The sequence below is a fragment of the Arvicola amphibius genome, chromosome 7, assembly GCF_903992535.2.
Source record: "Arvicola amphibius chromosome 7, mArvAmp1.2, whole genome shotgun sequence".
In the NCBI taxonomy this organism is placed as follows: domain Eukaryota; kingdom Metazoa; phylum Chordata; class Mammalia; order Rodentia; family Cricetidae; genus Arvicola; species Arvicola amphibius.
Window position 1 is genome coordinate 42,936,473 of NC_052053.1, and position 254,776 is coordinate 43,191,248.

Below are 254,776 nucleotides of genomic sequence, written 5' to 3' on the forward strand. Positions count from 1 at the left end.
TTGGTGAGCACAGCCGCCCTGGCTGTGGCAGCCATCTGCTGGTGTAGGTGAGCCGCTGACTCCAGCCGGTGGGTGGGGTCTGACCTTCAGCTCCCTAACAACCCCTCTCAACCCCACACTCCTTCAGGCTACAGAGAGAGATCCACCTGACTCAGAAGGCCGACTATGCCGCCACAACCAAGGCGCCCGCTTCACCTGCGACACCTCGAATCTCGGTGCGTGGCTCCTCCCCAACCAGGCGCGCTCTTATCCGGTGCGCCCCAGTGTTTGTTTAACATTTCCGCCCCCTTCCACAGCCTGGGGATCAGCGGCTGGCTCACAGCGCTGAGATGTATCACTATCAGCACCAGAGACAGCAGATGCTGTGTCTGGAGCGGTGAGCGTCCCTGGCCTGAAGTGGCAGCCACCTTTTCCCTGTGCTTCCGCCCCATCCCCACCTCGCCTGGTCGCCCTTCCCCACCTGCACGCAACTTCTTACTTCCTGGCTCACCCCCCCCCCCACCGCCGCAACCCCTTACCCTAGCCCAGAGCCCCCACCCAGGGAAACAGTACATTGAGCACCCACCTCTGGGCTCCTGTACCCTGGAAAGTGCGCAGGGGACCCAGCTATCTCGCCCCCACCAGGCATAAGGAACCTCCAAAGGAACTGGAGTCAGCCTCCTCTGATGAGGAGAACGAAGATGGTGACTTCACGGTGTATGAGTGCCCAGGCCTGGCACCAGTGAGTGCCCTAGGAGTGTGGAGGGGTTATCTGTGAGAACTTCTCATCTTGCTGTTCCAGGCCTTACTTCCAGGCGCTTAACCCAGTGTCTTCCCAGACAGGGGAGATGGAGGTGCGCAACCCACTGTTTGACCATTCCTCGCTGTCGGCACCTGTGCCCGGTCCCCATTCCTCACCTCCGCTGCAGTGACTCCTAGGCCAATGCCCACTTGCCTGCAGCCCACAGCCCACTGATGGGAAAAGCAAGTCCTGATGTTCCCTGTGGAAAAGAACAGCATTGTGACCTTCTGCATGCATTTCGCAGGAGGGAGGCACCAGCCCCTGGGCTCCCTTGCTAGGGAGATACTCTACCTTATGTGGGAGACCTAGCATCTGCTTGCACATTCTCTCTCTGGTCTGAACCCTCAAACTCGAGGGACTAGTCCAGGAGCCCTAGAGCCCAGGCATGAATAGAAAGTTCTGGAGATAAAAGCCAATTAAAGTCTTTTTCAAACCTGTGAGTGGCTTCTGGCTTCACTGACGGTGTGATTGCTCCACAGTCGCTACCTCCCTGGGGGCCTTGGTGGGTGGACATTGGGTGAGGGCCTGGGACCTTCTCTTGCACCTCCAGAGAGAGGTGGGGCCTCTATAAGGGACTTGGACTGGAGGAGAATCAAACACAGGACAAAACCTCACCCTCCACAGTGGGGACTTACCTCTACTGCCCCCTCTTCTGCCCCAGACTTAAGGAATAGCAAGGGCTAGAGGGGCCCAAAGGTGGCCAGATTCTGAAGACCCGTTCTGTAGGATTAAAAAGGGTTGGGAGAGGGAACAGTTTGCATATGCCTGGTTGTGGGTATCCAATGCCTCCATTTCTGCTTGCTATCTACTTAGGACAGAAAACCAAGAGAATAGCATATAGGCTGGTGGGATTTTTTTTTTCTCAATAGTTTACCCTAGGATTTTTTTTTTTTCTTCCCCGACACAGGGTTTCTCTGTGGCTTTGGAGCCTGTTCTGGAACTTGCTCTGTAGACCAGGCTAGCCTTGAACTCCAGAGATCCGCCTGCCTCTGACTCCCGAGTGCTGGGATTAAAGGTGCTTGTCACCACCGCCCCAGTCCAGCCTGTGGGATTCTTACAGGGGACAGGTTCCTGGACTCCTATAATGTATTGGTGGGGGAGGGAGACAGGCCAGGCAGACAGACCCGAGGAATGCAGTGTACTTACAGCCAGACACATGAGGCAGGGATTTAGGTAAGGGGAGTTATGTTGCTTAGAGCCTTACCTGCCCAGACTGGGGACAGCAGCCATACTTTTAGTTCTGAATGAGTGAATGTGTGTGTGTTTTGTGTAACTTGTTTGCTTTTGGTTGTTTGAGACAGGGTTTCTCTGTGTAACAGCCCTGGTTGTCCTAGAACTCACTTTGTACACTAGGCTGGCCTCGAACTTACAGAGGTCTCCCTACCTGTGCCTCCTTAGTACTGGGATTAATGGCATGCCCAGCTAAGTGAATGCATCCTGACTCCTTTAGTTTTTTTCTCTACTAGTTGTGCCATCCCAAGGGATGGGTCAGGATCCTGCTGACCACATGATGTCCTTTGGAAGCATAGGGAACATGTCCCTGTCCACTGACTTTCCTTCCCATAGGATGAGCACCGGCTACAGTCTAATCTCTGGAGACTCTATGGCCTCTCTGATCAAGAAGATGGATGAGCTGGGCATGGTGGCCATGCACTTGGGATGCAGAGGCAGGAAGATCTCTTGAGTTTGAGGTCAGCCTGATCGCAGTAGCAAGCTCCAGGCCAGTCAAGGCTACATAGTGAGACTCTGTCTCAAAAAAAAAGAGAGAAAGAAAGAAAACCTATTAGAAGGGTCCCAATGCTCCCTGGTGCTTAGTTAGGTTTCTATTGCTGTGAAGAGACACCGTGACCATGGCAAATCTTATAAAGAAAAACATTTAATTGGGGTAGCTTACAGTTCAGAGGTTCAGTCTGTTCTCATCATGGCAGGAAGCAAGGCAGCGTGCAGGCAGAGAGGTGCTGGAAAAGAAGCTGAGAGTCCTTAGGTCTTAACCCACAGGCAACAGGAAGTACTCTGTCTTACTGGGTGTGGCTTGAGCACATATGAGACCTCAAAGCCCGCCTCCACAGTGACACACTTCCTCCAACAAGTCCATACCTCTTAATAGGAGTGTCACTCCCTTTGGTCTTAGTGGGGGCCAATTCCATTCAAACCCCCACACCTGGGTCCTAGCTAACCGGGAGGGTGTGGGCCAAAATATTTTTGCTTATTCTCATTGGCATAAACCTGCACATCATAGAGAACACCCCAAAAGACTGCTTTACCAGCTTTGTAATTTATTTTATTTTATTTTGCTTTTTTGAGACGGAGTTTCTCTGTGTAGCCCCGCCTGTACTGGAACTCTCTCTGTGGACCAAGCTGGCCTGGAACTCAGAGATCGCCTTCCTCTGTCTTTTGGGATTAAAGGTGCGCGCCATCACCACACCCACGTTTTTTCTTTTAGCATTATAATTTTAAGTTCTGTGTCACATTTAGATAAATCTTAGAAAATAAAAAAATTTTAAGTAAGTCTAACCAGGCTGGCCTTAGACTCACAGAGATTCATCAAGGCGGGATTTTTAAAAAAATTATTCTTGATTGATTAGCATACAAACAACAGATTTTTGTTTCGTTTGTTTTGTTTTTGCAAAGCCGTACATAGTTTTCTTTATCTCATGAGAAGTAAGTTGAAGTCTTTTTAATTTTGTAGGATAATTTCTGCAAGGGACTCTAACTGTTGTTTTAATACCTCTAGGTCCTGATCAGCCTGTCTACTTAGTCTGGAAAGCATCAGAAGAGGCATGTTTGATCAAATGAGTCAGAGACCAAGAGCTCTCAGGGGCTCAATAATATTGCTGTTATCCGTATGAAGTAATCCGCATGAAGTAATCCGTACTTCAGAATAAGGGGACGTGCCTAGTTTAGAGGATATCAGACAAGCCAGTCCCATAAGTCCTCTAGCATCAATTTGGGCTGCCCCAAGTCACAGTGAGTTTTTTACGTCCTGCCCTATGTATTACGGGGGCTGGGTATCTAAGCATAACCAGCAATCCTGGCTGAGTCTTTGCTAGGATTCCTTAACTCTATCCCCAGGGTCCCTTTCTGTGGCATAGAGTTTGATTCCCCACATTTTTCCCATTTTTTATTTTTTATTTATTTAATTTATTTTTTGGTTTTTCGAGACAGGGTTTCTCTGTGGCTTTGGAGCCTGTCCTGGAACTAGCTCTTGTAGACCAGGCTGGTCTCGAACTCACAGAGATCCGCCTGCCTCTGCCTCCCGAGTGCTGGGATTAAAGGCATGCACCTCCACCGCCCGGCTTTTCCCATTTTTTAAAGGCCAGAATCTTTTTTTAAAATTTCCAGGAAAACTTAGTTTTATAACCCCAATTTTTGCAATGGAAAATCCCTTGTTTCTGGCAACCAGGGGCCCAGCCACAGGGCAAACATAGAGCTCTCTAAACTCCCATGTCTTTCCCTTCCTCGATACACTCAGATATTTAAAGTCGCATCAGCAAGCAAAGGTCAAAGTAAATATAGATTGCTAGTCTGTAGTCATACTAGCTAATACCTTCCTGGTATCTGTTTCTCTTAGTCCCCAGGTGCAGGCCTGAGGGCAGTAAGGGCTGGACCATAACCCTGTCTTCATATCAAACATATTTCTCAGGACAGGGTAAAGGGGCAGGGAGTGGAAGGAGCCTCAGGGAAACCTTAATTTCAGTGAGTACATAGTCAGGAGACAGTCCATTGGCAGCATCCATGCCCGCCTTCCTGCCTTCCTGCCTTCCTTCCTTCCTTCCTTCCTTCCTTCCTTCCTTCCTTCCTTCCTTCCTTCCTTCCTTTCTTGACTTGTGTGTGGTGGATCCATGGTGCAATGCCAGCTACCTTTTTAGCCATAGAAACAGAGAGAATCACCATGCAGAGTCCTTTTCAGTTGGTTTCAGTGCCCATTTGGCTACCCAGACAATGTCACCAGACTGGAACAAGGGGAGGCTGGTGGCCACTGAGTCACTGGGCTGAGAGGTGGACAGGGTCTCTAGAACAGTCCAGTGAACAGCCTATATGGACGACTGGGGTCTTGTAGTGACTTGAGAAAGGAATGGTTAGAATTCTGCCAGCTGCTGTCTCTGAGCCTGAGGGGCAGTGGGGGAGACCCTCCAAACACAGTCTCATGGGGGAAATCCCTCCCTATATTGGGTGCAGTGGATCAAAACAAAGAGAGGAGGCTTACCTCTCCTTTCCTGGACTCTGAGAGTTTGGTTAGAGTTTGTTTGTTTGTTTGTTTAATGTTCTGCTTATTCTTTTTTACCTGGTCAGAACTATGAGGTCTATTTGTACAATGAAGTCTTAGATGTCTGTCCAAAGCTTTAGCTATTCACCGAGATATTTTGACTATGAAAGTCGGGCTATTATTAGACCCCATTGCTAGGGGGAGGCCAAATTAGGGAACCAGTTCCCTGGAGGAGCTTTTTAAGCAGTTTTATCAGGGTGGGGAACACTTTTACCCACTCTGCAAAGGTATCTATAAAGACTAGCAAGCACTTTTATCCTCCTTCAGCCAGATCTTGGTGGAGTTGGTCCCTCAGTTGGACTTCTTCCTGGCCAAGGCTCTCCATTTTGGATTCACTTGAGCACAAACCTGGCATCTGGCTGAGACATCCCGAGTTAGACTGTCTAGTTTAGGTTTAAGATACCTTGGTCTGGCCGGGCGGTGGTGGCACACGCCTTTAATCCCAGCACTCCGGAGGAAGAGGCAGGAGGATCTTTGTGAGTTTGAGGCCAGCCTGGTCTACAAGAGCTAGTTCCAGGACAGGCTCTAGAAACTACAGGGAAACACTGTCTAGAAAAACCAAAAAAAAAAAAAAAAAAAGGATACCTTGGTCTGACTGGCTCAAACCTTTAATCCTAGCACTTAGGAGGCAGAGGCAGGCAATTCTCTGAGTTTGAGACCAGCCCAGTCTATAGAATGACTTCCAGGACAGCCAGGGCTACACAAAGAAACCCTGTCTCGAAAAACCAACCAGCCAAACAAACAAACAAACAAACAATACCTGGGTCTAGAGAGATGGCTCAGCAATTAAGAGCATTGGCTACTCTTCTAGAGGTCCTGGGTTCCATTCCCAGCAACCACATGGTGGCTCACAACCATCTATAGTGGGATCTGATGCCCTCTTCTGGCCTAAAATCATTAGAGCACTCATATATAAAATAAACAAATCTTTAAAAAAAAGCCATACCTTGATCTGAGCAACTCAGAAAGTTTTGTGAACTCCAAATAATAGCATGGTGAAGACCAGAGTCTCGCCAGCTGTGTCTTCCACCAACCTGTGGGTTTGAGTTGTCTGTTTCTTTTTTACCATGGAGTCTCAGACAGCATTGGATCATGCTAAGTCATCAGAATATCAATAGTTCCCACTAGTCTTAGGGCTGTTTTTCTAGAGGCCATATTAGCAGCCCAATAGTGGAGGGCAGCAATTTAGAGGGGTAGCCAAATAGCCTCTCTTAGAACCAAGAGATTTTTTTTCATTTTTTTTTTCTTTTTTCTTTTTTTGGTTTTTCGAGACAGGGTTTCTCTGCAGCTTTTTTAGAGCCTGTCATGGAACTAGCTCTTGTAGACCAGGCTGGCCTCGAACTCACAGAGATCCGCCTGCCTCTGCCTCCCGAGTGCTGGGATTAAAGGCGTGCGCCACCACCGCCCAGCTCAAATTTTTTTTTTTTTTGGTTTTTTCGAGACAGGGTTTCTCTGTAGCTTTGGAGCCTGTCCTGGAACTAGCTCTTGTAGACCAGTTCTCTGTGCATCTCTGGCTGTCCTGGCACTCCCTTTGTAGACCAGGCTGGCCTCAAACTCACAGACATCTGCCTGCCTCTGTGTGAAATAATCACACAGAAACTATACTAATTACAACACTGCTTGGCCAATTAGCTCATGCTTATTTCTAGCTAACTCTTATATCTTGAATTAACCCATTTCTATTAATCTATGTATCACCACGAATACATAGTTTCTGTGTGACTATTTTGGGTCTGGGCAGCCAGGAAATGAACGAGCAGCCACTGCCTACAAAATGGTGCCCACTTCAGGTCTGGGTGCTTGTGTGCCCACTTGGGGTTGGGAGGAAAGTAGGTGAGACCATGCCCGCAGCTCAGCACTGCTCCCCCCCCAACCTGGGTAGGCAGCAGAATCAGGTCTGCTAGGAGTGCACAGGCCGCAGAGCATGGTGGATTCCCACGGCTATACACAGAGATATTTCCAGGCCTTGCAGTGCACTGCATGGCAGATTTAGCTTTTACTCATGTGAAAAGGGTTTATGTGCACACACTCCTTCCCAGACTTAAAGTGGTGAGCTGGGGAGCTGGTGGTAAGGTTACCTCTGCCATATTAAAAGGCTGAGAAAAGCAGAACCAGCATCTAGGGCTGCCACAACCAAGCTGCTCACCATTTTAAAAGTGCTCCTGGTCAAAAATGATTATGGATTCAGACAGAAAAAGATTTCTAAATGTGTCACAGTGTTGAATAAATATACATAGGCTTGGGAGAAAAAAATATAGACAGTTATAAGAAAAGTTAATGTTTTTTAAAAAATAAAATAAAATAAAATAAAAATAAAAGCCAGGCAGTGGTAGCGCATGCTTTAATCCCAGCACCTGGGAGGCAGAGGCAGGTGGATCTCTGTGAGTTCGAGGTCAGCCTGGTCTACAAGAGCTAGTGCCAGGACAGGCTCAAAGCTACAGCGAAAACCTTGTCTCGAAAATCTGAAAACAAAAAACAAAGTCTTCAAAGAGACAGAGTACAAACAGTCATAGATTAAAGGAGAAAAAAAATATACCACATAAAGATAAAATATACACAGAGAGTTTACTGATAAGGTTCTCTGGCGTCTGTCTCCTTGGGCAGCTACACGCCATCTCCCTCAGCAGCTACATCGTGTCTCCCTGACTCGGCCTTCTATCTGCTTGGAAACCCTGTCTTATTCTATTCTGCCCTGTCGTAGGCCAAAGCAGCTTTATTCATTAACCAATAAAAACAATACATATACAGAAGGACTTCCTACACTACCTCTGCCTCCCTGAGTGCTAGGATTAAAGACGTGTGTCACCACCACCTGGGAGAACCAAGATTTTTTTTTTTTTTTTTTTGGTTTTTCGAGACAGGGTTTCCCTGTAGTTTCTAGAGCCTGTCCTGGAACTAGCTCTTGTAGACCAGGCTGGCCTCGAACTCAGAGATCCGCCTGCCTCTGCCTCCCGAGTGCTGGGATTAAAGGCGTGCGCCACCACCGCCCGGCGAGAACCAAGATTTTTTAAATGCTTTTTTTCCCCGGAGGTAAGAAGCCCCCTTTCTCTATAGATAATACTAGGGACATGCCCTGTAGTAAAAGCATACTGACTGACTGTCCAGGTATATGGTGGTAGACTTTCCTTTTTCTCATCAGAGAGCTTATGTCAGATCAATCAGTTGTGCTATCTGGGCTAAGGACCTGACTTGGGCCCAAATTGGTTTGTTAAAGTAACTATTACAGCTCCTATGTACCTGGTTTCATCTTTCATCTCGTGTCAGTTATGGATGGGCACCTGAGTCATCAGGAAAGAGGGCAGCCAAACTGATGGCAGTGGCTGCTGGTGGCATTTGGGCATCTGTACTGGCCTGACCTTGGAGTACATGTTCTCAGCTGTGGTCACTAAGAGCACCTCCTGTGTGCGTTCACTATGGTCCCTTTTATAAGGAACCTGCCCACCTCCCATCTCTCTCTATCTCCATCATTCTGTCTGTCTGTCTCTTTCTCTTCTCTCTTCTCTTCTGCCACTTCTGTCCCCCAGAGGCCAGTCTCCCCCCTCCCCTCTCCCTCTTTCATTCACTTTCCCCTAATAAAAAGCTCTCCACCTGGGCTGGAGAGATGGCTTAGTGGTTAAGAGCATTGCCTGCTCTTCCAAATGGTCCTGAGTTCAAATCCCAACAACCACATGGTGGCTCACAACCATCTGTAATAAGGTCTGGTGCCCTCTTCTGGCTTGCAGGCATACATGTAGACACAATGTTGTATACATAATTAAATATTTTTAAGAAGCTCTCTACTTGAGCTCTGTCGCATGGCATCTTTCTCTTTCTTTCCACTTTTTCTAAATTACAGCAGGTGCTCCTCAGAGGAGGGCCTCGCCCGCATTGTGGGTGCTGTGAGTATAAGATCTTGACCCAGAGTTAACTTTTCTTTCCTCAAACTTGCAGTATTGGCAGGGCAGTGGTGGTTCGCACCTTTAATCCCAGCACTTGGGAGGCACAGGCAGGTAGAGCTCTGAGTTCGAGGCCAGCCTGGTCTACAAAGCAAGTTCCAGGATAGCCTGGGCTGTTACATAGAGAAACCTTGTCTTGAAAAAAACCAAAAACCATCCAGGCGCTGGTGGTGCACGTCTTTAATCCCAGCACTCGAGAGACAGAGGCAGGTGAATCTCTGAGTTCAAGGCCAACCTGGTCTACAGAGTGAATTCCAGGACAGGCTCCAAAGCTACAAAGAAAACCTGTCTCGAAAAAAACACAAAAAAAAGAAAGAAAAAAAGAAAAGAAAAGAAAAGAAAAGAAAAGAAGAACCAAAAACCAACCAACCAAAATCTAGCAGCATTAGTCACAGCTCTTAGACCAGTGAGCCATCCTGTGACCACAGGGTTCGGTCACTGGGACAGGTATATCACAGGGCATTTCTGTGGCACCAAAGTTTGGGTTAAAATGCTTTTTGTCTTTTGTTTCATGAACAAACAGATGAAAAGGTTTTGAGACATCTAGATGTTCTAGGACGGAAGTCAGAGCTGTTTTAAAGCCTCAAATCTCTTATTTAGTCTCAGTTCAGATTAGGGACTTAGTACCCCACTTTGTGCTAGTGTCTGGATACCTGGATACAAACTGTGGTATCCTAGCTGACCTGGAACTAGCTCTTGTAGACCAGGCTGGCCTCGAACTCACAGGGATTCACCTGCCTCTGCCTCCCGAGTGCCGGGATTACAGGCGTGAGCCACCAAGGCCAGGCATGTCTCTAGGAATTCTTGAACCTGCCTCTCAGTCTTTGGAACTGGGATCTGAAGGAATTACGTTTATCCTTAATTTTGTAAACATTTATAACTTTTTTTCCCTAAAATCTGTGACCAACTGGGTGTCAAAGGAAATCTTTTTAGCAGCTGTCTTTCATCTTTCTAAGAGGTGCCTGGTGAAAATTGTTTGGAATCTCCTTGCTCACTGTTGCTTTGCTTGGCAGCGATTTCTCCGCCCAGCCGATGGCAATATTGTTGCTTTATAATTTTTTTTCGAGAATGGTGAGCTTTGAATTTTCCAATTACATGGATCATTGGTTTAAAAAGTGACATAAATCACAAAAGAGAAAGGAGTGACATTCTCTATTTTCCTTCAGGCTCAGCCCAGGGGAATTGTTCCCTTCCCGAGGGCTGCTTAGATCAGGCAAGATGCAGAGGGATTGCTCACATGGGGAACTATGTCCCCTCCCTGTGTGCATTCCTCTTTGATGACAAAGAAAAGCAAGCAAGTGCTTCTGCTCCCGGACTGGGACAGGCTGAAGGCTTTAGGTTGATTGGTTGGTTGGTTGGTTGGTTGGTTGGTTGATTTGTTTGTTTTCATTTTGTTTTTGTTTCTCTGGGCAACTTGGCAAAGCCAAAAGGATCCAGGTTCCCAACAGGAGTGGGGACAGGTCTTATCCAGGTGAGGGGAGGGTCTCACACCAGAGAAAGTCATTGGTCAATACAGGGAAACAAAACTGACAGAACCACCTAACTATGGACTTTGATGGATTATGTCATGTCTTAGTTTTAGCAGGTGGTTCTGTCTACATGTAGAGTTTTCCTGCCTGAATAGTACTTTAGGGAATGAGTTGTGCTAAGGTCTGGGGACCTACTAAGGTCTTGAGCTTTCTTTGTAAGCAAAGAAAGGCAGGGAGAGAGAAGATACAGAGAACTCTATCTGCTTTCACCCTGTGGCTGCAGTTTTAGGCATGGGTGACTGCTAGTCCTTTGGTTCTAGCAAGTTTGGGCTGAGCACTGGAGCATCAGCGTCTTTAACCCTTTCGTCACCAGTCCCTTTGCACTTTCTAGAGAAGTCACTTCTTAAAAACAGAAATGGCATCCTGCTGACTATCCTAATTATGTTCTTTACAATCGGGATAATGATCTATCATAACCATACTTTAAGATTTGAATGGGTGAGTATTAAATATACAACAAAGGCAAAATAAAAGAATGAATGGCAAGTATCAGGGAGATAGATTACAAAACGTCATCAATTGAGTGCTCAAAACATTCAGTACATGTCTAACCAGGTGGTGGTGGCTTTAATCTCAGCACTCAGGAGGCAGAGGCAGGTAGATCTCTAAGTTCGAGGCCAGCCTAGTCTACAGAGTGAGTTCCAGGACAGCCAGGGCGACACAGAGAAACCCTGTCTCAGAAAACAGAACAAATCAAACCATCCAGAGCAGATTTCATGGGGAAGCCCTGTTAAGGCCCTGGGTTGGAGTCTGACAAAGTTCTGAGCTGAGCAGAATGAGTCCAAATAGAAGAACAAATCGCAGCAGAAAGACAACCTCACATCTCTGCTTGCAAACATCCAGCAGAAACCAACTGGGGAAGTTGTGGCCGTCAGCTGGAGTTCCCAGCTAAGCTTTCTCTCCATGACTGAGCTTCTCATGGCCAAACCTCCAGCTCCTTCCTTCTGTAGGCAATTTATATCACAGGATAAACCACAGTGCCTCTGTTGAAAATGCTTGGCTTTCTAGCTGTTCTCAAGAATACATTATTATTATTATTATTATTATTATTATTATTATTATTATTATTGGTTTTTCGAGACAGGGTTTCTCTGTGTTGCTTTGGAGCCTGTCCTGGAACTAGCTCTTGTAGACCAGGCTGGCCTCAAACTCACAGAGACCCACCTGCCTCTACCTCCCGAGTGCTGGGATTAAAGGTGTTCGCCACCACCGCCTGGCTAGAATACAATATTTTTACTTCTTTTTTTTTCTGTTCTCTTCTCTTCCTGTCACAGAGTTGGGGAGAGCGAGGGAGAGCATCCTGAGACAAGTGGTCTCAAAGGATGCTTTGAGACGAATATGCCCGGGTCTGAAATGTGGGGATGACAACCTCCACTTCCAGAGCCAGCTTCTCAGGGGAACTCAAACAACACATGGCAGTTTGCCAATACATTACACATTTGGAGTAAAGCGTGTGTGTGTGTGTGTGTGTGTGTGTGTGTGTGTGTGTGTGTGTGATACTGTGGTCAGAGGTGCTGAAATCAGGCCATCAGTAGATCGGCCTGAAAAACAAGGTTAGTTAGTCAAACAGGGAGGGGGGCAAAGGTTGTATTCAAACCCTGGAGTATTTGTTGGGGTGGAGAGGGTGCAGGCTCTGGACAACCCTGCATTAGGGAAGACAAAGCTGTTTAGGCACCAGGAGGTCCCTAAAGAGTGGTGGGGAAGACTAGTTAGAAATTGGGGTCAACACTGCTTGAAGGTATTGGTTTATCCAAAGCAGTATATTTTGGGAGCCAGAGTCTCCCACAGAAGAAACCCCTCTGTCCCTCACTGTGACCCTGGGCTGGCCTTTACTGTTAGCCTGTTTCCTTCTGGGCTATGGTGTGGGAGTAGATGATGAGAAAGCTGAGCAGGATAGTTCGTGGATGCTCACTGTCTTATCGGCCTTCAGGCAGACCACAGAGGACTGCGAGGTAGAGAGATGAAGCCTCATCTAGTGCAAAGGAGAACCTGATGCTTAGCACATCTGTCTCAGTGGTGGGGCTGTAGCTGAGCTGGGGGCTTCCCAGAGTTCCAGGCTCAGTCTGAGGGTGGGGGGAGGGTCCACGATTGTTCCCAATGCTGTCCCTGCTGGTCGGTTCTAGAGGTCCACCTTCATGACATTTTAGACATTCTCAGTGTGTTCCTAGGGTCTTTGCTCCTACTCTGCAGTGTATGAGGAAGGTTCTGGGGTCTATATGGACTTTGTGATTCAGTTCTTAGACAAGGAGCATAGCTGGGCCTTTCCCAGAGCATGTTACCCTATTCCCTGTGCTGGTGGTGTGGCCGTCTCTTCTCTGCCCCAGGGCTCCTGCTGAAGGGTACTTTGTTTAGCTCCAACAGGAAGTCAGTCTCACTGCAGCAGCGGCTCAGACTTGCCGGAGGCCTGTGTCTACCTGAGCCTTCTGCAGGCCTGGCCCCTAGGATCCCAGCCCCTCTACCTGCTTCCTGTGAGAGGAAGCTGCTTTGTCTTAGCAAAACCTCCAGATGCCACTCAGCACAGATGCCGAAAGGTGACAATCTCTACCCCAGCACAAACCTGGGGACACTCATCCACTTGGATGGCGTTCCCTAACCAGTAAGACTCTGGGGGAAGACCATGCATGGGACAGAAGCATAGTCAGTGATCCTAGGAAACAGGGTCTTCTAGCTTCAGGGCCTGGAGAGACGGCTTGTTTTGTAGCGCGTTTGCCGTGCACGCATGAGGACCTGGGACTCACAGCATCCACACGAGCGTTCGGCAAGATGACTGAAGTGGATAAAGGCCCTGCTGCCAAGCCTGATGATTTGAGTTTGACACCCACGTGATCGAAGGAAAGAGCAGATTCCCACAGCTGTCACCTGGCCTCCATACGTGCGCACCCACACCCACATCTACGCATGAACACAAATAAGTCATACATCAGGCCAGGCGGTGGTGGCGCACGCCTTTAATCCCAGCACTCAGGAGGCAGAGGCAGGTGGATCTCTGTGAGTTCGAGACCAGCCTGGTCTACAAAAGCTAGTTCCAGGACAGGCTCCAAAGCTACAGAGAAACCCTGTCTCGAAAAACCAAAAAAAAAAAAAAAAAAAAAAAAAGTCATACATCATTTAAAAGATTTTGGCTGACGAGAAAGGTCAGCAGGTGAATGTGCTTACTACCAAGACTGATGAACTGAATTAGTTCCCAGACCCCACATGATGGAAGGGAGAGAACTGACCCCGGCAAGCTGTCATCTGACCTCCACCAGTGCTCCGTGGCACAGATGTGTGTGCGTACATACACACCCCCTACATAAATAAATGCCATTTTAAACGACTTTTACTTTTAATTAAATGTATGTATGTGCGTCTCTGTGCAGATATGTGTGTGTGGGTGTGCGCAGGGGTGAGAAGAGGGGGTCAGATCCCCTGGAGCTGGAGTTGCAGGCAGTTGTAAGCCACCCCAAAATAGATGCTAGAAACTGAACTCAGGTCCTCTGCAAGAGCAGTATGTGCTCTTAACCTCTGAGCCATCGTTCCATGCCCAACTGTCATTAATTTAAAATTTTTTGTGTTTATGGGTGTTTTCCATGTGTACCGTGCCCTTGGGGGTTAGAAGAATGTGTGGATCCTCCTGGGACTGTGTTACAGCTGGTGGAGGGCTACCATGTGCCTGCTGAAAGTCAAGCCTGTGCTCTCTGGAAGAGCTGCTGGTGGTTTTTTGTTTCTTTGTTTTGTTTTGTTGTTTTTCGAGACAGTTTCTCTGCATAACCCTGGCTGTTCTGAAGCTTACTCTGTGGATTAGGCTGGCCTTGAACTCACAAAAATCTGCCTACCTCTGCCTCCCAAGTGCTGGGTGCAGCTGGTGTTCTTAACCATTGAGCCATCTCTCTAACCTCCACCAATGTAATTTTTACAAAAAGCGTAATAGGTATGTTGGCATGTGTCTGTAGCCCCAAAGACCAGGGAACCCAGGGTCTTGCTGGCTAGGCATCTAGTCAATTGGTGAGTTTCATGTTCAGTGAAACACCCTGTCTCAAAAAAAATAAGGTGATACATATCTTCTACACACACATGCACATACACACACAGGCATACACACACATAGGAAACACATGGGCACACACACACAGACACACCCAGGCACACACCCAGGCACACACAAATAGACACACACAGGCACACATACACACAGGCACACACACAGACACACACACACAAGCACACACAGGCACACACACATAGGCACACACACACACAGACAGGCACACATACACACAGGCACACACACACAGACACACAGGCGCACACACACACAGGTACACACACAGGCACACACACACATAGGCACACACACACAGGCACACACACACACATAGGCACACACACACAGGCACACACACACACATAGGCACACACACACACAAGTCCTCCCAGCTTCACCCCCTAGGAGGTGTGTCCTTCAGTTCCTGCCAGTGTGAGGGGGCCCAGGGAGTGGCCCCTGTTTCTGGGTACCCTAACTTCAGCCTCCCAACAGCTGTGCAGCCCAGAGGGGTGTGTCCTGGTGTGAAACAGAAAAAGATACGCAAAACTTGGGGTGCAGTACATGGGTTCCTAGAGAACCAGCTCTCGGCGGATCTGTAGTTCATCTGGACAAGTACAGGGACACGCTCCTTCCCCACAGGCATAATGAGAAAGAAGGGGAGAGGAGGGGCTGGAGTGTGAGAGACCATGCCTCTCCGACGTCCTTTAGGGCTGTCTGCCTGCTGCCCAGCCCAGCTGGCTCCTGATTACCACCTTCGTGTTACCCTCAGCAGCATGCCCCATTCACCTACGTGTCCCCTTTACTGCCTTCCCCTACAAGGTCCCATCTCTATGCTTCCCCAATGGCAAGCTCTGCACCCCAGTCCCAAGAACCGTTAAGGAGGTCAGCGCCCTCCTCAGCGAGATCAGGTGACTTCAGAGAATGGCCACCAGGGGGCCCTCTAGGCACACATCTGACCAGACTTGGAGGTTGGGTGAGGATCAGGCAGGCAGGCAAGCAGGCAAGAAAGAGGTAGCTGTTTCTCACCTGCCTGCTGCTCCAAGTCTCTGTGTGCCCTGTTGCAGTGGTCTATAAGGCTGTGCCCTACCCTAGCTGGAGGAGGGGGCACAGGGTCTCCTAGGCTGGGTAGAGTGTGTGATCTTGATTCTGCTCCCTCCAAGCTGCAGAGCTGGGGTTGGGTGCCCCTGTTTCCCAGACAGCCCCATGAGTTGGGGAGGCCTGATAGGGTAAAGTGGTATGTCGAGGCCCCAGGCTTTCCCTTTGACTCATGTTCTCTCAACCCTCCCCCCTTTTCCTTTTTCATTCTGACCCATTTCTGGGTAAAACTTCTGAATCTATTCCCCAGTTAGTATGTTCCCATGATCAGGGGCCCCAACAGCTGCCAACCTGGGCTGGATGGGAGGGTGAGACAGTAATAAGACAGATGTGGGGGAGGTTCCTTCAAATCCACCCAGGAAGGGAACAGACTGTGGGTGTGGGTGAGGCTGGGGCAAGAGCCCCAGCCAGCCTGGTGGCACAAACAGGAAGGACAGCAGGTTCTGGCAGCCAGAAGCCTGTGGCCCCAAGCTGGCAGGATGGCCCCCTTCCTGCAGGTCCCACACTGCCTTCTGAGTTCCTACCACAAGGAGAAGAGGTGGGGTGGGGGTGAAGTGAAAGTCTGAAGCCAGGGTGTGGCTCTCCTGGGGTCACCCTACTTGAGGAGAGATGGAGAGAAGATGCCAGGGGCAGGGCTGAGAGGGCGATTATCACTATGGTCATCTCACTGAGCACCGAATGATTAGAAGGGCAAGGGCACAGCTGCCCACTCCATGGGTACTTTCGGTTGTATCTCCAGCCAGTTAAATGGCTTCTGGAGGCACCCACACCCTCTCTTCCCCTTTGGGCATTGCGCAAACTCCCCACCACAGTTTGGAGGTTATACCCTGCACGGGGGGATGGGGCACCACCGAGGTGCCAAACAGCCACCTTCTCCCGCACTCGCCTCTGCTGCCACCACGGGTCTGCTGTCAGTTACTTGGTTCCTGTCTCAGCAGCAGCGCAGCGCAGCGTGTCATGTGAGACTATGGCTGGGGGAGGCCAGGAGTCCTGGAAGCCCAGCGGTGAATCAGGGCAGGGTAGGGCCGAGTGTAGGAGGCAGTCCCTAAAAAGGACGCTGGGGCAGCAGATCTCGCAGTGTCTTTCCCTTTAGGAGTCCTGTTCTGGAGTCTGGGACGTGGACCAGACAAGCTTGCTGTTCCCTGTATGAGACCCCCCCCCCAGTGTCCTGGGCAGTAGAGTGGGAGATCTCATGGGGGTAAAGAAAGGGAAGCACATTGGCTAGAAGATTTGCATAAGCTGAAGCAGCTCTGGGTGACCATGCCAGGCCACCCCGCCCTGCACTGGGCCATTGCAGCTCCAGATTCGGGGCCTGGATGAGAGGGAAAGGAGGGTTAGCCCACCAGGGTCAGCTGGAGGGAAGCCAAACGAGCCTGGACCTGAGGCTGGGACCAGCCTTCCTGCTTCTAGAGTGGATGCCAACCCCCTGCCCACCAGTCTGCCTGTTCACGTCAGGGACATGCAGACTCCTTCCTTTCCAGACTGGAAAGCCCCCTCCTGGGATAGCAGGAAGAAAGGAAGTGACCTGCAGCTCTTCCTAGTCCATCCAAGACCTTGGGCTGAGCCTACAGCTCGAGCTCTGTGTACCCACAGGTCTGGAGGGAGAGATGTGCATCCCAGCCCTCCCCGGCGTCCAAGGCAGCTGAGTCTGCCCTAGAGGGGATGTGCTAAGGTCCCACCAGACTGTGATGGGGCCCTTTTCTAAGGACTATAATTCTGTGAACGAGGCGGTTCCTAGAGGTGGCAGAGGTGGGGTGGGGTGGCCTCTGAGAGCAGTAATTTGTGGTGCCCGGAGTTCTGTAAGAACAGGGTCAGCTCAGTGGGGGGCTGGGGGAAGTGGGTGTCACTACAGGGAGGGGCCTCTGTGGCCTCCTGGGGACGTGCAGTTGCTCTCTTCGGGTGCTCTGGGGTTGGGTGGTGGACTATGGATGGGGGTGCTCCTCTGGTCTGGAGAGGAGGGCCACTTCTGCTCAGTATACTCACAAAGGGGATTTCCTTTTCCTGAGAGTAAGCAGGCGTCCAGCTCCTCCTCCATATGCCTAGCTGGTCATCTCTAGGGACTAGCAGGGTTGGGCTGGGGGCCCTGGCTTGGCCTTCTTCCTGTCTCAATTCCCTCTTCCAGCAGAGGATGGGGTGAGTGGGGTGGGGTGGGGTGGAGTGGGATGGTGGCTGATGCCAAAACCCAAAGGGGTAGGGTGGGGCAGAAGTGGGAAGGCCCCTGGCTTCCCTCACCTTGGGTAGATGAAAGGAAGACACCAGGGGCTGAGTTGAGGTGCAGCTGTGATTTTAGGGTGCCTCTATTGGGGAGGCTGCTGTGATTTGAAAGTCTCGTTTCTTTGGGTGGCCAGTTCCGGAAGGCTGTGGATGACTTGCGCTGGTGAGTGCCTGGCCCTTGAGACACCCCGGGTGGGGGATGGTGGGGATTTATGGGCATCCCTGGGCCCAGGGTGACAGGACCTCTCCTTTTTAATCCTGCTTCAGGGTGCAACCCCACCTGGAGGCTGCGAGCCTGGGGGGCTCTGGCTGGAGGTGCAGCACTCATGGCCCTCTGGCTCCTCCGGCTGCTGGAATCAGGTCCTGGGAGCGCCCCAGCGCCTCAGCCCACCGTCACCATCCTTATCTGGCACTGGCCTTTCACCAACCAGCCCCCAGAGCTGCCTGGTGACACCTGCACTCACTATGGCATGGCTAGCTGCCGCCTGAGTTCTAACCGGAGCCTGCTAGCCAGTGCAGATGCTGTGGTTTTCCATCACCGGGAGCTGCAGACCCTGCAGTCTCGCTTGCCCTTGGACCAGAGGCCGCACGGACAGCCTTGGGTCTGGGCCTCCTTGGAATCGCCCAGCAATAGCCGTGGTCTCCGTCATTTCCGAGGCATCTTCAACTGGGTGCTGAGCTATCGGCGTGATTCAGATATCTTTGTACCTTATGGTCGATTGGAGCCCTACTCTGGGCCTACACCTCCACTACCAGCCAAAAGCAAGATGGCTGCCTGGGTGGTCAGCAATTTCCAGGAACGGCAGCAGCGTGCAAGGCTGTACCGGCAGCTGGCCCCTCACCTGCAGGTGGATGTGTTTGGTCGTGCCAGCGGACGGCCCCTGTGCGCTAACTGCCTGCTGCCCACTGTGGCCCGGTACCGCTTCTACCTGTCCTTCGAGAATTCACAGCATCGGGACTACATCACTGAGAAGTTTTGGCGCAATGCGCTGGCAGCTGGTGCTGTGCCTGTGGTGCTGGGACCTCCGCGGGCCACCTACGAGGCTTTTGTGCCTCCAGATGCCTTTGTGCACGTGGATGACTTCAGCTCAGCCCGCGAGCTGGCTGTCTTCCTTGTCAGCATGAATGAGAGCCGCTACCAGCGCTTCTTCGCTTGGAGAGACCGGCTCCGTGTGCGGCTCCTGGGTGACTGGAGGGAACGTTTCTGCACCATCTGTGCCCGCTACCCTTACTTGCCCCGCGGCCAGGTCTATGAAGACCTCGAAAGCTGGTTCCGGGCTTGAACTGCGGCTGGGAGAGGCTGTGTGGGTGGAAGACACCGAAGCACTAGGCGTTCAGCCTCTTGGGTCACTTTGGGACTAACCTGAGGCTCCGGTGGATGGACAGGAAGCCAGGCTATGAGTAGAGCAGAGTGGGCAGGATAAGCCATCTGGATGAGGAAGCTGATGGACCTTAGGGATCCCGGGAAAAAGGCAACAGATTGGAGGGAATTACATAGCACATCGTCCAAGCTAATCAAACAGGAAAGGTGGCTGAAGGTCCCTGACTTATCTTGAACACGCCCATGGCTCAGATGAAGCAGGGAAGCCGTGTTTCTAGAGCTGGACACAAAACCTTAGGCCCCTGAACCTCCACAACCAAGGTGCAGGAGCATATCCTGGGATTCTAAGTGCAGACCACATGCTGGGTCCAGGGGTGTGTGAAGGACAGACAGACAGTGTGGCTGATTCTGGGCTTCTGACCCCACAGTTCTCTCGGAGAAAGAGATGCCACTAATAAAGACACTAACACAAATCTCCCGGGTCATGTGTGAGGTTGTGAGGCCAGCACCGTTCAGTCCCCCTCGGTCCCCCATCTGTCCGTCTGTGTCCGTGTGACCCCCCCCCCCGCCCCCACTTGCTCATTCCCCTCAATCAGCCACTGGGTTTCTGCCTTGCTTAAGTGACACCTTACCCGGAACTCTTAACACCCTACCCCACACCCCTGGTCTCCACAGCCCATGGCAGGTACAGATTGGGGAATTGAAGTCAAACTAAGCTGGGGCTGGAGGTGTCACATGTCATAGGTCTCAGGTTGAAGGGGTGTCTTGTATGACAGGGCCTGATTTACGATGGCTGGTAAGGGTATCCGTGAGGGGATTTAGTGAAGACCCCACTGCAGAAGGAGCCCCTTGTGTTGGGCTGGGAGTGAGGGGAGGAGATATGGGGTGAACCTATGAATATGTGACAGGTTGAGCCCCTGGGATAGGTCTGGACTTGGGTTTGTCCGTGCCTTGGGGGTGGGGTGGCAGTGCCGGCAGGAAGCCCCCCTCCCCCCATGGCTTGTGAGAAAGGCCTGCCCATGGCTTCCTGCCCTGACCCAGCCCCCTGGGCTAACTGGGGAGAAGGAAGTGTCCTGGGGCTGGGGGCTGGGCCTGGGTGGAGCTTTGGGTCCTTTCCCATCAGCCCTGGGGGGCCTCTCCTCAACCAAGGCGCTGAGGAGTGGTGGGAAGCTTTAGCTCTCAAAGGTTTTCATCCATTTTAAGAGCAACCTGAGTGTCCCACAATCTCCGCTGTCCCATTCACAGGTGGGAAACCCAAGCTGGTAAACAGCCGTCACATGTCACCCTCAGGACCGTCGCCTGATTGCTGGCGCTGGTGGCTCTCTGCTGCCCCCTGCTGTCCACACGAAGAAATCAGTCCTGCAACACTCAATAGGCCGAAGCTCAAACACCACTTCCCCAGGCTCCGTGAGCTGGAAGAAGCCAGGGTTACGTGGATGTGGGGGAGTGGGTAGGAAGTAAACCATATATAGAAGGGACAGCCTGTCTTCCCAATCACCCCTGCCAGCAAGGAGTAGTTCTTAAGGTCCTTTTGGGTCTCCTCACTGTGAAGATCAGCAGTCTGGGAAAGGCGGTAAGGCCTGAGCTGGCAGCCACAATGCATGACTGTAGTAAATTCTTCACAATTAAGCCATCTCAGCACCAGTGTGACTAGAAACCTACCTTTCTCGGGCCAGAATTAGGGTGCTCTCACCCTCAGCAGTTTCCGGCCCTTCACATGGGGCATCAATTTGTGCCTGGTAAGCACTCCTGCGCGGGCATCTCTCCCGTGTGGAAAGCACAGAGAGGCTGCCATGACCATCCCTCAGAGCCCACACAACCTCAGCTTGCTTTCTCAATGCAACTGAACGTCTGTGAGGAATCTGTTTGGATGACACCCTGGGACCCCCAAAAGCTGGGTTCATAGCTCTCCCCTCCCATGCTGTGTGTATGTGGGTATGTCACTCGCAGGCTCTGTAAAGCAAAATGCAGTCTTCGCTTTCATCGTTTGTCTTACCTAACCACTGAAGGTGCCCAACCTTTCAGTTTGTCTATCGCAGCCCAGGCTGGCCCTGAATTCACTATATCACCCAAAATGACCTTGAATTCCTGATCCTCCTGCCTCTGCCTTTTGTGTTACAGGGATTACATGTGTGTTGCTCTCTAGTTATTTATTTTATGGAGACAAAGTCTCTCTATGTAGCTCTGGATGGCCTGGAACTTGCTCTGTAGGCCAGGCTGGCCTCAGACTCACAGAGTTCCTCCTGCCTCTGCTTCCCGAGTGTTGGTATTAAAGGCCTGAGCCAGCACTAGGCTGCTCTTTAAAATATCTAAGCCAAGGCCAGGCGGTGGTGGACATGCCTTTAATCCCAGCACTCGGGAGGCAGAGGCAGGCGGATCTCAGTGAGTTCGAGGCCAGCCTAGTCTAAAAGAGCTAGTTCCAGGACAGGCTCCAAAGTCACAGAGAAACCCTGTCTCGAAAAACAAACAAACAACAACAAAAAAACCCAAAAAACTAACAAACAAACAAAATCTAAGTCAAGTTGTCAGGCTGCATCTTGGAGCCTTGAGGTCATTGCCCACCCTACACAGATGGGATTCTGCTAATGTATCAGTGCCTCTCCTCTAAATGAGTAACTGACCCTGCTTCCCATCTCTACATGGGAGGAGGACCAATCTAGTGGTGACCTGATGGGGACCAAGCCTCCTTCAGTGTTCCAGGAAGAACAGTGGAACACCCTGGGGACTCCTGCGCAAATCTATCAATTGGGGGGCACATATCTGGAGTCCCTTGGGAGAAGTATAGGGTGCCCAAGTTCTCTCCAGGCCTCGGAAACGTGTGAACCTAGATCTTGGTTCAGACGCGGGCTGTGACGGACCTGGGAACACCGCTTTACGGGGTGAGCAGAGGCCTAGTGCTATGCGCAGGTGCAGCGGGGCCCAGGCTCGTCGGGCTTGGGCGCCCCCTGGTGGCACCCGAGCGCCGAGTCGCCTTTCAGCGGGGGCGGCTGGCGCGGGCGCGAGCGCGAGCAGCGAGTCTCGGGAGCTGCGGCCGCCGGGGCGGAGCCTGCGACGAGCAGGTCCCGGACTCTCGAGCGCCCCGCCCCCGCGCGGGCGATGCCGAGCGGCGCGGCGGGCAGCGGGGCCCGGCGGGGCGTGCAGAGGAGCGGGCCGCGGCGCTGAGGCGGCGGAGCGCGGCCCGGCCATGGGCTTCCTGCACCAGCTGCAGCTGCTGCTCTGGAAGAACGTGACGCTGAAGCGCCGGAGCCCGGTGAGCGACCCGCACCCCATCCTCTGGGGCCCGCAGGCCGCGCGCCCGATTTGCCGGTGCGCTCCCAGCGTGCACGTGCAGTGCCCGGGCGCGCGCAGACCCTGGGAGGCCGCCACCGGGGACCCTGTCACGGGCCCGCTGCTTCCGCGGGCTTCCCGGCCCCGGGCAGCGGCTTCGGCTGTGCCCTCGTCCGCTGACACTCGCAACGCTCGCTCGCTCGCTCGCTCGCTCGGCTGAGTCACGGGCCGGTGCCCTTCGGTGCTCTCTCTGGCAGGCTGGGGTGGGGGCGGGTGGTCCCTGGACTTCTGGCGAGGCCCAGGTTCCTGGGACAGAGTGCTGGCTGGGGCGCACCATTCAGCGTAGGGGCTCCAAGCCCTGGGCCCACCGCCTCTGGAGCCCCCATAGAGACCAGTCTCTTCATTCCCTTTACCGCTTCTCTGCCCTTGGGCAAGCACCTTAGGCTGAAGATGGTACCAAGTAGCCCTGCCGCCGCCCTCTTCCTCCTCCTCCTCCGCCACCGTCTCCTCCTCCCCCTCCTCCCCCTTCTCCTCCCTTCTTCATCTTCTTCTCCTCCCCTTTCCTTTCCTAGCCCATCCTGGCATGTCCACAGCCCTCACTCCTGCTTTCTCATCCCTGGGAATGCCCTTGTTGTGCCAGCTCAAGCCGTCAAACCCCAGCACCCGTTTGTCCTTTAGGGCCAGTTTTCCCCGAGGCAGCTCTTCTGATTTCTCCTGCCTCTGGCCTCTCTGGGGGCTGGGGCCTGCTGGGCAGAGCTCAACACCAGGCTTCTCAGTACCTGTCTAGGGCAGCCAGGACAGAAGAGTAATTGGATGAGGAGCAGGTTGGGGGGCATGGATGGCATGGGCCTTGTTGGTTTTTATTCCAGTCCCTGGAAGAGCAAGGGCACCCAGAGAGTCCAAGGCCAGCAAGAGGGCTTTTGCACGGTGGAGACTAGAGAGGATGGGAGCCTAAAGAAGGGATCAGCCCATTTCCAGGGACTCCTTGGGTAGCCACACTCCTGTGTTCCACTTTGGGTATTCAGGTGCATAGTAAGAAACTCTGGGCTATAGGCAGGGTGGGTAGCAGTCATCACCATGGCCTGGCAGGATTCCTGTGGGCACCTGGCCCTGACTGAAGCAAGGACTGGGTACTGTCCCCTGTCCTGGTTGTCTGGGGCCGCCTGGTGTGGGGTCTGAAGGAGCGGGCTTGTTACTCTAGTTTTTTAAGTCCCCAGGGGGAAGACGTGGAGAGAGGATGTAGGCCTGCCTCAGTGCTAGCCCCAAGTTGTTTGACAGGAAGGCCCCTTCAGGGCTCAGGAGCAGAGACTAAAACAGTTCCTGTATCTGATGGGAGCATCACACCAGGCTTGAAGAAGAGTCCAGTGATTTGACAGAAGACTGGAGGTGCTCATAGCCTTTTCCTAGGACTGACCCCCACCCTGCCCGCTAGGCTGGGTTGATCTGTGGACCTTCCCAGGTTCCCATTCTACCAGTTAGACCACAGTGGAGGATCCTTAGCCTATGGCTACAATCAGGTACCAGCAGTGGCTGTCTTCCTCCAGGAAGAGTCTTTGCTGGGGCCAGGGACACACCCGTGCAAAGCTAATGATCTGGAAGGGACTCCAGGACCTCTGCCCTTCCTGCTTCCTTCTCCCAAGTACTGTGCCTCAATTGCCCTGTTGTAAGCTGGTTGCGCATGGGACACAGGTCTACCCGGGTGTGCGTAGGAGGCACACCAGTATTGAGTAGTTGTGGTGGCAGGCCCCAGCATCACAATTGGGTGTCCCCTGCTCTCTCCACCTCCCCACCACAGCAAGCACTAGGCTTCAGGGAGGGCAGCTCAGACCCAGGATTGGCATGGAGACACTGGGGCAGTGTGGAAGGACTGGGCTTATCTTGAGGGACAGGGTCCCTAGGTCACTTGCTATCACCCAGGTAGAACACCTAGGTATTGCTGAACCTGTGCTGCCTTCCTGTAACCAGATTCCCCTGTGGTGCCCGCCACCTGCCAGCTAGGACTCTTCCTCCTAGCAGCTCATGCGCAGCCGTTGCTATAGTGATGGGGAGACGGCCTGGCCTGTGCTACAGTTACTCTGAGGTGCCCAGGGCAGGGCGGAGGTGCCCAGGGTAGGGCCTGGTATAGGTAGGGCTGTCTCTTGAACTGTGGCACCTGTCACTAGCCACTCTGTATGTGTGAAACATATTTGTCCTGCGGCCCTGGGTGCACACATCACCTCCTCAGCTGGCCCTGGGGAGAGGAGGTGGAGGCTGGCACTGGCTGAGGCGGGTGTGGGGTGTGGACACACAGCAGGGTGTTCTGGATCACAGAGAGCTATTGTCAGAGCACAGTAGGCACAGCCAGGGACAGGCTGGGCATGGCCCCACACCGCTCCTGGGCGGGGGTGGGGCAGGGTGGCGCTCCAAAGTCCGCCGCAGATGGTGATGAGGGTGAAGGAGAGCTCCCATATTGCAGAACCCTGGAGAAGGATGACCTCTGGTGGTGGTGGGTGGGCCTCTCTTTCGTGTGGTCTCAGAGGCAGGAGCTTCCTGATATATATCCCCTGGCCTTCATCTCTGAGCTGAGGTGGGGGCAGGAATTGAGGAAGCTCTTTGTTTACCGAGAGACACTGGGAGGTGAGAGTCTGAGCCCCAAGGTTTTGGCATTTCTGGCCTACCTTGCAGCCTGGCCCCTAGAGGTTAGGCCAGGAAAAGAAGCTTTTGCCTCAGGGACTGTGTTTGCTAGAAGCTCAGTTCCCTGGTCACAGTCTGGGCCTTAGTCACACGAGGCCTCATCTCTCTGAGTCCAACACAAAGTTATATGGGTGCTGCAGGAGAGGAGAGGGGAGGTGCATGTCGCTCAAGTCAGAGACCACACTTGGCCCAGATGCCCTTCAGGATCCCACCCAGGGGGCTCAGCAGGTTGGCAGGGAGAAGAGGAGCTGGGTAAATGATTGGGTCAGAGATGACCACCAAACTGGCTAAGTTGTCCCTGTTGGCCTCGGGCCTCTTCAAAGGGTGGGTGGTCCTTGGTTTGTCAGGCACAATGCAGGCTGCAGGACAAGAGACTCAGTTTGGTGGCACCACACCACACAGCGTTCAACATCATGGTATACTGGGAGAGACTAGAACCCTGGCTGGACCTGAGAAACCTGTGTTGACCTTCGTGGCCACTGGGTACACATGGCTGGGCTGGTCCTTCAAGGAGGTCCATCATGTCTAGCCCTGGGCAGGCAGTGGGCAAGACTGCGTATGGCTTCATGTGGCTCACCCTTTCCAGTGGGTCCTGGCTTTTGAGATCTTCATCCCGCTCGTCCTCTTCTTTATCCTGTTGGGGTTGCGGCAGAAGAAGCCCACCATCTCCGTGAAGGAAGGTGAGGCGCAGGCATAGCCCGGGCACGTGGGTGGGCAGGGAGGGTCGAGAGTCCTGTGTGCACGTGTCAGCCCGAGTGTGGCCCCATTCCCAAGACTCCCTGCTCCCCGTGTGGTCCTGGCCACGTGTCTTGGCTAGGCTGTGGCGGTCAGGGCTGGCCGTTGTGGCCACAAGTGACGACGGTGCCTGTTTCTGGAGGGTTCCGGCATTCACTAGTCTCCTCTGTTCTGTTTTGACCTGCCCCCCCACCCTGCATGGTCTCTTGTCCTCCTCGGCCCGGCCTGCATGCAGTCTGTAAGTGAGCAGCCATTCCTTCTTGCTGGCTCAGGTGGCAGCCATGGTTGTCCTGGCAGGTCCTCCTGGTGCGGCTTAAGCACCCCTTCTGCTTGCATTAACAGCCTCCTAGCAGCTGGGTCCTGTAGAAGCCCCTGCCTGTGATCAGGAAAGGCTGGCTTATCAGTCAGGGTGGTGGGCTGTGATGTGGGGGGTGGGGGGTAGTGAAGGGCCAGGCCACCCGGGCCATAACTGGTAGCCTGGTCAAGCCATAGGAGTATCTTGTTGGCAGGGTGTCTGTGAGTCCGCCTGGCAGTGCTTTCTAAGGGCAGGGTTCCTGGGTTGAGCCTGGGCTAGCCTGAGATGAGGCTGGGGTGGCCTGCAGCTCTCCCTTCAAACTCCTTTGGGCTGTTGCGCTCACTCTGCTAACCAGTTGGCCTGAGAGGTCAGAGGTCACTGCCAAGGGGTGCCTCATGTGTTACCCTGGTGTCTATGGGAAAGGGGATTGTTGGGGGCATGTGGGCAATGCCAGGCTAAGGTGCAATATGCTGGGAGTTACAGGGGAAGGGATGGCAGGTGGCCCTCTGACCTCTGACCTACAGAGTCATTTGCCTTAGCACAGCTGGGGGTCAGGTGCTCTGTGCCCCAATCCTAGTCTGCCTGAAGCTGCTTCTCCTTCCCGACTGTCTTCAAATATCTCTCTTGGCCTCCGTCTCCCCCATTCTTGATCCCACCAGCTTTCTACACCGCAGCACCCCTGACATCTGCCGGCATCCTGCCCGTCATGCAGTCGCTTTGCCCGGATGGCCAGCGTGATGAGTTTGGCTTCCTGCAATATGCCAACTCCACGTAAGTGCCCCCGCCCCGTGGCTTGGAAGCCGGCTACTCACCATACCCCGACACCATAGCAAATGGCTGATGTCTTATGGTGTTGCAGGGTCACCCAGCTTCTGGAACGCCTCAACCGTGTCGTGGAAGAGGGCAACTTGTTTGACCCAGTGCGACCCAGCCTAGGCTCCGAGCTTGAGGCCCTGCGCCAACATCTGGAGGCCCTCAGCTCAGGCCCTAGCACCTGGGAGAGCCACTCGGCCAGTCCTGCAGGTGTGCCCTGTGTGGGGATGGCTTGGGGGCTTGGGGAAGGGCCTGAGCTCTGCTGTCACTGGGAGCCTGCCTGCCTCTGGCCCTAGGTCCCTGGGTCTGCACCCCATTGTCCCTGACCTGTGTGCTTGAAGCAGACCCGGTGCAGTGCTGGTAGCTCTGCTCAGCGCCTATCTGGGACTCCGTAGCCCCAGCTAGAGCCGGCCCCTCAGTCCCCTCCTCCTGCCTGTCCAGTTTCGTCCTTCCCTCTGGACTCGGTGGCCAGGGACCAGAGGGAGCTTTGGCGTTTCCTGATGCAGAACCTGTCACTGCCCAACAGCACGGCCCAGGCCCTCCTGGCTGCCCGTGTGGATCCTTCTGAGGTGAGATGGGGCATATATCCATGATGGTCATGTCCCTCTACTCTCCCCACTGCCTCTGGTTACCTCAGCGAGGGAGGGGGAGGGGCTGCAAGTGTATCTTAGCTCCTCTCAGTGCTCTGGAGCCCCTACTGAGCCAGACCCCTCACAATGCAGGTCTATCACTTGCTTTTTGGTCCTTTGCCTGCCCTGGATGGGAAGTTGGGTTTCCTCAGGAAGCAGGAGCCGTGGAGCCGCCTGGGTAGCAATCCTCTGTTCCAAATGGAGGTGAGGGGCCTGTCCCCGGGAGAGGGGTGGAAGAAGAGGTTCTCCCTTAGTTATGCGTAACTTCTGGGGATCTGTGGTGTTCATGGGGAAGTGGAGGCAGGATGGTAACTTGAGAGCTCCCACAGCACTGTGGAACCCTGTCACAGAGTCAACACAGTGGACGGGCAGGGCAAAATTTTGTGCTACCTTCAGTAGGCCTTTGATCGTGTCTCGGCTGGAGTGCAGGCATTACCAGTCCTCTCTGCCTTGTCACCAGGAACTGCTGCTGGCTCCCACCCTCCTGGAGCAGCTCACATGTGCACCAGGCTCTGGGGAGCTGGGTCGGATTCTTACCATGCCTGAGGGTCATCAGGTAGACCTGCAGGCCTACCGGGATGCCGTCTGCAGTGGGCCGGCTACGGCTCGTGCCCAGCGCTTCAGTGATCTGGCCACTGAGCTCCGGAACCAGCTGGACATGGCCAAGATTGCCCAGCAGGTGAGATCCTGCCTGCCAGCTGGCCAGCAGACCTGCTGACTGGCCTGGAGGAGTTCTGGGGCTACTTGGAGCCTGAGGGCGGGGGGCTCCTGCTCCCAGGCCATGGTATGGGTTGTAATTGAACATTCAATATCCTCTACTTAATTTCAGACCTCAGTTCCTTCCCGTCTCTCACCCCAAACTATAGTTCTAGCCCTGGCCAGGACTTCCTAAGCCGTAAACCCTCCCTCATCTTCCCCAAGCACTGTCCCCGGTTGATAGCCTTCCTCTTCCATCCTGAACTTAGTCACCCCCCTGAGTCAGCTCCAACTGAATTTACCCTGTCTCCTAGCCTGCGTTTTCCCCCTGGTCTCCCCCCTCAGCTGGGCTTGGATGTCCCCAACGGCTCAGACCCCCAGCAGCAGGCACCATCCCCACGGAGCCTGCAGGCACTTTTAGGGGACCTGCTGGATGCCCAGAAAGTTCTTCAGGATGTGGATGTCCTGTCAGCCCTTGCCCTGCTGCTGCCCCAGGGTGCCTGTGCTGGTCGGGCCCCTGCACCCCAAGCTAGCAGCCTGACCGGAGTGGCCAACAGCACTGTGACGGGGGCAAGCACAGGTCCCAACAGCACCACTGAGGAGGGCACCCAGTCACCTGTAACCCCAGCCTCCCCCGACACTCTGCAAGGCCAGTGCTCAGCCTTTGTGCAGCTCTGGGCTGGCTTGCAGCCCATCTTGTGTGGTAACAACCGGTAGGTCAGCAACAAAGGGATGGAGGGACGGGGAGAGTCGTGGGGTGGTGGGGAGTTGACCCATTGCCTGGTCCTTGGGCGTGGACTCCATTCTGGAAGTCGCGTTTTCTGTGTGCTCATATGTTTAAGCCCACCCCATGCCTAACCTGACATCCCACCTTAGCCTGAAGTTCTGTTCCTAAGCCCTGTCCCTTGGCTTTTGTTGAGCCACCCCAAGTGCCCCGTCCCATCGGTCCTGACATCTCTACCCTGTTCCTGCTGCTTTGTCTCTGCCAGTACCATTGAGCCTGAAGCACTTCGGAGGGGCAACATGAGCTCCTTGGGGTTCACAAGCAAAGAGCAGCGGAACCTGGGTCTTCTTGTGCACCTCATGACCAGCAACCCCAAAATCCTGTATGCACCAGCGGGCTCTGAAGCTGACCGTGTTATCCTCAAGGTGTGTGGGTCTGGCACAATTGGGTCATGAGTTGTGCCCGTCTCTTCGGCAGGAGCATGAGCCCAGCAAGAGCCTGAGTGAGGGCTCTGTAGTCCCAGGACTCTATGTAGGACTGATGAGAGCTAGGGTTGACGTCATGAAACCTGGGTTGTGGTGTGCCTAGCATGGCCAGTTTCGGAGCTGGAGGGGCAGTGGCACTTGGCAGCCTCTGTGTTGAGAACTCCCCAGAGTTCCTGTAGATAAGATGCACTGGAAAGGCTGGCTGCTCTGGCTAGAGTGTCCCCGACCCCTCCCCATGCTGACTGGGCCAGGGTGGTATGTTCAGAGATGCCTGCACACACTCACACACCAGTAGCATCAAATGAGCAGGTGCAAGGACATTGAAGCCTGGGAAGAGAGTTTGTTGGAACAGTGTAAGCCAGGAGTGGAAGTGGGAGTGGCAAGAACTTGACCTTGGAGGAGTTTTTTTGGGGGTGGGGTGGGGGAGAAATGAGGGTCAGACTTAAGCGCTCAAGGGGCAATTGGAAGGAAGGAAGGAGCGAGAAAAGCATGCATGGATGCTGAGGCGGAATTCAGGGAAGCCACGTGGCTACGGTAGGAAGGTGAGGTAGAAGTACTAGCTAGGCCAGTCCCTTGAACGTGTGAGAGAACAGAGGCCTGGTTGGGTTCCTCGGGAGCCCCATGCCTCAAGCTTCCGTTCTCTGCAGGCCAATGAGACCTTTGCCTTTGTGGGCAATGTGACACACTACGCCCAGGTCTGGCTTAATATCTCCGCGGAAATCCGAAGCTTCCTGGAGCAAGGCAGGCTGCAGCAGCATCTACATTGGCTGCAGCAGGTGCTGAGGGTACAAGGTGGGTGGGCACCTGCGGTGGGCTCTTCTGCCCAGAGAGGAAGGGTACGAGCCGCACCCTGAACTCAACTCTCTACCTCAGTATGTGGCCGATCTGCGCCTGCACCCTGAAGCGATGAACCTGTCCCTGGAGGAGCTGCCGCCTGCCCTGCGCCAGGACAGCTTCTCACTGCCCAATGGCTCGGCTCTCCTGCAGCAGCTAGACACAATTGACAACGCAGCCTGTGGCTGGATCCAGTTCATGTCCAAGGTGCGGTGGGTGAGCACTGTGACCGCCCCTTCCCCTGTGCATTTTCAGGGCTAGCTCCAACGATGGCCTCTTTGCAGGTGAGTGTGGACATCTTCAAGGGTTTTCCTGATGAGGAGAGCATTGTCAATTACACGCTCAACCAGGCCTACCAGGATAACGTCACAGTGTTTGCCAGTGAGTTCCTCCCCTTCCCACAAAGGTCCCGTGTCTCCTACAGACCTACTTCCTCACCCAGCTCGGTTCCACCCTATCCCTGCCATGCTCCCTGTTGCCTTCCTGCTCTCTGGCCCAGACCCTCTTCACCACCTCCATGCCCTCCCACATCTCTCCCTTTCTCCCTAGCCTGGCTCACTTGGGTCCCACACTCGGCATGCTGGCTCTGCCTCATCCCCCTATTCCTCTTCAACCCTGCTCCCCGTCTTTCTGAGACACCTCGTCTGTCCCATTATCTCTCCTGGAGCACTTACTTCGCAGTCTGTCCCATCCCTTCCATGCCCTCTGGCCACACACTCCTCCAGCCTCCTGTTCCCAGGCGTGATCTTCCAGACCCGGAAGGATGGCTCCCTCCCTCCGCACGTACATTACAAGATTCGCCAGAACTCAAGCTTCACTGAGAAAACAAATGAGATCCGACGTGCTTATTGGCGCCCGGGGCCCAACACTGGTGGCCGCTTCTACTTCCTCTATGGCTTCGTCTGGATCCAGGGTGAGGGACAGAGCCCAGGTGGGATGTGACTTGTGGTGGGGGGGATCCTGGCCTTGCCCTGATACAACTTCTATCCACAGACATGATGGAGCGTGCCATCATCAACACATTTGTGGGGCACGACGTGGTGGAGCCTGGCAACTATGTACAGATGTTCCCGTACCCCTGCTACACGCGTGATGAGTGAGTGCCAGCCTACAGAGGTTTGGGGGTGGGGGTTTCTCAGGCCCAAGTGCTCCCTAACCCCTGTTTCCCCTCAGCTTCCTGTTTGTTATCGAGCACATGATGCCACTCTGCATGGTGATCTCTTGGGTCTACTCCGTGGCCATGACCATCCAGCATATCGTGGCAGAGAAAGAGCATCGGCTCAAGGAGGTGGGTCTAGGTGGCTGTAGGGACTCCCTTCCAACAGGCTGTGTGTGTGCGGCGTGTGGGGGGTAGTGGGAGGCAGTGCCGTCCTTTCTCCTCCGCCCCTGTCCCAAGGGCCCTCCTCTGCTGCCCACCACAGGTGATGAAGACGATGGGCCTGAACAACGCCGTGCACTGGGTGGCCTGGTTCATCACAGGCTTTGTGCAGCTGTCCATCTCCGTGACAGCTTTGACGGCCATCCTCAAGTATGGCCAGGTGCTCATGCACAGCCACGTGCTCATCATCTGGCTCTTCCTCGCTGTCTATGCTGTGGCCACCATCATGTTCTGGTGAGTGCTGCGGGGAGCCGAGACACCCCCAAGGGTAGGCAGACTTCTCTTGGGGTTTCTCTGGACCCCATAGGGTCAGCCCAGGGGGAGCTGCAGGCCCGGAGCCAGCCATCTCGGGACTGACAGCCATGTGGGCTCCCACTCCAGCTTCCTGGTGTCTGTGCTGTACTCCAAGGCTAAGTTGGCGTCAGCCTGCGGCGGCATCATCTACTTCCTGAGCTATGTTCCCTACATGTATGTAGCAATCCGTGAGGAAGTGGCCCATGATAAAATCACGGCCTTCGAGAAGTGCATTGCGGTGAGGATTGTGGCCAGGCAGGGCCAGGGTGGGGTGTCCATCCCCTGCCCGGCTACTGACACCCCTCTTCCTTCAGTCCCTGATGTCCACAACAGCCTTTGGCCTGGGCTCCAAGTACTTTGCGCTGTATGAGGTGGCAGGCGTGGGTATCCAGTGGCATACGTTCAGCCAGTCCCCAGTGGAAGGGGACGACTTCAACCTGCTCCTTGCTGTCACCATGCTTATGGTGGACACAGTGGTCTACGGCGTCCTCACTTGGTACATTGAGGCTGTGCACCCAGGTACACGCCCATCAGTGGACGGACCAGGGGGTGGGAGAAGGTCACTGGGCTTCTGCCTGCCTCTTGGTGGCATTTGGCCTTTGCAGTAGATAGTCACCTCCAGGCCCTCAGTCAGCCTCTCCCATCCTGGACCCCCAGGCATGTATGGGCTGCCCCGGCCCTGGTACTTCCCACTGCAGAAGTCCTATTGGCTGGGCAGTGGGCGGACAGAGGCCTGGGAGTGGAACTGGCCGTGGGCGCACACACCACGCCTCAGCGTTATGGAGGAAGACCAAGCCTGTGCCATGGAGAGCCGCCACTTTGGTGAGGCCAGGGTCAGAATGTTGAATGGGGTGGGCGCTGGGTTTGGGGGCCTGGGGTGGCTTTAGTGCCGCCCCCCCGTCCTGCTGACCTAGCCCTGGTACAGAGGAGACGCGCGGTATGGAGGAGGAGCCCACCCACCTGCCCTTGGTCGTCTGTGTGGATAAGCTCACCAAGGTCTACAAGAACGACAAGAAGCTGGCCTTAAACAAACTGAGCCTCAATCTCTATGAGAACCAGGTGGTCTCTTTCCTAGGCCATAACGGGGCTGGCAAGACCACTACCATGTGAGTATCTAGGGACAGGAAGGCTTAGCTCACAGGAGGATATGGTCCCCTCAGGGTATGGTGGGTTGTGACTCCGCTTGCCCCTGCTCCAGGTCTATCCTGACTGGACTGTTCCCACCCACGTCGGGCTCAGCCACTATCTATGGGCATGACATCCGCACAGAGATGGATGAGATCCGCAAGAACCTGGGCATGTGCCCGCAGCACAATGTGCTCTTTGACCGACTCACTGTGGAGGAACACCTCTGGTTCTACTCACGCCTCAAGAGCATGGCGCAAGAGGAGATCCGCAAAGAGATGGACAAGTGGGTGCAGCGTGCTGGGGTGGGGACAGACAGGGCACAGTGTGATGGGATGTGGGATGTGAGCAGAGACAGGAGCTGTGGACACTCGGGTGTGGAAGTCAGGGGGAGGGGTGGGGATGAGGTGAGATGGGGGCTTTTCACATTCCTGTCTACAGCCTGTTGATATCACACTTCCACCACTGCCCTCCTCTCTGCTGGTCATCCTGCTCGTGTGCCTCGTTCTTCTGTCCACCCCCCCATAAATACATCAACCCCGCCCATCACCCTCCTGCCCACCTGTCACCCTCCCATCTGTCCATCGCCCTTCTGTTGGACCCACAGGATGATTGAGGACTTGGAGCTCTCCAATAAACGGCACTCCCTGGTGCAGACACTGTCTGGAGGCATGAAGCGCAAGCTCTCCGTGGCCATTGCCTTTGTGGGTGGCTCCAGGGCCATTATCTTGGATGAGCCTACCGCCGGCGTGGACCCCTATGCTCGCCGTGCCATCTGGGACCTCATCCTGAAGTACAAGCCAGGTGAGCAGGACGCCAGGCTTGCCGTCGCCTGTGTGGGTGTCTTTACCTGTCCTCGTATGCTCCCCTTACCTTGTGTCTGGCTACCCCAGGCCGTACCATCCTCCTGTCCACCCACCACATGGATGAGGCCGACCTTCTGGGGGACCGAATTGCCATCATCTCCCACGGCAAGCTCAAGTGCTGCGGCTCTCCCCTCTTTCTCAAGGGTGCCTACGGTGATGGGTACCGCCTCACGTTGGTCAAGCGGCCTGCAGAGCCTGGCACCTCCCAAGGTCTGTACCGAGACGACTTGAGCTAGCCTGTGGTCCTCCCTGCCCCACGACTCCCAGCCTAGGAGAGGTGCCTCCTAACCCTCCCTCCATCAGGACCTAGTGGACTTGAATACCTCTAAGCCCCATCTTGGCTTTCCTGCTAGGTTCCCACTGAAGTTCCTCCTCCCTCAGCCATGCCCCCAGTGAATCCTCTTCTACTCCTCCTCCTTTCCCAGAGCCAGGGCTGGTCTCCAGCCCCCCAGGTCGTGCTCAGCTGAGCAGCTGCTCGGAGCCCCAGGTGTCCCAGTTCATCCGCAAGCATGTGGCCTCTTCCTTGCTGGTCTCAGACACGAGCACAGAACTCTCCTACATCCTACCCAGTGAGGCCGTCAAGAAGGGGGCCTTCGAGCGCCTCTTCCAGGTGAGAGGGCTAAACATGGTTGTGGGGACAAGGTGTTCCCATGGAAAAGATGAGCACACCCCTGCCTGCATTCTAGGGCTAAGCATGGTGATTGGGGACAGGAAGTGCCCATAGAAAAGATGAGCACACCCCTGCCTGCATTCCATGGCGCCAGCCTCACCCAGCTTCTTTACAGCAATTGGAGCACAGCCTGGATGCATTGCATCTGAGCAGTTTTGGGCTGATGGATACAACCCTGGAGGAGGTGTTCCTCAAGGTGTCTGAGGAGGACCAGTCCCTGGAGAACAGTGAGGCTGGTAAGAACGCTCAAGGCTAATGGTTGGCCTGATCAACCCACAGAGGGCCCCTGGAGACAGTCTCTGGAAGTGGGATTCCCCAGAATCAATATAGGCCCATGGTGGATGTGGTAGTCACATGTCTGGAATAGCTATATTAACTGGAAGCTGGGATCAAGTTGAGGCCTGGGGTCCTGTGTGGGCACTAGGGACTGAGATACTGAGTTGTCCTGGAGTACCGTGGTTCCAAGTGCTCCCTCCCTGCCTCTGTTCTTTGCAGATGTGAAGGAGTCCCGAAAGGATGTGCTGCCTGGGGCAGAGGGCCTGACAACTGTGGAGGGTCAAGCTGGCAACCTGGCTCGGTGCTCAGAGCTAGCTCAGTCACAGGCATCGCTGCTGTCCGCATCCTCTGTGGGCTCTACCCGTGGCGATGAGGGCACTGGCTACGCCGATGTCTACGGTGACTACCGTCCCCTCTTTGACAACTTGCAGGACCCAGACAATGTCAGCTTACAAGGTGGAAGCTGCTGGGGAGATTGGGGAGGGTCCAGAAGGGAGGCATGGTACTGGCTGCTCACCCCCGCCTCTCTGCACAGAGGCCGAAATGGAGGCCCTGGCTCGGGTAGGCCAGGGCAGCCGCAAGCTGGAGGGCTGGTGGCTGAAGATGCGGCAGTTCCACGGGCTCCTGGTGAAACGCTTCCACTGTGCTCGCCGAAACTCGAAAGCTCTCTGCTCTCAGATTCTGCTTCCTGCCTTCTTTGTCTGTGTGGCCATGACCGTAGCGTTGTCTGTCCCTGAGATCGGTATGGCTGCCTGACCTCGTGGTGTGGGGCAAGGCTACCATCTGGCCCTTGGGTTCTTGGCTTTATTTTCTTCCCAGCCTCCTAGAGAACCCTTCTCCATCCCTCTCCCCATACTCAACCTTATTCAGGGACTCATGGGAGGGTTCTGCCTCCAGGGGGGGGTCATACCCGCGAAACTTGGCCCTCTCTGTGTTGGGAAGGGGGAAGGGAGATCTGGGGGCTCCATCAGGTAGTCAGAGCCCGCTCAGGTCTCATGTTCACCCATCAGGCGACCTGCCTCCACTGGTCCTGTCACCTTCTCAGTACCACAACTACACCCAGCCCCGCGGCAACTTCATCCCCTATGCTAATGAGGAACGCAGGGAGTACCGGTGAGGCCATGGATTGGGGCAATAGCACAGGGGAGAACAAGAGTTGAGACACAGAGCCTCTAACACACCGCTGTGCCCTTAGATTACGGCTGTCACCTGATGCCAGCCCCCAGCAGTTGGTGAGCACGTTCCGGCTACCCTCTGGTGTGGGTGCCACTTGTGTGCTCAAGTCTCCTGCCAATGGCTCCCTGGGGCCCATGCTGAACCTTAGCAGTGGAGAGTCCCGCCTGCTGGCCGCACGGTTCTTCGACAGCATGTGCCTGGAGTCCTTCACACAAGGACTGCCGCTCTCCAACTTCGTGCCACCCCCACCCTCACCCGCCCCTTCCGACTCACCTGTGTCCCCGGATGAGGACTCACTCCAGGCCTGGAACACCTCCCTGCCGCCTACTAGTGGACCAGGTAGTATCTCGTGGAAGGCTGCTGGGGTCATGGCCATGAGGAACTCATCTCACTGTGTGTTGCTGCGCTGTGCCCACAGAGACGTGGACGTCGGCCCCTTCTCTGCCTCACCTAGTGCGTGAGCCCGTCCGCTGTACCTGCTCCACGCAGGGCACAGGCTTCTCTTGCCCCAGCAGTGTGGGTGGGCATCCGCCCCAGATGAGAGTAGTCACAGGCGACATCCTGACCGACATCACCGGCCACAATGTCTCTGAGTACCTGCTCTTCACATCTGACCGGTTCCGGCTACACCGGTGAGTTGGCCTGGAGTATCTATGAACGAGGGAGTGGCTGGCTGATGGCTGCCTAGTCTCATTGTCCCTCCGTCTTGTCTTGTGCAGATATGGAGCCATTACCTTTGGCAATGTCCAGAAGTCCATCCCAGCCTCCTTTGGTGCCCGGGCCCCCCCTATGGTGCGGAAGATAGCAGTGCGAAGGGTGGCCCAGGTAAATTGCTGCCCTGGGTTCCGTGGCACCTGGCCCTATGCACAGGGACTCTCAGTCTTGTGAGCCTCTCTGAGTCCCTTGCCATTCTCAGGTGCTCTACAATAACAAGGGCTACCACAGCATGCCCACCTACCTCAACAGCCTCAACAATGCCATCCTGCGTGCAAACTTGCCCAAGAACAAGGGTAACCCAGCAGCCTATGGTGAGTAGAGTCAGGGTTGAAGGGATGGGGAGGGGGTGCAGCTGAGCCAGAACGGTGCATGGGCTAATGCTGCCCTCCCTTCCTGTGTGCAGGCATCACCGTCACCAATCACCCCATGAACAAGACCAGTGCTAGCCTCTCCCTGGATTACCTGTAAGCGAGGCAGAGGAGCTGGGGAAGGGGCACGGCCCACTGAGGTCCTGACCACCCCCTAGAATTGCCGTCCTCTTCTAGGCTGCAGGGCACAGACGTGGTCATCGCCATCTTTATCATCGTGGCCATGTCCTTCGTGCCAGCCAGTTTCGTGGTCTTCCTGGTGGCGGAGAAATCCACTAAGGCCAAGCACCTGCAGTTCGTCAGCGGGTGCAACCCTGTCATCTACTGGCTAGCCAACTACGTGTGGGACATGGTGTGCCCCCGCATGGTCCCTTCCCGCCCCTGTCTCCTGTCCCCATACCCAGGTCTCACCATCTGCCTTTGCCTTTGCAGCTCAATTATCTGGTCCCAGCCACCTGCTGTGTTATCATCCTCTTTGTGTTTGACCTCCCGGCCTACACGTCGCCCACCAACTTCCCAGCGGTGCTCTCCCTGTTCCTGCTCTATGGGTAAACTGGGGAAGGGTGTGGAGCAGGCATGGGTGTGGCTGGGGGTACCCTGTGACTACTGCTGTTTGCCCACAGGTGGTCCATCACACCCATCATGTACCCAGCCTCCTTCTGGTTTGAGGTCCCCAGCTCAGCCTACGTGTTCCTCATCGTCATCAACCTTTTCATCGGCATCACAGCCACCGTGGCCACCTTCCTTCTGCAGCTCTTTGAGCATGACAAGGTAAATGTGGGGTGGCTGAGCCACAGGGCGTGGCCTGGGGCGGCCATACTGAGCTGTGTCTGGCCCCCAGGATCTGAAGGTTGTCAACAGCTACCTGAAAAGTTGCTTCCTCATCTTCCCCAACTACAACCTGGGCCACGGACTCATGGAGATGGCCTACAACGAGTACATCAACGAATACTATGCCAAGATCGGTGAGTCTGGCACTGGGAACAGTGGAGGCCTTCGGGGGCCTCAGGGTGACATGCGTAGTCCTAGACCTGGCAATTTCCAAGGCTGGGGTGACTGGGCTCTTCCTGAGGCTCTCAGGCCCTGAACCAGGTATTCCATAGGCCAGTTTGACAAGATGAAGTCCCCGTTTGAGTGGGACATTGTCACACGTGGACTGGTGGCCATGACAGTTGAGGGCTTCGTGGGATTCTTCCTCACGATCATGTGCCAGTACAACTTTCTGCGGCAGCCACAGTGAGTGGGGAGCGTTGGGCGATGGCGGGACCCTCGGTAGGGGTGGGCGGGTTGGCCAGGCCCTGCCCACTGTGCTGCCCTAGACGCCTGCCTGTGTCTACTAAACCTGTGGAGGATGACGTGGATGTGGCCAGTGAGCGGCAGAGAGTGCTCCGTGGGGATGCTGACAATGACATGGTCAAGATTGAGAACCTGACCAAGGTAGGCTCCTGGCTGTGGGAAAGTAGATGGGGAATGGGGCGGGGCCGGGCCAGGCCGGAGCCCCGTCCTTTGCTGAGGGGTGAAGCTCTTTGGGCAGGTGTACAAGTCTCGGAAGATTGGCCGTATCCTGGCAGTGGACCGTCTGTGCCTGGGTGTGCGCCCCGGAGAGTGCTTTGGGCTCCTCGGGGTCAATGGCGCAGGGAAGACCAGCACCTTCAAGATGCTGACTGGTGATGAGAGCACGACAGGGGGCGAGGCCTTTGTCAATGGACACAGGTGGGTCGCTGTGCCCCTCGGACGCTGCAGGGAGGCGTGGGTGTGTGCGAGTGTGTGGATGGAGGAGGGGGATGACCGTGTCTCTAGGGTATAGGAGGGCAGGTGTGGGATGAATATGCCCTTCCTGGGTATTGATCACCCTCTGTCCCCAGTGTGCTCAAGGACCTGCTTCAGGTGCAGCAGAGCCTCGGCTACTGCCCGCAGTTCGATGCCCTGTTTGACGAGCTCACAGCTCGGGAACACCTACAGCTGTACACACGGCTGCGTGGCATCCCCTGGAAGGATGAAGCAAAGGTAGGATGGAAGGAAAGTCGCTGGTGGGTGCAGTGGTGGGCCTGTGCTGGTGGGTACAGTGGCGTGTCCGTGTGGGTGTGTGTAACTGGTGGGTGCAGTGGCGTGTCCGAAGTGGGTATGTGTGGGTAGCGGGTGCAGTGGTGTGTCCGTGGTGGGTATGTGTCACTGGTGGGTGCAGTGGCGTGTCCGTGGTGGGTGTGTGTCGCTGGTGGGTGCAGTGACATGTCCGTGGTGGGTGTGTGTAGCTGGTGGGTGCAGTGACGTTTCCATGGTGGGTGTGTGTAGCTGGTGGGTGCAGTGACGTTGGTGGGTGTGTGTAGCTGGTGGGTGCAGTGGCGTGTCCATGGTGGGTGTGTGTAGCTGGTGGGTGCAGTGGTGCGTCCATGGTGGGTGGGTGTCACTGGTGGGTGCAGTCGTGTGTCCGTGTGGGTGTGTGTCTCTGGTGGGTGCAGTGGCGTGTCTGTGTGGGTGTGTGTCGCTGGTGGGTGCAGTGGCGTGTCCGTGTGGGTGTGTGTCGCTGGTGGGTGCAGTGCGTGTCCGTGGTGGGTATGTGTAGCTGGTGGGTGCAGTGACGTGTCCGTGGTGGGTGTGTGTAGCTGGTGGGTGCAGTGGCATGTCCGTAGTGAGTATGTGTCACTGGTGGGTGCAATGGCGTGTCCGTGGTGGGCCTGTGCTGGTGGGTGCAGTGGCGTGTCCATGGTGGGTGTGTGTAGCTGGTGGGTAAGGTGAAACCCATATCTCATATTGGCCCCACTAGGTGGTGAAGTGGGCCCTGGAAAAGCTGGAACTGACAAAGTATGCAGACAAGCCAGCTGGCACCTACAGTGGTGGCAATAAGCGGAAGCTATCCACAGCCATTGCACTCATTGGGTACCCTGCGTTCATCTTCCTGGTAAGTCTCGGGGGTTTGGGAGACAGCTCCCCTATTTGGTCTTTCCGTGAGTTTGAGGGGAAGGTGCCCCACCTTCCTCTGCTTCCTGGTGAGCCAGGCAGAGACGGGTAGAACCAGTCTGGGTGGGCTGCATCTCTGGATGAACTGACCCCTGCCCTAGGATGAGCCCACTACTGGCATGGACCCTAAGGCCAGGCGCTTCCTGTGGAACCTCATTCTGGACCTCATCAAGACAGGACGCTCAGTGGTGCTGACGTCACACAGGTGTGCCTCTCCCCGACCCCTCCGCGGTCCTCTGGCAGTCCCTCTGGTGCCAGCCTGTGCTGTCTGCCCACAGCATGGAGGAGTGTGAGGCTCTGTGCACGCGGCTGGCCATCATGGTGAACGGACGACTGCGCTGCCTGGGCAGCATCCAGCACCTCAAGAACAGGTGAGTCAGCCACGGCTGCAGGAGACAGGGTACACTCTGCAGGGCACACAGGGTTCCTAGCCACCCCTGTGTCCCACCAGGTTTGGGGATGGCTACATGATCACTGTGAGGACCAAAAGCAGCCAGAATGTGAAGGACGTGGTGCGGTTCTTCAACCGGAACTTTCCAGAGGCCATGCTCAAGGTGGACGTGGTCAGGTGAGGGGAGAGGGAGGCGTGCCCGCTCCGGCAGCCGCTGACCTACGAGGTCGTCCCCCCCCCCCATCTCCCAGGAACGGCATCACACGAAGGTGCAGTACCAGCTCAAGTCAGAGCACATCTCCCTGGCTCAGGTGTTCAGCAAGATGGAGCAGGTAGTGGGTGTGCTGGGCATTGAGGACTACTCCGTCAGCCAGACCACCCTGGACAACGTGAGTGTGTGCGTGGGGTGGGGTGTGTCTTCCTGGATGCGCCTGTACCACGTAGCCCACCGCCACCTGTCCACAGGTGTTTGTGAACTTTGCCAAGAAGCAGAGTGACAACGTGGAGCAGCAGGAGGCTGAACCCTCGACCTTGCCGTCCCCTCTTGGACTCCTCAGCCTGCTGAGGCCCCGCTCTACACCCACGGAGCTCCGGGCACTGGTGGCTGATGAGCCTGAGGACCTGGACACAGAGGATGAGGGCCTCATCAGCTTTGAGGAAGAGCGGGTGAGTGGTCAGCATCCTCCCAGCCGCACGCCTGCTCACACTGCCCAGAGACTGAGGCTGAAGGACCTAAGCGAGGGCTCTGGCTGCAGCTTAGAGTCAGAACAGACAGGGACTCGTGTATGCCAAGGGCTTGAGTGGACACAGGGAAACCAGGGTGGGCAGAACCCAGAACACACTGGCAGCTTTGAAGACCCCAGACCAGAGGTGGGGATTAAAGAAACTGGAGACTAGGGAGTGATCTAGACTGTGGCCATCACACTGGGCAAGAGGGCCAGACGCTGAAGCGTGCTTAGTGGGGAGAGAGTTCTCGGGAGCGCCGATACCAGCCAGTGGTAAGGTCCAGAGTGAACATCCTCAGCCCCCACTGTCTTCTTCACCAGGCCCAGCTCTCCTTCAACACGGACACGCTCTGCTGACCATCAAGAACCAAGTCAGGGATGCACCTGTGGGGGGCAGAAGTCAGGCGGTGGCTGTCGTCACACATGCCAGGCCCTGGAAAGGCAGGTTCAGGACCAAAGGGCTCCCGCCCTCCTCCCAGCTACCACCATCCTTGCCTCGTCCTGCGGTCACTCTGGCCGCCCTCCCCGAATTGTGCCAAAGGCTGGCCTGGCCCTGGGCTGCACATACCCTCACCCTGCTTTGCCTTAAAGCCTTGGGTCTTGGCCCAGCCCCTTACCCTACCCGGCACCATCCACCTTCCCCGGGGTGACATGGGCTGCCCCAGGCATCCTGTGACCTTTCTCTGCAGCGGCCCCGAGTCTACCCAGGCCAGCATCTTGCACAGATAGATGTCTTTTCGTGGACATCCCTGACTGCAGGGTGGGCTGGGCAGCTTGCCTACTTACTTTGCTTTAAGAGCCCTCCCTCGCTCTGCTGTTGTGAAGAAGGTAGGCCACCCACGGGAAGCCATGCGTGTGGTTGTCTCAGGCCTGGTGGAAGAGCAGGAATGGAGAAGCTGGGCTTGCTGGCCAGGCGAGGGACCACTGCTCCCTCCCTGTCCCCTCAAGCTGCCTTTGCTCTCTCATCCAGCTTGGCCCTTCCCGCCACCCACCTGGGATTGGGACCTTGTATATAGCGCACAGATGTTTGTTTTCAATAAATAAGCAAAAAAAGCCTGTGGCCGCCTGTGCATGTGGGAGTTGGGGGGAAGACAGACCCATGGAGCCAGGGTATAGCCACCTAGTCTGACTGTACTAGGTGTGAAGGGAGGGGCTGCTACAAACAGGGAGATCCATCTTTATTCCCCAGCTCTCCACACAGCCTAGCCGCCTGCTGGGTGGGTGGGTCCTCAGTGGGCTTGTGGAAGGCAGGGCTGTTCACCCAGCACTGGTGCTGTCCCATACCGTCTTAGCTTTCCCCACAAGGCCTAGTGCCCACAGTGAGCCTGTTTGTTCTGGGCTAGCTCCACTTCTGAAAAGTGGAGGGGGTTTCCAGGAGATCTCCAGGAGTCTGGGTGCATAAGAAGAATTTCCAAAAGGTGGTGTGGGCCTGTGCTAGTGGGTGTCTGGTAAGGTGGTCCATACCTCACATTGGCCCTGTCACGTGGTGAAGTCGGTCAGTATACAGAAAGGCCCTAGGACACAGAGCTTAGGAAAACAAGATCTGGGGGAACAGAACCCAGGAGAAACGGGGCCCGGGAACTCTGAGGGTAACTGGTGACGAGGCTCTGTGTATGCCAGGCGGGAGTCGGCACCAGGGTGAAGCATTCTCAGACTCACGCTTCTGACTTGTTCAGGGTCCCACCTCAGACTCTTCAAGTGCCCATGGATTAAGGATAGAGGGCTGACTGGCACTGTGAGGGGGTGGAAAGGAGGAAGGGTAGGAGTGGCCAGGGGGCCAAGGTGCTATGTCCCATGGGCTACAAAAACTGCAGGCCCACTGCAGTCCCCAGAGACTGGGCCCAGACCTGGTACCTAGTGGGTGGAGGTTTCCCTGGCCTGAGAGGCCAGGCAGGAGAGGGAGGGTAAGCATGTTAAGGGCCAGAAGTGAGGCTCTGGGTAAGAGCGAGCACTTGATAGTTTTATGGGGAAGCAGAATTCAGTTTCCAGCACCCATGTGGGTTGTTCATAACCATCTGTCATTACAGTTCCAGGGATCTGACACCTTCTTCTGACTTCCAGATACCCACACACATGTGGTATGTACACACAGACATATGTACATATACATAAATAAAAATTGATTCCAGGATTTTGGAGAGATGACTCAGCGGTTAGCACTTCCTGATCTTCCTTCCAGAAGACCCGAGTTCAGTTTCCATCCCTCATGTTAGGTGGGCCACAGCCACCTATAGCTCCAGCTCTAGAGGATCCTGTGTTCTCTTCTGGCCTCCTCAGGCACGCGTACATATCACACACACACCCACACACACACACACACACACAATTAAAAATGAATTTTAGGCTGGAGAGTGGTGGCACATGCCGTTGATTCCAGCACTGAGGAGCCAGAGGCAGGCAGATCTCTTGAGTCTTAGGCCAGCCTGGTCTACAGAGTGAGTTCCAGGACAGCCATACACAAAGAAACCCTGCCGTGAAAAACCAGATAGATAGATAAATAGATAGATGATAGATAGATAGATGATAGATAGATAGATAGATAGATAGATAGATAGATAGATAGATAGATAGATAGATAGAGATAGAATAAAATTTTAAGAAGCAAACCTAAAATCCTGGGCTTTTGGCATAGGTCTGTAATCCCAGCTCGGGGTGCTGAAGCAGAATTGGAAGTTCTGGTCTACACAATGAGTCAAGGCTATCCTAGACATCTTACAAAGACCCTGCTTCACAAAGCAAACTGGGCATGGTGGCGCATACATTTAATTCCAGCACTCAGGAGTCAGAGGCAGGGAGATCTATATGAGTTTGAGGCCAGCCTGGTTTACATAACGGGTTCAGGCCAGCCAGAGCTACGTTGTGAGACCCTATCTCAAAATAACAAGGAAAAGGGGGGTTGGGGACATGGTTCAGTGATCGAGCACCTGCCTAGGATGCTTGAGGTTCTGGGTTCAATCTGCAGTACCGTCAACACAACAGGAAGTGTGGCGGGACCTGAGAATGACTATACACACACAAACAGAGATCCTGAGGGTCAATCTGTAATACCGTCAACACAACAGGAAGTGTGGCAGGCACCTGAGGATGACTACACACACACACACACACACACACACACACACACACACACAGATCCTGAATTCCAAAAGAGAATCCAGAGCCTCGTCCCCAGGAGTCAGTGAAGTCCACTAATTCCTGTCCTGAAGACAGGGCATGAATTTGGATGAACTGCTTTAAGCTTCTGAATTTGTGACAACCCTAAGGTGTACCCTACTATCTTTGAAGCTTCCAGAACAGTTGCTAGAAAAGAACAGTGTGCACCCTGGGCCCTCTGCACAAGCTCATGATTTGGAACACTCTTTTTCTTGTTGTCTTTTCAAGACAGGGTTTCTCTGTGGAGCTTGGCTTTCCTGGGACTTGATCTGTAGGCCTGGCTGGCCTCGAACTCACAGAGATCCACCCGCCTGCCTCTGCCTCCTGCGTGCTGGGATTAAAGGCGTGCGTGCACCACCATGCCTAACCTATGGTTGTTGGCACAATCTGTAAGCACCGTTCTTGTGCTAACCCATCAGAAAGTAAGTAGCAGCCCAGAAACTCGCAGCTGCCCCTCTCCCCCGAGTGCAAGGACGTCTCTCTGGGGACAAGGACACAGTGCTGACACCCCAGTCTGAGGCATTTCCTATGTTAGCTATTAAACGCTCCAGGACACAGGAGCTGTGAAGCTACCACCTTCCCCACCTCAAGCCCAGTAGACTGAGGAGCTGAGCAGGCCTAGAAGGAACAGAAGTGTCTGGGTGGCCAGTGATCAGGAGCTTCTTCTGTAAGAGCAGCTGCAGGCCGCAGGCTGGGAGGCCAGTCAGGGCAGCCATGTGTGCAGCCTGCAGGGCTACAGGGCATTCACTATTGCCCTGACCCTTACTTTGTCCCAAATCACCCATCAACCAGCCGAACAGTGACCCAGCGCCCGCCAACTCCATGGTCACTGGAGGTAGCCTGGCCTGCAGTCAGGATACTGAGGGACTATCTTTCTGCCATTTTCAATCTGGTATTAGCGAAATACCATGGTGAAGAAATGAGCTTCGTAGGATGCAGTGTCAAACAGGAAAGAGCAGCAAGGTGGCCCAGTTTGCTTCCTGCGGCTGTCTGTGGTAAGCACCACGACCAAAAAGAACTTGGGGGTGAAAAGGTTTATTTCATCTGTTTGTCATTTTGGGAAGCCAAGGCAGAAACCTGCAGGCAGGAACTGAAGCAGAGGCCATCGAGGGACAAGCTTCCTGGCTTGCTTTCCGTGGTTTGCTCAGCCTGCTTTTTTTTAAAAAAAAATATTTTTTATGGTTTATTTAACTTTATTTTATGTGCATTGGTGTGAAGGTGTCAGATCCCCTGCCATGTGGGTGCTGGGAATTGAACCCAGGTCCTCTGGAAGAGCAGTCAGTGCTCTTAACCACTCAGCCATCTCTCCAGCCCCAGCCTGCTTTTTTATATGATCTAGGACCACCTGCCCGGGGATAGCATCACCACAGTGGGCTGGGCACCCTCTCTTATATCAACCAGGAATCAAGAAAATGTCCCACAAATTTGCCTACAGGCCAGTCTAATGGAGGTGTTTTCTGAATTGAGTGTCCTCTTCCTAGATGACCCTGGCTTTTGTCACTAACCAGCACATTAGGTTCGGTGGTAATACCTGTAGCCCCAGCACTCAGAGGAGGATGGGGGTTCAAGGAGGCTGTGGGCTGCAGAAGACTCTGTCTAAAATCAAAAACAGGAAAGAAAAAAAGAAAATCTCCTGCCTCTAGGACCAGTTAAGAGTTGTCTTTTCTTTCCTTTTCCTTTTTCTTGGTTTTCCTTGGTTTTCGAGACAGGGTTTCTCTGTAGCTTTGGAGCCTGTCCTGGAGCTTGCTCTGTAGACCAGGCTGGTCTTGAACTCACAAAGATTCTCCTGGGAGCCGGGTGGTGGTGGCGCACGCCTTTAATCCCAGCACTCGGGAGGCAGAGGCAGGCGGATCTCTGTGAGTTCAAGGCCAGCCTGGTCTACAAGAGCTAGTTCCAGGACAGGCTCTAAAAAAGCTGCAGAGAAACCCTGTCTCGAAAAAAAAAAAAAAAAAGGATTCTCCTGGGATTAAAGGTGCACCACCACCGCTCAGCTAGAGCTGTAGTTTCTTATACTACAGGCATGTCTGACAGTCTCTCACCTTTTTCTTCCTGCCCCTCAGCCAGGACAGGTTTGGTCAGTGCTGAGATCTGGGTGGATCTGATTATTTCCTGGGTCAGCGGCAGCTGGACGTCTTTGGGAGGAATAGTGTGGGCTGTGACACGCCCACAGCCAGGAGTCCTGATCATGGTGGCAGATGACAGCCTATTCTGAAGCATAGTTCCAGCTTCCCACTGGGGGATTCTCTCTCTCTCTCTCTCTCTCTCTCTCTCTCTCTCTCTCTCTCTCACACACACACACACACACACACACACCCCATCCCCCTCCCTCCCTCCCTCCCTCCCTCCCTCCCTCCCTCCCTCCCTCCCTCCCTGTTTTACTTTTTATTTTCATGTGTATAAGTGTTTTGCCATGGGTATTGGGTCCCCTGTAACTGTAATTATAGACAGTTGTGAGCTGCCATGTGGGTTCTGAGAATTGAACCCAGGTCCTCCAGAAGAGTAGTCAGTGCTCTTAACCATTGAGCCATCTCTCCAGCCCCAAAAGTTCTATCATTTTTTTTTCCGAGACAGGGTGTCTCTGTATAGCCCCTCCTGTCCTGGAACTCTTTTTGTAGACCAGGCTGGCCTCGAACTCACAGAAATACGCCTGCCTCTGCCTCCCAAGTGCTGGGATTAAAGATGTACACCACCGCTTGGCCAATGTCTCACCTCTAGCAGTGAGACAATGAGGTAATAGCCTATTGCCCAGGGCTGGTGACCATTTCATTTTCTACGTGTTAGTTGACATTCTCAGAGTCCCCTCTGCTTTAAAAATTGTGGGCCTATGCACTTATAATTTTTCCTTATTATTTGTGTGTGTGTGTGTGAGAGAGAGAGAGACAGAGACTGAGACAGAGAGAGAAGAGAGAATATGAATGTGTGTGTCTAGAAGAGAGAGAGAGAGAGAGAGAGAGAGAGAGAGAGAAGAAGAAAATATGTGTGTGTGTTTAGGCCTGTATGTGCCATGATTTCAGAGTTGAGAGAGAGGAAGAATATAAGTGTGTGTGTGTGTGTGTGTGTGTGTGTGTGTGTGTGTGTCTGGGCCTACACATGCCATGATTTCGGAGTTGGTTCTCCTTCAACCATGGGCTCCAGGGGTCAAAGGAGGGTTGTTAGAGTTGTGTTTGAATGCAATTTCTTTTGACCACTCATTCATCTCTTGGTGGCCATTACTTTTTGTTGTTGCTTGTTTTTGAGACAGGATCTTTGTGGGTAGCCCAGGCTGCCTGTTTCCTAAATTCTGGGGTTATAGGCAGACACCACCATGCCTGGCTTGGCCTGGCCTGTGTCCCTTTGTTCTGCTCTGAGCTGCCTCTGCTTTCTGGACCATATACATACGACAGCTCTTCCTCTCTTCCCCTCTGGGCTTCTCTAGCAGCTCAGAGGGCTGGGGGCCCATGAACAATACATGAATTCTTCATAGTTCTGGAGACTAGGAGTCTAAGACCAGAATTCTCTATGTGGGATCCTGGCAGGTCTCCTTGGTTAGATTACAGATCCTACTCATGAAGGCTTACACTCAAATTGGCTCTGATAAGCCCCACCTCCTAACCCTTTACCATGGCTATGAGGGTTTCAACACATGAATTCTGGGGAGACATGACATGGTAGAGCCCTTTGGGGAGATCAAGGATCCTGGAATCACACCTAGGTATTTTCTACAGGCAGAACTCAAAAGTATCTGAGCACATCCCTACTGATACTCAAATGTGCCCTAGCCCCTGCACCCTAATCCCTAGCAAGTTTGTGTCTCCTTCAAAACAGAGCTGTTGGGGGCCAGGTATGGTGACACCTATAATCTCAGCACTTGAAAAGTGAAGGGAGGAGGATCAGGAGTTCAAGGCCAGCCTGGGTTACATGAGACCATATCTTTAAAAAAAAAGAAAAGGTTGAAACTTTGTACAGCAACAAGATTTGTATAAGAGACAATCTTGATTGTATCAGGGAGTCTGGTACAGCAGGGAGACATGAGCCAGTCTTGGGTCTAGCAGCACCTAGAAGGTATTCTGTATGTAGTAGAGATTTCTGGACAAGGTCCTATGGTCTGGTTAAGTCATGGGGTCAGTTAAGGTGGGTGGCATTACATCTTTTGGAAAGTGGGGTACTGGTGGAGTTGGGATTGAAGGGCCCCACACGTTGAGGAATTGCTCTACCTCTGAGCTGGCTGTATCCAATCCTTTTACTGTGTTTCTCTGTTTGAGGCAAAGCCTCACACAGCCCTCTGGCAGGATTTATCATCCTCCTGCCTTAGCCATCACCAGGCCTGGCTGCTTTTCTCATTCCTTTAAAATGTTTACAACTATTGGGCACAATGGCTCATGCCTTTATTCCCATCACTCAGGAGGCAGAGGCAGGTGGATTGGATCTACCTGGGTTTGAGACCAGCCTGGTCTACAAAGAGAGTTCCAGGACAGCCAGAGGTACACAGAGAAACCCTATCTCAAAAAACCAAATAAACAGATATCTTTTTAAAAAATATTTATTTATTTACTATGCATACAATATTCTTTCTGCATGTGTGCCTGAAGGCCAGAAGAGGGCACCAGACCCCATTACAGATGGTTGTGAGCCACCATGTGGTTGGTGGGAATTGAACTCAGGACCTTTGGAAGAGCAGGCAATGCTCTTAACCACTGAGCCATCTCTCCAGCCCCATAAACAGATATCTTAAAACAAAATAAATCAATAAACTATTTACAAGCTACACAAGTGCACATGGTGTCTGAACAGAGCAAAAGTTGGCGTGTACCTGTCGGAAGTTGCCGACAGGTGTCTCCAGCTCAGCATGGGCCCACAGCAGCTCATAAACTCGCGTGCTAATGATGCTCTTTGTCAGTTCTCTGTGTTTTCCTGTTGGTTTGCTGTGGTTGCCATACAATGAGAAGAGAGACTGGGGTTAGGGCAGGCTGGCTCCACTAAAAGCCTGAGGAAAGATGTGTTTCACGCCTTCCATGGCTCCTGGACTTTGCTGGGCAGTCTTCCATCATCCTCGGAGCATAGGTGTGTCATCCTGCCCTCCTCTGCCATCATGTTCACAGGATGTTCTGTGAGCCTGTCTCTGTGTTCAAATCTTCCCTGCCCCCTTTACGATGCTGAAAAATCAAACCCCAGGCAGGCTCTCTACCACTAGAAAATACCTGAGCTACAACATTTCTCCTTTTGAAAGGACATAGTCACATTGAATTAGAGCCTACTGAATGGTCTCATTTTCAATTTGATTGTCTCATTAAGGACATTATAGGTCCTGAGGATTAAGATTCCAATACATGAAGCTTTGGGGGAAACACAACAACCCTGTAACACCAGACTTTGTGGGCATGCACATGTGGGCCATCTTCTATCCTATTCCCTGTGAGGGGCACAGTTCAGTGATGTAGCAACAATCCCCGTGTCTGTGAGCATGAGAGCAGAACCCTAATGACTCCTCCCACCCATGGCTGATGCAGGACATGTCCACAGCTCTGCTCGTCGCAGTAGAGCCTGCATCACTCTACTCTGCCTTGTTTCTTGAGATGTGTTTGCTTCTTTTTCTCCACTTCACCTTTTCTCGTGCATTTATAAAGGGCAGCTTTGCAGAAATAGTTAAACTCAGGGCATGTCCGGTGACCACTGGCAGTTGGGAAAGGCTTCAGGGGCTACAGTGCTGATCTGTAAAACCACAAAGCAAAAAGCCGGCCATGTCAGTGAGAAGCCAAAATATGGCTCAAGGAGTTAAGGCGAGAGTCGGAGGAGAAATTGGCACAGATTCAAGCCCCACGGATGTCAGAGCTGCATTCTACCTGTCTGGGAGCTCCACTGAGGCCTGGGAAGTGACCAGACAGGGCTAAGGAAGGGGGGCGCCTGGGACAGCTAAGACACTGGCCAGAGGCATGAGAGCAGGCGAGTGGGCAGGTATGGAGCCACCTTGGCTACACTACCCAGCCTGAATGGCACCAACCTACCAGAGAAGGGGAAGCAATCACCAGGTCCTGGCCTTAGCCATGGGCAGAGCCAGTCCTTTGAGCACACGTTCTGAAGACCAAGTCTGGAGGGCTGGCTGCCCGATAGCAAACGCAGGCAGAGACACAAAGAATGCAAGGCAGCTTGCGCTGTGGACCCCAGTGGGCTCGGAAAGCCTGAGGGAGCAGCAGGTGTGTGCCTGGTGGGGTCAGATCACCCTGGCCTTTTTCTTCCCGCGAGGACCACATCCCCAGCTCCTCCGCCAGCAGGTAGCTAACCCTTGCTGGTGCCGTCTGAAGGTTAAGAGCAGGAAACCCACTCTGAGGCTGCGTGGACAGGATGGTGGCATGGAGTCCTCTGCCCAGCTGGGTTAAACACCAAAACCAGGTTTATCAGCTGGCCAGCCATGAACATGTCAGGAATGTGGGCCCGCCCTGAGGGCAGAGGGCCCTACCTAACTGGGCTTTGTCGGAGGTCCTGAACGGCTTATCACACAGATGGGGCATTTCCCACTCATCCCTACTCCCTGGCTTCCTGGGATAAGGACTGGACAATGGAGATGTCCTGCAGAGGCAGCTCCAGTTCAGAGCTGTCCCTCCCAGGCTAGTAGTCCCCAGTGCCTGTCTCTCCTCTCCCGTCTGTATTCACCTTGCTGGTCCCATCACAACCACACTAAGGCTTCTACTGTGAGTCAGCTTCCTATACTCACCGCCAGTCCTGAGACTCAGGTTCCCTGTGGTCACTGTTAAGCAGGGACACCCTGGTCTTATACAGACAGCTGGCTCTGCCCTGACAACCTATCTGCTGCCTAGGTGGCTCTGTGGGGCGGGCCCACTGACTGTGGAGGGTGGAGCATTCAGGGAGACTTAAAGAGCTCCCAAGGCACACCCTGTGCTGTGCCCTGTACTGCTGCCAGATGCCTCAACTCCTACCATGGCCGAAACCACCAAGCTCCAGCTGTTTGTGAAGGTTCTGGGCAGGCCGGGCTGGACGGGATGTTCTGTGCTCTTGTGTAGGCTAAGGGGTGGGTCTTCCTAGGGGTGCCCCCTCTCCACCCCCCCCCCCGTCCCCGTGTTGGGCTGAAGCTGCCCCACACAGGGCTGAACAGAGTCAGGCAGCCTGGGGGTGGAGTTTCCATATGGGAGGGGGATCAGATAGCCTGGGTCTTTAAACCCTAGACCTGGCCCAGCTCTGGGAGAAAGCCCCATGGTGGGGAGCTGTCAATCCGGTAGCTTGCACCAGACATTTATCTAGAGATTCAAGTTCATGTGCCAGGAGGGAGTATTGCCGGATAGCTCCATTGGCTCTCAGGCCAGAGCTCAGATCTGAGTGCAGGCAGGTCCTGGGCTCCTCTTTGGCTACTTCCCTGAGCTGAGTTGAGAGCCTCAATACCTAGTTGTGTGGGTTAATCACCTAGAAGACTCTCTGGCCTACCCCACCCTGCAGCCAGTCTGTGACTTGAACTCCCTGGTGCTGGAAGAAAAGGTTGTGGCAGGACCCTAAGTTCAGGCCCTGTCCCTACCTGCCTCCAAGTTCCTGGCTTCCCCTGCTTTCCCCATACCAGGGCTCAGGTCAAGGGCCCTCTCTACACTCTTGTAGATGCCAGGCCCAACCAGGCCAGAGTCCTAGCGTGCCTCCAGAGCCAATGGCAGTGGGAGGCAGGTTCCCACCCAGCCAGGTGTCAGGATTCCTGGGTCTGCTCCCAGCCCAACACCCCTGCTCCACCCACCCAGGCCAGCGAAGATGGCGAGAGTGTAGGACACTGCCCTTCCTGTCAGCGGCTCTTCATGGTCCTACTCCTCAAGGGTGTGCCCTTTACACTCACCACAGTGGACACACGAAGGTGAGACACAGCCCTGGACCCCTCCCTGGCTTCTGCCCACCTCGGGCCAGCCACCTCCCTTCTCTGCCTGGTGTCCACAGGGCACTGGATGTGCTGAAGGACTTCGCGCCAGGCTCGCAGCTGCCCATCTTGCTCTATGACGGGGATGTCAAGACGGACACGCTGCAGATTGAGGAGTTTCTGGAGGCGACGCTGAGGCCCCCTGAGTGAGCACCTGACAGGGCAGCAAAGCAAGGATGGGACTCCCTGGGGGACGCTTGGGAGAATGCTTAGGAAGGGTGTGTTGAGACATGGTGTGAGGATCTGACTGGAGTTCTCAAACCACTGCCACCTACAGCTTCCCTAGCCTGGCACCTAGGTACCGGGAGTCCAACACAGCAGGAAATGACATCTTCCACAAGTTTTCTGCCTTCATCAAGAACCCAGTGCCTACACAGGACAATGGTGAGAGCCAGCCCAGCCCTGACAGGCAGGAGGGTTACCCAAGGCCAAGCTTAAGTCCCTACTGTGCCATTGCTCCCAAGCCCTGCGTCAGCAGCTGCTCCGGGCCCTGACCAGGCTGGACGCCTACCTGCGCACCCCACTAGACCATGAGCTGGCACAGGAGCCACAGCTTCCTGAGTCCCGGCGCCGATTCCTGGATGGTGACCAGTTCACACTGGCTGACTGCAGCCTGCTGCCCAAGCTGCACATTGTGGATGTGAGTGGGGCGCCAGCTGGTAGGTGTGGGGAGAAGGGCCGTCACGTGAGGTCCTCATCACACTATTCTACCCACAGACCGTGTGTGCACACTTCCGCCAGATGCCCATCCCTGAGGACCTGGGTGCTGTCCGTCGCTACCTGGACAGCGCGCTGCAGGAGAAGGAGTTCAAGTACACATGTCCCCACAGTGCAGAGATTCTGGCAGCTTACCGGCCTGCTGTGCACCCCCGTTAGCCCCCTAACTCCATATGCTCCTTTGCGGCCTATAAAGGCATCTCTGCCCCAAGTAAGCGTGTCCTGAACATCCAAGTGGCCAGAGGCCCACAATTACGCCAGCCCAACCCCACGGTGAGAAACACAGTTCAAGATGACAGCCTAAAATGACGGGGCAGGAGAGTCCAGCAGGCAAGGCACAGCTCCTCCTCCTCCTCCATGGTGCTGGCTCAAAGGCCTGGGGCCGGCAGAGATCTAGGGGACTGGATTAGTCTCCCAAACCAGTCAGGCCAGAGCTAGGCGGGGTGCCCTGGATGGCCAAGAAGGGTGGGGAGAAGAGCTCGGTGGAGCTCAGCCTCCGGGATCTCGGCCAGGCGGGTGGGGGCAGGCCTACATTCCTTAGCCCCACCACGGACTGCGGGTCAGCCCCATCTCCTCCTATGAGGGGCTTCCACCATCTGATGCTCTGTGGGCGCCTTCCAAACATGCATCTTCTCCAAGACAAGCCCTCTGTGCATCTTTGTACAGGACAGGTGTGACCTGCCCTGCGTGGGTGGAGCTTAGAAGTGTGGGGCAGCACTCCAAGCCTTATGGAGTCCTAGCCCTACCAGGCAGGGACCTTTTCAGCTTCTGGGCTGGCCATGCAGAAACAACATAGACAGTCTAAGAAAGCTCTACCCTAGACCCAGCCAGGAGAGCCTCCTGGGTGCACAGAGCCTGGCGCATCTGTTTGCACCCTGGGGCCCCACATCAAAAGGCCCTTCTCTGGCTTCCTCCCCAAGGCAGTTCCTCACCAGTCGAGTCTGGCCTAGCATTTCTACCCAAGAGAGCAGTTTATTTAACAAGGGAGGGCTGAGAGGCACTCCTCCCCAACATTAAGACCAGTCAGTGGAAGTTAAGCAGTGGCTTTCTCTGGTTGGTGGGCGTCTTGGATCTACCCCTTTCCTTGTAGACAGGCTTCTGGCAAGGCCACAGGTTCTGCTGTATCTTCAGGTCTCATCGAAGTCTACACCGCCAGCTGGCTTCTTACTAGAAGACAATGTATGTAATGTATAGAGGAAAGGGAGGGGACCAGGGTAGGAAAGACATAAGGGCAGGTACCTTTTGAAGCCAGGGTTGATGAGAGACTCCCCTGGACACCGTCTTCTGACCCCAAGTCCAGAGCTGCCTCTCTGGTGATCAGGTTCTGCCGGAAAATCAGATCAGGGAAATCTTGAACCCAAAAGAACCCTGAGCAGAACTCTGTCCACTCTGAAAGATTCTCTCTAGAACATGGGGCATTGGGGGAGGCAGCTCCAGAGAAAGCCCAGTCAACCTACCTGCCAGGCCCGCCCGCCTCTTACCTGGTAAGAAGAACTGAGGGCCCGCTGGATGGGTGTTCTTCCTGGGACTAGTCTCTTCTGCAGCCGGGAGAAAGCATGGGCACCCCACTCAATGCCAGGAGGGTATGCGAAAGCAGGTCCCCAAGGGAGGGTTCAGGTGGCCATGTATATCCTACCTGCCAGCCACTTCTCTAGGTTGTACACACGCTCTGCCAAGCTGAGAGTTAAAGCCTGGAGCTTAGGGGCTGCCTCTAGGCTGGGCACCTTGGAGAGGTCAAAGGCTAATGCGGAGGTGCCCCCTGAAAGGGTCATCGAGGCCCTATTCTCTTGCAGGCTTACAGTCACTGCTTGTTGCTGGCATGCTGCCCTAAGTAGAGAGAAAAGCGTGTTATGGACAGGACATGTGTTAACCCTACCCCAAGTTCCTCACCCACATGGCCTCTCTAACTGGGACTCACCTGAACCGGGAAGGGATGTCCTCGGTCCCACTTAGGCCAAATCGGGTTTTCTACTGGGAACAAGGAACTGTCACTACCTGCCTGGGACCCTGGACCCACAAGACGCTCCAAACTGCCCAACCCTGGAATACTCTTAGGACCACAGGCAAAGGGTGGGGGCGTAAGGGGTGCTAGGCTCCCAGATGTCTCCCATCCCCAGCGCGGGTACGCACGAGCGTCGCCAGGCTGTCAGGCGAGAAGCAGGTGCTCCAGAGCTCCGCGGCGTCCGTCACACTGGGCGGGAGGGGCTGTCAGGCTCGGCGCCCGCTGCGCTCCCCCACCCCACATCCCTAGACCCCACTCACTAGAGGTTGAAGCCGCCGCCGTCCCCGTCTCCGCTGTCCTCCGACTCACAGTAGCACACCAAGCGGGGAGGGCCCGAGCCTGGCGGCAGAACGCACAGCGGTGGGGACAGCGGCGGAGGGGCCATGGCCACAAAGCGGTTTCGCCGCAGGAACCTAGCCCGCTGTGGGTTGAGGGCGCCTGCGCAGAAGTACGGAGTCCGCTCGGGGCGGAACTTCTGGAGTCGGGGAAGACAGAAGGACGAGGCAGCGGGGCGGGGCGGTACCTAGGGCGGCCAGTGTTGCCGGTGACGAGGCCCGGCGCGTTGGCACGAACTAATGGGCGGGGCCTAGAGCGTGGGCGGGGCTTGCTGTACCTTGAGGGCGGGGCTTAGAGCGGGACAGGACTAGAGGGCGGGACTTAGAACTCTAGGCGGCTCCTTAGTGCTGTACCGGGTTCCGCCCTTTGGCAACCTTGCACCCTAGCGGAAATCTATTAGGGCCTCACTTTTTTTTCTTTTTTCTCTTTGGCTTTGGTTTGGTTTGTTTGCTTTTCGAGACAGAGTTTCTCTGTGTAGCTTTGGAGACTGTCCTGGAACTCGTTCTGTAGACCAGGCTGCCTCGAACTCACAGATATCTGCCTGCCTCTGCCTCCTAAGTGCCAGTATTAAAGGCGTGGGCCACCACCGCCTGGCAGGGCCTCATTTCTTGTGCCTCCTTGGGACCCTGCTCACATCTGCCACTCTTCAATGCTGGTCCTCTTTTCTAAACATTTCCCGTGGACTGATCCCGGAGGCCTCCGGTCTGTTAGCCACTCGTCCCTTCATGTCACTTTAGATACAAACACACCTTTTCCCATGCTGAATTGCAACAAACCATAATGCAAGAGTGAGTGCAGTACGTCTGGTAGACAGTGCAAACAGTGAAGCCGCCCCTACTCCATGCGATACCCTCCCATCATCTGAACTCCCCACCCCATCCCCCATCCCGTGCTACCTGCTGCCTTAGCTTTGAGGACACTTTGATCAACACAAGGTCTCTCGACGTGAGATCTGTTGGAAGAGATGGATAACCAACACGGCAACAGGGGCTGCAGGATATGAGCTGATGTTGTCTGAGCTGCTATGGCAGAGGATGGAGCCCAGCAGAGGGCGTGCTCAGAAGGAGGCTTGAATGGCCGGATGGGAGCAGAAGCCTTCCCAAGGCTGTGTAAGAGGGCTGTCATGACTGAATGAGAGCCCCATGAGAGCAGCTAGTGACTTCGCGAACTGTGCTAACATATTCGAAGGTTGTAGTCAACCAAACACACCCCAGTTCCCACTGTTTTCTAGTTCTGCCCAGCCTGCCGAGACTCTCAAAGCCTTTGTGTGGGCTGTTTATGTCCCCTAACTACATACTAACTCCCCTTAGCTCTTTGCTGAAAGAGCATCTTTTGAAAGAGTCCTCTTGAGGCTCTTTGTAGGACATTTCAGCTCTGCCCAGGTCTCTCTCCGTCTCTCCCACGTCGTTACTTGTCTTCCCCGCTTATCCCTGTGGTTTTAGGATTCTCTAGAACAGCCCTGATGTCTGCTTGCATTTCCTCCCTCAAATGACCCCTCCCAGAAGCTGCACCTAAAGTCTTGCTTCTGCTCACAGGAATATGGCAGAAGTGATGGCTGCCATTTCTCCCAACCCTATTGTATTGCTCGCCACAACACAAGGCAGCTGGGGACGCCTTTGACTAGCAGAGGGCGAGGCCAGCCAGTGCTAGAGAGGGAGCTAGAAGGCAGAGCCATGCAGAGTCCTGTCGAGGCCACCAGTCGGGGAGACAGCACACTGCCTTCCCTTCCACTAGAGGGCCTGCATCAGACCCAGAGATAAGACAGCTTATTGTCCTAAACTGCTAAATTCTGCAGTGATTTGATCCTCAGTCTCCTCTGAAGCTGCTGGGGTTTTGTGGTGGTGGCTATGGGTTTTGTTTGTTTGTGTATGTTTTGTTTTTTGTTTGCTTACTAATTTTGTGTCTTCAGTGCTTAGGCAGTGAGCTAGGCACAGCAGTGCATGGCAGTGGCCCCCCGACCATGCTGGGGGTGGAAGCAGGGTCACTGTCTGAACTAAGGAATATTTTATGTACTTTAATTTTTAAATTGTGTGTGTGTGTGTGTGTGTGTGTGTGTGTGTGTGTGCGTGTGTGTGTGTGTATGTGCCTGTGTACATGTGAATCCAAAAGAGGATGTCAGATTCCCTGAAGCTGAAATTACAGGCAGTTGTGGGTTACCATATGGGTGCTGGGAATTGAAACCCGGTCCTTTGGAAGAGCAACAACCACTCTTAAGTATTGAACTATCTCTCTATCCCACTGAACCAAGGAATTTTGTTTTGTTTTGTTTTTGTTGGTTTTTTGAGTCAGGAGTTCTCTGTAGCTTTGGAGCCTGTCCTGGAACTAGCTCTGTAGACCAGCCTGACTTTGAACTCCCAGAGATCCACGTGCTTCTGCCTCCCAAGTGCTGGGATTAAAGGCGTGTGCCACAACCACCCGGCTACGAACCAAGGAATTTGAGACCAACTCCAGCAGCAGCATATCAAGATCCAACATGTCAAGACCACGCTGGTTAGGGTGAGACCCATTGGCACCCAGGGATTTTAAGCATTAAGGGCAAGATTTTACATAACTTGTAATACTGTTATATGTAATTTGGCATATTTTGTTTCTGGTTGAAGAACCGGCTGAGGGTTGCCCCTTGTGGCCATACTAGGATGGTGCAGTATACAACAAGCGAACTAACTGCTAACAGCAGGGAATGATCGCTGCTGGACTCCCAGGAACCAGGGCTCCTAATCCCAGAGGAAGGGTATGGTGTCCTTGAGGCTATAGAGGGCATCCTGCTTTTCCCCACTGTAGACCCTTTTGGGAGTCCATGGAGGTGACCTGACTTGTCTCTGTTGCTACATGGCCTATGAGACCTTCCGTCTCTCCTCTTAACCTATGGTGAGGCTGAATGACCACAGACAGAACATCAATCAAGTGACAGCCCCAGCTCAGGTGGTATTTCTCAGTAAATACCTCTGGAGTTGGGAACTCAGGGTTTTGGTGAGCTGACTGTACCTTGCCCAAGCCTTGCAGGCGCTGTGGCCATGGGTGCAGATGGGAGCAAGGTTTCCAACTTAGCAGGCCCTTCCCCACTGTCCAGACCCCAAGCCTACATATTAGTGACAGGGCTTACCACTGAACAAGACCTGGAGACCAGAAGGTACTGAGGTGTTAAAGAGGTTGACTGACCACACACGAAAGTGTGTGAATGTGTGTGTATGGATATGAGTGTGTGTATGTGTATGCATGTGTGTGCATGTGCGTGTGTGTATGTGTGTGTGCACGTGTACATGTGTGTGTGCACGTGTGCATGTGTGTGTTCATGTGTGTGTGCGTGTGTGTGTGTGCACGCGCGTGCTTATTTTCTCTGTGACCTCTCATCGCAGTCAGCCCCAGCCCCAGTCAAGAAAAATAGTCTGGAAAAATAGTCTTTTTTGGACTGAAAAATTTCAAACCAACTAAAAAGCAGAAATAATAACATAATGATCCCCAGATGGGAGAATTATCAACATTTTGACAAATTTACAATCATCATTTTTAAAATTTAATTTTATTAAATGTTGAAGAACATGTACATTACAGAGAGCCCTCAAATTTTCCAGAACAATTTTGTCTTTTCAGAACAGTGGCGCTGAAGGGCACAGTGGTACACACTAGTAAACCTAGTGAGAAAGACCGAAGCCAGAGGACCTCAGGCACCTGCTTGGCTCATATAGACAACAGGGCCCAAGCACATGCATGAAAGATTAAATAAACAGGACTACACTGTCCTGTATAAGCACAGCAGAAGTACTCTTGCCTTTTTGTGTGTGTTGTATGTATCCAAGTGAACACATGTATGTGTAAATGCACATGTATACACATGTAAGCAGAGCCCAGAGCTCAATGCTGGGAACCTTCCAATCATTGCCCTTATTATTACTGTTTTACGTGTTTGTTTATTTTATCATGTGTGCTGTGGTGTGCATGTGGAGGGCAGAGGTAACTTGCGGGAGTTGGTTCTCTTCTTCCATCCTTGGGTCCCAGGAATCAAAGTCAGGGTGTGAGACAAGTCAGCAAATACTGTTACCATCTAAGACATCTCAACAGCCTTGTATTTGAGATACTTGAAGGTCGAATCTGTCTGCAGTGGCTCCCAGGGCACACATGAGGCAGGGTGGGTATGGCTTGCCACATGTAATTGCAGTCCCAGGCTAGGAGCTTCAGGGCAGCTAAGCCAGCAGTACTGCCCTTAGGTTGCATGCTGGAGACTACAGGATCCAAGAAGGACCCTCAGGCCTGCTTGGGTCTTCCTCCTGCAGAACCAGGGTTCCACCCTTTCCCTGCACCCAACCCTGCAGGCACTGCCCTGAGGGAGCCAGCTCAGTGGTTGGGAGCCTCAGATGAATCCTTGCCTCTCATCACCCACTCTCTGCCTTCCCCTGTGAAACACCGCTTCTGCCAGTTTCATCAGACATTTACTGTGCTTGGGAACTATAGAGAGAGACCAGGAGCTCTTTGGGAAACGGTCCAGCTCATAGACAGCACAGCAACTGTTCTCCCGGGTGTCTGGATCTCTGGCTGCAGAAGAAGCAGCAGGTGTAGCCATTCCCCAAGCATGACTGATGGTGAGGGTGAGGTGTAGTGGGCTAGGGGAACTGCCTGAAGCTATGGTGACCAGGCCTTCCTGTCTTCTCCATACCAGAGATCACCCCCAATGCAGTTCTAGGTTAGGGTGGGGTTTGGGGAGGGAACTCTGGGGGCACTCACCTATGTCAGTGCACCGACACACTGGTCAGTTGAGAAGAAGGTCTCCTGCACACCTTTGCCCCTTCTCCACCTCAGCTACTAATAGTCTCCTGTGTGTCTTCCCTCACCTGGCCTAGACAGCCAAAGGGTGGCCTCTGGCACGTCTGTCCTGGTTTGTCGTCTGTAGGGTAACTCTGGCTTATGTGACCAGTCTGCGTCTTCAGTGTCCTGGCTCCTGCAGCCCTGAGCAGGCTTGGAGGCAGCATTCACCTGAAATGGGTGCAAGCCTACTTGGGCTGCCAGCTGATGCGTCTTTTGTGCACCATCAGGAAACATCTGTGGTGTGCGGACTAAGGGTAGGCAAGGAAGGTCTTGAGCGTAGATGGGCAGGGACAAAGATGGGTAGGGTTGTTGTCTAGGTAACGAGGTACCCCAAGTCACATACTCTAGGTCATGTACGCTGAAGACCGCCCTTTCCTAGGTGACCACATAGTTACAAAGAAAGAGAAGAAGCACATCTGCATATCCTGACCACCACATATGCACATCCTGACCATCACATCTGTACGTCCTGAATACCACATCTGCACATTCTGACCATCACATCTGTACATCCCAACCATCACATCTGCATATCCTAACCATCACATCTGCACATCCCAACCATCACATCTGCACATCCCGACCATCACACCTGCACTTCCTGACCATCACACCTGCACATCCTGACCACCACACCTGCACATCCTGACCATCACATCTGCACATCCCGACCATCACCTCTACACATCCCGACCACCACATATGCACATCCCAACCATCACATCTGCACATCCAGACCATCACATCTGCACATCCCGACCATCACATCTGCACATCCCGACCATCACATCTGCACATCCCGACCACCACATATGCACATCCCAACCATCACATCTGCACATCCAGACCATCACATCTGCACATCCCGACCATCACATCTGCACATCCCGACCATCACATCTGCACTTCCTGACCACCTGTCAGGATGGCATTGAGCTATCTTAACTTCAAAAGAACCAAACAATCACCTCCTGAGCTAGGATGTACAACTATGCTTGTCAAATCTCCAAACTCTTCGACTGTCAGACAAGGTGGAAACGGGCCTGCATTTTTCGGTCTCCACAATTCCTTTTTATTAATTTTAACCTCCACAGGTGACCTGAGCCCAGCCTAGGGACACTCCAAGGAGGTAAAGGAGCAAGCTAACCAGCAGAGCCTACAGCACTGTGGAGAATCCTCGGGGAAGAAGAGCTAGGGTGGCTTCCTCTGAGTGGCCTTTATGTACCCAAGATGCCCTGAGGTGGCTGTCCTGTCCTAGGACACTGGGATAGACCACTGATTAACTTGCTCCTGACTCTGTACTCTCTACCCCAGGGGGCCAGAGTAGGCAGAGGGTCAGGCAGCCTCTCCTCAGCTAGCTCTATCGAATGGGAAGCCCGGATGCTCATCTAGTCCCTAGCAAACAAATGGCTCCTTTTTGTCCCTCCAGCTTTATTGCCCAATCCAAAGGTTCTAAGCTTACACCTTGAAAGTTCATGGGACCTGAGGCTCCCTGGAGGCTTTTCCTGTTCGAGTGGCTACTGTCAGGGCAGGGGTGGACACATGTCTAAGGGATTACTATTAAGTGACTGACCTCCCACAGCCCAGGCCTGACTGTGGCTGGCAGCTCGAAGGGGCTGTGACCAGAGGGGTTGGGGTATGTGGTGAGGTGGTGAGGTTGAGCAGGGCAGGGGCTGAGTCCAGCATATCCCTTATCAGAGCTGCAGCAGGAACAGACACCCTGCTGGTTATCGTATTGAGATATTTATGGGAGGGGCCAGGGGCAGCCCGGGGACCTGGAGGACACACAGAAGAGAGCCAAGATCTGATTTGCTTTGGACTTTATTCCTAGTCAAGACAACGCTAGAGGGTGTAGAGGCACTTTGGGGAGCCAGAGCTGGGATCTCAAGGGTGACAGAGCAAAGGAGTCCTGAGGGCCAGATCACCTGGACAGAAGAACAGAATCCATCAGGGACACAAGCACGTCCTTGTCCTCATGGGGCCCAAACTGTACTTCTGGCAAGGCCCTCCTTCTGGAGGATTCCTCCAGAATCTATGGTCCCAAAACCTCAGTTTTGGTACAAGTGAAGAACCCTCTGACTTGGCATTTTCATCCCCGGCCACTCCCTTTCCTGATCTTGCCCATTCCGGTTCCTTGAAGGCCCCTGCTGTAGGATGAGCTTCAGAGAGGAAGCTCCTCCTCACTCTAGCTGGAACTAGACTCCCACACCCTTACCCTTTCCCCATGAGCCCTTGGCCATCAACCCTACTCTAGCCATTGATATTGGAACTGCCCTTTCTTCTGTCTCACTTGGACTTTGTTCTGCTTGGAGAGCTGTGTGCCCACCGCTCTGTGGTTATGTGTTGTGACGGTAAATTAACAAGAACAGCACTTACCAGGTGGAGCCTCCTCTCCTGTTTTTACTCTTGAATGCACTTATCTGCCAAGAAAGAAGCCCAGGGAAGCAGTCAGGGTCAGGCTTAGACCCATTGTCACCAGGGCTTTGTGTTTCTCCCTTGACTCAAAGAAGCCTCCCCCAAGGTTATGGAGAGTTAGTTTTTGCTGAGCCCCCAAACTTCAGACTCTATCCCATCCCGGCTCCACAGTCTGTTCTTCAAAACACGAGGGATGGTCTTTCGCCATCGGCTCTTTCCAGTAGCACCCCTAAACCTCTATCTGGGGGGCTGGCAGACAGAGGTGTTAGGTACCCACCAGGAAGGGGGTTCCCAGGAAAGGGGGCAGAGGGACAGACTGACACCCACTTATTTCCTTACAGTCCCCTGGGCTAGTAGGTAGGGCAAGGCCACGCTCTGCTCTAATCTGACTACAATTCCCTCCCCCGCATCTTGGCCTCACTCACCCGGTGGGGGTAGGAAAACAATGTCCTCCTCTGTGAGGCCCAGGGCCTTGCTAAAGGAGGTGAATTTCTCCTTCACCTTGTCCTTTACAGTCTGGGTTCGGCCTGGTAGATAAAGAAGGGGCCAGCCTCAGGAGACAGAAAAGCCTCCATTCTGCCCCCACAGCTGTGTCGTGGGGACCACCCCTTTGGTATGCTCCCTGGGGATCAGGTCTTGGTCTTCCTCCGGCGTCATGTCAAGCTTCTAAGGGGTCTCCCCTGTGGGGGGGGGTGCTGGTGGGGTGTGATACCTACTGTAGAGGGTGGCCATGCGGAAGTCCTGGCCTGGGCCCTTGGTGCCCCTGCTGAACAGCAGCGCATACTCATCATAGTTGGTTTCCACCACGGAGACGGAGTGGATGCTGCCCCAGTCTGGGAACCCAAGAGAAGACTCCGGTTGGGATACATGTCTCCCACAACTCTGTCCTCTACTTGGAAGGGGGTGACCTCTGAAGGCTTCACTGTAGGATGGGTCTCAGGCCTGTGGTGCCCAGGACACATCCTCCCATCGTCACTTTCGCTGCCTTCCTTGTCCCTCCCTAGGTGGCCACCTGCCAGTCTCTGGCTTCGTGCCTGCACAGTCCAGGAACACTGTCCCCAAACTACAAGCCTTGGGGACAAGGCAGAAAACACTTAGGTTCAGAAAAAAATCTGGGTTTTAATACAGCCAGAAGGAGAAGGAAATAGGGTTCTTGCCAGGAGCCATAGCTCAGGTGAGGGCTAGAGAGAGGTCCTTGGGTAGGGACTGTTGAAGCGTGGGTAGGATTTGCTGCCACTTGCACAGCAGAGAACTGAAAAATTCCATTTGGGCAGGAAAGGAGCCTGGTAGAACATGGGTGGGCTCTAGGGAGGACACGGTCCCCAGAGAGAGGTCTGTGTGTCCCCAACACCTACACCCACCCCATTTGCCTCAGGCAGATTCACAACCAGGCCTGTCCTGGTGGTGTGACCATTATCCCCACAGTTTTCGGATAGGAGGTGGTCCAGCCTGCCGGCAAGGACCTCAAAATTGACTGAGATCAGGGAGCGGCTCACTCACGGGGGCTGTTGTAGTTGTATTGCCCGGGAACGGCTGAAGGCTGAAGCACCATGATCTTGGTTTCACACTGGTTCTTCCTGTGGGCAGATCCACATTGAAGGAAGGAAACAAGCCCCAGGATGTCCCTAGACAATGATGTGGGGGCTTCGGGGGTCCCAGAAACTTGCCACACCCCATTCTCTCACCTGAGGAAGGTAGAGGTGAGGTTGAGGCCGCCGTCTGTGGAGGGAGCTACCACCGTCTTGCACATAAACAGTACCGTTTTCTTCTCCCGGAACCAGCTTGAATTGGAGGCCAGCCCTGCACTGTACCAGCGCCCCAGGAACTGCAACCAGTGGGTGCCTAGGTTGGTAACGCTCCATGTGCCCTTCATGAGCAGACCCTGTGGGCTGCTGGTTCTTCCTCCTCCGACTGGCCCCCTACACTGGTCCTGGTAGCATACCTACCCTGAACTATGCTCATCCACACCACTCCCTCTCTAGCAGGCCTGGTCCATTGTCCCACTGAGGAGGTGGGTAGCAAAGACCCTCCCCTCATCCCCAGGATATTGATGTCCTCATCCCAGCCCCCTAGGGGGTGGAGTGGGTATCAGAGCAGGCCACATTCCTGGAGGAGTCAGGTGGCCCAACCAGGCGGAGTGCCAGCCGGGTCCCAGCCAGCTCCAGTGCACAAGCATACATAGCTAGCAGTGCCCAGCATGTCCAGGGGCTCACTGGACAGTCAGTGCTAGCCAGTGCACAGTTGTTCTGGGACTCGGATGTATTGACCTGTGCTTGGGCATGTCCCAGGTGTCTTGGGCTTATAGGGGGATTGTGTTTGGAAACCACGAACACCGTGTGGCTCACGTGTGCCAGTGTCCTCTGAGGAGAGATTGGATGGGATGCTGTGGCTTAGGAGGGTTTCTTTCCAGGCCTAGGTAACCGGCCAGCCCCCCTTCTCTCTCAGCTGGCTCAGGCCTCAGCGCGTCTGAGAGCATAGAGGAACAATCACGTTCTTTTGTGGGACAAAGCCTGTCTCAGAAAGTGCTCATTGACCCGAGGGTTCTGTTGTCTTGGGGTGGGGTAGGGGAACCTCACCTTGTCTTGTTGAAAGTTGGACTGCACTGAGTCATGGCTCTCACCCTCAGCTCGAGTCTGTGGGAATCCCAAGAGCCCCAGCAGGACCAGCCCTATCCACAGCATGTGAAGAGCAGCCATTTGCCTGGAGTGGAGCAGGTGTCTGGGCCCGAGGCCAGCAACGTGGGCAGAGCAAGGAAGACCGTGGGCAGAAGGAGCAGAGGGCACTGTGGAGACCCCTATTTATGAGCCAGGCTTGGCCTCCACCCAAGGCCCAAGGCCAGCCCACTGGAGGCTCGTGATGCTGGTGTGAGGGAGGGAGGCTGCCCAGCTGCAGCCTCATCAGCAACAGGGCTGGTTATGTAAGAGGTTCCAGCTGAGCCCCGCACCTCAGTGGAGAAAGGGCAGGTCACGACAGGGAGAGGACTCTGCATGCCTCCACTCCCCACCCTAGTCCCAGAGACAGAACTGGCTCAGACCTGGCCCCACTCCTGTCAAGGCCCACATACCTCAGCAGCGGATGGCCCTGGAGGTTACCTTGGCGCTGCCCTGCTGCTGGGAACCTAGTCACTTCCCACCTGGGGCTGAGACCTGCCCCTCACAATCCCTACCTATCATCTCCTCCAAGTCCCATGACCCCAGCAGGGAACACAAAGCACTGTTTGTGCCTTGAACTTTCAGTCCTGAAAGGCCAGCAGCCCAGGTGGCCATGAGAAACCCTCACCTAGTAAAGAAACTCAATCTACCCTGCAGCGAATTTAAGAAGCAGCCATGAGTACAGCCTCCGCCATGGCCAGCCTGTTGGGGTTCACCTGATGATCCTTTCCTTTAGGAAGAGGGAATAGCTGAGACCGGGTAGAGTGGTGGGCTTCAAGCTGCTGCGAGAACAGGGTGGTTGCAGTCTGGCTTCTTCCTGGCTTCCATGGCCTTGTCTCTGGATGGGAAGCTAATGGCCGTGGAAGAGAAGGCTGGCATGTACTGCCCTCCTCCCCTTCCCTGTGGCCTAGGATTAGCATTCACATCTGAGTGGGCAGCCGGGCGGTGGTGGTGCATGCCTTTAATCCCAGCACTAGAGAGGCAGAGGCAGGTGGATCTCTGTGAGTTCGAGGCCAGCCTGGTCTACAGAGCGAGTACCAGGACAGGCTCCAAAGCTACACAGAGAAACCCTGCCTTGAAAAACCAAAAATCAATCAAACAAACAAACAACAACTAAACCAAACAAAATCACCCGAGTGGCCTGAGTGGCCTATGCTAGGAGGGATTCTTGCTCTCCCACTAACATTGGGGCTCCAGGAAGTGGCCCAAAAGAGCTCCAGGTGAGGAAGTGGGGTGGATTCCAGAACCACCCAGAGAGCCCAAGAGTCCATCTTTCCACTCAGCCTCCCATCAGTGCTTGCCCAGGATAGCCCATATATCGCCCACTTAGTTCTGTTCCTGCCCTGGGCCTAAGGAGAGAGGATCCGCACCATACAGTCCCCAGGCCCCAGCCTGGCCCAACAGCAGATCCGGGCGTTCTCTCCAGAGGGGCTGAGGATGGGGACATGAAGAACTCAGGTAGAAGGCCTGGGTGCATCAACCTGTGTGTACAGGGGGGAAGGGGGCGGCGGTCCTGCAGATGGAACGGAGGCCCCTCAAAGCAGAGTAATCTTGAAGTACTTCCAAGGGTGGGACCTTCTTATGGTTTGAATCTGAAATGCCCCCAACAGGCTCATGTTTTAAAGGTTTATTCCTCCACTGGTGGCAGGCGCTATTTGGGGATCTGTAGGCCCTCAGAAGGTGTGGTTGAGCTGGTGGAAGTGGGTCACAGGAGAAGGGCCTTTGAAGGTCCCTGCTCCTGCTGTTTCTCCTCTCTGTCATTCCTGGTGCCATGTCTCAAAATAAACCTTGTTCCTGCCCAGACACTGTGGTTTTAGTGATAACAAAGTAACTACAGCACAGACCTCTTGGAAGGACACCATGGCACTCTGGTTGACACCGGCCAGCGGTTCTACATACCAAGTCAGCCCTGCCTGGTGAGGTAGGAGCTGCCCCAGTTCCGAGCCAGTAAGGGCCTCTCTCTGACCAAGTGCTCCTGTGGGCCACTTCCGGGAAGACCTCTTCCTGGGCCAGCCCCAGGACCCCCCTTGCTCTGCAGCCATCCACAGCGCTGCTCAGCCAGACTGATCCACTGGAAACTGGGACACGGTGCTGATCCCAGTGGAACAGGATTGGAAGTGTGTGAGAAGGGACAGCACTAGGCTCTGTGCCTGGGTCGCACCAGGTATGGTCCTGGGCCGCCTCTGGAGGGGACAAGATTCTGATGCACACAGCCTTACCAACCCCCACCACAGTAGGAAGCCTCTCTCCTATCTAGCTCCTTGTCCCAGTCTGCCCAGAGTCACAGGGAGTGGGATACTATGGCCCTTTCAAGTCCTCTTCAGGCCCTGTCTCCTGTCTGTGAATTCCTGGGCTCCATCTCCTAGGGTGTGCCCGTATCACCGCCTGCCCCCTGTTCTACTCTCTCAGGAGAAGCCTGACCATACCTCCGGGAAGCCTTCCAGGAACCTTAGCGTGGTTTTGAATGTACTGGGGTTCCCTTCTCCCTGCTCTCACCATCCAATTTTGAGGACCAGAGTGTTCTGTGAGGGTCTAGGAAACAGAAACTAGCACACGAATGCCCAGTGTTCCAGAATTCAGCCAGCACTGTGGAGGAGTCCCTGAGTCCCCCAGCTTTAGCCTCAACATGCTACCAGGTGCCAGCCCTGTCACCGAGGTCTTTTCTTCTAAGTTCTATTTTAAGAATAATTTATTTAACTTTATTCTATGTGCATTGGTGTGAAGGGAACTGAACCTGAATCCTCTGGAAAAGCAGCCAGTGGCTCTTAACCACTGAGCCATCTCTCCAGCCCCCTTCTTCTAAGTTCTTATCAGTTTGAGGGCATCTACTTCCCATGAACTGGAGGGCAACTTAGTGTCAGAGCTTAGGATCACTCAGCATCCCCTTCTTCCGAACATGCTGTCTCCTTGGGTGGCTCAGAGCCAGGAGAAGATGAATGAACAAGACACAGAGGCCTTCCTGGGTCTGACAAAGACAAGGTCTCCCAGGTCAATGTGCCTCAGTTTCCCCATTTGTGCAAAAGGAGTGGAGGTATTCTTACCTTGCAGGAGATCTTAGGAAGTTTGTTAAATGTGGGCCTACCAGATCATGGGAACTTGTTTGCCATAAGTAAGAGCCTCTGCTGGGCTGAGATGGGGCCTTGGACCCGCTGCCTCTCCACAGCCCGGCTCTAGCCCAGACTTTCCTCTCATCCTTACCCAGTGTCATAGAAACTGGGCTGCAGGAAGACTCTGAGCTAAGGACTGGCCTGGAAGCCCCTTCCCCACCTGGTCTCTAGCCTCCCCCTCCCTTCTCCAGGCTGCCCCCAGTCACCGGTGAGCCCCTGAATCAGCACATGAAGTGTGGATGGGCCTGCTGGCCGGAGGGGCAGGGGGGTGAGGCCTGGCTCTGAACCCTGGGGGTGGAGGGTGACTTAGCCTTGGAAGGCCAGAGGGAGAGTCCCAGCCTCTCTGCAGGCAGTCAGAACCCTGGGTGGGAGGCCAGCTTCCTGACATCCCCAGAGATAGCTTATCCTCAAGGCCTGGTAGGACCTGAGCTGGCTGAGTGACTTGGCTGAGTGACAGCATGGTGGAGGGAGTCCCTGAGTCCCCAGCTTTAGCGTGGGACTCACCAGGGCCACATGACTCCCACCTGATGCCTGAGCATAGCCACTCTGTGTTGGAAGCATGGGGAGAGGGAACCCTAGACCTCCACCTCCTCAGGCCTGCCGAGTCTCATGGCCCTTCCTAGAAAGGCCGCTCAAAGGGCTATAAGGAAGAGTGCCATTGCCCTAGGCCTCCGAGAAGATGCTGAGTAGAATATTTTGGGCTCTGTTAACCTTGGTGTAGCACCCTAGTCTGTGACATGACAAACTAGAGCCCATGTGGAGGTTACAGTCCGACTCAGGCACTCCATGTAAAAGCCGTGCCCGTTAACGGAGCTGGGCAGGCAGCTCGCCGGGCTGTCTCTGACTTTCCATCCAAGGCCACCACCTGCTCTTCTCCTGGCTGGTTTCTGTAGCTGTTGGGTTCACCTCTGTTGATTTTGGACATGGCTGCATCTCCCTGCCCACACTTCTAGGGTTGCTATGCTTTCCGAACTCCGTAGGGTGGGGAAGCAGGATCAAAGAGAAGCAGGCAGGAGGGTTGGGATAAGATCAGCCTCTGGATTTGAGTCTCTTGTGCATATGTCAGCCAGGTCCCAGAAGGGCCCCAGGATGGATAGGCCAACCACTGCTCAGAAAATTGGGTCTGGGCAGGCAGCTGCCGGAAGCCAAAGAATCTGTTGCGGTCTCACCTCTACCCGCTCTACTCTTGCAAGGGGGTGCCCAGAGAGCAGTTGAGCCGCCAGAGGGCCTGTCCTGGTCTCAGCAGCTACATGCCCATACACTCCAGCTATCAGTGTTGGGGTAATAGAGAGGATGGTGCTACAGATCGCCAAGGCCTGCTCTGGCTTCCAGAAGCAGCCAGCAGACGTCAGTCAGGGATTGAAGATCAGAGAGAGGATGGGCTAAACAAGGCAAGTCTAGGAAGGTTACAGTATCGTCAGCGGTGTTCATGGAGGGGTCTTGTGTCCCTGTAGGGCCAGGCAGAATGGAGAATGCCCTTAGAGCCAGGCTGGGTCTCCCTGGCCAGGCAGCTGGCAGGGCCTCCAGCATCTCCTGGCTCCCATCTGTGGGTTCACAACAGCCACAGGACCTGGATTTTTTTTCACTTTGAGACAGGATCTTACTGTATATCCTCAGCTGATCTGAAACTTTCTCTGTAGATCAGACTGGCCTTGAACTCATAGATATCTACCTCCTGAGTACTAGAACCAAAGGAGTACCTGCATCTTCATCGAAGAGCAGCCCTGAGGCACGGTTCTGCCTTTCACTCTGGGATCTAAGATGACCCAGGAAACTGGTCCACAGCCTCTGAACAAGGCCATAGTGGTACCTAGAAATGAGCGTCTGATTACCATCTCTGAGGCATTGCACTTGGGCACCTTGTTCGCAGCCCTATCTGGAATCTGGGCTTAAGCACCCCAGGAGGACCCTAGGGTCACACTGTGTCCCTGCTCCCCAGGCTGGAGTCAGATGCAGCATAAGTACAAGCTTGTCTGTCCCTCTGAGACCAAAAAGGGGAGACGGGTCAATGAAGAAGAGCAAACAGGGACATCACAGCCCCCAAATCAGAGACTCCAGCTTTTCCACAGCCTGGTACACGGAGGTAGTAGCGCTGAGAGCCCAGCCAGCCTGGCTCACGTTTCTCCTGTCAGCAATCATGGACAGCCGGCCCGTTGCTTTGTGACAGGTGTTTATTTGTGCTGGGGCCAGATGAGACAGAATGCTTGTGAGGAGGCGAACAAGCCCAGCTGGGACGCAGCTGGGACGCGGCTGGGACGCGGTAAGGGCTGAGTCTGCCATGGTCAGCCAGTCCTGGCAGTGGTCTTCTGGCCTAAGGGAGAGAGGGAAGAAAGAGAAGCAGGAAAATGGGAGAGAAACTGGAACCAGTGGGACCTGGGCAGTGACAGACCCCAGAAAGGCGGGTCTAAGAGGAGCTAGTGGGGTTCAGGGAGAGAAGCTGGAGCCGCAGGAAGGGCAAGAGGGCAAAGGGTGGGGTCTCAACGGCTGCCTCCCCCTCCTCCATGGCCTTCCCAACTCTACCAGCCATGCTCACAGTTTCTTCAGGACCCTGGGTTGTATTCCTGTATGGGAACAATGTTGGTTAGGGGTCCCGGGGTCCTAAGGACACATTTGCGGGACCTCTGACCTCCAAATCCTCTTTCCTACTCAGCCCGGGCTTGGTTTAGTACCTTCAGATGGAGGAAGAAGGGCAACCTAGACCAGGGAACCCGGAAACTTGACAGGAGGCACATTTCAGGCAACAGCGTCTGGCATGGGCCCCCAACATTCTCGTGCACCCTGATTCTGGCACAGCTGTGAAGCCAAGACTTTGGCTTCACGTTTACTATAATGTCCCTTCTGGAGCCAATTCCATGTCTCCTCAATTCTTTCACACACACCGTGTAGCCTACTGAGTAGTTGCCAGTGTTAGGCTTGGAGGCGGGTCTCTCTAGTACACCCCCCTCCCAAATCCTCCAAGACTCCCCCTAGGCTCTACCTGCCCGGTGTTGTTCCTGTAAAGGCTTGGACCATCCATCCCTGAGCTTTCCCTGGCTTCATAATGAGACAGAAGCATTTTCTCCATCAGAAAATGTGGACCCCCCCGCCCCAGTCCTCAGGACCCTCTGCTCTCAAGTCCACCTCCCTGTCATCTGTGTAGCCCAATGTCCATCCCATCATTCTAGGCTTGGTTTCAGGCAAGAAGCTGGCATGGTTCTGGAGGATACCCACTATCCCAGCAGACTTAATGACTGCCCCCCATCACCCATTAGAATCCAGCTCCTTCCTCCTCCCTGCGTCAGGATGAGAGGCGAGCACCAAGGAGGACCCTCTGTTTCCAATCAACTCCCTGAGGGCCTTGAGAAGGACCCTTCTTCCCACTAAGGGGATGATGCCTCACCCAGTAGGACCCCTCTGTGGAGCCATCTTCTACCCAGGGCCTTAACCAGCAGCATGGCCTGGAATCTCCCCCCTGGGCCTGTGGTCCTTATGTGGGGAACCATGGCAACACTCTTGGGGCCCTCTACCAGGTCCACCTTATAATTTTCTGACCCTAATTTGGGGGTGGGGACTCTGCTGGTGGCAGGGGACGGCTGCTGACAGCCGTTCTGGTGTGACGCCAGAACCCCAGTTGACTCCGGGCTGCCTGGAACCTTGTTTGGGGCCTTGCCTGGGGTTCCGCATAGGAAGTACTCACCTTCCCAGACTCTGATAAGGCCCTGACTTGGCTGACCCTCAGAGACAGCGCTTCATAGGGTAGGATCCTGGGGAGAATGGAAAAAGAGAGAGGAGGGGTCCTTTGGTGGAGTTGGACTTTGAGGGGGTATGGGATGTGTTTGGAAGGAGGAGGCTTTGAGGTTTTTCTAGAAGGGTCCGGCTCTGCACGCTTTCAAAGACAGGTCACCCCTCATGGCAGCCTGGATTTCCCAGAACTCCCGCTGGTTGGTACCTCAGTTGAAGTCACTGTGCCATCTGGTCCTAGGCTAGAGCATCTTCCTGGATTCAAGCCTTCACTGTCCCCTAGACACCCCCTCATTCCCCTGGTGACTCTTTCTCTAAACCACAGATCACAGGATGAAGCAGGTGCCTGTGTTTGGAAGTTATCCACGAGTTCACTGAAGGCAGACACAGTCACCATCACTGTGGGGGTCTTCCCCACTCAACTGTCTATGCCACCACCAGCTATAACAGTTCCCTCATGTGGTAGGGATCTTAGTCTCACCTGAGTGGGACAGACATAATGACAAAGTGGCTGTCCCTGAGCTCAGAGGTTGTCACCCATATCTGGAATGGGGCCCCATCTTCCCTCCTGAAGGTGACCCACCAAGCTGAGGTGGACTATTCTCCCTGGAACTGTGGGACTAGTGACAGACAGGGCCAGTCCTCTCCCATCAGATGTGGTCCCAAGTTATGTCTGCACCAGCGATGCTGGATGTAGCAGAGACCCTTTGACTCTCAAAGCCTCGGCTCCCCCGCTGCACAAAGAGAGCTGTCCCCACCTGGAAGGTCCCAAGGGCCACGGGAGAATGTGAAGTCTGTGTAGGGTTGGCATTGGGCTGAGCTCCCCATTCCTTGCTCTTGCTCATGCGAACTGGGCCTGCCCGGCCTGGGTTCCCAGTCACCCTCTCCTTCCCCAGGCTGGACAGGAGACAGATCTTGTGGAAAGGCAAGTTGGGGCCTGGGACTCGAGGGAGCCCCCCATGCCTTCCTGGGCCTTGGGCCTGGGTCTGCATCATCCCCAGCAAGGTGAGACCTATCCACAGGATTCCCATGTGGAGGCTGATCCTAGTCAGTGGAGTCCTGGGTAGCAGTGGCCTGGTGGGTGCAGGAGGGGTGAAGTGTTGAGTTTGGGTTGTCACTGAGCCTGCACTGGTCCTGTTTCAAAGCGGGGAGCTCATCTCTACATCCAAGAGGGGAAAGAATACGCCCCTTTGGCTTGCTCACAGTCGAGCTTCCTTGTGCTCCAAGTCAGCACTCTAGCCCACAAACACCTCCCTAGCATTTCCCGCCCCATTGCCCACGTCCTACGCTCTTGGTGCCCCGCGCCGCACATGAAAACTAGCGCAGAGCTCAAATCCAGGCAGGATGACAGCAGATACCTGTCGGGATCCATTGTGTGCCCGGCATAAGTGGACGCCCTAGAATCCACCCACGCTTGTCTTGCTCTGTTGGGCACAGGCTCTGAATCGACTCCCACCCCCTGCCTGGGAGCAGATTGAGCTGTTCTTTGGGCTAGGCAAAGAGGGACAGAGTGTGCTGTGCCAGAGCTGGCCCAGGGCCACCTACTCAGGCCACAGGGCCGCTCTGGGCCATGGCCATTCACGGGGCTGCTGCCTCCTATGCCGCGTTTCGCCCACTCCTGATCTCATCCTTGGGTGGAGCCCTCCGCTGGCCCTGATACCACCAGCCTCCAGCTGTGGTGGCTACCTGAGAACCGACCGCAGTAGCCTCCTCTTGACTACTTCACCATTTTCTGGGAGAGAGGTGATTGCTGGAATTCCGTCATCACCCTGGAGATGGGCAGTACCACCGGGGGCCTTGCTGACCAGCTTAGATGCTTCCTAGGGACCATGCAAATTTGGTGGCACAGATCCTGGAGGCCCAAAGTCCTTTCTAGTGATGCTCTCAGTAGAGACAGGACACACGCTGGGGGACCTAGGTGCTGCTCTCCTTATCAGGCACCTGGGCCACTTCTGTTTCTTTTCCTGTCTCTACCAGGGTTGAGTGACTTTCTGGAGTACAGGCCTCTTCCTTGCCTCTGGATGCCCCAGTCCCCTCACTTCCCAGAACCTTTTCTCAAGGGACTTGGTATTGTTTCAGGAAGCCTGGGTCACAGGCTCGAGCTGGAGGCTTCTGCTCTGCCTCCCAGGTAGGGGTCTGATACCCAACGTAGCTGGATGGGGCGGGAGAGGGCTAGCTCTCCTTCCTTCCAATATATTCCACAAATCTCTTTCTTATGTGGCTAAGATTCTGCATAAACTCCCATATGTAATCCAGGAGGCTACACTGAAACCCAGGGAAAGAGGTGGCCACCCATAGGGTAACCTGGAAAGGAGGTCCCTCAGGTGTCCCTCATTTCAAGGCCAGAATGGGCCCTGGAAGCAGGCTTCCCTGCTGTCATTCACCCTGTGAAAAGCACAGGAGAACAGGCATCGAGAGGAACTTTGGCAACTCAACCCTGGGCACATGAAAGGGCAAAACAAGACCCAACACAGATGGACAACATGAGCTATAGAACGTCTGTAGCCAGTCAAACGAAAAGGAAGACACACACATACGAAGCGAGAAGTCTCTGCTGTGGGATGCTCAGAGACCAGGAAGCCCTGAGGCTTGGTGAACTGAAAATGGACACACAATAACCCATGTGCTGGCTTTAAAGAAGGAGAAGGTCTTTAAAGGGGAATGATCAAGCTGGGAGTCCTGGCACAGGCTTGTAATCCCAGCCCTCAGAAGGCTGAAGCAGGAGGATCTTTTTTTTTTTTAATTTTTATTTTTTTGGTTTTTCGAGACAGGGTTTCTCTGTGGCTTTGGAGCCTGTCCTGGAACTAGCTCTTGTAGACCAGGCTGGTCTCGAACTCACAGAGATCCGCCTGCCTCTGCCTCCCGAGTGCTGGGATTAAAGGCGTGCGCCACCACCGCCCGGCGAAGCAGGAGGATCTTAAGCCCAGGGCCAGCCTATGTTACACAGTGTACACCACACACACACACACACACACGGTGGGGCTGGGAAGATAGTTGAGGCAGTAAAGGTTCTGGCTTGGGAGTAGTGGTATTTGCTTCCCGTCCCAATGCTGGGAAGATGGAAGCCTTCTCATCAAGTTCCAGGCCAGTAACAACAACGACAAACCCACAGACACAACCACAGGTGGACAGCACCCGAGGCTGTCCTTGGACTGCGTATGTGTCTGTGCACACAAATCCGACGCTGGATACAAATGCGTAGATATATTCTGATCTTTAAACCGTTTTAGGTTCGCGCCTATTATAGCACGCAGTGCCGGTACAGTGCTGGCATAATTGGGGAGGCTGCGCCAAGCAACGCCGACTATCAAGATGCTGAGTCACGTAAAGTTCGTGTCTTAATCAAAATTCTACCTCACTCGGTGGAGTGTTTGGCTGGCATGTGGCCCTGGAGTCCATCCAAAACAAAAACCAAAAGCAAAATTTCCTAGCCCGTTTAAGTGTCTGATCCAGGCCCTGCAGTATGTTTGGCTTCATGGTCCTTGGGCTCCATTGGGCTGGGGGCAACTCTCAGTTATTTCTTTTCTCACCTCGATGGTACTGGGCAGTGCTGGTCAGAAGTCCCTCTACTGGGGATTGTTGATGCTTTCCTCGTGGCTGGGTGGTGGTTTGGTAGGGAGGCCTTGGAGCTTGTTGTCCAGAACTGTCCTCCGGGCCTATTCGAAGCTCTCCGGCTCGCAGAAGATTGTCACAGCTGGCCTTGTTGATAGTTGGCTTTTCATCAGGAAAGAGGGGATGGAGAGACCCTTATTTGTCTAGCCAACCCCTGCTAAACAGTTGCATACAATTCTTCCCTAACTGTCCATGGTTCCCAGGTTTCTGAGCAGGGTGAAACTCGGGAAAGGAAACACATCGGAGCAGCTAGGAGAAACTATTTTTCACACTGGGTGCAGACTTTCCAGTTTGGCTGCTTTGGATTCACACTCCTGTCAGTAACCCTCACTCCGGCTCCTCCAGTAAGCCCAATAAACTCATTGATTCCCCGGGAGTGTGGTGGGGTGAGGGAACCAGGAATGATGGTTTATCATTGGGACCTTAAGGGGCAGCTGCTGCTTAGTCTCCCCCCTACTCCGATTCCTGGGGAGAATTCTTTCAGCAGAGATGAAGTGGCTTCTCAGAACAGCCATGGCAGTGCTGCACCTAGTCAAGGAACGCACGCTGGGTCCTCCCATGTAAGGTCACTCTCGTTTCTCATTGTCCTCTGGAAGGCCTTCCATGCGGGCAGCCTGAGTTTCGAATGAGGTTGGCACAGCCCTTACCGGATGCCAGCATCTCCGTAGTGTTGCCTCTTTCATATCAAAGGAAACTTATCTACATCAGGGTGGACTCAAGGACGGTATTTGTTCTTTGGGCTGTAACTTTGCACGTCCTTATTCATTGCGTTGCTTAAATTCTTTTAATGTTGGCCAGAGGGAATGCCTAAATGACCGCCATTGGGGAAGAAAGCAGAAAGACAAGGCGTGCAAGTGGCCGAAAGCACAGGGAGAATTCAGACTGCCTCTGCTCTGGCTTGATGACAGTCCCTGTGACCTGACTCCATCTTCGTGGGATTGGGCTTTATAGGATTCTTTAAGTTTTTGATAAGTTATAACACATGTGTGCATCCAGGAAACCATCACCACAATAGTGAGAGAGTGAGTTTGGTGGTTTGAATGAAAATAGCCCCCACTCCCCCCCGTAGATTCATAGGGAGTTCCAATAGTGGAGGTGTGGCCCTGTTGAAGCAGATGTGGCCTTGTTGGAGGAAGTGTGTCACAGGGGGTGGGCTTTGAGGTTTCAGAAGCTCAAGCCAGGCCCAGTGTCACTCTCTCTTCCTGCTGATCTGGATGTAGAACTCTCAGCTGCCTCCCCAGCACTATGTCTGCCTGTGTGTCACCATGCTTCCTGCCATGACTACAATGGACTAAACCTCTGAACCTGTAAGTCAGCCCCAATTAAATGTTTTCATTTACAAGAGCTGCTGTGGTCATGGTGTCTGTTCACAGCAATAACTAAGACAGTGAGTGTGATTACCATTCCATGAAGATTCCTTATCAGGAGGCAGAGTCAGGTGGATCTCTGTGAGTTCGAGGCTAGCCTGGTCTACAAAGTGAGTTCCAGGACAGGCTCCAAAGCTACAGAGAATCCCTGTCTCGAAACAAAACAAAAAAAAAAAACCAAATTCTTGAGCTAGGGCAGTTGAGATGACTCAGTGGTTAATAGAATCTGTGGCTCTTCCAGGGGATCTGAATTTGATCCCCAGCACCATATCAGGCGGCACATGACTGCCTGTAGCTGTAGATCCAGGAGATCTAACAGGGCCTCTGCAGACATCCCTCTACCCCCATATACTTAAATAAAAGAAAAAATAAATAGTATTTAAAAAGATTCCTTGGGGTTGGAGAGATGACTAAGCAATGAAAAGACGGGTTGCTCATCCAGAGGACCCCTGTTTAATTACCAGCACCCACAGAGCAGCTCACAATTCACTAGAACTCCAGTCCCGGGGAATCCAATTCCTTTTCTGGCTTCTGAAGACACTGGGCATGCAAGTAGTGCACATATATACATGCAAGCCAAACATCTATACACATAACAATTTTTAAAAAATTCCTTAGGAGCCGGGCAGTGGTGGCGCACGCCTTTAATCCCAGCGCTCGGGAGGCAGAGGCAGGCGGATCTCTGTGAGTTCGAGACCAGCCTGGTCTACAAGAGCTAGTTCCAGGACAGGCTCCAAAGCTACAGAGAAACCCTGTCTCGAAAAACCAAAAAAAAAAAAAAATTCCTTAGGCTGGGCTGGAGAGATGGCTCAGAGGTTAAGAGCATTGCCTGTTCTTCCAAAGGTCCTGAGTTCAATTCCCAGCAACCTCATGATGGCTCACAACTATTTGTAATAAGGTCTGGTGCCCTCTTCTGGCCTGCAAGCATACACACAGACAGAATATTGTATACATACATATAAATAAATAAATAAATAAATAAATAAATTAAATTTAATTTAAAAAAAGATTCCTTAGGCTCCTTTGCAGATTCCTCCCTCCCACCTTCCGCTGCCCCCCCCAACCACAAGAGTGTTTAGTCTCTACAGATACTCTGGTGCTCTCCATAAGAGGAGCCACGCTACACATTCCGATTAGCTTGCTGCTTACACTCAGCTCTGTGATCTAAAGTGCCAGCAGTTCATGGCATCTGGCCCCAGGGTGTTACCTTGTGCCGCCTTCCACAGCTGATCGCCCCTCATCAGCCGACGGCCATGGGTATTATTTGTGGTTTGGAGCCATCCATAGCAAGCTGCCAGGAACGTTGAAACCCACGTCTTTGAAGGGCTGCATGTTTACTTTAGTCCTGGGAAACTCAGTGGAGAAGTGGAGAGGCACGATTGGGTTCCTGGTCCATCCAAGAACCCACAGGAAGGACACAGGAGCCCACAATAGACTCAGATCATTCTCTCTACTGTAAAGACTTAGGTGACGTTGCCACAGCTTGGGGATCTCCCATCTGATGCTGACCCAGGCCCATGCTGAAGGACCACATCATAAGAAGGGCCCACCCCTCCGAGCCACCCTTAAGGGGTGTGAACCTCATGCCCATCTCCCTGTCCAGGTGGCCACAGCTAGTTGAGATGACATCCAGGGGCTGTCATCAAACCAGAGCAGAGGCAGTTGGGATTCCCCACCATGGCCTGACTTTGGGGCACCCAAGAACCTCTTTTTGCTCCCTCCCCCACGGGCAGCCACTTCTGGATCATCCTCACTATCTCCCTGAATAGCCCAGTGCTCCATTTCCCAGCTCAGGTCCCAGGTCTCAGTGTCACCTGATGGGTCTGCCCCAGGAGGTGGGAGGATCTGGGTCCGGATCAGGCTTCTCCGGAGGAGCCCCCAGACCTAGCATGGGATTATGCAACTGCAGTCTCAGCTCCCACGACAGCCTGTACACCTCTGGCGCCCCCACCTGGTCATCCTCTTACTCACCTGGAGGCTCCTATGGACGCTGAAAGAAACACACACCTAGACCCTGATTCTGCTGCTGCGTCCTCTATTTGAGCCCAGGAACCAACCCCCTCCTCACTCCGGTTTCTAGGCCCTGACTGCGGCTGCGCCATCTCTCTGAGCCCAGAAGCCAACCCCCTCCTCACCCCCTGCCCAGTATCTGAACCCAGTTGTCTCTCCTGTGAGTGACAAGTAGCAGATAATGGGGCAGTTCCCCTGAGGAGTTGTTTGAGTAGCAGTTTGAGTCATAGTGGTGACTAACCACAGGCAGGCAGCCCCGGGGCTATCAGCCTGGGGGACCTCAAGGTCAGTGCCCTCCAAGAGGCTATCCCCCCTGGTCACCAGGCTTGGCTCCAGCTGAGCACCAAGTTTCCCCAGGCCAGGCTCTGGCTCAGAAGTCCTCTTATCTGGTAGCCCAGGATCAGTCTTAGCTTTGAGTCCTCTGACCTGAAGTTCCTCCAGACCACAGCAGCTGCGACCAGGCAGGGGCTGAAATGCATCAGAGAGATCCTCCCTGACCAGCCCTCTGATCATAGGCAAGCCCTTAGCCAAGCTGATGGAACACATTGTCCGATCCTGAGAGTCCCCAGTGACTGGGCACGCCCGGGGACCAGGACCTAGCTAGCACTTTGCACCTACTTCAACCCAAGAGCTGAAAACAGACCCAAGGCGCCAAGGGGAAACCCTCAGCTAGGGACTAGATTGTCTTCCCTGGAGGGGCTGCTGATGTTGCCTGCCCTCAGAAGGGGAGCCCGTCCTGTGAGTAGGTCCTGCCCCCCATCCTTCCAACCCTCCTCTCTGGCCTGCTTCAGCCTGCCAGGCCCCATGTTCTTCCAAGCCTGAGCCCCCTCCTGTTTCTCTACCCAAACTTACAGCTTCCCAGCATTACCTATCTGATACCTGCTGAAGGATGAAGGACCCCTGCCCAATCTAGGGGGAGGAAAGGCTGTCCCCATCATCGGTTGGAGTTAGGGACCTACTTCCCTACTTCCTCCACTGGCTCCTACCCCATAAATGAACAGTCTAAAGGGCTAGGATTAGACCACCAAGTCACCCATTTTAAGCATGGTGGAGATAAGTCTCATATACACAGAGGCCTGGGTGCGAGATGGCTTACAACTATTTATCCTTCCCTACAGACCAAGAAGAACAGAGGGACCCTTAGATCATGCCAGCAGCACGTGTGTCCTGATCCTGTGGGTGTCCCCAGGGAGCTTCATGGGGTATGACACATGTGATAATTCTAAGAGGAATGCGGTGGGGGCAGGACAAGGGTAGTACTGGGAAAAGCAGTGTCCCCACCCCCCCAAGAGGTAGCTGTAAGATCCGGAGGGCCTGGAGGTCTTAGGACCCAGCAGGGAGGGATAATGTAGAAGTGTCCTCAGGGAGGGCCGCTCTGTAGTGCTGGGTCAGGTCTCTCTCTCACATGCCTGGTCTCCTGACTCGCTGCTCACTTCCACCTCCAGGAACCTGCAGACTCAGCCCTGGAGCCCAGCAGGTCCAGGTGGCAATGGGAGGGGCTGCTCACAGGCCTGGTCTTTGTCCAGCTGACCCCATTCCCCTTCCAGCAAACCGCAGGCTCAGCCCTGAAGCCCAGCAGGCTGGTCCAGGCCCAGCAGGCCCAGGTGGCGATGGGAGGCGCTTCTCAGCAGCCAAAGTAAAGAGACTTATCTGGCCACTGGCAGGGCTTACAGGCTGGGTGTGTTTCCCAGGGAGAACTAAGCAGCTGTATGTGTCACAGGGTCTAGAAGTGAAGTCTAGAAGGAGCCCACCCTTATTTGGGGAGCAGCACACAAGCCCCCATTCCCACCCCACATCTAGCCGAGGATTCCAGAGGAAACTAAAACATCCCAACACCCACACTGACCCATGTGTGTTAATCTCCGACCCCCATGCCGATCTTGCAGTACCCCCTGCCCTCTGACCACTACTTGCCGTCTGGTACACCCCGCCTCTTGCACACTGGCCCCACATGACTTTGGCTGCATCCTAGCCCCTGCATGCTCACCTGTACTGACCCCTGGAAGCCTGAGAGGAACAGAAGGGGATGGGGTTTCTCTCTTGCATCTCACAAACATGGGCCCCTCCATACTGGGATGGGAGTGGGCAGCTCTTTTGCCTGTGTCCCCATAGCTATGATTAGGAAGGGTGTGGAGGGCCCAGTGGGGAGGAGCAAGCAGGCTGAGGCATCAAGCCAACGTGCACTCTGTACAACATTGCTCCAATCTTCCAAGACTGCACAGACAAGTGCAGGGGGCTCTGGCCGTGACACCCCCATCTTACCAGAGGCTGTCCTGGAGATACATAGGGCAGTTCCCTGACAGCAGTGATAGAGAGCCTGGCTGCTCTGTTTTTAGAGCAGAGGGATGGTTAAATGTTGTCTCCCCACTGCTGGATTCCAGGAGTTGGGGAGCCAGCTGGTGTGGGAAACCCCCCCCACCCAGTCACTCACTCATGAGAGTTTGTTTCCTGTCTGGTCAGCCAGCTTTCCTTGAGTACACAGGGGTGTGAAGACCCCATGTGACCGTTTGGGGTCTTCATACCGCTGAGCTGACCAGCAGAAAGAGGGGTTACTGTCTTGGCTAGAGGGAGTCGTCTCATCTCCAAGAGGAAGTTGGGTTTCTGCTTCAGAATAGGAGAGGGTGCTCCCTGGTAACTGGGGGTCCCTGGGGCATCTTCTGTACTTCCATACCTACTAATGAAGGTTATGGGACACCAGCAACCCAAATTTAAGGTCAGCTAAGGTGAGGTCTTCTGGAAATGAGGACCTTACAAGGGGTTAAGGAGTAACTCGGTACCGAGCACACGCCTAGCACGTATGAGGCTCTGAGGCCCTGGCTCCAGCCTCAGCATCACGAAACAGTACCGCTGGGCTCCCGCTGGGCCAGGGGACTTGTGAACTAACTTAGAGGCTGGCCTGCAGCCTCTCCTCTCCCCAAAATGCTGAGTGGAGCTGAGTTTGAGAGGAAAAGAATGTAAAATGCAGGTTACAAAGACGAGGCTGAGCAGTTCCTGTGGCTTCCGCCTGCCATCCGCTGTGCCCGGCCTTACGCATAGTCTCCTGATGTAGAATCGGTTGGGGATACAGACCAAAGCTTGAATCCCCCAACTGCGTGAGGGATCACTGCCTCTCTCTGCAGTTAAAAGTCTGTGGCTGTTCAAATGTGTGCCTCAGAGAGACGTGGTTAGAGAGCTGTGCACACACACACACACACACACACACACACACACACACTGCTCAGGGTTCTGTGGCAGTGGTGCCAGGTTGTGGCCCTCAGTGACAGACAGGCTGTTGTTGTGACTACCCTTCTTCTCTCCTTCTCCCAGCTTGCCCCATCTTTCTTCACCTCCCTCCATCTCTCTCAGGAATAAATTTTTTTTTTTTTTTTTTTTTTTTTTTAGAAATTAGCCAGTGACTCTACTTCGCCAGATTCCTCATTACATCTAAGCTCTGTCACTTCCTCCTTCGTCTTCTCAGGGGCTTCTTCCTCTGTTCTTTGTCCGATTCACGGCCAAGGGCTAGGCTATTCCACCTGCTATGGGAGACCCTCATTCTTTGTATTTATTTATTTATTTATTTATTTATTATGTATACAATATTCTGTCTGTGTGTATGCCTGCAGGCCAGAAAGAGGGCACCAGACCTCATTACAGATGGCTGTGAGCCACCATGTGGTTGCTGGGAATTGAACTCAGGACCTTTGGAAGAGCAGGTAATGCTCTTAACCGCTGAGCCATCTCTCCAGCCCGAGACCCTCATTCTTTAGTTTATACAAAAGGATATTTTTAAGCAGACATCCTGGACTGGGCTGCTGCCGCCAGGAAATGAGAGCTGCCTAGCGGAGCCTGCATGTGGATTTTAAAGTTTGGTTTTGTTTGTCTGTTTTTAATACTTCTGAGGTGGGTAGCATATTGTTGTAAGTGGCTGTTTTCCTAACAAATCATGGTGGAATCTATCTCTTTGTAGGGTGTTTTCTCTGCATGATTCCTACAAAAGGAAGTGTGAAAACCACAGGTGCAAATGGTACCGCAATAGAGTCAGCCCTTGTCCTAGTGCATGCGCTGGAGAAGGTGCTGGTGCCTCGGTTCCTAATACGGAAAGAGCAGCCTCACTGCAGCTTCAAGGATGTGCAGCCACAAAGGGGAATTCTCTGTGTCAGGAGCCAGAGCCGTCTTGGAGCTCTGCGGCCATGTATCCCGTGGACTCGGTTCTAGGATTAGAACATAAGCACCCATGCTGCTCTTACATCTGGACTCGGCCCTCTCTGCCACTGCATCCCAGTGAGGTCAGGCTCTGGTGGTCGTGCCTGGGTTGGAACCCAGCATGCTCTTCTGACACCTGTCCCTGATGTCACATGATGGTCAGACTCCCTTCCTTACGAGGAGAGCTTGGTTGATAGAAATGGGGGCTAAGTCTGCTCTAGCGTTTGGTGTGCCTTTCTCTTCTTCATGACAGAGTCTCTGACATGAAGCAGCTTAACTGAGGAGACGGTTACCTCAGCTCCCGGCTCAGGGAGCACATCCATTACAGTGAGGAAGAACCGCAGCAGGAGCCTGAGGCAGCTGGTCGCACTGTATCCACAGCAGGATGGCCTGGGGTGATGGATGCTGCTGCTCAGCTCACTCTCTCCTTCCTGTCTCGTCTGAGATCCCGGCTACCCATTCATGCACCTATCCACCTACACACCCCTTCATTTACCCATCTACCATCCTGCAGTTACCTGTTGACCATTCACACAGTAGGACAGATGTCTGTCACTTTCCCTGTGGAGGGTGCCATCTTGGATATATCTGGGATACAATTTCGGATAAAAGAGACCTTGTCTCCTTGTATAGTTTGATCTGGATGGTCAGATGCACAACTGAATGCTGAATTATACCCTCAGGCTCCACATGTGTTATTCCCCGAGACGAGAATGGGGGTTGGTCTTATAGGTATTATCAAGAAAGGCTTCAGGTCTGTATCTGCCATAGCCCAGCCCTGTTCCAGAATGTGCTTGTTTTTTGGACAACTTGCTCAATAGGAAGGAAATAGGCATGAGGTCATACACCCCTGCCCAGGGGATGGGGAAGGTCTGCCATCAGCGGGATTCTACACGCTTCCACCCCACAAGCCTGGCTCCACCCTCCCGAGCAGTGGGCTATTTCTAGGAGTATAAAGGTTAAATCTGGTGGACTATCTCTGTGTGCTATTTGCTCTCTATCAAGGCCACAGATTCTGCAGCCATCTCCGTGGATGGCTTTAGGCCCTTGTCTGCTCTGTTTGTCTACTGGGGCTGAGATAGGCTTAGACGTGGGTGGGGCCACCCAGCGGCCTGCTGATGTGGGCTGGGGAAGGTGCATGTTGTGCTGACAACCTCGTTCAGGGGTGCATTTGGAGTTGGAGTGCTTAGGTTCTGGGCCCACTGCTTTGGACCCTGTGTGCGTCTCTATTTTTAAGCAGCTTTTTTAGAACGGCCGTCAGGCCTAGCAATGTTTGTCTCCATATCCCAGAGGAAGGAGGCATACCCTGTTCCTTCCCCCAGCCTGGGGCATCGGCTTCCTTCTGCTCTGGGGCTCTGACTGTTCCTGCCTGCCATCAGACACAGTGCTCCAGGGGCATGCCCTGAGCCTACCACAGCCCACCATGTTGGCCCCAGGGCCCAGCTAGGTAGAGGTATGGCCTGTGATCTCATACAGCTGGCCATCAAGGGAGGAGTGGGAGGAGTCTAGTTGTGGGGGCCAAAAGCCAGTTTGGGGTGGCTCAGAGTATGACCATCATGGCCCTGCAGGGTCAGAGCCCCTGTTCTTGCTTCTCACCCACCCCACGGTCACAGTGGTCACATCCTGGAGTCATAGGCAGCGTGTTTATTTGTGTTGAGAGCAGAAGCAGGGCGAGGCTTTACGGCAGGAACCCTTGCCTTTTTCAGCAGACATTTGGATCAGGTGTCCAGCCTGATGGGGTGGGGAGGGACAGTGTTGGGATAGTGGATAAGGAAGAGGAGCAGGGGAGATACTTAGGAGGGACAGAAGGCAGGCAGATTGGAGTTGGGCCAGGATATGAGATGAGGAGAGGTTCCAGGGAAAGGGCTAGGAGGCATGCTCTCAGATACACCTCTGTCACCAGTCTGGGCTCCTCCAGAAGTCCCTGCGTGGCCCTGCCTGCCCCTGCAGGGTCCTAGACTTGGGGTGGATCTGCTGGTACGGTACAGCGAGTGTTAAGGTTAACGCCAACACGTACATGATCCCATATGCATGCCGTATGGAATGTGACCCAAGCATGATGCCACAGGCCTGAAATACCAGCACCCAGGAGACCAAAGCAAGAGAATCGTGATTGCCAGACCAGCCTGGGCTACACCTCAAGACCCTATCTCAAAATGACAAGGGTATGTATGTGAGAGCGTGTGCCTGCCTGCACGTTTTTCTTTTAATATTTATTTATTATGTATACAATATTCTGTCTGTGTGTATGCCTGCAGGCCAGAAGAGGGCACCAGATCCCATTACAGACGGTTGTGAGCCACCATGTAGTTGGTGGGAATTGAACTCAGGACCTTTGGAAGAGCAGGCAATGCTCTTAACCTCTGAGCCATCTCTCCAGCCCCCTGTCTGCATATTTGTAGGCATGTGCTTGGTGTGCAAATGTGACTGGGCAGGTATGCTTGGAGAGGCATGATGGGGAAGGTCCTTGGACAGGGTGGGAGTTGGGAGTATCCTGATCTATCCATGAGAGGAATGAGGCTGAAGACAGGGCTCAGCCCTGAAGCCCCTTGGCCTTGGGCTCTCGGAGACTTTCCTGCCAGAAAGAGGCTGACCAAATTCAAGGACTTTCCTGGATGAATTCCAGTCTCCTGTGAGCAGGGAACTATCCTCCCAAGACAGAAACAGGGCCAGGAGAGGGCAGCCTGGGATAGTGACACAGGGTTGGGAGGAAGTGGCCTTGGACTCAGATAAGAGCGTGAACCATGAGCACCTCCCTGCTGATTCAGGCTGAAGTCTGTAACATGCACTTGGGTTAAAGACTCTAAGACTACAATACCCCATACGTGCCCCCTGAGGATATGCACTGGACTTGTGAAGGCTGTGGAAGGTGCCACCATCGTCCCCAGATCCCATGCCCCTTCCCATCATCCACTGCCTGCAAACCCATTACCAGCCACATCAGGGAAGATGAAGTTATTCTTTGTGAGGTTCTGGGCTCTGGTCAGGCAGACAAACTTGTCTATCATCTTATGCGGAAGCCTCCATTTTCTACCTGTGGCCAGAGGAGCACAGCGCGGCTTTCAGCACTTGGTGGTAGTGAGGCATTTGCCCCCAAGCCATCCCCCAACCCAGACAGCACCACCCTAACCAGGCTTCCGCAAGCAGGGGCTCACCCAGAAGGTTGACCCTGATGATGGTCAGGCTGCTTGTTTGTCTGAGGGACAGCACCAGGGCAAAGTTGGTGTAGTCTGTCTCGATGACCTGTATGTCTTCTCGGTCTGCTCCAGTCCCTGACCCCGAGGAACACACATGTGAGGTCCCCAAGGCAGGTGTGCCCTCCCGCTCATGCCAAGCTCACCTTTGTTTTCCATGGTGAACTGCCCAGGCTTGGTTGTTGGGATCAGAGCATAGGACCAGGTGTCACAGCGCTTGCCCCTGTGGGAGGGGGAGGCAAGGGCAGGAGCGGGGGTGGGCAGAGGGCTAAGGGAGCCAGGCAGGCCCACCCTGGTGGAACACACACACACACACACACACACACACACACACACAAATCAGCTATTTATTTAAAGAGGCCTACATCCCAGAAGGCCGCAGAGAGCTGTGTCCAGGAGCCCTCCCCACTCCACAGGCCTCAGCTCTGGAGTCCTTTCAGTTGCTCTTCCCTTCAGAGAAGCCTGCTTCACCCAGCACTTGTCCTCAAATCCACAGGGGCTCGCCATGCCAAAAAGAAAGCTTCTGGGGATCAGGAGCTAGCCTCCTCTGGCACCCAATCCATCAATCTCCAGAAAGGGCCATGAACAGACTTCAAGTAGGGGCTTCTTGCCACTGTTAAGACTTTAGATGCAGAACCTACCCAGGAGAGCAAGACAGGACAGAGAGAACCAAGACAGGGAGAGAGAGAGGTCCCTGACCACACAAGAGTACTGAAAACCTATTAGCCCTCCGTCTCCAGAGTGCCTCACCCGATTCCTCTCCTCTCACAGCCAGCCCATCACTGGGTTGGCCTTTAGCAATGGTCATGAAGCAGGCTGTGCTACACATGGTTGCTAGATGTGTTTCCTCACCCAGCAGTGTGGCTGGGCCATGCAAGGTTTCTGGGACACAGCCCCGAGTCCTTGACTGCTGGGACAGGAAAGACACCCCACTCACCGAGTCATGGTGTTGGTCACCTGAAAACGGCTGTTCTCTTTCAGCTCGAATAGTGCGATGTAGGGACTGAGCAGGGTCCGGTGCTCTCTCTTGTAGGTGTTGCCCGCCAAACCGAGGACAAACCATTCCCCCTGAAACTGCATGGCTGGCGATAGGCATAGCTAGCCATTTCCCACCCTACCCTGGGCAGCACACAGTCAGCCAGGACCCTTCTCATCAACAACACTGGGACCCTGCAGCTGCTTTTAATCTAGCAGGTAGAGGGTGACCTTCGTCAGTAGCCAGGTGGCCTTCCCGAATCTCCATTTGTGTTCCTTCACAGAGGGACTGATTAGTGCCAACACAGACAGTAAGATGGTGCTAGGCCCTTTTCTGGGGGAGGTCATGGGCTCACTCTGGAACTCCTAGTTCAGGCTCTGCCCTGGCCTCCCAGCGCAGTGCCTATGGGCCTGCATACACCCTCCCTCCAAAAGCCGGGACCCTAGCCAGCTGCAACCTGCGTCTTTCCCTTTGAAAGCCCTGTACCTGGTCATTGTGGAAGCTAGTCAGCTCGGGAAAGCCTTGAAGCTTGCTTGGACTCTGGCCCTCCAGGATTTGGGGAAGGGCGAGGGTCAGCCACAGAGCCCACCAAGGGCCCATCCCAGCAGTGACCAGTCTCCAGGGGGACAAGGCCTGACTGAGGAATGATATGGATGAAACCTGCACAGAAACCCGTTTCTTCATGCCCACCTGGCCAATGCTCCTCCCCGGGAAGTGCGGCAGGGCCAGGTGGGTGTGGAGGGAGGGCGGGGCTGATCCAGGGTATTGTGGTCCTCAGACCCTAAACACCTGCCAAAGTCTCCTGGGTCCCAGCCAAGGAAAAGAAAGCCTGCTGGGTCCAGCTGGGGCCATCTCGTGATTCCAGACACCTGCTCTCAGTGTCCCCACAAGTGGGTCAGAAGCCCGCCCACGTCCACCCTATCTGTTCTTCATGCCAAAGGACACCTTGTTCTAGGCAGGGGTCATGTCTGGTCCTGGTTTCCACAGCTTCTTACCCATGGTCTGGCCCGAGAGCCCCCAAGCAGCTCCATAGCCCCCTCATGTGCTAAAACCAGTGTAGCATAAACACTGTTCACTGTTGGAACACAGAGCTAGTCAGAGGGAGAGGGAAAGGCCTCGGAATGCCTGGGCCAGGTAGGATGTGCTGGGGGTATTCCAAAGGGACCTTCCGTGCAGAGGAGAGGAGCTGGGAGAAAGACCATGTGGGAGCGGGGCTCTTATGAGAGCAGGTACAGTGGGGACAGGACCTTTTGGAGTCTCCTTCTCTGAGAGCAGGACCCTATAGTAGAGACCCATGGGAGCGAGGTCCCATGGGAATGGAGCTGGGGGGGCGGGTCCCTAAGGAAATGGGGTCCCATAGTTGCAAGGTGCTACGGAGCAGGAACCTGGGTAGGATCCTGCTCGAGGCTGTGAGAGGTAGGTGCCCGTGCTCTCCCTGGTCACAGGCCGTTGACCCAAGAGCAGTGCAAACTTGGTGTAGGTGGTTCCTAACTGAGCTTCCTGAAGGAGGTGCAGAGCCATCTCATCTTGTTCCCTGGGCTGTCTTTTCTGCAGCGCAGGACACTGAGAAGATTTGGGGAACAGAGCAAGGACAGACTGGGTCTCCAGGCTTGGCCCAAGCAGGGCCATTGGTGGACCAGGCCTTCCCGGGTCTGCTGAAACTTCACAGAGGGGACTTGTCCTCAGGAGATAGCCCCATGGTGACACAGGGCCCCATGAAGTGGCTCTTTTTTAGGTTTTGGAGGCTGTTGTAGGCATTTCACTCCATTCTCCTTTCAAGAGTATGCTGAAATGAAGGCCGGGCAGCTCCTCCCACCTTTGATGTGATTGATGGAGCCTCCAACCAATGCCCAGTGTGCCACCCTAGATTTACAGCAACAGAAACGAAACTGTCCTGTCATCCTGGGACTGAAGCGGATCTGGGATCCTGTGTAGTCTTCTGAAACTGACCATGGCCTTCACAAGACCAGGATTGGAGGGAGGGGGCAGGTGACAACACATAGCACCACGCAAAGCTTGGAGGAGCAGACAGCTCAGAGTGGAGAACATCCCACTTGCAACCCCTGCCTTCCAGGGCCCTCCTGCTCCTGCTGCCCTGTGCCTCCTCCCCATCCAAGACCCCTCCCTGGCTCCTTTGTAGCCTTCTACCTCCCCACCACCACCCCTGTTGCCCTCCTCAGCCACCTCCATCTTTCCTTCCGACCAGGACAGCCAGGGCAAACCACCTTCTGTCTGCCCTGTGTCTCCTCTCTGGGAAGACTCCTGAGTTCTGCCCTCTGCTCACTTCCCTCACCCCAGAATTCTTTCCCAGGACACTGTCATGAATGGCAGGAGGCTCCCGAGTGTAAACCATCTTCATATGCAGGGGACCACCTGTCCATAGGGCATCTGGGTGGACAGCAAGGGCAGGTGCACTACTGCTCACTTGGGGTGTCCTGGGGCTGCTAGAGGGGAGAACATGGCCGGCTAGGGAGCCCAGGGGCTAGCCCACCTTTGTCTTCCTGTCATTAATAGATGGCTGAGCCTTGCTCCCAGGAGCAAGGACTTGCCTACTTTGTGTCCCCAGGGCCTGGGGCACCTGAGAAATATTTACCAAATGAGCGCTGGAAGTCGTCAGATTACCACCAGCAGGGCAAGATCTGAGGCAAGAGCAGATGCAAGCCTAGCAGTGTCTGGGATGATGCCCAGTTCCCCGAACTCCAGCCCTGGCCTTCAGAGCCAAGCAAACCATCCCAGGTCTGGAAAGAACAATGCTCCTGTCTAGAAAGGCCCAACTCCTTCCTTATGGAGATATGCACAAGCTGGTAACCTTGACTACAGTAAGGGCTGCTGGGGGGGACAGCTGTATCAGGGGTTCGACCCACATGTTGAGAGCCCAATGCTCACCCCTAACTGGTCCCATATGAAGTAGGCTGTCTGTTCCTTGTTCCTGGGGTACAGCTTTCCAGTCTGTGCTCGAACTGCTCCCTTAAAGCCGCCCTGGTATCTTCCTGGCAAGTATCCCTGGACCTATATATAGCTCTTTAGCCTCCAGGGTCAAGGATCAGGAGGGGCCCAGAGGACTTGGGAAGCCTGTGTCCCTCTCCAGAGAAGGTACCCTAGGCAGGGCCTTGAGTCCGCCGCCTCCCCCCACACACACCATGGGCACTAAGCCAGCACGGTGGGTTGGGATGGGGGAGCGAGGGAAGGAAAGCTCCACAGGGCAGAGTAAGTCTTCATTGTAGAAGGGAAGCAGGCTCAGGGAGGGAGCAGGAACTCTTGCTTCTAGGCAGAAGGAGAAGTTTCCAGCCCCACCTCTCCAGGGCAGAACCATTCAATAGCCAGGGGGCAAGTTGCCTTCCCTTTCCACCTCAGCCTGGTAGAACTCCAGTCCAAGTAGATAGAAAAGACCCAGGGCCAAGTCTGACGTTTACTGAAAAGCCCCCAGGACAGCAGAGCTGTGTGGAGACTTGCTTCTGGGGACAGACAGGAGACGCCAGGAGCAGGAGCGCGCACGCGCGCGCGTTCAGGGTGCTCAGAACTCTCTGAGAGCAGTCCACAGCTTCTCTGCCACATGGCCTCATCTCCGCACCTCTGCAGCAGACACAGGACTTAGCGGGGCAGAAAAGACGCTGACCTCAGCCCCCCCTGTTCTGCCCTGCTGGCATGCCACTCACCGTTCAGGGTGTGGAACTGGTCCGCAGTTTCGCAGAAACCTAGGGGTGCAGGCAGTAGTCAGGGAGGGCAGGGTGTCGGCCAGGAGAGTAACTGGACTGGGGACACTCACTGTACTTGAAAGGGTGACTGGGCTGGGGACACTCACTTGGGAGGGTGACTGGGCCGGGGACACTCACTGTACTTGGGAGGGTGACTGGGCTGGGACACTCACCGTACTTGGGGAAGAAAAAGACCTGGTGTTCTGTCAAGTTGGCTCCTCTGACTCGCTGCTCAAACACATTCAGGGCAGAATCACTCACCGGGAGTGAGCGGACTGTGGAACACACAGAGTTCCTGTGGTTTAAGGGGGCAGGGTACCCAGGACACAGCCAGGTCAGCTGTCTGTCCTGCCCCTTCTAATCTCCATACCAGCCTGTGTGTCCATACCAGGGTGCCTGCTACTGATAGTATTGGGATAGAAAGGGAATGGGAAGCCGGGCGGTGGTGGCGCACGCCTTTAATCCCAGCACTCGGGAGGCAGAGGCAGGCGGATCTCTGAGTTCGAGGCCAGCCTGGTCTACAAGAGCTAGTTCCAGGACAGGCTCTAGAAACTACAGGGAAACCCTGTCTCGAAAAACCAAAAAAATAAAAAAAAATAAAAAAAAGAAAGGGAATGGGGATCTGTGTGTCCGTCTGGTGTCACCCAGCCCACCAGGATGGCCCTTCGAGGTCACGTGTGGATGCTGAACTAGCACGCACCATATAGTTTCACAGACAGCCTCCTCGCCTGCTCCAGATACAGGACAGCGAAGTTCTGGTAGTCAGTCTCAGCGACAACTACATGCACTGGCCCACGGGCCCCTGGGACAGAGGCAGAACCATAGCAACAGCACCATCAGATCCTCAGCCGCCACCTCCAGCTCTGTACCCCCTTGCTTGATGACCTTGCCTCACCTTGAAGCAAGAAGCGGCCAGGGACCCTGGTATCTCCAAAGTGTTGGCGTACCTGCCAACAGATTCCATCTCTAGGGAGGGGAAGAAGTTATGATATAAAGAAGCATCCAAGGCTCTAGGAACTCCAACCCAGGTGGGGTTGTATGGGGATACTTAAACAGGCCATAGAGGAGTTAGGGGTGAGGTTTACCGTCAAGAGGACAGAGTAAGGGGAGCTCAGGGGCTGGGATGAGGTGGAGGTTGCACCTAGACTCACAGCTTTCGGAAGGTGCTGACAGCCATAGCTGCACCCTGGGGAGCTGTGTGCAATGTGGTGGCCTCAGCCCGGTGGCCCTGCTCCTGAAGAAAGCGGCATGCAGAGCCCACAGCCACAAGGAGCCATGTCCCTGCAAACTGGAAGTGAATTGGGAGGGCTCAGGACTGGCTGAGGGAATGGGCACCCTGGGTCAATCCTGCCGACTATTCTTTACCTACTCCCACTCATTCCCAGCTTTTACCTGTTCAACATTGAAATTTGCCTGGGCCTGGATGGTGCTGATAGGGGATGGAGCCCTAGAGGGCTTCCGAGCCCTTTGGCCCAGCGAAATGGCTGTCAAGAACAGGGTGAAGAACAACACAGCCCTAGGGGACAGCATGGCGGCCCGGTCAGGGACAGCAGGCGACAGGACGGAGAGGTGGAGGAAGGCACTGTCCCAGGTCAGAGTCCACTGTCCAGTGCCACACGAAGCACAGCCCAGGAAGTCCACATCGGTCTTCCGTTTACTGAACTCCTACCCCAAGCTAGGGTTATCCTAGAACCTGGCCTACAGAGGGGCTTGGCATTGCACCCCGAGTGCAAAGTCTGCGTTGACTTCTGCACCCCGATTTCCACTTGAGGTCAGTGCTCAACACTGTGCACGCCAGTAACTCCTCTTATCCCCACAGCCAACAACAACGTGCTCATAAAGTTACTTGTTCAAAGCCTTAGCAGCAGAAAGAGCCCGGGCCGAGTCTCGAACCAGTCCAGCTGGGCGGGGCTCGCTACTGCCGCCCTTTCTAGCAGCCAGGAGCAAGTACTGTTCTACGAGCGAGAGCGCGGGAGCAAGAGCGCGCGCAGGCGCATAGAAAAACGCCGGCTCCCGACTCGGAGCCCAAGGCGCAGGCGCAAGAGAGGCGGCCATCGATGCCTCGGGGCTCGCGGCGTCGAGTCTGGCTCCTCGGAAAAGACGCGGAGGCGGGGGCTAGAGCGGCGGAAGCGGGGCGCAGCGCAGCGGGCGGAGGCGCCGCGGTGAGTCCCGGCTTTGGCCCTGCAGTGCTCACCTGTGTCATCTGCCCTGCCCTTCGACACCGGCCTTGTGCCCCATTACTCCCAGTCCTGCAGTCGTCAACCTTGTGCCACTTTCGGTGCCCCTTACCCTCCCGGCACTGGCGTGAGTTTATTTTCTCAGGCCTTGTCCCGGTCATGGGCCTCGCCCTGCCTTGCCCTAGCTTCACTGGCCTTGTCCCCTATCACCACCTTTTTCCTGGCAGTGGCTACATATGTACAGCCTTTGGTCACCTTATCTGGCCAGGGATGGTCTTGGCAAGTTGTCACCATCCCAGTCCGCCCGGCAGTGTCAGAAGGCGAATGAAGGACCCGCTGCCCAGTCTAGCTAGGCAGCGAGGCTGATCCCTGCCGTCAGCTCCGACAGTCAGAAACCCTACCCACCCTTACTACCCTCCTGGCCAGGCTCTCTCCTGAGTCCACAAAGCAGAGGCCCCTGGCCAGGAGGAGCCCTTTCTCAGAAGAAAGTCAGCTCTAGCTTGAAGTCTTGGGGCAGCAAGGTCAAAGACAGGGGTCGGGTGTCCGTCACTTGGTCTTGACTGCTAGAACTTGGACCTGCCAGTTTGGGAAGCCCAGACCTGTTTGCCTGCCCTGGCACTCAGATGTCTTCCTGGGCTCAGGAGTATGGGGAAGGTGTCAGAGACCCCCACCTGGAAGGTATGAAGATGGGGCCACCTCCCACTCTTGAGGGTGCACTAGGCCTAGTGGTATTGAGATGTTCACCATCTGGTCCAGCCAGTCCTTTGGTGCCCCTGGAGGATGTGAGGCTGGGGGCTTCAAGAAGGGTGGCGTGGGATAGCACTGCTAAGCCCTCCTCTTCCCCTGCACATGCCCAGTGCAGTGGAATTCTCAGATGGGCAGTTGGTGGGGCTGCCATGTCTGGAGCCCCAGGACCTCAGTCTCTGCCTAGGCTTGGGAAGTGAGGAGGCCTGGGCTCAGAGTGGCCACTGGTGGCTTTCAGGACCGTCTGGGCAGAATGTCACGATGGACGAGGGGGGCATGCCCCTGCTCCCCGACAGCCTTATCTACCAGATCTTCCTGAGTCTGGGCCCTGCAGATGTGCTGGCCGCTGGGCTGGTATGCCGCCAATGGCAGGCTGTATCCCGGGACGAGTTCTTATGGAGGGAGCAGTTCTACAGATACTACCAGGTGGCTCGTGATGTGCCCCGCCACCCAGGTCAGTACCCGCACACAACCTGCTAGCCTCAGAGCGAGGGCTCGGGGCTTAGGGACTGCACCCCTGGGCTGCCTTGGGGGGAGGCCATGCCATCAGTGCTTGGTCTGTCCTAGCAAGGGAGGCTTGCATGTAGGATTAACGCTGCATTGCCCACAGCGGCCACATCCTGGTATGAGGAGTTCCGACGGCTCTACGACATGGTACCCTGTGTGGAGGTGCAGACACTGAAGGAGCACACCGACCAGGTCCTGCATCTCAGCTTCTCCCACTCGGGGTACCAGTTTGCTTCCTGCTCCAAGGACTGCACGGTGAAGGTGAGAGCACCTCTCTCAGCCAGCAGAACTCAGTGGGAAGAGAAGCCAGTACTGAGATAAGCAGAGAGGGCCAGACGGGCCCTGGAGGCCTGATCTGGACACACCAGACCCCCAGTTAAGAACAGCTCTAACCTCTAGCTCGGGGGGCCAGCCCTCTGTATTGACAGGGTATGGTAAGGGGGTGGTAAGGGGCTAGGATGAGATTCTCACCCCAAGAGGACTCAACACCTCAGCGAGAAGAGTCAGAACTTCCAGTACTGCCAGCGTGGACTGGCCAGGTAATTACCACGCGGCCTCTCTGGTGCAGATCTGGAACAACGACCTGAGCATCTCTCTGCTGCACAGCGCAGATATGAGGCCGTACAACTGGAGCTACACCCAGTTCTCCCAGTTCAACCAAGATGACTCGCTGCTGCTGGCCTCAGGGGTGTTCCTGGGGCCGCACAACTCCTCCTCAGGCGAGATAGCTGTCATCAGCCTAGGTGAGTGTGGCCGTTGGGTTGGGCTGCCTGCCCCGTTGTGCCCTGCCTGCTGGCAGCATGCCCAGTTGTGGCCTTCCTCCCAGACTCCTTCGCCCTGCTGTCCCGTGTGCGAAACAAGCCCTATGACGTGTTTGGCTGCTGGCTCACAGAAACCAGCCTCATTTCGGGGAACCTGCACCGCATTGGAGATATCACCTCCTGTTCAGTGCTGTGGCTCAACAATGCCTTCCAGGTTCAGACTGGGGCAGGGACAGGCTGGGCAGACAGATTGGGTAGGGCAGGGAAATAGAGAGGAATGTGCGGGCAGGGCTGGATGTGGAAGGGCAGATGTGAATGCGCAGGGCCCAAGGTAGGCTGCTCTCCAGGCCTGGCTCTCTGGCCAGCACCCACCTGTTGCGGGCCTTGCCTTGTGTCCCTGTAGGATGTGGAGTCGGAGAATGTCAACGTGGTAAAGCGGCTCTTTAAGATCCAGAACCTCAACGCTAGCACCATCCGCACAGTGATGGTGGCAGACTGCAGCCGCTTTGATAGCCCGGACCTCCTGCTGGATGCTGGGGACCAGGCTGGGCTCCCCTGCCGAGTCTTCGACCTAGGTGGGGAAAGTGAAGAAGAGCCCCCTGGCCCGGGTTTGCACACCTCTGGTTCTGGCCGCGCCAAGGAAGGTTTGCGGCGCATGTTGGATAGTGTGTTGGATGGACATGCACAGCTATCAGACTGTGCACTGGAGGCCAAGGTGGCTGAGCTGCTGGCCCAGGGCCACACCAAGCCCCCAGAGTGTAGCGATGCTGACACCAGGAACAAGTACCTCATCTTCACCACTGGCTGCCTCACCTACTCACCCCATCAGATCGGTAATGGTGGGCCGGGCGGAGCTGGGCCTGGGAGGGTCAACAACCATGGTGGTGCTCCACAGACCAGCAAGTCCATAAGCACAGCTTGGATCGCGCATTGGGATCCAACTCTGGCTTTGGCACACACGACTCTGTGTAAGAGTGGTGAACACAGGCAGGGGATTGGTTGGCAAGTGACCAGGTAGGCAGCGTGCTTGAGTGTTAAGTGTCGGCCGTGTGTGTGGACCACGAGGGCTGTTCTTGGATTGGGAGTGCCCTGGTGGTGCTGGCCCTCCAGGCTCTGGATGACCCCTCGCCCTGGTCTCCATGCAGGCATCAAACAGATCCTGCCACACCAGATGACTACAGCAGGGCCTGTGCTGGGTGAGGGCCGGGGCTCCGATGCCTTCTTTGATGCACTGGACCATGTCATTGACGTGCACGGGCACATCATTGGCATGGGCCTGTCTCCTGATAACAGGTGGGCCTGGTGTGCTGGGCGGGACACCACAGACGGCCCAGATCTAATAGCATGCTTGTGCCTAACATGTGTCCCTTGCTCAGGTACCTGTATGTGAATAGCCGTGCCTGGCCTCCTGGCTCAGTGGTAGCTGACCCCATGCAGCCACCGCCCATTGCAGAGGAGATTGACCTGCTGGTGTTTGACCTCAAGACCATGCGGGAGGTGAAGCGGGCTCTGCGAGCGCACCGTGCCTACACGCCCAATGACGAGTGCTTCTTCATCTTCTTGGATGTCAGCAGGGATTTTGTGGCCAGGTGTGGGCTCAGGTGGGCCCCAGGGCTTGGGTACGGGCTTCCGCTGGTGGGTGTGGGCTCATCCAGATGCTATCCCACAGTGGGGCTGAAGATCGGCATGGCTATATCTGGGACCGCCACTACAACATCTGCCTAGCCAAGCTGCGGCATGAAGACGTGGTCAACTCGGTGGCCTTTAGCCCCCAGGAGCAGGAGCTTTTGTTGACAGCCAGCGATGATGCCACCATCAAAGCCTGGCGCTCACCACGCACTGTTCGTGTCCTCCAGGCCCCACGCCCACGCCCACGTCCCTTCTTCTCCTGGTTTGCCAGCCACAGGCGCTGAAGGCTTCAGTGACTTGAGCCATTGGGAGCCACTGGGGAAAATGATACCCTGTGGTTCCTTACTGCACTGGGGCAGAGTAGCTCATAGCAGTCATGCCTTAGGAGGGGACAGCCTGACCCCAACACTCACATGCACCTGCTCACTTAGCTGTCAGGCTCGGCACTAGGGTAGTAGCCCTTGTTGGCAGCACCAGAGATCCCATGTCAGCCTCTTGGCCAGTGCAAGTCCTGCTTTTCACTTGCCCTCTTCCCTGGGCTGGCAGCTCCACAGCTCCAGGCTGACCACTGCCTGGATGGATACCTTTCACACGCAGCAAAACCCACACCCTTGGATATCCTGGTGTACCCTGGGTGACAGGCCATAGGCTCTGGCCTCTGATAATTTGGCTTGTGCTACTGATTGAGCGGCCTGCAGTGACCATGGGCACTGCATGTCGCACTTATTAACTGTTTGGGTTGATGAATAAACAGTTGGCAACAGCACCTGCCATCTAGTCTGTTTATAGGGAGGGGCCCCAGGCTGTGTTGCCTCAGGGATCCTCCAGGAGGCAGAAGAGGAAGTGCTGGTTCAGGTTTGTATCTCTGGACTTGAGGAATGCCCGTCTGATGCCCGTCTGTGACTGAGTTGAGTGCGGTAGTGCTCGGGAGACAGTGGGCTATAACAACCAGTGCCATCAGAGAGAGCTCCCAGAGCTGGGCATCCTGGCTCCTCGGGACTGAGGCAGGAGGGTAGGAGTTAAAAGTCTGTCTGGGCTACAGAACAAGTTCAGGGTTGATCTATGCAACTTGGTTAGTCCCTGGCTTAGAAAAGTAAAAGAAAGCTGAGGGTTGGGGCTTAGTGGTGATAGTGCCCGCCTATCATGGGTTCAATTCCCCCAAAACACAAACTCCTAGAATGTGTGAGGACCCAAGGTGCAGAAGAGTAGCCCTAGGCTATTCTGGGAGCTCCCATCATCTGCTTTATCCAATTAAATCTTTCCAGTTGGAAAGATTTGGGACTTCGACAGGTCCAGCTTCCAGAGTGACCCAAATAAGAGCTGGGTGAGTAGCCTGTTAAATGGATCTCATTTAAAAGCTGCCCTGCTACAAAGAACAGAGAAAACTTATCCAGGGGACTGAGTGAACAAGGCAACTGTCCTCTCAGGTCCAAACCAGCAGGTGAGCAGGGACTGCTCCCCATCCGTCCGGTGGGAACCACACTGGCTACATCAAGAGGACTGGGGCAGGACACCAGGTGCAGATGGCACCAGGAAGCCAGGCCTCGTCTGTGGCCTGTTGCTGATGCTGGAGGGCAAGATGCAGCAAGTGTCCACCAGCCTGAGCAGCAGTGCCAAGGGGCAGACGCAGCCTCCGCTAGAAAGCATCCACAGAACCTTCGAGGAAGGCGGGGATGAAGCAGTTGTGTAGAGGCTGGGCTGGGCTGGGCTGGGCTCAGCTTCCTCCGTAGCACAAAGGCAACAGTGCTGATCCATGCTACACGACTGTGGAGGACTTTGGATTTGTCTGATTTAAAGTAAAAAGAAAGCAGCCATCATCTATGAAACAGAAACAGCACACTAAAGAACAAAACGGAGAAATTTTAAACTGAACTGTGGGAAATAGCAGTAACAAACTGCAAGTTCAGCCCTTTAAATGTTGGACTTCACTTGTCAAGCAGACTGTGCATCATGGAAGGGCAGAAGAGGATAAAGTGGTAGAGATGGCACAGGGCAGGCAAGATGGCTCAGTCAGTAAGGGAGCTTGCCACCAAGCCTCTGACTTTGCCCCTGGGGATCCACACATCAGAAGGAAAGAACCAACTCCTACAAGTTGTCCTCTGACCTCCATATGCCTACTGTGGTGTGTGTGCCCCCATATGTACAAAATAAAAATATAGTTTTCAAAGAAGGGAGACACCCATCCGCACCTCCAGCAGCGGTGGTGAGAGATTCAGTGTTTAACTTGGCACATGGCACACATCTCCGTGAAACCACAGCCCAGCAGGGACACAGAGAAGCCTGTCACTTAGGGAAATGGTCTGGTTCCACAAACAACAGGGCTCGGGGCTCCAGCTCCACAGATGTGACTGCAGCTGACCCCAGTGCAACAACTGAGAACCTGGAGATGTGCGGGGCAGGAGGCAGCCTGTCAGCAGGCAGTGTGCACTCTGAGCAGCAACCGTTGGCATGCAGGACCTGACTCCATGCAGCTAGAGCCTGGAATGAGCACCAGGACTCACCGGGCAGATCTACACACTGAGGGAATGAACTGCATGGAGTGCCCAGCACTTGCTGGGTCCCTTTTGGGCACTCTAGTGGTGGGAGACAGTCCCAAGAAGGTGGGGCACTGTGCAACTATTCTCTGTCCATTGTCTTGACACAGAGACCCTACTGTGGTTCAGCCGAGGAAGGGCAGGACAGCTAGATGACTAGAACCCCAAATATCAGGCTAAATGATCAAATGAGGGGCCTAAAGGGGAAGCTCAGGAAATCACAAAGAAGAAACTTTAACATCTGCTGGCAGACTTTAAGTACAGACACAATAGGACACGCTGAGAATTCTACATTTTTTTTTTTTTTTTTTTTTTTTGGTTTTTCGAGACAGGGTTTCCCTGTAGTTTCTAGAGCCTGTCCTGGAGAATTCTACATTTTTAATTAAAGTTCAAAATAACAACCCCAGGCAGAACACTGAAAATTTAAGTGCATATCTTTGTGGGCACCAGGCAGCACTTTTGGGAGCCATAGGACACCTTGCAGGAGTGGGTTTTCTTCCACCATGTGGGTTCTGGGCGTTAGACTCAGGTCCTCAGGCTTGGCAGCAAGCACCTTGCTGAATGAACCTTCTCAGTGTCTCTAATTTGTATTCTTTCTTTAGAACACCAAAACTGCTATACAAAGAGACAGAATTAGCAGAACTCTAGAGTGTTCAAACAGGCAAACCAGAGGAACACAAGAGATAAGCATGCCAAAAATATTTAAAAAAGAACTTAAAACAAAAACAAGGAAACACTATGTAGCCCAGGCTGGCCTCAAACTTTAGATCCTCCTGCTGAGGCCTCCTGAGAGATGGGATGGCAGGTGTGCACCACCACATACTGAATAAAAGCTTTCATCCAGTTCTGCTGTGAGACCTGGCAGCAAGCCTGTGGGACTACCTAAAGTCCACCAGCACAGCTAGGTTAGAGAACAGACAAATGTCACCCCAGAACCCAGGTGTCAAGAGTTGCCTCCCTAGTGCCATCCAAGTCAGCACACAGGAAAAGCAGCAGTGTCTGGAACAGTGCTCTGTGGAGAAGGGAACTTGAGCAAGAGCCTCAGATGGAGAAAAAATAAAGCAGCCCAGAACTGTGGGGCAGCCTAGTGACAGCCAGTGTCCCAGACAGAGCTGCTGCTGATGCACAGAGGGCTCCAGAAGGCACAAGTAATAAGGTCTGTGGCTCTGGAGGTCAACAGGGCCAAGAGGATTTCCCTTTCATGGCTCCTGGTGACTTGAACCAATATCTTTTTGTTTTTTTAGACAGAGTTTCTCTGTGTACTAGCCCTAGCTGTCCTGGAACTAGCCCTTGTAGACCAGGCTGGCCTTGAATTCACAGAGATCCGCCTGCCTCTGCCTCCTGAGTGCTGAGATTAAAGGCATGCGCCACCACTGCCTGGTGACTTGAACCAATCTTGGTTTGTGGCAGCAGCATTCCTGTCTTCTGTCCTCCCCCATAACCTGTCACCCTTGATCCCTTGCTATGTGTATGTCAGAAGCTCCTGTTTTTATAGACATTGGGCCATGAGCGGATCAGGAACCACTTTGATGTAGGGTGTTAGAATTCAGCCTCTGACAAGGAACTAACTGCAGGTAACAGGTCTCTGCAGAATATCAGACCCACTAGCAGGACATACTCCTCCTACAGTGCCCAGAGAAAACCCACTAAGTCAGATCCCAGCGCCTCCAGGCTTTTTTAAATACCGAGTAGTCCTGTGTCTCCGTCCACTCCATGCTCTAACAACCCTACAGCCCAAGAGGCTCCTGGACAATAGTTTATTTCTCGCAGTTCTGGAGGCTGCAGACTCAGTGCCCTGTGAGCGCTGTCCTGGGTAAGAAAGGCTGTCATCTGACAGATCTCACATGGTGGAGGCACGAGCACACTCTCCCAGGCCCACGACAGTTCTGTCTTCACGATCTACCTCTAAAACACCTCCAAACACGGTCTCATTGGAGACGTTTCCACATATGAATTTGGGTGAAACAAAATAGTCTCCTCGTCGTCTATTCTTGCTGCTATAAAAGGACACCCGAGACTAGCTAACATGTGACCCACAATGTCACTGGCTTGCAGCTCTGGGGGCCTGGAAGTCCAGGAGGAAGGAGCCAACATGCGGTGAGAGCTGCAGCACATCTCTGTTTGGTGGGAGAGAGAACCAGAGGGGCTGGAACTCACCTTTCTATAATGGCATCATCAAGGTGGGGCCTTTACCCTCTAATTTTCGCTAAATATTGTTACAATGATCACTAAATTTCAACACGAGAGGCTGGAGAGATGGCTCAGCAGTTAAGAGCACTGGCTGTTCTTGTTCTGAGTTCAATTCCTGGAAACCACGAGGTGGCTCCCAGTCATCTCTAGTGGGATCTGATGCCCTCTTCTGGAATAAAGGTGTGCACGCAGGTAGAGCATTCAGATAAAATAAATCAATCTTAACTGGGCTGGGTTGCACATGCCCTTTAATTCCAGCACTTGGGAGACAAAAACAGGTAGATCTCTGTGAGTTTGAGGCCAGCCTTCTTCCTACAAAGCAAGTTCCAGGACAGCTATGGACCTGTCTTGAAAAACAAGCAACAACAACAACAAAAAACATTCCTATCCAAAAAGTTCACAAATCTTTTATTTTTAAAAAATTACTTTGCTGGAAGAGGTGACACACAACCTTAATCTCAGAATTCTAGAGTCAGAGGCAGGCTGCTCTCTGAGTTTGAGGCCCGTGTGGTCTACAGAGCGAGTTCCAGGACAGTCAGAACTACACAGAGAAATCCTGTCTCCAAAAACAAAATTATTTATATGAATGGGTGTTTTATATGTATGGGTGTATGCATATTGATGTATCAGGTGTATGCAGTGCCTGAGAAGGCCAGAAGAGGGCATCAGATCCCAGGGTACGGGAGTTAGAGAGCTCTGACCCACCATATGGGTTCCGAGACTCAAATCCGGTTGTCACTTAACTGAACCATCTCTCCGCGCCCCTAAAGTCTCCAAATCTTTTTTCAGTTCACATGTTGTGGATCCAGTCAAGAGTCTTGTCTGAAACAGATGTGGGTAAGGTACATTCACAGGATGTAAATACCCTGCCATCTAGAAAATTTGAGACAAAGGAACATCTCCAACCCCTGTGGGGCAGACATCATATAGGCTGTTTATTCCAGAAGGGAGAAACACTGGAGACACAGCAAGAACCAGGCCCCAGAATATCCAAAACCCATCAGGGCAAACCCTGTGCAATCCTAGCACCGGAGAACTGTTTTACAGTTGCTGTTTAGCAGCTCATAGCAGGACTGTTGACTGCAGTTCTCCGGGACAGGTGTTGCACTGGGTGCTGTCCCGCTGGTCAGTCGGCAGTGGTTTTGCCCCTGTAATGTCCAGGGCCCTCTACCTCTGCAACATTCCTGGCTAGCTGGGGTCCCCATGGCTCAGCTGCTGCATGCGATGCACCTGCAACACGATGGGGCTCTGTTGCTGCATGAGATGCACCCGCAACACGATGGCCAGGAGGCAGCCACAACACACTGCAGAAGTTCCCAGGGCTCTCTTCTGCACCGCACCAGAGTCTCCCAGACACCAGATGGAAATCCAGGCCTTTTCTCGTCCTCCCAGCTCCATCCATTACCCCGTTCCAAAGTCACTTCCATCCATACACACCAAACACATATTAAAAGGCATTTTTAAAAGACATCTGTAAGCTGGGTGGTGGTGGCACACGCCTTTAATCCCAGCACTCGGGAGGAAGAGGCAGGTAGATCTTTGTGAGTTTGAGGCCAGCCTGGTCTACAAGAGCTAGTTCTAGGACAGGCTCCAAAGCTACACAGAGAAACCCAGTCACGAAAAACCAAAAATAAGGCATCTGTAGCCAGCTGTCATTTCTTGGGCACTTTCCTCTGGTGGTCTTCCATCTCCTGAGGAACACCCCTGGCTCTGCTTCAATCATTTCTTCTTTGTGCTCCCATGATTCCTTTGGGGACATTTCTTCTCTCCATTTTCTACAACAGTTTCTGAAAGGTCCATGCTAACAGCTGAATTTGAACCTTCACTCAATGATGACTCACATTTATTTTTTTTTAAAAAAAGAAAACCAACTGTCAGAAATGGAGGGGGAAGAAATACCAAAACCTAAGTCAGTGGTGGCACCACCAGGCTCCTAAGAAAGAACATGTAAATGCAGTGTTCACTGGGCATGTTGAATGTATTTGACTGGAATGGTTGACAAAAGGAAACTTGAGAAATACCAACAAGAAGCTAAAGAAAAAAACCCAGAAACTTGGTACTTGTCTTGGACCTTAGACACAAACCAGAAAGAACGAGACAAGGGGAAAACAGTAGAAGTAGGCTGTGCCTATTTTGAAACCAAAAAGAATCATTTTACAATTCTAGATGCTCCTGGCCATAAGAAGTTTTGTCCCGGGCCAGCGATGGTGGCGCACGCCTTTAATCCCAGCACTCGGGAGGCAGAGGCAGGTGGATCTCTGAGGCCAGCCTGGTCTACAAGAGCTAGTTCCAGGAGAGGCTCCAAAGCCACAGAGAAACCCTGTCTCGAAAAAACCAAAAACAGAAAAAAAAGAAAAAGAAAAAAAATAATCTCTGTCATTCTGGACGTACATTTGATGCCCAGATAGTGATCAGAGTACAAATCCATCATCATCTGCCCAGGGTACAATGCAGTGCTGCGAATTTTATACCTGTATTGAGGAGGTTGAAATAACAGTCTTAATCTGCTTGGTAGACAAAAAATCAGGAAAAAAAAGTAAGACTCAAGCTCGTTTTGTGAAACAAGATCAAGTATGCATTTCGCGTTTGAGGACAACAGGGACCATCTGTCTGGAGACCTTTAAAGTCTTTCCTCAGATGGGACATTTTCACCTTACGAAATGAGGCCCATCTTTATTTTCTGATTCACCCCAGTTAGAAGGTCTGCTCAATATTGTTGAAGACCTTATCAATCTGACTTCCAGCATGTGTAACACGTCTCCTCGGAAGCATCACTTGATTCCTATCTCCAAAGACCTCTGCTGCTCCTGCATCACGTGAAGCTGCTCCAGCTTAGTCCTGTGCTCAGACTCCAGTCTGCTCAGCATCTCCTTTATGACAGCAATCAAAGAGCTGAACTGATTGAGGTTAAGATTGTTTTCAATACTCAGAGGAGAATGAGATGAGGAAGTACTTTTCCAGCCAGCTGCTCTTTGGTGATTCCCAGTTTCTTATGAGTGAAAGTACACTTATAAATACCTAGACTCCCCGTGAGGACCACAGGCTCCTTGTAAGAAGGGTAGGATATCATCAAGTACAAACCACTTATCCAAGTACTCCAAAATCTTGCCTAAACAGACTAATGAATTCACACGAACAGCAAGGGAGGATGTTTGTAAACCGGCATTTTTAATTCTTGGAATCAAAGCATTTTTCATAGATGGGTAGTCTATGAGATCTGCAAAAGTTGGGATGATGATCAGACGGAGCTCCGGGATCTGAATGGAAGGCGCCTCCAGAGCTCTGTAGACCATGGGCAGCACACCGTTCTTTATCCTGTCAGGAGGGGTTTTGGTTAGGAGCAAATCCAATTTTTGTAGAAAAATTAACAAAACCTGGACTGGCTCCTGCTGTTTAAACACAGGACCAGGGTCAGAAAGAATTCATCTGACATATTCTTCTTTGGTGCACTCCTCAGCACTCAGCAAAACAGTGGGCAAAACAAAAGGTACCGTATCAGGGTTTACAAATTCTAAAGTCAAACAAGGCAATTCTCTGCACGATGACAAGCTTGGGCAGCTTTGGCAGAACCTTCGGCAATCCTTTGAAGAACTGGGATTTCCGAAGATTATCTCTTTGGAATAAGGTATCAAAATATTGAAGTGTGACTGCACCAACATCATCGAAGAAGGGAGTTTTTGTCATCTGATCTGGGTCGGGTCTTACAGTTGGGGTCACACTTAGCGAGAGTTTGACATGCTAGATCCTAAACAGCTCAACTGACCCAACTGTCTACTGAAGCTCTTGTAAATGTCCTGCTTGTTGACTTCAAATATAGGTTTCCTTTACTAAAGACGGCACACACAACAGCTCCTAAGGAATACGTCTCGCTGGTCGTCTCAGCTCAGGGAGAGGGTGTACTCAGGAGCCAGGTATGCAGGATGTGAAAGACACACTGCAATCGGAAAAGTTCTGAAACTGGTTCCAGAGAGACTAAGCATTTTCCTGATGACCCTGTGCAATACTGTGAGGAATACTGACTGCAAAAGCCTATTCACACTGCCTTCTCTTATTTTCTGCCCATTGACAAACCTCTCCCTATATTTTGCAAAGAAAATTCACAGCAAAAGTCCACATTATGTCAGTTTTCTCCTACTGAAAGCTCTGCTATGCCCCTGTTGAATTTTCCAAGATTTTGCCCCCTTTCAAACTTTGCTTCCTTGGACAGATTTGGCAATAGCTTTGTAAGTGATGTGGACATAATCGCCTACAACAATGAAAACCACAGGAATTTTTTACTTTTCATTTTCCCCTTAGGTATAGTTAGTCTTTTTTTCCCCAGGCAGATCATTCTGAATGTGTGTGTACATGTTAATATTCAATTTGGAAAAAAAAATGTGTTTCATGCATCTATGAAAACATTATCTAGGTATCAAATTTTTATTTTTCTTTTTTTCCTGAGATGGGGTTTTTCAGTGTAGCCCTGGCTATCTTGGAACTCGCTCTGTAGACCAGGCTGGCCTCGAACTCACAGAGATCCAACCTGCCTCTGCCTATTGAGTGCTGGGACTGAAGGTGCATGCCTACCATGCCCAGCCCTCTGTGGATATCTTTCTATTCTTGCCAACCACAGTTCCATCTTGTGTGTGTTGGAATCACACACAGTAGGATGGAACCCAGGGCCTTGTGCATGACAAGTGTGCTCTACCACGTAGTGCACCCGCAGCCCCTCTACTTCTCTTTAACTCTGGTGGAACAATCTACCCATCTGGGGCTGAGATTGGTAGAGAGCTTGCAGGAGGAAGGAGTTCAGTCTCCAATACCACATAAGCCAGAGACAGTGGCAGACACTTGAACGACAGCACTTGACTGAGGCAGAAAGATCAGAAGTTCAAAGTTATCCTTGGCTACTTGGAGAGTTAGAGGCCAGCTCAGACTAGAGACTGCCTTAAAAAAATACCACACCAAGTGGTGCTGGCACACCACACGCCTTTAATCCCAGCACTCAGGAGGCAGAGACAGGCGGATCTCTGAATTCAAGACCAGCCTGATCTACAAAGCGAGTTCCAGGACAGCCAGAACAGCTATACAGAGAAACCTTGTCTCAGACAAAAAAGATCAAACACAATGAAGGATCAATGATAGAAGATCAGAAATTTTTTTTTTCCAGACATAGTTTTTCTGTATAGCTTTGGAGCCTGTCCTGGCACTCAGCTCTGTAGATCAGGCTGGTCTCGAACTCAGAGATCCTCCTGTTTCTGCCTCCCAAGTGCTGGGATTAAAGGTGTGCACCACAACGCTGGACTAGAAAGATCAGAAACTTACTAAGGAAGAAAGTAGAAAAATGGACAGAAATGGCCATTTCCTATGGAGAAATCCCAGAGCAATGATCTGGTAAAGATGCCCAGAGTCCTCAGAGAAGCACAAGTCACAAGACACACAGGTCACACACAGCCCTCATGAAAAGCTGCAGGGAGAGGCCACCGCCCACATGCTATATGCTGTAAGGCACTTGATGCAGTTCTCTGCAGAGCAAGTACAAAATATCTAAGGGATAACCATATAACCCCAACTCTCCTGGGGCCACAGACAACAGGCAGGCTGAGACCAGCTTAGGAACGCAGGAAAAAAAGACAAGATGTGTCCTCCACCAGCAAGCCACAGGGTGGTCAGGTGGGGCCAGTTCTCTGCCATGATGCCATCCCATGCTGTTTCTGTACGCTTTAAAACCAACACACGTGGTGTGGAGACTCAGAAGAGAACAGGAACAGGTCGAGAGGGTAGCGTCTCAATCACAGCTCACAGCTGGTGCTCTCCCATTTCCTACTGTGGTGACCTGAAGATGAACTGAGGGAGACTGGATATCCTTTTTGACTAATAAAGATGCCCAGGACCCAGACCATAGTGTCTCCATTCCAACCCAGTCCAAAGAGCGAACCAGTCCAGAACCCCAAGGAAAAAATCCTGCACATGGGTCAGACCAAAGATCAGCCCTTCACCTCTACCCAGGCAGACCCATGATGCAGTGATCACATGGAGCCTTGGGGGCTCGAAGGGTATAAGGAACAGAGACAGCCAATGTGGAGAGGAAAGCAGAGGCCTCACAGGATCACCACTACCTGGGCTGGAGCCAGCAGGCAACCCAGAGTCAGATGAACACCACTTGTCACAGACGTCGAATAGTTTAATCACTTCTCCCCAGTACAGGCCACCTGGCAGGGCTGTGCAGCCCAGGCAGGCTCCTCTCCAGTGTGCCTACGTCTCAGAGGGCTTCTTTCCTGGGCTATGCTTTGTGGGTGGACGCCCTTCTCCTCTGCAGCTCCTACCTCCTTTCCACAAGCCAGAGTGGGTAAGGTCAACTACCACTCTTGCCGCTGGTGTAGCTCTGAAGCTCTCAAGAGAGGCTCTTTCTGAGTACCCCACCCAAGGGCCTCTCCCTTTCCCAGAAAGAAAAGCAAGAGCTTTTCTACTGGAAAGCCGAGAATACCCCACCAGCTGGTCCCACAAGGACCCTGAGCTGAATGGACTGTCTACTCAGTCTACCAGTTGAGGACCAACTGGAGGCTCCTTCCTGCCTTTCCGTGTGATGGTGACTGGCTTTAGGCTGAGGCCCTTCCCAGCACTTGCACCAAGCCTGCCCACCCATGTGTGGCAGGGCCCTGGCCCAGTGTGGCAGCTCCTCACTGAGCTGCTATAGTAGGGGTGGCTAGAGTCCTGTTAGGTCCACAATAGCTTTGATGAAGATAGCATCATCCCGCACATAGGAATTCTTGGCCTCCATCTTGGACACAGGACAGAAGAGGGGGCAGCCACTGGCAATATTCATGTCACTGACAGGCCTCTGGAAGGAGGATGAGGTAACATCAGGCCTGAATGCGTCGATGACGTGTTCCCGATTGTTCTGGTCCAGCAACATCAATGTTACCTGAGAGAAGTCAATCCAGAAAGGGAACAATGTGCCCGTGAGTCACCTGAAAACCCCACATTAGTCCTACCCTGCTTCCCACAGCAGTGGGACTATACACTGGCCACAGTGCATCCAGTTTCCTGCCTGAGAACAGCACATGCCCATGCTGGTAGCATCTGGAAATGGGGGCTAGAGCTTAGTTCTGCATGCTATAACCCGGGTGCTGCTCCTTTCTAGCATTCATCTACAGACATTTTCTTGCCGAGATCCTGAAGCTTGTTGGAAGCACTTCACAACTAGAGTGGGGTCTGATTGCAGGCCACGGACTGGTCAGGCCACTGGGCCTTCTAGACTTCACTGCCTGCTCTGCCTCTTCCACTGGCTTCCACTGAGAGAGCTGGGCCCTGAGTGAAAGGGACCGTCCTCAGTCCAGCCTGGTCTCTGGAAGTTTCAGCTCCTTAATTAAGGCAGACTCTGGTTTTAAACAGTCACACACACCCTCACTCTGACAGCCACAGAGAGGGGCTCTGTGGCTGTGGCCTTCCCTTGAAGCATACTTCCCCAGGAGACTTTCACACACACGTCAGTCATGAAGCCAGGCGTGTGTGTCACACCAGCTGCAAGAAACCACTGGAGCCCACCACCCAACAGGCCTGGGCGGGACAGACTTTGTCTTGGACTACCTGGCTATTTGGAAGCTGTACCCAACCTCACTCACAGGTTCCCCCAAGGATCCTGTGGCTGGCTTTCATACCTTTTGGTTAAAAGGCCACCGCAGGAGGGCATCATTGGGACCTTTCATCACCACGAAGAAGAGAGACAGGTGAGTTCCCCGTCCAGTGCCATCGCCATTCAGGTAGACGCGCAGACACATCTTGTAGCCATATCTGCTTGTGTAGAAGGCTGAGGTATGGAAAGGACCAGTGAGGACAGGGCAGGACACAGCTCGTCCACTCGCAGGCCACCGTCAGCGAGGTGAAAACGTAATCACCCAGCTTTTGGGAATTATCAAGGGATGATCTTCCTCTCAGAAGAACCCTTCCAGCCCCCAGACAATTTTGCCATGCATCTCAGGAAAGCCCCCAACTCCAAATCCTCCTACCCTATCTTCAGAAACGTTACTAGTGTGTATGTTCACATGCAATACCACAGGAAGGAGCATGCGTGCCACGACATGTATGTAGAAGCCAAAGGACAGCTGTGTAGAGGCACTTTTCTTCTTCCAGTTTTTTGAGATAAGGTCTTCCTAGGTAGTCCTGGAACTCCTGGAACTTACTATATAGATTAGGCTAGCCTCAAACTCATCTACCTGCTTCTGCCTCCCAGGAGTTGGGATTAAAGGCCCGTGTCACCACATCTGGCTCTCTCCTACCACCTTTTGTTTTTTTTAAACAGGGTTTGTGTAGTCCTGTGCCACCAATGCTTGACTTCTCCTACTCCGCCCCCCCCCCCCCCCCCCCCCCGTCTCCAAGATAGGGTTTCTCTGTTAACAGTCCTAGCTGTCCTGAAAATAGCTCTTGTAAACCAGGCTGACCTTGAACTCACAGAGATCCACCCACCTCTGCCTCCCAGTGCTGGGATAAAGGGCGAGTGCCACCACTACCGGCCTCTCCTACGACTTTTAATGTGGATTCCAGAGACCAGTCTCACAAATCCAGTGAGCCATCTTGCTGCATCCCCCCTAGAATTAACAATGATAAACTATGGTGGCAAAAAGACAGTGGCTGAGGCCCTCAGAGAGCTATAACGGGAGTGCGGGCCACAGGAACCCAAGCCTGCCTCAGCAGAAGCACCTGAGGAGCAGGAATGCAGATCAGCAGTCAATGTCCCTCAGTCCCTACAGTAGTGGTTCTCAACCCGTGGGGTGCAACCACTTTGGGGATAGTGTACCAGATATCCTACACATCAGATATTTCCATCATGAGTCATAATAGCAAAATTACAATTATGAAGTAGTAACAAGATTAATTTTATGCTTTACCATAATATGAGGAACACATGAAGGGTCACAGCATTAGGAAGGTTGAGAACCACACTCAACAGGTAATAAACAGTCAGAACATGGTTAAGGCTGTGTAAGACAGAGCTTCCCAACATGAGTTAAAGTTCAGCCTGGGTGACACAATACATACCTTGGCTATGGGTTATAGTGTGAAACTCTGCCAAAAAAAAAAAAAAAAAAAAACAAAAAAACAACAAAACAAAAAAAACAGTAAAAGACACGCAATATACTGTTGTTAAGTGCAAACAAACCATGTAAACAGCTGGTGGTGAAGAGTAACTTCAGTGTCATGTCAGGTTGACTGGTCCCCCTGCCCTGGGGCAGGACCTGCCTATGAAGTCAGACAGCAAGCTTTTCAGTTTCCACGTGAAGTGCCTACTGTAGAACTCAGCAGCTGCACGCGCTGTAGTTACGGGTGGGTCTGCAATGCCCCACCCCATGGCTGTCTGCACGCCGCTGCCTGGAGAGGGTGTTCCGTCTCCGAGGGTGTGCCCTCGAAGGAGACAGTGAGGTCTCCAGCTGGGAAGTGAACAGCTCTAACCACAGGCTGCTGCCGTGAGTCAAAGTGTACCTCTCAAGGGAGACCTCAACAGCACAGTACTCAGGTAGCTTTGCTCCCAAAAGGCTGCCTGCTACAGTGACCCTCATGGCAACAGGACTGTCCACGCTCTGCTGACCACCAGAGCTAAGCCTCTGCAGCAAGGCTCCAAATGCAGTGCTAAAACTGTCCCCCCTGTTCCTTGTAGCCTTTGCCTGCTACATGGGTGACCAACCTTATCCAGAGCAGACCTTTTACACAGACAGCTTTCCTTGTCTACGGCCCCAGGGAGACTGCTGCAAAGAACAGGGGCTCCTCAGGCTCCCTTACCATGCTCACTATGGAACCACTATGGAACTCCTGTAACCTGAGCCTGCACACTACACCGCCTACCACCTACTAAATCACCTACAAGCGGAGACACTGCCAACATAGACTACCCAAGTCTAGAAATAGTATCAGGCATGCCAGGCTGCCCACATGTCCCTTGAGCTCTCCCCTAAAATAGAGGACAGGGTCTCTAGGTTTGTATACTTCTAGCCCTTGCTGACACCGCTGTGAGGGCATGCTGCAGAGCTGAGTGGGGTGCTCAGTCTTCCGCAGCAAGGCGGGAACGGCGAGTGTCAAGGCTAATCCGGTAGGAGAGGGTCTCCCAAGGCCCAGCCTCGATCCCAGAACCTCTACCACAGTAGCAGTTTTGAAAAGTGAAGTGTGTGCAGGCTGAGTTCACAGGGGACGACATTATGAAGTAAGTGGCTGAGCAGGGAGAAGATACTAATAAGGGACAAAGACAAAGGCCTGGGCCATCACACGGTCTGTGGGCACCTCTAGGGACACACAGGGGAACTGTGAAGAACACAGCAAGGCAGGCACAGTGGCATGGTCAGAGTGCAAAGAAAGGAGCACAAGGGAAGCAAACTGTACCCTGCAGGAACACACACGCTCCCCTTCAGCTCCCAGCGGTACCCTAACGAGAAGCTTAAGAGCACCCTACAAAGACCCTGTTAGGTGGATATGAGAAAGGAGAGTGAGGAACATCCTCACAGGCTCCCTGCCTGCAGCAAATACAAAACTGGGAGTCAGACAAGTTTGGAGCCATAGTCCTGCTTGGAAAGGTCTGTCTTTCCTTATTCACCCAAAAGCCACTATACTCATCTGTAGGTGACAAGGGGCATACTCTATACACATATAACCTGGCACCCATCAGCTCCTCATACCTATAGACTCCCAACTGAGTAGGGTATGTTGCCCAATTTGCTTCTCAAGAAGATGCAGACACTCCTGGTGCCAGCTGAGTATGTGCCCTGCCCCAGCCAGAGAACCATTCCATACAGCCTCTGAAGCAGACGGGAAGACCACAAATGGCACCTGGGGAGAAGATGGCGGGTGTACGGCCAGCTACAGCTTCCTGGCGCTTTCTGGCAAAGTCTGAGATCTTCCAGATGAAGACTCCATCATAGGTGGATGCTTCCAACTCTGAGACCTTCTGCTCCAGGTCGGCCATGGCCAGGTCCTTAAGACCAATGCTCCTCTCTAGTTGCTGCACCTGTAGAGCAGAGATCACTTAACTTCGATAAGAAGGCAGGGACCTAACTGCTATATTCTATGCACCCTGAGCTCCCATTTCCCACACTGCTAGCCTTTGGAAGTCTCTGGAGTCTTTTCTGTCCCCAAGAGCTACATACTAAATGTGAGGTAGAGGTACATGTTCCACTTCACTTAGAAGGCTCTGGGCCTACAAGTACCCAGGAGCTTCACCCACCCAGCACGATATAAGTATAACTGATGCTGTGTTAGGCCTTGCTAGCCCATCAAACCCTATGGCTGAGTCTAATAAGAATCAGAAAGCAAGAGGCCAAAGCCCAAGTCATGGAGTGTAGGAGCTCTACGCTGTACAGGTTCCAGAAATCCAGAACTTGCTATCCCCGCTAGGCACAAACCTTGTTACTCAGGGCCTCTATTTTGTCCTGGTCTAGCCGGTGCTGCCGGCTACACGCCTCTGCAGTCACTGCCACCCTCTCTACCTCCCGGTTCAGGACGCAGACAATGTTCTCAAAAGTGGCCGTCTTCTGTTCCAAAGTGTGGCACCGCTGCAGCAGCTCCGGCCCCACTTGGCTTTGGCTTCCCTGTGAGGCTGGGGACTCCAGGAATGAGTTCAGCAACAGGGCTAGGTGTTCCCGCAGCCTCTGCACCTCGTGATCCTGCAGCTCTTCAGTCTCCACCTGCGGGTCAGGACAGCGTTTGTACAGAACCAGCCCAGGCGGTGCGGCACTGTGGCCACATGCACTGAGGGACATGTGGTTGTTATCTCGAGACACACGCTCCATGCTGCCCCACCACGGCAGTCATGGACTCTACCCTTCTGAAACTGTAAAGTCCCAAATAAACTCTTTCTTCTAAAAGTTGCCTTGGTCATAGTGTCATTACACAACAATCATAAAAAAGTAACTAAGATACAACTAAATATTTTCAAACTTGTGCACACAATTTTTTAAAGTGATGTACTTATTTTTATTTTGTGCACATTAGTGTTTAGTCTGCGTGTATGTCTGTGTGATGGTGTCTGATCCCCTGCAATTGAAGTTACAATAGTTGTGAGCTGCCATGTAGGTGCCAGGAACTGAACCTAGGTCCTCTGGAAGAGCAGCTAGTGTTCTTAACCACTGAGCCATCTCTCTAGCCCTTTGTGTAAACAATTTTAAGAAGTTAGACTTCAAAATTACAAAAATATCATTACACTGTATGCTAATTAAGAAAAATAAAAAGGCACAGTGGCAAATGCTTTCAATTCCAGCATTCAAAAGGCAGAGACAGATGGATTTCTATGAGTGCAAGGCCAGCCTGGGCTACATACTAAATTTAAGACCAGCCTGGGCTATATAGTAAAAATCTGTTCCTAAAACAAAACCAGGGCTGGCAAGATGGCTTAGCATGTAACTGTGCTGTCACCAAGCCTGATAACATGAATTTAACCCCTGGGACTCATATGCTGGAAGGACAAAACCAACTCTGAAAGCCGTCCACGGTTTCACATGGATACCAGAGCTTACACACACAAACACACATAATAAATGTAATAAAAATATTTACAAAACTAATAAGACACCAAGATACTCGAGCCCCCAGTAACAGGAGGCCCAGCAGGAAACGTATGTGCACCTCACAGGGTAGGCGGCAGCTGGAACTAAGATGAACACAAAAGGACATGCCATCTGCTCAGTGGCTTCTCCTGCAGGGGCCAGCAAGGTCACCACAGAGCTAGAGCTTAACTGGAGCACCCTATGAACTGAAAAGGCCCAGGACCGAGGTGACAGCAGCTCGGCTTCCGGGCAGCTTCTAAACTACCTTCTGCTGTGCCGAAATCTCGGTGGAGACCTCCAATTGCCGCGCACGGCGCCCCCATGTCTGCATTCGGTGCGCTGGCACCCAGTTACCAAGCTTCGGGCAAGGGGCAGGAGGTTAAAATTCACAAACACAGACAGACAGAAAGACAACGACACGGGTCATCCTTGAATTCCCCAAGAATGCCCCTTTTATTGTGTTCAGGGGCAGATTATATAGAGACAGCCATGCCCCAGCCAAACCCACCAGAAACCACTTCTCCTGCCATCAGGAACTCCTGAAGGTCTCGTGCCCAGAGCAGCTGTAGGCACTCAGATGAGGGCATTACAAGAAATTCAGGATCTGGGGTCTAACTGCTCCCAACACTGCTGGGAACTCAGTTGTTCTGAAATGGAGGTAGCAACTATCCCCACCTCCAACAGAAGAGGAGAGAGATGCTGTGTCACCAGACACCATATACTCAGCTTTCCTTCTCTTACCCTTTATGTACACACCCTACAGGCCAGGCCCTCTGTGGACCAGCACATGGTCATGAGTCACGATGGGAAATAATGTCCAGGGGCTCCCATTGTACAGATAAAGAGGGATAATAAATGAAGAAATAGCTTGTGCAGTATGAAAATGAGGGAGGGGGCAGGTCTACATGAACAGAGAAGGGGCACATGTGGACAGGAACCTGTGGAGGCCTGAAGGAGTCCCCAGAAACAGCAAAGCAAAGTGGGAGTGGGGAGAAGTCAGCTTCTTCAAGGACAGCCAGGTCAGTGACCAGGGCAGAGGCCAGCGGTCTTGGGAGAGAGACCATGGTAACTGTAAATCCGAGGGTCTGGTCAAGCCATATCTTGCTTTTACTTTAACAGATCAGAGCAGCAGAGTGGTCAGAAGGTGCCCAACCAACATAGAAAGCCTGTTTCCAGGCAGGAGATGAAGTAACAAGACAGGAGTTCAAGGGACAGGAGCCATCTGCCAACAGCCAAGAATTTATTACTATTTATGTGAATATGAGACAAGAAAAGGATCTTGCAGACAACGAGGCCCTGGGGTTTTCGTTAGACAACTGAGCAATCAATGTGCTTTTTTTCCCCCTGGGAAAGATGGGAATAGGGTGGAGAACAAGGAGCTAGAAGGTGAAGATGTACTTCTAAGGTGTCTATCAGATACCGTGGGAGGCTCCAGATGTCAGAAGCACATATATTTAGGTACTCTCAGAGATCAGTGATCTCAGTGATCAAAGCCACCTAGAGATTTCCGTAGAGTATGCCTGGACACCTAAGGGCAGGAAGAAGGATGACTGAGAGACAGCCAGGAGAGATACCAGAGAGGCTGAGGAGCCTAGGAGGAGCCCAAGCTGGAGACAGGTTAGCATAACAGAAAGACCCAGCCAGGTCCCCAGCCCCTAACAGCAGACTCCTGGCTTACCATTTCAGGACAGCCCACGGTGTGGAATCTGCAGGGAACCCGACACTTGCTGCATGCTCTAACATGGTCCTGAAACTGAAAGATCAGGAGGATAAGTTACCAGCGTCATTGTCATCCCTACCTCACTTGTGCCATTTGCTTAATGTACTGATCAAGTCAGAATTAACAAAAGAAACCACTAGTTGCACCCTTTGGGCCTTCTCATTGTCATGCAAGATTAAGATAAAACAAGCCACTTCCACTGTCAATCACTGGGAAGCAGACATTTCAGGATTGCTGTGGAAAGGTCTAGCTCCTAGTTTTGGGTGAGATCCATGCCACACAGAAAGCAAGCCAGCTGTTATGTCTGTCTGGTTTTTTTGTTTTTTGAGACAGGGTTTCTCTGTGTAACAATCCTAGCTGTCCTGGAACTAGCTCTTGTAGACCAGGCTGGCCTCGAACTCACAGAGATCCGCCTGCCTCTGCCTCCCAAGTGCTGGGATTAAAGGCGTGCACCACCACTGCCCAGCACTTCTGTCAGTCTTGAGAGTAGACAATATTGAATACCTGGGCCTCAGGTAGAACATTCAGATTCACAAGCATAGAGCATAAGAACAGGCCAGTCCTGTTTTTGGAGGGGCAGGACAGCACAAAAGACTACTGATGAACAAGTGAAACCTAAGCAAACACTCCACTGAACACAAACATTTCACACGCAACCGAGGCCACGTGTCTGGCAAGGGCAGGAGGAAGACCACCTCTTTGAGATCCAGTGAGGGTAGGGAGTCATTTTTTTTCACCTACCATTCCAGCCAGCAAGTATGGTCAGGCTTGCCCTGTGAAAAACTCAACTTAAAAAAAAAGAGAGTGGAGGAGGCTGGAGATGGCTCAGAGGTTGAGAGCGCAGGTTGATTTTTCAGAGGACCTGGGTTCAATTCCCAGCACCCACATGACGACTCACAACTATCTTTAACTCCAGTTTCAGGAGATCTGAAGCCCTCACACATACATACATGCAGGTAAAACACCAATGCACATGAAATAAAAATAAATACATCATTTAAAAATAATAATAAGCCAGGCGTGGTGGAGCACACCTTTAATCCCACCACTTGGGAGGCAGAGGCAGGTGGATCTGTGAATTCTAGACCAGCTTGGTTACAGAATGAGTTCCAGTTAGGGCTATACACCAAAAATCTTATTATTTGGGGTAACTAAATCTGTCCTTGGGCCACGGTCATTTGTATTTAACTAAAAAATAAACTGCTTCTTATTTCCTTGTGGTGAGCGGTTTATTTTTTTTTTTTTTGTCAACAAGAAGGAAGCCCAGCTCAATCATAGAAAGTTTGTTTGGTAAGCATGAAGCCCTGAATCCAACCCCAGTACTACATGTCCCCCATTCCCAAAAAGGAACTTGCCAACCGTAACAACACAAACCATGATTGTGTGTGTATACCTACAATCCTAGCACTTGAGAGTTGGAGGCAGGAGGATCAGGAGTTCAAGGTTATCCTTGGTTAAGTTCCAGGCCAGCCAGGGCTACATAAAACCCTGGTAGGGATGGGGGTAGGGAATGCCAGACAGGGTGAAACGTGTCTTTAAGGCAAATCCATGACTTTAAGGCCAGCCGTGTCTACATAGCAAATTCTAGGCACACAGGGATATATAATGAGACCCTGTCTCAAAATAAATGAATGACAAAAAAAAAAATCCAAATGAACATTGAAGGATTGATTAGTCACTATGCCCATTCGGGTGATAGCAAGGAAGTCTCACTTTGAGGCTATCCTCCCTTTGGGCAGCAGGTCACAAACTATCCCGAATGACAGACCTCTACCACTGACCATCAGGTCTAGCACCCATGGGCTTCAGAAGATGGAAGGGATTGCTTTACCTTCTCCCGAGAGATCTTCTTCTTGCCACAGCCATCACAGGTTAAGGGGAACTTAGGGCAGACCTCATAGTGCACCTTGAAGAAAAACAGAAACATTAGATGGGGATGCCAACACCAGGACAGGGCAGTGAAGGAGAAGGGGATGGGGACACATGAAGTGCTCAAGACAACAGCCAGCATCTAGGAGGATACTGATGTACTCATGGCTCCTCAGATCGATCCTCTCTGAAGCTGTGTTTAACACCGAGTGAGATCCTGTAAGCACCCTTACAAATTCAGACTGCAGAACTTTCTTCTTCCTCTATAGCCTCCAGAGAACACAAGAAAGAAGAGAACAAAGGGTCTGTGTAGAGACTGAAATGGCTGTGCAGGACTTTCACAGAACCAGACTATACTATCCTCATGTGGCCCCAGAGCACAGCCAGATTATCTTTTAGAGAGACCCCGATATGCTACTACAGAGTGCCCAACATCTAGATGATTGTCTGGCCTGACCACACAACAGTTCAGGAACACAGTGCCAACACCCAAGAGTGGAGAGCAGTAACAGCAGGCAGCTGAGAAAGGCCTGGAAAAAGAGATACTAATGACCCTGACTCCAACAGGAGTGAATGGTCTCACAGCGGGAATGTGGACAAGCCAGAAAGTGACAGGGCAAATATTGTTAAATTATAGATATGTCTGCCTTGGACGTGATCCCCAAAGATCTCCACACTGAAGGCTTAGTCCCTAGCATAGCTGTGCATGTGGTGTAATCCACATGGTGTGGCCAAATGATTCTAGGACCACTGGGAACATGCCCTCAAAGGGTCCCTTACTCTTTCTCTTTCTTTTTTTTTTTCTCTTTTGTTTGGTTTTTCAAGACAGGGTTTCTCTGCAGCTTTGGAGTCTATCCTGGAACTAGTTCTTTTAACCCAGGGTGGCCTTAAACTCTGAGTCCCTTACTCTTTCTTTTTTTTCGGTTTTTCAAGACAGGGTTTCTTTGTGTAGCTTTGGTGCCTGTCCTGGAACTAGCTCTTACAGACCAAACTAGCCTCGAACTCACAGAGATCCACCTGCCTCTGCCTTCTGAGTGCTCAGATTAAAGGTGTATGCCACCACCACAGGCTCCTATCATGTACTCTAAAACCAAGATAAACCTCTGTCTTTGGAAAGAGATTATCTCAGGCCCTTGTGAAAGCCATGGCAAACTGTTACTGATAATAACCCTGAACTCCGCCAACGGAATGGAATGACATAGTCCAAACTTGCTGATGGAGGAGTGACACACAGCTGGTAGATCACAGTGCCGTTTCCTCTACCTGCTGTGCTTCAACTTTTCTCAAATGAGACACATTTTTCTTGTTGTTTGGGGGAGGTGGAGTCCTGAGTACTGGGATTATGAGTTACCACACTCAATTGTAAACACTTGAAAATAGCGAGGCGGTGGTGGCTCACGCCTTTAATCTCAGCACTTGGGAGGTAGAGGCAGCCAGATCTCTGAGTTCAAGGCCAGCCTGGTCCACAGAGCAAGTTCTAGAACAGCCAGGGTTACACAAAGAAACCCTGTCTTGAAAAACAAACAAAACAAGAAAAGTACTTGAAAAATTTTCAGTCCCCTATGGTGGCATAAGCCACTAATCCCAGCACCTGAGAGACAGAGCCAGGAGGATCTGCGAGTTTGAGCCTTGTCTACATAGCAGGTTCCAGTCCACCCAAGGCTACAGATGAGAACCTATCTCAAAATATACATGTATATATTTCCAGATTTATTTATTTTATATGTATGAGTGTTTTGTCTGGTAAACCATATGCTTGCCTGGTGCCCACATAAGTCAGAAAAAGACATTGGATCCCTAGAACTGGCGTTATGGATTACTGAGTCATCATGTGGGTGCTGTGAACTGAACCCAGGTCCTTTAGAAGAGCAACAAGTACTCTTTACTGTATTACATGCCGAAGCAGAGTCCCACCAAGGACCTTCTAAACCCCCATGGCACCATGGAAACCAGTATAAAGAAGAAGCTAAGCAAACTCCGACTACGGCAGCAAACTCTAGCTGAATGCCCACCCAGGCTGTACCCGCCCAGCGCACCTCCAGGTCTTCACGGCTATAGGGTGCCCTGCAGTGCTGGCAGCTTAGGCTCCTTTTGGGGCATTCCTGCTCAGTGTGATGCTCCTTCTCGCTGAGGCGGATCAGGCCTTTACATGCAGGACACTCGGTAAGTAGGAATGGGCATAGTCCTTCATGGCAGCTCTGGCAACAAAAGGAGGAATATGAAGATAGTGTGCAGACCCTGCGGGTAGCCGCTGCACGTGCAAGTTGCTTGGAGTTCCATGTTATCCTACCCACTTCCTCAAGATCACTCACTATGCAGACGCAGGTCAGTGTACCCTCTTCCCACTTTCGGAAACCAGGGATGCTGACTCCTAGCTGTACTAGACTGAGCTGCTCCATTGCAGCTGGTCTCTGTAAAGTGGTACCCCAAGGACACTTTCTTCTTCGACTAAACACCCATGACACCCACCCCTTCCCATGTCAGCTCCCAACTAAGTAAGTATATTGTTCTCCAGTATAAAGGCAAACACACAGCGGGGCCATGCTGCAGATCTTGCCAGGTCTGACCTCGTCACTGTTACAGTGGAGCTGGGAGACAAAAGATAGAGAAGAGAGACAGAGAATGTGTGAGAGTAGCTGCATGGCTCCCAAAACCTGAAGCTCTGGGCATGACCTAGCGAAGGTCTAGCGTACCACATAAATAGCCAGGCCAAGGTGTTGGAAGGCCAGCCTAGAGCCAGCTGTTATCAATGTACAGGATGTACACCTAAAATCTATGCTGTGAAGGGCCAGACTGATCCACAAGAGACTGCCCTGGACCCCAGCCCAGCACACTGAACAGGAGCAAACCATGACATAGATGCACTGTGCCTCCCAGTCAACCAAAGAGCAGTAATACAGGGACACCCTACCTATAAACCAGGAGAGACAGGGCAATGAACAAGTCCCCAGTTAAATGCTTTCCTTATAAGAGTTGCCTTGGTCATGCTGTCTCTTCGCAACAATAAGACACTAAGACACACAGTTAACCAGAGAAACATAGCATTAGAGGTTGTCTAACCTATCTTTTTGTTTTCCCTTCCTGCATTTTTTTTTTTTTTTTTTGGCCTGGAGGATACAGGTTGAGACAGGGTTTCTCTGTGTAGCCTTGGCTGTCCTAGAACTGGCTCTTTAGACCAGGCTGGCCTCAAATTCAATAGATCTGCTTGCCTCTGCCTCCCAAGTGTTGGGATTAAAGATGTGCAGCAACCACACCCATTGAAACCCTACGTTGAGCACATAAGTCAGTACAGGAAGCACACTCAATACTATGCAGCCTCCACTGTTCATCATAAAACTCTCACCTTTCTAAACACTAACTCACTCTCCATTAATAGACACCTCCGCCTCTGGAAACCTTTACCCCATGGCCCCTGCTATGGACTCGCCCCCTTGGACCTGGCTCATCTCACTGAGCTCACAGAGAGGCTTTGAAGCAGAAGAAACAAGAGGAAAACTGCCAGGAGAAGGTTAACAGTCAAGAAGTTAAGTCCTGAGGCTGAAGGCAAATCCAGAGCAGGGCAGAAGGACCATTAGCCAGGCCATCAAGATGGAGGATGCAGCTCAGAGTCATCCAAACAATTCTGGAGGAAGGCTCTTCTGAGAGGACAGGGGTGAAGAGCCCTCATTCAAACCCTAGAAAGAGGTGGGATTCTAGACAAGGAAAGGCATGCTAGGTCTGAAAGCTGGACAACCGCCTCAACAGGACACACAGGAACACAGATGTGTTGTGTGCCATGCTCCCATAACTCCTGGTTATAAAGACAAGCAAAAAGAGGGGCCTCGGGAGGAGTTACTATGCTGTAACAGTTACAGAACATAAAAATTAAAGCACAAATAGTTACTACAATTTAGCTAAGAGGCTCTATATGACTTAGGGCTGGGGAGATGGCTCAGTTGATAAAGCACTTGCCACACAAACACAGAAGCCTGAGTTCCGACCCCAAACTCCACATAAGAAAAAAAAGGCCAAATAGAGTAGCGTACTCCTGTAACCCCAATGTTGGGAAAACAAAGATAAAGGGATCTGAGGTAAGACGGCTAGCCAGCCTAGACTTACTGGTGAGCTCCAGGTCAGTAAGAAACCCTTTCTCAATAAAGAACGCGGCTCCTGAGGAACAACACCCAAGGCTGACCTCTGGCCTGGCCTCCACATGTACATACACACATGTGCAGCCACATGGACACATACCATTCACACAAAATACTCAAAGCTGTACATATGGGAGTAGAAAGCCCAGAATGCACACAGTCCTGGATTCAACCCTCTATACTAGAAAAGAAATTAAAAAATGACAAGGCAGCTTAGACTTGCTTTGGCGCAATCCCCGAGGGAAACAAGGGTGACGAGACAGCTGACAGAGCCTGGTGGGTCCCAGGGAGCCCAGCCCTGACTTGCCTCTCAGCCCACTACTCAAAGGTACTCTATGTTTTTGAGATAGGATCTTAAGCAATTTGTTCTTGACCACAAACTTTCTATGTAGCTGAGGATGGCCTTGAACCTCTCATCCTGACAAATTTCAATAAAATTTTTCCCCTGGGCTGAGACTGTGGGAATGGTAGAGTATGTGCCTTCCTCCCACCTTTTTCTTTGTCAAGACAGGGTTTCTCTGTCTTCTCTGTCTTAACAGCCCTGGCTATCCTGGAACTCACTCTGAAGTCTACAAAGACCCGCCTACCTCTGCCTCTGAGTGCTGGGATGAAAGTCATGTGCCACCACCGCCCGGCCTGTATGTGCTTTTTATGTTCATGGCCCTGGGTTCAATGCCCTGCATGGGTGCTTCAATTCCCAGCTGAGTTCAGGTCCTGAGAATGACCTGAGCTGGAGCTCACTGATTAATCTACGCTGGTCAGTCCCCAAACCCAGGGACCCTACTGTCTCTGCTTCCCCAACACTGAGATTACAGGAGTATGCTGCTATCCCTGACTTTTTTAGATGGATTCTGGGGGGAACCAGGGGCCCAAATGCCGGTTCTTGGGTCCTGAGCTCAAAGAGTCACAGGCAGAAGATACACTTGTCCCCAACACACTCAGGCAACAAGGACAAAGCTCCGTTTCCCCACCTGGCAGACACAATCCAAACACATCAGTATTTACTCAACCAGAATTCAAATTGAACAAATACAGTTGACATAACTGATTTTTTTTCTTCAGGTTTTGTTTGTTTGTTTTGCTGTTTTTTAAGATAGGGTTTCTCTGTGTAGCTCTGGCTGTCCTGGGACTTATTCTGCAGACCAGGTTGGCCTCAAACTCAGAGACCCGCCTGCCTCTGCCTCCTGAGTGCTGGGGTTAAAGGTGTGCACCACCACAATCTGACTATAACTGAATTCCATAAGAACACATAATTGTGGGCTGGAGAGACGACTCCAGTTAGGAGCATTTGCTGCTCTTACAGAGGACTCAGATTCAGTCCCCAGAATACACACGGGACTCACAACTAATCTTAACTCCAGTTCGAGGAGATCCAGTGCCACCTTTTGGTTCCTCTTTGTGCACGAGGCACACATGTGGTGTACATATACACATGCAGATAAAACACATATAAAGATTAAAAAGAAAAGAAAATACAATGGCCATGGACACTAGGAGACCTGCCTCCCAGTGCCAGGTGCGCCTGTGTATTTGTAGTCCTGGTTGGTCTGGAACTTACGACGCAGACACCAGGCTTGCCTTGCCTTTGTCTTCCCTTGTGCGGGGAAACCGGTATGTACTGCATGCCTTGCCTTTGAGATAGCAGATTTTAACAGGGCATCACCATAAAGGAAAAACAAAGCTAAGGCTAAGCAGGATTTTTCTCCAACTTTCCAGACATTTTAAATAATTCAAACCATAAGACAAATGTTGTAGTCACATTCTTAGTTTCCAGTAAAAAAATCAAGAAATAAACAGATGTGTAACAAGCAAGAGACAGGATTATCTGCAAAGATGGTAATGACTACACACAGAGTAGATAATTTCTGTCCTGGCCTGTGACATTTGCCACCAGTGAAAAGCTTTTATCAATAAAATCAGCTAAGGCAGAGCTGTGCCTGCGCTCCCACGTGACCAAACCCAACTCATCTCAGGGACTTTCCAGACCTCTCGAAGGGTGCAGCCAGGGACTTTCCAGCCTGCATGCCTGCAAAGCCACATGGCACCAAGCCCATAGCCTGGCTGCAGTCCCTAACCATCAGCCAGAGGCCCACACAGCCACTGACCTCTATTACCACAGGCCTGGAGGCCACAGAAATCCCAGAGGAATCTAGACCCTAACAGGGCTGGGAACTATTTTTCCACCTGCCCCAGGGGTCTCTCAAACATCCTTAAGGGCAAAATGTTATATAGGGTCCTCATTCCCTACACCAACATTCTCCTGCATCCACCCTACTTTCCTCGGGGCCATCTCTTTCCAAGATAGCACTAGGCATTTCACTTTAAGAATATAATGTGACTATGGCTCCTGACCAGGCCCTGACACCATGCTAGAAGAGAAGACTACAGTTTCTTGTTCACCCAAGTGAAGCCCAAACTGCTCAGCTAGCAAAATGAAACCCAAAGCCCAAGATCACAAAGTGTCATCAGTCAACAGGACATGGGACATGTAGCCATACACACATGGCAGAGCGCAGAAGAGACAAGGTCTCACTAAGCAGCCCAGGCTACCCTTGAACTCATATGGTCCTCCTGTCTCTGCCTCCCAAGAACTGGGATTATAGGTGTACCTTACCATATCTAGCTGAGACAAAACCTTTTTGAAGGTTGTTGACTGGCCAACAAAGAAGAGTAACTTGGTGGACCCCAGTGGCCTACCTAACCACCTGGTCTCTGTGATGCAGGGTTTAACTGAAGATGTGTAAAGGTGACACGGGGCTCACACTAATACCCCACTACACCATACTATCTGTATACCTCCTCTGCCACTGCCTTTTAGATATCTTTCTGTGACCACATAACAAATATACCCAATACTTGAACAATTTTCAGTGTCAACACAAATCAAAACAAGAGAACCCTTATGAGCTAGCCATGATAGTGAACGCTTTTAATCCTAGTACTCAGGAGGCAGGCAGATCTTGTGAATTCTAGGACAACCAGGGCTACAGAGAAAGATCCTGTCTCAAAAAAAACAAAAACAGAACAAAAACCAACAAACCCAGAAAACAAGTAACAAAAAGAAAACCTTGTGGGTATGATATACAACACAGAATCTCACTGACCTTAGAAGCTGCAGTTTCCAACAAAGAATTGGAGATCTGCAACCTAAGCAAATGTGATGTTACCAAGGCCAACGTGGTACTAGCTCCTTACCTAAGGTACCTACAAATCTCCTGTACCTCTGGGGTAGAGCAGGAACTTGAGACATGGAAAGAACAGACAAGCTCTATGGTATAGGCCTATGATGCACTATTTGGGTTTCAGAAAAGGTACTCTTAAAAATAAAATAAAAGAGATAAAACAAAAGCTGGCACACGGCTTTAATCCCAGCACTCGGGAGGCAGAGGCAGGCGGATCTCTGTGAGTTCGAGGCCAGCCTGGTCTACAAGAGCTAGTTCCAGGACAGGCTCCAAAGCTACAGTAGAGAAACCATCTCGAAAAACAAAACAAAACAAAACAAAACACCCAAAAACCCCACAAAGGTTCACTAGGTAGGCCAGGTAAATCCTGAACTCATGATTTTCCTGCCTCAGTTTCCAAAGTGTTGGGATTGCAGTCATGTGGCAGCTTACTCTCAGAAAGGGACACTTTCAAGGAGCAATGCTTTTTCATATACATCAGCCAGGCCAGTCCCAGCAGGAGTAGAGAACAGCTTCCATAAGATCTGTTTTGCAGGGGCTGGAGCTGGCTCAGCGGTTAAGAGCACTGCTGCTCTTCCAGAGGACCCAGTTGTAATTCCCAGCACCCACACTGCAGCTCACACTGTCTGCAGCTCCAGCAGTCAATACTCTCACACAGACACACATGCCAGCAAAACACAAATGCATATAAAATACAAACACACAAATTATTTAAAAAAAATGTTTGTGGAGTAGAATTCCCCAAAGTCCACTGCTGGAGATTTCAGCCACCAGGCCAAAACAGAAATGTCTTTCTACCTCATATTCTTTCAAGGTTCCCTTCCAGGTGCATCCATCATTGGGACAGACAGCTGGCAGACTCTCCACCTCCCTGCGGGCAGCATTATCTGGAAAGGCCTGGAACAGAAACATTCTTGGGTTATACCTTCTCCCAGCACCCTACTGCCTATGAAGCAACATCTAGATCAGAGACCGTACCCAGAACAACCTGTGCCATTCTCCTGAGTCAGTACACGGAGCAGAAGATAACAAAGGACCAGCTAAGCCATGCTTCTGCTTCCCAATCTTTCCACCCCAAACCAATCATGAGAGGCTACTCCTAGCTCCCAACTTCTCATTCTGTTACCAATGTTGCTAAACAAAATTTCTAAGTATTTTCTGTTCGTTTTGACTTGTGTACTTACCGAGCTGCTCTCTAAAATAGAAATGCCTTCTTCATACAGGCCTTCGTGGACACAGGCAGCACAATTCTGAGGCCCAGAGCTAGTGGTAACAAAGGAAACAAAATCCCACTGCAAAATTTGCTGCAGAAATTAACTGAGCACGGTTGGCTCAGCCCGCAATCCAGCTCCACACCACTCATTCTTAATTTTTCTCATCTTTGATCAAACAAGTATGTCAACTGCACGATATTTTAAAAACTACAAATGAGAAGATTCAAATGCAGAATAGGGTATCAGGGCTTGAACTTGCAAGGTCAACTCATTTCTTCCTTTTTTTCTTTTTGAATTTGTGACTTCAGGGACCAAAGCATGGCTTTGCGAATGCCAGGTACGTAAGTGCTTTATCACAGAGCCTCAACTCCAGCCTTTATTTCTTTCAGAGAGCACTGGCTCTCTGGTAAACCTGACACTCCAAACACATGGCAGAAAAACGTGGGTGTGTTTATCTTCTCCACATGCACTGCTGCCTTTCATACCGTTGTACAGGGACACATCAGCCACACACCCACATGACATTCAATGCATCCACCAGAGCAGCCTAAGGGAGCTATAATCCTCACAGTAAACTTGTGCCTGTGAAACCAACAATAATGGATTATACTTCATTCCACATGTCCAAAAATAATATATAACCTATGTTTTCATTTGTGTGCATGAATTATGCACGTGTGAATACAGGTGCGTGTGTGTGTGTGTGTGTGTGTGTGTAAACCAAGGTCAAATATCAGGTATTCCTCCTCAGGTACCATCCACCTTTTTTCAGATAGAACTCTCACCAGGACCTAGAGAGCGCAGATTAGGCTAGGCTAAACAGTGAGCCTCAAGAATCCTCCTATAGCTGTCTCCAGGCATATGATGTCACTACACACACATATTACCATGCCCAAGTTTTTACATGGGTGGAGGGGATGACTGCAGAGCAAGCACTTCACCATCTCTCTACTCAGCCCCACTGTTACGTTTTTAATTTTTTAATTATGTTTTTAAAATTTATTGTATGTATAAACATGTACCAAGGCATTCAGGGAGAGGTCAGAGGACAATGTGGGAATTCTCTCCCTTCACTGTGTGTGGATCACTGAGCTCAAACTCAGGCCACCAGGCTTGGCAGCAAGTGCCTTCACCCACTGAGACATTTCTCTGACTTCTGAGGTTGATTTTGAACTTGCTATGTAGCCAAGAATGACCTCAAACATCTGCTTCCAATTTCCACCTCTCAAGAGCTGGAAACAAGAATGCGCTATCATACCTTTCTAAGATCAATTCTAAATTCTTTCTTTCTTTCTTTCTTTCTTTCTTTCTTTCTTTTTTTTTTTTTTTTGAGACAAAGTCTATGTAGCCCTAGAATTCACTTGTCGACTAGGATGGCCTTGAGCTCAGAGATCCTCCTGCTTCTGCCTCCTGAGTGCTGGGATTCTGCTTCACTATACCCAGCTACAATCAATGGTTTTAAGTGGTAAATTTTACCTTCTTAGTTTGGGCTAAGCCTCCAGAATCCAAGGAGAATTTGTACTAAGAACCACTATACTAGACAGCACAATCTAACATCAGACCCACCCACTCGCCCTTGCCCACTCGGGCAGCATGCCATGCACACCTGAGGATGTTGTTCAGGCAGAAGGAGCAATAGCGGTGACCACACTGGGCCTGGAAGGGCCTCCGCAGGATGTTTCTGCACGCTGAACACAGGTACTTGGCTTCTAACTTGGTCCCCAGGAGGGTCTTGGAGAAGCCAGGCTGCAGCAGGTCTAGGGAGCCAGGGGGAGTCACACTGGCTGCAGCCATGTGAGTTTTAACCCCCCACACACCACAAAGCCCTAAAGAAAACAGACCACATCACACCTCAATTCAGAATAATCCTCTAGAGCAGAGGTTCTCAACCTTCCTAGGGCTTCAACCCTTTAATATAGTTCCTCACACCATAAAATTATTTTTGTTGCTACTTCATAATAGTAATTTTGTTACTGTTATGAATTGTAAATATCTGTTTTCCAATAGTCTCAGGCAACCCCGTGAGTCTTCCACCCCCAAAGGGCTCACAGCCCACGGTTACGAGAACTACCACTCTAGAGGGAAAAGGAAGGTGGTAGAGTCTACTAGGAGGCACATGGTGAGGTGCCCGGGTCACTACACTGATCTTGAAAGAGGATCTAAGAAACAAGATTTTAGAGTTCTGGGAAGCCTTGAAGATAAGCCAAACAAATCTCCTGCTACAAATATGGGAAGAGATGACAATAAGGGTGACAAGAGACTTGATGTCACCCACAATAACTATCCAATTCATGAGCTTCCTACTTTCTGGCATTAAATTGATCCTGGCTGGAGCACTTCCTGCAGAAACCAATAGGCAGCATCCTCCATCCTACACCCATGGTCCCTAAAATGAGCATGTTCTAAGACAGCGGGTGGCTTCTGAAGCATACCATAGGCTGGCAGTCCTTAGATCCCAAACAGTCCCCTGGAGGTGGACTCCTGGGCATGAGACGCTGTCAGTCTGCATTAATCACTGTTCCCTGTTTGGTATCAGTTCTCCACACACTGCACTGAGCCCACAGCCTGCAGAGCCCCTCCCTCTTCATGTCAGTCCAGACCTGACACCTGCCATCCTTGCCAAGATGCTTCGCTCAAAGCCAAGTAGAGTCCATTCCTCTTCCCTCCTCTAGGCATGACCCGCCATACCAGAAGAACCACCCCTGCCTGCCCCATCCTGTTTTCCTCTTCTCCACCCCAGGCTTCTCCCTCATCCTCCAGCACGGCCTCCACTGGGCTCCCTCTCAACTCCCAGAGTCAGGCCTTCCACTTCCCCATTTTCTCAGGTAGCACTCTGGGAGCCTCACACTCAGGAGCCCAGAAGAGAGGCCTACTCAGGCTGAGGCAGGTGTGGAGAGGCCTGGACTACCTGAAGTAGCAACCTGGTACCCTATGTCTTCCAGTGGCCTCTCGTTCCTGGAGTACACCATTTCCCAGTGACAACCTCCTTGCCCTATCTCCATGTCCAAAGCAGCCTAAACGTTGGGGGTAGCTGCTAACCATACTTTCTGCCAAACAGGGTTCCTCAGCCTCTGAGAAGAGTGTGGGAAGACCTGGCTCTCACTCAGAAGAACAGGCCAGTGAGGGCAAAGAAGTCTGGGGTATGGGGTGGGAGGACACGGAACTCCAGGGTCTTAGCTGCCAAGATCGGGTTCAGTTTCAGAAGCTGAGCTTAAGGAAGAAGTGGGTTATGTTCCCTGGGATGCAGACTAGGAAGTGTGTGGTATCGGAGGTGTGCTGAAGGCAGGGAGGCCATAGCAGCAGGAGCAGCAGCATCTCCGGATGCTCTCTTCCCAGCAAAATCCCAGTCATGTTTCATTTAACAAATCACCTCTCAGAACCATTCCTACATTTAAATACCAGAGGCAATTCCCAGGCCCCAGGAGCAATGGCAGCACTGGCTGCCTCATGACTGGGCAACTGCCAGATAGTACCTTGCTGCCTCATTCAAACCTTGCTGCCCCACTGACTTGCCTGCCCTCAAAGCCTCCGGGCACTCACATCCTGGCACGCACAAGGCCCCATCTAGCAGGCAAAGAACTGGTGGATGGCTACTGTGAGAAAAACAGTGTGGGTCTAGCTCCACAGCCTGAGTCACTTGGTTCTAGGTCTACTGGCCAGTCTGCCAAGACCCTCCTCGTCCCCGCCCACTGCCTTCAGGGTTACTTGCTGCTCACCAGGGACTCATCAAGCCCACTCCTTGCCCAACCCTTAGCCAATCCTGCCTCGTCCGGTGGACACCCTGCCCTGTTCTCCTTCACACCGATCCCAAACACCACCACCACCACCACAGTGTCGAGCCACACTCAGAAGTGAGACAACTGTACAACCACTCCACTGGCCATGCCCTGACCCCACTGCTTCCGACTGCTCCCAAACACTCCAACCCTAGGCCCTTCTTCAAACACAACGTCACTGGCCTCCGCTGGTAGTTGGGTGCTCAGAGCCCCAGGTACCAACAGGACATGCCTGGATACACACCAGCGTGGCTTTCAATGCAGCATTCATTAAAAGGTAACTGTTACTTACAAGCAGCTTGCTATCCTTTCCAGTGTACCTTGATTCTGATTACACATATTAAAACAATCCCACGCCATTCACAATGCACCAGTGACAGCTGCCATCTGTCACCTTCTTCTCATTCAACAACTGTTTTTCAGATGCCAGGCACCAGCATGACCGGTTTCTGTGAACCAACCCTTGGCTGAGGGTGTTGAGTCCGGAAGCAAGAGAACTCTGTTCTATCTGTACATCTCTAAGAGGGAAGAAGTTTCTCGCCTGTACTAGACAGGAGGAGTTAACAGAGAGCCCAAGCAGAAAGAATTTTAACTCAGGACACTTGAGGTCGTCAAGTGCACACAACTACAGCATTACAAACAGCAGGTCCTCTCCCCCTGGCCACCCCTGGGAACCAATAAGCAGCACAATGACCCCACACACTCACGGAGTACCCTTTACAAAAGAGGCACACTGATGTCTAAGGCTGAGACTCCTGAAGGGGACCTGACAGGGCACTGACCCGACAGAGCTCCTATATGGAACTCCAAGACAAGGCTGCAGGATACAGCTCACTCGTGCCCACATTCACTCAATTCTTCTGCATATACAATTTAATGATGCCCACATCCAAGTTCATAAAACATATGTATAACCTCCATCTACTCTAAGTGCCCTGGGCAGAAGGGCAAACCTGACTCTGCCCCGCTCTCGGGGTGGATGCTTCTCCTAGCCTCACGCGTGCATCTGGGCTGTGGGAGGAAACTCACTAGCGCCTGAGCTCAGTGAGACACCAAGTCACAAACAAAACAAAACAAAACCAAAAGCCCCAGCTGGCACTAAACAACCAGAAAGACATGAATGTAGGGCAGGTTTAATCGTATTTTATTTGTTTTTTGAGGCAGAGTCTCTTTGTGTAACAACAGTCCTGGCTCACCTGAAACTCTCTTTGTAGACCAGGCTGGCCTCAAACTCACGGAGATCTACCTGCCTCTGCCTCCTCCTCCCAAGTGATGGGACTAAAAGTGGGCACCACCACCTGGCCAAGTGAGAAAATGTTTTCATTTAAAAAAGGCCACAAAACACAGTTGGGCTCTAGCCTCCCTGTCTATCCTTCTCCCAGATATGCCCCTCAACAAGCCTTTCTCCTGTTTTGAGACAGGGTTTCTCTGTAGCTTTGGAGCCTATCCTGGCACTTACTCTGTAGACCAGGCTGGCCTTGAACTCACAGAGATTTGCCTGCCTCTGCCTCCTGAATGCTGGGATTAAAGGTGTGCGCCATGACTACCCAGCTCCAGATTTAGGTTTAAATGTCTGTCTGTCTCTTTCTCTCACTTGTGAATGGAGCGCCTGAGTTCTGTTAGGACCTCAACACGCAAACAACAAATGGATAGCTCCAGCCCTGACTGCATAGCTTCCTTGCTGCCACTGTGGCCTCTTGGGGGCCAGAGGGACCTTTATCACAGCATGAAGTCTGAGCCTCTACTCAGCTCAGAACCTCAATGGCTTCCCAGCTCTGGTCATGAAAGCTAAAGCTGCCCCAACTCCACCTGTCTGCCTACCCCAGCTCCCACCAGTTCTCTCAGGTCTCCGCCGTGTCCATTCTGCTAGGGCCTTACTCCCAGGACTGGCTGTCAGCAGTACAGAGCTAGAAAGAGGAAGGAGGGGAGCCAGCTTCTACAGCTCTCCCCTTCTGGCTGCTACTAGAGAAGTCGCCTTCCACTGATGGCTGCAGTCACATCAATAACTAGACAGCCAGCAGCTAACTCTGGCACACAGCACAAAATCTCTTTCTTTAACAACTGGCCCAGTCCGTCAGAAAATCACCCCATCCCCAACCCATGCCCTCTGCTCTAAACAGAGCACCCTAACTCTGGGTCATGTGCCTGCTGTCTAAATTCCAAATCCTTGATTTTCTTGTGTTCAGATCTCCAGTTCCAATCCACCTAAATTACAACCTGCCCCCAGACTCCAACTACACTGCCCACCTGGGTCCCAGGGTCTAGGTGCAGAGCGCACTCACTGGGTCTCCTTCTCTATGGCTAGCAGCAGGGCAAGCACAGTACAATAGTGTGATGGATGCCCAGTGTAAAGGGGCAGTGAATGGGGGAAAATTTCCAACATAAGCCTTGAAGCTGCACACCCCATCTTTGGTATAATCTGCAGGACTATGGGCAGTTTTTTTCTAGATTTTTTTTCTTCTCCAAGTTATCGTGTCCATGCCTGTACAAGTTCACAACTTCCCATGGGATCCACCTGCCACACCATACTCACAATTTACGTAACAACACACAGGAATTGGGGGCTTAGCATCCCACTGTCAAGAAGGAAACCCCAAACCAACTCCCCAAACAGCAATGAGATAACAGGCTGGAAGCACACTTCCTTCCTGGAAGAGGGCCTTCTCCAAGCTGACTGCTGCCGTTTCTGTGGTGCAGCCCAGGCCGCTACTCCTTTACGTGCAGGGGAATCACAGTCCAGAGATTCCTGGAGGGCTCTGTCGGGAAGCGCCCCATGTGCGGCAGCCCAGGAGCCAGTGAGACTGGACGTGCATGTGCTCACTCCAGTCACTGCACAGACTCTTCCAGGCTCTCATCAGCCATCAGGTGTGCAGAGGTGATGAGGACCAAGTCTGCCCCATGATGACCAGCAAATAGAAAAGAGTAATAGGCTCCTGGCAGCCTGTGTTGTCAAAGACTAGTCTGTCCAGTTCCAGGAGTACTGGAGGGGTAGGGTACCCAGGGGGAAAAAAAAAGCAAATAAACATCTCATAGACATGCCCTGCAGGTCAGGCCAGGGAGACACTATAGCTGGAAGCACTTAGCCTTCCAGCTGTGCACACAAGGTTTGATAAAGAACTATCCTTGAGTCGGTGGTGGTGGTGGTGCACACTTTTAATCCCAGCATCTGGGAGGTAGAGGCAGGAGGATCTTTGTGAGTGGGAGGCCAGCCCGGTCTATAGAACTAGTTGTAGGGTTACATAGAGAAAACCCTGTCTCAAAAAAAAAAAAGCCAATAGGTGGGGAAAAAAAATCCTTGAGATTTTGTCAATGCTTTAAAATGCTGTGGTACACAACAAATATAGTCATAAAGCTAATTTTTAAAAGCCTTAAACACCAATTTGAGATTGGTTGTGGGTCTCCACCCAGTAACAGTAATTTTGGGTCACTAAATATCACCTTTCTCAGCCAGTCACACAGGCATGGGGCACTGTGGCAAGGCCAAGTGTGACCTCTCTGGACCAACTGGTAGCCAGAAACAGAGTTCCAGCTAGTGTACTGCACGCAAGATGACCTTGCACTGTGTTCGCGGGGCTGAAGGTTTCCTGAGTCCCCCAACTCTGTGCTACTCCGAATGCAGGGTGAGCAGGGAGTACGCCTGTGGGTTCTAACCAATCTCATGTCCTCACTGCCTGCTTGGGGTTACATGTCCATCATGAAGAGTGTCCACCAAGTCCAACCTCCACTAAGCAGGCTTCAAGGAGAAAAGGGCCCTGGGATCAGACCAACACCCCCACCCCCGACACATAGGCATCCCAATCAAGATAGCTCCCAGAGAAACAGAGGTTCGGAGGGGCAGAAAGGTGAGATCTGAAAAGATAAAGGACACCAGGAAAAATGAGACACCAACAGGGAAAGGGTTTGGGGGGAGGAGGTGTCCGTGGGTTGTGGAGCCGGGTGTCAGAGTCTGAAAGGGCGACCCCTGAGTACTGGGGGCGTCAGACTTAATTTGACGCCGATGCAGGTGGGAAGCTGGGCAGTGAAAGTGGCCTAAGAGCAGCTACCCTAGAGCCGACAAGGCACAAGTGGGGCTGTGGGTCCCACAGCCAGAGCGCCGGGCCGAGATCCGGGGAAGGGACCGTAAGGCCGTGACCCCGAACCACAGAGCCTAGGGCCGCGCGCGCAGCCACGCACCGCTGCCGACGTCGCGAACTTTTCCGGCCCCCCCCCCCTCCCGCCGACTTTCAGTTTCCGGCCCCGCGGCTCCGAACCCCACCCCCCACCCCGACGGCGGCGGCCCCGCACCTGACCCCCAACCGCCACTCCCGCCCCGCGCCTGACCCCGGCCACACCGGCCGTGAGCGCCGACCCCGGCTCAAATCCGCGCCGCCTCACCCAACGGTCTCCGCGCGCCCGGAACTCAGCGTCCACCGGGAACCACCCCCGCTGCCGCGGCCCGTCCCGCCTGACGGACAGGCGCACCAGCCTACCAGGAGCTCCCAGGGCGCGGCAGCGGGCGTCGATTTGTCAAATGGGCCGCCTTGGGCCCTCTCCTCTGACGGACGGAAGCAGGAACCTACCAGGAGCAAGCAGGGAGCCGCAGCGAACGGCGATTGGCCGGCGCCGCGAGGCTTGGTACTGAGCTTGTTTCCTCGCTTCCTAGCATTGTCGATGAGGGGCTGATGTGAGCTGCTGCGGGTTGGCCAAGGTCCTCCTGGGACAATCGCGCTCCTAACACATACCTGGTGCTCTGGAGGTCAGTGGGTAAAGTCACTTGCCACCAAGCCTGATGACCCTAGTTCAATCCCTGGGATCCGTGATATGAAAGGAGAGCAGGAATTTATGCGTTATTTAATCACACACACACACACAATCACATACCATGTATTGATAACACCACACATATATATGTATACACACAAAATAATTAGATCTCACAAATCTATTTTTTGTTTTGTTTTTCAAGACAGGGTTTCTCGTAGCTTTGGAGCCTGTACTGGAACTCGCTTTGTAGACCAGAACTCACAGAGATCCACTTGGCCTCTGCCTCCAGAGTGCAGGGATTAAAGGCATCACCACCACCTCCCAGCTCAAGATCTCACCAATATTCTACACTAGATATGTCCAGCCTGCAGCATGTATCCCAGGATGGCTGTGAATGCATCCCAACACTTGTAAATGTTATATCACAATGTCAAAAGGATGGACAGACAACCTCTGCACTATACTCTGAGTCTCTTCTGCATTTGTTCTGTAGCTGACTTTGAGAGACACTTGTGCCCTTTGCTGTTGGTTCTTTTTACTCTTTTGACTCCTTTTTATTTGCTCTTTGAGGGGCCTGCCACCCAGCTCCCAAACAAATCACACACAGTGACTTATTCTTAATTTTAAATGCCTGGCCTTAGCTTGGCTTGTTTCTTGCCAGCTCCTCTTAACTTAAATCATCCCATCTACCCTTTGCCTCCGGGCTTTTTCCTTTTCTTGCTTCTGTGTATCTTGCTTTCACTCTTGCTCCGTGGCTGACTGTACAGCTGGGTGACCGGCCCCTTCTTTTCTGGCTCCTTGATCTCTTGCTCCTCCTACCCTTTCTCCCACATTTCTCCTTCTATTTGTTCTCGCTGCCTAACAACGCCGCCTATCCTTTCTCCTGTCTTGCTGTTGACTGTTCAGTTCTTTATTAGGCCAATCGGGTGTTTTAGACAAGCACAGTAACAACTTCACGGAGTTAAACGAATGCAACATAAAACATAAACATCTTTATATCATTAAACAAATGTTCCATAGCATAAACCAATGTAACACATTTTTTTTAATTCTCCAACAATCAATTTATTTACAACAGCATTTTAAAGGCAGATATGCCCATTTTGATGAACCCCAACCCAGCACCCCCAAATCTACTAGTGTTCCACAAATCCTGCACCCTCCAGGACTCAGAGAGCTCACAAATTGTCCCCGAGAGACTTCAGCTACTCTCAACACCTGGGGTTGATTTCAGGAAGCCTGAGGGGTCTATGGTTAGACTGTACCTTGGTCCCCACCCCCAGCATCAGCTTGGCAATGTGGAACACCGAGGGGCTCTGAAGTGCAGAACAGAAACAGTTGGACTCCGTGAGGCTGTTACTGTGCCTGTCTCAAACACCCGATTGGCCTAATAAAGAACTGAACACAAGTCCAGCGACCTCTCCAACCTTGAGTGTAACCCTGCAGGCAGTACCGCCCTGCTGAGCCTGCAGAAAGGGCTGGACAAACACACCCCATCTGCTGTGTGCTTTCCACTTTGGCAAAAGGACAAAATCACCAGGAGTTTTAAGAACACGAGTAAACTTCAGGAGTAAACTTCAGGAGACAGAAAATACAACAGCAGCCTGTACACACAGCCTTCAGGCCACCCCAGGCAGTCTCATTGCCTGCTCCCTGCCAGCTTCCCATTACAAAAGGGTGTAAAAGAGCTGACCTTAGCCTAAGATGACTGTCCCGGTTTCCTTTGTTAGCCACCCTGACTTTCCCCTGGAGAAGGCTGAAGGGCAGTAGCCTGTATCTAAAAGGACAGAAGAGTCAGGGGACCTCACATTCAAGAGTGAGAAGCTTTAAAGGGCCTGAAAAGCTGTAACGCTGGAGGCCTGAAGCCATCACATAGACGGCGCAGCCCAAGTGGCCCCAAACCCTTCCAGAGGCAGCTGCCGAGGAAGGGTAAGCATCTCTCGGGAGGGGACACCTGGACTTGAGATTGGGTGACAGTTCTGTGGGCTGGGAAGGGAGCTGAGGGACAGAAAGCCCAGGCCAACTCAGCCGGCTGGGAGTGGCAGCCAAGGAACAAACAGCCCTGGGAAGATGGAGGAGAAGAACCACCTGTAAGGTCCCCAGCCAGTGTTGGTGGCAGGGGACATCTCGGGTACACAGAAGTCCACAGGAACCTACTCAGGGCTGTCACACAACAGGATTTCCTGTCTGCAGAGGTCAGGGAGAGGCTCCCAGCAGCTGCCTGGCAAAGGTGTGGCTCAGATCCTCCCTGGCCACAGCAAACAGCAGGTGTGTGTTCACTGGAAACTGAAGGCCCTGAAGCACTGGGCTGAAGTCCACACATCTCCTGGTCAAACCCTGTCAACTCCACATAGGCGGAGGACAACACAGAGCTTGCCCTCTTCCAGCTGTGGCTCACAAGTCACATGAGTCACCCACACACTTGTGCAAATTCAATATCAGGACAGAGAACCACTGCCCAACCTAAGGCTCAGTTCTAAGGTGCCCAGCCCGACAGGTTGGAAAAGAGCCAAGACGGCGATGAAGGGTTGGAGAAAGTTGAGCACAGTGTGGGGCAGAAGCCTCCGGTACATCATAGAAGGGAGGCAACACCTGCCCAGGGCATGCTAATTCCTCAGGGCAGCCAGCCTCCGAGACAGCTGGTCCTCCGGGCTGCTGCGCACAGAGCTCTCGCCCACAGCAGAGGCACCCTCTGGAAGCTGGCTGAGCTGGTCTAAGACCCCCAGGCCATTTTCCTCAGCAATCTGCACAATGAGGCTGTCGACCTGCTCCTGAGGTGTGGTCAGAGTGGTGGCAGAGCCCCTGGAATCCTCTGTTACCCATGTGTGCTCATCCAGGCTCTGCACCTGCTGCTCAAACCTGTCCATCACCGCAGACACCTTCTGGAGATCCATGGCACTCAGCGCCCTGTCCAGAGCTTTGGTCACCTGTGCCATATTCTTGGTCACCCCCTTCATGGTCGCAGCTCTCTGCACCTTGGAGGTTACTGCATCCACATGGGACGCCATCCCGAGCCAGTTTTCACCTTCATTCTTCTTGCGGATGGCGTTTTCAGCATACCCGCGGGCACACTCCACATTTCCCTGCTGAAGGGCCTTCTTCACTTTGGCCTGCTCAGCCTTGGAGTCCTTCTCTGCCTTCTTGGCCAGTCTCTCTAGCTGCTTCAACTGCAGCAGGGTATCATCCATGGCCAGTCAGGTAGTGCACCCCTCGGGGTGGCAAAGGGGACGAGATCTTACGGACCAGCTGGCAAATGTGACACATCTTAAAACAATATTCTACGATAGCCTTTCTCTTTGGCTACTAGACTCCTGAAATAATGGACTCCAAGAAACTGAAATACTCTCCAGGAATCTCATGCAGGAGAAAGGAAAAAGCCGAAGCCCAGACCAACCAAAGGAGAAACTTGTGTTCTGGGAAGAGATCTGCAACCTCAATCCATCTTGCAGGGTAGACTGGAGCTGATTGGGTTAGTGATGGCAGGACCACACTTTAACCCCGTCTACTTAGTGATGCATAACTCTGGCCTCTACTTGAAGTTAAACTTCATTCAGGACCCTAAAGGTGAATGAAGGGGAGGCTGTGTCACTGGATCTCTTTGTCTTTCTAATTTGGCCACAATAAGTAAATCTGTCTTGCTTTTCCCTGGTGAGTTTTCTCTTTAATTGGCTTATTGAGGACAAGTGCCTGAGTGTGGCTTGCTAGGGATGCCAGAACGGGCTCTGACCCTAATAACTACAGTTGCAGTCTCACGAGGATGGCAAGGGCTAGGGAGCTGAAGAGGAGTCCAGGTGAGATCCTGGTCACAAGGAGATCCCCTGCAACCGTGAAAACGGTTCTAGGATGAAAACTGTTTGAAGCTGGGGCTACTGATCCGCCCATCCCGACTGCGCTCTTGCTTCATCAGGAGGTGGAATTCCCCTAACCGAATCAAGAATTCCACCAATGTGACAGCGAGGTTGTCATCTTCTGACAAGACTCAGGCAGCCACTGGGTCAATGATCTTGCTAGAGCGTGTTTGCCCCAAGCACTAGTGAGTCCCCACCTGCAGGAACTCACTCAGCTCTACCAGCTTAAGGAGGTGTTTCCTTCATGCTGCGCCTGAGAGGCCTGAGCGTGTGCTGAGCCACTAGCAGCCTAGCCTGAGAGAAAGACTCATTCTCAGCAGAGCGTCTACTCCATCTTCCAGAACTCACCTCACCCACATCCACCAAAGATTTCACCAGCAAGACACTACCCCCTGCCTTTAATGGCAGCTGAGCCAGAGAGTGACATTACCCTAGCTTAACTGTAGCCTGCTGGCTCAATGCTGCCACCGCAAATGTATCCTTTAGACTTCTCTACTTTGGTGTGCAGAGTGTGTACAGACTTGGACCAGGTCAACAGATGGGAGGTGGCCTCACTACTGCCCCACCCACCAGCACGGAACTGCGTGACATCCTGGGGACTCACCTCACTCGCTGACTGGGAAATGGGTGAGTCACCGTATTGTTGGATACTCAGGGGTTTCCCACGTGCATTCCTTTCTGCTAAAAAGAAAGCAAAAGTTACCCAACAAGACAACCAGAGGGCCAGGCAGAGGTTGGGGGTGTCCCATGGGCAGACTAAAGAGGACCCACACAGCACCTGCTCACTCCCTGGGTCCTGGGATCAACCAAAACCCCCTCTTCAGTAGAACCTTTGACTCTGCATGGGCATGTGCTGTGGCATTTGTCCTGAAGACGGCTGAGGTGACACACTGAAACAGGTTGGGACCTCAAGTGCTGACAGAGTTGGTTGGGGTGGGCTGTGGTGATTGGACAGGACAGTGTGTCCCACACGTGTGTGGAAGTCAGAACGCAACCTCAGGTGTCTTTCCTCACCTCTCCCCTTGAGTCAGGATCTCTCAGTTGCCACTGCTGACTTAGACTGGGCTAGCCGGCTTGCAACATTTCTCATCTCCATCTCCTGTCTTGCCATAGGCAGACATACTGTTGACTATGGAAGTGAGCTGCTGAATCTGGCTTTGCATGAGCCCTGGGGATCAGGCTTTCCTGCAGAGACCCAGCTTGGCCACAATCCTTTGTACCACCCTCCCTGTGCTTGGTTTGGGCCTTCTCCAGGTCTTAGAGCCTCAGGTTAAAGCCACTGTCTTTCCTGGTAACCCTGGGTTCTCATGACCACAAACACATCATCTGTACAAGATATAATGGTAGCATTTCTCAACTGTGGCCTCTGTGGTCCAGGGCCCAGGTCCATCATTCACACTGGCTGGCTGTCAGGCAGAGCACAGAGCTTCCTAGCTTCTCAGAGAACAGCAAGTACGCCACCTGCTGTCCAGAGAGGGAAAGGGCTGTGAGTGGGACCTTCTTGGCATCTGACACGGTAGCCTCGCTGTTACCCACACACCTGTACCAGCACTGCTCCCACTCAGACCTAGCAAGTGGAGCCATCCTTCCAAGGCCATGCAGCCACATGTCTGTGGTGATACACAGCTGTAATCTCAACACTCGAGATCCCAGGGCCCCCTTCCACCTGCGGCAGCCAGGTGTCCCTGCCCCTCCCTATCACATTCTCCACAGGGGCTCCTACCATGGTAGGATGCTATCCTCGGAGAGTAGCAGCCTTTGTTGCCTACATTGGCAGCTGTGACTGTTCCCAGGTGATCCTCAAGATTGGGACTTGATATCCCCTCATAGAAGAATTGGGTGGGGATGGTCACAGGCCTGAGATCTCAGCCCCTCTTTCCTTCAACCCCTGCCAGATAGATATATGCAGTTCTGCCCCAGATATACGTAATCTTTTGTTCTCAGGAGGTGCTAGAGTATATAATGTGAAGGTTAAGTGAAGGGAGACGCCACGTAAGGAAGTCATCATCTGTGCTGGGTGAGACTTTTACGGCTGCTTTTGGATTTGCTCCTCTAAGTGACTACTCACCCATGCTTTGGAAGTACCCAATAAACTCAATGGTTTGCCGAGTTGGACTTTAGTAGAATTGTATCTTCGTTGCTTGCTGGTGCCTTATTTGGTGTGAGTAGGCGCCTGTATGTGTCTTCCAGGAAAAGTTCATACGACACCAACATTCTTTCAGCTCTTAAGCCCTGGTCCAAAGAACAGGCCAAATGGAGAGTCTCTCTCCCTGGCCCTGGAATTTGGACACAGTCTGCTGCTTACTTAGGTGTTAGGTTCTCTGATCTACTCTTCCATATAGCCTGTTCATCCGCTCACACCTGCCTCTGCCTTCCCTGCCCACATTGAGCAGCTGGCAGCGGCTCACAGCTGCTGGTGGTGAGGACTGGCCTGGCAGCACTTGGCCAGCCCCATCACTGTCCTTGAACCTCATCTGCGCCGTCATGCTAGTGAAAAGAGCACAGAATAAACTTTATGGTGGATTAAACACTCATTCAGCCAGGCACAGCAGTGCATGCCTAGAACCCCAGAACTCAGGAGGCAGGCAAGCTTGAGAGCAGCTTGAGCTACACGGAGCACCTTGACTCAAAAGCAGCACTTAGAGCCGGTCGGTGGTGACGGAAGTCTTTAATCCCAGAACTGGGGAGGCAGAGGCAGGAGGATCTCTGTGAGTTTGAGACCAGCCTGATCTACAGGAGCTAGTTCCAGGAGAGACTCCAAAGCCACAGAGAAACCATATCTCGAAAAACAAAAACAAAACAAACAAAAAAAAAACAGCACTTAAACCAAATGTAACAACTTTTGAGATAACAGTATATATTGAACTGTAATGTTTGCAAATTTGACTTAAACTTTATCAAAACTGATCTTTTGAACCAAGTGCAGTAATGTACACATGTAATCGGATGTAATCCCAGCATTCAAGAGACCGAGACAGAAGAACTCTAGACCAGCCTGGAGTGCACAGTTAGACCCTGTGTAATAAAGAGAGGAAACGTGGTTATCTTATTGTTGCCAGGCACCTCAGACAGTCCAGCCAAATCTGCCCATCTGTATTTCCTTTTAATGGAGCAGAACACCTTTTGTCAAAGTAAAATTTGAAATTTTTTTTTTTTTTTTTGGTTTTTCGAGACAGGGTTTCTCTGCAGCTTTAGAGCCTGTCCTGGAACTAGCTCTTGTAGACCAGGTTGGTCTACAAGAGCCATTAATTCCAGCACTTGGAAGGCCAAAGCAGGATGATCTCTGAGTTTGAGGCCAGTCTGACCTAGAGAGTGAGTGTGAGACAGCCAAGACTACACAGAGAAATCCTGTCTCGAAAACACAAAAGCAAACATTTTTTAACCACGTGTGTATGTGGTGGTGCACACACGTGGAACAGGTGCCCTCTGAGTCCAGAAGTGGGCACCGGATCCCTTGGAGCTGCAAAGACGGTTGTGAGTCACAGTTTGTAGTGTGTGCTGTGATGGGGAAGGCTCAGGAATCCTGACTGAATACCATATTTGAGGTTCATTTCTGAATTTCTTCCGATATATCCATGACTTCAGAAGAAAACTTTCAAAGCCGGGCGGTGGTGGCGCACGCCTTTAATCCCAGCACTCAGGAGGCAGAGGCAGGCGGATCTCTGAGTTCGAGGCCAGCCTGGTCTACAAGAGCTAGTTCCAGGACGGGCTCTAGAAACTACACGGAAACCCTGTCTCAAAAAACCAAGAAAAAAAAAACACCATAAAGAAGGGGTCTGTGAGTATCGTCTCTACATGAGGGAATGGCGATAGTTCTGATCCCCCGAGGGTCTCCTATGGGTGATCACAGCTTCTCTGCTTCACGATGGTTAGTGGCCATGGGGAACCTAGAGGAAACTGTTACACAACACAGCGTCAGGCCCCTGACTGCCCACAACTGTAGAGAACTGACAGAATATGGAAACCGCTGTCTGTAAGCATTGGGCAACCGGCAGTGCAGAACTGAGGACCTGAGGGGGCAGGTGAGGACACAGATCCTCAGTTGCCTATGTTCTCTCTGGCTTTCTGTTTAGGACGCTTCTCCAATAGTCTCACAGGGAGGTGGAGAGCGAGCACAGTGTGGTGATTTTGCTGTGCTGAGGAGGTCAAAGGCAGAGCCCAGGGTAACAGGAGCAGCTGCAGCGGCAGAATTTGATGCTGCCTGTAACTTCAGGTCCAGGGAATCTGACACCCCCTTCTGGTCTCTAGAAGTACTGCACATGCATACACATCGCCCACTACTATCCCATATACACAAAATTAAAAATAAAATATCTTGGGAAGCAGAGGCATGCTGTGGAATATTTAACTAGGTAAAGATGTGTTACATTTGTTTATGCTCTGGAATGTCACTTGAGCTGTGCAAAGGTGTGCTGAATTTGTTTATGCTGCATTTGTTTAATGATGTAAGGATGTGTTCAAGCATGAAAAGATGCGTTGCATTTGTTTCACCTTGCCTGCCGAAGGCACGTGATTGGACTAATAAAAAGTTGGATGCTAAGCAGGAGAGAGATAGTAAGGGCTGGCAGGAAGAGCGAATGGATAGGAGGAGAAATCTAGGCTCAAGAGGAACTGTAGAAGGAGCGGCGGGCTGCGTCCGGCCACCCGGCTTCCTCACGCCTGGCTAGCTTATGCCCCGAAATAACAACACACAAACTGTATTCATTTAAGCACTGCCTGGCCCACTCGTTCCAGCCTCTTATTAGCTAATTCTCACATCTTGCTTTAACCCATATCTAGTAATGTGTGTAGCACCACGAGGTGGTATCTTACCAGGAAAGATTCAGCATGTATGACCTGGTGGCTGGCTCCATGGCGTCTGTCTCACTGAGGAGAGGCATGGCGATTGACTAACTTCCCTTCTTCCCAGCATTCTGTCCTGTCTACTCCACCTATCTAAAAAAGCCAAGGCAGTTTCTTTATTAACCAATGAGAGTCCTCCATCAGGGAATGGACAGATGAAGGGAGGAGCCTGGGGCCAGCCAGGAACGAGAGGGATGCCTGGGGCCAGCCGGAACGAGAGGGATGCCTGGGGCCAGCCAGGTAGCTCCAAGCCAGAGATGAGAAGCGGTGAAAGTAAGACACACAGAAGGACAGTAAAAAGGCCCAAGGCAAAAAGTAGATAAAGAAACAGGTTAATTTAAGTTAAAAAGAGCTAGCCAGAAATGAGCCTAAGCTAGTCTGAGCATTCAAAACTAATAATAAGTCTCTATGTTGTGGTTTGGGAGCTGGTTGGTGGCCCAAAAGAAAAAGCCTTCTACAGAGGCAGGTGAATCAGTGTGAGTTCCAGGGCAGCCAGACATACATAGTGATCTTTGTCTCAAAGCAAATAAAAATCTTTATAGTTTTTTTTTTAAAAAATGGGCTTCCAGCTTACTGAGCTGTATCTTACTCCTCTTCATACAATTATCTTTCTACATTTTTGTAATGCTTTGGTATCTTTTTTAAAAAAATATACTGACTTTTCCCACACAAGATTATTTTAAGATATATAATTCACATAACACAAAAATCTTACATATTAACACAAAATATACATGCTGTCCTAGGGTTCGGCTTAATAGTAGGGAGGGGGAAAAAAGGAAGGAAAGAGGGACGGCGGACTGGAGAGATGGTCATTCAGTAAAGTGGCTGCCATGCAAGTCTGAGGAGCTGAGTTCGGATCTCTAGCAGCCATGTAGGTGCTGGGCACTTACAACCCCAGTCCTGGGGAGGAGGAGACAGGGAGACCCCTAGAGCTCCAGTGGAACTCCAGGTTCAGTCAGAGACTGCGCATCAAACAGTACGGAAGGAAGACCTCCAGTGTTTGCCTGACTTAAAACAAAACAAAGCAGAAAACAGGAAGGAAGAGAGGGTGGGTGTTTGGGCTGAAGAGATGAGGTTGGAGAGGACTCAGATCCTGAAAGGAAGAAATAAACCACCATCTTTAACTTGTGTTCCAGCAGGCTACAGAAATGTGTGATGACGAAGTCGCTAATGCTGGCAAGCCACTAGTGTTAAATACGCGAACAGAGGACTCACTGTCTCTGGAGATAGTTTACCATGCTAGCTGCTGAGGCTTCTCTCCAGAGTAGCAACCTCTGAGCCTGGAAGACACTGGAAGACTCTGAGCTGGGATTGAAAGTGCCTGGTGACTCCACAGAGAGAAAAGGAGGGTAGCCTCATGGCATCTGTCTGAGCCCAGAGGGTTGGCGGGGGGGCAAGGACTGGGCAGAGACACCATGGCTGGATTCCTGATGATAGCCATGCGGGACAATGGGTCCGTTGACCAATGGCAGGCGATGGAGGGGTCCCTCTTCAAGCCCAAGCTACCCGGAGCAGATACACCGTGGGACTGACTCAGCTGTTCCTGCAGAGCTCACCCACGGCCTGGGATGCCTCCTAATGAGTTCATGCACATCGAACCCAGATAGGGTGCTGACAATGCCTTAGATTATGGCCTGTGTCAGGCATCTAGATGGACCCCTCTCTCGTTTCACTCTCTGGGAGTCAAACAGGTTGGAACGACTGTGCATTTGTAGCCCACAAATAAGAGGAATGGGTTAAGATATTTATGAACAGGAATGTCTTCTTCTGAGGATGCCTGGACACTTAAGTCAGCTAGAAGTGGAGAAAGGGCTTTTCACCTGCCAGGCCAGTGGTGAGTCTTTCCCAATCAGTCATGAAGGTTGCAAGATGTCAACAGAATTGATACCGCCCCCAATGGAATAGAATTAAACTCTCAGGCTGGTGAGATGGCTCAGGTTAAAATGCCTGCTGCCAAACCTGATGACCTGAGTTCTAGCTCCAGAATCCACGCAGTGGAAGAGAACCGACTCTCCAGAGCTGTCATTGGAAGTGGGTCACATTACTTGTGCGTGATCCTTCATCCACACATGAGTGCACACACAAAATAAATGTGAAAATGTAAAAGAAAAACACTCTCACCAGCCAGGCACTCACCTGTGTTCCCATCACTCAGGAGGCTGAGAGAGGAGGAGGCCAGACTGAGCTACGTAGTGAGACCCTGTTCCCGAAACACAAAGCAGACACGAATCTCTCAATGAAAGATACAGTTTACGCCACTGTGGATGTTTTTCATTCATGAATGGACTTGTATTTATCAAAATTCTAGTTTCAGGAACCGTGCTGGCTAGTTTTGTGTATCAACTTGGTATAAGCTAAAGTCATCAGAGAAGGAGTGTCATTTGAGGAAATGCCCCCAGCTGTAAGGCGTTTTCTCAGTTAAGGATCAATGGGGAGGGCCCAGACCATGGCAAGTGATGCCCTCTCTGGGCAGGTGTTCCTGGGTTCTGCAAGGTGGGCTGAGTTGAGCAAGTCGCGAGAAGTAAGCTAGTGAGCAGCTCCCCTCCGTGGCCTCTGCATCAGCTCCGGCCTCCGGGTCTCAGCCCTGCTTGAGTTCCTGTTCTGACCTCCTTCGACAATGGTTCTGTGACCTGGAAATAAACCCTTTCCTCTCCAACTTGCTTTTTGGTCATGTGTTTTGGTGCAGCAATAGAAACCCTAAGACAGGGACCAAATCTGTTGTATCTGCTACCAGTGAGTACATCAGTGAGACGTCTTGAGCTTTCTCAGGCTAACGCTGATACCGATGGAGAAACATGGTCAAACACTAGGAAAATGACAGTCATCTATTCTTTTTCAAAAAAATATTTATTATGTATACAGTGTTCTGGCATGTATACCGACATACTAGAAGAGGGCACCAAACCTCATTATAGATGGTTGTGAGCCGCCATGTGGTAGCCGGGAATTGAACTCAGGGCTTCTGGGAGAGCAGCCAGTGCTTTTAACCTCTGAGCTATCTCTTCAGTCCCCTCTATTCTTTTTAGAAACAGTTCCACATAAAATGTGACAAGGCAATCAGAGAAAATAGCTGAAAAGAGCAAGCAAAAACAAAGAAATGTGTACAATTTATATTTCTATTATCATAGTTTATTTTTTAAGATAGGCTCTCACTGTGTATCCCTGGCTGAGCTGGAACTCCCAGAGATCCATTTGCCTCCCAAGTACTGCTTACAACTCTCTCAAACCAAATTCCACTTCCAGGGAATCTGATGCTCTCTTCTGGTCTCTACAGACATGGATGTGTGATTTTTGAGGCTAGTCTGGTCTACATTATCAAGTTCCAAGCCAGCCAAAGTTATATAGTGAGACCCTGTCTCAAAAAAACCCATAATTTTTATGTCTTTCATATTTATATTTTGTCCGCATGAATGTCTATGCATCCTATGTGTGCAGTGTCTGTGGTGGCCAGAAGATTCCTTATAGTTATAGATGCCTGAGCCACCTTGTGGGTGCTGAGAATTGAATCCAAGTCTTCTGGAAGAGTAGTCAGTGCTCTTAACTGCCAAGCCATCTCCTCATTTTTAAAATTTAAAAGTGTTATTTTTTTGGTACCTAGAGTGATGGCACATGCCTTTAATCTCAGCAGTTGGGAGGCAGAAGGCAGATCTCTATGAATCCAGGCCAGCCTAGTCTACACAGTGAGCTCCAGGCCAGTACATAGTGAGAGCCCATCTCAAAAAACGGCCTGGTCTACAAGAGCTAGTTCCAGGACAGGTTCTAGAAACTACAGGGAAACCCTGTCTCGAAAAACCAAAAAAAAAAAAAAAAAAAAAAAAAAAAAGACAAAACGTCACCCCCACCAATGTGTGTGTGTGTTTCATGTGTATAGGCATTTTGCCTTTACATGTGTCTGCATACCACGTGTGCCTGGTGCCCTCGGAGGCCAGAAGAGGGCATCGATCCCTCTGGAGTTGGAGTTACAACCTGATGTGGGTGTTCCTGGGTCCCCAGCAAAGCAGCAAATGCTCTTAACCACTTAAGCCCCTCTATAACCATTTTTGTCTCCCCTGAGCAGGGTTTCATGTAGCCCTGGTGGCTTCAAACTTGCTAAAGAGAACCTTGAACTTTTGATCCTCCTGTCTCCACCTCCAAGTACTGGTGTTACAAAGGTGAGCTGTTTATTTTTATCTTTATTTCGAGACAGGATTCCTCTGCGTAGTCTTGGCTGTCCTCTAACTTCCTCTGTAGACTATCCAAGGTGTGGAGGGAAAGACACGTGTTACCAAAGTACCGACCAGTGTGGGGGACACTGGCACAGGTTGCTCGGGATGCAGGGGAGACCCGCTGGGATCAGTAGGCTCTGTAATCCCTTCTCTCCACTAGAACAGCACCTGTGCTAGCACGAGGGGGCGGGCGTCGCCTGCGCCCCTCTCCGCCCAGTCCCCCACTCTTCTCAGATTCTCGTGCCCGGCTCCTTCCCTCCGCCCCCCAGCTTCCCTACAGGTCCCTACTCTTTTCTCAGGTTCTCCCTCGCCTTTCCCCTTCCCTTCCCTCTCCTGTCCAGGTGCCCCACTTTCCTCTCCAGCTCGGGCCCCCCACTCCTCTCCTGTCCGGGTCCCCCACTTTCTTAGGTCCTTCCCTCTCCTCTCCAGGTCCCCTGTGCTCTTCTCCTCTCTAAGGTCCCTCTCCGTTCCCTTCGGCCCCCACGTTCCTCCCGTCCCTGGTATTCTTCCCCACAGACACAGGACTAGATCAGCAGCGAAGATCAGACGTCGCCCTCCATGCGCCGCCCGTGGGCGGACCCGGCGGGTCCCTGGACTAGCCGGGCTCCGATTGGCCGCGAAGCTCGGGAAGTGGCGGCCCCTGGGGCCACCGACCAATGGAAGCCAGGGGCGGGACCGCGGCGCAGGCGCCGGAAGCGGGGAGGCGACGAAGGCACGTCGCGTCGCCGCGCCGGGTCTCGAGCAGCTGCCAGAGCCAGAGCCGCCGGACGGACTGCCGCCCCCGCCGCGCCATGGCCGAGAGCGACTGGGACACCGTGACGGTGCTGCGCAAGAAGGGCCCCACGGCCGCACAGGCCAAGTCTAAGCAGGTGCCCAGCCAGTGGGGGGCGGCGGGAAGCCGCAAGGCCGCGCGACGCGCTGCGGTCGCTGGGCCGAGCCTGGGGAATCCGGCAGTGGGTGGGGACCCGAACGGACGAGGGTGGGAACCTTGTGGGACAACAGGTGGGGACGGAGTAGGGAAAAAGACTGGGGCAGAGGGCAGCTGACCTGGGCGAGGCTGGGACAAGGGTCAGGGGCTGGGGGATGGGATGCGACCCGAGCTCTGGACTGGGACAGGCCTGGGTGGGGACCTGGAGGAAGATGGAAACAGGGTTCAGGACAGGTACAAGAGTAGGTCAGAGAACCCGGCTGGTCAGGAAATGTAGGGTGAGGAGCAGCGGTATTAGGCACAGGAGTCTTGGGAGCCGGGGCAGGGGCAGTCTTCTTGTTGAAGGTTTTGTCCGTACCTGGTATCAGCCTGTGCTGGCATCGCTGGTGGCTTGGTGCCCAGGCGATCTCAGCCTATAAAGAGTACTGCCTGAGGCAGTGGTGGCCTCCTGTGGCCTAGCGCCCTCTCCACTTTGCTTTCCTGAGCAGCCGTGAGTGCTGTGGTACCTTGAGGTGTACTGACCAGCTCTGGTTTAGTTGCTGCATAGTCAAAGCCGAATTCACAAGCCTTTCCTTTTCAAGGGAACGTGGAGTCATCCCAAGTGTGTAGAAAGTCTGAACGTATTACACAGAGAATGGCTCACAAACCACTTAGCCAAGACATTATGTTACTGTTAGTAGTGGTCCTGTCTCCACGGAGACTGCAGGGTTCTGCGGGGTATGTCATCTCATCAGGAGCCATACTGGCCAAGGAAGCCAGGCCAGCATTCCATTCTTTCCTGCTTTGTAGCAGAGTTTGGAAGAGGAATAGTTCTATTTTCAAATAAAGAACCTGTTAGCCTTTGTGTATGTTTGTGTTGATGTGTATAATCATGGATACACACACACACACACACACACAACTTATTTATTGTGGTGTTGATATCGAATCCAGGACCTTGTGTATTTAGTACTAAACAAGTCTTGCCCCGTATCTGACACTGGCCTGGATTCCCACCTGAGCCTCCTGAGTGCTAGGATCACTGTCGTGTGCCACCATACCCAGCTCAAGCCTGTCTAGTGTAGAAGTGAGTTGGTTCTTCTAGAGTGGTTTAATGTACATTATTTGGGTATTAAGGGTTTTGTGTACAGTGTCCCTGTTTCCTTGGGGATACATTCTGAGGCTGCTCAGTGGATGCCTGGAACTGAGTTGTACTGGATCCTGTATGTACTGTGTTTTTCCTACTCACAAATAACCATGACAGAGTTTATAAATTAGGCACAGGGAAGAATAAGTACTAAGTTGGAGAGGTGGCCGGGAGTGGTTAAGAGTGTTGCTGCTTGTGCAGAGGACTCAGGTTCATGTCCAGGCACGGATGTGGCTGTTTACATCTGTCAGTAAGTTCAGTTCTAGGTCTCTGGGGGCACTGTGTGCATGTGGTACATAGACATATATGCAGGCAAACACTTAGACACGTAAAATAGAGATAAATACATTTTTAAAAAGCCTGTTAAAACAGTGCACTGTAGTCAGAGCTGTGCAAATGTGGTTTCTCTCTTAGGGTCCTACACTCACCCTTTTAGGGATGGTGTGAAATGATACAGTATCTAAATGGTGCCCTCGAGTGATGTCAATCACATAGCCATTGTTAGGTAGCATTAGGCTCCTCCATCATGATTTCTTGACCATAAAGTCTGTTTTGATGCCCTGGTGCTTATCTGCTAACCAAAGAGGTGGTCAGGTGGATGAGTAAGAGGCAGGTGGCATGCATAGCACTGACACACATGGACAGCGGCATGGCTTATGTCTCAGGTGAGACAGTGGGGCTGGCATGAAAGGTGTCACACCTTTCAGAACATATAACATTTTAAAATTATGAATTGTTATATGGAATTTAAAGCTGACCATGGATCAACCAAACATGGAAAGTAAGACTAGAGTCGGGGCAGGGGACACTCTTGTGATGAGTTTGGATTGTTTTAGCCAGCAGTATGTAGCAGTTGGCAAAGTGATAAAAACGTGCATGCAGTTGGCAAACAGCTGCCCGAATTGTGCCCCACACTCCCCCAAAGCTCATTTTGATTGAAAACCACTTTCTGGTTTTCTAGGCCATCTTAGCTGCTCAGAGACGAGGAGAAGATGTGGAGACATCCAAGAAATGTAGGTACTCAAGTTCCCCCCACAAAGCCAGGGTGTGCTGTGGGGCGGCTTGCCTGGTGGGACAGTGGGACAGTGCCCCAGGGACCTGCCAGTCAGCGTAGCTCTGGGTGGTGTGAGCTCTGCAGGGACTGATAACTGCTCACTGCTGTGGGCAGATTGAGATTCAGGGCTCTGAGGTCCGTGAAGTCCAGGTCAGCTGGTCCTGGGACCCTGTCAGTCTGGTTTCTCCTGTGCTCGGTGCAAACTGACTCTGCTCTGTTCTGCTCACATTGCCTCCAGGGGCTGCTGGCCAGAACAAGCAGCATTCCATCACTAAGAACACGGCCAAGCTAGACCGGGAGACAGAGGAGCTGCATCACGACAGGGTGACCCTGGAGGTGGGCAAAGTGATTCAGCGGGGCCGGCAGAGCAAGGGCCTGACGCAGAAGGACCTGGCCACGGTGAGGCTTTTGCAGCTGTGGAGTGGGGACAGGCAACAGGTGCCTAGACAGTATAGGGAGGTGGGCTCACTGCACAGCTTTGGGACCTTAGCCTAGCACACCCCAAATCCTCTGGGAAAGCCAGGTCACAGAAGCTGTAGCTCTTTCTTGTACAAGACTTGTTTGTATGCGGGTACCAGGGACCCCAAACAAAGATGGCTGCCTGTGGGTACCTCGCCTGGATTCTGCAGCACATCTTACTGAGCTAGTATGGCTAAGGTGCATCTTTTCTTCAGAAAATCAATGAAAAGCCGCAAGTCATCGCAGACTATGAAAGTGGACGGGCCATTCCGAATAACCAGGTTTTGGGCAAAATTGAGAGAGCTATCGGTGAGTGTCTTCCCTAGCAGTCTTGGACAAGGCATTGCCCTTCTGTAAGGGGTGGCGAGGGCTGAGATGGCAGGCCCGTCTTCTTGAGGCCAAACTACTAGAATTCTGCCTAAAGGTTTGAGGTTTGGTGGGACTCCAGAACCTTGAGGAAGTGGGGATTTGGGTCCTTCTATAGCTAACATCCAGCCAGAACACACTGTTCTCAGGGTGCCTACATGGCACATGGCTTACCACTGCAGTGCACCTCCATGAGGCCCAATGCAGTGTTCCCGTTCTTCTGGGACAAGACATCAAGATGTTTGTCTTCTCATCTTTTTAGATTTTGTTATTTTTATTTATTTATTTTTTTTGTCTGTCCTGGAACTATGTAGACAAGGCTGGCCTTGAACTCACAGAGATCTGCCTGCCTTTGCCTCCTATGCGCATTAAAGGCGTGCACCACCACGTCTGCTTAGATTTTATTTTTTATGTAGAGTCTCTCTGTAGCTCAGGCTGGCCTCAAACTCACACCAGTCCCCTACCTCAGTCTCCTGAGCTCTGGGATTTCTGGTGTGGGCCGCCATGGCCAGCCTGGCCCACACTCAGATGTGAAAGCCGCCCTGTGTGGAGGCTTTGTGAGGCGAGTAGATGATGGGAAGCTCGGGCAGAGCAGGGAGGTTGGGAAGGTGCAGGAAGCTGCAGAGTGGTCAGCATCTTGCTGGCTCGTTGTTTCAGGCCTCAAGCTCCGGGGGAAGGACATCGGGAAGCCTATCGAGAAGGGGCCGAAGGCGAAATGAACACAAAGCCTCGAAGCCAGTGGTTCCGGCTGAGCTCTTCTGGCTGGTCCCCCAGGACCACCAGCACTGCCGTGGGTCTCCTCACATGGTTAAACGGAACACGGGGGTCAGGCCTGTGTGCCCCCTCAACCCATATCTGCTGTCAAACAAAGCAAAACCTTGCAAAGTGATAGCCTCTTGGCTTTTTCCTCCCTGCCTTCTGACCTCAGCAGGGGTGCGGACTTGCACCTTCTGTCCCTTGGACAGCTGGCTGCAGTGGGGAGTTCAGTTCTGGGGAGTTAAAGAACTCCCTGGGATGTAGTGCCTAGGAGGAGGTGATGTCTTCTAAGAGCCCGTGTTCTGCTGGAGAGAAGCAGAGCCTAGCATTCTGCAGTCCCCAGTTCTCTCTTCATTGTAAATCACGCTGTAGGGGATAAAAGCAGGCATCCTTCATGGTAGACCTCACAGGGACCCGAGGAATTTGAAAGTTCTTTCCCTGTCTGCTCAGAGAAGTGGGCATCAGTCAGCTCTGTGATACCTGAAGATACAGGGTGGTACCATGTCGTACCATGTCCCACCACCGCTTTCCCATGGAGCTGGGTTTTGGACAGACAGAAGCCTAGCTTGGAACATACAGTATCTATGGCAAGGACAGGTTTTCTTGGACAGGAAAGGAGCTCCTGATTGCTGAGGTGTGGGTGTCAATGCCCCTTCCCTCAGGGCCCTCAGTCCTCAGTGAGGCCACAGCTGAGGCTTTATGTGAAAGATAGCACTTCAGAAACTGTTCCTGGAACAGGTGTGTCACCAGCACATCACCAGGATCCTGGTGTCCAGGGTGGCAGCCCCAGATCTCTCCTTACATCTTTAGTCCAATCCTGCTGTAACACATGATGGTCATACCCACTGACCTCAGCGCCACCACTTGCAGCCCTAGGGCTGTCCAGGCCTTTATCTGAGGTGGCATTTCTCACCACACCGGTTTCATGGCACCATGTCCAGTTGCTTTTACACCCCCATTTTCCTGCATCTATGGGTTGATCCCATCCTCGCGGCACAAAATTACCTGGTTTAAGTTAGAAGCAGAGCCCATTCCTTGCTGGCTAGGGTGGTGAATCCTGTAATTTCTGAGCTGCACCAAAGGCAGTGAGGGGGTTCTACAACCACTCCCTGAATTTTGTCTCTGGTCTTGAGCCCTGGCAGCCATGATGTCATGCCAAGTACAGTGTATATGAAATGCACTCTGAAAGCTTGTGTTGCCCTCACTGGTGAAGAATGTTTATTCACAGTGCAAGGATCCCTCTACCCTTTATCACACCAGAGGGCAAAGTCACCAGATGGAGGAAGAGCTGTAGAAGCTAAGCATGACCCAATCCCTACATCCAGGCCCAAATGGAGGAGGTTAGGCCTCTGAGGGCTGAATGCTGTGGGAGTTGGCATGAGGGGCCGGGCCTTGTCTGGTTGGTGAGCTGCTGGTGATGGATTCTGGGAGGGTAACTTGATCCTAGGAAGAAGGAGGAATATTGGACAACTGCTGTTGAAAGGCAGCCTGGACCTGGACAGGTAGGGCAAGGTGCCTCTTGAGTCCAGCCCACCTCTGCTTTCCCATCATCAGGCATGGAGACAGAATCTCCTACTTGCCCACATCTGGGGGTTCCTACCGCATTGAAGAGGATATTGTCAAAACCAGAGGTTGCTGTATCTGTACTCCTATGAAAGGGGAAGCGCTTCTGTAGCCAGCGCCAACCCCCAAGGCCCAGGAGCACCAGGAACACGAAGAAGAGGAGGGCTCCTCCAACAGCAACTGGCACAGACACAGCTGCTGCCATTTCACCTGAGGGCAGAGAAGGTACTTGGGTTCTCCAAACAGCTCCCAGTCCTTGTGTCAGGGTTCTGTTTCCAAGACTACTGGCAAGGAATGAGTCTGGGCTGCCTAATGCCCCCAGCCCTTGCTGGCTTCCAGGTTTGCCCTTGTTCATCTGTCAGCACAATACTGCAGAGCTGCTCCACCTCTTCCAGCATGTGACTGCCAAACACAGGTCCCATTGTGGTCTCCAGCTTAGCCTGGCAGCTCCTTCGAGACGGTTCTCACCCAGGAGACAGTGAAAGCTGGTGCAGCCCCTATGTACAGCCCACCCCTCGTGGGTATGGTTCTGTGAGGCATAAACAGGAGAGCACAGAACCCAGTCCTCGTTCAGCTGGTTTCCTGAGCTGGGCACAGTACTTGCAGCCATCTGAGCCATCCTGGGGCCCAGTGCTTACCCTGGCTACGTGCAGGCTGCTGGCAGTGCTGTCCTGCCAAGTACTCCACATCATCGAGGGCTATGGGCCCCAGAGCTGGCTGACCACCCAGAGTAGCTTCAAAAACAATCTGATGGGGAAGGGAAAGCTGATGAGTATCTGCAGGGACAGAAGAGAGGGAAGGGAGGACAGCTGCCCTGGGAACTCGCCTGGAACTCCTCAGAGCTGGACACTTCGATCTGGGCTCGTATCCACTGGTGCCGCAAGCGCCCTCCCTGACTCCACACAGCTAGCTGGCCTCGGGCACTGCTCAGGAGCACCCTCAACTCGCCCTTATCTGAGAGCAGGGACCAGGGCGGGTCAGCTCAGGTTCCTGGAGGATACCTTTGTGCCTAACCTGAGCCCCCGTTCCCCTACACCCAGGACCCAGCCACTCACAGAAATGCTCAGGAAAGCCCATGTAGTACCAGAAGTGGAGGCAGGAGGCTGTGGTTGCTGGCAGTGGCTCACTGCGCAGCCAGGCTGCTTGGCCCCCAGGACCGAGCACGCTGGTTTCAAAGAAAGAAAAGTGGCCTGGAAATGAGAGGGTGGATGTGCTGGCTCACTTGACGTGATGGTCTCTAACTTGAGGAAAGTTGTGTGAACACAGCCCCGGTCCCACTACAACCAGTGCGCACCTGCCTCTGTACCCAGGGTATGGTCCACTGTGGGTCTGGGGTAGCGCGATGGGGTGGCTCCGCTGCTCCAGTCCCAGCTGTACCCACCTAGGCTGGGCCAAGCCAGGTGACTCCACCCACACAGGCCAGATTCAAAGTCACAGGACCCTGCAAGGAGCTAACAGGTAAGCAGAGCTGCCCCAATAAGCATCACCATGCCTGGGGCAGGGCCAGGTAGGGGCAAAACCCAGAAAATTGTTTTTGACATAGATATGCTACTAGTCAGGCCACAGCAAGCTGCTCACCTGGCTGAGCACAGGGCCCATCTCGGAGGAGAAGGTCATCAAGAGCCATGTAGGAAGGCTCCACACCTGCGGCCACAGCCTCAAACACTACCTACAGGGTGCCGAGCCACAGATTAAGCAGGCTGGTCTAGCAACTCTTGAGGAAGACAGGTTCCCTCCTCCCACCCAGGCACTCACCCTCCAGGCCTGCTCGGCCTGCACATTCACACTGCCCAGACGCCAGGCAAATCCACCATGGGCACTGATGCTGAGCTCCTGACGCCTTCTGCCCTCTTCCACGTGGACCCTCAGGGTGCCTACTCACCAAGAACCAGCCAGGTTAACTGCCTTGGGGGTTCCCCAGTTGTAGACAGGGGCCCTTCCCTTTCTTGTAGCCCCTCACCTGGGTTATGAAGGCTAAAATGGTACCAGAAGGTCAGGCAGGCAGGCTGGGTCAGGGGCTGGTGCTCCTCTGAGGTCAGAGAGGCCACATGACCCTTGGGCAGTACCTTTGGGCTGGTGTCCACCACCATGTAGTGCCCTGGGGGAAGGGAGACCAGCATCAGCTTGCTTTTTCCTGGCCAGCACTTTCTACCCCCACCCCAGCCAGAGCAGTACCTTGGGCTGTTTCCGTGGTATGGTCTGTCCAAGGACCCCAAGGAGCATGGCCTGAGGCATTACTCTGGCGCTTCCACAGCCCTAAGCCCCCTGGAGAGAAGCTGCAGTCAGAGTCTTCAAAGGAACAGCTCTTGGGGGCCCAGCAGGGGCCTGGCCGCACAGCTATGTCATCCAGGGCCATTGTGCCATGGTACCCATCCCGGAGGCCTTCAAACAGCAGCTGAGGGTAGAGAGTGGTAATTGGCCGGGGCCAACCCTACACTATCTACCAAGTGCCAAGCTCACCCTCACCTGGTACTTGGTTCTGGCCTCTGGCTGGTGGTGGAGAGTGACCCAAGCCTGGTGCCAGCGGTTGCCATGGGTGCCCAACCTGGACCACAGTAGTGTGTCTTCCTCCCCATCCTTCCTCATGGCCAGGCGCAGTGTCCCTGAAGAGGAGTGGAATTTAAAGGGGAACAGCCCCCAACTCCTGGTGCCTCAGGCTGCAGGAGGCACTAGGTACATCCAGAGGGTCTAAGAGCTCAGACTCACCAATCTGGGGCCCATACAGATGGTACCAGAAGCTGAGACATTCCTTGGGGGCAAGCGGCACCTGGGGTCTTGTAAGCAAGAGGGCACCTTGTCCACGAGCAGGTGGGTCTGTGGGATCCAGGAACATGAAGAAACCTACAAGGGATGAAAAGCTGAGCTGCAGAAACGCTCTCCCAGTTTGCGCTCCCCGTCCCAGGCCTCAGAGACCACGGGAACTCCCCTACCTTGGCCAGTGGTGTGGTCGTACTCAGAGCCATGGCTTTTTACACGGTGCCAGTGGGCATCTGTGAGGTGGCCTGTGTGCCAGCTGCATGCGTCCCGTTCAAAGTTACAGGAGACCTCTGGGAGTGGGGTGGGTTGGGTGAGTCAGCACCCCTCCCCCGGCCCCCATTCCCAGCTGTGATAAGAATTAGAGATTGACTGGGTGGAGATGGGAGGCGGGCAGAAGAGACCTTGGTCACTCTCAGTGGTCACTGTGGGGTCGCAGTCTCTCAGGGTCACATTATCCACCCCAGCCCTCTGCTGGCCAGGGCCATCCAAGTCCACCAGGCCGACAAACTCCAGCTTTGAGCAGGTAGAGGGAAAGGACTGTAAGCTAGGGGCAGGCTCATTACAGATTCCCCATCCTGGATTGCTGTCCTCACCTGGAATGGTCGATGGCGTGCCCCAAGAAGAACCTTCTCCACCATCCATCCCCCGCTGCTGCTGCTTGGGGCCTGCCACACCAGCTCCCGGAAGCCATTTTCTACCACAACCAGTGCCAGGAAACCTGACCAAGGGAGTTTGTACGGGTGGGTCATCCTCAGACCCCGCCCACATGCAGGTTGCTCCTGGGGCCAAAAGGCATGTAGTACATACCTTGGGGATGACTGTGAAAACAGTAAGCCATGTGGAGTTCACAGCGAGGACCAGAGGGGCCCAGGGCAGGCGTGAGAGCCCGGGCCTCAGATCTCAGCTGCCCCCAGGCCTTCTGCAGAGACAGGAAGTGTCCTATGGGAAGAGCAAGGTACTCCTCACTGCTCTGGTATCCCTAATTTACATACACTGTCTAAGAGGGGGCTCCTGTGGGAAAGTGGCCTCACCAGGAACATCCCAGTTGGCATCCCTGGCTGGCTTTCTGTTCTGGACTTCAACCCGTTGCCACTGCAGCTTTCCTACACTGATGTCTTCCCAGCCCCCGGCAGAGGCAGACTCGAAGTCTGTGGTGCCTGCAACAACAGTAGCCTGCTCCGGAAGGCAGCAAAGCCCAGATCCCTGGCCTGCCAGGACCCCCTGCACACGCGGAACCCAGGCTCTGCCTAGCCTCACCACACTTCCGCTCATCCTCGCCCTCGGCGCACTGCTGCTGGAAATCACAGAGCTGCTCTGGGGGCACACACAGCTCTCCACAGGAGAGATGGCCTGGCTCACAGGCTTTCTGGGGCAGCCTGATGGACGTCTGGGGACAGAACATGATGACTGCAGAATGGACACATCTGGAGCAGGGCTGAGGTCAGGCTGGCGTGGGTGAGGACCTGGCTTTACCTGGGCAGGCCAGGGGAGGGCCTTGGGCATATCACCGGGAGCAAGTCTGCAGTAGTTGGACACGATGAGGTCATCCAGGCCCACAATGCCTCCTGGACCAGTCTCCCCAGCTAGGAGGATCTGAGGACAGGGAGGGCTCAGGGAGGGCCAAGCATTATTCTGTCCCGTCTTTCTGATAGATATGCTCCCTCCCCTGCACCCCTGCACCCCTGCACCGTTCACTGCTGTACTTCATAAATTGCCAGACACACTCAACCTCTCCCACTGAGCAGCCCTCAAGAGTGGCAATAAGGCATGCCATGTTCTCCTGCGCATGCTCTAGCAGGGTTCCCTGGATCCCACCCCCGGATACCAGCCTCACTCGGAATGGGTGGGCACTCTGAATGTCAACCCGGTCTCTGACCCAGGCTGTCCCCAGTTCTCCACGGTGGCTCCGCAGGAGGACAGGAGCCTGGGTGGCGTTGAGCCCCTGTGCCTGCAGGAAGAGCTGGAAGCGGCTGGCCTCAGACCCATGCAGGTAGTAATAGAAGGTGAGCTGAAACAGAAGACATCTCTGGCTGCCAGGGCCCTCTGGCATCTAAACAACCAGGAAGGGCAACCCCACGTGTCTCTTAGTGTTTCGCACACTCATCTTACCGAGCAGTTGTAGGGGACTGAGGCTTGGAACTCAGGGCTAAAGAGGATAGCAGTGGTGCCAGGCTTGGCCTCAGAGACTAGGAAGAACCCTGTGAGAGGGCAAATGTGGGCCAGGGTCATTGGGAGAGAGATGGATGGACAGGGCCATGTCCAGGGTCCCCTGGAGACCTCACCATATGCACTGTTCCGGCTGTGATCTCGGTGGGGCCAGGCAGGGCTCACCACGCTGCCAGCACTGCAGTTCCGGGTCCAGCTCTCCAACTGGTTCCATGGTCCCAGGCCCGTCTCAAAGTCAGTGGCCATGTGGTGGCCTAAGGAATGGGGTTGAGGCGTTATCAGGGCCACTGAGCAGGACTTTATGTCGTCAGATGGCCCTGGTTCCAGGGAAGACACTGGCTGTCCCATCCGGAATGGCTATGCCCATGTCTGCTTTCCTGGACTAGCCCCAGTGGTTTTTGAAGGACCCAGAGATCAAGGTCCAGCCTCCCGGTCTCATTCTGTAGTCCCTCACCCTGCCCGGCCCAGGATGGCCCCAGCCTCACTGCAGATGAGTGGGTCTTCGTCAGATCTGTCCCCACAGTTGTCTTCACCGTCACACAGCTGGTGGGACTCCACACAGGCCTTGTTCTGACAGTGGTAATGTCCCAGGGGGCAGCTGGCCTGAGGGACTGGGATGGAAGATAGTTAGGTCACTGTGACCTTAGGATTCGGGATGGAGGTATCCCTCAGGGAGGTGAGCAGTGAGGGTCTCCCAGCTTTGGACAGGGTGAGCTACAGTCTTACCAGGCAGCCCACAGTCCCGGAACTCCATATCATCCAAGGCCACGGCACCCCTGTGTGTGGCATTTCGGGTGGCAGAAAATGTCACCTGGAAAAAGGAAGGGTCCTTAAGACCTAGGCCAGTGCCTGGAACCTCCCCCATGGTCCCCAGACTGGAAGACCACCCAGCTTACTCTGAAGTCACCCTGGACACGGCCAGTGTTCACTGCCAGCCGCTGCCAACCAGCACCCCAGGGTCCTGAGCTCTGCCACAGGGTCAGTGTCTCCACACCGTGAATCAGCTCCAGCCGCAGCTCAGCAGCATCTGTAGTGTTTCTGAGTGGTCCTGGGGCGTCTTCAAATCCTGGTGCCTCCCTCCCGTCCACCAGCTGTACCCTAGCCCTCATCCTGGAGTATCCCCCCCTCGCCCAGCCTACCCCCAGAGCCACTTGGCCCCAAACCTTAGGGATCCACAGCACGCACCTCGAGAAGCTATGTGGTACCAGAGCCTCAGTTCACAGGTAGGGGCTGCCTCACGCATGACAGGGGAGCGCAGAGTCGCGGTGGCCACCTCCTTCCCATGGTGGGTTCCCACAGCCATGTACCAGCCTGGCCCAAGGTGAGAGGTTAGGTGGCCAGACAGGAAGCCAAGCCAGGAGAGCAATGGGAGAATAGGGTGCATACACAGGAATTCCTTAGGTGTTACCCAAGTCAGTGCCGTGTGTGTGGTCAGAACGAGGCCCAGGACCTCCCAGCACTGCCCCTGCCCGGTCTCGAAGCCAGCTGTAGCCAGAGGTGCTGATATCCTGCCAGCCACAGGGGTCCTGCTCGAAGCTGCAGGCGAAAGGGGTACTCGGGGAGGTTGAGGTACCGTGGAAACCTACGAGAATGAGTGCTCAGGGGTCTGCCTTTACACCGCCACTCCCTGTCCCTCCCACCTGACCAGCTCACCACACTGGGCTTCATCTGAACAGTCTCCACAGTCACACACAAAGTTGCATACAGCTTCGATAGGACTTTTGCAGTGGCTGGGGACCCAGGTCTTGCCTAGGGGCTGCGTAGCTGGCAGAGTAAGAACCAAGTGAGCGGAGGGCAAGGGGACTGGCTGCTTTTGTTTTTAAACACACACACACACACACACACACACACACGTATGTATGTGTGCATATTTATGTGCTGTGCAACAGGTGTGGAGGTCAGAGGACAACTGAGGTGGGAACCATTTATTTCCTTCCACCATGTGGGGCCCAGGGATTGCACAAACGCCATCAGGCTTGACAGCAAATGTCTTGACCTTCTGAGCCATCTTGCCAGCCATGAGTGACCATTTTGAGCAGTAAAAATTCTATGTACAGAGAAACCTCAGACCCAACTGACTTCAGGGTTAAGCCCTATGAGATCACATAGAGAGGAACCTGGCATCTGCCAAGAACTGCCACTGTGGCTCTACATCAAAAGCAAACAAAATGCATTCCCCTTCCTAGTCCCACAGAGCCCCTGCATGCCAAGGAGGGAAAAGGGCTCTTAATAAGAAACACCCCATATGGAAGGCACAGGAGCCCACATGACTAGGAATTGGAAGTAAGTAGGCTCTCCCCACTCCCCAAGACATACTGAGCCAGGCTGTGGTGGTGTGCGCCTTTAATCTCAGCACTCCGGAGGCAGAGGCAGGCAGATCTCTGTGAGTTTGAGGCCAACCTGTTCTACAAGAGTTTGTTCCAGGATAGCTTGGACTGTAACACAGAGAAACCCTGTCTCAAAAAACCAAAACAAAACAAACAAAGACACACTGAAGATGGCCAAGAAGCTTCCACATGTTCCACAATGGGAAAGTGGCAGGCAAAGGCTCTCCTCTAGGACAGAGAGATAGGATTTACATGGGCAATGTCCAGCCTATTTGGCTTGCCTTGGATGCCCCCATTGTAGACAACCCGCTTCTGACAAGTTCCTGTATTGGCCGCAACACCAACTGGTGTCCAGGCAGCAGTTTACTTACCCATAAATAGGGCCAAGGTTGAAAGGAGGTGGCTAGGCAGGTGCATGGCCAGGCTGGAGGGAGGATAGCCCAGTAGTAGTGAGGCTGTGTAGCTTAGAGGAGCCTTTACTCAGTTATTAGTCTACAGTGGCCTCACAGGCAGACTTAGCTCTCAATGGAAAGGGCTCAACTCCTTTATACCTGCAGCCCCTCGGCTGGGTCCCATCCAGTGATGACAGGCAGAGCATCCGGCTGTAAAAGTATCTCTAGAAGGGGCCCCTGCTTGGCTCTTTCTGACCAAAGGTCAGGTCATGGGCATCCTGTGCATCCACCCAGCCCTGCCCTGCCCTTCCCACTGGAAGCTCCTATTGGAATGTGGAGAGGTTGGGGACCCCACTTGCAAGGCTCTAAGATTCTCGGATGGGGCCTTCAGCCCCACCCTGGTGCAGGCCAAGGATGTCAGGGCAGTCTACTCAAGGGCTGCACATGGCCATCAGTGTTTGTTCCCAAGCTTCCTCCACTCAGGGGATCAGAGCAGGATAAGTCCAGCATCAACAGCCTGCCTCTGTGGACCAGAACGAGTCCCATGTCAGGATACCACCTGCAACTCAAGCTGGGTCATCCTGCCAACTATTCTGGTGTGTGTGTGTGTGTGTGTGTGTGTGTGTGTGTGTGTGCGCGCGTGCGTGCGAATGTGACAGGGTCTCATGTGGCCCAGGCTGCCCTGAACTTACTATGGGGATAACTTCTGATCCTCCTGCCTCCACTTCTCAAGTGGAGATGCCATTGCCACACTTAGTTTATGCAGTACTCCAGACAGGACATGGGGATTTCGTGTATACCAGGCAAGCACTCCAACCAACCGAGCTCCATCTTTAACCTCCTGTTCGCCTTTAAAACCTGTCCTGAGCAGCCATGTGCTGGGTGGTCCACGATAGGAAAGTCTTAATGAACACACAAGCTCATTTTCCCACAGTTGAGGCAGGAGGGATGTCGGAGTTTTGAAGAGCTTGTCACATGGAGCTAGGCTCTGCCTACGACTTATTTTACTGTGACCTTGGGGCTTGTCTCACCTGTGCCTGTCAGCTGGCCTATACAAGGGTATCTCAGTAATGTCTACTCGCAATCTACAGGGACGTCATGAGCTAACAAAGGCTGGCCCAAGTGTGTGGTAAGGGATCCCCCAGCCCATGCTTTCCCTAGTACCCACTATAATGACACACTGTGCATTGGGACTTCTTAGAGCAGGGATTAAGCTTGTCGCTACCCTGTTCAGTGAGGTGGCGTTGGTACAGAGATTTAGGCTCAGGGGGTGTGAATGGCCCAGGGACTAAGACACATACGAGGTCAGAGATCCTGAGTGAGTAAGACACAGGCAGTTAGCGTGCAGCGCAGGGTCTTAAGGGTTGTGGGTACCGTGATCCTTCCCTGTTGGCTGACCACTCAGAGATATCAGGCTGGGACTGAGAAAAGATGGACAAAGCAGCCAGCCTATCAGCTAACCAGGAGAGCGGTGCCAGGACTCTTTCCTGCTGGCATTTCCTAGAACTACAGGAAGGGGCACCTGTGGGCACCCCAGGCCTTGGGTGGCCAGGAACTGACTTCTTGTGCAAGATCTCGTGGGGCCTCCTCCCAGATGTCCTTGGGGATAGCAGCTTCATGGAGGAGCAATCAGGCCATAAATGGCAGCAACTCAGGGGCCCCTTATCTGAACCCAAAGGGCTGAGTATGCACCAAAAGTCCCCAGGGCCTCCTGAAGCTGAGCAGGTATATCCTCGGGCAACCCAAAGGTAACAAAGCTAAAACACAAGTCAGGGACTAGCAGGCATATCAAAGCTTTTAATTCCTATGGACCAGACTGTTCTGGCTTCCGAGGCCTGGCAGGTGGCATGTTGCCAAAAGTATAAAAGGAAAGCATGGGGCCAGTCCTTCAAGAGACCACGCAGCAAGAGCAGAGTCCTGACTTAGTTGCTGGGGAGCAGGGTCTCAGTAGCCATCGTCAGCCCAGGTGACCTCATAATCAGGATACTTGGCTTTGATCTTCTCAGTTGAAACGGAGTGCTGGGCACGACCATAACCCTAGAGAGAAGATGACCACTAGTCTGCCTGGTCTTTTGCTGAGGCCACCCAGCAGCCACAGTAATAACAGGGAGGGGAAAAGTAACCAAACCCTACCGTCCTAACCATGCTGGGAACTGAATGGGCTGGATAGGGGATGCCTGAGGCTTCAGGGTGGTCTTTATGAAAAGAGATGGAGATGGCCAGCACTGACTGCCCCAAGCCTCCCCGCCCCCAAAGAGCCAGGACACAGACCCATAAGGCTCTACTATGAGGGAGTACAGCCCGAGGCAGATGGCTTCCAACCACCCTGATGTCATATGGGAAATGTGAGGAAAGGAAGTCACAGCCTTGAAGGGTTCTGTAGCTTTAACCTTGTGAGTCCCAGAGGTGGTCTGAGTAGCAGGTCGGGGAGTCGCACTCACAAGGTCAGTCTGGCCTAGGGACTGGGGACCGGAGCTCACCATAGAGTAGCCATACACGTGTATCTTCCTGTCCTGGCTTTGATGGGAGATGCGTCCGCCGCCTAGGCACTCACAATCATAGCCATTCTTTTGCAGCTCGCCTGACACTTTGTCATAGATATCCGCTGGGGTGGGGAGAGGGGCCTTAGGATATGTCCTAGTCGCCCTTATTGGCCCCATAATGGATTCTAGGGCTGGATATTGGGGTTTGAAGCTCCAGGTCTTGGTGGTCTTTTTCCCAGTGGAGATGAGCCCCTCCCCCTCAGGCACAAGGATGAACGGAAGATACTTTCGAAGAGGGAGAGGGGACTAAAAAGGGTCCGGTCTCTCATTCCTTTTTGCCCCAAACCCCGACTTTTCTAGGTCAGCCTGGCTAAGTGTTAGTACAAGGCACAGTACATTAGCATTCACAGCTCCGCCACCAGCAACTGCAAGGTTCAGGCCCCGCCCTCACCGTGGTACTCAGCCCATTTGTATCCACGCACGATTTCCTTGCACTCCTTCGTCGGCTCCTCGGAGGGCGATGCTAAGTGGACTCGAATTAGCACGTATTTGAAAACGCCATCCGAGTCGATGTCCACATCAGGAATCTGAGCGAGGTCGGCCGCCATGTTCCCCCGGAACGCTTGGCCTCAGGACGCCCCCAGACCCTTTCCCAACCCGACCGAGGCCTTAGCGTGCGGGAGGCGGGCCCTTTGGCAGCCCCGGCCAATCCCGTGAGGTGATGTTTCCCGAGGCCCAGAGCCTCAGCCAGTTGTACTTCTGATCTGAGGCACGGACTAGCCAATTGCAACCCAGTTCTTTGCAGCTTTGAGATCTTGAGTCGCAGTTAAAGGAGCTGCGATCTAGGGAAATCAGTGATGCTCTAAGTCAAGTTGCTGGAGGTGGGGCAGCAAAAGAGGATGCAGTGACGCACCCCGGCTCCACTCCTTGGTCCTAGGGCTTCAGTTCCCTAGCATAAACCATTAAATCAGAAGTCTTCTTCTCCCCAACATCCGTAAGCGGAGGGCCTCTCTCCCGTCCGGCTTCCCCTTCCACAATAACCTCACGTCCAAGGTTTCCCGTTGCCAAGCTTCTGCGCCCCAGACGCTCACCACCATCACCACCACCACCACCACCACCACCACCACCACCACCACCACCACCACCACCACCACCACCACCACCACCATCACCACCACCACTACCATCACCACCACCACAGAGTTAGCAGCAGCTACATTCAAGTTCTATTTTACTTGGTTCAAAAGCATTCGCCCTTTGGAAATGGGCGATTTCTTGCCAGGGGCGTTCTTACCAGCCTGCCGCAGGAAGGAATGTGGAGCCCCTGGGGAGGGCGGCAGGCGGTGCGGCAGCAAGTGTTGCAAGAGCGGCATGGGGCAGGTGCTAAGACACAGGCGAAGGTGGGAGCTCTGGGCTGTTCCGGGGACACACAGCCGGGTACGGGGTTTGGGGGGGTAGTGACGCATGCGCACACTGCGCGCACAGGGAGTTGTCCCAGGCTATAGCGCTGGACCTCCCTTACCTATGAAGGGGCTTCGGGGTTCTAGAGAGTACTTGTCCAGCTTCTGGTCTCAAGCCTCTCTGGGTCACACCCTCCACAGAACCCTGGGCTCAGATCCGGGTGCAGTTAGGCTGCAGAGGTCCGACAAGGGGCCCAGGGCTGCCTAGGCTTACAGTCTCCATTATACATCAGGCTTTGGCTTCTACTCTCGGCTTGGAGTTCAGCCAGGGCGCGTATGCGGCACTTTTGTGCATAGGTTGGACTCTGGTTAAGCCTCAGCACCGGCTCCCTATCGGCTCCCACACCGGGTGGCTCACTACTCTGCACCCCAACCAGTCCCTAATTAGGGACAGCCCCTGTTCCTTGTTCCCAAGTCAGTCGGCAGGTAAGTGTTGCTCTATGTAGGGTCCCCTGCTAATTCATCAGCACACACTTCCCACCTCCCTGGGAGATTAAGGCCTGAGCTTCCATCTTCTCTGGAAGGTGGATTTTTTAGGGCCATCTTGTTGAGTAGGTGTGGATGAGCTCAAACCCTCACCCAGCCAGATTTTAACTCTGGCCAGCACACCATCAACACTCTGCTTCCCCTTCCCAGGTTCCCCTCTGGCTGGCTGGCTTGTGCCTTGGCCTAAAGACCCCTCAGTATTTTCACTGGTCCTGCAAGGGCCCAGACCAAAGTGACCAGAGGTGAGAGAACCTCAGGACAGGCAGTACTGTTAGTGTGTAGCATCCGCCCTGCCCATTGCCTCAACATCGTAGGAATGCACAGGAACAAGGACCTCTGAAACCTGACACACCCCAGACACAGGAGGAGGGTTAGGGGAGTGCTTGCTTACAGTAAGGATTTTAGGCTTTGGTCAACATGAACTGCTGGACTAGGAGGAAAGGGAGTGGATCCAGGGTTGGCGAGCTATAGCAAGCACCCACGAAGTGTATCAAGTCCCCACGGGATGTGTGTAGTAGTAACCTTCCACTAGAAGGCAGAGCCCAGCGGTCCTCAGGCCCACCCCACCTCCCAGCGGGGAGCACCGAGGGCGAGGACCGGGCTCTTGGGGAGCCCCCTCCCCCTGGCTGACTTGGGGAGAGCCCAGGATGTAGGATCTGGGTGGTCTGGTTGAAAACAGGAAGGAAGAGAAGCAGCTGATGGGAAACAGGTCGGCAGGGGTGTGGCGGGGGTGGGCTCCTAGGCAGAGTTAGATGTTTGGAGTGGGTGGAGCTCAGGGCAGAGAATTTGTAGAAGACTAAGGAAGGCTGGGGGGGGGGGGGCTTGGCGGGGCACTGAATCAGTTGGTTCAGATTCTGGGGGCGATCTTGATGGATCAGGCCGGGCCTGAGTAGAGTAGGCAGGGCTCTGGTCAGAGCCTGGGCCTAATAGTCCCAAAGCTCACATGATGTCATCTAGCAGATTGGCGCTGGCTACCCAGTCGAGTGCACGCGGCTCGGAAGCAGCCATGATCATGCACATGAAGGGGCGGCCAGTGCGCCGATCGATGGGATAGATGGTGGTGGGTGTGAAGCGCCGGTTAGCCTCGACGAACTCGCAGAGCTGCTCGTAGACGCTTGGGAATTCGTGGCGGAGGAAGACGCCGCGCAGTCGCAGTTCACGCTGGATGTGGATGAAGGCCACTTCACGTGCGCGCCGGCCAGCCTCACCCTCCTGGTCCAGGCCCGCAGTGCCTGGAGGTGGCGTTAGGATCAGTGTTTCCATGTCTGGCTCTCCACCACGCGCAGGAGGAGGCCGCGTCGGGCTGCCGGCGGCCAGAGCCACCTTGGCAAACTTGCGCACTGTGGGGCCAGGGCTGCGTGGCGCTGGACGGGCAGCGGCTCCGGGGGGTGCAGCTCCAGGGCCCACGGCCACCGACACACTAAGCAGGAAGCACTCCGCGGGCTCATAGAGCCTCCCGGCCGCCGCCAACTCTCGTGCATAGCTACCCAGGGGCGCCGCATGTGTAGCCAGCTCACGCAGTGATAGGTAGGTGGGCGATAGCAGTAGCCCTTCGAGGCCGAAGCGGAGGAAGTTGTCGGCAGAGCCTGGGCTTGGGAAGCCCAAGAACAGCACACCACGGCCGCGCGACAGGAATCCGACGCGCGCTATCCGGGAGAAGGCGCGATGCACTGGGCTGCTGTCGCGGCAGAACTGCAGCACGTGGCGGCACACGCTGCCCACGCGGCCATACACGCAATGCGCTTTGTGCGCATCCCAGTCCTCTCGGCGGCACAGCCGCGAGCAGTAGTAGGTATAGCAGCTGTGGCATGACTTGAAGTAGAGGCAGGCATTGAACATGGTCTCTGTTCGTCGACAGCGCGCGTTGGAGCAGGTCATCAAGTCATCCTCGTCGGCGCTGGGCTCCGGGGAAGCGTCGGCTGCCTCCCCCGAGCCGGTGGGCTCCTCGGTGCTGCCTGCCGAGGCCGGGGGTGAGCGCGACGGAGCCAGCGCGGTTGCTCCTCCAGGGCCCGCAGATCGTGAGTCCAGCAGGCGGCGCAGTTGGCGGCCTAAACCTTCGGTGGCAGGCTCCGGGGCCTGGCCTGGTGGCCGTGAGTCGATGACCAGGTCGGTGATGAGCTCGTCCAGCTGCTCGAGGCTGCGCTGGCGGCTGGAGGCAGGGCCCTCAGGGACCTTGGGTGCGGGCTGCCGCTGTCGGCCTCCAGGCAGTTCCCAGCCCCGGCCCGTCGGGCGCTCTACTGAACGCAGGTCATTGTCCGTGATGGTGATCTCCGGAGTGATGTACCAGTTGCGGCCCAGGCTTTCCCCACCACGGCCCTTTTCTGTAAGTGACGTCTCGGACAGCGACAGTGCTGCATAGCGTCTGGGTGAGGTGGATAGGTTCACTACGACTGGTGGACGCCGGCCTTCTGGGGATGAACCCCGTGTATCCCGAACCTCGCGTCCCAGCAGGTTCTCATAGCTGCGGCCGCGTCCTAGAGGGTCTTCACGACGAGGACCAGGAGCCAGGATGTTGTCCCAGGATCGAGAGTAGTGGCGGCTATCAGTCACCAGCCGGGGCGGGCTTGTGCCGGTGCCACCGTGCCACGAGGCCAACAGTGGTCCAGGGGCGGGAGGAGGCACCACCTGAAGGGTGCGGTAAGGCCTTGGACCCCAATCAGCCCAGGCTGAACTGCTGCGGGGATGTGGGTAAGTGCGGGCCATTACGTTGCGTTCACGGAACCTCCCATAGTCCTCTGTGTAGAAGGTGCGGGCACTGGGGTGTGCCCGGGACTCTTCTGGGGCATACCGGGGGACGAAAGGCATTCCGTAGGCTCGAGGAGCCTCCCCGTAGTAGGAACGGGAGGGGGGCTCCTGGATCGGGAAAGTACGTACTTCCCCAGCATAGTAGCCGCCCCCACGCCTTGGACTGGGTCTGGGGGCTTCTTCGGTCAAGTAGGGCCTGGAGCAGTAGCCATCAAAGGGAAGGCCTGGGCTTGTGGTAAAACTGCCTGTGTAGCCCTCAGGTTCCTCGGTGTAGAAAAATTGGGTGGGACCTGGGGGCGTTGCAAAGGGTTGACTGCGGTGCTCCAAATAGTCCCGGGACCCAGGCAACGGCCCGTCGCAGTAGACTGCTCTGGGGTCAGTACAGTACAAGTCACTAGGAGTGGGAGTGCGTGACAGGGCCACATGGCGGGGGCCTGGAATTGTGAGGCCATGGAACTGTGGGATGGTGCGAGCCCAGGGCGCCGCCTCGCTGGGCGCGCAAGATCGCGAGCTTCGGGCGGCGTGCTGCAGCACTGCCTCGTCAGGCTTGATGTCCAAACGGCAGCGGACATGGGGGACGGGTCCTGTGGGTAGTTCGGGTGGTGCACAGCGGCCTGGGGTGGCGCATAGAGGTGCGATGCGTCCGGGGCCGCCACGCTGTGGCTGGAGCTTGATGGGATGCAGCTCATTGGCGAGAGCCCGTAGGGCAGGGTACGAGGGCTCCTTGTGCGGCGACCCCTCCAACCGCACCGAACGCTGGACCTCCCGGCCTCTGCGCTGCAGTACTGGCGGTGAAGCCGGAGCAGGTGCCAGGCCATGGGGCCCACGGGGCGCGCTCTTGGAACGGGTGCGGCGCCTAGGCTCGCTGTCTCGGGGCCGGGCACGCGGTGGTGCGGGCTCGGGAGGTGGCGGCTCTGGGTGTGTCTCCATGGTGGGCTCGTCCAGTGCCTCTAAGAAGTCGAAACTACGGCAGTGGCGCTTGTTGAAAGGCGCGGGCGCAGCTGGCCGGGGCATGGATCGCTCACATGGCTGGCTTTTGGACGTGAGCCCTGGGGCCACAACCTTGATGTCCTGGTACACGGTCGACACCAGCAAGTCCGGCGGGTCCGTGCGGGTCATCTTAAAAGACGTCCCCAGGCTAGCAGCTCCAGTCACTCGGCCTTTCGGGGATTTTGCCCTGGGAGGAGATACCGGTCAGGGCAGCCTCCTCTGCACCCCAGACCCTTTACCCCCACCCCACCCCACGAGCTGGGTCGGCTTACCTGGGGCATAGGGGATGGAGCAGCCCTGGCTGCAGGTCTTGGTCAGGGCTTCTGGTGCTGGCTCCATACCTATATTAGACGTACCTGCAGGAGAAACCTCACAGGCCATTCAGCCTGCGGGGCAGATATGTCAGCAATTTAGCTTACAGTGAACCCACCTTTCTCCGAGCAACGGGAACTCCTGAGTCTCTTCCTATACTAGGGTCTGCTAGCTAGGCTTGGGTAGATCAATGGGGGGAATGTGTGACAGTATTACTGCCCTCTGGTGCCTACAGCTGGAATGATGGGCTTTTATATTTCCTTAAGGTGAGACTATAGCCCCCTCCCACCAGCACTTCAGAGGTACCCCTCTGACAGTCAGAGTCCCAGGTGAGACAGTGGTCTCCTCTCCTAGCACAGAAAGTGATCTTGCTCTTGGGACAGTCCTTTTTACCTAAGCCTATGTTCCCTCAACTTAATGAGGTCCTAAGCAGAAGAATAACCCCAAAGAGTTTTCTTGGGTCTCAAATATCTTTTCCTTTTGAATAAATCTCTGATCCCAGTTCCTTGGATGAAACCCACCAAGCTTGTTAGGGCAGATAAGGCTGCAGAGCGAGCGAGCCCCTCCTGTTTTGCATAATTGCAATGATCCCCCCCCCCCCCCCCCCGTGTGTGCTTGGCATTCCTGAAGCCAGGTCTAGGCTGCAGAACCACGTGGGGGCCATGTGAGCCACAAGCTCAATAGTGTCATTTCTCTGAGCTGCAAACTACCACTAGTGTACCAAAGGCAGGAGACTGCCAGCTAGGAGGAGGCAGAGGAGAGGGTGGGAAAGCAGAGGAAAGGGGGGAGCCCCTCCCCAGGACAGAGTCCTCCCCATTCTGGCTTTGGAAATCTCCATGGAAACGTGTGGTTGTTCATCCCTGGAGCTATGGACTGGAAAGGATCTAGGCTAATGTTCAGATGTGGGCCACCAGTGTTTGTGGTCCCCAGGGCCTGGAACTGGCTGGAGAAAGAGGGTTTCAGAAGGTGATGACACCCCCTCCCCCCATAAGGCACCTACTCCCAGGACATCTGCTCCAGAGTAAGCTGAGAGTGTGATGGGGCCTGGCAAGACTTGTATGTGGATGGGCCTTTCAGGGTCAGTCTCTAGTCCCAGGTATATAAGGGGCTTTCTGATAGAGGGGCTGCTTTTTTGGAGCCAGGGCTCATTAAATACCAAGGCTAGTTCCAAACCCAGGTTCACGCCGACCCTTTTCGGACCCCTTTCATTCTAAACTCCATGCCAGGTCAGAGTTTGGGCCAGATGACAGGGTCTGAGGCTCCGCCCCAGGAAGGTGACAGCACGCTTTGCTGGCTGCAGCTGTCAGGAGCTGGGCGCTGTGATAGCGGCTCTCTGTGGGATGGGGGTAGGGTTTGCTTTTGTATCCTAGGTATTCTGAAGACCCTTCCCACACAGCAACCCTTTTCTGGCCTGTCCCGGAGCAGCCATCGCTAGGACCTAGTCTGCGTTGCTTGGGGGCGGGGACTCATCCTTCCGTGCAGCCCCCTCCCGTGCCAACAGCTCCACATGCTGGACGGTTTGGCTTGACCTCTTACCTGGTTATTTCTCCATGAGCTGAGCCCAGGTAGGCTGCATAACCCAAATCGGTTCCGGTGTGTACCTGACCCGGCTATGTAGCCGGTACCGACAGAAGCTTGGAGGCAGAAGCTCTGATCCTGGCCTGGCTGCTCAGTGCTGCCCCCAGTGGTAATCAGTAGGGTGGCATTTAAAGGGGCCGTGCTGGAAGGGAGGTATCTAGTGGGGTCCAGATACCAGTTATCGCCCTAACTCTCATTTGGGCTATGTAGAGCGAAGGGTCACAAATAGCAGTACCCTCAAAGCACAAGTCTTTGGGTCTGAACATGGGTTCCTTGCACCAAGAAAAGCTTGCCAGCAGGACTCCAGGCAGGGGACTGCAAGGAGCCCGAAATCTCGGCTTGGCAGCAGAGAATCTGGGTTTGGGGAGATTCCAGAATGCATGTCTGTGGTTGGACCCAGGTGGGAGCAGATGAGCCCTATTGGCCTCTCACCAGGAATTATCCTCTTTGGCTCTGAAGACGCCAAAATCTCAGCAGGTACCTGGGAGCCATATGGCTTGCTCAGCCTGAAGTGTAGCTGCAACCTTCTGTGTCCAGGATAGCCTGGGCTGCCACTGCCTGCTTCCTTTGGGGGGGGGGAGGTCTTCATGCGGTCCATTCTTCATTCTAACCCTGCCTGCCCCTTGTCGGAGGCCCTGGGCTTTCTAGCATTCTACCTTGGTAGATGATGGGCCAAGGATGTCAGATCTGAGTTAAGACCTGCCTTGTTGGGCACCAGAACTGACAAGATCTCGGTGCTAGGGTTCATTGTAGACCTTTTCTCCACACCAGGGGTCCAAAAGTTGGGGGTAAAAGGGCCAGATAATGCTTGCCCCATAGCACCTGCCCAACTACCAATTGTCTTGTGTATACAGCCCCTTAGCAGAAAAGTAAGGGAATTTGCAGGCCTAGGAAAGCACTCTCAGCCTTGCCCCCACCCCAGTAGGCGGAGCATAGTGCTCCGCCTCCAACGTCACTAACAGTGCTAAACGCCAGCCAGCCTCTGGAGGGTTCTCATGGCAACGTGTCCGCAGTGGGCGAGGGTGGAGAGCTGCCAGCGGGGGCGAAATACTGGGTTGCAGGCACCCCAGGAGCAGGCAGGGAGGCGGAGCAGAGTGAGATACACCGCCCTTCTAGGGCCCGAGGTTCCCAGGTACTTTCCCTGCAGTAACCCTGCATCAGGTTGTGGGGTAAACCCTTTGCGCTGGCCAGGCAGGTCCTCTGGCTGACATGGTATGGCTAAGCATTACTAAGTCCAGACCATTTTGGGGTAGCATTGTGGAGCGGCCCCCTCTCCAAAACTGCTCTTCAGGTTGATGCCAGGGACCTGGCCCATAGATAGAGTGGTTTCATCTTTAACACCTTAGGGAACCAGAAAACAGCCACACACAACAATAAAATCAGAGAGCTTTATAGTCTGGGCGGAGTGTTTAAGAAGGCGCCCTCTAGGCTCACCTGCGCAGGCGCTCAATGGGCAGAGGCACAGCTGGCACATAGTGGCAAGCTGTTAGTGCCTCTCCCACAGGAGAGGTGGTACATTGTGTTCTCTTGCCAGCTTTAACCAGTGCGGGGTCTGGGCCACTTTGCAGTAGCAGATGCTGCCACACCCTCACGAGTACACATCTGTGCTCAGGGTATGACCCTGCTCTACTCTGGATCCATGGGGAAGAAGGTCCACAACCCAAGCCATGCTATGGCCCTGGGAGAGCTCAGGAAGGCAAGCAGGAAGTGGGGCTGGGTGGTGGACATTTGAGAAGCCAAGCAGTCCCACACCCTGCCTCTGTAAACAGACCCTGGTGGGTCCCTTCTCGGCCCCAGGCACATCCCTGAGAAACACCGGGGACTGGCTGCAGCTCTATCTGGGGAGGGCCAGGTGGTCCACCAAACCAGCTGCAACTCTGTTCTGTCCCCTCCCTCCCTGCAGAGCAGGCTTCTACTGGGTTGAGGCCCAGCACTTGCAGCGCCTGACCAGAGGCCTGACCACCACCAAGGTCTTCAGCACAAAAATCAATGTCGAGTGGGCCAGACCAAATGAGGGCAGACACAATGGCTGGGGGACATAGGTGGCAGGGTGGTCCTGGGAACGTGGGTGCATAGGCAGCAGCCTCCCCAAATCAGTCACTATCAGTTCCCCTCTTCCCAGGAAAACCAACTGCCTCTGGCAGCCTAGAGCTCCTCATAGTCCCCACCTCCAGGGTGGTGGCTGCCAGGAGCCCCGCCCCCCAGGAAGGCTTCCAGCTCATCTGCAGCCTTCTGTTCCTTGCTCCGAGGGGGCTTCCTCTTCTTCCTCCGATCCTCCTTGCCTTCCTCCTTATCCTTGTTCTTCTTGTGTTTGCTTTTCTTTTTTGTAGCCTTTTCTTCCTCCTGAAGGTCATGAAGAGCAGATCTAGGGTCAATGAGCAACCCACAAGGCTACATCCCACCTTCCAGGACCTGGACTGTCCAGGCTAGCTGTGAGACCAGTGGTGGGCAGGGCATGTACCTCTTTGCCTTTCTTCTTCTTTTTCTTCTTCTCTTTAGAGGGAAGTTTGCCGTCTTTATCTGCACAAGAAAGACAGCTGAGCTCCTACCTACAACCACTTTGCATGGTCAGGCAGAGGCTGCTGCAGATACCCATTCCCAACACAGCCTGGTCCCACTAGCAGTCTAGGGGGTTCCCATGCATTTTTGTGTTGGTGAGCCTTGATGGATGAAATTTTTTCCCTTCCTTTTGGGGCTGAACTGGCCCAAGTCAGCTAGGCAGCTATCATTTTTTTTTTTTCAAACTAATTCTGCCCCGAAGGCCTGGGACACCTGAAAGCCTCGAATCGTTGGCAGAGCAGCTGGCACAGAGGACTCAAAAGGAATCACGAACAGGGTGACAGTCTTGGATGGCAATTCTGGGTCACAATGCAGATGTGAGGTTTGGGCACATGTTTGCCTGGTGTGACACTGTTCCTCCCATTCTATAGACTCTCGTAGCTAATAGCTATGATGAAGAAAAACCGTAGGCAGGCTAGGATTTCTAATCACAGGTCCCTGGATGAGGGACCACAGGATGAGGCCCTCCAAGTCCTATCAGGTTCCAAGGAGACAGACAAGCTCCAGGCCCTCCTCCTACCTTCACCACTGCTTTCCTTAGGTCCTGTCTCCTCCAGGCCCAGACCAAAGAGATCTGAGTCATTCTGCAGTCTGAAAGCAGAGACTGGGGGTTTGGAGGGTGGGGGTGGCTGGGCAGATCCAGTGTCCTCATCGGTCACATCAGAAAGGTCTTCTCTTACTGGGAATACCCCCTGCAAAGAGAGTAGCTGATAGGCCTACTGTCTCTGACTATTGCCATGGACCTTTGAAGCAAGGTAGGAAGTCCCTTTGGGAATCTAGGGGCTGGGTAGAATGGAAGGGGTTAATGTGACCCAGATTTAGATCAGTAGGGCCTTCATATGCACAATGGACCCCCTCCCACAGACTCCTGTCTACTTTCTCCATCAGGCACCACAAACACGTTAAGAAAGAAAAGTGTCTGGGGCACTGGAGCCAGGAGCTCTTCAGACCTTGCTCTGAGAAATAAACCTTTTTTTTCTTTCAAGACAGGTTTTCCTCTGTGTATCTCTGTAGACCAGGCTGGCTTTGAACTCACAAGGATCTGCCTGCCTCTGCCTCCCTGAGTGCTGGGACTAAAGGTGTGTGCCACCACTGCCCGGCTGAAACAGACCTTCTTGACTGTCCTCTATCTCTGTAAGAATGGGGGATTCAGCTTCCCAGCCAGCAGCCTGTACTTACCACTCTCCTCTGTGTGTCCGATTCATCACTTTCAAAGTCAGGGTCATCCATGACGAAGGACAGCATCTGGGCAGCAATGGGACCCTCAGGATCACTTTCTGATGACACTTGCTTGTCTTTCCCTTCCTGGGGTCTAGGAGTGCCATCAGTGGGTGGCTTGGTACTGCCGTGGTCAGGCCCTGAGCCAGTGGTGAGACCATCTGACCATGAGGGTATGGCTCGTGTGGGAGCTCCCTTTTGTGAATGTGAGGCCTTGGTGGAGGACCTTCACATAAGAAGAAATGTCTGAGTTCTGAGGCCACCCTAGGTTGCCACTGCCTCAGCTAGCCATACCCTGGGGACCCCATCCCATACCATTTTGTCTCAGGCTCTAAGCATTGCTGAGGAGCCACTCCGGGGTGGCCTGCAGGTCCTTCAGCTTCCTCCTCACTGGAAAGACTGATATTCTTACTGGGGACGGGGTCTGAGGACAGCAGGGATTTGCTATGTGGCTGATCTTCTATGTCCACGTCATCCTGGAAACCTGCCACCATTGGGTTGCCTCCGATGGCTTCCCCATCATCACTGCAAAGAGGGGGTAAGAAGTCAGAAGTTCTGAGGGGGGGTATGTGCTGCTGATTTCCTCACCCACTTGCCTTAAAGCTGCCCTGTCTGTAGTACCATATTCTAGTGGCTCTCCTTCTGGGCTATTACAGGGGCTGCTGAATATAGGTGGGAGTAAGAGTGAGGGCAGCACTGCCTTGTCGCTAGCCAATGGGGTAATCAGTAGGAGAAGAGCCCAGTTAGAAGCCTCGAATCTGTTTCTGGAAGGGAAACCTTTGGCCCCATTGTACACGGTGATGCTGGAGATGCTAACAGTCATTCAACATTTGATTTGCTAGAGAGAATGATCTCAGAGCTCAGTTGTAGACAGATTTTAGGGTGTTGTTAAGACAGACAGGGTTGTGGGAAAGGCTAGCTGTAGAAAGTCAAACCTGGCCAAGGCCTGCTTGTCCGGTTCCGTATGGAGAGACCCAGGTGGCCTTCACTATTTCTTATACAGACTGGGCTAGTATGTATCCTGCTGTCGTAGGAAGATTCTAGCTCAATGTTCTCCAGTCCACTGTAGGCATAAACTGCCCCACCCCACGGTGGCAGTGATTAGCCTAAGTAGGCCTTCAACACATGGCCTGAGCCCTTCCCTGACTTTTTGTTTTCAACACTAACTGCCAATCCAGCAAGCACATGAAAGGTTGTGTTCACAATCCCAATGGTGTCTTGGAGATCCAGGTGTGAATGGGATGGGAAGCTTGCCCTTGAGGTGGACCCTGTGCTCAGCTCTGCCAATCTGCCCTTACCTGTCACTATCCTGCTGTGGGCCTTTGGCTCCAATTTTATTCTTGTCTTTAGGTAGGGTTGTATCTTCTAGGAAGCTTCGGTCAAGGCCATCTTCAGGAACAAAATCCTCAACGTTCTGGACTCTTGCTGGGACCTCTAGAGCTGGAGCTGGCTCTGTAGAGAAATGATGACTCTTCCTCATATGGTCCCTGCCCCCATGCTAGGAACCAAAACTGAGCTTGTAGAACTGGGACTTGACAATCCATGTACCCTGGTTCAAGGCCATAGGTTACTTTAGAACCTGGCCAAGTAGTAGCTGGCCCAAGAGGGAAAAGCTTGTCAGGGGCACAGAGACCACATTCTAGTCTCTGAGGGATATGTGGCTCAAGATGCCAGAAGATAGCCCCAAATTCACATGGAGGGCTGCTCCCGGGCCTACCTGGAGGTGAAGGGGTCACGTCAGCAGCTGGCGAGGTCCCAAACAGCCGAGAGATGATACTACGACGCTGGGCTGGAGCTGGGGCTGAAGGGTGTACAGAGGGCGTGGCCTCCAAAGGGGGTACAGGAGATGGTGCTTTGGGACAGGTGGAGGAGACACTGAGGGACAGCTGGGGGGCAGGCTGGGGAGTGCTGGGGCTGGAGCTCCCTGTGGATACAGCACTTGGAGGCACAACTGGCGACTGGGAGCCTGAGGATGGGCTCTGCCCATTGGCTGCCAGAGGGGATGCATGGCCTCGACTTCGAGCCTCCATCATTTCAAGGAAGCTAGGAAGGGCAAAGGGATAGACAGTGAAGAGCTGGCTTCCTCTTGGACTTTTTCTCCAAGGCTTTTGGCCATCAGTGTCCCTTTTGCATTTATACTAAGCAGACGACAGGGCCTGCCTGCTAATCAGCTGCCCACAGTCTTTGGTACCCAGCCTAATGGCCTGGCTTATCCTGTCCCTTTATACTAGTACCATCCTGGGGAACGGAGTCTCACAGCAGAGATACATGGCCAACCTTACCAGGACCAACTGTTCTTATAGAATTTGGGTAGGTCAGTGGAGGTCAACAGTAATCAACTAGTGACCAAGAGGGAGGTGTGGCTGGTTACGGCCAGTGCGGTAGTTACTAATCATACACGTGTAGTTGCACTAATCACAGGTTTGTGCTGATCCCACACATAGGAACCATATCCGATGGCTAAGCTTTGTAGGTTCCACTGGCTCCAAAGTATTTGGGGGTACAGAGTGCCAGAGCCAGCACAACCCACCCTCATAGATATCTGCCCATACTTTGTACATACTTTGAACTCAAGGGGCTGTAGAGAAATTCAAACAGTTCCCCAGATCAGGATAGATCAATTCACAGTATTAATGTACTGTTCTAAACAAGTGCTGGTCTGACTGAATACTTTATTAAAAACCTCAATAGATGAACAGGAAGAGCATGGGGTACCTGTCCTAAGAGGCTGAGATGAGCTACCGAGCCATGTTCCTCAGCTATCCCCCATATTGCTCCACACTGAGTACGAAGGTCTTAGCTGAAGAATAAATGCTCAGGTTGACTAATCTACCACCCATGTATATGGTGCTTTCTCCACTGCCTCACAGGGACAGGCCAAAGCTTAGCACCTGGCTCCTCTCTGTGGCCACTAGGCCCACTGGAAATACAGTGTAGTACCCACCCTTCCCACTCAGGGTGGTCAGGGCCTGCAGTAGATGCTGGCTCACGTACATGCTGTAGTTCTGGTCCTCGGTTTCCTGCTGCACTGACAGCTCCTCCAGAGTGGCATCAATGTCTAGTTGGTTTGTCTCCAGCTGCCTCAGCAGCGTCTCCCTCTGTAGAGGAAGGGGACATAGCTGAGTATGCCTCTTCCCCACGGTACAGCCTCCTCCTGTGACGCATGACATCTGGCTGGCTGCAAAGTCAGCTTCTGTGGCTTGGAAGACACAGGCCAGTCATCTGGAGCCACATCAGAAAGAGCAGCCTTCTGTTTCCATGTCATACCTTTGGTTGTCACTAGCATTTCTATTGGCTACAATAGCCTCTCAGGCCACAAAACCATGGCAGCAGGTGCTTAAGACGTGGAGAGTCCTGGGGCAACTTTGGATGATAAACTCTGCCAGGTACAGACTGGGCAAACCATACACTTCTAGCCTGAGACCAAAGCTGATCAGACCAAGCCTCTGAGTCCATCTGTCATGTCTTCTTGCATTTAGATTTAATCCTAAAATACAGCAGCTTTCAAGCTGTGTGAGGGGACAGATCAAACAGAACTGTTTATAGCTGGAAAAGGCCCTGCTGGACAGATACCGCTATCATAAGAAACATTACCCTGGCACAGGTATGCCCCTGGCTTATACCAGGAGTGCTTTTCAGCACAGTGGAAACAAAACAAATGGAAAAAGTGGGAATAACTACAGACCAAGAGATCTGGGGTCTGTTTATATCCTGAAAAGAAATACATGAGAATGACGTAGAAATACATGAGAATGACGTAGCTCAGCACTCAGGCATATCACAGACAGATGGGGGCCCTAATTTAAAATTAAATGTGATATACCAACAAAAACAGCCACATCAAATACATTATATAAGTCTATTTAGACTTTACTCTGCATATTGACCAATAACTGGTGATTTAAATAATTCTGGAATTATAGTTTCTTTTCTGAGACAGGGCTTCTCTGTGTATCCCTGGCTGCCCTGGAACTCACTTGGTAGACCAAGTTGACCTCAAACCCAGAGATCTGCGTGCCTTTGCCTCTTGAGTGCTGGGATTAAAGGTGTGTGCCACCACCACCCGGCCTTACAGTTGTTCTTTAAGACTTGTTTTTGTTACTTTTATGTTCACATGTGTGTGTTTGAATGAAAGCCACACGTTTGAATGCCCAGAGCTAGTAGAGTACATTGGATCTCTTGAAGCTAGTGTTATGACAGCTGTGGGCTACCCAATGAGGATGTTGGGAATTGAACTTGGGTTTTATTAACCACTGAATCATCTCTCCAGCCATATGGTTGCCTCTTGTATCTGGGTCTAGCCTTGAACTTGCTATATGACTAAGGATGGTGTTGAATTTACTTTCTTCCTTGTCTCCACCTCTCCATTGCTGCGATTACAGGCATGTGCCACACCTGGCTTATATAGCACTAAGGACTGAACCCAGAGTGTTGTACTTAGTAGGCAAGAAATCTAACAACTGAGTTACATCCCAAACCCAAAAAGTCATGTTTTAAAAATTATTATTTAATGTATAAATATCTTTAGTCTGCATACCATGTACATGGTTGGTGCCATTAGAGCCAGAAAGGCATTTTGGATCCCATGAGAATGGAGTTACAGTTGTAAGCCACCATGTGGCTGTTGGGAATTTAACTGCCATCTTCTACAAGAGCAGCCAGCTCCTCCAAGATGGAATGGTTCAATCCATCCATCTTGTACCCACCACCCTGCCAGCAGATCATGGTCATCAGATTCCATGCAAATAACCACAGAGGAAAGAAAGCTATGTTGGTCTGGATCTCAGCACAAGCGTCTAGTACCAGTGACTATCCTGGCATCTCTTTGTCTCCCTTGGCAGGATGGTAAAGCTTTCAGAGTAGAGCAGTGTGAGTTGTTTCACAACAGTTTCCTCCAAGATTGAAGCATTCCATAATGCAGGCGCTTTAAATAGAAAGATAAACTTAAAATTGCTTTAGGAAGTCCCTGAAACTGACCAGATTCATTAGGTCCTTCCTGCCTGAGTAAGCAATAAAAGCTGAGAAGCCCCTTAGAAGGAAGCTGAGATGAAAAGATGACTCTCAGAAGAGAGAGGTTACAAAGACTAAGACCAAACCAGCTACAAGAAGTTTTAACCAGTCACTTGGAAAGACTTCTCTGACTTACTGTGCTGTCTGCAGGCTGTGCAGAGTCCTACGGTTCCCGGCTTGTATGAGCTGCTGCCCTGTCCTGGGGTGGGCTTTGGTGATGCAGCTGTCTTTGTGTCATTTTTGCTCTCATAAGTAATCCCAATAAACTCACTGGTTCTCCAAGCTGGACTTTGGAGGTATCCATACTTTGGTCTGTTAGGATCCCCATCTGGGGTAAGGAGATGTGTGTGTTTTGTCTACAACAGGATCTTCAGTGGAAAGGCCTTTAGGAGAGGCTCATTATGATCCTTCTTCCTAACCCACAGCTCCTCAGCATAACCCCATCTGCAGGAATCTCATTGTTTCTCAAAAGGACATAGAGATGAAGAAAAGGAAGGCTTTACTTTCCTGACTTTGGTATCCTGGATAAAGTATGAAGGGTCCCTATACTCATTATAGGTCTCCAGGTCCAGAGAGGTGGCCAAGCCTGTTTGGCCTTCTTGTTCACCAGAGAACCCATACCAAGCTATTTCAGCTCTTGGTTCCAAAAAAGATTGATCCTCTGTCCTTATGCTTAGAATCCAGAGCCTGTTCTACTTTCTGCCTCCTCTGCTGCTCTCCTAGTCTGAGAAGCTACAGCATACCTCAGGACCAGAGAAAATGAACACAGCTTACCTGGCTGTGTTGCAGCTTGAACTGTATACCAGGCTGGCCTCAAACTCAGAGATTCTCCTGCCCCTACCTCCCGAGTGCTGGAATCAAAGGTGTGTACCACCACTGTCTGGCTTGTTTTTTTGTGTTTGAGAAAAGGTCTCATGTAGCCCAGGTTGGTTTTGAACTTGTTACATAGCTAGGGATGACCTTGAACCTCTGATCCTCCTGCTTCTATTTCCCAAGTACTGGGATTACAGGTGTGTACTACCATACCTAGCACTCTATTTTGAGATGAGTCTCCCACTTACTGAGCCTCACTATGTAGCCTTAAACCTGAAGTGGTCTTCCTGATTCAGTCTTCTGAATGCTGGAATTACAGGTATGTGCCACCATGTTCAACCAATGCCACTTCTATTTATCTAAAAAGATTCCGAGAGGAACACATAATGAAAAGCAGGGTAGGTGCAGCTCTTCACCCTGGTAGGCCACCCTACTTGCCTCATCTGCATCGGGAAGGCTAGATGCTTCAGATGTGTGCAAGTTTTCTGTTCTTCATGAGATGGCCAGAGGGTTATGGTTCAGAGTATAGCCAGTCCCACATTTGGATGTGGAGTCACAGGTGCATGTCTCGAAACCTGTCTCTTGACGACAGACAGCTAGCTCTGTGTAACTGGGTCCTCCACAGCTTTATGTTCACCTGGTAAAGGGGTCTGCACTTTAGTCAGTGACCCAGAGAGGCATAAGGGCTCTACATGTTGGACTGAAACTTCCAGATGCTCTTAGGAGCAAGACATGCTACCCCACTTTTGGCCTGCTGCTTTGAGTGCTGTGTGTGCAATCTCCAGCCCGCTGGATACATGTTGATAGCCAGCTTCCAAGAAGGTGCCCTAGAGTGTTGTCAGGCGAAGGAAGGCCAATCTTTGTGCAGAGACACAAAAGTGTTGGCTACCTACTTGCTTGCCCTACCGGTAAGCACTTACCTGTAACTGCAAAAATGGGATGTTGAAGAACTTATGCAGGTACTTCAGGCCAAAGCTGTTCTTCATGGAAGACTCAGCATAGCGGAAATAGGAGGAACCTGGAGGTCTGTTTTCAAAGAAAGATAAAGGAACTTAGTGGGCAGTGTGGCTTGGCTCTTATGTCAAGGGCCACACCTGACTCTAAGCTGTCCTGTCTACCTAGCTTCTTTCTGGCAGCAGGTTCCTAAGGACACTCTGCAGCTGACTCCTCTGAGGTGGTTGGGAGAACTAGACAGGGGCCATGTAGGCCCCACTGTCCTCACAACTTCTATAGCATTACCCTAACAACCTTACCTTCTGGCCACTGTCCCTTTCCTGGGCCAGAATGGTGACATTTTATCTCCGACACAGGATGAGACACTGCCTTTGCTACCCAAGTGTCTACAAGCTTTCCCAAACATTATCAGAGCACAACACAGGACCTCCTTGCAGGAGCAAAGCTGGTAGCACCCACCTGTCCAGGTGGTCAATGAAGTCACGCACATCGTCTGGCAGAATGACTCGATGCTCGCCCATGTCACGGTAGTTGCCCAACACGCACACCGGCACATGGGTTGGCACTTTGGGAAGCTCCCGGAGAACATAATTGAAGGTCCTTCAAAAAGGGAGGGAGTGTTTTGTCTCAGCTATGTGACCCTCAGAATGCTGTGTGTACTACCTTCTTGGTCTAACTCCCCAGAACACTTAAAACACCAGGCAGGGTTCAGAGATGAACAGTACTATAACCTCAGCGTGCATCCCTGGCCGCTGACTCTCCCCAATACCACAGTTCCCCTGTATTCAAATCAAGGTGCTCCAGTCACCTGCTTTTAATTGGAGTACCACCTATGTCTCCATGAAACTTCTTCATGGGCTGGTGGGGTGGCTCAGTAGATAGAAGTGTTTGTCACTGGGCTTGTTGACCTGAGTTTGATCTTTGGGGCCACATGGTAGAATGAGAGAGCTGACGCCTGTCCTCTGGTCTCTATTACACAACTTATTATCCCCAAATTAAAAACAAACAAACAAACAAAAACCCCCAAAACCAAAAAGAACTGCTTGGAGCCTCACCTGTTTGTAGCATCATTCTGAACTGAACGTTTCCTGGGGTAACCTGTCCCTCAGTTCTGCTGCACACTGAGGCTGGGTTCATCTGCGTCTTCCTGCTTATTGGCTCTTGCCTCAGGGATACCATCACTGAAGTATCCTTGACAAAGTGTCTATTTCCTGGGCCTTACTTATTCTGCAGTGAAGCATACCCCCTACCAAACCTGCTGGTCTCTCCACTTTACAAGTCATCCCGATGTCTCCAAATGACTTGTAAAGACAACCAGGGCTGAGGACTTGTTAGCACGTGCAGAGACCTGGGTTCAATCTCCACTATCCGCCCTCTGCTCCCCACCGCTATTCCCCCAAAACACCAAACCAGAAATGACAGATACTAAAAACTCTGGTTCTCAGAAAGCTGAGATAAGAGGATTATGAGTTTGTGGCCAGTCTGGACTACATAGTATCAAGTTAGCCTAAGCTAGAGATCCACTGACAAACACCTCCCACAACCAGTAAAATGAGTATGACCCACCTTCCTTGCCAAGAGAAAGCAACGAAAATGTAACATGCCTGTAACTATGGCAGCCTCTTCTGACATTGGTGTATCCTCTTGAAGTGTCTCCCGTATCTCCTAACCTATAAGACACTTGAAGTGTGCTCAATGGCCTGTAATGGCAGCTGTGTGAACTTGGGTGTTTTCATCCTTCACATGCAGTGCTCAGGTTCTTGAGTGTCTATTGTCTCCCAGGCACTAGCTGAACCAAACATGGTGGTGTCCAGGGATCTCAGAAACCAAGGAATAAAATGACTGCGATCCTTGTGGTCTGACAAATGGTGCTTGCTTTGTGAGCACAAGGGCCTACAAAGAAAGCCTCATGGCTCCCAAATATGCACCTGTACAACCTTCCTGAGCAGGCCTAACCTCCTATCCACTTGAGCTGTGGACTCCAGTTGGGTCCTCACTGCTCTGAGGGGCACTGCCAGTTGCTAGGCTGTCAGGCAGGCATACAGGTCCCCGAAGGTTGGAAGGGTTGGATCTGGGCCTGTGAATACTATGCGAAGGCTGTAGGAAAGATGTTAGTGAGGATCCGTGGAACACACAGTGCTAACTTCACTGCAAGGCACGTGCTGGAGGCTGGTCTATGAGAAATGCAAAACCTAAGCAGATAAGGTCCCATTGTACATGTGTGGTACCGGGAAATCTGGCTGGTCTGCTCCAGCTGTCAGCAACAATAGCCTTAGAAAAATGGAACAGAATGCTTTTCTCTTGTCTTTTCCAATCTGAACACAGATTATCCATGTAATACTAATAACAGAACTGTAGAGCAGAGTAAAAGAGTAAAAGGAAGGTCACTTCTAAAATGAGCTGTTGGCGGTTGTCAGGGCTTCTTTCCTTCTAATGTAGGTTGCTTTATTTATTTATTTTTTTTTTTGGACTGCTTTTAAGAGCAAGGTCACACATTATGCAGCCCTGGCTTCCCTAGAACTCTCAAGACCATACTGGCTTTGAACTCACAAGATCTGCCTGCCTCAGCTTCCCAAGTGCTGGGGTTATAGGTATGTAGCACCATGTCTGGCTACTACAGTGTTTTTTTGTTTTGTTTTTCAAGACAGGGTCTCTCTATGTAGCTTTGGAAATTGTCCTGCAACTTGCTTTGTAGACCAGGCTGGCCTTGAACTCACAGAGATCCGCCTGCCTCTGCCTCTCAAGTGCTGGGATTAAAGGTGTGAACCACCACTGTCCAGCCTACTACAGTTTTTTGTTGTTTTGTTTTTTTCTGAGACAGTGTTTCTCTGTGTGACAGTCCTAGCTGTCCTGGAACTTGCTTTGTAGACCAGGCTGGCCTCGTACTCACTGAGATCGACCTGCCTCTGCCTCCTAAGTGCTGGGATTAAGGACATGCGTCACCACCGCCCAGCATACTACAGTGTTTTTTAACAGACTGTTTATCAGTGTATACAGAGCAAGCAAGCCTTTTGGGCACTGGGGAGTCTCTTGGGTGTTTTCCTGTTGTTGGTGACAGGAAGGCTCCCAGTCTCAAGATGATATGTAATGTAGTCTCCTGATCACATTTCTCATGGACCTGCACCTCTGGACCCACTGCTCATTTTGCCCTATGTCCTTTGTTGTCATGTCTTCTCGGTGAGTCACTGAGAGACTGTGTGTGTGCGTGAGTGTGTGTGTGAGAGTGTGTGTGTGCATGTGTATGAACCTGTTTCTGGGAAGCCTCCCCACCCCCAACAAGTCACTTGATTCTGACAAATCTTATACGGTATCTTCAGGACAGCAGGGTTGTAGAAGGTGGCACCTAATCTCTACCACTGTTGGCCAGCAGTCTGCCCCCGCCCCACCCTCTGCAGAGATATGAATATATACCTATCTTGTGGCTTAGATGCCTCAGTTCCCGATTAAGGGCTCTGCACATAGCTGGCACAGTAGGAAGCTCCACACCAACAGAGGAATCACATAGTATTATGTGAAGGCATGCAGCCACTGCCAGCTAACCTGCCCCTCTTACCACTGCTTAGTGATGTCAAACATCATGACCACCCCATTACAGTTCTTGTACACGTCCAGGAACTCAGCATCCAGAGCCATTTCAGACTCCGCCTAGAAATAGGAGAAAGAAAGGGTAAGACTGTGCCCCTGGGCAATTCCCACAGCCGTGGACTTTGAAACACCCCCAAAATGCAGAGGGCCTTTTCTGACCTAAAAAATAATTCTGTTTTGGAAAAAACATGAGGAAATACTTGTGGGTGTGTGCAAGTTAGCTGTAGGAAATGGGGCAGCAAGTTCCATCTCTACAGGGGAGGCCTGCCCTAGGACTCTTAAAAGCAAGTGCTGGAGCTGCCAGTTGCCCCTTGAGATGGCTTCGAGAGGAAAAACAAAAACAAGACAATGGTGCTGTAAACCTAGTCAAACCCCATAGCTGGGAAGTCATAAGCCCTGGGTGGGGGAGGGTGGGTTCACAGCTGTTCTGTAGCTAAACTGGCATGGAGCCAAACTGCATTCTAAACGTGTATATCCAGAGATAAATGCTACTGTCATCCTTAATGAGAAAGATCTTTTCTTTTTGGCTGCTCAAGGTGCTGGGAATCAATGACAACTGAATGCATAACCTAAAGCAGATTCAGGGAACATCATGACATAAGGGAGCAGACAGGATCTAGGCTGGAAGACTGCGAAGACTGTGAGATGCTGGCAGCAGCTGCGGTGGCCTGTACAAGACCACAGCTGTCAACAGCCAATCACGGGTTAGAGAAGTTAGCTCTCATGGGGTTCTACTCGTTAAACTACTGGCTACTAATGGATGCTGGGGAGGGCAGGTATTATCTTCAGCTGTGCACCCAACTGTGAGCGCACCAAGCGCAGGTGGATAATTCCAAACCTGGTCAGACAGGGCCCTGGTTGAAAATCATTAGATTACAACAAAAACAGGAAATGACGGAAAGGGACTTGTGGGAAGGGGGAGTGGATGATGGGTAGGAGGGAGTTAAGAGAGTAGAGTAGAAAGTAAACAGACTGTATTAGCTACGTGTATAAAACTGTCAACAAATGTACAAAAACAAAAAACCAAAACAAAATATTATGCAAATGGTAAAGAAAAATCAATTAAGATGAGTTCAGAATACACATCACATGGAAAAGGCCAGGGAGGGTGTTATGTATCATTTCAGCTTCCAGCCTTGAAAAGGAAGGAGGCCTTCTACTCACTGAGAGAGAAGACAGGGCAGGGTTCTTTAAGACAACAGGCAGGAAGTGTGTCCAAGGACCACACAAACGTGCACTGTGCCACAGCTTCCAGGGAGCAAACACAGATCACCTGGCCCCACCTGTGGTGCCAGGATCACACCCAAGATATGCAGAACTTTTAAGGACAAAGTCCCTGTGGCAGAGATGTAAAGTATGGCCCCCTACAGGCCATTCACACCATTCAGTTCACTGCGATGTTCGCGGAGTGAAGCAGGGCAGGCAGCCTAAGTAAGCAGTGACCCTACAATCTAACACTGGCAGCACAGCACAGGGCCTCGGAAGTAGCTAAGGACAGCAGTGACTACTGCATCTATAGCATAACTGGAATGTTCAGGATCTCAGGATGGGCAGGAGGCCTAGTCTAAAGGGTTGGAGGCACCCTGCTCAGGACACTGACACAGACCCACCTGACAATGTGGCTCACCTCCTGGGGGTCATTCTCCGTCTTCAGGCCATCACCTCGTTTTTTACATTTTCCTTATTAAAAAACAAACAAACAAACAAACAAACCAAAAATTAGGAATGGAATTGCTGGGCCCAGGATTCGTCTAAGTGGGGGAGTAGGATGGGGACCCATCCTACCTGCTTTAGGGCCACGTGGGGCTGTGCTCCACTCAGCCTCTGAACCTAAGGAAACCTCCCGGCAGACTCAGACGCCCCTCACTCAGCTTCGGGAGTGGGAAACAGCTAGGTCAGTAGTGGATAGAAGTGCAGGGCTCAGCAGCTGACAAACAGGCCAGAAAGTAAGCAGCCCAGTTCAGATCTGCCTTGAGGAAAGGGTCCTCCGGGTCAAAGCTGAGAGAGAGCATCTGGAATTCCCTCAGCAGTCCTCCTGTGTCACTATGGCACTGCCACATTGGGAGAAGAGAGGAAGGCCAGCACAGCCAAACTCCACTTGGCTATCAAAGCGTCTGATGTGGCAGACAGCCACGGGCCCTGCTGGAGTCTGACTCTGGACTCTAGAGAGATAACAAGACCCATCACTGTCCCTCCCTCTTTTCACATCTAAATGTCCAACTGGCCAAATGAGCTGCTCACAAACTTGGGAATTCCACAGCAAACAAATATTCCCCAATAACAAACTCATGTTCATTTGCTTAAAACACAAACCTCCATATCAGTCTCCAAGTCCTATGTGAACACCTGTTACCTCAGGTCAGCCTGGGGAGTCAGCCTCTCTCCCCCTCAGGTGCAGTAGATGGTTCAGCCTGATCCTCATGGGCTGAATGGCAGGTGGCCTAACGCAACCAGCAACTTCCCACAAGTTGCTAATAAAGTGTTTGTAGGAAATCAAAAACACTCATGATAATTTATGCTGGAGAGGTTGTGGGGAAAAGGGAACATTTCTGCATTGCTGGTGGGAATGCAAGCTGGTACAACCCCTTTGGATGTCAGTGTGGCGATTTCTCAGAAAATTAGGAAACAACCTTCCTCAAGACCCAGTAATACTACTTTTGGGTATATAGCTAAAGGATGCTCAATTGTGCCACAAGGACATATGCTCAACTATGTTCAGAGAAGCTTTGTTTGTCATAGCCAGAACCTGGAAACAACCTAAATGCCCTTTGATTGAAGAATGGATAAGAAAAATGTGGTACATTTACACAATGGAGTACTACACAACAAAAAAAAAATAATGACAGCTTGAATTCTGCAGGCAAATGGATGGAGCTAGAAAACATTTTGAGTGAGGTAACCCAGACACAGAAAGACAATTATCACATGTACTCACTTATAGGTGGTTTCTAAACATAAAGCAAAGAAAGTCAGCCTACAAACCACAATCCCAGAGAACTTAGACAACAATGAGGACACTTAGAGAGACTTGCGTAGATCTAATCCACATGGGAAGTAAAAAGTAGAAAAAGATCTCCTGAGTAAACTGGGAGCATGGGGACCTTGGGGGAGGACTGAAGGGGGGAGGGGAGAGGCATTGAGGGGAGCAGAGAAAACTATAGAGCTCAATAAATATCAATAAAAGAAAAAGTCCAGCTGGGCAGTGGTTGTGCATGCCTATGCCTTTAATCCCAACACTCTGGAGGCAGAGGCTGGTGGATCTCTGTGAGTTTGAGGCCAGCCTGGTCTACAAGAGCTAGTTCCAGGACAGGCTCCAAAGCTACAGAGAAACCCTGTCTCAAAAAACCAAAAAGTCCAAAGTTCAAAAAAAAAATAAAATAAAAAATAAAGTGTTTGTAGGAACCACTCTTGGACAGGAGCTGGTAGGCCTGGGAGGCCAGGGTAAGCAAAAACTTGCCGAGCTACTTTCCATCAACCTTTCCTTTTAAAGCTTCTGAACAAGTACTATGAGCACTGCTGAGCCTTCCCTGTCTTCTGGAGAACTTACCCACTGCCCTTGAGCTCTTAGCTGCTCTAATGTGTGTCTGTCACATCTGAAGGTCCTCCGCTACTGTAGAAACTATGCAGACTGTCGACCCTACTCAGACTGTGATATGGGGGTAGGGAACAGAAGGGCCTTTCTTCCTGCCCCTATAGTAAATGGGTGACACCAGCCATAAGCACGCAGGAACTCCCTGAGTGAGGACCTCTCCCCGCTGGGATCCAGCCTGATTTTATCAGAGCAAGGATCTGAGTAGATCTGAGAGTGGGAGGATAAAGGATGTTTGAGCCACACAGAAAAGAAGTGTTCCATGGCTCCTGGGCAGCAGAGGTGTCAACCTCTGCTTCATGGGCTCTTGGGCCAGCTGAAGGCATAGTATGCCACTTTGAAAGGTCCTGAGAGAGGGGCTGAGGCTGCTGGATTATGGTCCCATCTGATGTCTAGCCCCAAGTCCTGACCCCACTCTCCAGAACTTTCTCTCTAGGACAGTACGTCCCACTGCAGCAGGTACAGACATGGAGACAAGAGCTGAGGCAAGAGTCAAGGAAGGCACTTTGTTCCCAAAGTGGTGCCCCTACCTGTGGAGCAGTAGCAAACATCTCATGACTCGATGGGTTCATGGTCTGTGGAAGACAGCTGACCTAAGCCATCTGATGGCTTCATGTGGATGTGACCCTTGCTCTCACAATGTACCCAGTGATGGACTTCAGATAGCAGGTTACCCATCAGTGCTCCAAAGATGCACACACAAGCATGCAGAAATGTACAGACATACCAAGATCAACAGAGGCTCAATGAATGGGGTCCAACTAGGCTGTGTTACTGCTGGAACCACAGGAAAAAAAAAAGTGTCTTCAACTGTTCTTCAAAACTTGACCCAAACTCATACTCAAAAGGAACACTGAGGAGGGAGGAGAAAGCACACAGTGGGCCAGAAACCAGAGCCCTGGAGACACATCTTCCTACAAAGTCCTAGAACTGAAGGACATGCAGTACAGCCATGCTGAGGAGGCCAAGGGTTAGGTCAAAGGTGGTGCCTACAAAGTCAGGGGTTGTGTGAAGTCAGAGTTCATGTCTATTTTGTTAGAAGCTAAACAGGTGATGCTGTGCCTGTTTGGTCAGAGGCTAAGGTGTCACAGTGCTCAGAACCACCTGCATGCATACACACACACACACACACACACACACACACGCACACGCACGCACATACACACCCACACCCACGCACACATACACAGAGTCAGCACCAGGGAAGACGATGAGCTCTCACTCCTAGGATCACAGAGGAACTTATGACCTAACACAAGATATGAATGAGATCAGATGCTGTCATGAGGGCACTCTGAGGCAGTCTGTTGATGCCCTCTGCAGGTTTAGAAGAGAATAGGTCTCCACGTGGCCGGGTCTACCTAGGTACTTGGACTTGGTGACCCATTCTGTAAGAAATGCTATATGCACAGGTCCCTAACCTCCATTACATGGATGACAAAGATTGAAGTAACAATAGGCAACACCAGCTTTTCTTCTCTCGAAATCGAATTAAAACTCCTCGTGGGAAAAACAAACAAAGAAACACACTCCTTGTGTGAGATCTGTTTGAATGACTTCCCAGACCAAACCAAGGTGCTGGCCCAAGACATGCTCTCACTCCACCTGACTCTGTCCCTGCCTCTTGCGGCCTTCCTGATTCAAGGTGCAGCCTTGCGCACTTCTACTGTACTGGTGCACTGCACTTACACTGTCCATCTCAATAATCAGGGCTGCCCCAGTGCCAGAGGTAGAACAGGTAACATAAACTGGACCAGAGTCAGACAAGAGCCTTAATCATGGTCAAACAACATGGCTGGCATTAAGCCATCACATAATAAAAGAATATCTGACAGGTGGTATCCTGTGAGTTCCCAGAGCATGGCTACCAAACCACTAAGGCTCTAGGGACCAGTGGGACTATGGGTCACCAAGGGAAACACACAGGTGTTTGGGAATCGCTTCTATGGGTCAGAGTTCTCCCAATGGTCAGCTGCTGAGTGACTAAACGAGGCTCAAAACAGCAGAGTGCATGCGACAGGCCCACTGCTGCCCGTCCACCGTGCCTACCAGACACAGGGAAGGTGTCAGACAGGGACTCTGAGGAAACTTAGACAGTGATAGTCGGTAGCAAATTCAAATCTCCCATATTCTTGAGTAGATATAGCTGGTGCCTGTGACATGTCTCTGAACCATGAGTGGCTCTGTATTACAGGGCTACGTAGGACATGGGACCTAAGGGAGAATAACCAGTCCAGAGGTAATGGGCCCGAGGACACAAATGAGGTGCATATGTGTGTGGGGGGGAGGAGGGCTTTTTAGAGTCTATCAAACATTAAAGAGAAAATGTACCTTACCTTTGTCAACTACATCCCAGACTTCAACTTTCACTACATCGTCAGTGGCTGAAACAAGGAAAATTGTCAGATTAGTGCCTAGCATCACAGCCCCTCTGGGCTCCCAAATGGGGTCAGGGACATTCTGGTACCACTCGCTTCCTGAGGACTCTGCAATACACGCTGCAGGGTTTGCATGGCCATTCCTCCAGGTCCTGGCATGAGCAATACACCTACTGGCCCACAGACAAAGCCATCACACTCAGTAGCCTGTGTGTCCCTGGACCACTCCAGGTACCTGAGTGGATGCTCACACCCTAGACAGATGAAAATACAATGCAGCTGTCCAAGTCACTTCTCCCCCAACCTCACTTCTTCATCTGCCTGATCAATATTCAGCGAGGGTTGAACAGAACATAATCATGTCAGTGCTAGAGGCTAGAGTGCTGATGCTGGGCCATCGGAGCAGGCCCAGGCTGGACGCAGTCCTGCCACGTGCACCATAGCGCTCCACCTACCTGGCCATCTGTTCTACAGTCTCCCAAGGCTTTCTCTGATACTGCTAGTCCTGAGTTACCTCATGAGAACAGAAACCACTTTTCAAGTTCCTGCTATTGCCTCAACCCTTCTCAGCAGCAATTCTCCATTCTGGGAAGCCTAACCTAGGGGCTAAGGGAGCGGAAAGGCTGATGGAAACCCCAGGACCCAGAAGGGGAAAACATGGGATGAGCACTTGCCATGGCTTATAGCATGCACCCTACAGAGCAAAGCCGTATGTGTGCTGCTGATGGGCTGCATGGGTGGATCTGCTCCTAGAGGTGTTCAGGGAATTCTAGTCTTTGAAGGTTTACCCTTGCTTTTTTACTTGCATCCGTGAATATCCTGGGCCTGAGACATGAACAAGGAGGAACTTCACAGATTCAAAATGCCGATGGGGTGATTCACATGCAATTTTAATTAGTGAGGACTCCCACATGGGTATTATTTTCACTTCCAGGAGCCAGGGTGGAAGGTAGGGCGCTCTATTGTACAGGGAGAAAAGGGGTGTCGAGCTCACTTTTGTAGTTCCAGTGGATGCTGGTGACTTGGATTTCCTGTGTGGGGATGTACTCTTCCACAAATTTCTTGCCCTGCAGTCGATGCCACAGAGCAGTCTTGCCAGTGTTTCTGTCACCCCGGATCACAATCTTCACTGGGGCAAGGATGGGCAAAGAGAAAAGAGAAAGGAAGATTAATCAGTCATACTTAAAAACTTTTGAAGTATCACATCCGTTCCATCTCACCTTGAATTCGTATTTTCTCAGGTGACTGGCATGCAGGGGAAGAATAGGTGAGGACGCTGGCAGTGCCCTAACAGGTCAGTTCTGACTTGGCAGGACAGATTCTCCCGAAGTACAAGGGTGCCTGGCAGTGGGCAGAGTAACACCAAGAACAGAGCCAGGGCTGTCGGCAGGAGATAGCACCAGAAGACCTCTCCAGGCCCGACTTTCTCCTAGAGTCATATACTCTGAGGAACTACTAGAGACCCTTAGATCAGGGTCGGACTGTCCAGAGACTTGACCTGACCAATGAAGAGCAGGGCCATGACAGTACCCCAGCACTTGGTTTTCCACTGACTTGCTTTTCTCATAGAACTGATGTTTCCAGTGCAGTTTTGTCTACTTCTGTGTCCTGCTTCACCCATCCCACTGTGTGCCAGGCCTGAATTCAGAAAGGTCTGCTGGCTTTGGGCAGGGATAGGCATGTACTCCACAAATGGGGCGATGGTGTGAATGGGATAAGGTGCTGTCCTTATGCCCTATACTCTTTAGAGGCTCACCACTGGGTCTTTTGAAAAGGTAATAAAGAGCGATTTGGAAGTGACACTGTCAACAAAGCCAGGAGAAACAGGAGCAAAGGAGAGTGGGACAGGCTTGACATTTGGCTGGGAAGACTGACACCTTAGGTGGGTAGGACAAGAGTCATGAATGACTCAAAACTGAGATGGGAAGGGAGGCACAGGTGTTAGGCTGGCACTTCCTGAGCAGTCCATGGGACATGGAGAGGGCTGATAATGCCACCAAAAACACCTTTAAGGGCAGGAGTTCCAGAGTGTCCGTAAGACTTCCAGCAGTAGGCCAGGAAAAAGTCTAGAAAGACATGGAAGCGCAGGGCGGTGGTGCACACCTTTAATCCCAGCACTTGAGAGGCAGAGGCAGGTGGATCTCTGTGTTCAAGACCAGCCTGGTCTACAGAGGGAGTTCCAGGAGAAAAAGATATGGAAGCTTAAGAGGTAGGGTAAGGGGAAGTTGTGGGTTCCTCTGCTAACCTGCTTCATTTTCCTAGGCTGTCTGGTCTACCTGCAGAGTCAAGTCCCTTCCCATTTCCAAACTGTTCTACAGTACCAGAAGCCAAGGCCACCTTGGCCCCAGAGTTCAGCTGGACTCCTGGGACGTGCCTGACCCCACGTGGCTACCTGCACTTTGTGGTGATTTGAATGAGAAGCCCCCCCCCCCCGCCCCCCCGCCAGGCGCACATATTTGAGCATCCAACAGTTGGTGGACTGATTAGGGGATTAGGAGGCATGTCAATGGGGTTGGCCTTTGAGGTTTCAAAAGCCAGTGGGAGGCCCAGTCTACCCGCTGCTTGTGGATACAAGATCTTGGAGCCATGCTCACCTGCCTGCTGCCACTATAAGCTCCAATAAAGTCTCTCTTGGGTCCAACTGAAAAGCAACAAGCACTCTTAACTACTGAGCATCTTTCCAGCCCTAGATAAAGATTCTTATGTGTTTTGCTTTAAAAACAAAATCTTTTACTTTGATGAGTATGTATGTGTGGTTGTGCAAGTCGTGTGCCTCAAGTGTGTGCAGGATCCTAAGGAGAAGAAGGTGTCGGACCCCCTAGAACTGGAGTTATAAACAATTATGAGCTGCCATGGGGGTGCTGGGTATTGAACCTGGGTTCTCTGGGAAAACAGTCTTAACCACCAAGCTCTGTCTAGACCCACACCTCTTTCTCTTGAGACAGTCTCTCTAGTAGTCTTGGTTGGCCTGGAATTAGCTATGTAGACCAGACCTGCCTCTGTCTTTTAAGTGCTGGGATCAAAGGCCTACACTGTACCCACTGCGAGTACTTTCTGATTTCCAAGTCATTTTTTCACAGACTCATAAACTATCTGGAAACTGTTGCCATCTGGATCTCAAATTCCCCCCAAGTTCAGCCAATGTGTTAAATGATGAGACCTGTGGCTGGAGAGATGATGGCTCAGTAGTTAAAAGCCTCTTCCAGAAGACCCAGCTTCAATTCCCAGCACCCACATGGCAGCTTACAACTGCCTGTAATTCCAGTTCTAGGGGATCTGATGCCCTTTTCAGGCTTCCGTAGGCATTAAAGTGGCATGTGGTGCCCAGACATACATGCAGGTAAACCACACATCATACAGGTTTAAAAAAAATTAAAAAGAGATGTGGAATGTGAGGCAATGCCCTTGAAGGCAATAGTGGGACTTGGGCTCTCTCCCTACAGCACATATCCACTGCCACGAGCTGAGGGTCTTGCTTCACCACGAATTCCCACAGTGATGTGCTGCCACAGGTTTAAAGCAATTGGCCATGAGGAATCTCTACATGCCCCTCCCCTCTTGGCAGAGCTACAGTAGACCAGGCAGAGTTCTGCCTGCCTCTGCTGCCGGAGTGCTAAACCTTTACTGGTTATAAGCTGATTGTCCCATGTACAGCAAAAAAAAAATAAAGCTTCAAAAAGAAGCCAAGAGTCGGGTGTAGAAGTAGATGCCTGTAGTCTCAGCTATTCAGGATACTGATATAGGAAGACCAGGTGAGCGTTCAAATTCAACAGTGCGAGCAAAATAGTAAGGCTCTATTTCAAAACAAAAACATAGAATACAGACCCTCACCTCCCTTCTTACAACCCATTCTCTTCACCTCAAAGTGTGCATTCCATGACATTACTGCAGCCGCAGCTGACCAGGCCACAGTTGGGTAGTCTTCTTATAATCAGAGGTACCCAGTAGCCTTTTCCAACTTCTTATTCCAAATCTTTACTCTTATAATCTAAATGTATTTTTCAAAAACCATATGGCCCAATTCGAGGGGATTTCCCCCAAAATGTCTTCAGTGCACTGTGAATGTGAATTAGGAGCTGGGGATGTAGCGCAATAGCAGTGTACTAGCTTAGCAGGACCCTAGGTTCACTCTCCGATAACAGAAAAGGGGGAAAAGTAAGACTGGTGAGATGGCTCAGCAGGTAAAGGCGCTCACCACCGAGCCTGACAACTCTAGTGTGATCCCAGGGCTCATATGTCCTCTGACGGCCACATGTGCACCAAGGCGTGCAAGTTGCCCCAGTAAATACATTTTAAAATAGTATTTTCTTTTAGTTACTACTGTAGTTTCCTCTTAGCAATCTTTGCCTTTCGTTAAGTTGGCAAAGCTTTTCCTCATGTTGCCTGGCGTATAGAGCTGTAACTTGCATTTTGCCACTAACACTTACTGTAATACAGTTTAAAGTTAACAACTTTCTGAGTGCCATGCCAGCTGGAGTAGTGCACCCCTTTAGTATCAGCATTTGGGAGGCAAAGGCAGGTGGGTCTCCCCAAGTTCAAGACCAGCCTGGTCTACGTAGTTCCAGGACAGCCAAAGCTACATAGTAATATCCTGTCTTGGACCCTTCCCCCACCAAATGTGAATGCATTAACTCTGATCAACTCCATTCTGCATTAGAGGCTGACTCCAACAATTTGAGTATTGTAAAAAATAAATAAATAAATAAAATAAAAAAACCCCAATTGCCCATAAAAACCATCATTACTAGTGATTAATATAATCACTGCTTATTTAGGCCTCACCACTTATGGACCCATTCTTTTTTTTTTTTTTTTTTTTTTAATCCCATGCTCTCTTTTCAGCTTAAGTTCCATTTATCTAAAAAACACCCTTTAGTATTTACTTTTGCAAAGATATTTGCTCAGCAAGGTGTCAATTGCACTGAGCGTGAGTTGAGCATTCTGGCTGGCGTAAGTGCTTGGACTCCATGTGGGCCATCAGTTCAGCGTTGTTTCTTAGAATACGGTCTCTTTACTCTGGTTGCAGTTTCCTCTCTTTGTTTTAAAATTCAGACAACTCACAGTGATGCGGTGGTCTGCGGGTTAAAATGCGAGATTCTTGGAGTTGCTCTTTTTCTATTGCATTTTTTGTGACAGGGTCTTACTGCGTAGTCCATGCTGTCCTGGAACTCAACAGGAACGCCAGGAAGGCCATCTTTACATTTACAGAAATGCACCTGTCCCTGCTTCCCAAGTGATGGGATTAAAGGCGTGTGCCACTATATCCTGGCCGAGTTATTTATTATTCTGACACATTTAAAAGAAAAAAGATGGCTGTGCCATTGGAGGACAGCATTCTGTAACAGACAATGTGAAGCCTGGAAAGCGTCAAGTTAACTGTGCCTCTGACACAAATTGTGAATCTGTATTTATTATATGGCTGGTTCGTTTCTCTTCAGAAACTATGGAAGACCAGCTCTTTTAGGTCCCTCCTATCAGGACCACCAGGGGGCGGGTCCAGTAGGGAGCAGGTTTAGAAAGTGAGAAACTTCCAGTTCAGGTCTAATAAATAAGGAATCCAAATGTAGATTCCAAAGAACACAGATCTCTGAATATTTCGACTTGATATTTTCTTCTGTACATTCAAGAGAAATACAAACTTTCAAGTTAACACCTACCAAGTGCTTGGTTCTAAACATGTTAGAAATCCTAAAACATTTCATAATGTTACATTATCACTGACCCTGTAAGCTACCGCTTAAAGTGAACGGTGTGTGTGTGTGTGTTGGGGCTGTGCGTCAAAAACCAGGCAGTATACAAATAGTTGAGAAGTAAACAATATCAGACCAGGGGACTGCATAGAAAAGATCCTGTAAGTGGAAAAACTCTAAAGAGGCCAAGAGGATGGTCTGCTTCCAGCTGCATACATTATTTATAACGAAGGACAGAGCTGGTCTTTCTTCCTGTGGGGCCAGGGATGCAGTTAGTGCCTTTTGGAACTTTAAAAAAATATATATATTCCCTTATGAAAGCCTTGTTAAAAAAAAGGCGAGAATGTATGGCGTGGTGGATATTGTTTGCCAATTAGCTTCGAAGTGAACAACAACAAAAAAAATCCCACGACTCAAGGCCAGAGCTGACCGATCCGGAGCCTTGAGTGTGAGCACGAGCGGGGGTCCGCAGGGGAGGCAGGCGACACGCTGCCACTAGCCAGCCCCGCGCGTGCACCCTCGCGTTATGTAATGGTCTCTTTCGGCAGGGTCCCTGCGCCAATCGGGGTCCTCCACCGCTGCTCCGCCAGTGTCGCTGCACAGCTCTTGTCTGGAGGTCTCCTGTCAGGTGACGGCCCTCCAGGAGTGACCATTGTGCAGAACCCCGGGACCCCGTCCACCCCGATCCTCGGGTTCTCCCAGACCCTCTCGGCCCCAAGGCACCGCCAGCCATCCCGGCCTGCCCGACGGCGCGGCTCGCACTCACTGTTGTACTGAACCCCCTTAGCGAAGCGCCTCTGCAGCGCCTGGTTCATGGACTGCAGCCCGGCGGGGATGTTCTTGTCTCGGCCCGGGGCCTGCTCCGATCCCACCAGCTTCTTCAACGCCGAGAACATCTTCCTGCTGGACGTGCAAGCCGGGCGCGGCCCGCGAGCTCAGCGGCAGCAGTGGTAGCAGCAGCAGCAGCAGCGCAGCGTGCCTCGCACCATGTCCGGCCGGCCCAGGCTTCCCCCGAGGCCGGAGCAGGCGCGCGTCGGGAGCGGCCCGGAGCGAGGCTCTGAGGCCTCAGCCTCTGTGGCTCCGCTCCGGCTCCCGCGGCCCTCGGCGCGGCGGCCAAGCACCCGTCAGCGCCGCCATCTTGGCGCCGGCGCGGCTACGGAGCATCAAGAGGGACACGTAGACACCGCATGCGCAGTGGGAGCCCTAGATCCCGCCCCTTTCGAGCAGCCCCTCCCCTCTTCTCCCCGTCCAAGCCCCGCCTCCCCGCCCTGAAAGTCTGGGGCAGTTTCTAATTTTTCTAGAGTAGTTATGGAAAAATGTTTATTTGTGCACTAAAACCCGGACAGGGCTACTTTTTCTTCTTTTTGGACATCTTGAGCTTCCCCTCAATCAACCGCTGGCCCTGTTTCTTTATCTCGGCCCGCGAAGGGACGTAGCTATGGTCCACGTCGGCAAACTGGAAGGTTTCTGCACATGCAAAAAAGGAGTGACTGGCCCCCTCTTTCCAGAGACCCCCCTTACCCCTCTTTACCCGTTTGCTTTTGCTGCCATGGACCTTCTGTGTCTGCAGCTCATCTCAGAGATGGACCAATGCCTGAAGACTCTGTGATCTGACCCCTGCCCTAAGTCACCCAAGGCCAGGTGCCAAGGAACCAGAATTTGCCAGGATCACCCATACTAGCCGCCCTTCGCCGTTCACCCTACCCTGTCTTTGCGGCAGGAATCCCACTAATAGTCTGGTCTGGGCTCCCTTATGACCCATTCCATGATATGCCCCTTTGTCTCAAAAAAAAAAAAAAATCCTTGTAAAGGTTAACCTCTGTCACCTCAATTAAAACCTTTCCCTTTAGCACCAGTCTGCCAGTATGTTCCAATCAGACCTAGGTGTGCCATCTCTTGCCTTGAGTTCAGGCCCTATCTAGTTCCGGCTATGATTCCTCTCCCCCCATCTAGGGCCTCACCTATCATGTCCTCCTCTTGGTCCTCAAAGGTAATCCTGGTATTATGCTTCTCCTTTAGAGTGGATGATTCCAGGGCATCCCTCACCTTTGTGTCAACCTGCAGGGCAGCACCCTTATCAGCTTGGATACGACATGGGCTTTGTGGGTACCCTTCCATGACCCGGGGCTACCTCCTCATCTCTGGTCAGCATTTGCACGCGTTCAGCCAGGTATATGAGCTTCCCCTCGCAATATTCCAGCTTGCCATACACATCAAGGGTGTCCGATATTGCTACTTCTTTCTGTAGGCCAGAGAGGCAGCTTGTTTTTCTAGTGTCCCCACATGAGGACCCTATGTAAGCAGCTCCCCGCTAGGGCTGGTACCTGGGTGGCTGGCAAGGTGATGCCGATGAGCCGGATGTAGAGGTTGTCAATACCTGTCTGGATGGCCAGCAGCAGCTGCTGGCTCTTGGTCATGTTGCTGTAGGCCTGCTGGAGCCTTGCTTCTTCCTCTTCTAGCATATTCGTCATCTTTTTTTCAATTGAATTAAAGCTGGGGAAGAGGTAGTCATAGCAGTAAGGGTGGGACAGACAGTACTCAGGGCCCACAGGAGTCCTGAGCCAGGTGTGTCAACTTCAGGGGCTCATAAATTCAGCTTCAAGTGGGTGGATCCTTAGCTTGTTGGCGGATGCCCAGGTTTACTGGCTATAGGTATGTGCAGCTACTAACTTGTACCTGTGGGGCCATCCAGCAGCCCTGAAACGTACCCAACAGAGCTGGGTGTCTGGTGGAATTTGAGCAGTGCCTCTTCCAGTTCCAGCTTCTTCATCAGGGCTTCCAACTGCATCCGCCGCTCCTCACAGTCCTCCATTTGCAGCTCCAGGTTCTCCTCTGTGTTCTTCTGAGCCAGGAAGCGGCCCGCTATGTCCTAAGCAGTTCAAGGCAGAGAGAAACGGGTGTGGGTCTGAAAGGCAGTAGGGCCTCATAGTCCTGGTTTCTCCTGGGCCTCTCCCAATGGAGAGTGCAGCTTTGTGGTACTTGGGGCTCAGTCATGACAATGAATACTTTGGGGCACTAAGGTTTATGAGGGGCTGGGTAGAAGGGTAACCTGTACATGTCCTTATACATACATAACTCTCATGTCAGGCAGAGGGTAATTAACTCCATCTATCATGAAGAGACCATGTATCGCCTTCAGTCAAGATGCTGTGGATGGGACCTCAAGGCCTGACAATGGTAACTCAGTTAGGTCTATGACAAAAGGAGGCTAATTCACTGTGGTTGTCAAGTTGGGAAGGGGTTCATGTCCTTAGCATTTGAACTTTCAAATTCTAGCAGACTAGAATTTATGCATGGGGCTGGAGAGATGACTCAGAGGTTAAGAGCACTGCCTGCTCTTCCAAAGGCCCTGAGTTCAATTCCCCAGCAACCACATGGTGACTCACAACTGCCTGTAATAAGATCTGGTGCCCTCTTGAAGAAGAGACCTGGTCAGTCGTCTTCATCAACTTAGACCATGAAACCCAATATGGACAAGTTCAACAGAAGCGCCATATACCAGCTGCCTGTGCATGCTTCAGCATTGCCAGGGCATACATTTCATTCATTTCTTTTCCATTTCTGTCCTGTGCATAGAATATGGTTAGGACATGCCATCCATATACCTCAGAAAAGCCCAGACTTGTTCCAGGCTTGGGAGCATCACGTTTGGGGGCCTCCAAGGGGAGGTTAAGCTCTGTGAACTTTCTGCAGAGCACCCCAGGCCCTGGCCTCACTTAGTCACCCTTCGGGTGTCAGGGAGACTTACCCAGAGGTGAGAGCACTGTACAGCAGACTTGACCCTCTCTACCAAAGTGGTCACTTCTGTCTGGTATTCCATATCTGCTATGGAAGTTTCTCTTTTCCTCACTGGGCAGAGCAGAAAGGGAGGGCCTAGTCAGCATGCAGGAATGGCTACCTGGTGCCTTTAGACACTCTGGCTTCGGAGAAGACACCCAGGATGTTAGGTGCCCTCGTGTGACCTGTACCTGTACCTGCCCTCCTCAGCCTGACCCTTCAGAGTACCTTGGGAAACTCAAGGACAGACAAGGACCAGGAGCAACATGGCATCATGTGGCTCTGGGAAGCGGTTCTGATGTCACTGGGCACCTGAGCTCTAGTTGCTAGAGATAACATCTCTGCAGCCACCTTGTGCCGCAGGCTCTCAGATTCTTCAGGGACAGTCAGGGAGAGGCAGGGGCTGTCTGTCTTCCTCACCCTAGTGACCACTGGTCTCATGATGACATGGCTGGGCAGTCCCAGTCATTGCTGGCTACTGGTGGCCTTGGCTGGACAAGGCAAGGGGCTGAAGCTCACCCTTCATGGTGTCCATACTCATCAGGTTGGAGGGGAAATCCAAGTCCCTTCGGCCCTGATGGGGGAAAGAACCAGGTGAGAACGAGAAATGAAGGGTCCTCCCGGCTCTTCCCCCAAGGAGTGGTGGGTGCCACGGGGCGTGGCTCAAGGTGTACACGGCGGTACTTCTCGCTGGTTTCCTTGGTGTGGATCTTGTCAATAAGCTTCTTTTGCTGGTTCAGCCGGTTTTCCCGTGCCCTTCTCTCCTCAATGAAGGTCGCCTCTCCTTGCCTCATGTTCCTCTGGGGACATAGAGAGTCAGTGGGGATACTGTCACACCAGGGGTCCTCCCAGGGCTCTAAAGCCAGTGGCCAGATTTTAGTCTTCATCTTATTGGACTATGGAAGAAAGCTGGCCATTCTTTTCTTCTTACTGGTTCCCACTGTCCTCTTGGGTGCCCCCTTGCCTCTGTAGTGCAGACACTTGTGGTGAACACATGCCTACTGACTTTTCTCTCTAGGCCAGGCTCTCTCTCTCTCTCTCTCTCTCTCTCTCTCTCTCTCTCTCTCTCTCTCTCTCTCTCTCTCTCTCTCTCTCTCTCTCTCTCTCTCTCTCTCTCTCTCTCTCTCTCTTTCTCTCCTTTCCCCTAGGCCCTTACCTTTCTTTAGTTGCCTCCTGGCTTGTTCCACTTGGAACCCATTAAAATGAATGTAAGATTTAACATATCTAAAAGTAATTCATCCCCTTAATTCTCAACCCTAGTCTCTCTTCCATTCTCCTTTTGAGGCTGAAAACTGCCATCCCTCCCTCCCTCCCTCCTGCTCTCACACCCCTCCTATCACCAAAGCTCACTGTGGTCACCCCTTAAAGATTCCCATGCCCTGTCTGCTTCTGGCCACCCACACTCTGCTACTGGCCTGGCCACACAGCCAGTGATTCTGCTCCAGCACCTTCTGGCCATTATAAAACACAATCTGTGATGTCTTTCTGTTAGTTTGTTTGTTTCCCAAGTCAGGGTTTCTCTGTGTAGCCCCTGGCTGTCCTGGAACTCACTCTGTAGACCAGGCTGGCCTCGAACTCACAGATGGACCCAACTCTGCCTCCCAAGTGTTGGGATCAGTGACCTGTGCCACCACATTCAGCATAAAAGCACAATCTGATCATGTGTCCTTTATCTTCTCTGAGGCTGTAAGCCTGAAGACCCTATAGCCTCCAATGATTCCTGCAGGGAAGTTACATAAACTTCTGTGCACTAATACATGGCAACAGCCTTGGCTTTTCTGTCCTTTCTCCTTTTGAGCTCTGATTACCCCTGGACTTTGCTGGTTCTTCAGAGCCCATTCAAACATACTTCCTTGGAAAGCCACCCTTGAGACTTCTGAAATCCTTTGCCTCTGTTGGCCATACTGACCTAAATGTGATATGGTGGACTACTAGATGAACTGCCCACTTCAGGAGGATGGGAGCTGCTGGCTTCCCTAGTCCTGTCTCCCTAGAGATAGTGTTTTTTTTTTTTTTTTAAAAAAAGATTTATTTGTTTATTATGTATACAGTGTTCTGTCTACATGTCTGTCTGCAGGCCAGAAGAGGGCACCAGATATCATTACAGATGGTTGTGAGCCACCATATGGTTGCTGAGAATTGAACTCAGGACCTCTCTGGAAGAGCAGCCAGTGCTCTTAGCCGCTAAGCCGTCTCTCCAGCCCTGAGACAGGGATCTTGGTAATGACAAGGTGAATAGATGCCCACTTTCCTGGCCACCTCTATTATGGCCTCTGTGCCCAAATTGGCTTTCTCTGTCCCATGGGTGAGCAAATCAGTTGGTAGGGATAACAATGGATTTCTCCAGTGAGGATGAGTATTGTAGGCATAGGATGTCCAGATAGGTCCCGAACAAGACAGGATCAGGTGAGCCAGCTACTGATGGTTCCCCAATCCTTGGACTCACCTTGACCTCATCAGTAATCATCATGGCATCTTGGGACATGATGGTCATATCTGACAGCTCTGAGCAGTAGTTGGTTACCAGGTTCTGAAGCTTGTCTAGCTCCGTGGGGTAGCCTGCCAGCACCTATCAGGATGGGCAAAGGCAGCATGGCCATGAAGCCATGGATTCCTTTGGTGCCATCATACCCTATTGCTGGCTTTCCTGAGCCTTCTGATTCCCTTCCGTCCTTCATTCCCAGACTGCGTTAGCCCTGGAGACAGGATAGCGGTTCTGTCTGTGGCCTAGCCTCTGGGCAAGGCACAGAGCCATCAGGAGAAAGAAGTGTTCTAGTGTGGATAGTCATTGGTGGCCTATGGATGCTCACTACCTAGGACAAGAGGATGTAATGACTCAATGTTGTATCACAGCAAAGATACTCTGAAACTCAGGAGGGTTTGCTTGGGGGCATCTTTGGTCTGAAGTGGAACAGAGGGACTTGAAAGATGGGCTTGGAGACAGATAGGGCTCAAAGTGAAGTTCTGACCAGCTAGCGATGTGATCTTGGGATCACATCTAGCCTTTTTAGGGTGATCCTGACTTTTTCGGAAGGTTTCTGTTAGGGTGGATGGAGAAGTAAGGTAGCATATTTAGCCCAAGGCTAGGTGCATCGATGGCCAAGGAAGCTTAGCTTTTGATATTTTGCTGTTAAAACCTGTACATGCTGAATCTTTGCTGATTTTAAAGAAAATGTGGATATTGGGATTTGTTTCAGGTGTGTTTGTTCTGGAGAGAAAGTCCTATAAGAATACCCAGGAGAAGGAGTGTGGGGAGGGCTGGACACAGGAAGGAAAGGTGGGCAGGGCCTCCAGTTGAGCCTCCAGCACTAGGGTCAGGTAAGAGGGACAGACCAGAGCATGACACCTTGGCTCAGGGACTTGACCCCAGCAGGGAAAAGCTGCATTTGCCCACATTCCAACCCTTTTTCCAGCGAGCCACGCTACTCATTTAACCTCGAGCCACGCTACTCATTTAACCTCCCTTTCTAAGGGCTAAAGCATTAGGGATTCCTCCTGGCCACCTTTCCAGGCCCATGCACCGTGCTGCTTTCCGTACCCTGCTGCCCTGAAGCCCTTTCTCCCCCACTTCCACTGCAGATGCTTTGCTCTATGGGAGCCACTGTGGGAGTTGCTCAGTGAGATTCACAGTCATGGTTCCCTGGGATGTACAGGGGCCAGAATCTGCTTTCTCCTGGCTTCCAATACAGAAAGCAGGGTAGCCAGATCCAAAGAGGGCAGGGAGATATGCGTTCAGCATATTTTTGAAGGTGGAAATGGAATCTGTCCTAAACCATGTTAAGGGACTCCCTGGGAAGGAAGTATCATTCATCTCTGACCCTCAAAGACCCAAACTAAATTAGTTAGTATGTGAAAGAATTCTGTGGTTTTTGTGATGTGTGTGTGTGTGTGTGTGTGTGTGTGTGATGATTTGCATCTGTTTTTGAGACAGGGTCTTGCTGTGTAACCCAGACTGTCCCGGAATATGTAATCTTCCCATTTTAGCCTCTTGAGTTCTGAGATCACAGACCTGTGGCACCATGCCCAGGCTTAAGCCCAAATAATAGGCGCACCCCATAATATGTTTGTGTGGAACAATAAAAATGAAGTTCTCTAAGGAAAGTTCCCACACACTTTTTCCGAGCCACTTTGCAGGCTGCGCAGAAGAGATTGGAGGCGGGGCTCCCTGGGGGCGGGGCTCCCTGTGGGCGGGGGCTCACCTTCTTAAGGTAGTCCAGCAGGTCTGTGTACAGCATGTGGATGTTCCGGCTGGTGGTGATCTTGAGCGTGGTCTTTTCAATATTGTTCTCCAGCTGGCGGATAATCTGATGGCAGTGGTGGAGTTGGATCACTGAAAAGGCTTGGTGACAAGACCCACCTCCCCACAACCTCAGCTCAGGTGTGAAGGGGCAGAACCCTGATCAGGAGGGCACCGGCTGGGGGATGGGAGTGGGGGGGGGCTGGGCTTTCACACAAGGGTGTCGGGCTCCCTTAGTTCTGCCCCTGGCACCAGGTCCTGCAGGTGAAGTCATTGTTGTGCATCTTATCCACCCAGTCACCATGTATAAAATGGCTTTGATTCCCACTTCATGTTTACAGCTGTGTGATAAAACATTACCTCAAGACATCGGTTTCCTGCTCCTTGTTAGTAAGTTTTCCTGTTTGTACACAGCCATGTAAGGGCATAAACTAACCAAAAGGTCCTGCCCATCCGCAGATCCCACCCTTCTGATGTAGGCCAATCTCACCTGTTAAAGTTTTTTTTTTTCTCTTACAAAGACCCTCACCGAAGGAGACGCCCTTCCCGCAGAACCCTGCCTAATTAGCGATCCAGCCCTGATACAGAGGCGCTGTCTGAAGGCGGGACTTCGTCCCCTTTACAGACGTCTCCACATCCTCTGGTATAGAACCACCCTTTCGGAATCACGCTCGCTGAGTCCCGCCTCCCCTGGAAAGCTCCAGTGCAAAGTCGATGCTTTCCGCTGCCCCCTCCCGGTCCCCTGACACCTGCAGCAGCTTTAGCTCGTCTTTAGTGGCATCAGGCTGGTTCCGCAGACTGGCCAGCTCCAGCTGCAAGCTCTCCAGCTTCTGTCCCCGTCGCCGAGCCAGATGGACCAGTACGTTGTGTGCATTCACACGGTCGAAGACGTACTTGCGCAGCTTCTCCCGAGCCACCTGAGTCAGGGAGGGCGCCCGCGCGTGGGTGCGAGAGGGAGCGCCGCGGGGACCCCAGGAAGGCTGCCAGTCAGGGACCCGCGGCTGCCCCACGGGGAGCAGGAGGTTGGAACGTGCCACGCCTTCCCGCCGGCCTCATTACATTTACTGTAGGCGGACCTCGGGGACTGGGACTGAAAGGGGCAAGGGATCCTTTCTGCCTCGTTACCTCCATAGAACAACGGTGGTGTGCCAGCCTCATAGACACGTCCTTCCCACAGGCCTTGGAGATGGTCCGCTGATCATACTGTGGAGCGGCGGTGGCTGAGCCAGAAGCCTGGCCCTTTTGCATCCCCCTGGGCACTGATGTACTCAGACATATCCCACTGTGCCTCTTACTCGCCGCTAATCCAGCAAGGAGACCGTTGGTCCTGAGACCCCTGAGCAGAGCACACAGGACCCCTCCATGGCCATCCCTGCTCCAATGTTATGGGGTCCGGAAAGGAGGTCAGAGAGCCCAAGGAGTCCCGTGGTACTATGGAATACCTGCAGGTACTAAGCACTCCGGGTGGGTATTGGGAAACCTGCCCTGGACACCAGTCACAAAAGTACCTATCCCTGCAGGCCTTCTGGGCCAGAGAAAGGGGTAGGGTGTATGCACGTGTTAAGTGAACCCCAAGTGAACCGCCACCTCTTATCCCCAGACTGCGATGGGGGTGGGGCTTTTGCACCTTCTTAGCCAAAGCCCACTCCTGGGCCCCTCGACGGAGGTTGTTGCGCAGGAGGCCTAGTGTAGCCTTGTTCTGAGCCGTCTTCTCCTTCACGCCCTGGATCTGGAGCGCCCGACATTGTTCTGTAGGTGATGGAGGGAACAAGATTACCAGACGGTAGGCTAAAGGACTGGCTGAGAATTCCAGCAAAGCATCCAGAGAGTCTAGTGGAATGCTGCATTGCCTCCACGACCATTTCTTTCCCCTTCCCTGGAAGACACGGGCTTCCCTGATCAATTGGTAATCTACAAGACTCTCCAGGGATGGATGCTGGGAAGTAAAGAGAGTGAGGCCAAGACCAGGGATGGGGAACCCTTCTCTCTTTCACAGTTCCTGTGCCTAGAATCAGGTAGATCCCTCCTCAATCCCTCCAACTTTGCAACAGTGTTGTAGTAAATGCACAAATCTCCTCGAAGCTCCCCTCACATGGCAGGCCCTTCTGGAACTTTTGCCCAAGGGGGCCTGGGTGGGTTGTAGGATGACAAGCTACCTAATAGCAGGCCAGAGTGGCAGTCCCCAGTGTGGCTCACCCTGGAGCCGAGTGATGGTCCTTAGCTCCTGTATTTGTGCTTCTACAGCTGCTTCATTGTGAATCTTCATGGTGGGCCCTAAAGATCCTCCAAGGATCCTGTGTGCCTCTCAGCCTCCCTGCTCACAACTGAGCCTAAGTTGAGATTGTCCTTGGAATTTCAGGTCATTGTGATGGGACTAAGGTTCTCAATGCCCAGAGAACCCTGAAATTCCATCCTTTTAGAATTTCATTCTCAAGGCCACCTCTGGGTGCTTGTTCTAAGGGAAATGAGTCCTGAGGCTGCTGTTTCAGGGGTTCCACTAGACACCAGAGACCTCTTGGTGGTGAGCAATCTGTGATGATTTAGTGCAATGCCTCACCCAGCACCCCACCTTCTTGTTCTCTCCCCTGCTCTCGGGGCCACAGAGTGCTCGACTGTGCCTCCTACATCTAACCTCAATGTCAGTGCTTGGGGAGACCTCTCTTTCCAACCCATACTCCTAGTTCAAAGCCCAGGCACTGGGTGACCTAGTGCCCCACCCCAGCTTCTGCCCAGCACTGTTCAATCTCTTCCAACTTTTCCAGACCTGTGCTGGCCCTGTCTGGTGCCACCCTGCTTGACTCCTGCCTCCCTCAGCCCCCTGGATCTTGGGTCCCCAGTTATGGGCAGGGACAAGTCCACACATCTACACCATACCCCTTCCCTTAGAGCAGTGTGCTAGCAGTCGGCGGCAGAGCACACCGTGGGGTCTGCAACATGGTCTGCATGGGGCTGCATAACTCAGTACCAGTGGGGAGCTTACTCTTCTTCAGGTGTTTGTTCTTCAGTCTGGGAATAGAAGGCAGAGTCAGGGTGTTGCATGGCTGCTGCTTCTGCTGTGTCTCCCCTCGGCTGTAGATGCTTTCTGCTCCTGTGAGCTCATGCAGTTCTCCCTCTGTGCCAGTCTGTATCCTAATCTCCTCTTATAAGGATGCCAGAAAGACTGGATTGGTCCCCGTGGCATCAGTTAGTTCTAATCACTTCATTAAAGGGCTCATCTCCAATGGCTGCCTTCTGAGGTCCTGTGGGTTAGGACTTCAGTGTATGGATTTTGGGGGTTATGGGGTCAGAACATGTGTCTAACACAGGACACATTTGTGTCTCTTCCCATGTCCTCTCACATGGAGCCTTTACCTTTCAGCCACTTTCCTGTCCAGTCTAAACTCTGCGGTCACCTCTTGCCTCCCTTCTGGTCTATGCCTCATCCTCAAGAGGGCTGGAATGACCTGACATGGCCATGGCTGCTCACCTTACCTCCCTAGTTTTTGGTGGCCCAGCTTGGTGTCCAGCTGAGGCAGAGTCAAATTATAGCTCTTTCTTTTCCCTCAGATACAGAACTCCTGAATTTTAGTGGAGCAAATAAATGGCTGTCTAGAGTAAGGCTGCCTTCCTGGGTTTCCTTCTGCTTGATGTACCATGTAACTTAGTTCTGGCCAGCGGTGTGTATACAGACATGGCAGAAGAACTGTCTTCTTCCCCCTTTTTTCCTTCTGTTAAATGGGATGATGAAGCAGTGTCTGGAGCTGGTGGAGCCACCCGGCACGATGAGCTAGATTGAGAAGGGGGGCCATTCCAACAGGAAAGAGACTGAAGGATGCCTGGGTCCCTGACCCGCAGAAGAGCTCTTAAAACACTGCCGGGGATTGAAGATGGCATGTCCCCCAAAGCTAAAGCTCATGCTGGAGTTTATACCCCACCCCCATTGTGAGGTTTTAAGAGGGTAGGAAACAGGACTGTGTCCTTTAAGTAGGGCTTTTGAGAGATTAGAATTTAAGTGACCAGGGTAGAGCCACCATGGTCAAACCTCAGTGGCTTTATAGGAAGGAGGAAGCAACATGTATGCTCTGTTTCTGACCTGTGATGTTTCTGGACTCTGCCAGAATGACAGCCACCACTAGGTGGCTGCTGGACCTTTGGCCTCCAGAACCGTGGGTTAAAACAAGGTTTTTGTTTTTTTGGTTTTTTTTTTGTTTTTGTTTTTTTAGTTGGGCAGGCAGAGGCTGGCAGATCTCTGTGAGTTTGAGGCCAGCCTGGTCTACAAAATGAGTTCCAGGACAGCTAATCTGGCCTACAAAGAGAGTTTCAGGACAGCTAGGACCGTTACACAGAGAAACCCTGTCTGGAAAAAAAAAACAACTTTTTTTAAAATTATAATCTGCCCAAGTCTGTGGTATGTTGTTGGCAACAGCACAGACACTGATAGACCATCTACCTCGGTTTCTATATGAAAACTAACTTGGCTCAAGCTTGGACTATGTGAGGCCTGCTGCCACTCCGTCCACTGATTTTTCCCACAGACATCCAATTGAGAAGCTCAGTAGAGGTGTAGGAGCTGGCCAAGGCCAAGTCTTTGTGCTCCTGGGATATAAGGTTGGGACAATCTGTTTGTTTTTTTTTTCGGGGCTGGTTGGTGTGGGTGGTCTCCTTCCTCCCCAGACATTTCCTTTGGAGCTGTCCTGCTTGTTCTTTCTTGGAGAAGGGCTTCACTGATGCTAAGCAGGTGGGCACGACTCATATCCCTGCCTGGGCTCTGACTGCTCCTACCTCTGTTCTGCTCCTCTGGTAGACTTCCAGGAGGATAGGCATTGGTGTAACTACATGGCCCAGATGGCTGGAAGGAACATCCAGTTCTTGGGCTCTACCTTCGGAACTTCTGCATATCCTCCAAGATCAGCCATACGGGGCATGATCACATCTTCTCACCCCCTACATTCTGTTTGTCTTTGTTTCTGGAGACAGAGTTTCTCTGTAGCTTTAGCTGTCCTGGAACTCACTCTGTAAACCAGGCTGACCTTGAACTCACAGAGATCTACCTATTTGTTTTTTCTTGAGACAGGGTTTCTCTGTGTAGCCCTGACTGTCCTAGAACTCGCTCTATAGATCAGGCAGGCCTCGAACTCACAGAGATCCGCCTGTGTCTGCCTCCCCAGTTCAGGGATTAAAGGTGCGCGCCACCACTGCCTGGGCTTTCTTTTTAATATTACACCTGTATTTCTTTTGTGTGTGCCTGTGCATGTGTAACGGGAACCCACACACCACAGTAGAGATTAGTTGTTACTCTTCCCACCACGTGGTTCTTGGGGAATTAAACTCAGTCAGCAGGCTTAGCAGCAGACCCACAGAACAACCTCACCAACTTGTTTAATTGCTTCAGAGCTCAGGTAGGAAAACGACAAGCCGTTTATTAGTTACAACCCTCCTCAGTTCTCCTTGGACTCGGGACGCAGAGGTCAGAAGAGGGACCCCAAAGCACCAGAGAAAATAGAGAAGAAGTCTCTCTCGCCACTTGCAGGCTGCTGCCCCCACAGCTGTGAGCAACAGGATACAACTTTCTCTGAGACCCCGACTTCTTGCTGCTCTGGAGGATCCCCCCACCCCCTTCTAATCCTTGTCTTCTAAGCCCTTTTCTGAGCTGAACTCCTGGGGGAGTCCTAGATTTGGGACAGGTTGTCAGGCAGGCCTGCCTAAACACATGTGTGGGGGACAGGTGATACTCAGGGTGTGTGTGTGTGTGTGTGTGTGTGTGTGTGTGTGTGTGTGTTTGGTGACTAGATTTGGGACAGGTTGTCAGGCAGGTCCGCCTAAACACACGTGTGGGGGACAGGTAACGCTCAAGGTGTGTGTGCGTGTGTGTGTGTGTGTGCGCGCACGCGCGTGTGTGTGTGTTTGGTGAGGTAGGAAGGACCAGCCTGGAGTCTGTGTTGCATCCTGTATTCCAGGATTCCCCTCTTCAGATCCTCCACACCCTAAGCAGCCAGAGCTCTTCTAGTTGTGATGATCTGTAAGAGGCAAAAGGGAGACAGCTGGATTCACATCTGTGGGTTTTTCTTTTTTTTTGTTTCAATTTTGATTTTTTTGAGACAGGGTTTCTCTGTGTAACAGTCCTAGCTGTCCTGGAACTTGCTTTGTAGACCAGGCTGGCCTCGAACTCACTGAGATCCGCCTGCCTGTGCCTCCCAAGTGCTGGAATTAAAGGCATGCGCCACCACCGCCCGGCCTATGTCTGGTTTTTGAGGGGTCCTGATCCTGTTCTATCATGACAAAAACAGAGCTCCTGTCAGACGTGGTTAAACAGACTTATAATCCCAAACCTAGGAGGCGGAAGCAGGAATTCAAGGCAAGCCTGGGCTATGGACCCTTTCTTAGAAGAACAAAAACCAAAAACACCAGATTTCTCTAACAAGGACAAGCAGGCCTGAGGCCCACCAACTTGGTATCAGATTCAGGGTCTCAGTCCTAGACTCTTCTAAGCTGTGGATGTAAACTGCTGTGCCCTGTCCCACACCTTCCCAAGGCCCTTCCCTCTGTCTCAGGGTCACCCTAGTTTCCTGGCTCCTCCTCCAGGGAGTGCACTGCTCTTTGTTGTTCTTCCAGCCTCAGCCCCTCCAGGGGGAAGCAAGACTAGCTGGAGGGAAGGAGCAGTCTATCACTTGAGTCCCATGAGCTCGTCTTCCTGAAATATCTTGCTGCCCCTTTGGGGCCCTCTCACCTGTGTTCATGTCTTTGGGGAGTTGACCTGTCTCCAGGAAGAGCCAGAGATCTCTGCATTTCTGAGACTCTGTTCTTGTCACTTTGTAGCTCGCCACAGATCCTACAACTGGAGAGCGGGAAGCAGGAGGGTGGTGAGTTGGGGGACCATAGCCCCTGCACTTTTTACAAGGGGACCTGGCACAAGCTACTTCTGGGCAGACAGGGTGGGTAGGGCTCCAGCCAAAACTGGAGCTGGATCACAGTTAAGTCTTAATCGGAAACACACTAACACTGAAGAGTCCCTGGCAATGGATGCATTTCAGGGCCCAGGATGGTACCTACTATGGAGTACTCACTAGCAGACACCAGCAAGCTCCACTGCACAGGGTATGCAAACTTCCGCTTAATGAACAGCTGCAGGCCGAAAGTCACACCAGCGCCTGCCAAGAGCCAAGGAACCATTGGTCAGCCAGCAAGGTGATGGTCTTAGTGTCCACTGCACCTGCAGTGCAGGCAAGATGACGTGGCGCCACCTTCTGGACAGTAGGTTACAGTTTTTTCCCTTTAAGGTGTGTTCTTTTTGTGTCCCAAGATCCCTGGAACCAGCCTACCTGTGACAAAGGTGAAAACGCCCTTCATGAAGGCGTTCGACTGGCACGCGGCATATTCCTCGAGCCCCTGGGATGGAGGTGGTGGTGTTCATGGCTCAGTTCCCTTTCCTCCCTTCCTGCTCCTCCTTTGGGCATGACCTGGTTTGGAGAGGGACACTGGGGACCGGATAAATCCCACCCTCTCCTAAACTCCTTCAGCGTCTCTATCCCCAAGGCAGGAGGGTCCCCGCTCCGCCACTCCATGAAGGAGCTTCCCCTGCCTGTAGTCGGCTTCAGGTCAGCTTCTGAGAACTAGATCCAGCACCCCAGGCCAGCCTTCTCACCGGGTGTCTGGCTGCCACTGCGTCATCCACTCGGGACAGGCCCAAATTCACCATGGTTGGTCAGGTTCCGCCAGAGAGGACAGACAGACTGGGGACGGGTGGAGCCTAAGACTCGGGCCTGCGCAGAACGTAGCAGAGAGGATTAGGTCCCCCGACTCCCCGTTCTAAGGGGAGGAACCTAGATGAGCTCACCACGTGGACGGAGCGGGGAGGCTGTAGGTGTCCTTTGGGCTGGTATTGGTCTTGGAGTTGAGCTTGGGGTTTTGTGACCCTGAAAGCAGCCCTGGCTTTCGTCACTCCTTCAAGAGCGCAGTGGTCGTTTTAATTACATGAGCCGGGGCTTTGCTTTAAGACTACAAGTAAGGGTTAAAGTAACAATGGAGTAGAGACTTGGAATTCCAGAAATTCAATTGAGCCCATTTTTGGTGCCTGTTCTGTGTCAGGGGCTGGAGTCCATAGAGCTAGGCTGGTTGCCCACAGGTCAGAAGGTCCTGGCTGGAAGCTCCCAGAGGGGAGCTGGTGAGCTGAGCCACCTGGAAAGTAGAGCCAGGATTAGAGGACGGTCGGATGGGATGCGAAAAAGAACTCTGGGAACACAGGTGGGCGGACTACCTGATTCTGACCTTGCCAACCAAGGACGAGGGACACAGAGGGGCAGTAGGTACGTTTCAAGGAAGGCAGCGAGTTGTGTGACTTACCGTGGAGTGTCCCCGCAGATCCCTCACCCCAGATTGGAAGCCCTGTCGGTGGCAGAGGCTGATTGTCTGTGGCAGGACTCAGCTATATGGTGTAGTGGCATTTCATTTGTATTTCATTCATTCATTCATTTATTTATTTATTTATTTATTTATTTTGGTTTTTCGAGACAGAGTTTCTCTGTGGCTTTTTGGAGCCTGTCCTGGAACTAGTTCTTGTAGACCAGGCTGGCCTCGAACTCACAGAGATCCGTATGCCTCTGCCTCCCGAGTGCTGGGATTAAAGGCGTGCGCCACCACTGCCTGGCTCATTTGTATTTTAATAAATAAAACTTGCCTGAAGATCAGAGAGTAAAACAGCCCCCCCCCCCCAGCCTTACAGACCAGGCAGTGGTAGTGCACACCTTTAATTCCAGTAGCCACTGTAGTTTGCCATAAAAGCTGGGCGGTGCATGCCTTTAATCCCAGTGGTGCATGCCTCTAATCCCAGAAATAGAGAGGATTATAAAATGGGAGAGACAGCTCTCAGACACAGTCTCATTCTGAAATTTCTGGAGGCAGGATGGCCATTTGGGACTGAGGTTAAGGTAAGAGCCAGTGGCCAGCTAATTTCCTTTCCAGATCTTCAGATTGAACCTCAGTTTCTCTGAGTTTTTATTCATCGTGCATCAGTACGGGTTGGGCTCAGAGACTGTGGTCAGCAGGTTTGGGTGGGGTTGGGGTTTGCCAGGTGTTTATGCCTGGGTGAAAAGTGTGTTGAGGATCTAGCTGTGGTGTGTACCTTGCGTGGAGGAGGTGAAGGCAGGATGATTGTGCGTTTGGGGTCAGCCTGGGATAAACTTGTGGGCCTGTTTCAGGAAGGGGGAGGGGAGAGGGGCTGGACTCAGGCCTTTGTGGTTGCATGGCAAGCTCTTTAAAGACTCAGCTATATATGTCTGTGTGTGGGTGTGCGCACATGTATGTAGGAGATATGTCTGTGTGTGGGTGTGCACTCGTGTGTAGGTGATATGTCTGTGTGTGGGTGTGCATGCATGTGTGTAGGTGATATGTCTGTGTGGGTGTGCGTGCATGTATGTAGGTGATATGTCTGTGTGGGTGTGCACTCGTGTGTAGGTGATATGTCTGTGTGTGGGTGTGCACGCATGTGTGTAGGTAATATGTCTTTGTGTGTGTGCATGTGTGTAGGTAATATGTCTCTGTGTAGGTGTGTGCACATGTATGTAGGTGATATGTCTGTGTGTGTGTGCGTGTGCATGTATGTAGGTGCCTGCATAGGTCAGAAGAGAGCATTAGATCCCCTGAATCCAAGTTACAGGCATCTAGGAGAGGCCTGATATGGGTGCTGGGAACTGAACTCCAGTCCTCTATAAGAGTAGTAAATGCTCTTAGCTACTGAGCCATTGCTTCAGCACCCCCCCATTTCTTTCTCCTTACCTCTTTCTTCTCCTCTTTTTTTTTTTTTTTGCTTCCCCCTCCCCAACAAGGGTCTCTGTATAGCCCTGGCTGTCCTGGAACTTGATCTGTAGACCAGGCTGGCCTCAAACGAGGTATCCCTGCCTCTGCCTCCTGAATGCTGGGATTAAAGGTGTGCGCCTCCACCACCCAGCAAAAGACTGGCAATCAAGCGCATTGGCTGTTCTTGCAGAGAACCTGGATTCCATTCCCAGCTCACAACCATCTGTGACTTCAGTCCATGGGAATTCAGTGTCCTCATTCGGCTTCCATAGGTACCAGGCACATGTGTGTTACACAGACATATATACAGGCAAAACATGCATATACATAAAATGGAAAGTTTTTTTTTAAATTGATTATTGGGGGAATGCAAGCTGGTACAACCCCTTTGGATGTCAGTGTGGCGATTTCTCAGAAAATTAGGAAACAACCTTCCTCAAGACCCAGTAATACCACTTTATGTATTATTTATGTAGAGCTCAATAAATATCAATAAAAAATTGATTATTGGTTATTAATTAAAGTAATATTTTGTATGGAGTCTGAAGAAATGCAGATGCTTCTAAGAATAAAAATGCACCCCAACCAGCATTAGCTGGTGCCTAACAGTGAAAGAGAATGAAGATGCGGGAGAACTGTGTCACCATGCCTCTTCCCTTCAGCACTCCTGGGGGCCCTGCATATCCAGAGGGATGCCCCTGAGTGGGGATCCCTCTGTCTTCACACCCCCACCCCAGCCTCTCACTCAGACCTCGGTCGCCTCCCTCCTCCCATCAGGTTCCGCACTCGTCCCTTGCTCCTGCTCCTCTTTGGAGGACGGTGATTGGGTTTGTATTCCCGGATGAGGGATAAGATGCAGCTTCCCTATCATGGTAACGATGGCTGTCCCTGGTGTCCCCAGATCTGTCCCAACACAAATCACTTTAGGTTGTTGTTATAGCTTTGGGTGTTCATTTGGATGAAAGTACCGTCTGCATCCCCCTGATACTGGCACCCATCCTACCCCTTCTCTGTAGGCTTGAATGTTTTGGTGCTCTTCTTTCTGAGGGTCCAGGCCAGTGGGCCTCACTCAAGTTTCTACCTTTGCCTCATGTACTTGCTATCCACTTTTCTCTGCTGAATGAGCTTCGAGATCCTGAAGCCTTGGCAAGGCCAGGTGTGTGATCATCAATGGTCTGGGAGTTCCTGACCTGACATGTAGCATTTTTTTTTTCCCATGGTGGGTCCTGGCTTTGTACTCCTGGGGCAGGCCTGGTCCTGGTCATAGAACTGTAACCTCTTGCCCCATTACTATGGGGCTGCACTGTAGGCCTTACCCTCTGAACCTTCCGAGAGAGAGAGAGAGAGAGAGAGAGAGAGAGAGAGAGAGAGAGAGAGAGAGAGAGAGAGAGAGAGAGAGAGAGAGAGAGAGACTTGCCTCTTGAGAATGAACCAGGGATGGCTCTCAGCACTACTCAGTCCTTTGGGCCTCTGTTTGCTCTTAGCATAAACATCTGCTCAGTGGCCTCTGAGCTCCTTCCGGCTGAGTCTCAGACATCTAAAGCTTCCTTGTGCCCCCCATCAGGGCTCTGTTCAGCCGGCTGTCCTCCCAGTGGTCCTGAGGTCACCATCCCTCATCTAGCTGCCTTTTTGTAGTGTGATCTAGCTGCACCCAGATGTCTTGGCCGCCCTCACTCCCCCCCCAACTGATAGGTGAACTTCCTTGTACCCTGTATTTGACAAGGATGTTTGTGTTCTTTCTGGTGTGTGGTGTTTTGCAGAAGTATTCGTCCTACGCGATGCCCTGACCTTGACCTCAGGTTCTGGCTGCTCAGCTTGGCTAGGGCCAGCTGCCTAAAGATATAAAAGGCTTAAGCTTGGGGAAAATAAAGGCTGTTCTTCCTCCTGCATCAAAGCCTCCACGTCTTGATCCCCTCCCCTCCCCAGTCTCAGCATCCAAGCTGCGCTGGCATGGCATTTTGTTTCTGGGGCTATACTCAGCATTGGCCACTTTGATCTCTGTCCCTTGTACCTAGAGTGGCCATGGAGTTGTTGTGGTGGCAGAGACTGTGGAAAGAACTCCAAGCCCTATGAGACCCTTGCTGCACCTCTCTGCTTAGTGCTGCAGGAGTGTCGGAGGTGGCTCCCTTTGGCCTGTCCACTCATTAATGGGTTCGTTCCTGAAAGTGGGTCTCGGAAGGCTGCGCTGACCCATCTCCCCAGCTTTGTCGTCTCGGTGACTCTCTGGGTCTCAGTCTCAAGGTCGCCATGGATGTTTGGGGGCCTCCCTTGCCCGCTCCTCTTACCACTGCAGACCCTCCCAGCGTTCAAGCTTCCGTTTCAGTTTCTTTGACTTTTATTAGTGCTCACTGGTTACATGCTGGACAGTGTCCAGAGGGGCGTGTAGGGAGCACACAGCAGACAACACACTGACACCATCTTCCTGGGCATAGCTATAGGGCTGGAAGCAGGGGCACCTTAGGATGCCCGGATTTTCATCTCAGCGACCTTGTAGGAGTAGTGGTAGCCTAGGCCTGTCATCCAGTTGATGCCATCTGCGAAGCTCCCATGGGAGCCGGGCAAGTAACGGCCGTTGAGGTTGGAGTGGTGACAGTCCTTGTACCACCAGGCCCCATGGTACAAAGTTGCACAATTCAGGTTGTTTGCATCGTTATCCTGGTCATGGGTTGTGAATGGCATGCTGTTGTGACTGGTCAGGGAGTCTCCTGGAAAGATTCACACCCATCCGCCCTCAGGGTCAAGGCGGAGCCCATCCCAGATGGGCAGGGGCAGCTTGCAGGTCCCCTTCCATGCCCCCAATAACAACAGCCTCTAGTTTTCTGCGTGATTTACCTGCAGTGCCCCCGAGGAACTGCCCTAGGGTCAGCTTGTATTTCTCCTGTTCTCCAGACACCCGGAAGGAGCTGTACTTGGCATAGGAAGTTTGGCCTTGGAAATCTTGTAAGTCGACCCGGAGGTCTTGGCTCCCTATGACGTGGGCAGAAGGAAGAAGAAGGCTGAGCCAAGGCAGAGCCTGGGAAGGCAGGCTCTGGCCGAGGGGCTGCTTTCTCACCATTGCCTGTGAGCAGGTGCAGGTAGTCATTGCCCAACCAGAACTCTGTGCCCAGGTTGCCAAAGCCTCTTTTGTAGGAGTCCCAGTCTCGGAAGAAGTCGACGGAGCCGTCCATTCGTCGTTGAAAAACCTGTGGGTTGGCCGGGGTAGCCTGTGGGTGTGGGGCTCTGAGGAGTAGGAAGGAGGGATACATCTGGGCCACCCCCTTTCTTGTGCCCCCTTCAGGAAGCGGATGAGGACGAGATTTCAGAAAGCAGGTGGTACAGGAGAATACAAATGTGATTGGCGGACTCCAGTGGCCCAGGGCAAAAGGCAGGGTTGCCAGATTTTTTGATGCATCTGTCACGGCTGGTGTCCTATTGCCCACTTAATTCACTCCACAGAATTCTAGATTCTGGTCCATCAGTGCTTGGGGTCTCCTTTGTAGCGCATTACATTTTTTGTGGTTACTTTGCCATCTCTGGCTTCTGCCTTTGGCTCTCCTGAGGGAGGCTGCTGTGTGCTAACCTTGTATGCTCCACCTTGAGCCTTCTTACTCACAGTCCAGCCCCCGCCATCCACATCCATGTCACAGAGCACAGTCAGTGGCCGGCAGTCAGGAAGATAGATGGTGTACCAGCCAGTCAGGAAGGTCCCCTGTGTCAGTATGTCTTTGCAGCTCCGGGGCCCTGTACCATGGGGAAGCAGGAAGCATTGACTTGTACCCGAGGTATGCTCCAGGGTCAAGCAAAAGGATCCAGTAATGTGGGTTCCTGCACTGTATTCTTGCAGGCAGGAGGTGGGAGTGGCCAGCTGGGAGGTCACTTACCTCTCTGGCACAGGGCGTCTCCTAGCTCCTCCTCACCTGGGCAGGAGACATGAGTGTCATTCTCTTCCTTGGTCCCTTCCCAGCACAAACATATTCTAGCACCCCATATTCTACTTGGCATAGCTGGTGCTGGACCCCTCTTGCTGAAGAGCCCAGCACACACTTCCTGACTGGCCCCTGCTGGCCGCAGGCTTCTTTATGTGTTTGGCTGCCCTCTGTGATTATGTCTAGAGTTGGGGTAGGGCGGAGGGCTGGCTGGGAGGCTGGATGTGCCTAGTAATGCTTCAGGCTACATCAACCCTTGATGCTGGGTGCTGAGTCCTTCCTCCTGTGTCCTTGGGCAGCTATGCCTTTCCGCTGCTCCTTTGCTATCCTTCAGGGTTTTTTGGGCCCTGGCCAGGGCTTGTTCTTCTTTACTCACAACCACAGCATAATGATGCTGGAAATTTTAAGAGACTTCTGGATGTACTTACCCAGCGATGGTGTAGTTCCGGGGTCGCCTTTCTGTCCTGGAGGAATACAGCATAGCAGCCTGGTTCCAGAGCTGGAATCCTGCCAGATCCTCTTACAGTGTTGGCCTCCACAAGGGAAGAGTCTCCTTTTCATTGCAGTGTGTGTGTGTGTGTGTGTGTGTGTATGTGTGTGTATGTGTGTGTGTATGTGTGTGTACACCTAGGTGTCCATGTGAGCGGCGCTTGTAGGAGGGAGACTTGAATACCCAACTAGCTAGGAAGAGGATAGGCATCATGCAGCTGGGTAGGGCATAGGGGAGGAGGGGGGTGTGGGGAAGGTGGTACTGATACTGCTCCCAAGTCCTGTCGGGATCTTGGGCATATCGACCCACAGGAGAGGTTCCTTCTTACCTTTGCTGCCAGCAGGCCCCATCTTCCCTGGACTGCCTTGGAAGCCCCGTTCTCCTGGAAACACAAGGAGTAAACTGGATTCATGCCCTAGATGGGACTGGAGAAGGATTGGTCAGGGCAGAGATGATAGGGGAATCTCCCTTTCCAGGTCTCTACCTACCTTTCTCAGCAGGGCTGCCAGGATCCCCTTTGGGCCCGGGTGGGCCAGGAAAACCAGGGCAACCTCGGATGACAGCCACCTTGTCCTGGACCCCCAGACCTACAATTTTGACATCTGCACAGAATAAAAGATAGAAGAAGGGTTGTGGCTGGGCGGTGGCGGTGCATGCCTTTAATCCCAGCACTCGGGATGCAGAGGCAGGCGGATCTCTGTGAGGGTTGCTTTAGTGCAGCACTAAAGAGTCACAGCTTTCTGTACCCACCGTACCCCCAGGAAGCTGAGTGACAGCCTGCCCCTGGATGTGTTCCCAAGCTGCCCTTCTAATACATCCCATTCCCTGCAGCCACACATGCAGGCATATACAAGTATGGGTGTCCCCACATGGCAGAGCAGTCGCCTCTCACCTGGACAGGTACCTCCCTCCTGGCCCAGGGCCTGGGAAGGGCCAAAACACAGAAGTGCCGAGAGAGTCCACAGGGTAGGCCACCCCATTTCTCTGGATCCAGTAGCCGCTCCTTGGCTCCCTGGCTCCTGAGCTGAGACGCCAGTGAATGACGCTTGAGGTGAAGGCTTTCCCTGCCTGGATTCCTCAGAACTCAGCTCTTTTCCCCACAAGGAGCCCAAATTAAAGGCAGGCACACTTCCTGTGTGTCACCAGATGACCAGCTCCACACCCAGGGGTACCCTATAGCTCATGAGTGCGCTACTCACAAACTCAGCTTTCCAGGAATCGCATGCAGATGGTGCTGTGCTCAGCACACTTGCCTGGCCAGTGCTGGGGATTTGTGGGCGTGAGGACACCGCCACCTCCTTCTCGTCCTTCTCCACCTTCCTCTTCTGTTTTTCATCGTTAGTGAAGACAATAGTCCTTAAACTTGGAGACAATTAATGAGAAGATCCCTGAAAAACTAGCTCCAAAAGGCAAGGTCGGACAACAGGCTCCTTGGAAGCTGAGAGGCAGCTTGATAGATGTTGCTGCTGCTGAGCCCCCTAAGAGCCGCACACTGCACTGAGCGCTCCTCGGCCTCCTATTCATGTGCACAGCAGACAGAAGTAGCCTTGCTGAGAGAGGGTCTGAGGCAGTAGCTTCTGACTGCCCTGTGAACCTTAATGCCGACCTACTGCCAAGTCTGTCATTGGCCTGGCTAGGGCTGGGTATAGCAAGCCAGAGACGCTGCAGCCAGTGAGCAGGGTGCCCACAGGGACCTGGGTGGCTGGAGGGGTCAGGAGCTAGTAACTGAAGGAGACAGCTCAGGTGCAGAGTACTCACTGAGGCTGCTCTGGTTGTCCTGACCTCCAACTGGCCTTCCTTCTTTTGGTGTCTGGGCAGCTGTGTGTCCAGAGGTCTCTAGGAAGCCCTGTATTAACATCTGACGACCCGGAGGGTTCCTCTCTTTCTGTCTCTGGCTCTGTGTCCCAGCCACCAGAGGAATGTGTTTGCTGTTACCACCTAGAGAGGAGCCTGAAGAAGGTTAGTGAGAGTACGGGTCTCTTCAGCCATTTGTTTGTCACCCGGTTAGAACCAGTCAGTCTGAGTCTTGGCCTCTCCTGGTCTCTCACACACCTCTCTAGCTGTGTGATGTCCAGGGTCCAGATGCCTTTGTCTGTGTCTTGCTTCTGTATCCACTAAAGAAAGCAACAAAAACTGCTGGCCCTGTACTCACCGCTTGTCCATGCATTTCCCCTGTCCATCATCTCTGGACTGGCTCTGAGTCCTGGACGGAGTTCCCATGGCCAACACTGAAGAGCTCTGGTAGGCCCCAGCATGACCAACATGGCTCGGAGAGGCCTTGCCCTTCTCCCGTTTCCTCTGTCTTGCTAAACTGTTAGATTATATTTCTAAAGCTAGCCACCAAGGTCTGTTCCCTGATATGACCTAATATTCCTTTTCCTGACACTGACCACCAAGGTTCAGTTGTCAAAGTATTAAAGTCTGTAATCAAAAGCCCCCTTTTGGCTCCCCTAATTAACATACCCAATCAAGCCAGCTCATTCTAACACTGGATTTCCTTGTTCCCTTTTATAAACTGCCATGTGCCTGTGGGCCACTTCTTTGTCCTTTGTCCCTCTGGGGCAAATACCCCTTTCTCCCTCTCCCTTGCCTCTTTCCCCTTCTCCCAGGTTCTCTATCTCTGGCCTCTGTCTCTTATTTCCTGCCCTTTGTCCCTCTGGGGCAAATAAATCTCCTTTGTGCTGAGAACTTGGTCTTGGGGTGCCTTGCGCCAACATCAAGGTCCTTTCAAACACCGTTACTTTATAAAAGAAGTTATTTTTTTCAAGAGCAAGACATACCCACATGGATGAGTTAGAAGATACATCAGAGCACAGAAGCTATTCTGTATATATTCTGTACTACAGAGAAAGGCGGAGGCTCCTTTTTGCCTAAGGGGCCCTTTCTTCTTCTTTCCCTGAGTGGTCCTGTGCAGCTTCCTGGGTCTCCCTGCCTGCAGGCCAGATTAGGCCAGCTGTGCTTGGTCTCATTCCTTCCCACCCTGCCTTCAGCCACCGACTTCCCTCTTCTCTGTCCTCCCTGGCACCAATTCTTGCTGAATGTGTTCTTTCATGTCTCCAGCCTGACCCCTGAGCATCATCGGAACTGCAAGCTTGGTAGCATAGCAGTAGCTTTCCCCTGGGTCCCCACCTCCAGCAGGCTGAGGCTCTGGTCGGGCACAGCTCAGCCCCTGGATGTTTTAAAAATAAAAGTTAACATGCAGAACATTTTCCAGAGTTACATCTTTTTAGTCAACTTCACACCTCGATTAATTTTTTAGATTTTATTTCTGTTTAAAAGTTATTTTATGCCTATGGCTGTTTTGCCTGCATGTATGTCTGTATACCACTGCTTGTCTGGTATCCATGGAGGCCAGAAGAGGATGTTAGATCCCTTAGAACTGGAGTTATTGATGGTTACTGTAATGTTTCTGCGAGAGAGGGACCTTGGAGGGAAGGACATGGCAGGCGAGAGACAAATAATGCCATGCAGACAGAACTTAAGTGGGGAGTTTATTGAGAGAAGGGGGAAGGGAAGGGAGGGAGGGGAGAATAGGGGAGGGGAGGGGAGGGAAGAAGGGGAGGGAAGGGGGGAAGGGAAGGGAAGGGAAGGGAAGGGAAGGGAAGGGAAGGGAAGGGAAAGAGCCCGGCCTCTGGGGGATAGGAGTGGTGGAAGAGAAGAGGAGAGGAGAGGAGAGGAGGGAAGGGAATAGAAGAGAAGAGAGGGGAGAGAGAGAGAGAGAGAGAGAGAGAGAGAGAGAGAGAGAGAGAGAGAGAGAGAGAGAGAGAGAAACAGACAGACAGACAGAGGGGAAGACCTGCTTGCCTCTTCAGAAAGAGCTTGGAATGGGCAGAGCTTATCTCTTATATTTTTGGTTGTGAGCTTGGCCTTTAATGGCTGAGCCACCCCCCAGCTGGGAGCTTATCTCTTAAAGGAACCTTTTGCCCCTGCCTATAGACTGTGTAGTGGCATAGCGGTCATAGGACCCTATGCTGGCCAAGATACTGCCTGGTGCATCCTGCCAGGTGACAGACCAGCACAATGCCTGAATCCTAATAGTTACGAACCTCCATGTGGGTGCTGGGAATTGAATCCAGTTCCTCTGGAAGAGCAGCCAGTGTCTTAATGGCTGAGCTGTCTCTCCTGCCTATAAATTTTATTTTTTGTTTTTAATTGTGTGTGTGTGTGTGCATCTGTGTGTCTGTGTGCATGTGCACATGTGTGTGCAGGTGCCTGAGGAGGCCATAATAGGGAGTTGGATCCCCTGGAGCTGGGGTTCCAGGCAGTCATACGCCACCTGACTTGGGTGCTAGGACCTCAGCACAGACAGTATATGTGCTTAACCTCTGAGCCATCTTTTCAGCCCCGCTAATCACTTTTCTACACTGCACAGCTATTTTCTTCCTCCATTTTTAGAATTTGACCAGGAATGGTGTCACATGCCTGTAACCCTAGCACTGGGAAAGCAGAGGCAGGAAGAACTATACAAGTTTAAGGCTGGCCTGGTCTATGAAGTGAGTTTCAAACCAATCAAAGCTAAATAATGAGACCCTATCTTTAAAAAAAAATCTTTTTAATTGGGCTGGAGTGTAGCTCAGTGATTGGATGTTTACCTTACATGTGGGGCACTGGCTTTGCTCCCCCTTATTTCTAAGACAAAATTAAACAAAATGAACAAAAACAGAATTAAAAGCTTAACTGGAAACCTGTTAGAATTCCTTCCTTCCTCCTTGAGTGTGGGGTGTGGAGGCTGGAGGACAATCCTGGGTGTTATTTCTTTGGGTGCTATCCATTTTTTTTGTTTGTTTTATTTTTGTTTTCTGAGGCAAGATTTCTCTAATGTGTATTCCTGTCTGTCCTGGAACTTGCTGTGTAAATAAGGCTGGCCTCGAACTCAGAGATCCTCCTGTTTCTGCCTCCTGAGTGCTGGGATTAAAGGAGTGTGCCGCCATGCCTGGCAGCTATCCATTTTTAAAATAAAGGTTACTACGATTATTATTTATTGTGTATATTGCTATTTATTATTGTGTGGGGTATATGTTTGTGAGGGTGCAGGCATGCACATGCCACTATGCATGTGTGGTTAGAGGACAACGTTGGGAGGTCATTTCTTGCTTTCTGCTGTGTTGAAGCAGGGTCATTTGTTCCTGCAGTGTTGTATACTGCAGGCTGGATTGTGGAGCTTGTGGCCAATTCTCCACCCCCCAGCTCCCCATAAAGGCACTGGAATTGCAGACATATGTGTTGATTGAGGTTTCTGTCCTGTCCTGTTCCCACAGTCATTAAGTCCCAAAGAAATCACACCGAGGCCTACATTAATTATAAATTGATTTGCCTTGTATCTCAGGCTGCTTATTAACTCTTATAACTTATATTAACTCCAAATAGCTGTCTGTGTTAGCCACGTGGCTTGGTACCTTTTTCGGCGAGGCAGTCACATCTTGCTTGCTCTGTCTGACTTCCTCTGTGTCTGGGTGGTGACTGCATACTGAAACTTCCCTCTTCCCAGAATTCTCGTTGCCCCGCCTCTACTTCCTGCATGGTCACCCCGCCTCTACTTCCTGCCTGTCTATTGGCCAATCAGCGTTTATTTAAAATACAAGTGACAGGGTACAGACCATTGTCCCACAGCACACATTCACTACTGCTTCTGGTTTTTTATGCCTGCAGGGTTCTGGGGATTGAACTCAGATCATCCCGTCTGCTGAATTGACCCTCGCCGCCATGAGAGGTGGAGGGTGGAGGGGAAGGCCTCTCAATGGTCTGGAGCCTGCCAAGTAGGCTAGACAGGTTGGCCATTGAGTCCAGGAATCTACCTGTGTCTGATTCTTCAATGCTGGGATTATACGCTTGCATGCATTATTTTTCTAGTTTCTATCGTGTAATTAGGCCTGAGGCTGACATCTTTGTCTTCTTCTGTTGTGGAACAATCTCTTTGTATACTGTGAAGATGTGTCACTCTGATTGGTTTAATATAAACCCGAACAGTCAATAACTAGGCAGGATTTTCAGGCACAGAGGATGCTGGGAAGAAGAAGGGCAGAAACATGCGGAGATGTAGAGGAAGCAGCGTAAGCAGTACAGAGTAAAGGTACTGAGTTACTTAAAAGAATGTAGATTAAAAGTATGAGCTAATTTCAGTTATAAGAGCTAGTGGGATATACCTAAACTATAGGCTAAGCTTTCACAGTTAATAATAACTCTGTGGCTTTGTGTGTGTGTGTGTGTGTGTGTGTGTGTGTGTGTGAGCTGGCAGCCCCCCAAAAAATTTGTTTACATTCTTCAGATGTCCACTGCCTTATTTTGGGGGAGGAAGGTTCTTAGTTATTTTCCTCAACATGTATATTAAGGTCTTAGGATATAAACCTATTGGCATGCAGGAGTATTTACCTTATATTTTGAGACAGGATCTCTCAGTGAGCCTGAAGTTTTGGCTACAGTGGCTGGTCAGGTGAGGTCCTGGGATCCTTCTGCAGCACCTGACTTTTTTGTACAGGCATCGGGGATCTGAACTTAGGTCCTCAAACTTGTTCAGCAAGCACTTTGCCCACTGCACCACCTCCCTGATCCTAAGCTTGGATCTTTTTATATGGACTCTGGGGATCAAATGCAAGTTCTCATGCTGCAAGCAAGCACTTTACTGACAGAACATCATTGCAGCCCTTAGCAGATAATCTTACAGTCCTCAGGATGCCACAATGGAATCTGACCGTTAGGCACATCCAGCAACTGGCCTTCGTTGTTTGTGGTTCTAGAGGAGGCAGAGACAAGCTCAGAGGTTGCCTGGCTACCTCTCCAGTGTGGCCTCGCACAGCCAGTCCTCAGTGGATCCTATCCTGAGCCTGCCTGTTGCTATGGATCCAGTTCTGCTGGCCCTACCCTCATGGTCCTCTCAGGATGCTCACCTCTCTGCATCCCCACATGCAGGCAGGGTGCTAAGGCCTCAGCCAGGGAACTGGAGAACACAGTTTGTAACACTATCTTTCAGCCTAGGCACAGAGGCATTGGTGGGAGATGGTCCAGTCCAGCAGTGCAGAGAGGGGAGAGGGCCAACGGTGAGATGGTTTGCCCAAGGCCCCGGACATGGCCAAGATCTATAGTGCTTTCCTGTTTTCATGATTCCTGCCACCAATAAGTGGTACCAAATCCTTTATGACCTGGCCTTGGGGTCTATCCCTCTGTTGTGGGGCAATCACAGGACAGTGATTTATTTTTTAAGGATATGGCCTTACCACTAGGGGAGGAATGGCAGAATTCCCACTGTGGTTCAAACAATCACAATTATGGTGCATCCCAAAGATCCAAGGCACAGTTTATACTAGATTCTTCCTGTCTGTGATCAGTGATGGGAGGCAAGGAGAGTTAGTAGTGGGTGGGAGGAGTGGGGATCCAGAGAGGGCCACCAAAGGAGGCCTGTAGCAGGCACTGCCTTTCTCCTCCATGCCAGCAGGAGGCGCTAGTACCCAAAGGAGGAAAAGTGTTCTTTAGGTTAAGTATGTTCCTCTTGCTCCTGTGTGATCAAGGGCTCCACTGCCTGGCTTGCAGAGTACCATGGTGTGTGGTACTCCATCCAGCCTGTTTTCCCTGTTCCCAGCTTCCTTACCACTGAGACTCCACAGGCATGGATAAAATCTGGGGAGGTCTTTCTGGGTCTTTCCTCCCACAAAGGGAGATTGGAGAGTTTCAGCAAAGAGGCAGGTGACCTCTTCTACAGAGCGTCCCTACCCAACAGAGTGTCATTATTGTTTCTGTTCACACTTCTTCCTGGGTGAGAAGGGAGTTCTCGTAGTTCAGCACTGGCAGGTCACGGTGACTCCATCCGTCTGTCGTTCATTTATTATCTTCTAGGGACTGGGGACATGGAAATTCATTTTCAGCTCACTCTGTGTGTATTTGTGTGTGTGTGCACGCTCATGCACGTGTGTAGAGAGAGATTTTTTTTTTGTTTTGTTTTTGTTTTTTTTTTTTTTTTTTGAGACAGAGTTTCTCTGTAGCTTTGGAGCCTGTCCTGGGACTAGCTCTTGTAGACCAGGCTGGCCTCGAACTCACAGAGATCCACCTACCTCTGCCTCCTGAGTGCTGGGATTAAAGGCATGTGCCACCACTGCCCGGCCTAGAGAGAAATTTTTAATTTTTTAAATTTATGTTATTATTTTATGTGTAAGAGTCTTTTACCTGCATGTGCATCTGTGCTCCACACGTGTGTGCGTCTGCGCTCCACACGTGTGTGCATCTGTGCTCCACATCCCTGTGCTTGGCACCTGAGGAGGTGGTGAGACCCCATGGGGGAGTTGGGAGTCAGACTTTCACAACAAATGCCCCCCAAACCATTGAGCAAACTCTCCAGCAGAGAGAGACACACACACACACACAGAGACACACACACAGAGACACACAGAGAGAGAGAGAGAGAGAGAGAGAGAGAGAGAGAGAGACAGAGAAAGAGTATACAGAATGCATAGGGAGGCATGTAACAAGACCCCTTCCTCACGGATGCTTGAAACCATGGATAGCATTGAGTGCTGCATAAACTATGGTTTCTTCTTTACTTATGTATCTATGATAAATTTATCTTAAAAACCAGGTACAGTAAGAAATGATATGTTAACCACTAATGATAATATAAAGCAATTAGAACAGTGTACTAGAATAAATCTGTGCCAGAGGCCATGCCAGAGGAGCAGCAGAAGGCAGCTGACTTCAGGGTGTCAGCCCACCAGGAGATGAATCCTTGGGGGGTGAATTATGGATAGGGGAAGCCCAGGGACCACAGACTCTAAAATGTCCTTTGCTTCTGCTGGGCCTTCACACGGTTGCTGCTGCCTTCTTTCTCCGGCATCTGGCATGGTGTGAATAGGTGTGGGGGATCCCACTGCCTGTATAGTGGTGTGTTTATCTCATGGGAAGAGCTCATTGTACTGGACGGTTTTACCTGTGTGTTATTATGAGGATGATTTCTTCTTGGGCTGTCTGTGTAATTGATAATAAGAATGTTAGTTTAACTAGAGTTTTAATGATAAAACAAGTGTCACACAGCTAGGACACATGCGTGGCTATTCGGGAGCCACATAGACTGTGGCTTAGGTTAATGATTAAGAGAAACAGCTGAGCCGGGCGGTGGTGGTGCACGCCTTTAATCCCAGCACTCGGGAGGCAGAGGCAGGCGGATCTCTGTGAGTTCGAGGCCAGCCTGGTCTACAAGAGCTAGTTCCAGGACAGGCTCTAAAAAAGCTGCAGAGAAACCCTGTCTCGAGAAAACCAAAAAAAGAAAAAAAAAAAAAAAGAAAAACAGCTGAATCCCAGTAGCTCAGTTAGTTTCAACTCTTCTAATCTTAACGTTGGGAGATGTGTTCACCGATTTTGGAGTGTATCATAGCTAAAACAAATCTTTGAAAATAGCTCAAAAGTAAGACAAAGATGTTTTTGTTAAATATCTTTGAGGTGAAAAACCCAAGAAGACATTATAAAGTTTGAGAAAGGCACATGGCTGAGTGGAGAACTCATTAAGGTCAGGGAACAAGAACAAAGTATCCCAATTATCATTAGCTGACATGCTTTCCTCGCTACGGTGGGTTGATGATCAAAGGTGGATGTTGATTAATTCCTTGTTCCCATTTCTGCCCTCAATCTCCTGATATAAAAAACTATGGATGAGTGGGTATGACTCTAAAGATTTAAAGTAGAGCTGACTAATTTTTTCTCATGATAAGAGTTTAGGTTTGTGATTCCTTTAAGATTTTTTTTTTTAACGCTTCACGGATTTGCGTGTCATCCTTGCGCAGGGGCCACACTAATCTTTTCTGTGTCATTCCGATTTTAGCATATGTGCTGCCGATGCGAGCACAAGATTTCTTTTAAGATTACCTTTTAAGATAAGTAGTAACGTGATTGGTCCATTCTGTGTAACTGAAAAACACAGCCTGTCAGTAAACAACCTGACTTAGAAAAATACCTTGCTTGCTTACACCGTTAACCTAGAACAAGTTGCTTGGGTATGAATGTACATGGGTTCTTGGGGATAATTTGTTTTTCACCTGTAGTATGTAAAATGTTTAATCATGTAAGGGATATGGAAAACATGCTGTTTTTCACTTGTGTTCATTGTAATCATTTGCTTGCAAAATGGAATGTGACCACCTTGTAATTCCGATATTGCTTGAGAAACTTTGCTGGGGTATATAAGCTATATATAAGAAAAAGTATACAGTAGAAGAATGCAGAAGAATGAAGAAGGGAACCATCAAGAGAGTGTGTGAGTGTCTTTTCTCCCTACCCCCTGAGATAAAAATGTCTTAGTATACACTGACTCCGTGGCTCTCCCTTTAAGTCCCGTGCTGCTGGACGCTGTCCCCAGGCTACAATAAATCTGCTGGCAACACTACTCCTGAAATCGGGAACGTTATGAAGTAAAATGGGAGCTACTGTGAGATAAACACCACAACGCTACTGTGGCAGTGATGAGCTGGCTGGCCACATACACAGCACGAAAGGTCTGAGAAAGGGAGACACTCACGCTGGGTCAGACAGAATGAGGCCTCACGGGATTTTATCCTGCTACTCAGAACTGTTCTCTGTTTAACTCTGATACATTGCTTAACTCTGTAATGTCTTTTAATATTTGAGGATGAGGTTACGGTTAATATTGGTTGACTTTGTGTTGTGGTTAATCTTGTCAACTTGATGGCATTTAAGGCCGCCATGTAAACAGACCCCCGGACATGTCTGGGATGCGGTTTCTAGACTGAGTTTACTGAGGAGGTAAAGCTTCACCATCTGTGGCTCTGTTCCCTGGGGGTGGGGGGAGGAGGACTGGGCTGAATAAAAAGAGTTCACCATCATGTCTGACTTCAGTCCCTTGTTACCCTTTCCTGGAAGGCTTTCTCTGCTCTATCCTTGACAGTGGTGAGCTGGTTCCTCTGAAACGTCTCAGAAGTTTCCAGCCCTTGGCCCTGTCCCTCACTCTCTGAAGGATACTCTCAGGGTCTTTCTGACTCAGTACCTAGCCTGTTCGGAATGGCACGGCTCTGGACACTCTAGTGGGCCCTGGATCCTGATTAGAGGGTTCTGTGTGGTGTGTTTGGAGGCCGGGGTCCATAGGTACTCTGTGGAGACAAAGGTCACTTGGAGAGACCTACCTGGTTCTGGCCTTCACCAGCCCCGGTGCCTCTCTGCCATCCGTTTCCACATGAGCACTTCTGAAACTAGCGATAAGATGACGACTATTGATCCTGTCATCCACTTCGGCAGCTGCCTTGCTATTCCTGTCCCAGGCCTGCTTGTAGGAAGCCTGACTTGGGGCATCTGGAGGGAGGGTGCCCAGGGCTGTCTCACTGCTCTGCTGCCACTCACTGTGCCCCAGAATGAGCTCCAGAAACAAGCTCCAGAAGTGACCCCGTCATGAGTTAGATACCAGAGAGAGAGGGAGGACAGGTGGTGCACCACATCCTAGGGATGTGTGTGGGAGATTGCTGGGGTTTCCCAGCAGCACCCTGTGTCTAACCAGGCTAGAAGTTGGAGAGCGGTGTTTGGGGTGTAAGTCCAGACAGCATGAGGGAACTCTCGCCATACTCCGTGTCCAGGGTCCACGACTGGTGACATGCCCAGAGGTGTGGGGACAAGTCCTCTGGTGGTGTATCACATGAGGGCCTGCCTGCCTCGAGCCCTCTAGGAAGCTATCCCTGGGGCCAGAGGGGACACACAAGTGATTATGCCATACAATGGACAAAAGGGGCTGGGCTTCCAAGGTGCTCATTCCCCAGCCCCAAACCCAGGGCTATGCTGGTCTATAAAGCCAGTACCACTGTGGCTAGGGGACTTGGGTGTCAGGGCTGGAGGGCAGGTGTAGGGCTGGGCCAGTTCTACACTGTCCCTCGTTCTACCTATTACAAATGTTCCCAGTCACATATATTCTTAAATCAGGCTCCAGGGCTGGAATTGTTTTGCCCCTTAGAAAATTCGATAAGGGTCTTCACTTACACACACAGATCCACGGAAGTGGCTAGTTCACGTCCAGTGAACTCCTTAATGGAGGAATTTAGTTAAGAAAGGAATTAAATCATCATGGATTCTAAAGGGGAAGGGAAGGTATGCTACAGTTTTAGGTGGTTAGTAAAAGGCTAAAGGGTTCATTTTCAATAAGGTTATGAATAGGGTACGGATTGTATTATAAATCAGCGTGCCTCCTCTTTTCTCCCAGTATGCGTAGAATCAAACAACCAAGAAACCTGTGTAAGCAGTCAAATAGAAGCTGATGGCTCTTGATCAGATAGCATGTACATCAGATGCTGCAGTTTCTAAGAACCTAGGCCTGGAATTAGACTCACTGCTCTAGACAGTAGAAACAAAGAAGGGACCCAGGCCTCTGGATGGTTAGTTCTGAGCTATGCTGTTATCAACTCTTCTGATCGTGGTTATTGTGAGGTAAAACCAGAGCAGCAGCGTGGGCAGGTAGTGATTCTACGTCCTTGAAGATCTGTGACTATCTTAGATGGGAAGTTCTTTGCCTGGACCCTGAACTCTGACCAGCTGCCTGCTGATAAAGATAATTGCAGACGTCAGATCTCTGCTCTTACCTAGGAGAGAGGAACAAGGCCTGGCCAGTGGAAAACTTTTCACTAAAGGGTTCTGAACTGTGGGAATTAACCCCCAAATATGTAACAGAAAGGAAGTTAGCTACAGAGGAAAGTCTCCAGCAAAGGACAGCCACTTTACTCACAAAGTAATAATGCCAAAAAGCCTTGCCTTTTGGTTTAGCCTTAGCCAGATCCCTCGGTTCTGATGAGTCGCTTGTGAAATGATGGCTGAGCATTTACTGTATAATGTTGGGGCTTGTAGCAGATCTCATTCAGAGGTTCTGCTTTGTTTGTTTTTGGTTTTTTTTTGTTGCTGTTTTTTCAAGACAGGGTTTCTCTGTGTAACACCTCTGAATATCCTGAAACTTGCTTTGTAGACTAGACTGGCTTTGAACTCACAGAGATCTGCCTGCCTCTGCCTCTGCCTCCAGAGCTGGGATTAAAGGCATGTGCCACCAATGCCCAGATCTCAGAGGTCCTGGATGGGGAATACAGTTCAATCCGGTGTACCCCATGTCTTCTTAGCTTTTGGGCCTCCTCTCCAGGGTTTGCATTTTATTCTGTAATTGTGTTGCCCTGTTCCCAAGAACCCCAAGAAGGCAGAACTGCCAACTTCCCATTTACTGCCCCACTACAGGGTTGGTCTTAAGTGTGCTCTGCAGGACTGTTTAGATCCATGGAAAGTCAAAACAACACACAGGGTCCCAGCCCCTGGACTGAGTGGGCAGGGAGAAGAGAATAATCAGAGGCCGATGAGAACTGGAAAAGTTACTGAGCAATAGGGAGCTGGGAGAGTAGTAAAACAACAAGAACCACTCAGGGTTCCCCCAAGATAGGCGCGGGAGCTTTCATTTAAATTTGGTGCTGGGAGGTTGCTGCAGTCACAGGGGAAAATGAGCACTGCTTGTGTGAGTTCTCAGTGTGTCTGCTGAAACTGGGGTGCCTTGTAAAGATGGGTCCTTCGGATGCAGGACCTGGAGCTGGATCAGCAGGAAGGCCATGAAGTCCCTTGTCTGGGTTTGGCTTCCCACTACTCTTGTGATCTTGGGTAAATTGTTTGGATCTCTGGGAGCCTGAAAAATGGTTCGGGACAGTGGTCAGTGAGCTCCCGGACCTTGCTTGGCTAGCTGTGCTGTGAATTCCATGACAGACCTCCTGGACTCCTGGAACTAGCTGCTTCCAGTCTTTCTTCTCACATTAAGGCACTGAGGCACAGATCCTGGGCAAGTCTTTCAAGGTCACACGACAGCCAATCCTGGTGTGTGGTCAGGTCCCATGGTGTAGGCTCTGCATTGCTCTGGAATAAGGTGTGGGATGCAGAGTTTCCTGTGTAGGGAGCATCACTGATGTTGTCTTCATGACACAGAACCCCCATTCTTTTACTGGGTCTCCTTCTCATATGCAAAGGGCCAGGATGGGGTGCGGAAGGTGCTGCAGTTCTGGTCCATTGCCCCTCAGTGTGTGGTCCTCAGACAACCAGAACCAGGAGCAGTCAGCCTCACAGGTGCTGCCCTCATCCTGTCCCGGTCACCCAGAAAACCAGATGCCACCCACTCCACTTCCCTTTCTCTCACTCCTGCCAGCCAAACCCATCTCTGTGTCCCCAGGGCCCCTGGCTGTCAGCCTGTTGCTGGGACCAGCTTCCCTCCTGATGTCCCAAGGCCTTTGGATGGTTCCTTGTGTTACCCAGTGTGCTTCCTCTCCTAACTCATCCCTTACACCTTCGTGGCAGCCCAGCCTAGTGTCTTCTTTAGCCTGGTTCCCTGTGGAGGGTGGGCTTCAGTGGCTGCAACCTTCTTGTGAGCTGTCCCAGTCTGAAGCACCTCCATGTGGGTCCTGAAGATTGGAGGCCCCTCCTACAGGATGAGGGATGCTGACCTTGGTTGAGTTGTTTTGGGTAGCCTGGGGCCCCTACCAGCCTCACAGCTCCTGCCCCTCTGCTGTACAATCTGTGAGCTAGAGAACTGGGTCCCAAGGTGACCAAGCCCTTCTGGGGGTGTCAGTTTTAGTTTTTTCCCCAGAGAGTGAGAGACTTTGTTTAATATAGATCTCAAATACAGTGCATTTTGAAAATAAAGGTTGCCTGCCTTTAAAGAATACTCTTGGTGGCCTGAGAGATGTTTGTTTTATGTATTTGAAAACTGTCATTGGGCCTGGGAAGATGGCTCAGTTGGTAAAGTGCTCTCCTTAGACCCCCCGAGGAAAAGGCAAGGCATGGTGATGTGTGTCTGAAATCACGTGGTGCAGTTTTCGGGAGACGGAGACAGGCAGATCTCTGAGGCTCACTGGCTAGGCAGCCTGGCCTTCTCAGCAGGTCAGGGTTAGTGAGAGAGACTGTCTCTAAGAATACAGCAGATCAGGGTTAGTGAGAGAGACTGTCTCTAAGAATATGTATCCTACCAACTAATGACCCAACTAACTAACTAACTAACTAATTAACTAATCAACCAAGCAAATCAAAAGAAAGTGAATGGCACCCGAGGAGCAACACCCAAGTTTGACCTCTGGCGTTCATACCCATGTGAACATGTGCACATCTTTCATTCAACAAGAACACACACCCTATACAAATATGCATACATACACCACCACACACCAAAGTTGTGTCACTAGAGAGTCATAGCCATAGGCAGAGTGCAGGATTGTCCTGGAGGGCAGGATATTGCAGGAAGTCAGGTTTCTGGGAGAGGACTCAGGGCTCCATGCCCAGTTCAATATTTTGCTGGTTTTTTTTATACAGTTTATCTCCATTTGGAGCTCCCTTAATTGTGCCTGGTGCTCAAATATTTGAAAGATAGGTAACTTTAATTCTATATTTTGCTAAATCAAAACAAAACAAAACCAACAATACTTTTTGATGAAATTTTGCTGTTGCTTTTAAATATATTGTTACATTTGGGGAAACTGAGATGGTTCAGTCTCAGCGTACGGTCTATCATTGTCCAAATACCAGGATGGATGCAGCTTGACTGCCGCCTTAGCTTGGTCCAACCCCTCTCTGGATGTGGGTTGATGCAGAGTGAGCAGAAATTGAGTCTCTGAGCAGCTGGTAGCCAGCTTTGCCCAATGACATTCTCTGGGTGGTTCATGCTTGTCCTCTCTCCAAATATAAGCCCTCACCCTCCATAAACAGAAGCCACAATCCAGGCCCTGAGATGGAAGCCAGGCTGCTGAGGACCGTCTGGGGACTCTTTCTGCTGTACCTGCTGCAGGCAGAGTCTGCAAGGGTGGACCTAGTGCCAGAGAAGGTGCCTCTTTTTCTTAGCTTGGAGGCGCCACTGGGGCTTGATGGGAAGTTGGACAGGGAGGAAGGGAGTGTCTAGCCACTGGGAGTCTCTTCCCCTTCCACCCAACTCCTAGTTAGCTACAGCATAGGTGGCAGAGCCCATGGCAGGTAGCATAGGACCCTTGAGAGAGACTGAGCTCCGTGGACCTCTCCCCTCCCTGAGTTTTCTCATGTTCCTCCTGTGTCAAGAGAGTAGAGGCCAGTCACCTCTGGGTCCTTGGTGATTTACAGATTTAGGATCCTTTCCAGCTTCCCTGGTTCTTGGGGTTCCTATGACCACCTCCCTGTGTACTGTGGAGCCAGAAGCGGACTTCTCCAGAGTGGACAGCTTGCTTGTCTGGATTCCTCTCTCTATATCCAGGATTCTTCCTGAGACCAGCAGCCTGACATTGTAAACTCAGAGGGGTTAGGCTTTGCGGAACACAGATTCTTTTCTCTTGTAACAGTAACCAGTTTCTAAAAGTTTCAGCTGTTATCCTGTGCTCTGGGAACTTTGCTATTATAGGAAAACATGAGCCCAGGGAAGTTGAGATTCGTAGAACCATGCTTGATTCAGTGTGCTGGCTGTAGGCCTGAATGCTTCCTCTCCACACACCTGTTGGAAAGGTCTCCTGGCAGACCAGCCTTGGGTCAGGATCTTCCGGAAGGGACATTTCTGTCTGGTGTCCTGAAAGGTCCCCTGGGAAGGAAAACTTGGCTGAGGACAGGTGACCTCCCAGTGTCATGATTATCTATTAACCCCTCAGACCTGCTGGAGGGGCCCTGAAATATCCTCTATAGCCCAGGAGCTGGAGACCTAGTGTGGCTTGAATGCTCAGAGCTAAGGCTAGCTCTAGTGCTGTTCTCTAGATTGCAGGGTTCTGGAAGGAAGTGGCTGTGACTTCTGAGCAGAACCTGGTGCTGAAGACTCAGAGGAGGGTAGAGGGCTTGTTCCTCACCTTCAGTGGAAGGAACGTCACTGTGAAGGCTGTGTACAACAGGTAAGAGGCCTGGGGTATTTGGGGACGTGACCTGCTGGGAAGTAGGAGACATGTTTGTCTTTGAACACAGTCGGGCTGTCACTCTGGTCATGATGAGATCATCAGCGTATGGGCTAGCCTTACCCGAGTCCACCTGATTGGGCACTCCCATCACAGAAAAAACTAGATCCAGGTTCCTACAACTGCATTTCTGCCAAAATATAAGCGAGGGCTTAAGATAAAGCCCTGTTGGTTGATAAAAATGTGTGGCTAGTAGCTGGCTGCCTCCCCGAAAGTGACAGGCTGGGGCTCCCTGCCCCATGCACGCCCCCTTTCCATGAATTCTGGGCTTCAAGATGCTCCCCAGCTTTTCAGCCCTCTTTCTGAAGGTATGCCCCATTCAAGAATGTGCTCATCACGTAGAATGCGGGCTGGTAGGTTCTTTTTGTTCTGTTCTGTTTTGTTTTGTTTTTGAGACAGGGTTTCTCTCTACCTTTGGAGCCTGTCCTGGAACTTTCTCTGTAGACCAGGCTGGCCTCCAACTCACCTTTCAAACTCTGCCTTTGTTTTCTTCCTGAGTGGTGGGATGAAAGGCAAGCGTCACCACTGCCTGGCTAGGTTAACAAACAATGTGATGCTTTCCAGCTCAGGAAGCTGCATGACGGAAACATCAGTGGGCTCAGGAAGAGACACTGTTGGGGAATTTGCTTTTCCTGGTAAGTACTGCCTTGTTGCTAACATTGCAGCTGCCTGGGCCTGTATCCTATCTCCCGCTGGCCTCAAGGCTCTCTGTGTCATCCGTGGGATCCTCAGGCCCTGGACCCCAGTCCCCTCATCTCTACTAGTGTCCTGGGTTGGCCTTCAAAAGTTGTCTTCCCAGGATGTCAGCGGTAGGTCCCAGCACTGGGCAGAAACAGAAGGGAATTAGGTTCTGCAGATCCAGTCTCCGAGGTCAGCCCTCCCCCGACACCCTCCCCCAGAGTGTTCAGGTCTGAGCAAGCCTTCCTAACCCTACCACTGACTCCTGAAGGCCAAAGGAAGATATACGTGCTGGACACGGACTATGAGCACTATACCATCCTCAAGTTGTCCCTGCTCTGGCAGGGTAGAAACTTCCATGTGCTCAAGTACTTCAGTAAGTTGGGCCTGGGTTGGGGCAGAGCCCTGTGGCTGCCTCCCTTCAGGTTGCTAGTCCAGCTCTGCTGTGCCCCACAGCTCGGAGCCTAGAGACTGAGGATGAGCCAGGCTTCTGGAGGTTTCGGGACATGACGGCCGACCAAGGCCTTTACATGCTGACCCGACATGGTGAGCATAACACCCTGAGGAGGAGCTGAACCAGACCTTGTTATGGGGTCGGCTGCCTCCCTGACTGAAGCACCTGTTGTCCCATCCCACAGGGAGGTGTGCTGAGCTCCTGAGAGAGGTGAGCCCACTACCCTTGATCTACATTGCAGCCCAACCCTCACGGAGCCCCTGCTGGCACTCCTAGGTCCTGGTCCAGGAGAGGAGGGGTCCCCATCCGTCCTCTGATAAAGATAGCAAACAGCCCTGATGGGCAGCTTCAGTTTTGTAGTCTGGAAAGAACGGTCTGCCGTGGGAGCCCAAGCTGTCATGCTTGGGTGTCATGCCTTTGGGTGTAGGACAGAATTAGGTTGGACAAGAGAGGTCCTTGTTTGTATTGTTCTGTTCAGCGGGGCTGTGCAGGGCTCTGGGTCAGCTCAGTCCCCTCATGTCCTGCCAGCTGGTGAGATGGCGTTCAGCCCTGTTGGATATCTTGGGGTTTCCTGTGTCTAACACCATGCGAATCCACTACCTACACAACCTCGCTGTCACAACCCAGTCCCAAGAGGTTGACACTATAACCCATTTTGCAGATAGAGACTCTGAGGCTCAGGGAACCAGTGCTTTGCCAAAACCAGGCAAATGGGTGTCAGGTACCTAGCTTGTGACACTTGACCAGCACCTCAGGGTCCCTGAAGGCCACACATGGCCCTAAGCTCTGCCGTTCTGCCTACAGGGACTGGTCTGAATAGCTTTTGTCCAGGTCTGCAGCTGCAACCCCACCCATCTGGCCTCGCCTGCTCCTGCCTGAGGGGGCTCTTGCACCTGCTTCAAATAAACCCTGCTGCCAAAGGCTGCCTGTCCTCTTTCCTGGGGACAGGGAGTGGGCAGCAGGAAGGTTCCTGTGACCCAGGTGGAGGAAACAAGCCTGTGTTTTCGGCGAATCCTTGGTTGAGAATAAACCTCACACACAGGGCAGCCGACGTGAAATGGTCCTGCTCTGCCCTCCCCTGCTCCATTCATGCTCTTCTGGGTAGTGGGTCCCACAGTCATTTCTGCAATGTGGGACAGTGTCCGTCCTGTTCTCGAGTTCTGGAGGCACTTTAGGAAGTTCTGAGGAAAAATGAGAGCTGGTCTGGAGCCTTGTGGGCCTCTGGGCAGTGGGGTAGCAGAGTCATGCTTTTCAAAAAGGCTGTCACACGGTCCAGGCCATGCGGGAGGCAGAGCCTCCAGGGAAAACATGCAGAAACGTGTGTCTCTGGCTATGAAGGACCCTCTGACCCTCCCAGCACCCACTCTGTTGGCTGCGTACCTCTACACCTACCCTTGACACATCCCTCAGAGGTGTCTGTCCCCACTGGACAGAGGACACCTCCCCCTCAGAGGACAGAATTGAGTCCATTCTGGGACCCCTTTCCTGAGGCTAGTGCTGGGTCCCTTGCCACATTGTGGTGATGGCAAAGGTGTTGCAGTGGGCACTGTGTGTGTCTTGTTGGAGAATAAGTGGGGCAGTGTGCAATTTAGCAGGATCCTGGAGGACTCCTTTATTCATTCAAAGGTAGGAAAAATGCTTTTCATCTCTCTTGAACATTGGTTAAACACAGATCATCTAAGAAGACGGATCCTTACATTTACTGCTTGGCATATACCCCACCCACTCAAAACTCCTGGTGCTAGAGCTTCCTCGAGCTTGTTTCATTGGCCTTCGGGGATTGCGTACAAATCAGTTTGTAGGGCGAGATTAGTAGCATCAGGATAGCTCAGTTCTGAATGGTCCCAACATTCTTCGGAGTTTGAGGAGTCAGGAAGGACTGGCTTGGTCACTGATTGCTAATCTGAGGTTTGCTGACATGCGAAGGGCTCTGGGTACAGTGTTAGTGGCTGCCTGACTTTGTCTGGAATCCAGAATAGCTGGTGACTGATAGTCAAGAGTTGGGAACACTGGCTTGTGGCTTCTATCAGAAAGAAAGAGGGTTTATCAGGTCACTAGCTGGGTCACCAGAAGATATAACTGGCCATCGCCTCTGTGTGCAGTAGCTGTCCCTTCCTGAAGGACTACATGCCCTGTGTCATTTTTATGTTCCTTAACTGTGCTCCCCATCTGCTTCTCCCTGTCTCCTCGTTCCCACTTCTTATAATTTGTACACTGGCTGTCATTGCCAATACTCTTCTATCCTTGCCTGTGCCCTGCAGGATCAGGGCCTGGGTTTTTGCCTAGGGAGTGATGTCACAGTGGCTGTCTCTTTGCTGTGGAGCCTGCACAGGTGCCCCGGGCCCTATGGGTTTTGCTCTTTACCTGAAAGCTGGAGGTTGTGGTCTCTGCTTACAAAAACAAGTTGTGGGTAAAGCTAATGCCAGGGCAGCACGGCTAGCTTTTGCCTAGGCACTGCTCATCTGGTGGCCCTTGACTGACTGCTGTGGCTTCTTCAAAGTCCTCAGGAAAACAGTCAAGGGCTGGAGGGGTCACGGGTCTGTGGCCCACTCCTTAGGATGCTCAGCCCGCTGAATGTAAACCTGCCAGATTCCACCATCCATGGTTCCAGTGTCCTCAGTCCTGCCCCCTCAATTCCCAGGCTTCCTTTGCCTGGGTCACCCGTTCTGGTTGGCAGCATTCTGTCCCTAGCTAGTCGTCATCTTCTCTGTGTCTATGACCAAAGTCTGCCAAGGGACCTTGGTGGTGCCTGCTCTGTCACCTGCACACAGCTGGAAAGGAAGAGCACAATTGCTGAATGGATCGATGCATACCTGATTGGACACCCAGAGGAAGGTCTGTGTCCCCTGAGGCAGTCCTCTGAGGCCCCGCTATCCAGCAGGTGGGTGAGTCACCTGTCCTGTTTACAGTGTGCTTCCAACCGAACCCAATGAGAATCATCTATGCGTATCCTAAGCACCCACTAGGAAGGATATAAAGTCCAGAGGCTCTGAGCCAAGGGCTGTGGCTTCCAGTTGTTGGAGAACTGAACCCAGATACTCACCTGCTAGGCACATGAAAAGCAACATGCTCTTCACCCTGCTGGTGCTGTGCGTGGGACTGGCCCCTGACACAGAGGCTCAAAAACCGGACCCCTTCGACCCAAACCAGGTAATCCCAGTTATGGTGAGGCAAGTTCAGTGCTTTTCCATGGGGACTGGCCCTACCCAGAGTCAGCCTTCAATACTCTATCATTTTGGGTACCATTTACCCCCTAGAACTTTCCAGACTTCTGCATGCCTTGGAAGGGAGGGATGTAGAATGACTCTCAGGGTACCAAATCCTAGATGCTGGTCCATCTGGGTGGTTCCTTTCTGTGATCCCTTTCCCCCAGTATAAAAGCTTCTGGTATGAAATTGCCTTTGCTTCCACAATTGATGACCAAGACTCAGAGAACAACGAGAAGCTGGGAGCCTTGAAAGACTCACTGGAAAGGCACCTTCTGAACGTGATCACCAAGTATTACAAGTGAGTTAAGGCCCTGCCTGTGGCCCTGGGGGAAAGTTGGGCTGTCCTGTACAGCGTGGGCTAGCCTGTACGGTGCTCTCTGCTTGCCTCGGAGAAATGTTTACCCGTGTCTGCACTTAACCTCAGCTGTAGAGAGGGATGGGGCAGGGTCAACTATTTCAGATGGGACCAGACATCTTTGACATCCTGGGTGTCCCCCAGTCTACCAAGACAGTTTAGGGAGTGACATACAACTCCGCAATCATGATAGGAGTCTGGCCTCCAGGACTGCCACCCTGGATGCTGAGCAAAGCAAGTAACTGATCAGAAAACTTTAAGGTCAATTTCCTAGCTCTAAGGTCATGGGACCTGAGGAGACTTGAGGCAAGGCTGACCCGGGCTATCTCTTCCTCCTGGCACACAGACCAGCAGTGCCAATGTCCCCATGTCTCCGTTGGCCAGCAGATACCTTCAGGCTACACATGCGAAACCAGATTACGTCCATAAAGATACGTGCATGTCCCTGTTCTCAGAGCTGCCCCTTTAAAGTGTCATGTCTTCCCAGAGTGACATTCAGCTCTGTGTGTGCTTCTGCTCCTGAGAGGGTGTTTCCCTCAGTCATGCATGTATTTGATTCCCAGGGAGTGTGTCTTCAGATGTATGTAACCATGCTTCTCAGAGTAGACCTTCAAATGTGTGTCCTTTCACCTCTCTGTGTGTCCCTAAATGTGTGCACGTCATTCAGAATGTGTTTATGTCAGAATGTGTCCCTCAGCTCTGAGCGTGTCGCTGATTCTCAGAGAATAAGTCTTTCAGGCACAATCATGCCTCTTCCTATGAACATTGTGTTCTTCAGACATGTGCGACCCTGTTCCTCAGAGACTATGTACCTCACACAGGTGTGTGTCTTTGCTCCTCAGAGTGTGCCCCTCAATATGTGTGTCCCTGTACCTCCAAGTGTGTTTGTGAGTCACGAACATCTCCCTGTTTCTTAAGAGCTTCTCCCCGAAATACGTGTCCCTTTACTTCAGGAAGTCTGTCGTTCACATATGCGTTTCCCTGCTCCTGAATGTGTCACTCACTGTAGTCTGTTCATCTTTCTCAGGCTGTGCCCCTCAGTGGTGGGGAGTGGCTATCTTAGGTCTGTTTGTTTTTGTTCCAAAGACTGTGTCCTTCAGAGGCAAACGTGAGATTTGTTTCCCTTAGAGGTGTGTCCATTCCCGATCCTCAGGGTGTGTCTGTTGTCTCTGTGTGTCTGTGAGCACAGGTGAGTGGTTCCTCAGGAGTCACTGGGTGCATCTTTTTACAGCCAGTACTCTTGCTACACCATCTCCTTCTCACTGGGTAGCCACTCTGTAGGGGTCCTATTCTTTGGGGTCTCAGCAGACATTAGGACACCTGTATCTGCCTGGTTTCCGAACCCCTGGGTTGCCCACCATGCACACCACCTCAGAGCATAGCGTGTAAGGCCTGGTAGGCAGGAGGCTAGGAGTCTCCCTTTTTCCTTTATTCTCCTTCAGTTTCTCCTCCTTTGTCTGTCTGTGTAGCCCAGGCTTCCCCGGGCTGATGTGGGATGCATATACCCAGGGATATACCTAATAGTTCCACTCCCTGCCACTGAGGCACCCAGTGTTTCCCACCTTTGTCTGTCTAGCCTAGACTGCCCTGATGGGCATATCGTCCAACTTGGCCTCAAACTGCAATCTTCTTGACTCAGTTCCCCTCATCTCCCAGTATTGGGATTACAGGCTGGCCTACCTTTTTGTCTTCGTAGTAACAAACGCTGTATGCTGGAGAAGGTCCCGGCCCTTGAGGAAGACAGTCCAGGGAAGTTCAGGGTCACCAGATCAATAGGCAAGGATGCTGTCCCAGGTTTGGTGGGTGTGGTGGCCTATCTGGGGCATTGTGGTTTACTATCAGTGTGTACTTATTACTGTTCTGGATGTGGGGGTCCCCAGCCTCAATAGAGGTGTTTGGTGTATCCTGACTGAGGTCTCAGTCGGCTGCTTAGTATCAGGATGCCACGCCCAGATGTCAGGAGCCTGGGTGGATGCCCCTGTAGCCACTGTCTCTGGCTGGCTTCTGCCTTTGCCAGGACTTTGGCAGCTTCCTCTCTGAAATCCTAGGTTTGCTTCAGCATTCCTTTATCTGGGTCAGTGGGGACCGTGCCCTCCTCTTCAGAGTCCTCTGAACTCTCAAGGCTGCTCATGTGTTTTGGGTACATGCTTATATGTGTATATGTGCCAGACAGAAGCTCAGCTAGGAACTGAGAGCAATGGCTGAGAAGGTAGAAGGGTGTCTAGAATTTTGCTCTGTTCCCAGAAAACAAAGAACATTATATTGCCGCTACGGACTACAAGACCTTCTATATCCTCTTTACTGGCATTCCAAAAAAAAAGCCGTACTATAAGAGTTTGACACTGTACAGTAAGTCCAGCCTGGACTCATCTGGGGTGGGGTGGGTGTCACCCCTCCTATCCCTCACCTAGGGTGAGGGATAGAAGAGCATCCAGGGCTGTGTCAGGGTTGGGGTAGAAAGTCTGTAACTACAGAAACCCAGTGCCATACTCCCTGGCAGCCCGGAGCCTGGTCAACACTGATCATGCCCTGAGAAGGTTCAAGAGTGAGGTCTTGGCGCAAGGGTTTCCAGAAGTAAGCATACATGTTTACAAGCATGACGGTGAGTAGGCCTAACTCGGGCCAGGGCCTCCCAGGAACCGGCAAAGACCTGGGTCTGCCCTGCTCCTTTCTTGTATCTTCATTTTGTCTTTTTGTCTCCAGTGTCGTGTGTGACCTCAGTGACTTCAATGGGTGAGTATCTGGACTAAGCTGGGGCTGTGCTGAGCACCAAGGGTTTTGTGGGCTCCTTTCCCACGGCCTTCCCAGCACATCGGTAATGGTAGGCACTTACACTGGCCTGGTATGTGTGGGCAGCTGGGTAGTGTCTTTGTTCACACTTATTGGAGCAAGCAGATACATGTTCTGAAACGCAGGCCGCCCAAGGATCAAGAGGGCTTAGTTGTCCTCTCTGGGCTTGTTTGTCCTCTGGCCTAAGCAGCTGGGGGAGGCCTCTGTGGTGGGGTCTGATGCTCTCCTGCTCCCATCTCATGCTGCCCTGTCCTGCAGGGAAGTGATCCCAGGTCCTGAAGGAGGTGAGCCCACATCCTTTATTCTACACCACAGCCCTTGTGTTCTGGTACTAGATCCTGGCCCTGGTGGTGGTGGTGGTGGTGGTGGTGGTGGTGGTGGTGTGTGTGTGTGTATACCCCTTCTCTACCACTTACTAGCATTGCTGGACAGGTCCAGAGAGGTATCTGTTTTGCTGTTTGTAGAGAGAGAGATGCAGTCAGGAATGTGAACCCAAGCTGTCAGGCTAAGTCCTAGGAGGGAAGTGGGTGCCTCGATACGTGTCAGTGTGGATATTGGGACAGAGCTGGGTGCCAGGCTCCTTGTCCTCAATATTCTGCCCAGCAGGAATGTTCAGGACTGCTGATTGACTCTGAATCTTCAGATGCTCTCAGGGACTCGGTCAAGATAGATATAGACCCTGTTCGATGTCTTAGGGTTCCCTGTATCCAGCACTGTGCTGGTCTACCACTGGCATTACCTCATTACAGCAACCTAGCGCCCAGATATTGACAGTATGACTCATTTTGCAGATAGATAGATCAAGGCTCAGGAAACCAGTGCTTTGCTAAAGCCAGGTAGCTAGGATACCAGGCCCCTACCCTGTGGCCCTGACCAGTGTCTCAGGGTCCCTGGAAGCGACACATGGCTCTAAGCTAGCTTGTTTTGCTTGCAGGAACTGATCTGAGGAGAAAGCCATGGCTCTGTGCACCTGACCTCTTCTGCCCCTACCCAAGGTGTTCCTTACTCGGTGCCAAATAAACCTTGCTGCCACATGCTGCCTAGCATCTTTTCTGGGGGGTGGGCCACACCTGTTCACCGATGATTGCTTTCTGTCCACAGTGACCCGCATGAGTGCAATGTACTGCACTCTTTCTGTGAATACTCTTTAATGACCCAACTCACAGAGCTGGTCAGGTTCCACTGACTGATTGATTCAGGTCCCCAGCCCCATCTTCATTCTGGAGCAGTTTCCTGTCCTCTTAGGATCTGGAAGCAGCCACAAAGACAAGGCCTTCTCTTGTGGTCTCAGTAGGTTTCTCAGATGGAAGGGGAATAGTAACAGCCCCATTTGCTGCCCCTGTTTTCCTAAGGCTCCCTGCTGTGTGAAGATCAAATCCATGGCTGTTGTTTCCATGGCCCACCTGGAGGTGGCTGTTCTCTAGTGTCCCTCTGCTCAGCCCCACCGTCTGCTCACCTTGTCTCTTATATTGCTGCTGCAGCTGGAAGGCAAGAAAACAGGAATGTGGGGTGATCTCACCTGCCTGTCCCTCTCAAATTCTGCCTGAGAAACCTCTGAGGAGGTGTTCTCAGGTGAGCTTCTGACATGCTAAGGGCATGGGGAATGCTGTCATTTTCTTCAGATCTGGTCCACACCTGCACCAAGTTCCAGAAGCTTAGCATGAGTCACACTTCCTGCTCATGACAGATGCTCCAGACTGTGGACTCCAGCCACAGCTCATCACTGTACAGTTCTGGAGCTTGATCTCCAGTCCACGATCACGTGACCTCCAGTCCACGATCACGTGACCTCCAGTCCATGATCATGTGACCTCTTGTCCACTATCATGGGTCAGCAGTTCGTTTTTAGGATTGGGGACATGGCTTAGTCAGTAAAGCACATACCATGCAAACATTCAGATTTGTAGCCCATGTAAAGAACTACCAAAAAACATGGTACATACCTGTGATTCCAGTGTTTGGGCTGTGGAGACAGTAGGATCCTTGTGGCTTGTTACCTAACCTTTTTGTCCAAGTTATTGGGTTTCATGTCCAATTAGAGACGCTGAATCAAAAACAGTGGGGAATGAATGACACCTGACCTTTGGCCTCCACATGAAAGCACACATACGTATGTACACATGCACTCACCTATACACATACACAAGCACAAGAAAGTCCACTATCAGGTAAGGGCTCTCTTCCCAGCTGGTGAACATGGAAGTGGGGGACAGAGACTGACAGTATGGTCAGTCTTCCTGTCCTCAGAAGGACATTAACCTACTTGCTTACACTCACAGTGACTGGCTTCATTGGAGCCTTACTTGCCTCCAGAGACCCCCAACACAGTAACATGAGGTATACCTTGCAAAGACTACACAATATAGGGCTTTTTATATATCTATTTCTTAATAAAATGGCATATATACATATATATTTAAAGTATTTGTATGTGTATTCGTGATTTGCCTGCATGTATGTATCTGCACCATGTGCATACAGTGCCCAAGAAGGTAGGAAAAGGGAGTTGGATCTCCTGGAACTGGAGATGTAGACACTTATAAGCTGCCATGTGGGGTCTTGGAATTGAATCTGGGTCCTCTGGAAGAATACCCAATGCTTTTAACCATGGAGCCATCTTTCCAGTGTTAAATGTGGTTATTATTTTATTTATTTATTTGTTTAGTTTTTTGAGACAAGGCTTCTCTGTGTAACAGTTTTGGCTGTCCTGCAACTCGCTTTGTAGACCAGGTTGGCCTTGAACTCACAGAGATCTGCCTTTCCTCTACCTCTCAAGGACTGGGCTTAAAGGCATGCACCATCATCGCCCAGATGGGATTTTACAATGTATTATAATTGATGCTTCACAGAAAGATGAGTAGATACACAAGCAGAAAAGCAAGGTCTATGGGAGAAGAAAAGAATGGTTTAGTAAAACCTGATCATGAAATTAACCAAAATGTCCTCCCCCCACATACACACTCATACACACACACACACACACACACACACACACACACACACACAAGACTGACTGAGACAGAATGACAGCCTCTGGTTTCTCCATGCATGTGCACTGGCAAAGCTGCCAGAGGAATAGACTAGAGCAAGAACCGTGCGGAAACACACTAGACTCCAGTGTCTGTGTCAGTACTTTTCTTACTGTGACCTTACAGAAGCAACTTATGAAAGAAAGGGCTGATGTCGACCCCCAATCTGTGAGGCTCCTGTCCATCATGCTGGGAAAGGCGTGGCAGATGTCAGGGCAGTGGGCTCTGCAGCTGGGACTCCTTGCATCTAGACAGGCGGTCAGGCGGAGACACTGAAGTGCCAGCAACAGCTTTTTTCTCCCTCTCTTTGTGTGCCGTCCGGGAATCCTCAGCACATGAGACGGTGACCCCTATTCCAGGTTACACCTCTGTGGAAACACCTCAAAGATGCACCCCAAAGGCGTACCTCACTGAGGTCCAAGGTGCTTATTTATCTAACTCATTGACAGAGTTAATCACCGGATTATCTTTAGAAGCAAGTTTTTGGATAATACCTAGTTACAAATTTTATATAGATAAAGATATTTTATAAAGTTGTATGGACAAAGTTATTCTTGAACTTGATGCAAATGTGAACTTAGAGACTCCCAAGGTTTAGGGGAAATGAGCAGAATGAAATAAAGAAGCAGTTGGATGGTGGTGGCACACATTTTTAATCCCAGCACTTGGGAGGCAGAGGCAGGCAGATCTCTGAGTTCAAGACCTGCCTGGTCTACAGAGAGATTTCTGGGTCAGTCAGGTCTACACAGAAAAACTCTACATTGAAAAACCAAAATTTAAAAAAAAGAGGGAAACTCATAAAAGAAACTCATAGGCCTTGCTGAAGCTGTTAGTTTACAGTCCTAAAGCTAGCCACCAAGGTCTATTCCCCAGTTTGGTCAAACCCTCCTCCTGAGGCTGCCCACCAAGTTCTAGCTCTCGAAGTATTGAGTCCAGAGGCCTCCTTTGGCTCACCAAATTAACATGCCCAACTAAAACTAAACACCTCATCCTAACACAGGGTTCCCCCTTTCCTTTAAAAACTGCCATTTGCCTGTGGCCACTTCCGTCTCCTCTCTATCTAGAGGCTGTCCTTGTCGCTCTGGGACACATGTCTCATCCCTTTCTCCCTCCCCTTTCCCCTCTTCTAGCTCCTGTCTTTGTTTCTTATTCCCTGCCATTTGCCCCTCTGAGGCAAATAGATCTCTTTGTGCTGAGAACTTGGTCTTGGGTTATCTTGTGCCAATACTGGTTTTTTTCCACTGTGTATATGTTAGTACATTCAATTCAGCTCAGAGTGCTGTTATAAAATTTTTAATTCTTTTTAAATATCTTTTTATAGTAGCTAAGTAGAGACAAAGATAAAGATATCTTTATCTTTATAGGCCAGCTTGTATTCATTTCATGGATCCGGTTGGCAGGTGGTTCAGAGGAGTCACAACTGATCCATGAGCTTTGCTGTGCATGTGTGTGCTCAGCTTCTTTACTGGTATCTGTCTGGTAGTCATCTCTGGATGCCACAGCAGAATGCTGTAGGCTGAGCGTTTTAAGCAACAGAAACATATTTCTCATCATTTGGGATCAAGGTCCAGGGGAGGGTTAACTCCCATGCTCTGTCTGTGTGCGTGCATAAGTTTGTGTTTGTGTGTGTGTGTGTGTGTGTGTGTGAGAGAGAGAGAGAGAGAGAGAGAAAGAGAGACAGAGACAGAGAGACAGAGACAGAGAGATACAAACTGTCAGATACAAACATAATAAAACAGACAGATAGAAGGAACAGCTCCTTCATGTTCTTATCAGGGCATTAATCCTATGTTGGGCTTTAGCCTCATAACTTCTAACTCAGCCACCTCCTCACACCATCTTGTTGAACTGTGAGGGTATAGTGGAGGTAGTGGAGTGTCTGGTTCACATCTCTTTGGTGGTTTAGGACATACATATTCCTGGGACTCTCAACCGAGCCTTTGCTTTTTGCATCCTCCCCCAGCAGTTAAACTCTGCCTTTCTGGAACATTCATGTAAGTCATGCGCTGTCCCTGAAGTTGGTGCCTGTTCTTTCAGCTTCTTTTGTGGGGGTATTTTAGCTTGGCCTTGGGTCTTCTCTCCTCTGCGCAAGGTTGGGCTCCCACAGGACTCCATGAAGCTCTAGACTCCCAAAAGAGGATTGTCTGTGTGTGTGTCTGTGTGTGTGTGTGTGTGTTCGCGCGCGCGTGCACGCACATGCCTGCATGCGTGTATTCATGTGTGTGTGTGTATGTCATATGCGTGTGGGTGCCCTCAAAAACCAAAACAGTTTACTGAGAATTGAGCCCTGATCTCCTGAAAGAGCATCAAGTTGTGCTATCTATTCAGCCCCTGGGAGAGATTTCTGTGTATTAAAAATTTTAAATTTATTGATAATACATTGTATTATCAATACATAAGATTGTAGTAAAATCTTTTTTTCTTCCTTTTCTTTTTCTTTTTGAGACAGGGTTTCTCCGTGTAGCTTTGGCTGTTCTTGAACTCACTCTCTAGACCAGGCTGGCCTTGAACTCAGAGATCCCCTCTCTTCCATCTCCTGAGTGCTGGGATTAAAGGAGTTTGCTACCACTGCCTGGCAGTATATATCATGGCAGGTGTGGCTACAAGTTTTCTTCTTTAGGGGCAGCATAACTTTTGCAAGGTGGTGAAGAAATTCAGGCACAGTAAACCCCCACACCCAACTGTCATGGACTTTCCTTTCTGATAGCACCTTTTCTCATTTCCGGTTCCTCTGAGACCCTCAAAGCTGACTTCGCCAGTGAGTACCGTCCCCAGAGCTCTCTCCAGTCTGCCGTGGAAGATCCAGGCAGGCTTTTCCTGTCTGTTTTCTCCCTGCTGCTTCTCATTCTGTTGTCTTAGGCCTATGTGTTTTGGCTGGAATATATGTTTAAAAATGATTGAAAGCATTGATCTAAAGATTAAGATGGGAGTTTTGGAGCAATTGTCTTCTAAGAGAAATTTTACTTTTTCTATCAGGTGTCTGTGGGATCAGCAGTTAGGAACCATCCTAATCAGGTTCAAGGTCTGACTTTGGGTCACTGAGCTGGACAGAAGTACACTCAACTGATGTTTACCCAGGGTCTGGTTTGTGCACCTAAACCCTTCCACAGCAGAGGGCAGCAGGGAGCTTTATTAGGATGCCTTTTGTGCAGAGACTCAAGATGTGGACACATTGCACCCGTGGGTCTTCAAGGCTGGCTTGGAATGAGGATGGGGATGGTGAAGGGGGCTAGGTGTAACGGAGGTGAAGCATGAGCTTCAGTCTACTCTGTTCTGGGTCCTGAAGACCTGCAACCTTGTGCAGAAGTGCGCAGTGCATTTGTGATGATGAGCCAGTCTCGGGGATGTATGGCTATGATCTAGGCTGGAGGCAGGAGGATCCACTTACCACCTCCCCACTGCTTGAGTATGGTGGGCCAGATAAACCTCACCCAGAACTTCTGCTCCTGTTAGTAGCTCCAATGACTTTGGTTTGCAGACAGCAATCAGGGAAGACTTTGGGACCAGGCTGTGGACAGCAATCAGAGGGGCCTTTGGGAACAGGCTGAAGACAGGAATCATGAGGGGAGCCTTGGGTACCAGACCACAGACAGCACTCAGGGGAGACTTGGGGACCAGGCTGCGGACAGCAATTAGGGAAGAATTTGGGACCAAGCTACAGTGTTTGAGGGGGTTTAGGGTCTTTTTGGTCTAAAACATCACCTTCAGCTCCCTAACACCCCTTTATACAAAAGGGTTTGTATAAAGGACTATTTGGCTGAGGGCTTCACCCCAGCTCCTGGCATAAGCTCTCTCCCCTGGGAGTTGCCTCAGTCCAAACTCCTCCTTCGAGAAAGCCTGCCAAATGGTGGTGCCTCCCCAGGAGGGTCAAGAAAATCTTCTAAAGGCAAACCCCTCTTTAGAGAATGTTAAGACCACTCCCACAGGCTATTTGAACTGCCCCCCAGAGAATGAACACGTGGTCTCCGGGATTTGCATGGTCTCCCCTTTTAGCTCTCTTTTCCTCTGCATATTTTCCCCAAGGCTACCTGGGACTGTTCTCATCTATTAAACATGGGCATCTTTTAATTCGGTTTGATTTGGTTTGATTGTGATTATTTCCATTGGCGGAGAGGTTCGTCCAAGAGAAAATACTTAACAGGGTCTGGCTGCAGTCAGTCAGGGTTTGGTCTTAGAGTGCAGAGGTGGATGTGGCCTAGATGGAAAATGAATATGTCCAGATAGGGGGACAGAGGGGACAGAGGGACACCTGAGCTGTCCTAGCTTGGTTGCAGGGCTGGCTGTTAGAGCCAGTGGTGTAGTGATTAGCTGTGGGTGGCTTCCCGCCGCCTGGCTCCTGGCTGCCTGGCCAGCTTGTGCCCCAAAATAACAACACACAAACTGTATTCTTTTAAACACTGTAGTGAGGGTTTGTGGGCCGCTCCTGGCCACTGGCCACTGGCTAGCTTATGCCCCGAAATAACAACACACAAATTGTATTCTTTTAAACACTGCCTGGCCCATTATTTTCAGCCTCTTACTCACATCTTGACTAACCCATATCTAATAATCTTTGTAACACCACGAATGGTGTCTTACCGGGAAAGATTCAGCATGTCTGAACTGGCGGCTGGCTCCATCGCATCTGTCTCCCTGAGGAGAGGCACGGCGGTCTGCCCCAGAGAGGAGAGGCAGGGCAATTGTCTGAGCCATCTACCTCACTTCCTTTTCCTGTTCTGTCTACTCCACCCACCTAAGGGCCGGCCAACCAAATGGGCCAGGCAGTTTCTTTATTAGCCAATGAGAGTCCTCCATCATTTCCCCTTTTTCTGTTTAAACAAAAAATTGGCTCTCCAACGTGGTGACTAAATCCACTTAAAAATCTGAGAGGGCTTTAAATAAAGGAGAGAGAGAGAGTTTAACACAGCCTTTTGCTGTTTGCTAGGACGTGCCGTAGAGAGATTTCCTGTTTTGGCAACAGCGACAGAGAAAAAGCTGAGTCAGTTTAAATCGCGGCTTCCTGGGGCTGTGCCGCCAGCGCGAACTCTGGCTTTAAAGCATTTCAATGGCTTTTATGGGACTGGATGTTTGTGTGCCCGCTCGGAATCAGAAAGAAAGTACTCTGAGACCATGCCAATGGCTCACTGCTCCCTGCCTGCACCTGGGCAGATGGCGGAATCAGGCTTAGGCGAGCAGGAGAGCATGGTGGATTTCTGCCGCCATAGAGAGAGATGTTTTCAGACTGCGCGGTGCTCTGCGTGTCAGATTTGGCTGTAACTTGGATGAAAAGAGTTTCTGTGCTGCACGTTCAGTCTCAGAATTAAACTGCTGAGTGCAGCTCCAATGTGGACTGCTGTGTGCCTGAAACTGTGTGCGGCTCAGAGGCACCAAATGACTGAGGCAGGAGCAGCTCTGGCTCTGCTCTGCCATGCTAAACTGTGCTGACCTCAGGCAGGATCTATTGTAATTACCATGATAACAGCGCAGTTAAGGTTTAGACTGGGCAGGACACAGGCGGTACCCGTATTACCTCTACATGGTGCAACCGATTCAGAGTCACAAGCGGCTCTGCCATGTTGGACTGGGCGGGTCAAGCACACAGTACCTGTTTTTGACCTAGGAATGTCACAGCTTAGAGTCTTAAGCGCTTAGCGATTTAAAGGCACAAATCAAACATGTTTCTGGACTGTAAAAAATTACAGATTCACAATAGGACAGATTCAGACATAGAAGACCCCCATACGGGTCACAATGTTGGATAAATGTACATAGGCTTGAGAGAGAGAAAAAAAATATAGAAAATAAAGTTAATGCCTTAAAAAAGGGTAAAGTCTTTAAAGAGACAAAATAAAGTAAAGTGATAGAGTAAAAATAAGCCACGTAAAAATGAAAAATTCACAGAGAGTCTGGATTATGTATTTTATTGTGTTTTCTTTAAAATTTTTGACTGTAAAGGTGCTAAATACAGAGAGACATTTCATTATATGGGCTGCCAGGCTAGACCAGAATGGACATCTTAATGGTATGACTTCAGAATTTGGATCTAAGAACATGACACTTTGGAAAAGAGTTTCTTCTTTTGTTTTCACAGAGGATGAGACTCTGTGGATTGCTTCTATCCCAATATGGTATGATAGACCACGCCCCCCTGAAAGGTTGCTGTAAACACCCTCAAAAAATTACTTCACTCAACTGCCAATTGAGATAAACCTGGCACACAGGTTACACCATAAAAGATCTGATTAACAGCGCCCCCATTCAGCAGGAAACAGTTTGGAGAGATAACTATGTCCATATTCCCAAATATTGTTTATAAATGTTCTTTTACATTTAAAGGGGGATATGATATAGATATGAATAATTTGCATTGGTATAGATTTTAAGGTCAATTTTGTTATATGTATATGCATTTCTGCTCTTGATTAAGGTATTGTGATTGTGTAGTTCATTTAAGAATGTAATGTATAATTAGGAAATATAGGTTGTTAATGGATAATCATCAATAATAGTCAAGCTTGTAGTCATGTTAGTTAGATTTTCTAGATATAGAGATATATTTCAGTTAGACATTCTTCATATCTTTCAAAGACTACAGAATATGGCATTTAATGTTTGAATAACTTAGGGTTCTTCATGACAATGAGACACGTCTGCTCCTGGCAGCACCAATCTACTTCAAGAGGAAGATGGGCATCGAAGAGTTTCCTTATGGAGTTTGATAGCCATTTGGGCAAAAAACTGCTCTTGCCTGGACTGTTGCATGAACTGGAAACAAAGAACCCACAAAAAGAGGACTGCTGAACTTGCCTAAAGGTGAGATGGTCTTTTGGGGTTCCTGATTCGTAAAAGAGTCTGCGAGACATTCTACAAGACACAGCAGAAAGTGACTGAACTGTCTTTGGAATTTCCTGCTTCATGGAAATGTCTGCTGGACACTATGGGCCTGAAGGCCGAAGATGGATGCCCCAACGGTACAGAGGAACTTTGGGTGACTGCCCAGGCAATGAGTTGTCTCTGTCATTTCTAGAGTTTGAAAGCTGCATATTTCTTGTTTACTTAGGTAGTATTATATCCTTCTGGAGTCTTTGATGGAGTTGAAAAATGGTTCAATAGTTATAGTTTTCCTTAGTTATGATAAAAGATAAAATAGATTTAAATATTGTAACTGTAATTCTTGCTTGATAACTGTTTTGTTACATATAATTTTACTATGTTAAAGTTAAAGCCTTTCTTTTTGTTTAAACAGAAAAAGGGGAAATGATGGAGGAGTGTCTATGTGTTACATTCATTATTAATAAAGAAACTGCCTTGGCCCTTTAAGAGACAGAAAATTAGGTAGGCGGAGTATAGACAGAACAGAATTGTGGGAGAAAGGAAGCAGAGTTGGGGAGACGCTTCAGGCAGTCGCCATATGCAGTCGCCATGCTTCTCCTCTCTGAGATGGATGCAGGTTAAGATCTCTCCTGGTAAGCGACCCCTTATGGTGCTACACAGATTACTAAATATGGGTTAAACCAAGATGTGAGAATTAGATAATAAGAGGCTGAAACAAATGGGTCAGACAATGTTTAAATGAATACAGTTTCCATATAATTATTTTGGGTAAAGCTAGCCGCGTGCGGGACGCAGCCCCGCTGCTCCTTCTACACAGTGGGAGGTCACAGGCCAGCAAAGCAGAAGGTTGTGTGGGCCAGTGAGGGTGGGAATGAAGCTTAAAAGGATGTCTTTGGGAATGGCTTTTGTATTTTTAATGATTGAGACAAAAGATGTCTGAAACTTCGGTTTCTGGACAGAGTCCTTTTACTTGGCTGACCTGGGACT

The 254,776-nt window shown here is 51.9% G+C and overlaps 21 protein-coding genes, 1 non-coding gene and 1 pseudogene across 42 annotated transcripts in view; 8 read left to right on the plus strand and 15 right to left on the minus strand.

The window, feature by feature from the left end:
- The window catches only part of Npdc1 (neural proliferation, differentiation and control 1), a 5,425-nt gene extending 4,207 nt beyond the window's left edge, over positions 1 to 1,218 (plus strand). For both annotated transcript variants that reach the window (XM_038337260.2, XM_038337261.2), the window contains exons 5-9: positions 1 to 47; positions 128 to 215; positions 297 to 376; positions 625 to 721; positions 819 to 1,218. The exon at positions 1 to 47 is cut by the window's left edge and continues 20 nt beyond it. In XM_038337260.2, the coding sequence (XP_038193188.1) occupies positions 1 to 47; positions 128 to 215; positions 297 to 376; positions 625 to 721; positions 819 to 911 (405 nt within the window). In that variant the 3' untranslated portion in view covers positions 912 to 1,218. The remainder of the gene's footprint in view (positions 48 to 127; positions 216 to 296; positions 377 to 624; positions 722 to 818) is intronic.
- Positions 1,219 to 16,776: 15,558 nt separating this feature from the next.
- Fut7 (fucosyltransferase 7) lies at positions 16,777 to 19,639 on the plus strand. Its single transcript, XM_042055466.1, is given in 3 exon segments — positions 16,777 to 17,104; positions 17,107 to 17,214; positions 18,113 to 19,639. Coding segments are annotated over 3 exon segments (1,281 nt in total). The 5' UTR covers positions 16,777 to 16,947; the 3' UTR covers positions 19,129 to 19,639.
- Positions 19,640 to 22,272: 2,633 nt separating this feature from the next.
- Positions 22,273 to 42,276, plus strand: Abca2 (ATP binding cassette subfamily A member 2). 4 transcript variants are annotated; one of them, XM_038337409.1, is made up of 49 exons: positions 22,273 to 22,416; positions 25,693 to 25,786; positions 26,077 to 26,079; positions 26,796 to 26,907; positions 26,996 to 27,159; positions 27,391 to 27,518; positions 27,672 to 27,782; positions 28,039 to 28,257; positions 28,620 to 28,987; positions 29,264 to 29,423; positions 30,131 to 30,259; positions 30,357 to 30,524; positions 30,602 to 30,698; positions 31,057 to 31,230; positions 31,311 to 31,413; positions 31,491 to 31,605; positions 31,739 to 31,929; positions 32,077 to 32,227; positions 32,304 to 32,508; positions 32,647 to 32,811; positions 32,915 to 33,095; positions 33,188 to 33,400; positions 33,722 to 33,918; positions 34,008 to 34,190; positions 34,406 to 34,590; positions 34,766 to 34,886; positions 35,146 to 35,382; positions 35,462 to 35,668; positions 35,937 to 36,039; positions 36,122 to 36,441; positions 36,521 to 36,734; positions 36,822 to 36,927; positions 37,019 to 37,130; positions 37,223 to 37,283; positions 37,365 to 37,539; positions 37,620 to 37,735; positions 37,811 to 37,958; positions 38,029 to 38,152; positions 38,291 to 38,423; positions 38,507 to 38,624; positions 38,722 to 38,900; positions 39,053 to 39,194; positions 39,952 to 40,086; positions 40,247 to 40,350; positions 40,424 to 40,516; positions 40,597 to 40,699; positions 40,788 to 40,925; positions 41,002 to 41,202; positions 41,583 to 42,276. In XM_038337409.1, exons 1-49 carry the CDS (start codon positions 22,351 to 22,353, stop codon positions 41,616 to 41,618), a joined length of 7,308 nt encoding a protein of 2,435 aa, XP_038193337.1. In that variant the 5' UTR covers positions 22,273 to 22,350; the 3' UTR covers positions 41,619 to 42,276. The 4 variants fall into 4 exon arrangements, with proteins under 4 accessions (XP_038193337.1, XP_038193339.1, XP_038193338.1 ...); XM_038337411.1 differs by having other exon boundaries at positions 35,146 to 35,325; XM_038337412.1 differs by lacking the exon at positions 22,273 to 22,416 and adding an exon at positions 25,509 to 25,589.
- A 9,050-nt stretch (positions 42,277 to 51,326) lies between these two features.
- Clic3 (chloride intracellular channel 3) lies at positions 51,327 to 53,304 on the plus strand. Its single transcript, XM_038337888.1, has 6 exons — positions 51,327 to 51,362; positions 52,127 to 52,236; positions 52,317 to 52,442; positions 52,574 to 52,680; positions 52,761 to 52,936; positions 53,014 to 53,304. Exons 1-6 carry the CDS (start codon positions 51,327 to 51,329, stop codon positions 53,170 to 53,172), a joined length of 714 nt encoding a protein of 237 aa, XP_038193816.1. The 3' UTR covers positions 53,173 to 53,304.
- Positions 53,305 to 53,960: 656 nt separating this feature from the next.
- On the minus strand, positions 53,961 to 55,493 carry Paxx (PAXX non-homologous end joining factor). 4 transcript variants are annotated; one of them, XM_038337399.1, is made up of 7 exons: positions 55,276 to 55,493; positions 55,144 to 55,204; positions 54,932 to 54,981; positions 54,650 to 54,840; positions 54,495 to 54,551; positions 54,253 to 54,337; positions 53,961 to 54,176 (listed from the first exon to the last, which is right to left on the minus strand). In XM_038337399.1, the coding sequence occupies exons 1-7, from the start codon at positions 55,398 to 55,400 to the stop codon at positions 54,158 to 54,160; spliced, it is 588 nt and encodes a 195-aa protein (XP_038193327.1). In that variant the 5' UTR covers positions 55,401 to 55,493; the 3' UTR covers positions 53,961 to 54,157. The 4 variants fall into 4 exon arrangements, with proteins under 4 accessions (XP_038193327.1, XP_038193326.1, XP_038193324.1 ...); XM_038337398.1 differs by having other exon boundaries at positions 54,253 to 54,340; XM_038337396.1 differs by having other exon boundaries at positions 53,961 to 54,180; positions 54,253 to 54,340; positions 55,276 to 55,491.
- Positions 55,494 to 62,551: 7,058 nt separating this feature from the next.
- Positions 62,552 to 65,262, minus strand: Ptgds (prostaglandin D2 synthase). The gene is made up of 6 exons (XM_038338271.1): positions 65,143 to 65,262; positions 64,252 to 64,391; positions 64,067 to 64,143; positions 63,283 to 63,399; positions 62,992 to 63,093; positions 62,552 to 62,571 (listed from the first exon to the last, which is right to left on the minus strand). The coding sequence occupies exons 1-6, from the start codon at positions 65,260 to 65,262 to the stop codon at positions 62,552 to 62,554; spliced, it is 576 nt and encodes a 191-aa protein (XP_038194199.1).
- A 20,846-nt stretch (positions 65,263 to 86,108) lies between these two features.
- Lcn12 (lipocalin 12) lies at positions 86,109 to 90,637 on the minus strand. Its single transcript, XM_038336762.2, has 5 exons — positions 87,872 to 90,637; positions 87,347 to 87,483; positions 86,558 to 86,632; positions 86,371 to 86,495; positions 86,109 to 86,249 (listed from the first exon to the last, which is right to left on the minus strand). Exons 1-5 carry the CDS (start codon positions 88,067 to 88,069, stop codon positions 86,122 to 86,124), a joined length of 663 nt encoding a protein of 220 aa, XP_038192690.1. The 5' UTR covers positions 88,070 to 90,637; the 3' UTR covers positions 86,109 to 86,121.
- A 138-nt stretch (positions 90,638 to 90,775) lies between these two features.
- C8g (complement C8 gamma chain) lies at positions 90,776 to 93,001 on the minus strand. The gene is made up of 7 exons (XM_038336761.2): positions 92,473 to 93,001; positions 92,232 to 92,368; positions 91,976 to 92,046; positions 91,781 to 91,882; positions 91,254 to 91,355; positions 91,042 to 91,080; positions 90,776 to 90,958 (listed from the first exon to the last, which is right to left on the minus strand). Exons 1-7 carry the CDS (start codon positions 92,608 to 92,610, stop codon positions 90,945 to 90,947), a joined length of 603 nt encoding a protein of 200 aa, XP_038192689.1. The 5' UTR covers positions 92,611 to 93,001; the 3' UTR covers positions 90,776 to 90,944.
- Fbxw5 (F-box and WD repeat domain containing 5) lies at positions 92,782 to 97,664 on the plus strand. Of its 5 annotated transcripts, none has more exons than XM_038336758.1 (9): positions 92,782 to 93,242; positions 94,240 to 94,455; positions 94,612 to 94,769; positions 95,077 to 95,251; positions 95,335 to 95,483; positions 95,673 to 96,102; positions 96,415 to 96,562; positions 96,646 to 96,858; positions 96,939 to 97,664. In XM_038336758.1, exons 2-9 carry the CDS (start codon positions 94,263 to 94,265, stop codon positions 97,180 to 97,182), a joined length of 1,710 nt encoding a protein of 569 aa, XP_038192686.1. In that variant the 5' UTR covers positions 92,782 to 93,242; positions 94,240 to 94,262; the 3' UTR covers positions 97,183 to 97,664. The 5 variants fall into 5 exon arrangements, with proteins under 5 accessions (XP_038192686.1, XP_038192685.1, XP_038192687.1 ...); XM_038336757.1 differs by lacking the exon at positions 92,782 to 93,242 and adding an exon at positions 93,249 to 93,935; XM_038336759.1 differs by lacking the exon at positions 92,782 to 93,242 and adding an exon at positions 93,253 to 93,384.
- Positions 97,665 to 104,275: 6,611 nt separating this feature from the next.
- Positions 104,276 to 106,590, minus strand: LOC119819722 (annotated as a pseudogene).
- Positions 106,591 to 107,767: 1,177 nt separating this feature from the next.
- On the minus strand, positions 107,768 to 134,460 carry Traf2 (TNF receptor associated factor 2). 4 transcript variants are annotated; one of them, XM_038336486.2, is made up of 11 exons: positions 134,394 to 134,460; positions 127,850 to 128,069; positions 126,214 to 126,292; positions 125,828 to 125,926; positions 119,754 to 119,915; positions 117,680 to 117,754; positions 115,807 to 115,881; positions 112,989 to 113,270; positions 112,417 to 112,594; positions 109,263 to 109,411; positions 107,768 to 108,526 (listed from the first exon to the last, which is right to left on the minus strand). In XM_038336486.2, the coding sequence occupies exons 2-11, from the start codon at positions 128,035 to 128,037 to the stop codon at positions 108,308 to 108,310; spliced, it is 1,506 nt and encodes a 501-aa protein (XP_038192414.1). In that variant the 5' UTR covers positions 128,038 to 128,069; positions 134,394 to 134,460; the 3' UTR covers positions 107,768 to 108,307. The 4 variants fall into 4 exon arrangements, with proteins under 4 accessions (XP_038192414.1, XP_038192416.1, XP_038192417.1 ...); XM_038336488.2 differs by having other exon boundaries at positions 134,340 to 134,398; XM_038336489.2 differs by lacking the exon at positions 134,394 to 134,460 and adding an exon at positions 134,368 to 134,390.
- A 2,908-nt stretch (positions 134,461 to 137,368) lies between these two features.
- On the minus strand, positions 137,369 to 139,256 carry LOC119818732 (charged multivesicular body protein 1a-like). The gene is made up of 2 exons (XM_038336499.1): positions 139,215 to 139,256; positions 137,369 to 138,320 (listed from the first exon to the last, which is right to left on the minus strand). Exon 2 carries the CDS (start codon positions 137,948 to 137,950, stop codon positions 137,369 to 137,371), a length of 582 nt encoding a protein of 193 aa, XP_038192427.1. The 5' UTR covers positions 137,951 to 138,320; positions 139,215 to 139,256.
- Positions 139,257 to 148,341: 9,085 nt separating this feature from the next.
- On the plus strand, positions 148,342 to 152,482 carry Edf1 (endothelial differentiation related factor 1). The gene is made up of 5 exons (XM_038336498.1): positions 148,342 to 148,529; positions 150,676 to 150,727; positions 151,007 to 151,167; positions 151,443 to 151,536; positions 152,251 to 152,482. The coding sequence occupies exons 1-5, from the start codon at positions 148,452 to 148,454 to the stop codon at positions 152,310 to 152,312; spliced, it is 447 nt and encodes a 148-aa protein (XP_038192426.1). The 5' UTR covers positions 148,342 to 148,451; the 3' UTR covers positions 152,313 to 152,482.
- Positions 152,483 to 153,544: 1,062 nt separating this feature from the next.
- Positions 153,545 to 160,439, minus strand: Mamdc4 (MAM domain containing 4). 2 transcript variants are annotated; one of them, XM_042055437.1, is made up of 26 exons: positions 160,244 to 160,439; positions 160,021 to 160,146; positions 159,732 to 159,862; positions 159,562 to 159,646; positions 159,321 to 159,446; positions 158,952 to 159,089; positions 158,779 to 158,867; positions 158,504 to 158,677; positions 158,143 to 158,262; positions 157,927 to 158,056; positions 157,701 to 157,826; positions 157,477 to 157,608; positions 157,263 to 157,387; positions 157,071 to 157,182; positions 156,843 to 156,959; positions 156,619 to 156,753; positions 156,379 to 156,515; positions 156,088 to 156,307; positions 155,873 to 156,010; positions 155,668 to 155,786; positions 155,491 to 155,581; positions 155,207 to 155,353; positions 154,968 to 155,102; positions 154,739 to 154,866; positions 154,551 to 154,659; positions 153,545 to 154,122 (listed from the first exon to the last, which is right to left on the minus strand). In XM_042055437.1, exons 2-26 carry the CDS (start codon positions 160,136 to 160,138, stop codon positions 153,665 to 153,667), a joined length of 3,540 nt encoding a protein of 1,179 aa, XP_041911371.1. In that variant the 5' UTR covers positions 160,139 to 160,146; positions 160,244 to 160,439; the 3' UTR covers positions 153,545 to 153,664. The 2 variants fall into 2 exon arrangements, with proteins under 2 accessions (XP_041911371.1, XP_038192403.1); XM_038336475.1 differs by lacking the exons at positions 160,021 to 160,146; positions 160,244 to 160,439 and having other exon boundaries at positions 158,779 to 159,089; positions 159,290 to 159,446; positions 159,732 to 159,932.
- Positions 160,440 to 163,331: 2,892 nt separating this feature from the next.
- Positions 163,332 to 164,739, minus strand: Phpt1 (phosphohistidine phosphatase 1). The gene is made up of 3 exons (XM_038336503.1): positions 164,489 to 164,739; positions 164,035 to 164,159; positions 163,332 to 163,591 (listed from the first exon to the last, which is right to left on the minus strand). The coding sequence occupies exons 1-3, from the start codon at positions 164,643 to 164,645 to the stop codon at positions 163,499 to 163,501; spliced, it is 375 nt and encodes a 124-aa protein (XP_038192431.1). The 5' UTR covers positions 164,646 to 164,739; the 3' UTR covers positions 163,332 to 163,498.
- A 2,183-nt stretch (positions 164,740 to 166,922) lies between these two features.
- On the minus strand, positions 166,923 to 169,847 carry Ajm1 (apical junction component 1 homolog). Its single transcript, XM_038336481.1, has one exon. The coding sequence runs from the start codon at positions 169,845 to 169,847 to the stop codon at positions 166,923 to 166,925; it is 2,925 nt and encodes a 974-aa protein (XP_038192409.1).
- Positions 169,848 to 172,982: 3,135 nt separating this feature from the next.
- On the minus strand, positions 172,983 to 198,550 carry Rabl6 (RAB, member RAS oncogene family like 6). Of its 3 annotated transcripts, none has more exons than XM_038336482.2 (15): positions 198,171 to 198,550; positions 192,709 to 192,843; positions 191,673 to 191,720; positions 187,375 to 187,427; positions 185,716 to 185,807; positions 182,622 to 182,762; positions 182,129 to 182,234; positions 178,380 to 178,483; positions 177,103 to 177,428; positions 176,684 to 176,837; positions 175,701 to 175,910; positions 175,347 to 175,611; positions 174,688 to 174,859; positions 174,070 to 174,128; positions 172,983 to 173,951 (listed from the first exon to the last, which is right to left on the minus strand). In XM_038336482.2, exons 1-15 carry the CDS (start codon positions 198,298 to 198,300, stop codon positions 173,754 to 173,756), a joined length of 2,193 nt encoding a protein of 730 aa, XP_038192410.1. In that variant the 5' UTR covers positions 198,301 to 198,550; the 3' UTR covers positions 172,983 to 173,753. The 3 variants fall into 3 exon arrangements, with proteins under 3 accessions (XP_038192410.1, XP_038192411.1, XP_038192412.1); XM_038336483.2 differs by having other exon boundaries at positions 192,709 to 192,838; positions 198,171 to 198,309; XM_038336484.2 differs by lacking the exons at positions 191,673 to 191,720; positions 192,709 to 192,843; positions 198,171 to 198,550 and adding an exon at positions 187,533 to 188,358.
- Positions 198,551 to 198,696: 146 nt separating this feature from the next.
- Ccdc183 (coiled-coil domain containing 183) lies at positions 198,697 to 208,415 on the minus strand. 4 transcript variants are annotated; one of them, XM_038336491.1, is made up of 14 exons: positions 208,399 to 208,409; positions 207,046 to 207,167; positions 206,544 to 206,754; positions 206,168 to 206,335; positions 205,381 to 205,485; positions 203,628 to 203,750; positions 201,856 to 201,981; positions 201,701 to 201,755; positions 201,153 to 201,253; positions 200,113 to 200,273; positions 199,729 to 199,897; positions 199,536 to 199,646; positions 199,366 to 199,462; positions 198,697 to 198,871 (listed from the first exon to the last, which is right to left on the minus strand). In XM_038336491.1, exons 3-14 carry the CDS (start codon positions 206,664 to 206,666, stop codon positions 198,753 to 198,755), a joined length of 1,458 nt encoding a protein of 485 aa, XP_038192419.1. In that variant the 5' UTR covers positions 206,667 to 206,754; positions 207,046 to 207,167; positions 208,399 to 208,409; the 3' UTR covers positions 198,697 to 198,752. The 4 variants fall into 4 exon arrangements, with proteins under 4 accessions (XP_038192419.1, XP_038192421.1, XP_041911372.1 ...); XM_038336493.1 differs by lacking the exon at positions 208,399 to 208,409 and adding an exon at positions 207,615 to 207,684 and having other exon boundaries at positions 206,544 to 206,621; XM_042055438.1 differs by having other exon boundaries at positions 206,544 to 207,167; positions 208,399 to 208,415.
- Positions 208,416 to 210,752: 2,337 nt separating this feature from the next.
- On the minus strand, positions 210,753 to 213,168 carry Tmem141 (transmembrane protein 141). The gene is made up of 5 exons (XM_038336504.1): positions 213,040 to 213,168; positions 212,717 to 212,783; positions 212,462 to 212,545; positions 212,125 to 212,232; positions 210,753 to 211,414 (listed from the first exon to the last, which is right to left on the minus strand). The coding sequence occupies exons 1-5, from the start codon at positions 213,091 to 213,093 to the stop codon at positions 211,401 to 211,403; spliced, it is 327 nt and encodes a 108-aa protein (XP_038192432.1). The 5' UTR covers positions 213,094 to 213,168; the 3' UTR covers positions 210,753 to 211,400.
- A 4,478-nt stretch (positions 213,169 to 217,646) lies between these two features.
- LOC119819723 (ficolin-1-like) lies at positions 217,647 to 220,564 on the minus strand. Its single transcript, XM_042055378.1, has 8 exons — positions 220,477 to 220,564; positions 220,073 to 220,186; positions 219,913 to 219,966; positions 219,050 to 219,226; positions 218,782 to 218,909; positions 218,242 to 218,371; positions 218,022 to 218,156; positions 217,647 to 217,894 (listed from the first exon to the last, which is right to left on the minus strand). The coding sequence occupies exons 1-8, from the start codon at positions 220,562 to 220,564 to the stop codon at positions 217,647 to 217,649; spliced, it is 1,074 nt and encodes a 357-aa protein (XP_041911312.1).
- An 8,736-nt stretch (positions 220,565 to 229,300) lies between these two features.
- On the minus strand, positions 229,301 to 229,407 carry LOC119820055. The gene has a single exon (XR_005286334.1). It is a non-coding gene; the product is annotated as a U6 spliceosomal RNA (small nuclear RNA).
- Positions 229,408 to 235,290: 5,883 nt separating this feature from the next.
- Lcn8 (lipocalin 8) lies at positions 235,291 to 237,869 on the plus strand. Its single transcript, XM_042055379.1, has 6 exons — positions 235,291 to 235,383; positions 236,271 to 236,401; positions 237,026 to 237,096; positions 237,411 to 237,515; positions 237,596 to 237,685; positions 237,778 to 237,869. Exons 1-6 carry the CDS (start codon positions 235,291 to 235,293, stop codon positions 237,867 to 237,869), a joined length of 582 nt encoding a protein of 193 aa, XP_041911313.1.
- Positions 237,870 to 239,433: 1,564 nt separating this feature from the next.
- Positions 239,434 to 250,612, plus strand: LOC119819724. Its single transcript, XM_042055380.1, has 6 exons — positions 239,434 to 240,474; positions 240,644 to 240,743; positions 240,967 to 241,100; positions 242,854 to 242,956; positions 244,135 to 244,231; positions 250,455 to 250,612. Exons 1-6 carry the CDS (start codon positions 240,152 to 240,154, stop codon positions 250,610 to 250,612), a joined length of 915 nt encoding a protein of 304 aa, XP_041911314.1. The 5' UTR covers positions 239,434 to 240,151.
- Positions 250,613 to 254,776: the final 4,164 nt, after the last annotated feature.

What these genes read in the sequence shown, in the direction of transcription:
- Abca2 (XM_038337409.1), top strand. Translation starts at nt 22,351, where the DNA reads ATGGGCTTCCTGCACCAGCTGCAGCTGCTGCTCTGGAAGAACGTGACG. An exon ending in AGACAATGTCAGCTTACAAG is followed by an intron (nt 35,383 to 35,461) that starts GTGGAAGCTGCT and finishes CTCTCTGCACAG; the next exon opens with AGGCCGAAATGGAGGCCCTG. An exon ending in TTCCAGAGGCCATGCTCAAG is followed by an intron (nt 40,700 to 40,787) that starts GTGGACGTGGTC and finishes CCCATCTCCCAG; the next exon opens with GAACGGCATCACACGAAGGT.
- Clic3 (XM_038337888.1), top strand. Translation starts at nt 51,327, where the DNA reads ATGGCCGAAACCACCAAGCTCCAGCTGTTTGTGAAG. An exon ending in ACCACAGTGGACACACGAAG is followed by an intron (nt 52,237 to 52,316) that starts GTGAGACACAGC and finishes TGGTGTCCACAG; the next exon opens with GGCACTGGATGTGCTGAAGG. An exon ending in AGTGCCTACACAGGACAATG is followed by an intron (nt 52,681 to 52,760) that starts GTGAGAGCCAGC and finishes ATTGCTCCCAAG; the next exon opens with CCCTGCGTCAGCAGCTGCTC.
- Paxx (XM_038337396.1), bottom strand. Translation starts at nt 55,400, where the DNA reads ATGGCCCCTCCGCCGCTGTCCCCACCGCTGTGCGTTCTGCCGCCAGGC. An exon ending in GGCGGCGGCTTCAACCTCTA is followed by an intron (nt 55,205 to 55,275) that starts GTGAGTGGGGTC and finishes CCTCCCGCCCAG; the next exon opens with TGTGACGGACGCCGCGGAGC. An exon ending in CCTAGAGAAGTGGCTGGCAG is followed by an intron (nt 54,552 to 54,649) that starts GTAGGATATACA and finishes TCCCGGCTGCAG; the next exon opens with AAGAGACTAGTCCCAGGAAG.
- Ptgds (XM_038338271.1), bottom strand. Translation starts at nt 65,262, where the DNA reads ATGGCTGCTCTTCACATGCTGTGGATAGGGCTGGTCCTGCTGGGGCTC. An exon ending in CCGCATGGCCACCCTCTACA is followed by an intron (nt 63,094 to 63,282) that starts GTAGGTATCACA and finishes TTTATCTACCAG; the next exon opens with GCCGAACCCAGACTGTAAAG. An exon ending in TGTTTTCCTACCCCCACCGG is followed by an intron (nt 62,572 to 62,991) that starts GTGAGTGAGGCC and finishes CTTTCTTGGCAG; the next exon opens with ATAAGTGCATTCAAGAGTAA.
- Lcn12 (XM_038336762.2), bottom strand. Translation starts at nt 88,069, where the DNA reads ATGAAGAAACGGGTTTCTGTGCAGGTTTCATCCATATCATTCCTCAGT. An exon ending in CTAGCTTCCACAATGACCAG is followed by an intron (nt 87,484 to 87,871) that starts GTACAGGGCTTT and finishes CCAGCCATGCAG; the next exon opens with TTTCAGGGGGAATGGTTTGT. An exon ending in CATCAGGGTCAACCTTCTGG is followed by an intron (nt 86,250 to 86,370) that starts GTGAGCCCCTGC and finishes CTCTGGCCACAG; the next exon opens with GTAGAAAATGGAGGCTTCCG.
- C8g (XM_038336761.2), bottom strand. Translation starts at nt 92,610, where the DNA reads ATGCTGTCCCCTAGGGCTGTGTTGTTCTTCACCCTGTTCTTGACAGCC. An exon ending in CAAATTTCAATGTTGAACAG is followed by an intron (nt 92,369 to 92,472) that starts GTAAAAGCTGGG and finishes ATTCACTTCCAG; the next exon opens with TTTGCAGGGACATGGCTCCT. An exon ending in GTCAGCACCTTCCGAAAGCT is followed by an intron (nt 92,047 to 92,231) that starts GTGAGTCTAGGT and finishes TCCCCTCCCTAG; the next exon opens with AGATGGAATCTGTTGGCAGG.
- Fbxw5 (XM_038336756.1), top strand. Translation starts at nt 94,107, where the DNA reads ATGCCCAGTGCAGTGGAATTCTCAGATGGGCAGTTGGTGGGGCTGCCA. An exon ending in GATAGCTGTCATCAGCCTAG is followed by an intron (nt 95,252 to 95,334) that starts GTGAGTGTGGCC and finishes CCTTCCTCCCAG; the next exon opens with ACTCCTTCGCCCTGCTGTCC. An exon ending in GGCTCAACAATGCCTTCCAG is followed by an intron (nt 95,484 to 95,672) that starts GTTCAGACTGGG and finishes GTGTCCCTGTAG; the next exon opens with GATGTGGAGTCGGAGAATGT.
- Traf2 (XM_038336486.2), bottom strand. Translation starts at nt 128,037, where the DNA reads ATGGCTGCAGCCAGTGTGACTCCCCCTGGCTCCCTAGACCTGCTGCAG. An exon ending in AGAAGATCTCTCGGGAGAAG is followed by an intron (nt 115,882 to 117,679) that starts GTAAAGCAATCC and finishes CTGATCTTTCAG; the next exon opens with TTTCAGGACCATGTTAGAGC. An exon ending in GGTGGCCTTTTAACCAAAAG is followed by an intron (nt 108,527 to 109,262) that starts GTATGAAAGCCA and finishes GACTTCTCTCAG; the next exon opens with GTAACATTGATGTTGCTGGA.
- LOC119818732 (XM_038336499.1), bottom strand. Translation starts at nt 137,950, where the DNA reads ATGGATGATACCCTGCTGCAGTTGAAGCAGCTAGAGAGACTGGCCAAG.
- Edf1 (XM_038336498.1), top strand. Translation starts at nt 148,452, where the DNA reads ATGGCCGAGAGCGACTGGGACACCGTGACGGTGCTGCGCAAGAAGGGC. An exon ending in CACAGGCCAAGTCTAAGCAG is followed by an intron (nt 148,530 to 150,675) that starts GTGCCCAGCCAG and finishes CTGGTTTTCTAG; the next exon opens with GCCATCTTAGCTGCTCAGAG. An exon ending in CAAAATTGAGAGAGCTATCG is followed by an intron (nt 151,537 to 152,250) that starts GTGAGTGTCTTC and finishes TCGTTGTTTCAG; the next exon opens with GCCTCAAGCTCCGGGGGAAG.
- Mamdc4 (XM_042055437.1), bottom strand. Translation starts at nt 160,138, where the DNA reads ATGGCTGTGGGAACCCACCATGGGAAGGAGGTGGCCACCGCGACTCTG. An exon ending in TACCCTGGGTACAGAGGCAG is followed by an intron (nt 155,103 to 155,206) that starts GTGCGCACTGGT and finishes TCTCATTTCCAG; the next exon opens with GCCACTTTTCTTTCTTTGAA. An exon ending in GCAGCCTGCACGTAGCCAGG is followed by an intron (nt 154,123 to 154,550) that starts GTAAGCACTGGG and finishes CTCTGCCCTCAG; the next exon opens with GTGAAATGGCAGCAGCTGTG.
- Phpt1 (XM_038336503.1), bottom strand. Translation starts at nt 164,645, where the DNA reads ATGGCGGCCGACCTCGCTCAGATTCCTGATGTGGACATCGACTCGGAT. An exon ending in CAAATGGGCTGAGTACCACG is followed by an intron (nt 164,160 to 164,488) that starts GTGAGGGCGGGG and finishes TCCCCACCCCAG; the next exon opens with CGGATATCTATGACAAAGTG. An exon ending in ACGTGTATGGCTACTCTATG is followed by an intron (nt 163,592 to 164,034) that starts GTGAGCTCCGGT and finishes TCTTCTCTCTAG; the next exon opens with GGTTATGGTCGTGCCCAGCA.
- Ajm1 (XM_038336481.1), bottom strand. Translation starts at nt 169,847, where the DNA reads ATGACCCGCACGGACCCGCCGGACTTGCTGGTGTCGACCGTGTACCAG.
- Rabl6 (XM_038336482.2), bottom strand. Translation starts at nt 198,300, where the DNA reads ATGTTCTCGGCGTTGAAGAAGCTGGTGGGATCGGAGCAGGCCCCGGGC. An exon ending in CATCCACTGGAACTACAAAA is followed by an intron (nt 191,721 to 192,708) that starts GTGAGCTCGACA and finishes TCCTTGTTTCAG; the next exon opens with CCACTGACGATGTAGTGAAA. An exon ending in TTCATTGACCACCTGGACAG is followed by an intron (nt 182,235 to 182,621) that starts GTGGGTGCTACC and finishes CTTTGAAAACAG; the next exon opens with ACCTCCAGGTTCCTCCTATT.
- Ccdc183 (XM_038336493.1), bottom strand. Translation starts at nt 207,684, where the DNA reads ATGAAGATTCACAATGAAGCAGCTGTAGAAGCACAAATACAGGAGCTA. An exon ending in ACGAGCTAAAGCTGCTGCAG is followed by an intron (nt 205,486 to 206,167) that starts GTGTCAGGGGAC and finishes CACTGCCATCAG; the next exon opens with ATTATCCGCCAGCTGGAGAA. An exon ending in CCAAGAGGAGGACATGATAG is followed by an intron (nt 198,872 to 199,365) that starts GTGAGGCCCTAG and finishes TTGCATGTGCAG; the next exon opens with AAACCTTCCAGTTTGCCGAC.
- Tmem141 (XM_038336504.1), bottom strand. Translation starts at nt 213,093, where the DNA reads ATGGTGAATTTGGGCCTGTCCCGAGTGGATGACGCAGTGGCAGCCAGA. An exon ending in CAGTGGCAGCCAGACACCCG is followed by an intron (nt 212,784 to 213,039) that starts GTGAGAAGGCTG and finishes CCTCCATCCCAG; the next exon opens with GGGCTCGAGGAATATGCCGC. An exon ending in CGTTTTCACCTTTGTCACAG is followed by an intron (nt 212,546 to 212,716) that starts GTAGGCTGGTTC and finishes GGCTCTTGGCAG; the next exon opens with GCGCTGGTGTGACTTTCGGC.
- LOC119819723 (XM_042055378.1), bottom strand. Translation starts at nt 220,564, where the DNA reads ATGGGGTGGCCTACCCTGTGGACTCTCTCGGCACTTCTGTGTTTTGGC. An exon ending in TGGCAGCCCTGCTGAGAAAG is followed by an intron (nt 219,967 to 220,072) that starts GTAGGTAGAGAC and finishes TTGTGTTTCCAG; the next exon opens with GAGAACGGGGCTTCCAAGGC. An exon ending in AGACGCCCTGTGCCAGAGAG is followed by an intron (nt 218,910 to 219,049) that starts GTAAGTGACCTC and finishes CCCATGGTACAG; the next exon opens with GGCCCCGGAGCTGCAAAGAC.
- Lcn8 (XM_042055379.1), top strand. Translation starts at nt 235,291, where the DNA reads ATGGAAGCCAGGCTGCTGAGGACCGTCTGGGGACTCTTTCTGCTGTAC. An exon ending in TGGACCTAGTGCCAGAGAAG is followed by an intron (nt 235,384 to 236,270) that starts GTGCCTCTTTTT and finishes GCTGTTCTCTAG; the next exon opens with ATTGCAGGGTTCTGGAAGGA. An exon ending in CCATGTGCTCAAGTACTTCA is followed by an intron (nt 237,516 to 237,595) that starts GTAAGTTGGGCC and finishes TGTGCCCCACAG; the next exon opens with CTCGGAGCCTAGAGACTGAG.
- LOC119819724 (XM_042055380.1), top strand. Translation starts at nt 240,152, where the DNA reads ATGCTCAGCCCGCTGAATGTAAACCTGCCAGATTCCACCATCCATGGT. An exon ending in GAGGCCCCGCTATCCAGCAG is followed by an intron (nt 240,475 to 240,643) that starts GTGGGTGAGTCA and finishes CTCACCTGCTAG; the next exon opens with GCACATGAAAAGCAACATGC. An exon ending in AGGATGCTGTCCCAGGTTTG is followed by an intron (nt 242,957 to 244,134) that starts GTGGGTGTGGTG and finishes CTCTGGCCTAAG; the next exon opens with CAGCTGGGGGAGGCCTCTGT.